The sequence below is a fragment of the Coenobita brevimanus genome, chromosome 69 (assembly GCF_032717465.1).
Source record: "Coenobita brevimanus isolate Jiangsu-jjx chromosome 69, ASM3271746v2, whole genome shotgun sequence".
NCBI lineage: Eukaryota > Metazoa > Arthropoda > Malacostraca > Decapoda > Coenobitidae > Coenobita > Coenobita brevimanus.
In genome coordinates, this window is record NC_137022.1 from 26,603,131 (window position 1) to 26,891,488 (window position 288,358).

The 288,358-nt window shown below is 41.3% G+C and overlaps 4 protein-coding genes across 8 annotated transcripts; 2 read left to right on the forward strand and 2 right to left on the reverse strand.

Annotated features, from left to right (window-relative positions):
- Positions 1-3,631: 3,631 nt before the first annotated feature.
- Positions 3,632-14,238, reverse strand: LOC145406087 (glycosyltransferase 8 domain-containing protein 1-like). Its single transcript, XM_080277277.1, has 8 exons — positions 14,110-14,238; positions 10,525-10,679; positions 9,204-9,342; positions 8,516-8,654; positions 7,555-7,721; positions 6,036-6,309; positions 4,786-4,901; positions 3,632-3,920 (listed from the first exon to the last, which is right to left on the reverse strand). Exons 1-8 carry the CDS (start codon positions 14,132-14,134, stop codon positions 3,748-3,750), a joined length of 1,188 nt encoding a protein of 395 aa, XP_080133403.1. The 5' UTR covers positions 14,135-14,238; the 3' UTR covers positions 3,632-3,747.
- Positions 14,239-14,848: 610 nt separating this feature from the next.
- LOC145406167 (protein FAM98A) lies at positions 14,849-53,474 on the forward strand. The gene is made up of 10 exons (XM_080277364.1): positions 14,849-14,946; positions 17,443-17,657; positions 24,037-24,191; positions 26,241-26,351; positions 28,538-28,717; positions 31,880-32,065; positions 36,314-36,416; positions 39,001-39,333; positions 52,609-52,715; positions 53,433-53,474. The coding sequence occupies exons 1-10, from the start codon at positions 14,909-14,911 to the stop codon at positions 53,472-53,474; spliced, it is 1,470 nt and encodes a 489-aa protein (XP_080133490.1). The 5' UTR covers positions 14,849-14,908.
- Positions 53,475-67,297: 13,823 nt separating this feature from the next.
- LOC145406086 (uncharacterized) lies at positions 67,298-95,937 on the reverse strand. Of its 5 annotated transcripts, none has more exons than XM_080277275.1 (15): positions 95,886-95,937; positions 89,659-89,842; positions 89,279-89,375; positions 88,669-88,730; positions 88,268-88,337; positions 87,820-87,882; positions 87,111-87,256; positions 85,273-85,498; positions 78,237-78,352; positions 77,923-77,994; positions 72,899-73,132; positions 70,893-70,946; positions 69,107-69,338; positions 68,766-68,837; positions 67,298-68,109 (listed from the first exon to the last, which is right to left on the reverse strand). In XM_080277275.1, the coding sequence occupies exons 2-14, from the start codon at positions 89,821-89,823 to the stop codon at positions 68,809-68,811; spliced, it is 1,566 nt and encodes a 521-aa protein (XP_080133401.1). In that variant the 5' UTR covers positions 89,824-89,842; positions 95,886-95,937; the 3' UTR covers positions 67,298-68,109; positions 68,766-68,808. The 5 variants fall into 5 exon arrangements, with proteins under 5 accessions (XP_080133401.1, XP_080133399.1, XP_080133397.1 ...); XM_080277273.1 differs by having other exon boundaries at positions 68,776-68,837; positions 87,820-88,014; XM_080277271.1 differs by having other exon boundaries at positions 87,820-88,014.
- Positions 95,938-105,177: 9,240 nt separating this feature from the next.
- Positions 105,178-190,323, forward strand: Rich (Guanine nucleotide exchange factor subunit Rich). The gene is made up of 30 exons (XM_080277365.1): positions 105,178-105,318; positions 105,653-105,760; positions 108,532-108,684; positions 109,775-109,952; positions 112,873-113,006; positions 113,685-113,776; positions 119,519-119,625; positions 121,862-122,019; positions 125,079-125,294; positions 126,988-127,251; positions 128,035-128,307; positions 135,457-135,553; positions 141,016-141,114; positions 143,619-143,755; positions 143,870-143,974; positions 149,315-149,546; positions 150,615-150,721; positions 154,942-155,073; positions 155,445-155,684; positions 155,927-156,041; positions 157,602-157,738; positions 171,009-171,257; positions 175,350-175,548; positions 183,449-183,513; positions 183,815-183,827; positions 184,349-184,507; positions 185,943-186,136; positions 188,125-188,300; positions 189,801-190,002; positions 190,051-190,323. The coding sequence occupies exons 1-30, from the start codon at positions 105,178-105,180 to the stop codon at positions 190,321-190,323; spliced, it is 4,755 nt and encodes a 1,584-aa protein (XP_080133491.1).
- Positions 190,324-288,358: the final 98,035 nt, after the last annotated feature.

The window sequence follows — 288,358 nt, forward strand, 5'->3', positions numbered from 1 at the left end:
GAAATTGAAGGCTGTATCTAACCTGTTAACGAGGGGGAAATTGAAGGCTGTATCTAACCTGTTAATGAGGGGGAAATTGAAGGCTGTATCTAACCAGTTAACGAGGGGGAAATTGAAGGCTGTATCTAACCTGTTAGCAAAGAGGAGACTGAAGGCTATATCTAACTTCTTCAGTTGCAGAAATCTTCATCTATCTATCTGTTGCCAGACACCTCAATCCTGTTTGGGGTGACCACAAACAAATCGCCTTCACGTCGTCCAGTCCCCTGCCATTTCACTGCCCTGCTCCCAACTCACACCCCCCTCTCTCATATACCTCTCCACCCCATCCCTCCATCTCATCCTCAGCCTCCCCCTCCCTCTTCCCCCCTCCACCTCACTCACATACACTCTCTTCGTCAGTCTCTCACCCTCCATCCTCTCCACATGGCCAAACCACCTCAGTGTGTTCCCCATAACACTTCCTATTACATCCACACCACAACGCTCCTTTATATCCTCATTCGTCAGCCTGTCTTTCCATGCGACTCCACAGGCTCCTCTTAAATAACTCATTTCCACTGCTCTCACTCTTGACTTGTGTCCTTCCAACAATGTCCAAGCTTCACTTCCATACGTTAGAGTTGGTATCACAATACTGTCATGTAGTAACTTTTTCACTTCCATGCTCACTTCCCTGTTTCTTATCACTGCTTTCAAGGAGCCAGCAACCTTTCTTCCCTGCTGTACCCTTTCAAGCACTTCACCCTCCAAACCTCCATCCTTACTCATCGCACTACCCAAGTACTTAAACGTACTCACATTTTCCATTTCCTCACCATCCAACCTCGCTGTACATTCACTGACTTCACCTCTCTCAAAGACCATCACTTTACTCTTCCCTACATTCACCTTTAGATTCCGTTTCTTGCACACTCTCCCAAACTCATCCACCAAGCCTTGCAGCTAGCCTTCGTCTTCACTCAACAACACAGTATCATCTGCAAACAACAGTACAGGGAGTTTCCAAACACTACCTAGAGCACCAGGGCCACTCCAACATCCACTACCCTACCTTGTACCTCTTTATTACCCCATCCATGAACAGATTGAACAACCATGGAGACATGACACACCCCTGTTTCAACCCAACCTCCAAAGAGAAAAATTCACCTAGTTCACCATCCACACACACTGCAGCCGTAGCACCATCATACATACTCTTCACAGCATTCAACAACTTTCCATCTACTCCATATATTCTTAATACTTTCCACAATCCTTGTCTATCCACCCTGTCATATGCTTTCTCCAAATTCATGAAAGCTGCATACAACTTCTTTCCCTTCTCTAGAAACTTTTCCACTAAAGATCTAAGAAAGAATATCTGATCTACACAACCTCTTCCCTTCCTAAAGCCTCCGTTCTTCTCCAACTAATTCCTCTGTTCTTTCTCTAACTCTGTCAATAAGTATCGTACCATACACTTTTCCTGTTATACTAAGAAGACAAATGTCCCAATGATTACCACACACTTCTTTTTCCCCTTTTCCTTTGTACAAGGGAATAATTATACCTGACTTCCAATCCTCCGGGACTCTACCTTCCTCCCAGGCCAATCTGCACATCTTCCACATCCATTCTACTACTATCTCTCCTTTTTATGCTTCAGCATTTCACCACATACTCCATCAATTCCTGGGGCTTTCCCCAAAAGAATTAAATAAGTACTGTATCACTGGATGGAAGGAGTTAAAACTCTAGCTACATAGCTCAGTGAAATGATAACATGTATACATGTATAAGTGCTCTGGGAATGAGATGGAAGTGTTCTCAGTTTATGCTCAATTATTCACTGATTCATTGAATATTTATCTTTATATTTACTCTGATACAAAGTACAATATTTGTGGATATGGTCTTTCATGGATCACCTCCACATATACAGTTCCTGTAATTCTGCTTTAAAACTGGGCCCACAACAGTGAATCACCATGTATACTATTCCCCTAAGTCAGCAAAAAAACTGAGCATTATGGATACGAGGGTGTTGCTTTCATTCAGCATGCCAGGTAGAAAGTATGGTATTCATTCATGCATTACAAATTATGACTTAGAATTTCATGGCACACAGAGAAAGCACACTGATTACATCAGTTCATTGTCACAAGTTCTCTCTCTCTCTCTCTTTTATTATATGCAGTAAAAGCTTAGTTAACCAGCATCCGATACATCAGCACATCCACATAACCAGAATGCAAATTCAGTCCGGCATGGGGTTGAAAATATTCTGGATATCAGTCATCGCTGATGATCCCCTTATAATTCTTGATTAGTTCTGTACAGTACAGGATAAAATAGTGTATCCAGCCAAATTTTCAAAATTATTTTGGCCTATAATATATACTAAATTTTTCTTTAAATAATTTTTGGTAATGTTTGTTGGTTTATATTCAGTCCTGTACAATTACTCTTGCTGTATTTTTTTTGTATTGTACCTGTACTGTATCTTGCCTGTACTGTATCTAATACTGAATAATGTCTATCTATCTGTCTATTGCCAGACGCCTCAGTCCCGTTTGGGGTGGCCACAAACAAATTGCCTCCACATCGCCCTGTCCCCTGCCATTTCACTGCCCTGCTCCCAACTCACACCCCCCTCTCTCATATACCTTTCCACCCCATCCCTCCATCTCATCCTCGGCCTCCCCCTCCCTCTTCCCCCCTCCACCTCACTCACATACACTCTGTTCGTCAGTCTCTCACCCTCCATCCTCTCCACATGGCCAAACCACCTCAGTATGTTCATCATAACGCTTCCTGTCACATCCACACCACAACGCTTCTTTATATCCTTATTCGTCAGTCTGTCTCTCCATGTGACTCCACAGGCTCCTCTTAACTCATTTCCACTGCTCTCACTCTTGACTTGTGTCCTTCCAACAACGTCCAAGCTTCACTTCCATACGTTAGAGTTGGTATCACAATACTGTCATGTAGTAACTTTTTCACTTCCATGCTCACTTCCCTGTTTCATATCACTGCTTTCAAAGAACCAGCAACCTTTCTTCCCTGCTGTACCCTTTCAAACACTTCACCCTCCAAACCTCCATCCTTACTCATCACACTACCCAAGTACTTAAACGTACTCACATTTTCCATTTCCTCACCATCCAACCTCGCTGTACATTCACTAACTTCACCTCTCTCAAAGACCATCACTTTACTCTTCCCTACATTCACCTTTAGATTCCGTTTCTTACACACTCTCCCAAACTCATCCACCAAGCCTTGCAGCTCTCCTTCGTCTTCACTCAACAACACAGTATCATCTGCAAACAACAGTACAGGGAGTTTCCAAACACTATCCTCTCTCACCAGGGCCACTCCAACATCCACTACCTTACCTTGTACCTCTTTTATTACCCCATCCATGTACAGATTGAACAACCATGGAGACATGACACATCCCTGTTTCAACCCAACCTTCAAAGTAAAGTCCCAAGTTTGGCCCTATTTCATTTTTTCACCTCCCAGATAATTTCTAAGAGTAACATTCGGTTATCCAGAAAATTCCGTATCCGGAATGGAAGAATCCCCGTGCATTCCGGTTAATCGATCTTTTACTGTAGTCTCTTTCAAATTTCTCATCACACACCAAGCTCTTCACCAGGCTTTGTACAAATTAAGTCATCATCAGTGAGCTTATTCTTCTAGCCATCAACTTTTACTCTTCATTCAGTCCACTTTGCCAAGACTTCAGTCACCTCAAGCAAACACTTTCTTTGGCCGATACTTGTTCTGTGGGTCAGGGATGGCATATTTGAACCAAACATCACTGAAGGCTGCTCGGCGCCCCCACGGCTTGAAGGGTCCGTCCCAGCGTAGGAGTTTGGCTGCTTTCACATATGCCTGTGAGTAGCCGGCACCTGGAGACAAGCCTGTGGGAGGAGAATGAACTTTTAGGCATTAGTAAAAGAATAAGTCATCATCAACCTGACTTATTTTTCCTGCCTGCTGTAAGGAACTGTAAGGATATGGTACTTACAGGTAATAAAAAGACAAAAATACATAATCATCATCATCATCAGTCATCATCATCAACAACAACAGCCACCTAACCTCTTCTTCCCATCTACACTAAGGATGTGGCATTCACAGGTTATAAAAGGACAAACACCATCAGCATCATGACTTTTTCCCCACTTTAATATAGGGTCAGGTAGGGTCCAGGAAAGAAAAAGCTCACAGGAGGGAGACCTATTAACAGTATGCCCAGTGGAAGCTATAAATAATGTACAGTACAAGAGCATGGCAAGATTTTGCATGTAGAATACCAGCATGTCACTAAGGATGAGGTGTTACAGAGCCTCCAAGGTAACTATACTCTTTTACTTTAGTTTGGCCTAAAACTCCGATCTCTATATCTTGAATGCAGAGCTGTACCAGCAGATTAACACTATACTTTGTTCACTTAACTGGGCATAATTTTGCCATCTCTCCAGCTTCAATGCTGAGCTGTAACATGAGATCAACACTAGAATAGTGAGCTAGTTATGAAGAGGTGCTGTAGAAAAAGGGTCCAGGACTGTTGTAGCTGCAGATGAAAAAAAATCTCCCCTGTTATAATGAATTAATTACAGCACAGTATATGCTGCTAGTCCCAGTGAAGTGCTATGGAAAAGATGTACAACTATTGCACCATCCTTTCCTGCCTATGAACTATGAATTAGCCCACAAAAGGATAAAAATCTGGGCCAAGTTAAGGTAAAGAGTTAAACTTGGATCACGAGACAATGGACCCACCGAGGCCAGCATGGTGCCAAAGTCGGGGGAGGGGTGAGGTATGCTGGTACATGGTCACCAACATGGCTGCCTCACTCGCATCAGCCTTGGGGTCAGTGCCATATAGGTGATCATTACTGTGGGGGGAGAGGGGGTTACTGAGTGACTGAATGTGGGGTTACTGAGTGACTGAATGTAAGTGCTGAATGAATAAATGCATAAGTGAATGAATGAATGAATGAACAAATATCACTGAAAGGCTGAATTTGAATATGCATTACTGAAAGTGAATGAATGAATGAACAAATATCACTGAAAGGCTGAATTTGAATATGCATAACTGAAAGTGAATGAATATAGGAAATGAATACTGTATATGATTGAAAGGCTGAGTTGTTGTTGAGTAACTCCAGTCTGTCTGCTGAGCAGACCTATCAGCTGCAAGCAAGCCACTGCACCTGCAGGGCCATTCTATGCAGTGAACCAATGTTCCCTTGCAACAGACAGCGCTTTGCCACAGCGAGGTGCAGAAAAGTGTGGAGGTTTGGTTCCTGGATAGACAGCACAGTTGCTTCTCTCCACCCAGTTAACACAGACACCACAGTAGGTTCCACATCAACCCACTGATCTGGTTATATGGTTACCATCCAGTGTTGTAAATGGTTCCTGGGTTACAGGAAGCCATCAAGATTGTCAGATTGTCACTCAATGTAGAACCAACTGAAGTGAAAAACGTGCCCACACACGTGCGCGCACGCACACACACACACACACACACACACACACACACACACACACACTCTCATTCATTCATAATCCAATCCCACACCACTCCATGAGGAGCATAGGAGCCCGGGGCTAGGCAGGTTGGTCCTGGCATTTTAAGATGAGAGTGACCAGCCTCACTCATCCCTAAGTGGCATTACATGAGCAATAAACCCCAACCACCCCTTGGATATGAACCAACACAGGCTATATCCAGTTGGAGCACCTTAATTACCCACTAAATCACCAGGTGCCATAATTTGGTTATGTGGTTACCACCCAGCACAGCAAATGGTTTCCTGGTGCACAGGAAACCACTTGGCATGTCTCTTAGTGTAGAGTCACCTGTAGACAGAAGGAAGAGGAAAGAATGAAAGACATAAGAGGAAGGAAGAAGAGAGGAAAGGGCAGCCACCCAGGAGCAGAACTACATCGAGTGAGTAGATGGTGAGCGCCCCCACCTACCACCATGTGGCAATAAAAGTAATAATCCCATTGTCACTCACTTGGTGCTGACATTAACCCATGTCATAAGCTGGCCAGTGACGTTTGCAGAGCGCCACATTGCCACATCAGCAACAAAAACATCAGTGTCAAAGGTGCAGGCAGCAGGTTTGATGCCCCGACTGCGCAGCCTGGGATGGCGAAGGTTGAGATGCCGGGCGTAGAGAGGGTGGGAGGAGCTGCCTTGACGGTGGCGCCCCGAAGACTGGCAGTCCTCCCCAAATGCACCATAGCTTCCTGTCTTTATGTTCACTTCTGCCAACTCACTGATGTCACCTGCAGAGCCATGAATGAAAGGCTGTTAACTTGAATCCAGCTGATGGATGTTTTAGATGATTCTTGCTGCTACCAAACTATTTTTTTCACCATAGGAAGGATCAGTAGTAGTCAAGGGGTTATTAAGGCTATTTTTATCCCTTTCTGTTCAAAGTCTCAAAACTGAACAAAATACTGTAGCATGAATTAATTGCAAGGGTAAACTGAAAAAGACATTCCTAGACTCACTGGGTAAAGATAGGTAGTCAAGTGGTTAAAGATACTGTCTGCTGTCTAAAAGGACACAAGTTTAATCTCAGGCTGGGGCAGGGATTAATCTGATTGCTTGAATTTTGTTAAAACAGCTATCATTATCTTCCAAAAGGCCAACCAATATGTCACTATGGTAGTAGTTGTTCCCTAGGCAGTCTGGCTGAACAGCCCTGTGTCATTATGGTAAATACTCCTGCTAATACCATCACACCAGTCCTAAATAAGACAGCCATAGCATGTACTCAGTATGTATGGTGGGTATTAGCAATGAAATGGTGACATGTACAGGACTTGTATGAACACACTTGCAAGAGGACTACTGGACTTCAGGGAGTGGATTGTCAAGTCAGTGCTCAGAGTTGGACACAAAATGTAAACCTAGCCAATAAGAGCTCTAGAGCCTCTGTTGACAGATCTACTATATTTGTTTGGGGTATGCAGCTAGAATATATACAATATCTGGCCCAGGGAAGATGGACACCCATGTCCCGCATAGTTCCAGGTCACCCTTGAGCAAGGTGTAGCACTCATTAGCCCACCAAAAGGCAGAAGATGGATGGTTACCACCGTTCTGGAAGATACCATACTACGAAGGGAATGACAAGGGACCGGAGTCTGGTAGCTTGCCATGCACAACACTCGCAGGTAGGAAACGCAACACATTTACCAAGTTCAGTAGTCAGACTCTTGAATGAGATTGCTACTTGTATATATAACCTATATACAGCCCATCCTTGTGGGGCTATGCCTCCTCCATTTTACCTGCATCTTGCCCTGTGGAAGGACCATGTCAAGGCCCTGTCTGCCACAGGAAGGCAGCTGCTTGCTTGTGGATGTTGGGTCTAATCAGCAAGACAGACTGGGGTAGAGCAACAACAGCAACTATATCTACAATAAGCTTTCACTTCCCCAGGTCTAGATCATTCCACTCCATTAGGGTGGGAAAGGAGGTCCAGATGATTTAAAAAAAAAAAAAAAAAAAAAAAAAAGTACCTTGGACAATGACATCAGGTGGCAGGTAAATAAAGCGTCCTTCCAAATGGGGAAAAATGGCAAGGATGTAAACCTTGGCAAAGTGAGGTTTTCCTACAGGCAGCTGTGATGGCTGTGGCATCAATGTACACTCTGTCTTATGCAGCTTTGTCTTCTGTACCCACAGCCTGAGAAATAGTAACATCACATTACATAAACATAAAATTTTATTCATTAATTATAGTTTATTACCTACTGTGTGGCTTTGATATGGAGCTTACTTGTGATGATGCTGTGTACCCTGAGTGGAGTTTACTGTATATACCTAAGGCATCCACCCGAATGCCAAATTCACATTTCCCTGCACCTCACCCTTGAGATGGACCCTAGTTCGACCCTGGTGAGGCACTGTCCCACAAAGGAGGTACTGATTTCCTACACATTGTATGTACTGTACTGTCCCTGTAGGACAGCCCCATAGAAGCAGCTGCTTACATGTGGTTGGCAGGTCTGCTTAGACAGACTGGTGTTAACAACAACAAAAACAACCTACTGAGTACATCTGTACAGACCCTCCTAATGTAATGTTATTTCACTTTAGGCTTGCTAATAAATAAAGCTCCTTTCTCATTAACAGTTCATCATAACTCATAAATTAGCTGTGAAGGCAGAAATTAATATTCTTCAAGTGAATCCTAATGCCTGAGCCCACAGCCAATGCTTCACTTGAAGTAGGATATTGCAACCACACTTCATAGATATTAAGCTGGGAGTGTTTGTGCTGTATAGTGCCATATTCTGTTTTGCAGCTAATGACCTAGCCTAACTTTCAATAATTTATCAGTGTTCATTTATACAGTACTTTTACAGAATAACTAGTCACTGAACACTAACAGAGCAATTATATTAAAACTGCTGTGTAAAAGTTCATATCTGTTCAGTACTGCATACGCATAACCAAACATTTGACACCTTTGTTCACCTGAAGTCTGGGATGATTGCCCCGGGTAGTGTGATGTGAAAGTGAACTGGGGCTCGGGTGTTGCTGACAATACTGTTAATGGCTGCCACAACACCCATCAGTGAGGTAGCATCTCCAGACATCACCACATTCACCTTACCTTGAGGGAGAGATGGGGATCAATTAATAACAGAGTACTGTTGCCAACAAACAATTTGCACCATCAGACCTGAATATGTCACCTTTTTAATGCTCTTTGTATCTACTGAATCAGCAGCAAAACAACAGAAAATATGCTGTCCTGTGAAGTTCCACTGATAAAGCTGGTGAGCAGGTCCTCTGTCCATTTATATGAACATCACTTGGAACATTTGTAAAAACATTCCTTGACTCTCCCCTTTACCCCTAAAGGAGGATGGTTGTCTGCCAGACAAGGACAATTTCAACCTACAGTCCACTGTGTTCATAATTCAGATGAACCTTTGAGTACAACCACTACTACTGGCAGACTTTACTTAGCTTAGGGCACTCTTGTAATGAGGAAGTAAAAACAAAATTCGTTTAACCCACTTAGAATGATCATACTTTTAAAATTTAATCCTATAGCTCTCAGATAATAATGTTCATCAAAAGAGAAGACCTTTTGTTCTAAAGCAGTGAACAAGGGATATCTACCTTCAGAAAAGAAAAAAAATCATCTAAGTCTCACCTGCAGTACTTGTGGTGTTGGGTCTGTTGGGTAGCTGATGTAATGGTGGTGGTAGTGGTGGAAGGTGTGGTGTATCTGCTGCTCTGCCTTGGGTCTTGTTGCCACGTTTTGAGGTCTCAATCAACTCACCCAGCAACACCTGAGGAACAACATCAACTACACGACACTGATGTATATGAGGTAACTATACAGTAGTTTTTACCATATATAACTAGTATGGTGCATAGTAACGTGGGACTGTAGCACCAAGCATGCTATACAAAAAGAGAAGCATTAACAGAGTACCATACTACACAGATATCTGTACCAGACATTTATACTACAGGTAGCAACTATAGTATAGTATTTTTTTTTTCCTCACATAACAAAGTTCCCAAACACTTTTCAGTTCAACTGATGGCCAGGTATAATCAAATTTGAGAGTTGATTTGACTAGTAACCAAAGAGACTCATTCCTACTTCATAACTAAGGCTTGCTGATGTTCGTGCAATCATGAAATGGCATTCACCTTATGGAAGATGCACAGTTCCATCAGATGAAAACAAACTGGTTATAGATCCATATTACCCGGTATCTCAAGATTTATGAATCCAAAACTAGGCAAAAGTAGTCCCCAGTATTTTAGGGTAGGCTCTGTGCAATTGGTATACATCCCTGGTAGCATTACATGACTGAAATGCTTCCAACCAGCTTTCATAGACTAACATCAGTGCATGCAAGGTACAAAGCTGTCACACTGCCTGGTGCCTCAGATCATTAAACCAAAAGGTATCCTGTGACCAAATTTATAAATTTACAGAATGATAATTGAATAGAGAAAGTCCCCATTGTAAGTCACCTTACTGACATTCTCTTTTTCCTCTTACCCTCACAGTAAATTGAGGAAAAATTGCATACAAAAATTGTACTGCTATCTAAAAAGTTAATATAATAGGTTTCTCAGCGTACACAAATAGTTGTATGGAAAAACGTGATAATTTTTAAGCCATCCCTGAAATATTATGAGGACTATCTGTATGTGTTTTACTGCAGTAGTAAATTCTGTATTGCTATTATGTACAGTATGTAGGGGTCTGAGGTTAAGTTACCATAGTCCAGGACATTTACGGGTAGTTGATCAATCTATGCCTCTGGTAGCATTTAAATGATATACAGTACCACTTGTCACCACTAGAACTCGAACCATAGCCCATAAGCCACAATGCGTTCCAACTTGAGAGCTCTACCAACTGCACCACCAAGCATCTTGCATATACCACAATGACACACTTTTAGGGTAACCTTTAAAAAAAAAAAAAAAAAAAAAAAAAAAAAACATACATGACTCTTTGCAGCACGAGCTAGAGGGATGTTCTCCGCCTGCTGGATGTTTGCTGAACGCCTGTGAGCATCTGTTGTGTCGCCGGGACCCCAGTTTAGTGAGGACATGACATAGACCAGCAGCAGTGACCACCCGATACCTGCCGCCACCACACCTGTAAAAATGAGAACTGATAATTATGCTGATGCTGGAAGGGAAGACTTATACTAACACAGAAATGGTGTTTATAGAGACCAAGGATGGGATGGAGGGATGAGACAGATGGCAGAGGACAGAATGACATGGAGGCATTTAATTTTTGGCTAGCCTTAATGGGATTAAGACATCTGGCAAAAGTAGATACAGCAATTTTGGCCCAACCTGGACCTGCTTCAGGTATCAACAGTGATGGGACGTGTGTACAGTATGAAGTATACTATATACTGGTATATATATAGCAAAGTGTGGTGGAAAAAAGGCTGGGAGGGGAAGGAGGAAGGACAGAAGGGAGGGAAGCCATGTGTTGAGGGAGGGGGGGGGAGCACAAGCTACTGAAGAGTACATAACTGGTAGCATACATGGTTAAGAACTAAGAAAGAAAACAGGGACCTAAAAATAACATGGTTGCATGTCATACTGAATGGGGATATTTGGGTGTTTTCCTTCTCGGTTATACTTCATGGTTAGCCTTTACTGACAAAGTACATAATCTTCAAGGAAACATGGAACCACCATGTTTTGCAGATATGTCCAGCTTTTCTTTACCTAAGCCATTCATGTGAATTAATATCTCCTTTCACACTTTCCCATAAAATGTCCACTCCAGTTTTTCTATACCGCATGGTGTTCTTTATGACTTTCCTCCTGGCTTCAGCTGGAGGGTTTGGAGGGCGGGGAAGAACCTTCTTCTTTGCTATGCTTATCTCATTCTAGTAGTTCAGTAACTCTTCTGGGAGCTGCCTAGCGTGGGCCAGCCGGCTTACTGCAGTTAATCTCTCTTAATGCCCCAGTCACACTGCAGGTATGACATCGCAAACCTGAAAATCGCGAAACCAGTCTCCGAGCAGTCGTGCCACCGATCGGCTACCAGTGGTCGTCCAGTGTCTGTCCAGCGTCTGCCCAGTGGGCAGCCGAATGACGACCATGGCCAGGTACACACAGGTCAAGACACTGATGGGTGGCCGGCCGCCAACAAAAGGCGGCCGGTCCGCATCCTGTCGCAGTTTAGACTGCGACCTCTAGGTCGCCACTAGACTGACACCGGCTGCAGATTGGCCAGCGGCTGGTCTCGGTCCAGCCCACCACCTGTCATTTGATCAGTCGCCGGCCGGATGGCAGCCAGACTTCAACCACCACCCCAGACAGGAGGCTTGTGGACGGTGGCGGCCGCAGTCCAGTTGTTGCCTTGACAGAGTGCGGATGGCCACCGCACAGAGCGGGCGGCGACCGGCCTCTGTCCGGGTGGCTACCACCGCTTAAAAATCAGGTGTCGCCGACCAGTCACAGTCTGTAAGCCGGCCAGACGCAGTCCAGCCGCCCACTGGGCAGCTTCTGTGCCACGACGTCAGTGGTCGCGTGGAGGTTTTGCGTGCAGCACGAAAAACCTCACAACGATTTTTTAGTCGCCACGGTGCCCTGCGGCTAGACTGAGACATATGAAGACCGGTTGTAAACCTCACCAAAACCACCCACGACTTGCAGGTCGTGGGTGGTTTGCGATAAGTCGTACCTGCAGTGTGACTGGGGCCTATGTTCGAGTATTTTCTGAGTACATTTTCAAGTTTTGATGTTAAAATTTCATTTATATGCAATGAATAGCATTTAAAAAGCAGTCTTTGTTTATAATCCCCAAGGTGCCAAAGTCAGTCAGATGGACACTATCTTAGAATGCTATTTTTTGGCATGAAATTAACCTTATCATTGCTGATTTATCCAAACCTTACATAAATTTTCATAAGTCAACCCAGTCTTGGTGGCAACCATCATCCACTCACTTGATGTTGTGCTGCCTACTTCTTCCTTCACATTTAACACCCTTTTTCTGTATCTGCCCTCCTTTCTTATATTTCTCCCATCTATCCCATCACTTTATTAGCTACTCTTCTTTACTTTTCAGATGGCTTCACACTGAGTGACAAACCTATTGGTTTCCTGTAAGCCAGGAAACCATTTACAATGCAGGGTGGCAACCATATAGGCTAGCCAACACATACGTGTTACCTACATGTCAGTATAGAGGGTTGACGGAGGGTTAGTGCCTCATCCCGTAAAACAACTACTGGTAACTCGGAGACAAACGGCCACCCCTTACGGGATTGTGGTATCTGGCTATTGATAGACAGAACCTGGTCTCATTTATTAAAACCTAACCTAACCTATTTTTGTGTAATTTAACCAAACTTATCCTAACTTGATCTTTGTGTATGTGTGTGTGTGTGTGTGCACTCGACTCTGGGCACAGGTTTCACAGCCTGCTTCCAAGGCCCAGCAGTCCCCCTACATATCATACACCTCTACATGTCACCACTTAGGTGCTAACACCCGCCATCCATACTGAATACATGCTAGGGCTGTCTCATACAGGACTAGCGTCTTGGTATTAGCAGGGGTATTTTTACGACGTCGGCGGGTCTTCTGGTAGATCGGAAAAGTCTGCTTTAAATGAGATTCAAATCCTTAAACAGTTCCCTGCCCCAGTGGGGATTTGAACTTGGGTCTGATAGAACCACAGACCACCTTTCTACCGACTGAGCCACCGCCTCCCCGTCTATCCCTTTTTAAATCTTATTTTCATTGTTTACTGATGGATCTTCATCTTGCTTCAAAATGCGATTCTGGATACCTTTACAAAATCTCATATAATCACTTCAAAGGTAGATAAACATTTTTGTTAGAGAGGTGGTCCCTTATCTAAAAGTATATATACCTAAAGTGACCAGATTTATTGGAGCTAAAAGCAGGACATCGTCATGAGTGTATATATACTGTACGAGTATATACTGTATATATAGAGTGACTTATGCGAGTGACAGCGACTGCTGCTGCACTGCATCTCACCCTGAGGCTGCTAATCAAATAACGTCTCAAACGAACCCCAAAAGAGCAAACATACTGTATGGCACGGTGAATAGGCAGACCAAATTTACCAGCCAGTGAGTGTTACAGATTTTATATTAACAATCCAGTATTTCATTTGGTTTGGATTATGCATAATTTTACCAATTCATCATCATTTCATATATGAAGGTCATGTTATATCTAAAGTAATGGTACTTTTATAAAAGTGGAACATTTAAGATAATTTTCTCGGGACATTTTAGTAATAATTTAAAAGGTGGATCATGTGGAAAAAAAAAAAAAAAAAAAATGGGACTCTGGTCATCTTAAGTATACCCAAAATATATACTGGCTGCAGAAAAAATAATGGTAGGTCGAACTTCTTAAATTCACCTAATCTGATTCTTGTCTCTTTCTTTTCAGCTTGGTGACAACCCTACGATTTTTATTCTTTTTTCGTTCTTTTCTCAGTCAAGCTAAACCACACACCCAAGTCCATGCAGCATCACCAGAAATACGTGAAGTGAAAACCAAGCTCCTGTACTCACATAACTTCAGTTTGGTGTGTGCCATGGAGATAAGTGCTGTCTTATTGAACACTCACAGTATATTTCACCCACTGGCTATGTGTTACAGTGTGTTTTGCCGAGTCAGTTAAGAACAAGGCAGATATTGCATTGTTTTGACAGCATGACGTGGAGGGCAAGCGTCGAAGTTGTCCGAACGAATTTTCTTGTCTTCGGTTGAATGAAATGATTGTTAAATAGTTAGGTAGTAGCCTCTGTGGGATTTATAAGTCACTCTCCATCTTCTTGTTTTACTTTAATGTAGTATGTGCATGCATTTCTTCTTTAACTGGGTGCTCTACTATGTATTGATTAGAATATATATTGATGCATCCACTTGACCAAATTGTTGATGTAAACAACATATGAGCCAATAAATAGGCTAGCATTCGAACATTTCTGCATTTCACCGTCGTTGTTATTCTTTGAGAAGTAGTTACTGAACTGTTAATTTTATACTGATAGATTACAATTAATGGATGTGCAATTAATTATATTGATAATATACTTGTGAATGCTGCAGTTTGCAAATCAAGGGCTCGTCTTACTCTCATTACTTAATTATTTGATAACGGTTTTCATCCTGCACACCTACTTTTTTCCTTTCAGGACACTTGAGAAAGTTGCCGTGATATTTTTTATTAGAAACGCATAAAACAGTAATGGTATTATATGTTTTAAATGTTTTCCATCCGATCAAGACTGCCCGTGGCGGCAGCGTGGAGTTGGTGGGGCCGGGAGGAGCCCATCTGTCATCTGCCCTTATTTTGTCTTAGTTATCATGGAAAACGATATATTGGACTCATTGGAGGACTTGGGGTGAGTTCCGATGAGCACGAGATAGATAAGGTATTTAAATATGTGACAGTGAGACGATAGTGAAGCCAGAACAAGAGACCATTTATATGGCAAGGGATGGAGGAAGCATACTTTGATTACGTTGAACAATTTTGCCAGTTAGTGGCACAGCTGAGATGGGCCTCCGCTAAGTCCGGGATGCCCTTCATCTCATGACCTTCGAATGACGTATGAGAGTGTTGTGGTGGTAGCTGAGGTATCCTGGTGTTGGTGGTTCATCCGGTAGAGTGCAGAACCATTTATCTAGTTTCCGCTTAAAGTTTTCCAATTGCACATCGGTGAAGTCACGTGTATTTCAGGGTGGACAGTTGAAGAAGCGTGCCCCATTGTGTGTGAAAGTATTATGCATCAGGGAGCGTAGGTGTTGTGATGAACCGTCTGTTGTTTTTATACAGCACAAACTTCGTCTCCTAAGGTGGATGTTGTCTTGAATCCCAACGTTGGGTGCCTTTCCCTCAAGAATATATCTTCTAAACTTAATTTATTATACAGTATATCGCGCACCCATCTACATTGTAGGGAATATAGCTTCAGATGTTTGAGCCTTTACCAGTAGTTGAGATGTTGCACACCTTGGATTTGACTGGTGAAGGTGTGCTGTAGGGCTTCTTTGGTAGTGATATCTTGAATCTTGTGTGGTGACCATAGCTGGCAGCAGTACTCTGTTCTTGGTAGGACCAGGGTTTTACACGGCGTCTTCATACATACCTCATCCCTTGTCTTAAAGGTTCAGAGTATCGAGCCGCATAGCCTCCTGGCTGTTTCGGTCAATTTTTACACGCATACCTCATGCGATTTTTGACTTGTTACCATTTTCTGGTAGATTTGGTCATTTTAAGAATCTTTTCTTCTGTGACATTTCTCTCGGAAATTGATACTAAACAAGAAAAAGAAAACGCTCTGTTGGATGCCTGTTACCACATGAAACGTCCTATTTTTATAGCTAAAGGACGTTTGCCTAACCGAACCTACCTACCAAAATTACCTAACATAACCTAACCTATCAAAATTGCCTAACATAACCTACCAAAATTACGTAACCAAACCTAACCTAACCTAATATATCAAAATTACCTTACCTATCTTTGAAGCTTACCTTAATCAGTATCCTCGTCTTTGTCAAGAATTAATTTCATTGGCTGACGCAACGCACACTGGTCTGTGTTTGGTGGAAATAAGTCACGTGTGACTCTTTTATTATCAATTTCCGAGAGAATTGTCTTAGAAGAAAAGATTCTTAGAATGACCGAATCTACCAGAAAATGTTAATGAAAAGTGGAAAATCGCATGAGGTATACATGTAAAGTTTGACCGATGTTTCACTCATTTTGTTGTAGTGGTGGGTGAAGGATGCAGCTTTGCTCATGTATATCTCCAGGTCCTTTGGGCTACATGGTCCTTGTCCTGGATTCTTTGTCCACTGCAAATATAGCTTGTTGACTTTAGTTTTCTTTCCTGCTGTATCTAAGAAGTTCAAAATTATCCTCATTTAGTGTCATGTTATTGTCCTGAGATCAGTTCAGTACTTTATCCAGGTCTTGCTGTAGCTGGGTGCTATCATCTATGCCTGCGATTTTCTCGATGATTGTGGTGTCCTCAGCACAGGAGGTGGCTTCAGAGTATTCAAGGTTGAAATATCTCTTATATGTATGAAGAAAAGCAGTGGTCCCAGATCTGATCCTTGAGGTATGATACTCTGCTCTGGACCACACGTGGCTCTGACAGTAAACTTTGAACTGACACTCTCTGTATTCTCCCAATGAGGAAATTATGTAGCCACCTACCCAGTGGATCCCTAAGGCCATGTTCCTAGAGTTTATGCATCAGGGTGCCGTGGTCCACTTTGTCAAAGGCCTTTGCAAAATCTAAGTAGATGATGTCAGCCAACACTCTCAAATAGTCGGCATTCTCTCAGTTTTTGGTTCAGGGGGGAGGGAGGTGCACACAATTTTTTGACGAATTACACGAAAACTATTGGTCTTATCAGAATTCCAACAAGACCACGTGAAAGCTCGTGAAATTCTACATCTAGAAATATGCTTAGCTCTGGCATTATGGAGACAAAATTTTGTGCTAGAGTGTAAGGCAGTAATTTTGACTGTTGAACAACAGTATTCTCACCTTATTTCAGTACTCACAGTACTTTTACTCATCAGTTTTGTATGTTTTTATTAGGTTATCATATAGTATAAACATCAGGGAAGATGATGGTATACAGTCTGTACCATTATAACCAATTTCTTGGGCAAATAGAATACATGGGAATGTTTTCCTTTGTGCACAAGTCCAGCCTGCCCTCATGGCATTTTCTCTGATCATGTCACACACACTTACTGTACAGAAAACTTACAGTGCACATGAGGGTTAAATTATCTTAATGTCAGGGCGTCTCTACAGTATATGGTAGAGTGATCTGAAGAAGGCCAATAAGGACTTAATATAGTTGTTTTGCTGCAGCTTCACTGATGGTCCAAATGATGAGGCAGCTCTGCGTAGCCTGGTGGACGGCCCTGAGGGAGGTGCCCGCTGCCCCGCCTACACCCAGCTAGTGGCGTGGGCGGCAGGGGAACTGAGGGAGCTGGCTGGACTGGAGGAGATGGTCAATCCAGCCACTTCATCTGAAGACCATTCCTCCTTCCTCATGGAGCTGTCTTCATTCCTCAAGGAGCTGGGTATGTTATACATGTCTGTTGGGGACATTTTTTTGGCAGGGTACTGTACAGTAGGTCATTGTTATAAGATGCCCTTTTAACACCATAGCCATCATCTTTGATGATCATGTCTTCATGGAGCTGTCTTCATTCCTCAAGGAGCAAGGTATGGTTTCTCTCTTGGGGATGTTTTCCTTATGGGTTGTGACACATCCATGTTATATGAGAAGTTGCAGTTTCAGAATTCGGGGTTGCAGTTTAAAGTTTTGTTTCATTTTGTTTGTTTTTATAGACTCCAACATTCTTGCATGCTTCGGCCTTGGACACATAATGGCGGCTCCCCATGCTGCTCGATCTCCGGCTGCTTCCCTATTCAGTCCCTGATCCCTGAGGTCACACTCACTGACCTCGTTGCAGGTCTTTTTCGGCCAACCTCTTGCAACCCTACCTCTAACTTTAACACTTCTCACTTTCTGCCCCAATGAACTGGTTGATGGTCGATTTTTTTGTTTATTTTTTTTATTTTTTTTTAAGTGAACATTTTATTTGGGCAATAAATATGCTGAATTATCCCATGATGTAGTTAATATAACAAACCAAGGTTAAAATTTGGAGATAATGTATTAGCCTTCAAAGTTGCACAGAAAGAAGTTGATGGCATTGCGAGCATCGATTGGCCATGACGTCATAAACTGCCAAGTCCAGAGACAAAACAAGACTGTGATCCCCAGCTAAGTTGTGTGATTGTGATTCTTCTGATTAGCCAAGCTTTGCTTTGTCATGGCCAAGTCAGCAAATAACCACCATTGGTGCCTTGTTCCACTGTGCAAGAACACAAGTAGAATCACACCAGAAAACAGATTCATCACTGTTCCAAGAGACATGAAAACCAGGAAGCTGTGGTGGTGAGCAGCATCTCGGGAGTACCCCATCACAGCGGGCAACTCCTATTGTTATGAAGCAGCGTGAGGAAATACTGAATTGACAGTTATTTACCAAATCGGCACTTTTAAATGGAAAATATTATAATTTTCATCACCACATAGGTTCATGCACACTCAGTTATCTGAAATCCAGTCCGAAATTTGTGCTTAATATGACCATTAATAAAAAAAATCAGGTTTCAGAGCTAAATTTTGCTTAAGTTAGTGGATAATTACTCTTCAGATCGTCAGCATGCATTGATAGGCTTCCATCTTGCATAAATATTGATGTAAAGCATGAATAAATGTATTTGCATTGTAAATCAATATGTACACAAAACAAAAGTCTGTCAGAGCAAGTTGTCAAGCTAGAGGTGAAACACTACTGCTAACTTTAGCAATTTTTAGCCCTGTATTCTGAATTTTATTAATAATCAAATTAAACTAAAATTTTTGACTGGATTTCAGATAATTAGGTGTGGATGAACCTATTTAGTGATAAAAATTATAATAGCCTAACATACACAGCTTAACCTAACAGTCACCTATCAAGCAAAACCAACCCTAACTTTGACGTAAGCCGTTGGTAGGGATGTGAAAATCTTATTTTCCAGATCAAACTGGCTGTTAATAAGATGTTCAAACATCACCTGTAAATAAGACCAAGAAATCAGATAACCAAATACTCCACAGAAGTCTAGCTGTCCATGGTGAAGCCTGTCCAGGAGGAAAAAACATTGAAACATTTCAGTCTTTGTGACATCTTCCATATGTACAGTATTACTGCCCAGTTTCAGGGCTGTATGCCCCTGGAGTCAAACCTAGCAATACTTATACTGATTCAATTCACAAATCACTTCACTTTATCAAATGTAATCTTTGTGCCACCAAGTTATCTTGCAGGTACCTGGTTGTCACAAGGTTTGCCATCACTACTAATCTCTCTAAAACCAACAAAACTCATCACTAAAGCGCAAGCATAGCATACTTGATCCTTAAGAGAGCTATCACACTAAGTCTTACATACCTAGCATGATAAAAACAGCTGAATATCACAGAAATCTTACATGTACTGAAGTATGATTCTCAGACATTGTTGTGAGTGGCTGTCAGCTTTGGCCCTGGTATGGGTTGTGATGTCACAGTGAGGGTGCATCAGTTTCACGCGAGGTATGATAATCAACCTTGATTGACTTTTTTTTTTACCTCTGGGGGTAGGGGGGTTTCAAGAACACTCACCTAGTATCCCTGCTTGTTGTACAAGGCGACTAAAAGGATTGGTGGTGGGTTAGTGCCCCACCCCGTAAAAAGAGCTAACTAAACAAGTGAATAAAGCGCCTCGGACCAGGACGGACCATACGTTGACGACTAAGGAATGGACAAAGGACATTCTTAGGGTGGGGACGTGGAGTGTGAGAGGAGTGACTGAAGAAGTGAAAGAGGGAGATTGTGCAGGTGCTTAAGGATGCAAGAGTGGATATATGTGGATTGACTGAAACTAAATGGAAAGGTGAAAGGGTGAGAGAATGGGAATATGGTTTAGGAATATATGTAGGAGTTACTGAGAATGAGAGGGCATGAGAGGGAGTATGTCTGATGATAAGCAAGAAGTGGAAGGAGAATATAAGAGAGTATGGAACAGTGGGTGCCAGGATTGTATGGGTTAGGATGAAAGTAGGTATACGAGTGTGGGCGATTGTGTGTGCGTATGCACCGACAGAGGACCGAGTGGCAGGAGTGAAAGATGAGTTTTGGGTGAGTGTAGAAGCATGTATGGACAAGTTTGAGAGGAGTGAGAGAATGTTTTTGATTGGAGACATGAATGGCAATGTTGGGAATGAACGAGTGGATGGAGTGGTTGGTCAGTGGGGTGTGCCAGCTGAAGTAGATGGGAATGGTAGTGCTTTGTTGGACATCTGTGCTGGTAAGGGGTTAGCAATAGCCAACACCTACTTTCGGCATAAGATGATCCACAGGTATACATGGAGGGTTATGGGGAGGATGGATGGTGAACTTGTTGAACAAAAGGCAATGATAGACTACGTGAGTGTGGATGAGCGAATGAGAAGACAAGTGGTGGATGCAAGAGTGTGGAGAGGGTGGGGAAATGGAGTCTTGGACCATCACTTAGTGATGGCCAAGGTAAAGCTGCAATGAAAATGGTCGAAGACACGAAGGGGAAGACAGGAGGAAACAGCTTGTTTGAGAAGAGTGGAGAAATTGCAAGACAGTGAGAGAATGGCAGAGTATAAGAGCATAGTGGAAGAAAGATTAGGAAGGTATGAGTCAGAGCAGATGAAAGGGGCGGAAGACATATGTAAGATATTCACGGAAGAGATAGGTGCATCTTGTGAGTTGGTTTGTGGAGTGAGGAGGAGATGTGTGCAATGGACAGCATGGTGGAATGATGAGGTGAAACGAGCTGTGGAACAAAAGAAGAATGCATATAGTGAATGGTTGGTGAGTAGAGGTAGAGGAGAAGATGAGAGAGAGAAGAGAGAGGTATATGTGATCAAGAGAAGGGAGATGGAGAGATTGGTGAAGGAGAGTAAGAAGAACGTGGATGAAGAATTTGGGAGGAATCTGAATGTGAAATGGAGAGAGAGTAAGAAATTGTTTTGGAAGGAGGTAAAGAAAGTAAGGCAGTGTGAAAGGGGAAATAGAAGTGGAGTGAAAGATAGGAATAATAGATTGTTGGTGGAGAAGAGAGAGAGAAATTGAGGAGATGGAAGGAGCACTTTGAGGATTTGTTGAATGTAGAGAGTGAGAGTAGTGCGAGTATAAGTGGTTAGGGAATGCCTGGGAGAAGGAGAGATGAGAGGAGGGAGGAAGAGATCAGTAGGGTGGAAATAGTGGAAGCAATGAAGAAGATCACGATGGGAAAGGCCCCAGGAATTGATGGAGTGTGGTGAAATGCTGAGGTATGGGGGTGAGATTGTTGTGGAGTGGATATGGAAGTTGTATAAATTGGCTTGGGAAGAGGGAAGGGTTCCAGAGGACTGGAAATCAGGTATAATTGTTCCTTTATACAAAGGAAAAAGGGAGAGAGAAGTATGTGGTAACCATAGGGGTATTTGCCTTCTTAGTGTGACTGGAAAAATATATGGTAGAATACTCATTGATAGGGTTAGGCTTATAACAGAGGAGCTAGTTGGAGAAGAACAAGGGGGATTTAGGAAGGAAAAAGGGTGTGTAGATCAGATATTTGTTCTAAGATGTTTAGTGGAGAAGTATGTAGAGAAGGGAAAGAAAGTGTATGCTGCCTTCATGGACTTGGAGAAAGCTTGTGACAATAGACAGACAAGGTATGTGGAAGGTACTGAGAATGTATGGAGTGGAGAGGAAATTATTGAGAGCTGTGAAGAGTATGTACAAAGGAGCTAGGGCTACGGTGCGAGTGGATGGTGAGCTGAGTGAGTTCTTTGATCTCAGTGTAGGACTGAAACAGGGTTGTGTGGTTCTCCATGGCTGTTTAATATATACATGGATGGGGTTGTAAAGGAGGTGCAAGGTAGGGTAGTGGATGTGGGGCAGGCTCTAATGAATGAGGATGAGATTTGGAAGATTCCAGTGTTGTTGTTTGCTGATGATACAGTATTGTTGAGTGAAGATGAATGGGAGTTGCAAGGTTTGGTGAATGAATTTGGGACAGTGTGTAGGAAGAGGAATCTGAAAGTTAATGTAAACAAGAGTAAAGTTATGGTGTTTGAGAGAAATGAAGTCACAGAATGCACGGTGAGGTTGGATGGCGAGGATATGGAGAATGTGAGTACATTCAAGTACTTGGGTAGTGTGATGAGTAAGGATTGAACTTTGGGGGATGAAGTGCATGAAAGGGTACAGCAGGGAAGGAAGGTTGTTGGTTCACTGAAAGCAGTGATGGGAGAGAGGGAGGTGAGTATGGAAGTTAAGAAGTCACTGCATGATAGTATTGTGATTTCTACCCTGATGTATGGAAGTGAGGCATGGACCATGCAAGAGGGGAACAAGTCAAGAGTGAGATTAGTGGAAATGAGCTACTTGAGAGGAGCATGTGGAGTGACATGGAGGGACAGGTTGACAAATGAAGAAGTGAAAGAACGTTGTGGGGTGGACGTGGATATGGTTGAGAAGATTAGGAGAAATACACTGAGGTGGTTCAGACATGTGGAGAGAATGGAGAATGAACGACTAACTAAGAAGGTGTATGTAGGTGAGGTGGAGGGAAGGAGAGGGAGGGGAAGACCGAGGATGAGGTGGAGGGATGGAGTTGAGATGTATATGAGGGAGGGTGGGAGTGAGTTGGGGGAGGGTAGTCAAATGGTGGGTGACAGAACGACTTGGAGGCGTTTTGTCTGCAGCCACCCTTTGCGGGATTAGGGCGTCAGGCGATAGGTAGATAGATAGCAAATATTAAATAGAAGAGAAAAAATAATGATGTTCTGATGATCACGAGTGCCCATTTTATTACTTATGTAACTTGTACATGGCCGTCAACCAGTCCCCCATCCTTTCCACATGCTGAAAAGTGTCAATTTTTTATTTTTTCTCACTCTCCAATCAGTTTTAGTCAACATGGAGTACACTATTTGAATTGAAGAGTTTAGCCTATAGCCATCATTAGCTTCATTATTGTATAACATCTCCCCAAAAGAGAAGAAAATAATACAAAGTAAGAATACAGCAGAGTACAGTACAGTATTAGTATTAATATTCTGTCTTAGTATTCTTTATTGAAGCTTGCTCACGGAATCTACTGATGGATGATGATGATGATGATATTTTGGCATTGTTGTTTATTGTCAACTTGTTTGTATGGCTTGCTGATGGATGATGATGATGATGGTGTGCCCATGCATTATTATCAAATGTATGTTTTGTCATGTCTTAGTTTTTTTTATGTATTTATCATGTATGTTAGTTATTATCAGGTTCAAGAAGTTAGGTTTTGTGTCATGTCTGCTATTGATTACCAAGTTTAAGATACTGTGTCATGCCTTTAGGTGATGAAAATGTGTATTGTATTTTGTCAGAATATTTATTGGCAGGTTTTTTAACATGACCTGCTGACAGATGAATATGTTTAGCCACTAGTTTTCCCTCCATTTTTTATTGCCATATTGCAGACATGACAATCTTGTTTTATGACTATTATCTCTTGCCGGATTAAAAGTACATCGTCAAGTCTGATACTTCTCAGGTTCAAGATAGTGTGTCATGTTCCTTATTTCCAGGTTGAAGATGTGTCATGTGTTTATATAATGTTGGGTTGAAGGTAGTATGTCATACTCCTCATATTGAAAGCATTATGTAATTTTTTGTCACCAGATTGACCACCTAGCCTGCTAAGCTAAGATAATGTTTCCTACTCCTTATTTACGTTGAAAGTATTATGTCATATCTGTTATCACCAGGTTGCCCACATTTCCTGCCAAGATAATGTTTCATAACCCTTACTGGTATTGAAAAATGCTACTATGTCTGTTATTCATCATCAGGGTGCCCACATAGCCTGCTGACGGAGGGGGCAGTGAGTCAGCGTCTAGGCACTCCTGAGTCCCGCCTCCTACTGCTGGACTTCCTACTGGCAGAACTGATGGCTGCTCGTATGGTGGCTGCAGCTTCGCCGGACCAGGGCATTACTGTGCAGATGGTGGGTGGGGCAGTGAAAAGTGGGCAGCAGAGGTAATAGATGAAGGAAAAAGTAGGAAGTAGATCAGTGATTAGTGAAGGGATGCACAGTACTATATATTCTGTTGTACACAGACTGCTGGAATGAAGATGTGAGACAAACTGTGGCACAAAAGAAGAAAACATTTAGTTGATGGGAAGCAGAGGCAGGGAGGAAGTTGAGAGATGGAAGAGAGAGTTATATGTAGAGAGGTGAAAAGATTAAGTACGAGAGAGTAAGAAGAGAATGGATTAAGAATTGGGAAAGAATTTGAGTGTAACGTGAAGGGAATGTAAGAAAATGTTCTGGCAGGAGGTAAAGAGGGTTAGACAGGGTGATAAGGAAATCAGTAAGGGAGTGAAAGATAAAAATGGTAAATTGATACTGGAGAAGGAAAAAGTGTGCAGATGGAGAGAACACTTAAAGGAACTGTTAAATATAGAGAATGAAAGTAATGCGAGTGTAAGTGGCTGGGAGGAAGGAGGTGAGAAGGGAGGAAGAGATCAGTAGGATGGAAGTTGTGGAAGCAGTGAAGAAAATCAAAATGGGGAAGGCCCCAGGAATTGATGGAGTGTGTGGTGAAATGATGAATCATTGGGTAGAGATAGTAGTAGCATGCCTATGGAAGATGTGAAGATTGGCCTGAGAGGAAGGTAGAGTCCCGGAGGATTGGAAGTCCATCCCTCATCCAATCCTACATTGCCCCATGAGGAGCGTAGGAGCCCGGGGCTAGGCAGTTGGTCCCGACATTTAAGATGAGAGTGACCAGCCCCACTCATCCCTGAGTGGCATTACATGAGCAGTCAACCTCAACTACCACTTGGATGTAAACCTTCACTGTCTCAATCTAATTAGAGTGCAATAATTACCCACCAAACCACCAGGCACCAAAATTAGGTTATATGGTTACCACCCAGCATAGTAACTGGTTTCCTGGTGTACGGAGAACCATTTGGCCTGTCACTCAGTGTAGAGTCACCCACAGGCAGAAGGAAGGAAAGAAGAGGGAGTGTAAAGTCACCCATAGGCAGAAGAACAAGGAGAGAAAGATAGAAGGGGATGGAAGGAAAGAAGGATGGAGGAGAGGAAAGGGCAGACACCCGAGAGCAGCACTACATCGCGTGAGTGGATGATTAGCCCCCCCACCTGCCACAAAAGGATTGGAAGTCAGATTAATTATTCCCTAGTGCAAATAAAAAGGAGAAAAGAAATGTGTGGTAATCATAAGGGCATTTATCTGTTTAGTGTAATAGGAAAAGTATATGGTAGGATACTTACTGACAGCATTAGGGAAATAACAGACGAATAAGTTGGAGAAGAACAGGGAGGTTTTAGGAGGGGAAGAGGTGTAGATCAGATATTCATCTGTAGATCTTTAGTGGGAAACTCAAGAGAAGGGAAAGAAGTTGTATGCAGCCTTCATGGAGTTGGAGATAGCATATGACAGAGTGGATAGACAGGGAATGTGGATAATACTAAAGAATATATGGATAAAATGGAAAGTTGTTGAATGCCATGAAGAGTATGTATGAGGTGCTAAGGCTCTAGTGCGTGTGGATAGTGAACTAAGTGAATTTTTCTGTCTGAATGTTAGATTGAAACAGGGATGTCATGTCTCCATGGTTGTTCAGTCTGTATATGGATGGAGTTATAAAAGAGGTAGAAGATAGGGCACTGGATGTTGGGGCTGCCCTAATGAGAGAGGGCAGTGTTTGGAAATTCCCTGTGCTGTTAAGTGAAGATGAAGTGGAGCTGTAAGGCTTGGTGGATGAGTGTGGGAGAGTGTGTAAGAAATGGAATCTAAAGGTGAATGTAGGGAAGAGTGAAGTTATGGTATTCGAGAGCAGCGACGTCAGTGAATGTACAGTGAGGTTGGATGAGGAGGAAATAGAAAATGTGAGAGCATTTAAGTACTTAGGTAGTGTGATTAGTAAGAATGGAAGTTAAGAGGGTGAAGTGCATTCATACATATACTTTCAAATGTATCACGTTCAAAATACTTAGGAAAAAACTGTGCTCTCTTACCCCCAGCGTGAGAGTGAGCAGGCAGGGGATCTGAAGAGCATGCTAATTGCCCTGGGGTTTCCTAAACCCCCAGCCAACATCACACCACAGCAGCTGTTTAACAAGGTTGAGCAGAAAGTAAGTCAGTTCACTCCTTATCTCCTTCCTTGGGCTGTGTATAGGAGTATCTCAGCATCTTAACTCTGTGATAATGCAGGAGATAATAGATATATACATTTTGTTGTGACAAGGATAATTAAACAAAATATTGTAGCCTACCAGGAAACAAGTGGGACTAACATACACCCACTGCAAACTGACTTAGGACCTACACACAGAATTGCTATGGGAGAGTTGTCTGTCTTTGCTTTGTGTTTCCACCTCTGCCAAGTTAATTTTTTGGGCAAGAACTAACTGGCAACTCCTCTGGTGTTGGTGGGAGGTGGTGAAACACTCAGCACATCAGTGCTTGCCCAGAAGTGAGAGTGGGAGTACAGTATGTGTTCCTGTCACTCCTAGCTTGCACCTCCCTCTTTTTTCGTATGCATTACTGTTTGCCCTGTTATTTTCCTATAGTTGTCATACCTGGAAAGTACTGCTCAAGGGATGAGAGGGTCTGTATCATTGCATGGAGGCAGGATAATGTCCCTATCATCATGATTTGTGAACGTACTGGACGCGCAAAGTCGACCGTCACGAAGATTCTTGCTGCAACGCACGGCTTGCCATCTGATGTCGTACCAGAGCACAAGCATGGTGATGGAAAGAAGAGGATGGCTTCCAGAGATACAGATATGCTTCTGAAGAGGGAAGTAATCAAGAATCGTCGACTGACAGCAGCAGAATTGAAGAGAATGCATCCCCAGCTGTTATAAGACGTCTCAATTCAAACTATCCGACATAGCTTATAGAAGGAGCTGGGTTTGCCAAGACGCATTGCAGCCAAGAAACCGATTCTCACTGACTGCATGAAGAAGCGGCGCATTCACTTTGCCAAGAAGTACGCACACTGGACATAGGATAAGTGGAGAAAAGTTATGTTTTCCGATGAAGGCACATTTCAAGTGTTCTAGGTGCGTTCTGCCAAGGTTTATCGCCCTGCCTCCCATAGTCGACATGACCCTGCTTACACGGTGCTGACTGTTAAGCACCCACAATCAGTAATGGTATGGGGGTGTTTCTCAGGTGAAATGGGAAGGGGAGGCCTCTACTTTCTTCCAAAAAACTTGATGATGAATGGTGGCTGGTACATTCAAGTTCTGAAAGACAGTTTGTTAAACTTTTTCGCTATTCATGGGTGCGACTTTTTCATGCACGATTCAGCTCCATGTCACAAGTCAAGAAAGGTGATAAAATGGCTTCAGGATAATCGGATTGAGGTCCTCAACTGGCCTGGCAACAGTCCGGATCTAAATCCGATAGAAAACTGCTGGGCAAAGATGAAGAAAATCATGGCAGAGAAGAAGACACCCAATCTGGACAACCTTGAGACTGAATTGACAAATGTTTGGTGCAAAGAAATGTCCTTAGATTACTTTAGAGATTTAAGTGATTCCATGCCAAAATGCAGCCAACCGGTCCTGAAAAACAAGGGAAACATGATTTCATATTAATGAATGGCATTTCATGAACAAATATTGTGATATACTGTACTATGATTTCTGTGTTTTTAACACCTTCTGGGGGGAGGGCCTGTTTTTAACACCTTCTGGGGGGAGGGCCTAAGTCAATTTGTGGTAGCAGTAATTTGTTATTATTTTGATGTATTGACTAATTTTATCATCATCTAATTCTGTGTTGCTCCATGAGGAGCATAGGATCCCGGGGCTAGGCAAGTTGGTCCTGGCATATAAGATGAGAGTGACCAGCCTTACTCATCCCTGAGTGGCATTACATGAGCAGTAAACTCCAACCATCCCTTGGATATAAACCTGCACAGGCTTAATCCAATTGGAGCACCTTAATTACCCACCAGGCACCATAGTTTGTTTTATGGTTACCTTCCAGTGTAGTTAATGGTTTCCTGGTGTACAGGAAACCATTTGGCTCGTCACTTAGTGCAGAGTCACCCATAGACAGAAGGAAGAAGAAAGAATGAAGGAAAGAAAGACAGAAGAGGAAGGAAGGGAGGAAAGGACAGCCATCAGAGAGCAGCACTGCGTTAAGTGAGTGGATGGTGAGTGCCCCCATCTACCACCTTAACAGAAGTATGTTTGCCATAACTATGCCATTGCTACCAATGTTGCTGTAATCCTTTTAGTTATGTTGTATCTTACCCCATCCAGAGGTGAAAAGAGAGTCATGATGATGATGATTTTGCGCAGGTGAATGATGTGAGGAGCAAGGCACACCCATCATTGATAGGTAAGCCTCTGTTCAATGGGCAACTGTCTGAAAAGCAGTGGGCAATGCTGGACCAGATGCAGCGTGAGATGCAGGCTGAGTATCGCATGAGGCGGCAGATGATGATCAAGCGTCTTGATGTCACAGTACAGTCCTTCCAGGTGAGCACATTCAGTTTGCACAACTTTTCACTTTCCTGCATTTTTTTTTTTTTTTTTTTTTTTTTTTTTTTTTTTTTTTTAATGTGAGGAAGATGGAACCAAAGGCCATGAGCCCGCAATAACTGTTCCCTTCAAGAGAAAAACAAAATACAAGAGAGAGCCAAATTCAAGATCCAATCATTTCAAAATGCCTAGACACACTTCGTTCGAAAGACTGGAGATCATAGGAAGCAGGAAATACAGACAGAGTTGACCTGTTGCATAAATGAAGAACTGGGAGTAATGGTTAACTCTTGCATTAGAGAGTTGGACAGAAAAGGGATGAGAGTTTGCTGCTAGACGGGTGCTACGCGTCTGTTGTAGAGGTGGAAGAATGCATGCAGACAGTTCAGAGGAGCAGTGACCATTGAAGTTGCGATAGAAAAGAGAAAGATGCAACAGTGTGGCCAAGAGACAGAGGTTGAAGGGAGGCAGTAAGAGGAGGAGAGTTAGAGCACACGGGCGGATATAACCCGTGTATAGAGTCAACAATTGCGCAGGGGTAAAGAAGGAACGGAGTCAGCTTAGCATGGCCAATCTCTTAGAAGCAGATTTTACAAGAGATGTAATATGATCTTTCCAAGACAAGTCCCGAGTAAATGAAACCCCAGGCATGTTTAAGGGTGATGCAGGATTAAGCTGAATATTATTAAACATTAGTGGGTACACCTGTGGAAGATTCTGTTGGATTAATTGGTGTAAGAACTGAGTCTTTGATGCATTAAAAACAACAAGATTATTTTTACCCCAGTCAGAGATGCGAGCCAAGTCAGACATTAGGTGTGCCATAGCCTCATCCCTTGTTTGTTGAAGTAACTGCTGAGATGAACGTTACGGAAACCGAATGGAAAGGTGAAGGGTGGAGTCATCAGCGTATGAGTGGATAGGGTTAGATGTACAGCTTAGAAGGTCATTGATGAATAAAAAGAAGAGAGTTGATGATAGGACAGAGCCCTGAGGAACACCACTGTTGATAGATCTAGGAGAAGAACGATGGCTTTCTACAACAGCGGCTATAGAACGACCAGAAAGGAAGCTAGAGATGAAGGCACAGATAGAATGATAGAAACTGTAAGAGGGCTGTTTGGAAATTAAAGATTTAATCCAGACTCGATCGAAAACCTTTGAGATGCCAAGTGCAATGGCATAGCTTTCGCCAAAGTCCCTAAAAGAACATGATCAGGAGTCTGAAAGGTAGGTGAGAAGATCGCCAGTGGTGTGTCCCTGACGGAACCCATACTGACAATCAGAAAGAAGGTTGTGATAGGAAAGATGCTTTAAAATTTTTCTGTTGAGAATTGACTCGAAAACTTTTGAGATACAGGATGTTAAACCAATTGGACGATAGTTAGAGGGTTGGGAATGGTCACCCTTCTTTGGGACTGGCTGAATGAAAGCGAACTTCCAGCAAGAAGGAAAGTTACAAGTTTGAAAGACAGAGGCGAAAGAGTTTGCCTAGGCAGGGTGTAAGCATAGAAGCACAGTTCTTGAGAACAACAGGAGGGACTCCATCAGGCCCATATGACTTGTTAGTATTGAGGCCTGTGATGGCAGAAAATACATCAGCTGAAGAAATTTTAATGTCAACGATAAGGAAGTCAGAGGGGGGAAGTGATGGAGGAACAGCACCGGAATTGTCTAAGGTGGAATTGGAGGAGAAAGTCTGAGTGAAGAGATCTGCTTTATCAGTAGAAGAAATAGCTACAGAGCCATCAGAGTAGAAAAGAGGAGGGAAGGATGATGAGGTAAAGTTGTTAGAAAGATTGTTATGTCGCTCGGATTGGCATTCGTTTTGTTTCATTTCATTTTTAAAGGCTCCAACATGCTTGCTTGCTTCGGCCTTGGTCACCTAATGACAGCTCTCCATGCTGCACGATCCATTGCAGCCTCCTTGTTCAGTCCCATAACCCTGAGGTCACACTTAATGACCTCGTCCCATGTCTTTTTCTCGGCCTACCGCTCATAACCCCAACCCCAATATTAACACTTCTCACCATCCTCACCCAGTTATCATCCCCCATCCTCTCCACATGTCCAAACCATCTCAATCTACCTCTCCTCATCACAACACCAATACACTCCAGTCCCATCCTACCTCTCAACTCTTTCATCGTATACCCAGCCCCCCCAGACCTTGCACACAGGGACGCACTACACATTCACCTAATCATTGTCATTTCTGTACGTCTGAGCCGGCGAATATCCTCCTCCTTTACTGCCCAGGTCACACTACCACACAGCATTATGCTCCTAACACATGCTGCATACAGAGATCCCTTAGCACGTAGGGAGAGTCATCTCAATGTCAGGAGAGGCAAGAGCTCCCTGACCTTCTTCCAACCACTTCTCACCCTTGCCACAGAGCTAGCTCCAGCCCCACCTCCAGCACACAACATGTCTCCCAAATAACAAAACTCTTCCACACACTCAAGAGATTCACCGCAAGTTCAACTCTTTCACGCCTGACAATCTCCACCTGCTCTCCCTGACACTTCGTACACATCAAATCGTCATTGCGTAAAATATAATGTACCCCAAAGTATGCACAGCTTTACTCTTTTCTGTGCTCACAATTTTTTCCCTCATTTGTAGTGCACGTAACTTAAACCCAACCTCACCTTCCCATTCTTAGTTCTGTATGCTCAGATCTAAAATTCTTTCCTCTTAACTACCCTACTTTCACTTCCAAAGACAATTACATTTCTTGGGGAATGATGATCAAGCATCTTGATGTTATTGTACAGTCTCTGCAGGGGAGACCTTCAAGCTTTGCAGAACTGAGATCCACAAACAAAATTATGATCATTATCCTGATGCACAATACTGTATTTGTTTTTACAAGGACAAAGAAAGATGAATGACAGGGTACCAGTATTCTGTCCTTCAGAGCGGCATAGCACATCCAACTTGCTATTCATATTTTTCAGTGCTTAGATCCACGTACATCTCTCTCATTAACTTCCCAAATTTCTTGGAAGAATATTACACTTAGCATATTTCCTTAAATTCTTCAATCCACTTCTGACCATAAATAAGCTAATCCCCTAAGAATCTTACATTTAGCAATATATCCTTAAATTTTTCAAACCACTTCTTAAGCAAGTCCCTTATCACCCTCCTCAGTGGTCAGACAAGGCCAAACAGCGAGAGGATGAGCTGACTAAGGCATTCCGGACTCGACGCGACCAGATGAAGGAGGAGCCAGGGGTGAGTGTGGGGGATATACTAGCTGCTCGGGAGGACTTGGCTGTTCTTGAGAAGACCAGTAGCGCCTCCGTACGAAAGCAGACCAAAACACCGCTCAATAAGGTCAGTCTTGGAAAAGGGTAATGTCATGTTGTGCTGTCCTGTTTATGAACCCCTGCCAGACATTTATTCCATAGAAAGTGCACATCTCAGAGACATGCTTGCACTTAACCAGACGACAAAGTGGTCACCATCCTTCTCTGCTTTGGTACCAACATAAACCACAGCTCTCAAACAATCCAGTATACACACGTAGTGCATCCCCTTGTACCACAATACATTTATTTCATGCATCCCAATTTTACAACAGAGAGTCCTTCAGCATAGCCTCAACAAAAGATCTCTGGAAGTGCCCCCTTTTTTTTTTTTTTTTTTTTTTTTTTTTTTTTTTTGCGAGGAAGAAGGAACCAAAGGCCATGAGCCCGCAGTAACAGTTCCCTCCAAGAGAAAAACAAAATACAATATAGAGCCAAATTCAAGATCCGATCATTTTGAGATGCCTGGACACACTGCGTTTGAAAGACTGGAGATCATAGGCAGCAGGAAATACAGACAGAGGGAGACAGTTCCAGAGTTGACCTGTTGCATAAATGAAAGACTGGGAGTAACGGTTAATTCTTGCATTAGAGAGTTGGACAGAAAAAGGATGAGAGTCTGCTGCCAGACGGGTGCTACGCGCCCGTCGTAGAGGTGGAGGAATGCAAGCAGACAGTTCAGAGGAGCAGTGACCATTAAAGTAGCGATAGAAAAGAGATAAAGATGCAACAGTGCGGCGAAGAGACAGAGGTTGAAGGGAGTCAGTAAGAGGAGGAGAGTTAATGAGACGAAAAGCCTTTGACTCCACCCTATTGAGAAGAGCTGTATGTGGGGAGCCTCCCCACACATGAGAGTTGTACTCCACACAGGGGCGGATAAAACCCCTGTATAGAGTCAACAATTGCGCAGGGGTAAAGAAAGAGCGGAGTCGGCTTAGCACACCCAATCTCTTGGAAGCAGATTTTACAAGAGATGTAATATGATCTTTCCAAGATAAGTCCCGAGTAAATGAAACCCCAAGCATGTTCAAGGATGATGTAGGATTAAGCTGAATATTATTAAACATTAGTGGGTATACCTGTGGAAGATTTTGTCGGGTTGAAAGGTGTAAGAACTGAGTCTTAGATGCATTAAAGACAACCATATTATTTTTACCCCAGTCAGAGATACGAGCCAAGTCAGACATTAGGTGTGCCATAGCCTCATCCCTTGTTTGTTGAAGTAACTGTTGAGATGGGCGTTGCGGGAACCGAATGGAAAGGTGAAGGGTGGAGTCATCAGCATATGAGTGGATAGGGTTAGATGTACAGCTTAGAAGATCATTGATGAATAAAAGGAAGAGAGTTGGTGATAGGACAGAGCCCTGAGGAACACCACTGTTGATAGATCTAGGAGAAGAACGATGGCCGTCTATAACAGTGGCTATAGAACGACCAGAAAGGAAGCTAGCGATGAAGGCACAGATAGAAGGATAGAAACCGTAGGAGGGCAGTTTGGAAATTAAAGATTTATGCCAGACTCGATCGAAAGCCTTTGAGATGTCAAGTGCAATGGCAAAGCTTTCGCCAAAGTCCCGAAAGGAGGATGACCAGGAGTCTGAAAGGTAGGTGAGAAGATCGCCAGTGGTGTGTCCCTGACGGAACCCATACTGACAATCGGAAAGAAGGTTGTGATAGGAAAGATGCCTTAAAATTTTTCTATTAAGAATTGACTCGAAAACTTTTGAAATACAGGATGTTAAAGCAATTGGACGATAGTTGGAGGGTTGGGAGTGGTCACCCTTCTTTGGGACTGGCTGAATGAGAGCAAACTTCCAGCAAGAAAGAAAGGTACAAGTTGACAGACAAAGACGAAAGAGTTTGCCTAGGCAGGGTGTAAGCACAGAAGCACAGTTCTTGAGAACAACAGGAGGGACCCCATCAGGCCCATATGCCTTGTTAGTACTGAGGCCAGTGATGGCAGAAAATACATCAACTGAAGAAATTTTAATGTCAGCCATGAGGAAGTCAGAGGGGGGAAGTGATGGAGGAACAGCACCGGAATCGTCTAAGGTAGAATTGGAGGAGATAGTCTGTGTGAAGATATCTGCTTTATCAGTAGAAGAAATAGCTACAGAACCATCAGAGTAGGAAAGAGGAGGGAAGGATGATGAGGTAAAGTTGTTAGAAAGATTTTTGGCAAGATGCCAGAAGGAGCGGGAAGAATTCGAGTTGGAGAGTTGAGAGCATTTAGTATGGATGAAATTATTTTTAGTAGAGCGAAGAACAGACTTAGCACGATTCCGGGCAGAAACGTAAAGATGATGTGATTCAGGGGTGGGTTGGCTCTGGTACCTTTTGTAGGCCCTCTCCTTGTTGCGGACAGCATTAGAACAAGGGTGATTAAACCAAGGCTTTCTTGCATTAGTCAAAGGATATGAGAAAGGAATGTATGCTTCCATGCCTGAGAGAATAACCTCCGTAATGCGCAAGGCACACTCAGATGGCTCACGGCCATGGAAGCAATAATCATTCCAGGGAAAATCAAAGAAGTACTGCCTGAGGGCCTCCCAGTCTGCGGCTCCAAAATGCCACAGACGACGTTTCTCTGGAGGGTCCACAGGCCATACCGGAGTGATAGGACAGGTTAAGGTAATAAGGTTGTGATCGGAGGAGCCCAACGGAGAGAAAAGATTAACAGAGTAAGCAGAAGGATTAGTTGTGAGGAAGAGGTCAAGTATGTTGGAGCTCTCTCCAAGGCGGTCAGGGATACGGGTAGGGTGCTGTACAAGCTGCTCTAGGTCATTAAGGATAGAAAAGATGTAGGCTTGTTCACCAGGTGGATCCGTGAAAGGAGAGGAGAGCCAAAGGTGGTGGTGAACATTGAAATCTCCAAGAATGGAGATTTCAGAGAAAGGAGAAATGGATAGAATGTGTTCCATCGTAGAAGTAAGATAGTCGAAGAATTTTTGATAGTCAGTAGAATTAGGGGATAAGTAAACAGCACAGATATATTTAGTCAGAGAATGACAGGAAAGCCGAAGCCAGAGTGTGGAGAATTCAGAAGAATCAAGTTCAGGAACACGAGAGCAAGATAAGTCGTTGCGTATATATACACAACAGCCACCTTTGGCTTTGAAATGAGTATAGAGAAAGTAGGAGGATACAGAAAAGGGTTTGCTGTTAGTTGCCTCAGACAGCTGAGTCTCCGTTAGAAAAAGAAGGTGAGGTTTAGAGGAGGAGAGGTGGTGCTCAACAGAGCGAAAGTTAGAGGAAAGGCCGCGAATGTTGCAGAAATGAAGAAGAAGAGAGTCAGACAGTGGTTCCAGGCATCTTGAGTCGTCACCGGGAGAGGGGCAGATGGTGGGGGCATTTATGGTCCCCCCCCCTGGGGACTCCGAGGCTTGGTAAAACGACGCCATTTTGGGTAAATTTTGAATAGGAAGTGTAGTGTGTACTGTGCATGTAGTTTGGTGAAGATAGTTAGAGAAATTTGTACTGGAGAGCATGCTGGCCTACTCTCTGTGTAACTGAGACACTGAAAAAGTTCAGCAAAGGTGGATGGTCAGGAACTAGTCCTGAGGGCTGATGAAACGGGAGCTCCAGCACTCCCTGTCATCAGCTTTCCATCCACCTCGGGAGTACTGCCCTGCTCGACTGGTGCTACAGTCTACTCCTCTGGCTAAAGTGGTCAGTTTTCTGGAGTCCATCATGTTCTCATCCAGGGGAACATGGGGCACATTGATAACAACAGTAGAGAGTCTAATACAGTATAATGTGTGTTGTAGTAATGACTAACCGTGTCATAACATGTTAGCCATAACATGTTTTTCAGTATATATCAGCAGTTCTCAAACCTTTTAGTGTGTGACCCTATTTGGAATATTTCAAGACTTCGCCACCCACAGGGTAAAAAAATCAAACAGAGAGAGAGAGTAAACGGTATATAGCCTATCGTAGTTATTATGAATATGCTGATAGTGTAAGAAGGATAATTACAATTTCAATTAAGTAAAATACATTGAAAGCATTAGGACTATTCTGTGTCCCTGCAACCCATCAAAATTCTTCCTGTGACCCACCTTTGGGATGTGACCCATAGTTTGAGAATCACTGGTATAGATTGTATGATACAGGATTACCAACCAAATTTAAATATGATGGGTGTGGAGTAATAGAGACGTGCATCCACACATTCCTAATGGGACAGTAACTTGTTAGATGATGGATGAATGGTGAAGTAGGCTTATGATGATGTTAGTGATATCACCATTAATTTGTGTGATGGTACCAACAGATCATCATCGGTAAAGTGCCTGACCGAGGTGGGCGAGCTAACGAACTGGAGCCGCCACCCCCAGAGATGCCATCCTGGCAACAACGATCAGGTGGTGGTGGAGGTAATGTGAACTGTAGTCTTCTATTAACCCTATGAATCTTGTGATGTCTTTCATTGATTTACTCTTCCTACCTCCAGACAATTTAATTAATCTTAGGGGAGTTCTTGGGTAGCAATAGCGGTGGTGGTGGTAGTCCCAGGGTCATCTGAAATGAGAACCCAGTTGATTTTAGGCTTAAGTTGCCCTTTTGTAGTCCACCATCCTTCTTTTGGAAAATGAGGAGTGACATGTACTCTGTGACTGGGTAGCATAGCAGTTTATGTATACTGGTGTCACAGATGAAGGCATCCCTCCAGGAATTAATGAAAGCAATATAGAATGTGTGGTTCAAAAACGCTCTTCCACGCTGAATTGGGTAGTCATTTGGTTGCAAGAATTAAGCCTAAAAGACATCTCATGCTTGAATCAGGTTTGTAGGTGTAATGTGAACGTAGAGATAAAAATAAAGGCAACTGTGTGCAGATGGATATGCTTATGATGTGGAACCAGGATTCTGGAAACTTGAATGCTGTGTACATGACTGTAAGGCTCATTTCATTGGGCATGCTTTAGATTGTTCTCATGCATTCACTCCTCTTTCCTTGTTCTGGACCCTACCACACCACATCTCAGATGGAAATTGGGACTGGGATGATGATGGTCTTATAGCGACTTCATCAGTTAATGTATATGTGTATACAGTATATATATATATATATATATATATATATATACAGTGTCTGCAAATAGTATAGAGCACCTGGCATAGAAAGCAGTGGGAAAAAGCACTCTTAAGTTTTTTCAGTTTGCAGCCTAGTCTCACAGCCAACCAAAAGTATCATATGTCTGGCAATCCTGAGACACCAGGAAAGCATGACAACCTTCAGTTCCAGCCTTATTGCTCTTTGAGCTGCCTTTGAGAGGCTGTGCTACTTGTTCCTGCATTGTCACCCTCTATTTTCGTGTGTTAGCTGGTTGACGCCGCAGTTTTTGCGCCACTACACCCGGATGGCTCCTACCAACTCCATGCCCAGGGACCTGAAGAGGGTCATAAAAGCAAAGGTGACCCTTTTTTGGTGCCTGGGCATGGAGTCAGCGAGGTTCCTGAAGTATTCTATGTCCATGTCCATGCACCACTTATTTGTGATCTCATGGATGAGGCACAGAACATATGATGTGTTACAAGTTGCTATTTAGTTGACACATTGTTGGCCCTCCAGGCCAAAATCCGAGCCTTTTCTTCAACACTAAGATTGGTAGGAGCCATCTGGATGTATTGGTGTGAAAACCACAGTGCCAACAAGCTAACAAGCAAAAATAGAGGGTTGCGGTATGGGAGCAAGCAGCACTAACCCACTGTCAAAGGCAGCTCAAAGAGCACTGAAGCAGAAACTGAAGGTCATCTTGTTTTCCTGGTGTGTTTCAGCATTGCCAGACATACGATAGTTTTGGCTGGCCACGAAACTAGGCTGCAAACCGCAATAACTTAGAGTGCTTTTACCCATTGATTTCTATGCTAGGCACTCTTTACTTTTTGCGGACACTATGTATATACTGTATACAGTATATAGATAGATAGATAGATATACATGTGCACATACATACAGTACACACACACGGTATGTTGTATTTATGTGCTTGCCTCTTACGTCTTACTGTATTTTTTAATCTTACCCACTACATGTGTGTATGGGAAATGGGATTGGGAGAATGATAAGTAGGATTGCCATTTTAGCATTGTTGTTGGTAAATGGAGACATATTTATTTACATGTTCATTGGTTGTTTACCAGTTTTTACCATGTTTCAGCAGTTTTAGGTTTTAGCAATTTTTTATAAGTTTTAATGCCTTGTTACTTTCACACACCCTGTGAGGGCAGGCGTAGTGATGTTAATGAATATTTTTTGTTACTGAAAGTTGCCGAAATAATGGTGATTATTATGTGTTGTTTGAGTTTGGTGCACAGCTTATTAGTGTTTATTTATGGTGATAATGGTGACATAGTGTTGTTGCATACATGTTGTTTATAGAATATTGATGTACAGTTATGCAGTAGATAGTTCTCCTATTTCCCCCCCCCCCCCCCCTGCAAATCTTGCCTAACCCATCCTATGGTAAAAAGAAAAAAAAAAGTTGAGGTGATTATTTCAGATTACTATTTTGGGGTCTTCCCCATTTTATTTATTAGTACAAAATATGGTTAGTATGATGATGATATTGTGTTGTATTGCTGGTTTAGAGTACTGTATGGTAGTGTTTTTAAATGGTAATAAGAAAATGGTGATGATGACCATGTGTTTTTGCATCATTTTGTTTACACAATATATTACAATGTTTATGCTACGATGATGAAATAAGATTACCATTAATTCATTCATTCATTGCCAGACGCCATAAATCCCAAACGGGGTGGCCAAGGGCTTAGAGTTAATTGTTTTACAGGGAGGGGCACTAATCCTCCACCAACCGCACTTGACACGTATGGAGCTAAAGATGGTAAATGTGATGATAGTGAATTTTGTCATCTTTGTGGTATATAATATATTACTGTGTTTATTTTTGTAGTAGGTGATTGTGATGATGATGAATGTTTATTTTTTTGCAGGTGGTGGTGGTGGAGGCAGAGGAGGTGGTGGTGGTGGTGGTGGTGGCAGGGGTGGGGGAGGTGGCTTTGGAGGTGACAGGGTGCAGGGGGGGTGGAATCAGGGAGGGGGAGGAGGTAGAGGAGGTTACAGTGGAGGGGGAGGAGGTGGATATAGTGGAGGTGGGGGTGGGGGTGGTTATGGTGGGGGTGGAGGAGGTTATGGTGGTGGTGGGGGTTATGGTGGTGGTGGGGGTGGTGGTGGTGGCTATGGTGGGGGTGGAGGAGGGTATGGTGGGGGTGGGGGAGGATATGGTGGGGGTGGGGGTGGGGGTAGAGGAGGGTACAGCGGCAGAGGTGGGTACGATAATAGAGGAGGGGGTGGAGGAGGTAGGGGGAGAGGGGGTGGAAGAGGGGGAAGGGGGAGATATTAACCACTTCACCCCATTAACCTGTCTTTCATTTTATTCTTGCTACCAATTGATGGTTTTACTCAGCTGAGGGGTGACTTTTCAAACTGGAGATTACCTTCACCCTTCATTAACCCATTCAGTGCCAAAGATCTTTCCTAAGTTGAATAAAGTTGCCTGGAGATAGCAAGAATAAACTGTAAGAAGGTGTCACCATATTGAAGACACTGCTGACCATATTGTTGAAACTGAGTGTGTGAATTGAGTGGACAAGGCCCCAGATTTCTGTACTCATCTGCAGGGAGTCATTATAACTAATGGATAAGTTTCTAAATATATTTGAAGGTAAGAGGTGGATGGCTACCATCATCCCATGGAAACATTACTATGTGAATAAAAGTGGCAGTAAACTTGGTAACTAAACACATAATTAGTACCAGATACTCGTAGACAAGGAACATTCATCTGCACGTACAATCATTTAGTGTTTCTTCAGAGTGATTGTACATAGAATCAGAGTCCAAGGATGAAGTTCTTTTCAAATTAGTATTGATGCTACCAGGTGACTTGATTCAGTTTGTCAAAGGCATTTATACTGGAGGAGTTCATCAAGGTTGTATCATACCTCTCCATTTTTGTTTCTGTAATTTATAAAGGCTCAAACATGTTTGCATGCATCAGGTCACATTATGGCAGCTGTCCATGCTGCATGATCTCTGGCAGCCTCCCTATTAAGTCCCTTAACCATTAGGTCACACTCTGTGACCTTGTTCCAGGCCTGTTCTGGTCCTCTTTAAGTTCTGCCCTTAACATCCTTCTACTTTCTGCACCCAGTTGTCATCTTTCATCCTCCCAACATGACCAAACCATTCTTTTGCAGCCTACCTCTAATACCACTACACCTCTTATGCACCCACTTATCATAGTACTGCACAAGATTGAATAACTTCCCCATCCTGTATGGCAAACTGCACATGGACACAGTCCCTCTACTTTGACAGTACCACCACCAGCCGTAGATATTAATTTTGTTTTATTCTTGCTTACTCCTAAACCCTTGTACCTCATTCCATCTTTCCACTTCCTAAATCTTGCGTTTGCCCCCTTCTCATTTTCCACAGTCGCATGAAGTCATCATCATACATCACCCATGCGAGTCCATTTCTGAGAGAGCATCAAACACCACGATACACAATAAGGGACTCCTGATGCATGTCAGCATTCATGGGAAACTCATCACCCAGATCTCCGTTCACTCTAACTTGGGTGCAAGTATTCTTGTAAATTGCCATAACCACTTTAACCAGCCACTCCTCAATATCAAACATTCTAATTGCCCACTTCACCTTCCCAGGAAATCTGTCAAAGACCTTCTCCAAATCAACATAAACTAGTGCAGCTCGATTTTTTTTTTCCTGGACTTTTCCTGAGCTGTTGGACAATAAATTTTGCATCACTGGTCCCATTGCCTGGCAAAAACCCAAACTTCATTTCATCAGTATTTACACATTGCCTTATAACTTCCAGAACTGTCTCCATTACTTTCATTATTTGTTCCAAAAGTTTTATACCCCCATAACTTCCTCCTTCCAGGGCATCACCAGACACCCTGCCCCATATATGCATTTACAGTCACTCTTCAGCCAGTCATCTGGAACAACACACTCTTATATAATTGAATTTATCAAATCTGCAGTTAATCCCATTCCTGTATCTCATAAGGCCTTCAGCATTTCAGCAGACAACCCAGACACACCCATTGCCTTCTCTAACTGCATCCTGCAGATTACCTTGCTCACAGCAGCAGCAGGAATCAAAGGCCAAGGGCCAGACACTGGATCTGCTGACTTTAATCCTTCCCTGTTCCAGTCGGACTCTTCATTAGCAACCGGTTATAATGCACTCTTCAAGCATTTTTAATATCCTCTTTGTGCATTACCTTTCCATTATTCTTCACATGTAGCTTGTCTGTGATATCCCTGTTCTCTCTTTTCATCTGTTTTGCTACACAAAGTACCACATTATACTATTTAGGGTATCCAGTAAAGTCTTTGAGACTGGGATTTTGCCCTGTGTACCTCCTTTCTGGCTTTACACTTGGCAGCCGAGTACTTCTCTCTGTTACCACTCTTTTTCCATTCCTGGAAGGCATCTATTGTAAACTGAATAATATTGTCATGAGATTGCAAGAATAAAACTACAGAGGATGCCACCCAGATTCATGTAGTGTAAAAAAGTTAAAGAGGACTGCTTGTATGGGACACTTTTGAGCCTAAGGTGTGGCTCAGTGCATCCTATATTACAGAGCATAATAAAAGTGAGTCAAAGAAGATAATACATACCCCATTTCATCCCCATCTTGTGCAGCTAAAATGACCATCTGATATTGTGGCCATGCATTCCCTTTGCATCTAAAATCTGGGCCTTCTGTCTCTTCACAATCTCAGTTTTACCAACCCTTTTTCATTCTGTACCTGCACTTCAGTATTTTATTCAGGCTAAAACCAGATGATGTTATTCAGCTGAGAGAATGTCAAGCAGTCCAAAGGTTATTTTGAGATAATTTCAACCCTTTGACTATAGTTACATAGTCATTGTTTAAAGTTTATTCTTAAGTTCCCGATGAATTAACACTGTAGTGCATCACTTACAGAGGGTTTGGAAGACCTCTTGGATTGAAGGGGTAAATGATGTCTGTAACTTGTCAAGTTTGAATATTTCTCCAAAGCTGGGTAGAATTGTTTGGGGATGGCAAGATTTAAAGGTACTGTACCAGATTAAACGGGAAACAAAAAAATTGTCTTTTGGTAGCCTGCATGAAATAAGGAGCTTTCAAACACATGTTCATAAGCAAGAAACTGGTTAGCAAGGGTACAGCTCCTTAATTGGCAGGAATAGGGCCCAAAGGGTTGATGTGGTCATAAATGTTCTCCATACCATCCCTTGTGTATACTTATCCATTCACCTGCCTCATTAACATATGAACAGTTAGCATTATGAGAAAACAGTATAAGCAGCTTTCTGTTGGTATGCTGTGCTATGGTAGCCCAGCCTTAGACCCATACATCTCTAAGAGGTAGTAGAGGCTTGGTTTTTATCATTTTTCCATTAACTTCATGGGAAGGTTCACTTGCCTTGTTATGCAAAACCTAAACGTGGTGGCAAGGCATTATGTAATCTTTCCACTTAAATTTGTCGTCTGTCTTGAATATCGAGCTGTAACGAGATTACCATATAAACTTCAGTGCTAATCACAAGGAAGTTGTGTGGAAAAGAAGTAGAACCACAGGTTTGTCCTATCCTGCCATCAGGCAATGGAAATATGCTGTAAATGGACAGGTATCTCCACCCAGTTAAGGTGAAAACTATAGTATCTGACATCCCTTATCATGAAGTCCTTTCAATCAGATGATGCAATTTTCATTTTGCTCTTGGTACTTTCCAACAATTTTATTAGCTTAGGAAAGGTTTGTAGTGGTGATGGAGTTGGTGAAGGCTGTAGCTAACCTTTCCAGTGCAGAAAGTCTGTCCTGTAGCAGATGAAAATTGTCTGGAGATAGCAAGAATGAACTATAAAATGCATCACCAGACTGAAGGGGTTAATGAAAGGACCTGTTCACTTTATTATCCCAAACCAAAGCACATAGATGTTAGAGCAGAAAGACATTATGGCAGCTCCTCAACTCATATATTTGTAGGAAATAGAGCTACGATGATGATATTTTTTAACGATGACCGTGATGGTGAGGATTTTGACAAAAATGACGATGATGACAGTGACTACGACTGGCACCACCTTGGATAATCCAGTGTCCTTCTCCCATGCCCTCGCACCACCACACTCGCATTGTGAACAATAAAGCAATATATGCTTAGCCGTAGGTTTCATTTTACCACTGGTTTTCACAACAGGTACTGTGCAGTGTAGTGTAGAGTATAAAAAGAGTGCTCAGGATAATAAGTAATGTTTGAACTTTCCAGTTTGTGGTTGCATAGGGACCTAGAAGAGCTGCAAGTAGGGGAAAATGTGAGTAATGAAAGTTTACTACAGTGCTATGAAGGTTTTTTTTTTTTTTTTTGACTAATCTGATATTTTTTTGTGTGTGTTTGTGTGAAAATTTATGTACACTGCAGTTGTATTTCATAGCAGTTAAGTCATTAATGTTGCCTTTTTGTGAATCAGGATAATACAAGCATTTTTCTATGATATGGTTACTGCTTTGACTTCCAAGTACAGTAAGAGTGACTGAGACTCATCACCACCTGCCTTGCCCCTCTTCATTCCCCCTAAAGCTTTCTCTACTAATATCTATCTATCTATCTATTGCCAGACGCCTCAATCCCGTTTGGGGTGGCCACAAACAAATCGCCTCCAAGTCGCCCTGTCCCCCGCCATTTCACTCCCCTGCTCCCAGCTCACACCCCCCTCTCTCATATACCTCTCCATCTCATCCTCGGCCTCCCCCTCCCTCTTTCCCCCTCCACCTCACTCACATACACTCTCTTCGTCAGTCTTTCACCCTCCATCCTCTCCACATGGCCAAACCACCTCAGTGTGTTCCTCATAACGCTTCCTATCACATCCACATCAACACCACAACGCTCCTTTATATCCTCATTCGTCAGCCTGTCTCTCCATGTGACTCCACAGGCTCCTCTTAAATAACTCATTTCCACTGCTCTCACTCTTGACTTGTGTCCTTCCAACAACGTCCAAGCTTCACTTCCGTACGTTAGAGTTGGTATCACAATACTGTCATGTAGTAACTTTTTCACTTCAATGCTCACTTCCCTGTTTCTTATCACTGCTTTCAAGGAACCAGCAACCTTTCTTCCCTGCTGTACCCTTTCAAGCACTTCACCCTCCAAACCTCCATCCTTACTCATCACACTACCCAAGTACTTAAACGTACTCACACTTTCCAATTCCTCACCATCCAACCTCGCTGTACATTCACTGACTTCACCTCTCTCAAAGACCATCACTTTACTCTTCCCTACATTCACCTTTAGATTCCGTTTCTTACACACTCTCCCAAACTCATCCACCAAGCCTTGCAGCTCTCCTTCGTCTTCACTCAACAACACAGTATCATCTGCAAACAACAGTACAGGGAGTTTCCAAACACTATCCTCTCTCACCATGGATACTCCAACATCCACTACCCTACCTTGTACCTCTTTTATCACCCCATCCATGTACAGATTGAACAACCATGGAGACATGACACATCCCTGTTTCAACCCAACCTTCAAAGAGAAAAATTCACTTAGATCACCATCCACACGCACTGCAGCCTTCGCACCATCGTACATACTCTTCACAGCATTCAACAACTTTCCATCTACTCCATATATTCTTAACACTTTCCACAATCCTTGTCAATCCACCCTGTCATATGCTTTCTCCAAATCCATGAATGCCGCATACAACTTCTTTCCCTTCTCTAGAAACTTTTCCACTAAAGATCTGAGAATGAATATCTGATCTACACAACCTCTTCCCTTCCTAAAGCCTCCCTGTTCTTCTCCAACTAATTTCTCTGTTCTTTCTCTAACTCTGTCAATAAGTATCCTACCATACACTTTTCCTATTATACTAAGAAGACAAATGCCCCTATGGTTACCACACACTACTTTTTCCCCTTTTCCTTTGTACAAGGGAATAATTATACCTGACTTCCAATCCTCCGGGACTCTACCTTCCTCTCAGGCCAATCTGCACATCTTCCACATCCATTCTACTACTATCTCTCCCCCATGCTTCAGCATTTCACCACACACTCCATCTATTCCTGGGGCTTTCCCCGATTTAACTTTCTTCATTGCTTCCACAACTTCTATCTTACTGATTTCTTCCTGTCTTCTCACCTCCCTCCTTCTCCCAGCCATTCCCCAGCCACTTATACTCGCATTACTTCCATCCTCTACGTTCAACAATTCCTTAAAGTGTTCTCTCCATCTGCTAACTTTTTCTCCCTTCTCCACTAGTAATGTACCATTTTTATCTTTCACTCCCCTGCTAACTTCACTTCCACCCTGTCTTACTCTTTTCACCTCTCTCCAGAACATTTTCTTACAGTCCCTCCACTTTACACTCAAATTTCTTCCAAATTCCTCATCCACTCTCTTCTTACTCTCTCTTACTAATCTTTTCACCTCTCTCTTCCTTTCTACATATAACTCTCTCTTCCGCCTCTCAACCTCTTCCACGCCCCTATTTCTCATCCATTTATTGTATGCTTTCTTCTTTTGTGCCACAGCCTGTTTCACCTCTTCAGTCCACCACGCTGTTCCTTGCACCCCCCTCCGTCTTCTCTTCCTTCCACACACCACATCACATGCTGCACATATTTCTTCTGTAAATACACACCTTCCACGTCTCCCATCTGCTCCAATTCATATTTGCCCAATCGTTCCTCCACTTCTCTCTTATACTCTGCCTTTTTCTCATCCTCTTGTAACCTTTCCACTCTCCTTGCAACTACTCCTTCCTCTCGTCTTTCCCTTCTTCTATTCCTCCAACTTTCTTGTACTTTAATTCTGGCCATCACCAGGTGGTGGTCAGAAAGTCCACTCCCCCAGCCTCTATACACTCTTGCATCCATTACACATCTTCGCATCCTTTCATCCACACACACATAATCAATCATTGCCTTCCTTTCATTCAGTTCACCACCCACCCTTCTCATCACTCGCCATGTATACCTGTGAATCATTTTATGCCTGAAGAGGGTATTGGTTATCACCAACCCCCTCCCAGCACAAATGTCCACTAACGCACTCCCATTCTCATCTATCTCAGCAGGCACACCCCACTCACCAACTATTCCATCCACCTTCACATTCCCAACTTTACCATTCATATCACCAATCAAAATCACTCTCTCATTCCTTCCAAACTTTTCCATGCACACTTCTACATTTGTCCAGAACTCTTCTCTCACTCTTCTAGCACGATCTTGCGTTGGCGCATACACACACACAATCGCCCACATTTGTATTCCAACTTTCAACTTTACCCACACAATCCTTGACCCAACTGATCCATACTGTCTTATGCTCCTCTTCCATCTTTTACTCACAACTATACATACTCCTTCCTTTGCCCTCATTCTCACCTACTCCTGCACATATACCCCATCCATACTCCCATTCTCTCACACTTTCTCCTCTCCATTTTGTTTCAGTTATTCCACATACATCCACTTTCGCATCCTCAAGCACCTAATAATATAATTTTTGGAATTGTTCTATCCACCACCCCCCTATCCTGAATTCGCTGTTCTGTCATATCAACATACAGTATAGTTTTGCATACAGTTTTGTGGTTAATATTTGTTACTTGTTACTTCTCCCCAAGTTCCTGAAAGCAGACATCTAGTTTCTTCCCATATAAGGCCCATACTTGATCCTTCTAACTTTTTTCATTCATTAAACTTCTCCAGTTCTGTTCATGTTAAATTATTTGATACCTCTATCTTGATAGTTTTCTAATTTCAGCCGCATCATTGTGATTTCTCCATGTTTGTAGTCATGTTCCTACTTTTCTTCAGAAGTTCCTTCATGCACTGAAAAGTTTGCTGTTACTGTTTCAAGGTTTTGGATGTCCTACTAAAAGAGTTGCTTCATGTACTATTTGTGCGGTTTTCAGTAATTTGTTCTGTATTGATATTAGCTTCATCCTTCAAGTGTTTAAACTGAGTTCTGCTGCCTTCTCTTTCACAGCTACAAAACTTTGTTTCCTTCAGATTCACTTCTCCTTTTATCCTAATTCTGCTGCCTTTTCTTTCACAGATAAAGTACAGACTTTGGTTTCAGATTCACCTCTCCCTATATCCTCTGACAAACATTGTTACCTGCATTTCATCATTTTGTGGTCACTCTTACTTTGTTCAGTACGGTTTTATCACTGCTCCAGCATGCGCTTTGTCAGTGAAGGTAAAGCAGTTTCACTATTTTGCTATTTTGGTCCCTTTCTGGACCACTTCCTACTTTATTTCTTTTGGAAGAAGGTATTGGGCACCCCTTGACTGTTCCTTTATGCAGTTTTCATTAGCATCCCAATGACCTAGAAAGTGATTCTGCATAATCTCTCTCTCTCTCTCTCTCTCTCTACATGTATAGGTAGACGTACAGTAATATATATATAAGTAAATCCGGTGCTTTTTTGCTCGGCTCTTAAAACTATACTGTGAAATTATGCAATATCCGTCTTAGAAACGGGAAGCAATCGGCCCTCTGGCTCATACACGGGACGTGTCAGCCAATCACATTGCATTGCAGGAGCAGCCCATCTGGCACTCCAAGTCAACCGCGTTGCTTTCTCAGTCTCTCCCGTGGACGCCGTACTGCGAGGGTGTATCTGTGTGCAGCGTGTTCCGCTGATGTGACCCACGCAGTGACTAAACCTTAGTGCTGTGACAGTTTGTGGCCTCCCATGCCTCACTCATTGCTGTAGTGCTGTGACAAACCTTGTGGATAGTGAAGACGTATCTGCATAGCTCTCCGTCTGTCAACACTAGGTGATTATATTATGTACTGTATGACTACTAAATGTACTATATTAATATTGTATTGTATTTATGCTTAATTTTAAAATTACTCAAGGGTAATATTGTAGAAAGTTCTCAGGGTAGAGGGTAACACCACAGCGTATACAGTATACTAACATTATCCTGCTCGACGCCGAATGGATAGTCGATTTGGTCTGTTTGGACTGTGGATTGGGGCGTGGGGGTCGGCTGAGTTTATATATATATATATATATATATATATATATATATATATATATATATATATATATATATATATATATTTCCTGTGGCGCCCCAAGGGATGCATAGGGCCTTCAGGCACCACCAACACTCCTCTCCTGCTTCTCTTTTCATTGTCCTCAACCAGGTTTCCCATGTCCTACCTTTGCCTCTTCTTCCTCTAGCAGTCCACTCTGGCACATCCTGTATTACACTGCCTTCTTTTCTATATATGTGCCCCCGCCATTTTCAGCGAGACAGCCTCACATATTCATCAACTGGTTCCACCCTCGTAATATCCCTTACTATTTCATTTGTAACTCTGTCTTGCCACTTTACCCAAAGAATCCTTCTCAGTATTTTATTCTCAAATCCCGATACTTTCTGATCTTTTGCAATTTTTCTGTACCATGACTCATGCCCATAAATTAAAATTGGTCTAACCATGGTCTTGTAAATTTTTACTTTAGTATGTATCGAAAGCATATTATTATTCCAAACAGATTTTACAACATTCCAATAGCTCGCCAAGCCTGTCCAATCCTCTCCTCAGTTTCATTGTTTAATGATCCATTAGATGATACAATCGTTCCCAGCTATTTAAAATTTTCTACATTCTTTGCCACATTATTCCCAATTACACATTCGATTTGGTTCTCCACTTTCAATATTACTGTAATAATTTCATTCTTTTCACAATTGATTACCAATCCCACTTTTTCTCCTTTCTCCACCAGACAATCAAGCACCCTCTGCATTTCGTATATACTTCCGCAAATCAGCACAATGCCATCTGCATAGTCCAAATCCATCAGCCTCTCATTTTCTTTCCAGTTAATTCCTGCACCTGTTCTCCTTACAACCTTCCTTAAAACATAATCCATAACCAAAACAAACAGCAAAGGCGAAAAAACTCGTCCTCGAATCACTCCTGACCTAACTTCAAATGGATCACTCAAAGAACCACCCACTATTACCTTACAAAAAGCACCTTCATGCAGGCTTCTAATAATATGTACATACTTTTCTGGTATACCATAGAATCTCATAATTTTCATCATATCTCCCCGTGAAACACTATCAAACGCCTTTTCAAAATCCACAAAACACATACTAAGTGGCATTTTCATCTCATTAGCTTGTTGTATCAGATGCCTTACAATAAAAATTTTATTACAACCTCGACCCTTTCTAAATCCCGCTAGTTCTTTTAAAATTTTGTCACTGGCATTGTTCTATTCAACAAGATTTTGGAAAAGACCTTTGCAGCTATAGGTGTGAGTTATCCCTCTCCAAAATCCACACACATTTAAATCTCTCTTTTTTTTGGTATTTTTATAATCACTCCACTTTTGCTCTCCTGGAATTCCACCATTATCTTAAGCCACATTAAAAAGTTTCAAAAGCGCGTTCATCAGCTCATTATTTTCCACCTTATGCATTTCAGGAAATATTCCATCCTCTCCCGGGGCCTCTAAATTCTGTAATTCCTTTATAGATTCTGCTACCTCTTCCAAGGTTATATCCCCTGTTTCTATCTGCAAATCTCTGTCGGCTGGCAAAATGTCCTCTTCAGCAGGGATTGGTCTATTTAGAACAGATTCAAAATGCTTTTTCCACCTTCCTTTTATATCCAGATCTTTAGTCAACAAGTTACCATTTCAATCTCTTACAGGTATTTCTTTCTTTCTCTTTTCAGTTCACTCCTTTATGGCCTGATCCAGTGCTCTTGTTATCTGACCGTCATTTTTACTTAATTTCTGTCTCTGTTGCCTTTTCATCATATAGCTTTATCACGTCCAACGAGTCTCTTTACTTCAGAATGTAAAATCCGGTACTTTGCCCTAAGTACGTCAACTACCTGGCCATCAACATGTTGTTCTTCACTTCTTATACTTCGCCTCTTTCCTTTTCCGAATTGCATTCCGTGTTTCATCTGACATCCACTTTTTCCCTCTCGCTTTTCTCATTTTTTTTAATAGTAACCTTAGCACTCATGCAAAACCTCATTTACCTCTCTCCATCCATCCATCATCTAATCCTACGTCGCACCATGAGGAGCGTAGGAGCCCGGGGCTAGGAAAGTTGGTCCTGGCATTTAAGATGAATGACCAGCCTCACTCATCCCTGAGTGGCATTACGTGAGCAATAAACCCCAACCATCCCTTGGATATAAACCTTCACCGGCTCAATCCGACTGGAGCACCTTTATTACCCACTAAACCACCAGGAGCCAAAATTTGGTTTTATGGTTACCACCCAGCGTAGTAAATGGTTTCCTGGTGTACAGGAAGCCATTTGGCTTGTCACTCAGTGTATTGATTAATATCATTGTCTTCAGAGTCCATCAAAGTCTGCAGGACTAGAAACCTGTTCCTGCATTCCCACCGAAACTTTTCCTTCGTGTTCTCATCATTTCTCAGTGCATCAAAATCATATTTATTACCTCTTGTACAATTACAGTTAACGTTTCTCTTAAATTTTATTTTAATCTTTGACACAAGTTGATGAGTGACTTGGGCAGTAAAGGAAGAGGATATTCACAGGCTCAAACGTACAGAAATGACAGTGATTAGGTAGGCCTAGGTGGATGTGTAGTGCGTCCCTGAGAGTGAGGCCGATGGGGAGGGTGCTAAGTTTACGAAGGCAGAGTTGAGGGGTAGGTTGTGACTGGAGTGTATTGGTATTGTGATGAGAGGTAGATATGAGATGGTTTGGGCATGTGGGGAGGATGGGGGATGATAATTGGGTGCAGAAAGTGAGAAGTGTTAATGCTGAGGGTAGGGTTGCGACAGGTAGACCGAAAAAGACCTGAGACGAGGGCATTGAGTGTAACCTCAAGGATAAGGGACTGAATAGGAAAGCTGCCAGCGATCGAGCAGCATGGTGAGTCGCCATTAGGACCAAGCCCGACACATGAAAACATGTTGGAGTCTTGAAAAACGAAACGAAACGTCTCACCTGGTCTTCTGACCTCACTGATACCTATGATATCCCAAATTACATCTCTCAGTTCTTCAAGAACAGCCGTGTTAGCTTTACCATGCAGAACGAGTTGGAATGTATGTCCCAGGGTTTACTTTATAAAGATGACTAGATTGCAACACGTAAAGATTCCTCGCACCTCTTGCTCTGGAGCAGGTATAACTGCTATGATCAAATCTGCCATCACTGCTGAGCATTATGGGCCATGGATTGATAAAACCACAAATATTTGTTTCAGAGGAGCAGCAGGGTGATTACTGAGAGTGGGATAAGTTTTGCTAGATTTCTCAGAGTAGTTTTTGTTGTTGCTCAGCTCCACTCGGTCTTATCATACAGTTGACTGGAGATAAACTGCTCCAGTGGGGTTGTCCCGCAGGTTCCCTGTGCCACTGATGTTACGTCAGTATCCTAGCGTGGCATGTACGTTGTAGTGCTCCATTAGCCTGTGTTGTGTCATGTGGGTCTAACCCTCAAATGCGGCACATGTACAGTATGTGACTCCACCCAACGCAAATCTAAACTGGTATCTTAGGAGGGCTGGGTGATGTCCTGATCCAAGCTTAGCAAGGTGAACTTGATAACCCTGTTTAGGCTAATCTTCAGTGATGGATGTGGTTGTGAGGGGGACTTGTGGTGTGATGTTTTGGTCAGGATGTTGTATTACCTTGCGCGTGAAGTTGGTGTGTAGGTGTTTATTCATTGATAGTGCGGGAGTATCTGGAGGTTGGATGGTATAAGAAGGTTTGGTAATGATTGTGAGGATTATTTTTGTACTTAGTTTTGTTGTCATTGTCATAATGACAGGTGTTTTAAATTATGATGGCACAAGCTGCTGCCAGTGACGCCCTGACTGGATCCTTTATTATTTTATATTGATTAGTGTATATACTGTTTTTTTTTTTTTTATGTTGGTTTATAAAAATATTAGTAAATAGGGGGTTCCATGTATCCATCTGAGTTTGTTCTGGTGTGGTGACGTCATGTCCAGTCGGCGGGATAGACAGTAAACACGGTGTTGGAGACGCTCAGGCAGCTGTCTGTAATATCAGTAAGTAGGTATATTTCGTTTGTTCTCCAGTATTTTTTGATCGAAATTGAAATGTTAATTACCTGAGGTACCTAGTACAAAAATAATTTTGCTTGAGAAAGTAAGTCTAAAAGAAAACAGCTCGAATCCGTGCGTCACCCATTTTTAACATGCCTCTATGTCGAGATATTCCCCAACACGAGGACTTTAACATTAGAATGTAAGTGAGCTACAGGAGCAGTATTAGTGCAGCCAGTGATGGTACATAGGATGTTGTGCTGCACGGTTTTGTCATGGGTTTTGGAATAGGAGCCCATGCCAAAGAAATGTAGGACATCACTATAATCTCACATTGTAGAGTATGAAGGGTGTTTCTTTTTGTTGTCCGAAGTCTGACCCTGCATGAGCTCTGAGTACATATAGTCGTGGGTTGATTCGCCCCTCTTTTATGTAGCCCTTGAAGATGTTTCCAGGGACATTAATGGAAGGGGTATGAGGCACAGGTACACAACGCATAAGTGTGATGTTAGGGTATATTTGCGTTCATGGGTGTCACTGATGGTAAGTGTGGTGATGGTGGACTTGGATGGAGCAATCGTCAGTCTGTTTTCTGCGACCCATACCTGAAGGTATGTCTTGTTGCAGTGTGCATGCTGTGTCTATATGTGATGTGTAGTTGTTAGTGTAATATCATCTGCATACGGAGCAATTTTTGTTGTGTGGAAATGCCCTGAACTATGGGGTAGAGGGAGGAGGTAAAGAAACGGCGCTCTGTGGAACCTCTTTGGAGAAGTTTCATGTTCATAGTGACTTGCCTTGGAATGTCACATGCACTATGTCCGATAGTTGGTAAACCAGCATTCATACTTGTTTTCCGTGTACGTGTCGTAGATGTTGGTGGTAAGTTTGTGTCGAGGAGTGGCATCAAAGGCTGTAGTCAGTTGTAAGAAGTGTATGGTAGGCTACATTGTATGGGTCCCACGGAGTTGATGACGTTAGATGCATGTTGTTCGAGGTTGAAGAGCAAGGTGTTTGTGGAGTGTAGTCGGTACGGTAGTTCTCTAAAGCTATTTTGTGAGGGAGGATGGAGAATGAGGTGTGACTTTGTTAAGAATCAGGTGTTTGGTTATTTTGGATGATGTAGCCTACCTAGTAAGGTTACAGATCTGTATGAAGAAAGATGTGCTGGGCTTTTGTTTGGTATGAGTATAGGTGGTGGCGACCATCATCCACTCACTGATATGGAGCGTAGTCTGGACTCCGACTTCTCGGTTCCAGATACGGTGCGGCCTTGAGTTCTTTGTTCACGACCTGGTCTGAGTACGCAGACAAGGAGGAGAAGTCCAAACACCAACTGGTCAAAGGCACGTATAAATTAACAATAATAAATTACACACTACAGTCCGTTACGAAACCTAAATGATACAGAATATTAATATGACACGGAAAAATATACCTTACACTGAAAATCTCCACGTACCGGTAGTTCATATAGAGCACTGACCAACACACACAAAGATATGTCTCCACTTATACAGAATATTTCCACACGACAATACACGTATATCTCATACATTGTCAGGTGTGTCTTATTCCCGTACGCACACCTCCAGTATAGTCTACTTCAGTATACACAGCGCGTGACAGGGATGGAAGTATATTCTCTCATCATAACACATTCGCGTGACATAGACGGGACCTTATAATAGCTATAACACATCCGCGTGGCGTAGACGAGATCTAGGCTATCTTATGTTACGCCCGCATGGCATGGGACGGAGGAATCTACCACTTATTACCTACTCGCGTGACAGGGACGGAAGGTACCATACTATTGTTACATAGTATCTTTACATAGGCCAATCAGAGAGAGTAAACCCTGAGTGTATACACCCGTACGAAATAAGACTAGGGGGAGGGGGGAGAGGATATACGACAATCACAGGGGCAGGGGCACGACAATGATATTGCACTGGGGGGTATTCACACTGAGGAAGCGGCCAGGGCCTCTCGCCTTGTACCAACATTAGTAGTCAGCGTGAATTTCCCCTGGGGTTACTATTTCACTTGTCCAAAACAAAGGGGGGAGGAGCGCTGGGAGACACTAGGGAGGGTCTGTTTCACATGGGATCGTACAATAACACCACCAGGGGACGAAACAACAACCTTAGAGTCTTTCTACTCATGGGTGCAGACAGAGAGGGGCACTAAGGCACACAGGGGAGGAGGCCCCTATGCTGGCAACCGCAGGTGGCGGCCGGGTGTAGGGGGCAGGCCGTCAGGAGTGTGTTCTCGGGGTAGGTCGCTGTCGGGATCACCGTGGGTCCTATGGGAGCAGATGGGCGGAGTGGTGGGTGGCCCTCTCTCTGTAGGGGCCCTGGGTGAAGTGGGGCCCTTGGGGCTGGGGCCGAATAGAGCCTGGAGGTGCGCAGCAAGGTGCCTGCTCTTTGTAATGGAAGGAGTCCTGGGGGCAGACCTGGCTAGGCCCGGGCCAAGGGTTGGCTGTGGGTCAGGCGGCGCCCTTGAGGGGCCGCGGTCCCAAGGGGCGGCTGTCAGGGGCTGGCTGCAGCCTACTATGCCAGGAGGGGTCTGGCGGCTACGGTGGGCGGTAGAGGTGGTTCGCCTGCTCCAGGGACTGCGGCCTCGCCTGGGAGAGGAGGCCGTTGGGGGTGGTTTGTGGCCGCTTGCTCTGGGGGAGTCCGGCAGCACCTGTCGGTGGCGAGGGTGAAGCCACAGCAACAAGACACCTGGCCTCAGGGTCATCTTGCCCTGGATGGTCTCTGACGGGGTACCTGTGGGGGAGCAGTGCCCACTGTCCAGGGGAGAGGGGCGCCTCGCTCCGCCACAGGAGAGGTGGGCTGAGCAAGGGGCGTCACCCTCAGTAGGAACCTCAAGGGTTGTGGAGGGAAAGCGACTGGAGGTCGGCTCACCGGCTTGGCAGGCCTGATGGTCCCTGCCAGAAATCCGGACCGGGGCGCGAGAGGGAGACCCAGTGGACAATCCTTTGGCCAGACAGACCCGATGGGCACTGCCTAGGTTCCTACACGGGACAAAGGTAGAGGGAGCCCGAAGGACATTCCCTCGGGTGCAGCTTGTCCCGGGGACGACAGGAGGGGGAGGCTTGGTGGGTACCCCTGGTTAACGCTGCAGGTCCAGTGGACTCTGTCCTCCTGCCATCGGGGCTGGGGCATCTGTCCCAGGGACGACAGGAGGTGGGGGCCCGGTGGGCTGTCCTGGCTAACGCTGCAGGTCTGGTGGACTTTGCCCTCCTGCCGTCGGGGCTGGGGCAGCTTGGGGGACAACCAGTGGTCTGTCCTACATAGTAGTCTACCCCTGGGCCCACCTCCCTCCTGGAGAGGTCCAGCGAAGGTCGTCTGTGAGACGTGCCAACGTGCTGGCTCCCGAAGGTGAGTGGCAGAGGGTGGAAAACCGGTGGTCACTCCACCCACAGTAGCCCTGGTGGATGCTACTGTGTCACTGCTCCCCTGGGGTATAGCAGGACTTGAGGCTCCGGTGGAGTCCTATCCTCTTGTGAAGGCTGATCCGGTAGACATGGCATCCGAGGGCCTGCTTGGGACTTGGTTGTTGCAAGTCCCACCCTGATTCTGGTGAGTGCTTCCTCCATCGGAGTGTAGTGCACTCAGACTGCGTACTGCCTGGTGGTCTGGCTGCGAGGAAGAGGGGCATTGGGTCATGGGGGAGATATGTTGTTCAGGCTCGGAAGGCAGAAAAACCTCCCTGTCATCTCCTTGTGGGGTGGGGGATAATCTTCCTGTACCCTCCTCCTGGGGTGGTGGTGTCTGGCTTGCTCCACCAAGCAAGTATTTCAACCATCATCCACTCACTTGAAGTACCGCTAGTGCTACCTCCTTCTTCCTTCACCATTATCACAGTTTTCCTGTGCTTGCCCTCTCCTTATTTCTCCCATCTTTCCTGTCACTTTTTTGGCCAGCTTCATCCTGCCCTTATTGTTAGTCGTGTTTCTTGTTTAATTGCGGCAGGCACTTTACCTTTCAGAAGCAACCAATTCCAGCCAAACTTGGACACAATGACCAGCCTGTGACCTAGTTGTGTCTGCAAGGTTTTGGTTGCCAGACAACTACTCATTGCTTAGCAACGGCTGAAAAACCATTTTTTTTGTACTTTGAAAGTTCTGAGCTGTAGAAGCATTACTAATAGGTGTAGAAAGCTCATTCTTCTTTAGGCATAATCATGAGGTAATACCCTGTCAGAAGTGTGCCATTCATTTTTCCACTCTCTCCCTTAGTTTTCGAGTAGCAATCCTGCCAAGATTGGCTTCAGTGTCCCTAGCAACCAGTACCTGTTGTCCAAAATGCCCCCCTAGTTCCCCAGTGGCTTGATGGAATTGGATGAAAGTTTGCACATTTATAGACATTGACTAGTACTACAATTTTCTTCAGTACACCAATGTGCTATATTGGCCAGGTCAGGGGTCAAAGGTCATCAAGTGCAAAAACGGTGAAAATGGCTAAAATCACTACTGTGTTCGCCCAAAATGCTAAAGCTCCAAAGGTTATTAAGCCAGGGCCATGATTCTTGGGTGGAATATTGCACTGGAGTACTTCTATACAAAAGTGACAGTGTCGAAACTCACTTCCAGTTGCTGGCCAGCGCCACCTAGAAGTTGTGCCTCTGGTGGGCCATTCCGTGAATTTCAAGTTTCCAAGCTCCACAGAGGGAGGATGGAATCAGATGAAACTTTACATGCTTATAGACGTTAATGAGTACTAAAGTGTGTTTCGTACATGCTTGACCAATTCCACCAGGTTAGGGGTCAAAGGTCATCAAGTTCAGAAAATCTGGAAAGCGCTAAAATTACGACCTTGCTCGTACAAAATGCCAGGACTCCAAAAATTATTATGTCAGGGCCATGATATTTGGGTGGAATGCTGCACAGGAGTACATCTATATAGAAATTACTTTTAGTGTCAAAACTCACTTCCAGTTGCTGACAGCGTCACCTATAATTTGAACCTCAGGTGGACCAAGGCATGGTCCACTTAGAGCTGGCCATTGTAGCCTACTGGCTTGTATTACTGTATTCTTCTTTCCTTTTCACATGGCATTACATTGATTGACAAGCCAGATGGTTTCCTGTAAGCCAGGAAACCATTTACAGTGCTGGGTGGTAGCTATATAACTAACCCACACATGTTCATTATGTGTCAAAACATTGATTGGAGGAGGAGTACCCCTCGCTGTAAAACAACTACTGTAACTCAAAGACAAACAGCCACCCCATACTGGATGATATCTGGGAATAAATTGATAATATTCAGTGATGTACTGTACATTACCTGAAGCTATTGGAGTGGTAGCTAATATTAGTTCTTAGGTCTCAGAGCAAGGGTTCTGTTCTAAAACCTGTCTTCCTGCTACCTCCAGATGAGTTAATTCAGTTTAAGAGTGACTTTTCGAACTTGAGGGGTTAGATATGGCCTTCAACAACTTCACAAATAAGGGCCTTTCCTAAGTTGAATAAATCATCTGGATGTTGCAAGAATGAACCCCCAAAAATGTAATTTGACTGAAACGGTTAGTGTAACTTTCTCAGTATCAGATTAAAACAGCAAGTCAGTGATATCTTGAAAAATCTTTTAATTGTTATATTCCAGACATACAGTGGAACAGTTCAAATCCATTTAAATTCACCTGATAGCTCCTTCACCTGTGGTTGAGAGAAGCCATAAATTCCTGTCTATTTGTCTTCTTGATAACCATCTGTAATCCACCTTATGTTCACAAAACATCAGCAGTACATGTATATAAATTATTTGCATTAGGCATGAGGTACACTAGTTTTTTCCTGTTCTTGTCAGTTAGTCTTGTGACAACACATCCAAAGAGTAATGGGTTAGCAATAACAAATGTTCATAAGAGGCTGTCTGTGGAGTAACACCAAATTTGCTATAGTCGATAATCTGAGAACGTGGAGGCTAGAGAACTTATTATTATGATTATACTCACAACACCTTTGTATTCATCCGTGGAGGAACTCTGAAGGTGTCTTGTGTCCACAATTCATTATTATACTGTATCTTCCATTTTCTTGGTTTCGATTTCGACGTTTGGCATTACCCCATGGAGCTCCTCTTCCAGATATGGAAGTTGGTTCCTTTCTTTAATATTACCAAGACCTATGATGAAACCACCACTTCCTATACTGTACAGTAACTGCAAACTGATGAGCCCATGCTAACTCCTTATGCTGCATGTGCTTCTGTTCTCTGGCAATCACTAGACTCATTTAACTCTTATGGTAATTCCCTCTGGTTAGGGGGTTCCAAAGCTACCACCATTAACCCTGTCAGCCTTAGATCATCATCATTAATTCATTTTGGCAACTTCTGCCAGTTGTAGTCAACTTAGAAAACTTTTCAGGGTCTAGGGGTTAATGGAAATTTTGTATTTTTAGGATACCGGTACTTGTTGACCGGATTTTCATCAAGAAGACCAAAAATAAATTATGTACATAACTCCTCATTCATTGTTGGGGATGTGTTCCAAAATTTCACAGCTGTTCCCATGCAACTGGTAGTAGTAGTTATAGCCCCATGTTCATCTGAAATGTGAACCCAGTGGACTGCAGTTTGAAGTTGCTCTCCTTCTGCAGTCCACCAACCTCCTATTTTTGAGGGATACGGAGGAGAGTTGAGGGACATAACTATAACCTGGCATCTCCACCACATAGTTATATCAGTGCATCCTTGAGGTGTTCCTCTGAAACACCTCATGCAAGTGGCAAAATGAGGAAAGTGGCAAATCAACTGTATAGGTATCAGTGCAAATTTTAAGTGGCAACATTTCTATGACTGATTTTAGAATTAACAGCAAAGAAGAATATTACACAAACTAATATGTAACGAGGACTTGCTGTATTCAGGGTGAAATGCATTCTTGGAAAAATACGCTTACCTGGCATTGCTCTTTGGACTTGGACATGACAATATATGCATGGACAGCTGGGATCATACTCTTATTTGCTAAGGAAGCTCCCTAACACCTCACTTATCGTTGTAACTCTTGTGTATGAAAGATTAGCACTGCTTTCTCATGTGCAGTATGCTAAATATGCAGACTTGATGTTGGAATGGTATAGGTAAAAGAAAAATGATAAAAAAAAAAAATACAGGTACTCGGTATGAATAATGCAGAGCACAATACTGTACATGGAAAATAAGTAACTATGGAAAAGGTGCTCGAAAGCTTCCTAACCTCTCGAGTATGCAATCCCTGGTGTCAGGTGTGCATGTGGCAAGGTGGGGGAACAGAGTAAGAGAAGAAAGTTTATAACAGCTTATACAGCACTATAGGGCATTTTTGTTTTAACCTGTCAAAAGATTCCCAGCCTGTTTCAGCTTAGTTGATGGCCATGTGTAGTTGGAACTTATTTGACTACTGTATACAGTAGTTTTTTCACTTGGCCCAGTTTTTCATCCTTTGACCTGTTTCCCATAGCCCAGTGTCAAAATAAGACAATACCATGGCTCTACATCCTTTTTTACAGCATTCCTCATGACTAGCATTGTATTCTAGTGTTATCTCTTGTTGCAGCTCAGAAATCAAAATGGAAGGATCATAATTTGGGGCCAAGTTAGAGTAAAATGAGTTTAGTAACCAAAGAGACCCATCCCTACTTCATAACCAGAGCTTATAAAATTTCTTGCAACCATTACTTAATATTCAAAGGTTGGAGTGACCCAGTTCAGTCTGGTGAAAACAAACTGACTAAATCACTTATTCATATTTTAACCCTCTGACTGCTAGGATTTCTTGATTGAGCATATATGTCTATTGTTAGTGCATATAAAATTCGAAGGTGTATCAGTAGCAAAAAAAGGGTTACTTTGTTGCTTTTTGTGCCATAGACTGCTGTTGAGTTCTTTTGGTTAAACAGAATCTTTGGGTACTGCTTGATCTCCATGGTGCAGCAACCACAGTGAAAGGGTTAAAAAGATTTGGCCAGTCCATTGTAAACGGCAAAAATAATGGTATTGTTGATGAAGTACAGTAACTGGTTTCACCTGTCACACTTGTCACTATAAAAATCAGCTATTATGCCTATTTCAAGCATTCACACACAGGTTGATGAGCTACTGATCACTAGCAAAACGTAGCTTATTTGTTAATTTCCTTATGAGCCAGACTACAGTAATACATATTATACTGTAGTGTCTGATAAAAATACGTTGCAAACAAGACATATTTTAGCTTCAGCATACTGGACTTGTCATACGGTATAAGAAAGTTTATTTGAACTTACACCCATAGAAGATATGTTATAATTCTAGTCCAACATCCCATGTTCATATGGGGTGGGGAGACCTAAAGCACAGTTGTTGTACAGTATCTTAAATGTGGAGAAAATGTTGTTATAGTATTTTGCAGGTTACCAAAAAATTTTCAAAAATGTTAATAAGTTCCATCTGCAGTAAGCAAGTTAATAAATGCTGGATTGATTACAAATAATGATTTGATGAAAACCAAAATTTATCGAAACAGTGGTATATTAAATGAAGACTAAAGTGATGAGATTATAATGAATACGGTAAAGTATATGAGTAGGTAACCAGAACATAGGTATTATACAAGCATGCTATTGATACAGTGAATTAATGCACTTTTCTTTAAATCCTTTGCAGCAATGGGAAATCCCTAAAAAAAGAAAAAAAAAGTAAATAAATAAAATCATAAAGGTTCCAGCATGCTTGCGAGTGTCAGCCTTAGTCACCTAATGGTGGCACTCCATGCTGTTTATCTCTTTCAGTCTCTAGTCCCAAAGGTCACACTGTATAACCTCAGTGCCAATCAGATTTACTGTCAAATTCTGATCATGAGACAATTTCACAATTTTAAGTCAATGGAGTAAATTTTATAAGGATTAAATTATTAAAATAAACATGTTCTTGCATGTTTTGTATTTGAAGTTTTTATAAAAATGAATTCCATGTATATGGAATTACAGAAACCTAACTCCAGGAATCTGCAGTGATCTACTGCAATAGTAACTACAATGCTCCTAACCATAAACTAAATTAAATTTTCTGGAGCAACACCAGCAGTCATACAAGCTGAATGCAGTACTACACATTTCTTAATTCACTGAGCCTGATGTCTTCTTTACTTTATTCTTGCCATCTGAAAATTTTATTCAGATTAGGTCAGGCTTTTCAAACTCAAGGGGTTAGATATAGCCTTAATAAGCCCTTTCAGTATAAAAGACCTTTCCTAAGTTGAATAAGACTATATGGCTGGAGCAAGAAAAACTAAACATGACATGTCAGATTCATAGGGTAAAGTTATCTGAAAATAAAACCAACAGGTTAAGACTGGTGAAGTGACGGATCTGTTTATACATCACTGTACTTTATTCGATAGTCTGATATTTCACAGACAATGTGGCTGGGAACAGGAACAGGGTGGCAGCACAGCACAGGTCAGCTTGTATATTCAGCCAAAGAAATATAGGTGATCCTCGTTAAAAGTAAGGGATGTGTTCCAAAATATCACTAACTCTCCATGTAACCAGTACTGTAAAATGGATAAATCTGTTATAGGTAGCAATGATACTTTAATAAACATTATTCTGTAATATAGTGGAGAAAGTGGTCAAATGTGACCGAAAAAGACAACATACAACAGGGATCCACTGCACCTGTATAATCTAATGTTTCATCAGAAGCAAAACCTAGAGCTAGGCTAGTCAGTACTGATATTTGAGAGTGACCAGTTGCTCACATAGGTGGCGTTATGCGAGCAAGAAACTTCATCCACTTTCTGGATTTATACCATTTACAGGCCATATTCAGTTGAAGCACCTGAACTTAATTAACTACTTGACATTGGGGAACATAAAACTACAAAATTTTTTACTGGAATCTGGAACTATGAGAAACATATTTCAACTGAGAATAAAGCCTTCAAAAGCTTATGCCTGTCAAAAAATAAATAAATAAATAAAATGAAAAGCTTATTTCTTTGGCTAAATGTGCATCACTGTCTCCCCTGCCTTACAAAAGTCGATGCTCTTAACCCCTTAAATACTATGACATCATTTGTGTTTTATTTTACCTGTTGTTGATTTTACTTAACTTGGGGGAGCCCTTGCAGAGTGAAGTAGTCAAGGAAAGCCATTCTAATCCCCTTGAGTGTCAGAGTTCATTCCTAGTCAAAGTATGACTTGTAGTGGCCATAACGAAAGATATAAATGAACATCGTACTGAAGGGGTTAATGCTATCGAGGCTCACAGTAAGCTAATACACAAAAGAAAATCTGTACCGTTATATAAGGTGCTCATGTACATAAGGGAAAAAAATATATATGATATCCAATCATCAACATTCATCTTGCCATACATCCCTTTCTCTGACACCACACTAATGTACGGTAATATGGTCATGGGCAACTCTGCTCAAAACTGTCTTTCTTCTTAGGTAAGGATTTCACTGCTTTTGGATTTGTATGAAGTGTTTATACCTAAACAGACTTTGATGTACTGTACTCTCATGTAAGCTCTTCCAGCACATAAAAGCAACTGTCTTTTTAGGTAAGGTTTTCACTGCTCTTGGAATTATAAGAAAGAAAACTATTCATACTGAGACAAATGATAATATACTCTTATGTATGTTTTTTCAACACATAAAAGCATTAGCCTAGCAGAAGTCTAATATTGTGTGTATGGACATTTACTGTACATGGGCATCATCCAGTTCACTCTCGACTTGACACAAATGCCCATGAAGAGAGACTCGCAAAAAATGGAAGGACTATCTTAAGCCATAATGTGATACTAAAATTACCATATCTATTTGGTAGATGCTTTTAAGTAACTGTACAGGATGGTCCATATATTGCAAGTCCAAATTCTTGTGCATTCCAGGGATGGCTTAATCTCAGCATTTAACAGTATCTGCCCTGCATCATTTTCAGCTTTCTATAACCTTTTTATTTTTATTTTTTTAATACACCCAATGACTGCATGGTTGATTAACAGTTTCAGGAAGCAGCCAGTGTGTCCATGCTCCTCAGACCAGAGCTGTCCCCACAACATACAAGTAAAGCAGGTACAATAAATGGATCATCCTGTATATCTGTAATGCTGGGAATATGAACGGCTCTTAAAAGTACGTGACATCTGCACACACAAACTTACTACATAACAAATATATATATACAATTCTGCACACCCTTACTGTGGAGTGATAAAGAATTCCTCAGTTACAAAAGATTTCACTCAGCTACATGGTAATAACAAACATTCGTAAAGGAATAACAGATATACTTGTATGGGCCACAAAAAGGAAATAAAGAACACACAGACCTTGCAATACAGTATCAGCCTCTACAAAATACAGTAAAACCCCATTAAAGTGAATTAACTGCAGGAAGGGTAGCCATCATTTAGCAAATTTATCATTGATACCAGAATTTAGCAGTTTACATGTGTATCATTATTCATTATTTAAAAAGTTTACAGCTTTATTTAATCAATAACAATGAAAGGGCAACTAAACAGTGTTGCGGTGTTGGATGCATGCTCAGGGCTTTGTTTACTCACTTCATAAAAGCGTGTCTACTTGTCCACCTTAAAGAGATTTTACCGTATAAGCCAGTGTTACTCCACCAGTTGGGTGTAAAATGCACGTAGTGTTTACAGTGTAACTGGTAATGATCTAACCCAGCTAGCTAACTTTGTAGATCAACCCTTTTGACCTAAGGACATTGTTTACATATCCTTGCTGCCTCTAAACAATTATATTCTGTTTAGCCCCCCCCCCCCAAACAGGAGGAGTTAGCCTTCCCTAACCTATTCAGATGCTTATATCAAGGCTTAGGAGAGACTTTTTTGAACATGAAGGGTTGGGTGTAGCCCCCATTAAATCCTTGTCTACTATGGGGCTCTCATAAACAGCAGAAACCGCCTGAAAGTACCAAGAATCTACTAAATGGCCACCATACTCATGGCGGTAAATATTACAAATCCAGTAGCCTAAACGAGCCCCTACACCATTCAAAGGGCTACATGGGTCTGGTTGTTACTGTTATTGTTTTACAATGGACAGCACTTGCAGTTCTAGCTGACAAGTACTACAGAATTAAATACAGAAAGTCCTTGCTGTGTGTCGTCTCTTTGGGATACATTTATGTTTGGAGACCACTGATCTGCTAGTGTGATAGGACCGACATAGTCCTGTCACCTAATGGCAGCTCTTGATCACAACACTGAGCCATTTCTCAGCCCACTCCTTGCAGCATGGAGGTCTCCACACAGGACCTCACCTTACACCTTCCTCAATCTTCCCCAGAGCACTCTTCCCTCCAAACAGACACCTATGATTTTTACTAGTCTGTCATCCTCCCCTTTCATCTCAAATGTCCATACCTCCACAACTTTCTAGTTTCCATAATTTCTTATGACACTGTTCATAATTTCTTACGTCATTGTTTGACAGCTTCAGGAAAAATATATTGGAAAGAAAAGGGATCTGTATTTTGTTTTTGTTGATTTGGAAAAGGCCTTTGACAGTCCCTAGAGAGGTGGTGAAGTGGGCAATGAGAAAGCTTGAGTTGGAGTGGCTGGTTAGAGTGGTTATGGCCATGTATGTCAGTGCTCGCACCCAGGTAAGAGTGAATGGAGATTTGAGTGATGAGTTTTCCCTGAATGTTGGTGTGCATCAGGGGTCAGTTTTGAGTCCCATGTTGGTACTTGAAGCCCTCTCACGTGACTTCAGAAATGGACTCCCGTGGGAGATGTTGTATGCTGATGATTCGGTGTTGATTGCAGAGAATGAAAAGGAGGCGAAGGAAAGATTTAGGAAGTGGAGAGATGGTATGGGGCACAAGGGCTTCAAGGTAAATGCAGATAAAACAAAAGTGATGATATCTAGGGTTGGTGGTGGTACAAAGATGCAGAGTGGCCATGTGCAATTTGCCATAAGGGCGTGGGAAGTAATTCCATCTTGTGCAGTGTTTGTGATAAATGGGTGCACAAGAGATGTAGTGGTATTAGAGGTAGACTGCAAGATAATGCTGATTTTATGTGTGCGGCGTGTCAGTGAGAGCAGATAGAGATTGTCAGGCATGAAAGGATTGAACTTGGTGGTGAGTCTCTTGAGTGTGTGGAAGAGTTTTGTTATTTGGGAGACATGTTATGTGCTGGAGGTGGGTTGGAGCTAGCTCTGTGGCTAGAGTGAGAAGTGGTTGGAAGAAGTTCAGGGAGCTGTTGTCTCTCCTGACATTGAGAGGATTCTCCCTATATGCTATAGGGTCTTTGTATGCAGCATGTTAGGAGTGTGATGCTGTATGGTAGTGAGACCTGGGCGGTAAAGGAAGAGGATATTCACAGGCTCAAACATACAGAAATGACAATGATTAAGTGGATGTGCAGTGCGTCCCTGCGTGCAAGGGCTGGGGGGGCTGGGTTTACGATGGAAGAGTTGAGGGTAGGATGGGACTGGAGGGTATTGGTGATGCGATGAGGAGAGGTAGATTGAGATGGTTTGGGCATGTGGAGAGGATGGAGGATGGTAACTGAGTGCAGAAAGTGAGAAGTGTTAATATTGGGGGTGGGGTTGCGAAGGGTAGACCGAGAAAGATGTGGGATGAGGTCATTGAGTGTGACCTCAGGGTTAAAGGCTTGAACAGGGAGGCTGCCACAGATCAAGCAGCATGGTGAGCCGCCATTAGATGACCAAGGCCAATGCATGCAAGCATGTTGGAGCCTTCAAAAATGAAACAACAATTTCAGTGTAATCAGTAGAAAAAATGGCCACTAACCTTTTCATACCCCCATCTTTCTTTAGCAGTTTGTTTTAATGGCTACTAACCTTTTCATACCCCCAACTTTCTTTAGCACTTTGTTTTACATAACCCCATATTTTGTTATACTGAGAATGTAGTCACACGAACAAGAGAGTGTTTATACTGTCATCATTAACCCTTTCATGGTAGGAACAACTCGAGCATTGCAGTATTTAAGTTCATGTCAAGTGATTTGAATCTAATGCAAGTCATAGATGCCTGTGAGTGTTAAAATTCCACTGCTACCTATAAAGCACTTTTGCCAGTCTTCTCCCAGTCTGACGTTGCAACTGTATGGGAAATGTAATTTTACTTTAGAGTACATCGCTGGTTTGTAAGGTCTGCTTATACAGTATAACTTTTTGAAGTGAACCATGAAATGCAAGGTAGACAGTTTTCATTGTGTCTGGGATGAATGCCACAATATTACTGCTTTCACGAAATTGCCCCTTTAATCTCTATTATAACTCCTTCCCACCTTCAGATGAATCATTCAGCTCAGAAGATCTTTGTACTGTGAAAGGGCTCATGAAGGCTGTACCTAACCCCTCCAGTTCAATAAATCTTACTTAAATTGAATTAAACATTCAATGTAACAAGAATAAAAAGAGCTGTTATCAGACAGTATTAACCACAAATGGACCGTTATACAGCAACTCAAAGCAAGGACTTACTGTATAACACTGATGCAGCTGCACTTACCACACTTGAATAGTTTAGATTCTGACTACTCCCATTCAATCAGTTGTTTACTAAGACATGGTTTGCATGAAGAAAAAAAAAAAAAAAAAAAAAAAAAAAAAAAACTGCCACTTCCATGATTCTTGGAAGTATGACCCTAAAAACTTGCCAAAGCTCAGATGTTTCAATGTTCGACCCAAAACTCCAAGTTAATGCAACTACCTCCTCCTGCATGACCCCTTTGCTGCATCGGCTCTTACGTTAAGAAATTTTTTGTATCCTGTGGTATTGCTAAATTTGGTAATTTTCAGAATTTTCAGTTTCCTCATGGTCTATGCTTTCCATGCTTTAGAATTTTCAGTTTCCTTATGATAAAAAGAGCATGTCTATACTTGGGACATGGCTAAACATTGAGTAACGTAATCTTTCTCTCGCAGTAGTAGTGGTGACTTCTCTTCCATTTGAGCATTAGTTGGTTAAAATATGATCTGACAGCAAAGAATGTCTTCAATTCATTTCTACACTTGAACCAGACTAGTCTGTCAGAGTGCTTCATGTGTCAGCAGAAAGACTTACTTGTGTATGGATTTTTCTTGACATATGGTATTTCTATAGAATTCTGGGGAGTGAATAAGAACAATTTTCCCCATTCTCATGCACCACATACATTCCATCTGGCAGGTATGCTGCAGCCTAGGGGTCCAGTTACCAATTTCTCAACTGTGATGTGGTATAATAAAAAACGAGATGGTTATCTGATTATTACTTTTTTAAGTTAAATACTCAATAATCCTTCTATTTACTGACTACAGTATTGAACTTTTAACTGAGTAATGATGACACCAGTGTCCTCTAAAGAAAAATTGTATTCTAATCTGTCAGCATCAAAAATAACTTAATCAACTAAACATCCTCTGTCTGTTTATCCTCTTCAGCCCAGAGACACTTTCAGATTCTTGTTACATCTATACTTTTATCCTACTTGTACTGAATGGGCTAATGGAGGTTATATCTAACTCCTCCAGTTCAAACAGTCTCTCCAAAGCTTGGTAGTCATCTGGAAGTACCAAGAATACTTAAAAGTCTCTGAACTGAAAGGATTATTCCTAAAATACCATATGAATTAAGAACATTCAGACTTCCGTAATTCCACTTAAATTCAGTCCACCCACATCTCACTGTAACAAATATTGAGGGAAAAAAAAAAAAAAAAAAAAAATACACAAAAATATTTGGTATCTCTTGTAGATTTTGTAGATGAAAAATCAATCCACACATACCTAATGATTTTTTTCAACCAGTATATCAAGCTAAACAAATATATACATGTGACTTGTAGGAAATTAAAGAAGGCATATTACAGTGCAGCTTGGGAAAAAAAATTTAGACGATGAGAGAACTGAGATCCACAGGCTATGCTCAATGACTGCCTTCTGTAAGGATTCCTCCAGTCTGGAAACAATTAACACCAATATGTAAGCAGAAATATATAGGTCAGAAAGTATGGGTGGCAATGGTTGTGAAACCTAGTGAATGTTAAATACAGTACACAGTTCATACTTAAGATGATTTGATACAATATAAGTAAAGAAGGGAGTAGATAAAAAAGTATGGGTGGTAAAGGCAAAGGAACCTAATGAATGGCAAAAACAGAACTGGTACAGTTTACTTCAAGATTATTTATGACAACATGAGTTTGTTCGCCTTAACTTGGTCCAAAGTTTTGTCCATTTGCAGCTTATTTCACAAAGCTCAGTGGCAAAAAAAGACATTGCTACAGCCCTACATCCTAGTCAAAGCACTTCTTCATGACTAGCACCATATTCTAGTGTTAATCTATTGTTATGACAGCATTCAAGATGAAGAGATGTTACTTTTAGGCCAAGTTAAAGTGAAAGAGGTACAGTAAACTAATAACAACAAAGTAGACATACATACCATAGATAAGAGTACACCAGCCATGAAACTTTGACAACCAAAATGAGGAAATAAGAAAGATCAGTTATACTGGTTTGCATAACCATTATTAAATCTAGGCAAACTTAATTACTTCTAACTTTATCTTTAAAGAATCAAAAGCAATACATTAAACAAAAAAAGCTACTGACCTGAACTTACTATAAAGAAACATCTAGTCGAGAAGAAGTGCGTTCAGTTTTTCAGTTTTTTCCCTCTCCCACCTGAAAAAGTTCAAATTATCATGAAAACTTTTTACAAGCACAAATTATGGAAAATATTTTGCAGTAGTACAATATGTAATGAATCAAATTTCAATCATAATGTAACCCCAGTCAAAGCTGATCATAAATTCTTACACTTAATCTAGACTCTGTATTGTGAACTCAAAAATAAAATACAAGTAGTATGCCTCAGCACAAGGCATCAAGTCTATGCCAGATGGACACATAAAAAATAAATAAATGAAACCCCCCAAATTCCAGACTCTCACCCTGTGCAGGAGAATCTGGAACTTTCCTCTTCATCATACCCATGGCCTCGATCATCTTCTGGGAGGGTTGTCTCTTCCGCTTCCCTGTGTCTTCACCTCCTGACCCTTCCACTTGCTCCTCCATCTCCTCATCTCCCCCACCTGCCCCACCCTCTGTCTCCACTCCATCAGGCGGGTTGTCGGCCTCCTCCTCCTCAGTCACGTCTCCAAGGCATGGCATGGAGGCACCAACCTTTTAATTATAAAATACTGCATAACCATGGAATAATTATATCCACATACAGATCCTCCTTAGGTGTGTGTGTCTGTGTGTGTGTACATCATTCCCACTAATGAATGGGTCAGGTAGGACTCGGAAATACAAGGAACACATAAAAGTAACTGACAATTAACCATGTTATAAACTACAGTAATAGGATACATTACGCTACAGGCTCGGTTTCCAACTAATGAATAGGTTAAGTAGGATTCAGAAATAGCAGGAAAGCATGGATGTAAGGGAGCAATTAATTGCATGTCATGAACTAAAAATAGCTTATAAAATAAACACACCCAAAACATAAAACATCCAGCAACATACACTCAACTACTGTACTGAACTGAGACCTCAGAATAAATCAGTCATTAGTTAGTATAAAATGTTTGAGAACAGGTTTCAGTAACAATATTGGCATAAATACATACAGTAGCAGCCTAATCATGGCCTTACCACTTCATCACCACCACCACCCTAATACTATTTAACACTAATAAATAAGGTTGATTGTATTCAGAAGTGGGAAAAAGAAAGCACAAATTAGAACGATCAACAGTGTCAAAAGATATGGATTATACATCTTTATCATTTAGAAAATCTTTCCTCCAGTCCTACAGGCAAATGCCGCCACAAAACAGGTTATGTTGCCTTTATGTTTGTTAGCAAGAGACTACAGTTCTGTTTACTGTCAAGCTAAAGAAGGGTAGTAACATCATATGCATTTTGATACGCACTAGATACATACATACATCCATTGCTATGTCTGCCAAGTCTTTTGCTGCCCCAATTACTATGCTTCATTATTTAACATCCATTTACCATACATAATCCAACCACCTTCTTGGCCTTCCATATCTTCACAAGCAAACCTCCATGCAATCTTCTGTTCCTTATCAAGGCTTACATTGTATCATTTTCTCCTTTCTATTCCCCCTCCCCCCCCAACTTTTAACTCTCTTACTATCACTACATCAAGGTAACATCTACAAACAATGTAAGTTTCTCAATTCCCCAACAGATCAAATTATGAATCATTTCCTCCGTCAACATCAAAACTCTTATCTGTGTAAAATTTCAGACACCACCCCTCACAAACATAAAACTGAAGTAGTCTCAAGTCATGCATTGTAACCTAAGCTTATGCATGTTAACATTCAGAGAAAGGTAAACTCTGAACCATGTCAGTGCTTAAGCTCTGCAGTCAATTCAGTTGTTCTTCCTTTTTAAACACTGTTCCAATAATCTGGTGTTCTAAGACAACACTGACATACCAGTTCAGCCAGGAACATTATATACTGGTAGTAGTTCTTCCAAAATCACGTGTTTTCTTATAATTCGAGATTCACTTACTGCCTCTTTGAAATCTTTATATGAATTATCATTTAACATCATGGGATCATCCACATCCCAGTTTAATGGTTACAGCTGATGCAAAGTAATCTTAATGCTAATGACCACTAAAGCTTGAAGGAAACTTGAGTCATTGACTTAGGCTATTCATTAAGCTAACCCTAGGCTCAAAACTCCTACCTCAGTCCGGTCATCTGTCCCTTCTCCATCAAGGCTTGGCATGTCTGGTCCCACCTAGAGTGAGAAGAGGAAAGCTAAATGACTATTATGTGTCGGAAACAGTGGTTTGATAGCCATTCTATTCCAAAGATTCTGCTGACTTTCTTTGTAAGGACAAGTGCTGGCCTGTGTAGGAAATGCTGCTGAGGAATGCTAAGTTGCTTCAGTTTCTTTTACAAGATACAGCCTGATTTTTTTTTACAACGGAACAGCCCACTTGCGTGTTAATAAGCCAATATTAATACAAATCTGTCCAAATTAAAACAGTTGCCTATCATGGTTTTATGCCAGTATCATTACATGTCTAGCAAAAGGTTAAGGGACTAGATGCTGTGAACTCGGGAATGGTGCTAATGAAGCAAAGAAAGTTACCTACGCTTAGTATACTATACCAAAATGGAGTTGAAACAAATACAAGCAACTGGCAGTAGGAAGGGTGCAATATGTACCATACACACTTTTAAGCGGTTATTGATGCAACTCATATTTACCAAGCTAAGATCAAAGCAAAATAAGAGCACATACAGCTGAATACTGTATCATGAAAGTAAGTGCATTACTGAATGAAAGGGTCATGAGATCATGTCAGTATATATGCCCACCATTATATAAGAATGCATGGGATATGTGACAGCTGACTGTCTTATGTGCACATAAATATTTTTGGGGAAACTACTGGATACAGTAGCATTGGCATGCTTCTTCCTCAAATATATGGTGTCAATATCAACTAAGAACACTCCCAAGTTTCCTCGTTTGTTGCAGAGGAAACAATCACAGAATGATCACTTTGACATCATTTGTGTTCAGCATACGAAAGTTGTGTTTATACTTTTACCAGGCTCTCATCAATACAAGTGTAGATCTCTTAGGCCATATCCACACCCAATGCTTGCATGAGCAGGTGGAAGTTATCACTGTAACCTGTGGAAGTTTTTGCCTGCAATTACCATATCTAGTAGGGCCACTTGTATGAATAAGTGGTCAAACTACCGCCTGCTTCAGCAAGCATTTGGTGTGGATGTGGCCTTCAGCAGAGTTATCAGTACTTCGGGAAGTGAGCGGGGTAGGGGTTCAACTGAGAACGTTTCTGACCTCTGCATCACAAGAACGAACTTTATTAACCAAATAAAACAGAGATATTAGCGAAAACAAAATACAAAAGATAATCTTGGGCTTAAAGTGTTGAGCACTTGCACAGTCTGTCCTTCTCTTAATCACTGCAAGCAAATATACTAATCTTCATTTCTGCGTATTTCCAGCACAGCTCACCTGTAAACAGAAAATGAGATGAGAGCATTGTTATGTATGAGTGATGAGTTACAGGAAAAAATAAGACAAGATAAATTAGTAGGCAAGTAACTCCCCTACAACAGCCAAGCGTAAAGTGTGAGTAACTCCCCATGAACAGCTGTGTTAAAAAAAAAAAAAAAGGGGGGGGAGGGATGCTTAGCCAAACTGCAAAAGAAGGGCATGGACTGCAAGTTGAGAAAGTGCATAACTGAGCAGCATGGCAAATTAGATGGAGGTCACATGTACTGAAATGACTGAAAGCAGCTGGGAACACATTAATGTACAACTTGTTTCAGGAAAGAGTGAGAAAATATGAGCAAATGAAATTGGAATAGCATGGGAAACCAAAGAAATGCAAGCAAATAAAATGAAAACAATAAGGGAGAGTACAGAATTATACACAATGACCATCAAAACACTTGGGGTAACTGAGAAAACCATTTAATAAAAAATAAGAACTTCAGAAAACTACGAGAGTAAAACTGAACCTGGAGAAATGAGGAAATGAAAAATTGGTGGAGCAGACAACAGACACCAAAGAAAAGTTCAATGAAAAGAGAAAGAGAAGACTTAAATACAAACAATTAAGAAATCTGCAAAGGTGAAATCATGATAGCTGTAGCAGGAAAGCTTGAAGACAATGTGAGCAAGTGAAACTGACTGGCACCTCCCACCTCTGGGGTTTCCTGGGAGGCTCCATTCTCAGTGTCTGTGGGCTGCTTCTCCCCAAGTTTGACCAGAGATTCAACAACACTCATAGTTTCCAGAGCACCACTGTCTCTTGCCACGGCCGCCCCCCCTCCGCCACCACCACCACCGCTGGAACTCACTGCCACACCACCACTGCCACCATCCTGCTGCTGTTGCTGCTGCTGTTGCTGCTGGGCCTGCTCAGAACTCTCGGTTACCTGGTGAGGAGACTCTTAATTACTGGAAGTCTTCATTCTTAAGCAAAGCGTGAGTTCCAGATTTTTTCAATAGTATCTGAGGGTTACAGAAATAAAAAGTATATATATAAAAAAAACACTATAGTCGTTTTTTTTTTTACAGCTGATGTAAATGTCGGCAATCAACATCCAACCTGCCAGAGTTAGCAATCATAGACATTACCATTCGCCTTCGGACAGTGCTGCTGTCAACTGCTCTCTACACCGTACTCAATTCTGTATGATCCTTGCTAATTTCGGTATTATTTTGCATATACACATAATTTTCACATACGTGTTTTCACTGTCACTTACCTAGCCAAAATAGTACGGTAAATATGCGCAGATTCTTCTATCTATTTATTGCCAGACGCCTAAATCCCATTCAGGGTGGCCACGCACAAATCGCCTCCACGTTGCCCTGTCCCCCGCCATTTCACTGTCCCGCTTCCAACTCACACCCCCCTCAGTCATATACCTCTCCACCCCATCCCTCCATCTCATCCTCGGCCTCCCCTTCCCTCTTCCCCCCTCCACCTCACTCACATACATTCTCTTCATCAGTCTTTCACCCTCCATCCTCTCCACATGGCCAAACCACCTCAGTGTATTCCTCCTAACACTTCCTATCACATCCACATCCACACCACAACGCTCCTTTATATCCTCATTTATCAGCCTGTCTCTCCATGTGACTCCACAGGCTCCTCTTAAATAATCCATTTCCACTGCTCTCACTCTTGACTTGTGTCCTTCCAACAACGTCCAAGCTTCACTTCTATACGTTAGAGTTGGTATCACAATACTGTCATGTACTAACTTTTTCACTTCCATGCTCACTTCCCTGCTTCTTATCACTGCTTTTAGGAACCAGCAACCTTTCTTCCCTGCTGTACCCTTTCAAGCACTTCACCCTCCAAACTTCCATCCTTACTCATCACACTCCCCAAGTACTTAAACATACTCACATTTTCCAATTCCTCACCATCCAACCTCGCTGTACATTCACTGACTTCACCTCTCTCGAAGACCATAACTTTACTCTTCCCTACATTCACCTTTAGATTCCGTTTCTTACACACTCTCCCGAACTCATCCACCAAGCCTTGCAGCTAGCCTTCGTCTTCACTAAACAACACAGTTATCATCTGCAAACAACAGTACAGGGAGTTTCCAAACACTACCTAGAGCACCAGGGCCACTCCAACATCCACTGCCCTACCTTGTACCTCTTTTATTACCCCATCCATGTACAGATTGAACAACCATGGAGACACGACACATCCCTGTTTCAACCCAACCTTCAAAGAGAAAAATTCACTCAGTTCACCATCCACATACACTGCAGCCTTAGCACCATCATACATACGCTTCATAGCATTCAACAACTTCCCATCTACTCCATATATTCTTAATACTTTCCTCAATCCTTGTCTATCCACCCTGTCATATGCTTTCTCCAAATCTATTAAAGCCGCACACAACTTCTTTCCCTTGTCTAGAAACTTTTCCACTAAAGATCTAAGAATGAATATCTGATCTACACAACCTCTTCCCTTCCTAAAGCCTCCCTGTTCTTCTCCAACTAATTCCTCTGTTCTTTCTCTAACTCTGTCAATAAGTATCCTACCATAAACTTTTCCTATTATACTAAGAAGACAGATGCCCCTATGATTACCACACACTTTTTCCCTATATATATATATATATTACCACACACTTTTTCCCCTTTTCCTTTGTACAAGGGAATAATTATACCTGACTTCCAATCCTCCAGGACTCTACCTTCCTCCCAGGCCAATCAGCACATCTTCCACATCCATTCTACTACTATCTCTCCCCCATACTTCAGCATTTCACCACACACTCCATCAATTACTGGGGCTTTCCCCGATTTAACTTTCTTCATTGCTTCCACTTCTGTCCTACTGATTTCTTCCTGTCTTCTCACCTCCCTCCTTCTCCCAGCCATTCCCCAGCCACTTATACTCGCATTACTTCCATCCTCTATGTGCAACAATTCCTTAAAGTGTTCTCTCCATCTGCTCACTTTTTCTCCCTTCTCCACTAGTAATATACCATTTTTATCTTTCACTCCCCTGCTAACTTCACTTCCACCCTGTCTTACTCTTTTTACCTCTTTCCAGAACATTTTCTTACAGTCCCTCCACTTTACACTCAAGTTCCTTCCAAATTCCTCATCTGCTCTCTTCTTACTCTCTCTTACTAACCTCTTCACCTCTCTTTCTTTCTACATATAACTCTCTCTTCCGCCTCTCAACTTCTTCCATGCCCCTATTTCTCATCCATTCATTGTATGCTTTCTTCTTTTGTGTCACAGCCTGTCTCACCTCTTCATTCCACTTCGCTGTTCCTTGCACACCCCTCCATCTTCTCTTCATCCCACACACCACATCACATGCTGCACATATTTCTTCCGTAAATATCCTGCAGACACCTTCCACGTCCCCCATCTGCTCCAATTCATATTTGCCCAATTGTTCCTCCACTTCTCTCTTATACTCTGCCTTTTTCTCATCCTCTTGTAACCTTTCCACTCTCCTTACAAATAGTCCTTCTTCCCGTCCTTCCCTTCTTCTATTTCTCCATCCTAATTGGACCTTGACTCTGGCCACCACAAAGTAGTGGTCAGAAAGTCCACTCCCCCAACCTAATTGGACCTTGACTCTGGCCACCACCAAGTAGTGGTCAGAAAGTCCATCCCCCCAACCTCTATAAGCTCTTGCATCCATTACACATTTTCGCATCCTTTCATCCACATACACATAATCAATCATTGCCTTTCTTTCATTCAGTTCACCACCCACCCTTCTCATCACTCGCCATGTATACCTGTGGATCATTTTGTGCCTGAAGAGGGCATTGGCTATCATCAACCCCCTCCCAGCACAAATGTCCACTAACACACTGCCATTCTCATCTATCTCAGCAGGCACACCCCACTCACCAACTATTCCATCCACCTTCACATTCCCTACTTTACTATTCATATCACCGATCAAAAACACTCTCTCATTCCTTCCAAACTTTTCCATGCACACTTCCACATTTGTCCAGAACTCTTCTCTCACTCTGCTTGCACGATCTTGTGTTGGCGCTTACACACACACAATTGCCCTCATTTGTATTCCAACTTTCAATCTTACCCACACAATCCTTGACCCAACGGATCCATACTCTCTTATGCTCTTCTTCCATCTTTTATTCACAACTATACATACTCCTTCTTTTGCCCTCTCATTCTCACCTACTCCTGCACATATACCCGATCCATACTCCCATTCTCTCACACTCTCACCTCTCCATTTCGTTTCAGTTATTCCGCACACATCAGCTTTCACACCCTCAAGCACCTGGAAAATCTCTCTCTCTTTCACCTCATCATTCGCTCCCCTTACATTCCACGTTCCAATACCATGTCCTTTGTCCGGTCCTCGGTGGTCAAATTTTTTCATTCATTCATTGCCAGATGCCATGTATCCCAAACGGGGTGGCCAACGGCTTAGAGTTAATTGTTTTACAGGGAGGGGCACTAATCCTCCACCAACCCCACTTGACACGTAGGGATCTCATTTAATATTTCAAAAGGATAACATGTCCTGTCATTCTACTCCAGCCCGCAGCGTTGTTTCCTCGGTGAAAGCAGCTAAAGCTACAAACAATCATGCCTTAAGAATCACTGAGCAACATGGGGTAAAAAAAAAAAAAAAAAAAAAAAAAAGTTGAAGTTTGACTAATAAATGCACCCCCTGTCACATCGTGGTGGATACTGACTGAACTAGCGTGCAACGGTTAAAATTTTCACGATCTACTAGGCATGAAGTTGCCACATATAATCCTGGCACATTAAAAATTTGCTGGGGGCCTTTAAAGCAATAATAAAACAACAGTTACTAACGAAAAATATAATTATATTGTACACTCTTACGGTTGTGAGGGGAGGGAGGGGTTTTGGGAATGGTAGGAGTGGAGGCTGGACGAGGAAGTGGAAGAAGGGTTGGAGGCAGGGAGTTGGGTGTCGTTCGTTTCCCGCCAATAGTGGAATACGGTATATTTCAAAATATTGCACAGGCGCTTTGGCGGCCAGTTTTCCTTTTGTTTGTATTTTTTCCCTGATTAACAAATTTTGAAGTACAGTATTTTTTACATTCTTATTTTCAACGTATAATGCAGATAGGAATTAACTTCCCGTCAGCTGATGTATTTACCACTTATTCAAATTCCATCGACACCTCAGTCATAAAATCAGACACTAGAAATGCTGATACTTATTCACGTTAGTTCACTGTACAGTATGTACCACTATTAATATGAAACAAAATCCATAGTCATCTCAGTCATGAAAGATGGTACAGTAAGCGCCTCGGGATGACCGAAAAAGCGAGTCTCGTCACGGAGATGTTTATGCACCTACTACTTTTAAATCGTTTGTTTTCTCTGCATCAAAGCTTTGATAAACATTTTTTTTTGTCTAGATTGCTCCTACTCTTATTCATAACCATCATGAAAGAGTGAAAATGCTTGGAATGTGTATGTGCTTGGAAGGATTTGTAGGGAAATAAAGAGATTCTGTATTTCCTTCCCAGCTAAGGTGGTTGGGTGACGACTGCCGACATTTACATCAGCTGGAAAAAAAAAAGACTATAGTGCACAGATTAATAATGACTTCCTAAATCCTTTTATGGGATATGTCTATCATAAGCTAGCAAACTCATCTGACAGAAACTATAAACAAAATTGTTCTTTCTTACCTGGTTGTGGGTGAGTACCTGTCCCTCCATCTGTGCCAGCTGCTGCTCCACTGGGTCCAATCCTTCCACAACCTACACCATGCACAAAAATATACTACCAATGTTACAATGCATCTACATGTGTTCTTATTCGAAAAGTAAAATCAATATCATTTACATGGTTACAAAAATTCATCAGGTCACAGACTTTACTTTTGCATAGTCATTCAACTGGGATATAAGTGTAGCTGTAACTCTGGTCATTGTTGTCATCACAATCATCCCTTTTCCATCAAGGCTGAAGTCAACCATACTTTCTCTTATCAAAAACTTACCTGTCCTCCATTGACAGCTGCCCCAAGGTCCCCCTGCACCATTTCCGCTGGGACAAAACTGATATTGTCGCCCTCCTGCACCACAACAAATGTCTGGCCAGACCCTGTCACCACACCTGCACCAAACACGAAGTTTATCACTATCTTGCCTTACTGGCATAATAAGCGAACAGTATGGTCAATAACTGACTTTGCATGTAAAGATACAGTATATAAAACACAACTTACACTGTAAAGTGACATTACAAAATTATCATGGTAAAAGAGCTTTTGTACAGCTTAACCCATCGCATCCCGATGACATATGGGTATGTCACAACTTTTTTTCACACTGAGACCCAATGACATACCGGTATGTTCTGCCATTGCGAGGTTCGTCATTTGCACATTTTTCAAGTTTCACGGGTGATTTTTTGGTAGGCATATGTGGGAGACCTTCCTCTACCAGCCACCAGGTGGCAACATTGCCTGACCCCACATGACCCCTGCACGCCATTGTCTCAGCAACTCACCTGTTAGCAGTGACCTGGCCAGTAAAGACATGTTGCACCGAAGTCTCTCTGATGACGAAATTCAAGCTCCCCTTGATGCCTTCACAGGCGAGAGTGATTCCCTAATCGATGACAATGTGGAGGACAAAGATTACATGGCACCAGAGGGAGAAACAAGCAGCAGTGATGAGGAGGTAGCGTCACCAAGGAAGGTGTGGTATGTTGATGTGTTTGTTGAGTGAAACAACACTAATATCGCCTATACAGTATTATTGTGTGAAAAACCAATATATTCTTGTACTACATATAAATTTGTACCAAATGAACAAATATCTACCGACTCTGAGTGGTTTGCAATAGTTACCCCTACTATAAAAAATTTGACTGAAGCATCGAGTGCCCAGAGAAGACGGTACCAGGTGTTCGGAGGGACACCTGCACAGCGCACTTATAAGCTCAGGTATGAACTTTTTTTTTTTTTTCCTTCCAATGTTTCTCATAAAAAGCAGAGGTTTGAGCCCCCCCCCCCCAAAAAAAAAAAAAAAAAATCTGCCGGGATTGGAGGAGGGGAGGTCATTGGTGAGAAATCGGCCAGGACTGGATGGGTTAGCACAACACCTGACACTTGAGTATTACCTTATGCATGTAACAGGAAAACTACAGAACTTAAAATCATCCATCACAATCCTATGGATGGTGCACCTATGGATGGTGTTAGGTAGTACGAGTAAACTGTATCACCAGTTGAGCAGGGGGTTACTCACAAGGTGAATGGAAAGCTGATGACAGGGAGAGCTGGTGCTCACCTTTTCATCAGCCCTTGGGAATAGTTCCTGACCATCCCCCTTTGCTGAACTTTTTCACTGTTTCAGGAATGCTGAGAGTAAGCCAGCATACTCTCCAACACAAGTTTCTTTAACTGTCAACACCAGACTACATGCACATTATGCACTACACTTCCATTTAAAAATTCAACCAAAATGGCCTCTTACAATCAAGCCTCAAAGTCCCCAGGGGGGAAGGACCATACATGCCCCCACCATCCATCCCTCTTCCGACGACAACCCTGTGAGATGCTTCAAACCACTGTCTGACTCACTTCATTTCTGCAACATCTGTGGCCTTTACTTTAAGTTTCTTTCTGTTGAGCACCACCACTTCCTCCTCTAAACCTCACCTTCTCTTCCGAAATGAGACTCAGCTGTCTGAGGCAACTGACAAAAAACTCTTCTCTGTCCTCCTACTTTTTCTGTACTTATTTCAAAGCCACAGGTGGCTGTTGTGTATCTATGCAATGACTTATCTTGTTCTCGTGTTCCTGAACTTGATTCTTCTGAATTCTCAACTCTCTGGCTTTGGCTTTCCTGTCAGTCTCTTGACTACATATACAGGTATCTTAGGGCTGGGCCGATTAATCGGCAAATAATCTATAATCGGCTATCAGCCACTTTGCTGATTAATCGGTAATCGGCCTTTTGACCAATTAATCCGGGCCAGTTAGTTGATGAAGCTAATTTCTGTCTTTTATACTAGCCTGCATAACGTATTAATGTCAGTATGTGAGTACGGTGATGTTATCAATGCTCTGATACCCTTTCCAAAGCATTTATTTAATGCAAGTTCCTGTAAGAATGTATGTGTGTGTGAAGAATGATGAAAAAGAAAGGTAGTGTTGATATTAGGAGATATTAAAAACACCAAGAGAGAGCATTTACAATTGGTTCTTGAATGAGGGGTTTGACTAGAACAGGAAAGGTTTGGAGCCAGCAGATCCAGTCTTTGAGCCTTGGCCGTTAATTGATGCTGCTACTGTGAGCAGGGCAATAGGCAGGATGCAGGGGAGGGAATGCAGCAGGTGTGTCTGAGTTGACTGCTGAAATATTAAAAGCCTCAGGAGATACAGGAGTGAGGTTAGTCACTGATTTGATAAATATGATTATATATGTGTTTTGTCCCAAATGATTGGCTGAAGAGTGTAATTGTAAATGTTTACATGGGAAAGGGTGATGCCTTGGAAAGAGGAAATTATAGAGGTATAAAACTTTTGGACCAGATAATGAAGGTAATGGAGAAAGTTCTAGAAGGTATGGCTAGAGAAAGAATGAATAATGATGAGATGCAGTTTGGGTTTGCCAGGCAAAGGGACCAGTGATGCCGTATTCATTATTTGACAGTTTCAGTTAAAATATATAGGAAAGAAAAGGGAGGTGTACTTTGTTTTTGTTGATTTGGAGAACACCTCTGACAGAATCCCTAGAGAGGTGATGAAGTGCAGAAAGTGAGAAGTGTTAATACTGGAGGTACAGCAGCAAGAGGCAGCCCGAAAAAGCCCTGGGATGAGGTCATTGAGTGTGACCTCAGGGACAAGGGATTAGCAGGGAAGCTGCCAGAGATCAAGCAGCATGGAATACTTTCATTAGGTGACCAAGGCTGGCACATGCAAGCTGTTGGTGCCTACAAAAATGAAAATGAGAGGATGTGTGGATATTTGCAGTGAGACAGATGGTGGAGATGGCTTGTGAGAAAGACTACGAGGCATTTATGGCAAAGGTGTAGATCAGCGTTTCTTAACCTTTTCCGACCTAAGCACCCTCAGTTTCTTAGCCCAGCATCCCTTTACATCTGATTACTGGAACTACAGTTGCTATACTACTACAGGGTTAAAGTGAAGTACTGCCCAACAGTTTATTTTACACACACACACACACACACACACACACACACACACACACACAAAAGGATGCCAATACTAAGCAAATCCAATAAGGAAAAAACTAATGCAGAATTTTTCAGCACCCTGTAAAATTGACTTCAGCTGCACCCCACGTTAACCCTTCGTAGGCAAATGGGGTCCCTGCGGACCCCAGCATGTTTTTAAAATGTTGCCATTAAGCCATTTTTTACTTTCACAGCCTGGCCTCTCATGACTTTTATTGTAGATGGTTATTTTATATCCTCATAAAATTTGAACAAAAAATCTCGCACAATTAAGGAGTGACATTGCAATAGATGTCAGTGGGGTCTGCCAGGACTCCACCTGGCCTTTCGTATAACTAATTTTTTTTATATATTTTTTTCAGATATTTCAGATTATAAACATTAGGACAATGTTAATACCAGTAGCAAAGTTTTATGCCTCAATGGCGGTGGCAGAAGGTCACCAAGAAGAAGAAAATTATTCAGATGGTGATTTATCTGTATCCGATGCTGATGATTATGAAGTGATTGAATGATTGGACAGTGAAAGTAGTGTGAGTAGTATTGAGTCTCCTGTGAGTGCTGATGATAATTCTGAAAATGCAAGTGGTGGTAGTAATAAAGAAGATGCTCATCAAGAGGATAAAACAAGAAATTGTTGTACCAAATTTGAACATTCTAGGGATAGTTTTATGATCATGCTAATTTACTTTACCCATGAACTTGTTATTATTTTGGGAACCTATTCCAAGAATACTGACAGTCAGACATTCAAATAAGTGTCGAATCAGTACTTCCACACTCAAAAAAAAAAAAAAAAAAAAAAAAAAAAAAAAAAAAGTGACACTTGGTGGGTTGGTTCCATGTGCCATGTCCTGGGCAACATATGTACAGTGTTTAGCAGATATAAGTTTATGAATATGGCAGAAATACACCATTAAGGTTTGGGGTCCACCGGGACCCCGTCGGCCTTCCGTGTAACTTGGTAACCCCTTGCCCACGAAGGGTTAAGAAACGCTGGTGTAGATATTACACTGCTATAGTCGGCCTTGCGGCCGTAAGCGCCTGTGGTGTGGCTCGCACCTGTTTACAATGGTGCCACGTTTCCTCAACTTGCGATGTGAAACGGAAGCTATTTATGTACAAGGCATCACAAATTCGATAAATTCAGATGAATAAAACTTACACTTGTGTATTTTGATGGATGAATCAACAGTAATCTTATTATGCATAAAATATTTATACAGTAACACAGAAACATGGCATACATATTGTACAGTGTTGCTAAAAGATATTGTAGTCACTTTTAATGGTTTTTAGCGTAGTTTTAGGGTGGGTAATAATATCACAGTTATGGATATAAGATAATGAGCCTGAAAAAAGAAGAAATATGCCAATATCCAAAGTAAAAGAAATAATTCATGTAATTCTTGTGAGTGGCAATACTTACACACCCAGGAGAGAGAGAGAGAGAGAGAGGTCTGTCACTGCCTTCTTTGTATTCATTTGTTCCTTTGTACATACTGCACACACTGATATACATTGTTCCTATTGATGCACATATATCTATACACGTAATTTCTCTCTCTCTCTCTCTCTTCTAATACTGACCACGTGGTAGGTGAATCCAGCCCCCCCTTCCCCTTCCCTCCCTTCTTAATCCCTCCTGGGTGTCTCAGGTCAAATCCCCCTTCACACTTCCCCTCCCCCCTGGACCACCACCCCAACAAACCCACATCCACACTCCCACCCACACCTACACCCACACCCCACTACGTCGGGGTGTATGAATCAGTAATGTAACAAACCTCTCAGCAGACAGTAACTTTGACACTCCATCTACTACTAAATATAACAAAACCAAATTAACAAATGAAAGCACAATTATAAATAACTTATAAAAGAATCAAAAGTACTCAGGGTGGCTCATTTCCCGCCAGGAGAGAGAGAGAGAGAGAGAGAGATAACGGTATAGAAAACGTGGCAACACTGTACACAGGTGCGGGCCACACCTCACCCGCAAACGGCCGGGATTCCGACTATAGGTTCTATCGTGAGTTTTTATGATGATAGTGAGGTATGAGTAAGCGTAAGTGGGCATTTAAGTGAACGGTTCGCAATCAAAATAGGCGTGCAACAAAGTTGTATTATATCCCCATGGTTGTTCAATATATATATATATATATATATATATATATATATACTGTATATGGATGGGGTGATGAGAGAAGTAAAAACACGAGTAATGGAGAAAGGGGTGGCACTGGTAATAAATGGAATATCTCAGTATCTCAAATTTGTTGTATGCTGATGATACACTGCTACCTGCAAATACCAGACAAGAGCTTGGTAGACAAGTGCAGAGTTAGCGTCATGCCTTGAGAGTAAATGTAGAAATGAGTAGTGATGGTTACTGAGGGAGAAAGATACAGTGAATGGAGAGAGGCTGGAATTGGAAAGAGTTCAAACGCCTGGGTACCCGCAATAAAAAATGTATCGGCACTCTTTCAGTGTGAGACATTATGATACACAGACTATGATTTATGGGAAATGACATGGTTATGTTGCTTTGCATCCTTCATTTGTGTTGTTATCTTACATTTTACAGTTATTTAAGCTGGATTCGTCATAGCAACATTGTACTAAATACCAACTCAACCATTTTCGTGAATTAAACACGCATGCCAACACTACCGAACGAACCTGAGATGAAGCATGTCACATCTTATCCAATCCCAGGGTGCTGATACCTTTTTTTTGGAGGGTACATTGATGGCAAAGAGAGGAAAATGTGCAAAAGAAATGGAAAGTAGAGTGATGCAAGGAAAGAAAGTAGCTGGTGCTATAAAGGCCTTGATAAGAAACAGAGGCTTGAGTGTTGCAGCTGCGTGCAGCTTACATGGATTGTTAAGTGCCAACTCTAACATATGGATGCGAGACTAGGGTGTGGCATGAAAAAAGTCAAGAGTAAGAGCAGTAGAAATGGGACTGCTGAGGAATGTATGTGGAGTACAGAGAGTGGACAGGATACGGAATAATGTGATTCGTGAAAGATGCGGAGTGAGGAAGTCTGTGGACACCAGAATCAAATAGACTGTACTGGGATGGTATGGTCATGTGGAGATAATGGATGACAACAGAGTGGTGAAAAAGGTATATCTGAGTGAATCTGAAGGAGGGAGGAGGCGAGGTAGGCCAAGAACATGGAGGGATATGGTGGATGAGTGTGTGAGGAAGAGAGGTATGGAAGTTGGTGAAGCTAAGGGACTGATAAGATATTGAGCTGGCTGGATAAATTTTGTGCGAAGTGCATGAACAGGGATTTGGCTCTCCTTTTAACGTGACAGCAATCGGATTGGCTCTATCAGAGAGGTATATGTGAAGCAACAGAACATGGTGAAATTTTCTGTGGCCTATCTGATGGAGCCAGGATATCAAGGGCTTGAATGATGAGTGAATGGAAGCATGGCCCACTGAATTGGGCGAACTTTGGCTGTGTGGACGTTGCTACTCCTCGCCCTGTCCTAGGGTGGGAAGGAAGATCTGGATGATGATGATGATGATGATTATGGGTGGGAAGATGAGTATTTTTCCTTAACATACAGGCAGTCCTTGTTACTGGTAAATGATATATTCTTAAATATCACAACTCTTTATACAAGAATGCTATTCATGTAAACTGGGGGACACTGAGAAACCAGTGTCACAAGCAACAATGAAGATTAGGCATTTTTCATGTACTTAGCTAAAGTCTAAACAGCAAAAAGCAATGTCAAACTGGTGATTTACAACAAGGTCTTCCTGTACTTTATATGTTACATCAGACACAAGGTAAAATTCTGGCTTACACTGTCCCTCAACCATCTGGAGAGTCTGCTCCGTGCCATTATCGGTGGTCTGAAGGATGGCCTGGCCTGAGGTGAGGGCCTGCTGCAGCTCCTCCAGGGTGGTGGGGGCTGCCTCCTGCTGCTGCTGTTGCTGTTGTTGCTGCTGTTGTTGGCTATTACCTCCTACGCCGTCCTCATTACCTTGTGGTGCTTCTTCCTGTACTGCCTGGGGTTGTTCTTGCACCACCTCAAACATCAATCAAAAATCAGTGTTAATACAGTGTGCAATCAGAATTCAGAAAACTAATGGTAGCTGATGATGCAACACTGTGGTAATGGCACAATGGAGTTGGGGGGAGGGGGGGTTTAGCCTCTCAAAATATAATTGCAGACTACAAAGTAATAACGTATCTGTACAGAGACAGCTCTAAGCAAAAGTTACTGGTATCTTTTTCACTATATATAATTATGTAACCGTGAACTATTTCAAATAGCATATTGCAACTATCATAACATCATTATCGTCTAAACCTCCACCCCAAGGAAGAATGAGGTATAATCCAGGAGGGAGGGGAGGGGAGTAAATCATCATCATCATCCTGACCTTTCCCACCCTATGGCAGTGTGAGGAGCATCAATGTCCAAACAGCCCAAGTTTGCCAACAAGTGGGCCCAAGCTTCCATTCACCCATCATTCAAGCCCCTGGAATCCTGGCTCTATCTGAGACACCAAACCTTTCACCACATTCTATAGCTTCACGTACACCTATCAGACAGAGTCAATCTGAACACTGTCACATTAAAATGGGGTGCCAAATCCCTGATCATGCACTTCTTCACACAGCATTCATCAAGCCAGCTTGATCTCTTGTCAGTACTCTCACCTCACTGACTTCCAAACCTCTCTTCCTCACACACTCATTCTCCACATCCCTCCACCTTCTCCTTGGTCAACTTCGTCTCCTCCCTCCTCCAAATTCGCTCAGATATACCATACCTTTTTCACCACTCTACTGTCATCTGTTCTCTCCACATGACCACACCATCTCAGCACACTCTCTTCAATTCTGGTGTTCACAGACTTCCTCACTCCACATCTTTCACGAATCACATTATTTCTTATCCTATCCACTCTCTGTACTCCACATAGCCTACACTCCTCAGCAATCCCATCTCCACTGCTGTCACTCCTGACTTTTCATTTTCATGTCACACCATGGTCTCACATCCATACGTTAAAGTTGGCACTAACACTCTTTCATGTAAGCCTTGTGCAGCTGCAGCACTCAAGCCTCTGTTTCTTATGAAGGCCTTCATAACACCAGCTACTTTCCTCCCTTGTGTCACTCTGCTTGCCACTTCTTTTGCACATTTTCCTCTTTTCTGTCACTCTACCCAGGTATTTGAACTCTCTCACCAATTCCAGTCTCTCTCCATTCACTGGGAGTCACCATCTCTCTCAATTACCATAACTTTACTCTTTTCTACATTTACTCTCAAGGCATGACACTCACAGATATCAGCAAAACTCCACACTAGTCTACCAAGTTCTTGTCCGGTATTTGCAAGCAATATTAACTACATCATCAGCACACACAAAATTTGAGATATTCCATCCATCACCATTCATTACCAATGCCATCCCTCTCTCCATTCAATAAATAAATAAAGTTTGCCCAACTAATCACACTCCCTCCGCTATAAACATAAGTGAGGAGTACTTGAGGTTGGGCAGGCAACATCACTGTATCAGAACTGTCTAGCACACTTTCACTCATAGGTGTTTTTTTATCTGGCCATCAAATTAATAAGATACCATTTTTCTCTCTCCCACAGAAACTAAAACAGGTGCCACTCACCTGTTGGACTGTCTGCTGTGGTTGTGTTTGCTGTACTGGTTGTTGCTGGTGCTGCTGCTGTGTCTGTTGCTGTGGCTGCTGCTGTGCTACCTGGGCTGCACCGATGCTGGTCACTTTGTTGATGTTCCCTGCCTGGTCAACTGCACCTACAGTACAACCATTATGCCATAAATACAGGTACATCTGTACTGGTACTAAAGCTTGTTCAATGTAGAATGCTAGGATTCTCTGCAAGATTGATAATTTACAGACTCTTAAATACTTCTAAGATATTTACTACAAGATATTCCAAAAGTGTATCATAATAAGTAGTTAACAGTACACTCACTGTTTTTCATTCTGTATCAAAACATGTAGTATATCCAAATACAGTAGGTAGTATATTATTAGCATGTGTTCATCAGAACTCATGTAGTATTTTAATTAAAAGCTGATTATCATATGTAGTTCAGTACATGTACACAAAAGTAACAACTCCTTAAACCCAGGTGATGTCCTGCTTAGTTTAATCTTCCTCCTACCAATTATATTTCACATAGGAAAGACCTCTTCTATTGAAGGAGTTTATTAAGAGTGCATCTAACCCCTCAAGATAAAAGTCCATGCTAAGCTAAGTAAAATTATCAGGAAATGGTAAACAATAAAATAAGATACATCCCCAGGCTCAATGGGTTATGATGTATAATCAGACCACCCATTTAGTACCTACCTATGATGTTGGGCATCACTTTTCGGAACTGTGGCCCGGGTTTTTTGGTCCCTGTGCCTTTATCTAAAAGAAAGGCATATTTTTTAGTTTCAGCTTTTGTCTCGGCAACACCAGTGTTCTGTTGAACCATTTTGCCAGTAGGCTGTGCCACTGATTTTGGTGGTTGCTGGACTGTCGTGCTGTACTGTGCATTAGCTAGAAGAAAACAACATTCTTAGCAATAAAAAATATATACATCTGCAAAAGTATTCACAAACAGCTTTGGGAATAACTCAACATTCAAGCTAGTAAAATGATATCTACCAGAACACTGCATAATATATATACTGTATTTACAAGAGCTGACGACACTCTACTGTACTGGTAAGATGCGGTTTTACAGTTTTATCATGAACCTGAGCCATGAGACAAATAAGATGTTCTATGCAGTACATAAGACTATGCTTACATTTCGTCTCCTCAGCTGTGGTGAGTCCTGCCTCTTCACACTGGGCAGCAATGTCCAAAATTCCTCGCACCTGTCATTGTGAAGCAAGACATTAACATCCTGTTCTACATAACCTACATGCAATTTAGTTTTTTCAAAACATACTACCTACTGTCTCAGAAATGTGTTGGTAGCAGCTGTATTAGTAGTGGTTGTGGTTTACATCAATATTACCATAACTGACTTTTATCACAGCAATAGCTCATAATGCTTGAAAAACAATTTACAGATTGGTATCTCTGCTGAACATCAAAATCCAATGATAAAGCACAATACCTAAGTAAACCTAGATTCAGTTAAAATGAGCATATGAAAAATGTACTTCAGCAACAATAAAACATGACATGAAACAAGAGACTGACCTGTAGAGCTCTGCCCAGTTTCAGGAAGGCAGCAAGGTGTTCCTGCTCCACCATCACTTTTCCTAGTAAAACAAGTCATAAGTATAACTAACCAACCATAGTCTTATCATCATGAACCATGCGCACTCTTCGAGTATGTCCACATTATACTTTTCATAAACCAACTGGCAAATCAGCAAACACCTCAAACAGATATTTCTGTCATTATTTAAATCCTTATACAGGCCTGTAACTTAGCTACAATGTAAACTCACTGCTGGCAACTGTTCTGGAAACAAAAGAGCTTTGTCTTTAATATTTACCAGTAAGTTCCACTCCCATTATAACTGCTAGGAGTTGCAAAGTTTCATTATAATCTACTTACTACACATAGCCTCTTTAGACTGTAATTGCCAAGCTTTCCAGTACCTCCTTTTCTCCCTTAAAGTGATCTTTCAAGTCTTACAACTGTCTTTCCCACACAAATATTAAACACAACACAGGTCACACATACCGGGTATTTAGAGCTTTCTTCCTTATGTGTCTCACTGTCCATCAATATTCATTTAATCATTTAAAGAATACAGTGCTGGTACCCAAGCGTTCACCAAGAAATACTGTAAACACTTACCATTGTACATGAAATCGATGACTGCTCGAAGGCTATTGTATGAATACCCATTGAACTTGATGAGATGACTTCTTGCTGGATTTCCTTTCAACAAACCCTAGAAACAGAAGGAAAGTATTAAAATAATCTACATGATTTCCCGTTCTTGCAGCCCTAGTTGACCCTTATTTCAACTGGATGGAAAGCTGATACAGTACACAGTGCACCATGCATTAACAGTTCATAGAATAATACAAATCTGTAGATAAACAATGGTTATTGAACTGACATGACTTGTGATGTTTCAATCATGCCAAACATGTTAGTAATATCATAACCATTACCTCCTTTCCATCTTGTGCAGTAAAGACACCTTTTTGAAAAAAAAAATGACTACCCACCTCTAGGTATGGGCTACAGGCTGATATGACAGCCTTGTGCGCCTTGACCTGTCGCCCCTCGCACTCCAGACCAACATCCACAAAGCGTCCCTCCTCGTACAACTGACGTAAATATTCCAAGAGAACCGAAGAATGGTCACACCACTGTATCTCTACAGGCGGCATTTTGCTGATTTATCTGGAACTGTCAAGGATAATGGTTTGTTTATGACTTAATCACATTTGCTGCTATAAGCCAACAGCGCTACATGACTGACCGTTATACAGCCATTTGCATATGAGATCTTAACATTTTAGCTTTTTTTTTTTTTTTTTTCATATACAACTGCTACAACCTCCTACAAACTGTTAGTTGTTCAATACAGAACTGCCAAATTTACTTACACAATTGCTACACTCCCTACATTCCACATGCGGTCTGTTGTTATCTGATTGGTTTTCCATGAAAGGAACTTATTTATGTTATGTGCCAACATGGTGCACCTCGTGTACAAACTTAGCTCACCCTGTATGCTAATAAACATAACCTTCAAGGAGATTCTGTGACTTTGTAAACGTGTACATGTGTGTTTTCGGGTGTGATGAGCATCCATAATAAACAAGGAAAATCGGTTTGGTTGGAGTAAGTTTGGTTAGGTTAGTGTAAAAGAGATTAGGTTAGATTTCGATAAATCAGCAATGATAAAGGCATATTTTATGCCAAGAATGGCATTCTAAGAGAGCATCCATCTGTCTCTGACACTGTAAACAAAGACTGCCTTTCAAATGCCATTCACAACATAATGATGAAATAAAAAATAAAACTTGAAAGTGCACTCATAAAACATCAAAGAATCTCATGATGACTAGTGCAGTAACCAATACGCTTTGCCAAACCAATATGGGTACAGTATATCGCCAGTATTTGCATATTTTCTAATACCAAACCGATACCGATATTACTGCCAATTTTGGGATATTGGACATGGACAAAAGAAACATTAAAGTGACTTTTTAAAAGATTTCATTCACCGTTTTGCCCAATTCTGCGTAAAAGAATGTTGTTACCCTGACACTGGTTTGCATCTTAATAAAGTCTTACTGAAAACTATTAAAAGTTCATTATAATAAGTGGGAAAGGAGAGAAGAAAAGAGAAAAGAACTAACAGCCGAAAGCAACCAGTTGAGAGTAAGGTATTGCGTGTACTGGTGGTGTGTACATGTGGTGGCTGTGTGGGTTTATGTACGTAACTAGTGTATACATGCTGTCAAAATTAGTGCAAATGCCTACCCCCATTAGCTTTTTTATATTCTCTATTTAGTTGTAATATTTACATTCACTCTTCTATCTGTGGTCTAGGTAAAGTGATTTTCTGCACATAAGTAAGAAGGCAGTAGATGGGGCCAATAAGTGTAAAGTAACTCTTGAGATGAGAAGATGAATGACATTAGCCAACTTCATTTAAGTTGAGTTCTGCATCGAAACAATCCTTTAATTGGCAGAAAAACATTACATATAGATCTTGCCCATGCTTCTTCATATCTGCACTATTCGTACAGTACAAAGTTTGCTGTTTGGCAGTCGTGTGTGTGTGTGTGTGTGTGTGTGTGTAAACCCTCAATATAATGAACTCTTTCATACCAAACTTCGGATATAACGAGCCACCATTTTCAGAGCGAACTTCCACTGGATATAGCGACCAAAAAAATACCGGTATTTTAACATGACAAAAATGCAATGCAAACATACAATGGAACCAAACTGTTGGTTATTAAAACCCACAGGCTGTACCTTACGAGTAGTAGGTCAAGCTTGGGCACTTCACTGTCGCAGTGGTGACACACAGTCTTTTTTTTTTTTTCCTAGAGTAATTAACAGTAGGCGAGATCCTAAAATTTACGTGTAAACCACTTTTATACATTACCCATGTGATTCAACTGAATATCGGATGTTCAGTTAATGCTACAGGTAATATATGTTAATATCTCATAGATAACGAGAAAGGTACTGTTCTTCGCTCATAGCCTAGGCCAAACTAGGAAGCGTCGTGACAGCAGCATCCTATTCATAATTCATTTTAATCCTTAAGGAGACATAGGACCACCTTATTTTGCACTTTTCTTCCCCCCCCCCCTCCCCATTGCTTTAGCCATTCATGGAATTCTTCAGGCACTTTCGAACTGCATTTTCAAGTTTCAGTGTTTTTTTTATATTTTAAATGTGGTAAAAAGCAATTTAAAAAGCAGTGTTTGTTTACAGAGCCACTGTCTTCTGGTGCACAAAGGCAGATGGAAGCCATCTTAGAACTTCATTCATGAGCGAAATTACACTTATCAGTGCCTACTTCTCCAACCCGAACCTAAATTTTCATAACAACCCAACCTTACTTATCCTAACCTTACCTAACCTATTTTAGACCAACCCAACTAATGTTATGTTAACCTAACCAAACTTATCCTAACCTGTGCACGAAGACTGACGAACCTCATCTCAGAAAGTCATTTTTTAGGAAAATTACCCTTTATCAGTGCTCCTTTATCCAAACATAAGTACCGATTGAATGAAAAGTTTATTACTATAAAAGTATACAAAGTATACATACAAACAAGTCTATCTATCTATCTGTCTATTGCCAGATGCCATAATCCCGTAAAGGGTGGCCATTTGACTCTGAGTCATTTGTTTTACGAGGAGAGGCACTAAAGTGCTAATATATAAAAAAATAAAAATGACAGGAAATTATTTTTTATTGTTGACTGACATTGTCCGGACAAAGAATAGCCACGGCAACTCCCATGGGAGAGTTCCCAACATACCAATTGGTCATGCAGGGCTACCAAACACCCTTCTTCCTCAATGCTCTCTTACCATACCATGTAAAAATTGAGAGCTAGCTTGTGCTTTCCTTAGGGTGTAAAAGAGGGACCAATGTAGGGCCTCTCCATTTGTGTTTAAGCATACGGTACGTTTAGGGTCACTGAGTAAAATACAGTAAACATCTATACCGGTATACTTTTTCATCATTATACAGCTGATTCCAATTATCAGATAACTTTTCCCCTATGATACCATTACTGATATTAATTGGCTTTTGCGTGCCGATTTACAGCACTAATGGCGACCTTTGATAATGGGGGGAAAAAGAAAAAATAAATAAATAAATAAAAAATAAGGTGGTCATGCCTCCTTGAAGATTACCCTAATTTGGCATCTTTGAACATCCCTGTGCCCTTTCCAGTATCACTCAGTACAGCACATTCATAAAACTATGAAAATCCCTGCTCAAAGCTTTCAGTAGCGACAAACCAACTCACATTTCCAATGTCCTTATTAAACACTATAATCACCAGTGGTGGGCAGCGCAAATGAAGAAGGTCCTTGCGCAAGCGCAATCCATGGTTCACTACCTTGCGCAAGCGCAAATGTGCAATCTGACAAATATTTAGCTTGCGCAATGTCGCAAAGCGCAAGCACAAACCATTTGCATATATTTTTGGGAATTACAAGTACTGAAAAATATTGAGATATTTAAATAAAACAGCATAACTACTTACTTTTATTTATTATTATTATTATTTTCTATTATTTGTAATTTGCGCAATCTAATATTCAGCTTGTGCAATGTCACAAAGGGCTAGCGCAAATCATTTGCATATATTTGTGGGAATTACTGTAAAATATATATTGGTATAATTAAATAAATTACTAAATTAGCAACCTACCCACCACCCGCGGTGACTGAGGTACAGCAGGTCATTGTCTGGGAAAAACAGCCTATATTTACCAAGGCATTGGCAAAGATCACGTGATTACTGTATCATCAACTCTCTCTCTCCGACAGAGGAGGGAGGGAATGGAGAATAAGAGAGAGAGGAGGGAAGGAATGGAGAATAAGAGAGAGAAGAGGGACAAAGTTTATGCCTTATCTCCTCACTGAAAGGGACGCTCCTTTGCCATTCCCGTATTTACTCTCTCCGACAGAGGAGGGATGGAATGGAGAATAAGAGAGAAAGGAGGGAAGGAATGGAGAATAAGAGAGAGAAGAGGGACGAAGTTTATGCCTTATCTCCTCACTGAAAGGGACGCTCCTTTGCCATTCCCGTATTTACTCTCTCTCTCTCTCTCTCTCTCTCTCTCTCTCTCTCTCTCTCTCTCTCTCAGAATAATGCTCTTTATCTCTCTCTTTCTCTCTTGTCTTGTCAAGACAATTTATTTAATAATTCAATATAGATATACAATAGCATATGTAATTCGTTACAAAAAATAAAAAATCATGAAAACATATTATTTAAATCAAATATCCACAGCCTAATAAATTATTAGGCTGTGGATAATTGATTTAAATAATATGTTTTAATGGTTTTTGTAAGGAATTGCATATGCTAATCTTGATAAATAATATATATTTATTATTTACTAATAATAATAATTTAAAAAATAATAAAAATGCATTATCTCTGTTGAAGCATATTAAGAAATGCTACTACCCCCTTCCCTCCCGCCTTCCCCCACCAACCCACCTTCGCGACCCGCCCCAGCCTCCCCCATCCCTTGTCCAGCCATGCGGGTAGCTCCCAAGACCACATGTCCCTTGGACTGCGCAGTGCGCAATCCACAGGGCAGGTGCGCAAGCACAAAATTGCGCATGGTCTCATGCAGTGCGCAATGCGCAAACGATATCACCGGAGTGCAAGGGTGCGCAATTGCGCTTTGTGCAAGTGTTTGCTCACCTGCCCAGCACTGATAATCACCCAAATAGTATGCTCAAAATTCATAGTCGTAATACAGAAAGTTGGCTTATTTATTTTGCATTTAAATAATTATGGAAAGAACCTGGCTCATGTTTCTGGTATTGTGGGTTTCGCTTATTTAGTGACAAGCAATTCAACAAGGCAAAAATTCAAGGTATTGTAAATTCAAGTCCATCAAGGCAAAAATTCAAGGTATTGTAAATTCAAGTCCATTTAGCCACTTTTTAAGCCTTTATCTTCCCTTGGCTTTAAAGTTCTCCCCTTATTCAGATTTAATAACTTTAAGTGGGCAAGGTATGTGTTTTTCCTTCACTTTGTATTGAAATATCCTAAGTACCTACTAGGCCTAGTTAGGTCCATTTTGAAACAAAAACAAAAAAAAAGCATGATAATGAATTAATAATTAGCTAATTTGGTGAATTTTCAGAATTACACCCAACTAACTGACACTGAAATTAAGACACTCATTGCTGTATTTAAGCAAATCTAAGCACTTTCTCTTATACTGTATAAGCATTCATCGCAAATGCTTTTCTTCGTACATAAGAAAAGAAGATGGGGAGGGGGTCTCTAGCTCTTATCTTCATATTTCAATGCATGTAACTTAACTTTATCTAATTTAATATAGGCTGGACACATTCAATAATGGATGGAAAACCTAATTTAATTTGGTTTGGATGTAGATTCGGTAACGGACAGAGCTACAAGCTGAACAAGCCCCACTCCTTATCTACTGTACTTAGTGCTAAAAAGTGCATGTGCAACAAATGTATAAAGAAAACTTCATTAAAATTTCACAATGGCAATCACATTAATTTCATTCTTCGTTAGTTGGAGGTAATTCCAAAATACCATCAGTTTTTATGATGCATGTTTTTCACGATTAACACTGCCACAATTAGAAATGACACAGCTCACCTCCACCTCTACCATTAATTCATGGCAGTTGTACAAGATCATGACTACTGTACCTTACACCTCACCATTACCCCAGGAGTGTACAACTGAACACCACCACCATTAGTGATACATGCAATAAGAAATGTTTTCTCAACAACCCTTCCAAGTTCAGCAGCAGTAATAATGCTCCTTGTAAGATCAGAACAATGAAATATGAAGTATTGGGGCAATGCTCTGCCATCAGGTATAAGGTTTCTTCATGCAAAAATCATTGCAACAACCACATGACTTTTACGAAAAATGAATGAATAAACAAACACACACGATTAGATTCTTGCGACAGGGCGGCTAGTGAATAAAGGATGAAGCAGGCGAGTTCTGGTTGCTAGTGTAGCATGAGGAGCGTCGTGAGAACGATAGTAATGAGGATGATGGCGCGCCTCTGCTACCACTCTGACCGACGCCACCGACCTCACCAGCACCACTACCACATTTCCTTCTCACCTCCCCTGCCTCACAAACACACCACGGCATTCACACACATCCACAGCACTGCCACTTAATTATATTAACATAAAGTCATAATATTTACTCACAATGAACGCGTTTTGATGCCAGTGTTTGTTCAATAACAAAACAATCGTCCTTCTCCAAATACCAGTGAGTTTTCAGATGTTGGAAATGGATGCTGAGATACCTTCTGGTTATTACGAATGTTTTCAGTTTATTATGTCATTTCGAAAAGTGGATAAATTTAGATAAAATAAATTTGATCTTTTATTGTATTTGAATTAACAATTATTACTATAATAATTTCTTCAGCCATAATTTATAGCTAAACCTTTACGCTTCAAAGCGTGGGCCAATCACAGCCGAGTCTAGATCGGAGCTCCTCATTGGCTGTCGTGAATCTCAGCGGGAAACTCGAAATATATATATATATATATATATATATATATATATATATATATATATATATATATATATATATATATATATATATATTCCGTTTTCTTCAAGTTTTCTCATAATCTTGTACTGATGACCTTCAGCTGACGTTATCGTTCCTCATACACCTATTCCCATTTTATGATAGCAGTGAGCAGAAATAGTGCAAATAGGCCTATGTGATTATTTTCCATTTCAGGTAATGAAAAAGCGAAGTTTGAAAGAGACAGAAATGGATAATACCATGGAGTTAAAATCCTGCAAAGGTGTAAAACAACATATTTAAGGAGGCTGTTTAGGCTCTGTGAACAAATGGTTGTGTGGAGGGGGAACTCATTAAAAGGAAAACGGCGGCGGGAGGAGAGGGGGACCCATAATAAGAAATAGGAGTGTATAATAAGTGGGGACACGCTATGAGGTGCTTAACCGCGGTGTTCGTTTCCGTACCATAGGCCATTGAGCCTATGGCGGTTTATTCATCCAATATAAGGCCACTGCATCATGCGGGTTACTATGTTGATGAACCATGTTATATTTTATATAACAGTTAACGGTAAAATGGTAACAGTCTGTTGTACATTACTGCGTAAGAGTAGTTATCTATATATAGCCAGACGCCATACTGCCGTATGGGGTGATCGTTTTTCTTCGAGTTAGTGGTTTTATGGGGAGGGGCACTAACCATCCGCCAGCCCATTTGTTGACACGTCGGGAACACGTGTGGGTTGGTTATATGGTTACCACCTAGCGTTGTAAATGGTTTCCTGGCTTAACAGAAATACATTAGCCGTGTCATTGTAAAGCCACGTGAATAGGAAAGAACTAGTAAAAAGTGACAGGAAAGATGGGAGAAAATAAATGGGAACAGAGGGAGGCAAACAAAGAAACAGAATGATAAGGGTGAAGGGAGAAGTAGGCAACACTACATCACGTGAGTGGATGATGGGAGATATAGGATGAGAGGACAGACAAAAAAAAAAAAAATGATAAAGGTAAAGGGAGAAGCAGGCAGCACTACATCAAGTGAGTGGATGATGGTCGCCACCACCTACCACAAATGTTAAGGTACCATATTGTTCAGGTGTAGATGAATCCCTAGTATGGATCTCCCTGGTGTCTGGTCAAATCAATAGTCTGATTGCATTTGGTAGTCACTGAGCTTAGGAGGTAGAGACAGGGTCGAGTTGATGTTGTTGCTCAACCCCGGTCTGTCTGATCAAGCAGACCCGTCGACCACAGATAAGCAACTGCCCGCATGAGGTTGTCCCATAGGTTCCCCACACAGCTGATGTTCTTACCTAATTGTTCTTACCTAATTGTATCTTTACAGGAATGAGTCAAGCTCGTATTGTCCCGTGTCTTAGACCATATTTATCGTACATATCCTTAAATTTGTGAATTGTTTTGGCACACACTATTTCATTCGGTAGTGCATTCCATTGATCAATTGCTCTGTTTGGGAAACTGAATTTCCTTACGTCTTTATCACCTCTCTTCTTATGCAGTTTTTTGCAGTGTCCTCTTGCTGATGCTTCTCCATATGTTAAGTAATCATTTATGTCTATTTTCTCCTTTCCTGATATGCACTTATATAGCATTATCATGTCACCTCTTTTCCTTCTCTCCTGTAGTGTTGGTAGATTCAGTTTATTTAGTCTTTCTTCGTAGCTTAGGTCCCTTAAGCTTGGTATCCATCTTGTAGCGGCCCTTTGAACTTTTTCAATCTTGTCTGTATGCTTTTTGAGATGAGGACTCCAGACTATTGATGCATATTCCAGGGTTGGTCTAATGAATGATGTTATTATCCTTCTTAGCATGTCTTCATTTATGTATGTGAATGCTATTCTCATATTTGCAAGCAGTGTATACATGTTCCGTACCTTCTCGCTGATGTGGTCAGCCGGAGATAGTCTGTTATTGATAATCACACCTAGGTCTTTCTCTCTTTCTGATGTGTATAGGGTTTTATTTCCTATACACATTTCGTCTTGGTGTGTGTGGGCCTATTCTACAGGCTGGGCACGTGTCATCTGTGATTCCAGCCAGCCCAAATCTAGCTGAGGAAGGCTGGATGATGCCCTGCCTCAGCCTAGACAAGTGAACTCGATCGTCTCTATTTTAGGACACCTCGAATGACAGGTTCGAGTAAACGCACTATATGGGTATTTTATAGGGTCAACGTATACTCTCTCTCTCTCAATCAACTGGCCATACTACTTTGCAAGTCAACCCCGCTATGAAATCATTAACCTCCATGGCCCCATTGATCCCTCCTTACCTAACAGCCATTTTACCAAGAACCGTATTCCAAGTAGAACTGGAGGCTTCGGAGCATCTCTTCGAAGACGATTTTTTTTTTTTTTTTCACAGTACATCTTAACATTCTCTGGTAATTATTTACATCGTTTTAACATGGATTTAGTTTTTAAATCAGTAACGTATAAGACAATAGTAAGGTATATGTGTGGTGGGAAGGTCCCTTGGGAGTCTTCTCGTTGGGTAGGAGGCTCCCATGCACTTTTTCCTTGGCTATATAAATTTGGGTGTGGTTGATTAACCAACCACTCACTCGATGTCTGCCCTTTCCTCTCTTCCATCCTTCTTTCCTTCCATCCTCTTCTCTTTCCTTCTTTCTTTCCTCCTCCTTCTGCCTACGGGTGACTTTACACTCCCTCTTCTGTCTTTCTTTCCTTTATTCTTTCCTCTTCCTTCTGCCTGTGCGTGACTCTACACTGAGTGACAAAACCAAATGGTTTCCTGTACACCAGAAAACCATTTACTACACTGGGTGGTAACCATATAACCAAATTTTGGCGCCTGATGGTTTAGTGGGTAATTACGGAGCTCCAATCGGATTGAGCCGGTGAAGATTTATATCCAAGGGATGGTTGAGGTTTATTGATCATGTAATGCCACTCAGGGATGAGTGAGGATGGTCACTTTCATCGTAAATGTCAGGACCAACTTGCCTAGCCCCGGGCTCCTACGCTTCTCATGGGGCAACGTAGGATTGGATGATGAATGAATGAATGATGGTTTATTAACATGGTTGTGTACGTTATTTATGCAAAGTATGGGATCAGACAGGTTTATGTAACAGGTGTGGACGGTAATGTGTAATAAGCTAAAAAAAAAAAAAATCACTTAGGAAAATGTGTTAGGGAGCTTCCCGACGAGAATGTGGGCTATGTGTGATCAGCATGCATCACCTGTAAGGGTTAGGAGTAATCAACTTGCATCGCACATTGCAGAGTTGGCAGGAAGGTCAGATATGTTTCATCATGACATGCTTCCGACAGCATCGTCAAAATAATAATAATAATAATCATCATCATCATTATTATTATTATTATTATTATTATGTTATGTGCTAAGTGGAGGCGCCCACCATCTGCACACTCGATGTATTGCTGCTCTCGGGTGTCTGCCCTTTCCTCTCCTCCATCCTTCTTTCCTTCGATCCTCTTCTGTCTTTCCCTCATTCTTTCCTCGTTCTTCTGCCTACGGGTGACTTTACACTCCCTCTTCTGTCTTTCTTTCCATCATTCTTTCCTCTTCCTTCTGCCTACACTGAGTGACAAGCCAAATGGTTTCCTGTACACCAGGAAACCATTTACTACGCTGGGTGGTAGCCATATAACCAAATTTTGGCGCCTGGTGGTTTAGTGGGTAATTACGGCGCTCCAGTCGGATTAAGCCGGTGAAGGTTTATATCCAACGGGTGGTTGGGGTTTATTGCTCACGTAATACCACTCAGGGATAAGTGAGGCTGGTCACTCTCATCTTAATTGTCAGAGGATACAAAAACCCACAGTGGCAGTGTGGGTTTTTGTATCCTATTTCATGGTCACGATAGTGTGACTCTTCAGCCGTTAATTGTCAGAACCAACTTGCCTGGCCCCGGGCTCCTACGCTCCTCATGGGGCAACGTAGGAGTGGTTGATGAATATGAATTATTATTATTATTATTATTATTACCCCTGGGGGTAGAGGGGTTTTCAAGAATACTCCCCCAGTATACCTGCTTGTCGTATGAGGCGACTAAAAGGGTTGGCGGAGGGTTAGTGCCCCTCCCCGGAAAACAGCTAACTAAAACGACAAACAAGAAGCCTCGGACAAGGACTGACCAAAAGATGACGACCATGGACAGGACAAAGGATATGGTACGGAACGCGACGTGGAATGTAAGGGGTGCGAATGATGAGGTGAGAGATTTTCCAGGTGCTCGAGGGTGCGAAAATGGATGTATGTGAAGTACCTGAAACTAAATGGAGAGGAGAGAGTGTGAGAGAATGGGAGTATGGATGGGTTATATGTGCAGGAGTAGGTGAGAATGAGAGGGCAAAAGAATGAATGTGTATTGTTGTGAGTAAAAGATGGAAGAAGAACATAAGAGAATATGGATCAGTTGGCTCAAGGATTGTGTGGGTAAGATTGAAAGTTGGAATACAAATGTGGGCGATTGTGTGCGTGTATGCGCCAACGCAAGATCGTGCAAGCAGAATAAGAGAAGAGTTCTGGACAAATGTGGAAGCGTGCATGGAAAAGTTTGGAAGGAATGAGAGAGTGTTTTTGATTGGTGATATGAATGGCAATGTAGGGAATGTGAAGGTAGATGGAATAGTTGGTGAGTGGGGTGTGTCTGCTAAGATAGATGAGAATGGCAGTGCGTTAGTGGACATTTGTGCTGGGACGGGGTTGATGATAGCCAATGCCCTCTTCAGGCACAAAATGATCCACAGGTATACATGGCGAGTGATGAGAAGGGTGGGTGGCGAACTGGATGAAAGGAAGGCAATGATTGATTATGTGTGTGTGGATGAAAGGATGCGAAGATGTGTAATGGATGCAAGAGCTTACAGAGGCTGGGGAAGTGGACTTTCTGACCACTACTTGGTGGTGGCCAGAATCAACATCCAAGTAAAATAGAGAAATAGAAGAAGGGAAGGACAGGAGGAAGGAGTAGTTGCAAGGAGAGTGGAAAGGTTACAAGAGGATGAGAAAAAGGTAGAATATAAGTGAGAAGTGGAGGAACGATTGGATAATGGAACAGATGGGGGACGTGGAAGGTGTGTGCAAGATATTCACAGAAGAAATATGTGTAGCATGTGATGTGGTGTGTGGGGTGAAGAGAAGACGGAAAGGGGTGCAAGGAACAGCATGGTGGAATGAAGACGTGAGACAGGCTGTGGCACAAAACAAGAAAGCATACAATGAATGGATGAGAAATAGGGACGTGGAAGGAATTGGGAGGCGGAAGAGAGAGTTATATGTAGACAGGAAGAGAGAGGTGAAAAGATTAGTAAGAGAGGGTAAGAAGAGAGTGAATGAGGAATTTGGAGGGAATTTGAGTGTAAAGTGGAGGGACTGTAAGAATATGTTCTGGAAAGAGGTGAAGAGAGTAAGACAGGGTGGCAATGAAGTAAGCAGGGGAGTGAAAGATAAAAATGGTAGATTACTAGTGGAAAAGGGAGAAAAAGTGAGCAGATCGAGAGAACACTTTAAGGAATTGTTGAACATAGAGAATGGAAGTAATCCGAGTATAAGTGGCTGGGAATGGTTGGGAGAAGGAGGGAGGTAAGAAGACAGGAAGAAATCAGTAGGAAAGAAGTTGTGGAAGCAATGAAGAAAGTCAGATTGGGGAAAGCCCCAGGAATTGATGGAGTGTCTGGTGAAATGCTGAAGCATGGGGGAGAGATAGTAGTAGAATGGATGTGGAAGACGTGCAGATTGGCCTATAGGAGGAAGGTAGAGTCCCGGAGGATTGGAAGTCAGGTATAATTATTCCCTTGTACAAAGGAAAAGGGGAAAAAAGAACTGTGTGGCAATCACAGGGACATTTGTCTTCTTAGTATAATAGGAAAAGTATATGGTAGGATACTTATTGACAGAGTTAGGGAAATAAAAGTGGAATTAGTTGGAGAAGAACAGGGAGGCTTTAGGAAGGAAAGAGGTTGTGTATACAGATCAGATATTCATGCTTAGATCTTTAGTGGAAAAGTTTCTAGAGAAGGGAAGGAAGTTGTATGCGGCCTTCATGGATTTGGAGAAAGCATATGACAGGGTGGATAGACAAAGATTGTGGAAAGTATTAAGAATATATGGAGTAGATGGAAAGTTGTTGAATGCTGTGAAGAGTATGTATGATGGTGCTAAGGCTGCAGTGCGTGTGGATGGTGAACTAAGTGAATTTTTCTCTTTGGAGGTTGGGTTGAAACAGGGATGTGTCATGTCTCCATGGTTGTTCAATCTGTACATGGATGGGGTAATAAAAGAGGTACAAGGTAGGGCAGTGGATATTGGAGTGGCCCTAGTGAGAGAGGGTAATGTTTGGAAACTCCCTGTACTGTTGTTTGCGGATGATACTGTGTTGTTAAGTGAAGACGAAGGGGAGCTGCAAGGCTTGGTGGATGAGTTTGGGAGAGTGTGTAAGAACCAGAATCTAAAGGTGAATGTAGAGAAGAGTAAAGTGATGGTCTTTGAGAGAGGTGAAGTCAGTGAATGTACAGTGAGGTTGGATGATGAGGAAATGGAAAATGTGAGTACGTTTAAGTACTTGGGGAGTGTGATGAGTAAGGATGGATGTTTGGAGGGTGAAGTGATTGAAAGGGTACAACGAGGAATAAACGATGCTGATCCCTTGAAAGCAGTGATAAGAAACAGGGAAGTGAGCATGGAAGTGAAAAAGTTACAACAGGACAGTATTGTGATTCCAACTCTAACGTATGGAAGTGAAGCTTGGACGTTGTTGGAAGGACACAAGTCAAGAGTGAGAGCAGTGGAAATGAGTTATTTAAGAGGAACCTGTGGAGTCACATGGAGTGAGAGTTTGACAAATGAGGATATACAGGAGCGTTGTGGTGTGGATGTGGATGTGATAGGAAGCGTTATGAGGAACACACTGAGGTGGTTTGGCCATGTGGAGAGGATGGAGGGTGAGAAACTGACGAGGAGAGTGTATGTGAGTGAGGTGGAAGGGGGGAGAGGGAGGGAGAGGCCGAGGATGAAATGGAGGGATGGAGTGGAGAGGTATATGAGAGAGGGGTGTGTGAGTTGGGAGCAGGGTAGTGAAATGGCGGGGGACAGGGCGACGTGGAGGCGATTTGTTTGTGGCCATCCCATACGGGATTAAGGCGTCTGGCAAGAGATAGATAGACAGATTATCATTATTATCATTATTATTATTATTGGGAAGATATACGACTGGATGGAGAACAACCCCGGGGATAACACTGGGCTTCTCCACCAGTGCTCAGGCTGGAAGTCCTCCTCCTGGAGGCTGCCTTGATCCTTGTGGGCAGAGATGCGACCTGTGCCCCTGCCAGTAGGCAGGGCTGAGTGCAGGTCTCCCTCACGTTGTAAAGTCACAGGGGGGCGAGGGACTTTGGTGGCGTCCCTCCCTGACACGGCTACAGGCCATCACCGAGGTCACTTGGGCAACAGACGGAGGGCCTCTACAGGCCGTCCCTTCCCTGTCGGTGCGGCTACCAGCCGTCACCAAGGCCCGACTTCCTGATGGGACCACAGACGAAGTGCGGCTACAGGTCATCGCTTGCCTATGGGCCTGGCTACAGGCAGTCGCCAAAGTCCCGTATAGAGGACAACGTGTAGGCGAGGAGCAGCTACAGGCCATCTCCTGCCTACTGGCGTGGCTACAAGCCGTCGTTGGTGTTGTGCCCTCCAAGGCTATTGCAGAAGGAGAAGGGGCGTACCGTTCTCTCCCCACGTGCGGCTTCAGGCCGTCATGGGTTCTGCAGGGGGGTTCAGCAGCACCTTGAGTGGCTACAGGCCGTCTCCTTTTGGGCGCAGCTACAGGCCGTCGCCTTAGTAATGTGTGGCTACCGGCCGTCACAAGGGCGCGGCTACAGGCCGTCGCCTTATTAAAGCGGCTACAGGCTGTCTCTGGTTTTGCGCAGGTAACAGGCCGTCGCTGGGGTGTTGCTTGGAGCTGTATTTTCAGCTCCACCCCGATCCTGACGAGGGCTAACCGGCCGAAAGGTATTGCAATCGGACTGGGGTGGTCGCGCTGGGCGCATTCGGAGGAATAGGGGCACGCGGCCCAATGGGACTTATGTCTGTATTGTATGGACGTTGCGCGCGGGCCATATACCCCTCCGTAGACTCCTCCTGAGGATGTAGTGATGTCCTCAGTTGCCATGGCCGGTATTCAGTATGTATGTTACTACATCTGCATCTGCTGACAGTGTGGCAAACTGGCTAGATTCACCACCTCCATTTGTTGAACGCTTAACCACTATCTGTATATTTGCTGAAGGAAGTGTGTGGCAAGACCCACCACCTGCTTCAGTTGAACTGTATATCTTCGTTCTATATATCATCTCTTTCCTCCTTATATATATATTAACTCCTTATAGCATTATTTCACTCATTACTCCTTCCTCACAATCTGGGCATAGGACCCAGATCCGAGGTTAATGCATTCTGTACAAAGGGTAGAGATTCCTGGCCCCACAATCCCATCATTCCCATGCGACACGCAGGGAATATGTGGGTAGGTCTCTTCTACCCCAAGTCCCCACCTCCAGTGGGCAGAAAAGGAGAAATGTGAAATCTTACAATAGTCCGTACACGTGTAGCCTACTCAGGAAATCGTAGCTAACCCTTTCCCTTGTTTTATGTGTTATTATTTTCATTATTGTGTTTCCATAACAAGTACCACATTTCAGGTGAACGAAGAAGAGTATTGTAAATACAGATAGGAGATTATGTTGACGCTGTGTCCGAACTCAAAGAGAGTAGAGTTATGTGAATGATCGTCTTTTGTTTTTTAAGACCCTTTCCCTTATTCAAGTTTGTTGAAGTCTGGCACTTATGATACGTCAAAAACAGTGGATGTGTGTTATGGTCGCCAGTCGACGAACAAATGGACGAATTATTTAGTTTTGGGTAAAGAATGGATTGAGGAGCTACTGGTTGATCATGTACTATCCTGTGGGGCTCCCCAAGCGACTGAGGATCCCTGGGCGCGACCATGGCCATATTAAAGCCATCGTGTGTAACAGAGACAGGATCCTCTTCGCAGTGCTCACGGAGAAGTCCATTTGGATATGGTTTAGTCGGGTGTGTAGAATTCCAGATAACTGTAAGGTGTATTAAATCTTGTATGTTTACGTGTGTGATGCAATAATATGGTTGGAAATTTAATGTGGCCGGTTTTGCGATATGTCGGACGACTTGGGTCTGCTGTCAGACTCAAATGTTGAGGATTTGTAGGGCTTCTGGCTGTCAGGAACAAAAATTACTATACTGTAATTATGGAACTTTTTGAAGTCGAATAAAGTAACTGGGTGTAGCAAGAACAAAGTGGTAAGTACTGGCATATCATTGAACTGAAAGGGTTAATAACAGAAAAACTAAATGTGTCAGTAATGGTTTACTATATGTCATTCCTCAGCCTTGTGTTCCGGTGGTGCTACACCGTCGATCGAAAGAATCACTGGCCACAGCAGGAACAAATGAACTCCTTGAGTGGCGACCAGACTCATCCATGATTGTTGTTTCTGTAAGTCATAGTAATTGGTTGTTATAATGTGACATAACTATATACTGTACCTGTATTATGTGCAGGGTGTCCAAATAGTTTGGTAGATACTGGCTGCAGCAGGAATAAATGAACTTGAGTGGCAACCACTCTCATCCATGATTTTTGTTTCTGTAAGTCATGGTAACTGGTTGTTATAATATGGCATAACTGTATACTGTACGTGTATTGTGTGCAGGGTGTCCAAATAGCTTCTTAGATATTAGTAGGAAAAATAATGAATACTCAGAGTGATATGTTGGAGGGTCTATGATAAACAGTATCTGGTCAGGTTAGTTAGGTTTTGTAATGATTATTTGAATGCCAGAAATAATAATATGCAAGAATACTGATAGGGAAGAAAAAAATCTGAGATGCTGCGTGAGAGCCTCAAACAGTGAAGAGTAGGTCCTGTGACCAGTACTACTAGGAATATCCATACTTTCATCAGTAGTACAAAAGTGCGTTCTGTCTGGGTACCCTGTTTATTTAGTTGCATTTTATAACTGGGTGTTATAGTGTTTGGTACCGTCCTCATTCAGTTTCATGGTTACATCCCTCATGGGACCTCTGTTAGAGGGTAGTAATAACAGAAAAGTTTTCAGGCTACTTTGTCCTTCTGTTTTGTCCGTATATATTTGCCTTTGTTGTCAGTAATGACTAATCTCTCATTTTACGCATACCGGTATGTTGTTCCACTGTCTTCATTCTTACCATTTATAGTTTTTTTTTTTTCCCCCATTTGCCATCATGTACAGTATTTAGAACTTTTTCCTCATGGTTGCTACTGTCTTGAGTATGACTATTGCTTAGCAACCTCTTTGGTTTGAAAAGTCTAAGGTAAATAGAATTGTCGTGCTGTACCATTTTAAATGTTTAGAATGTTTAAAATCAGTTTACAGCGTATAAATATTGATGTCTAATGGTTATAGGAGAATGTTTTGAAATCCCTCACTCTGAGAGTTTTTTGTCTCATTAACCCTTTCGCCACGAGGGTGACTAATCTTGTGCTGTACCCTGTACAAGGCTTCCCCCGCTCATTCCCCCACGCTGCGTTTCCAGGGAAAGCTGCTATCTTCCAAAAATTGCTAAGATTTCTCGTTTGTGTATGTGTGTGTATGTGAGTATAGGTGTATGTGTGTTTGACTGAATCTGCCACTGCTTGTGTTTGAAGTAAATATAAATTGAAAGATATTTTTGTGTAGGTTTATCATAAATACAGTGCAGTGAGAGATTGTATAAATACAAATTAATTCATTGTAATTACTGGTACTTATTAGAAACATTGCTGCTGAACTCACATCTAGCCCTACACTTTCTTGGCCTTCTGGACCCTGCTTGGCCCAGGCTGTGGCGCATCTTTACTGTGCTACTGATGGTGGTAGAAATGTAGGAATTTCATTATGCAGGGCTTTTGCTAACTGCCAATGGTTGCGAGCCATTTGGCTCCTAAAGTTTCAGATTTACGAGCCAAATAAATTTTTAGTAGCCAAACTGACTACGAGGTGAAATATTTTACGAGCAGTAAATCTATTTATTTACACATTGTGATGATTAGAATCTTATAATGAAGTTTTAAACATTCACAATGGCATCAAGGAAAGACTTAGTAATTGATCACAAAGTGCTTTTTTGTTCATTTAAGTGAGATTTGCACATGTTGTAGTTTACTGGATTTTAAAGTGGATGTATTTTCTCCTCGCTAAAAGACGAATTGCATGTAAAATTTGTTCCCCAAAGGGAAAAAATACTCGCATTTGCGAGCTGTGGCTCGCCATACAAGAGCCCTGTTATGCTGACAAACCGGTCTCTATTCATCACTTCAGGACAGAACACTGATGGGCCACCATACAACATACAGTACTATTGCTCCAGTACATGTAAATGAGGGACAGTTTCGTTATTCCCATGGCTGATAAAAGCCTACATATCACTTTCTGAAACTGGATGCCAAATAATGCTACATTTACTTTACAGTTTTTCTGTGAATGTTCACTGAAAAGTTTATCTGCCTTCTGATTTGGCCACTTTAATGTTTTCTTCACCACATCAGCATCAAAAATTAGTTTGAAAGTGTCCAAAGGTGACACAATTTCAAATTCACTAATTGCTGAGTTTAGCCCCCCCCAAATCACTCTTAAATTCAGGGATGTGAATCACCAAATATGTCGCTTATCAGATGCCAGCCATCGACTTCTTTCTCTTTAGTATCATCAGATTCACTCTATAGTTCTGCATTAGACGAGTCATCAGTATCTGAGTCTTGCACCGACAGCACAAGGAATCGTGAGATTCCTCAAAAACAGTCTGTAATTCAGCTGTAATCCACTGTGGAGGGGGCAGGAAAACACTCTTTTACGATTCACAGCCAATACTGATCATGGCAGGATGCATTGTCACTATCCAGCATGCCAACGATCACGTGACCTCCCATACACATTATACGTTATTGGGATTGGCTAAAAAAAAAAAAAGAAAGTGGGTGGAGCTTATTTTATCATCATTAACATTTACTAGCCAATATGCAAGGCCCTTGCACAAAGAACAAACTCCTCTGCTGTCTTCTTAGATTGCATTGATATATGAAGACATGGAGGCATCAGAGTACTGTATGTGCACCTGACATAAAAGCGTCATTGTGGTGAAGGGATTAAAGTAATCTGATTGTGGGAAGAATCAAGACATCATACTGAAGGGGTTATCTAACAAAAGTAAGTGTTCAGTTGATATAATTATGAGTGTGGACGTTTCAGACCAACAAGAATCGTCTCATCTTCTACTCTGTCCTGGTTGATGAGTCGAGGCGTGAAGTGTATGAGCAACGAGACCCGCCCAACCCAACCCTCAAGCGGGAATCGGCTGAGCTCTACTCATGTGAATCCATACCCCCTCTTAGGTGCTCTTTGGTGAGTAGGTTTTTATACTTTGTCCACTTCAAAATTCGATCTTTCAATCTTAAATTCTGAGCCATAGCAAAGGACTAACACCAGCTTTTGATGCTGTACTCTGCCCACATTTTGTTGGCCTAAAACTGCCATCTCTGCATCTTGAATGCTGCTTATTGCCTTATTTTGCCATTGAGCTATGAGAAATAAGTTGCCAAAAGATGAAAATCTCTGCCAAGTTAAGTTGACAAATTATGGTTGGAAGATTTAGTTCTCTCATTCTGTCCATCAATCTTTATTATGTAATTGTATTGTTTGGTAGGTTATATTTTTGACATAACAGAGTTCACATTTTTGTTTGTGTGTTCAGAATATTGCAAACACTTTCATACAGCTGGTACTTTAACCCCCTGATGCCTGTCTCTGTACACCCTACCCCCCTTGCAACAACAGGGCTTATTTTTGTAATTTGGATTTCCCCCCAAATATATTTTTTTCTTGAAAATTAATCACAAATGATACAAACGCACACAAAAAAAGGCATATAGTTAACCTGTGCCGGTGTATATCTCTACTAGTGCGTGGGTGGGTGGCTGCAGTCAGTATACTCTGCCCTTCCAGGTGCCTCTCCCCTCCCCTCCCCCCCTCACCCACCTCTGTCCCTGTTAGCCTCTCCCCGCACCGTCAGACACATGAGAGAGCCCACCACACCACTTTCAGTGAGTTTGGTGCACTTTTAAGTTGAAACATGCCTGCGAAAGATGAAAACGTCCTCCGATGTGACTGGCATCAGGGGGTGAAACGGGGAACTGGCTTGTCAGTGTAGTGGTTGGAGTGGAACTTTGACAGTTCTACTATTTTTTTATGGATTAATTTTTAAAAATGTGAGAAAAAAGTGACATAACAAGGACATATCATAGTAGTTTGTCTGTTTAACCAGTTTAACCAGTGTAGAGCATATTACAGTATATTCTTTGTCTGTCTGTATACCTGTCTTTTTTGTCTGTGTTTCCATATCTTTTTACCAATGTTGTATCTGTATCTATTTCTAGCTATGAGTCTGTCTACGCACATGCACAACTTAACAGACGTTAATAAATATCCCCTATAGGCATTTGAGAGGGAAGTTGAAGGTGGTGTGACGGGTCTGGTATGCCTGCGAGATGAGTTGATGGTGGCTACAGGGTCAGGGCACATCCAGAGGCTGCGGTGGGATGGCGGCATCAACTATGACTACTGTGTGGACCTCAGGCGGGTGCCATTCTGTGACGATCAACTGGTCATGAAGGGTAAGTTGCTGGAGATGGTTGGGGCCATGAAAGGATGTGTTTTATTTTGTTTAGAAAGTATTGAGAAGATTGGTAGTTTTCAGTGTTATACATGGTATTTGCAGAAATTACTGACTCTTCTGCAAACGCTGTCATAAAAAGCTGTGTCCACTGTTATAATCCTAATCTCTTCAGTATGTAATAATTAGTTACTGTAATTGATGTTTCCTGTCCAGTTTACTAACAAGCAACAACTCTTGCAAGCAACATCTGTACAGTACAGTATTATTGATTAACTCAGTATGTCTTTGGGATGTGTGAATGGGCCTGATGCTATATTTTTTATTAATCCACTGTACAGTAATACAAATGAAATTTTTCTTCAGCATAACTGCCTACTATTATGGTGAAATGTGAGAGTGATCAAGAGAAAAGTTTAGAAAGATACAAGGATAGAATGATGAAGTACGAGCATTGAGAGAGGAAAATAGTTTTCAAATTTGTAACAACTGAAGGGAGATAGTGAGATGTGCATTTTCCTGCTACCACCAGCTGATTTTATTCAGCCTGAAAGAGGCCTATTTGGTGAAAAAAGGTTGATATATATATATATATATATATATATATATATTTTTTTTTCAGATCTTTCAGCAAATGAGATTTCTCCTAAGAAGTATAAAATCAGTTGGCCAGTAGCAAGAATATACTGTAATTAAAAAGTTATCATTATAGTAAAAGGAATGATATTACCGTACATTACTGTACAGTAATTGTAATGACCCGCCGGACTTATTTCGTCAGAACAGATGTACAGAGGGCTTATCATTCATTGATTACTGTTAGACCCATTGTTGTAGTGATAAGAGTAGGCTGAATGGTTTGTTTAGTGAGAACTTTGATTGGAGGATGAGTTTGATATAGTGATGTGTAATGTCTCCTTGCTGTTTTGTTGTGTATATGAAGGGAGTAAAGGGAGTGATAAGGAATGTCAAGATGTGGACTGTAAACAAAGGGACTAACTTGAAACTGGAGGGAGGGCGAGGAGGGGGGGTAGGCTGGATGGGCAGTTTAGTGAGGATGTTGATTTGAGGTTGGATTTGAAATAGAGATGTTTAATGTCTTCTTGCATGTTCATTTTGTATATGGAAGGAGTGATAAGTGTTGTCAAGACATGGGCAATGAACAGAGAGACTAACTTGAACCTGAGAAAGAAGAGTTGGAATTAACTGCTGTACAAGCACTTGGTACAGTAAATTGGAGGAACTGGCAGATCAGTTTCATAGGTAGCTATAGAACTTTAATAAGCAGTTTTCTGTAATTTCGAGAAAAGTTGGTTGCAAAAATACAGTATTGCGAAAAACAGATACTTATAAGGATTTACTTGTACAATAATCCATCAGTTATCCAATGTAACAGAGCCAAAGGCATGCCTGGATAGTGGATCTCTCTGGATAATGGACTTCCCCTGGACCTCCCATCGTACATACCCAAACTTTGGAAGCCACTGTGAAAGGCCACTACAGAACATCGTACAACACTGATTCCTGGTGCTTTACACTACTCTATCAGGTCAAGCAGACCTATAAACCACAGCCAAACAATTACCATAGTCAAACATACCCATCAACCACAAACAAATAATTACCATGGTCAAGCAGACCCATGAACCACAGACAAACAATCACCACTGTGGGGTCATACCTTGTAGTGACATGAAAAAACATGGGAAAAAAAGAAAAGGTTCTGCTGGGTGAAAATATTCATTCGGTCCTAATTTCCACCCAGATGCAAAAATTTTTCTTGATAAAATTGAAAAATGTATGAATAATGGTTTTGAACTGCCAGGTTACAGCGTCTAGATAATGGATTGTTCGGATAATGGATGTCCAGATAATTGAGTGATACTACGTGCTGTGTGTGGTAGATGGGGGTGCCAGTCATCCACTCACTCGATGCTGTTACCCTATGCCAAGTGACAAGCCTAGTGGTTTCTTGTAACCCAGAAAACCATTTACAAAGGCGAGAGGTAACCTTATATAACCACATAAAGGGATAATATGGAGCCTACTATGGTGCCAGTTAACTGGGAGTAGAGACACAAGTGTGGCTTCCATCCAGGAACCAGACTTTCACACTCTTCCTTGTTGTGGCAAGGCGCTGTCTGCCACGCACAAGCATCAGTTCACTGCATGGTACAGCCCTTCAGGGGTCATAACTCACCAGTGGTTGATGGATCTGTTTTATTAGGCAGACTGAGGTTGATATACTATGGGATGGACTTACATACTGTATTGAAATGATGCTGAGCTGATGAGGAAAGTTCATTAGTAAATTTTGGGAGTGAATAAGAAAGAACAAAGTCTTGGTATTTGAGGGAAACATTGATTCTAAGTGTTCTTTGACCCTGAATTTTGTGTGGAGGTGTATGTGAGAGTAAGATTTTTATATTGATCTAGCTTCAGGTTTTGATGACTTACAGTTAGAAATCTCTCAGTATTGTAAAAATAGTATAGGCTACCAATAAATTTTAGTAACAGATATAGATACTAAAGATAATGAACGTGTGAGAAAGTGAAACATGGAAGCTGATGAGGCTAAGGAGCTGACAAGGGATTGATTTGGTTGGGTGAATATTGTATGGAAGAGTGTATGACAAGGGTTTGGCACAATGTGTTAACTTAACTGTCGTCGTATTGACTTTGGTAATTGTGAAGCAATGTGAGGACAGGTGTACCTATTGATATAGCCGGATTCTGGGGGCTTGAATGGTGAATGAGTGTATGTTGATTCGTTCTTCCACTATTGTATTCTTACCTTTTCCTCTCTCTGTAACCTACCTCACCCCACCTGCATAAGGAGAAGAAGAGGGAGAATGATGATTAATTACAAGATATTATCTCTGCTAAAGTATGAATTGTTACCCAGCACTGTATTTCCACAGCGGTACCACTGGATGAGCCTGGTGTGCACGTTATTGACCTTGAGTACTCTCCACTTGTGGGAGGATTTGCTGCCGTCCTTAGTGATGGCCGAGCTGCCTTCCTTACCGCATCAACCCTAAAATTTGACCCTAATGTGAGTGTTTTTTTTGTTTTGTATTGCTGTTTGTATGTGTAGAGAAATTTTGTCATATTCTTGCAGTCTATCGATCTATCTATAGCTAGATGCCATAATCCCATAAGGGATGGCTGTTTGACTTTGAGTTAGTTGTTTTATTTATTTTCTGAATGGTGTACAAAAATGGGGTCCCATATGTTTATTGTTTTGATTTGTTGTATTGACAGTTTGGTACTTTCATGCTTTCTGTCGTGTGTGGTATATATAGCGTATAAGTGCTCCAGCAAGTTTTGTGCTTTTGAGTTTCATATGATGTTTTATTTTTATATACTGTTTGTGAAACTTGAATTTTACTGATGTTCCAACCTTGCCTTAAAATTGTTTTGTACTGTGGTTAGTGCTGAGTATTGTAATGCTTAACTTATGTTTTGTGTATCCATTTCAGCCTCCTTCAGTAATCAGTAATGTTTTGTTTATTGACTAATGTACTATTAAAAAAAAAAGAAAGAGAGGAAGGACAAGAATGAGACTGAATTCTAGAGTGGAGAATTACTTAAGAAAAGAGTGGTTAATGGTAATATATTTGGAAAAAGCAGTGATGGACAGTGATAAGCAGGGAGACATTTTTGTGTTCATCTTAGATGAACTGCTAAGGGAATAGGTGGCCAGATAATTTGATGATTTTCTATTCAACAGGCGGTCCAGGGTATCTGGGCGCGTGAGTTGGAGGATGCTACATGTGCAGCCATCAACCACAAGTACCGACTTCTGGCATATGGGAGGGCAAAGTTAGTAGTATAGCAGATGTGTTTTTGACATTTTAGTTCATTTGTGATGATGGAGGGGGATGCATTTACATGGTGGCACTGACCTGTCTGTATATATAAATGTCCTTCAGCTCCCTTCCCATCGCCTGGATATAGGAATGTGTAATTCAAAAGGGCAGCTTCAGCTGAAGCCTATCAGGTTCACATTCAGATGATCCAAGGGGCAAATCAACAGTATCAACAGTGCATCTGTTGGCATTTGAGTCATTTTACACTTACTTTGTTTCTACCTAAGCTGAATGTATTTTTTATATTTCCATTTTACAACTCACAAGCTGGTATCGGAAGTTACTTGGTTTCTTTTCAGGTTTCATTGTGTGATTTGTTTGATGGTGATGATCTCCAGTTAGCAAGGGAAGTTAGGATAGGATATTGATGATTACTTTCTTCATGTGATTGATTACTGGTTACTGCATTAATTTATACAGTGGATGTTTCTCATACATCTTATGAAAATATATGTTGGACCTCATTTGGTGTTGATGTGGACTTACAGTTTACTTCTGTCAGCATCTTTGTATTGCTTTCATCTGCCTCATACTTTGTTCTCTTAATTGATTAGATGTTTTTGTTTTGTTCTATGATTCTTTGCAGGGTCACCATATTTAACTACTTCTGCTTCCCCCCCCCCCCTCAGAAGATGTAGTTCTCCTTCAGTAGAAATAAATATTGTAAGTTTACTTGTTGATGCGTCTCTGAGCATCTCTCAAAAAAATGGAATGAAGTTGCACATCCAGCACATTTTGCCTCTTGAAGGTTTAATTATAAGTAACTAGCTCTTAAAATATTGTAATGAGTATGGATACATTCAGCTACATTAATGCTGGTAACTTTGATGTTCTTTGTTTCTTTTATCGGTATATTGCCTGTATTGTTGAAATTGGGTGAAATGTTTACATTTCACCTGTTATTTGTGACTGGTTGATTCAGAGGGGACTTAAGGAACTCGTGTGCCTCTCATTACCTGTTATTCAGGATGAGAAAATACAGTATTAAAAAGTTATGTGCTGTATGTTATTAAACAGATCTTGAATTTGGCTCTCCATTATTTGTTTTTTTCTTGGAGGGAACAGTCTTACAGACTATGGCCTTGGATTCCTTTTTCCATGCATTAGAAAAAGAAGAAGAAAAAAATTAGAATGCATTATATGTTTTGTTTTATATCATCATCACCATCATCATCATCCGGACCTCCTTTCCCACCCTAGGGCAGGATGAGGAGTTGCAATGTCCAGACAGCCCAAATTTCCCACTCAAATGGGCCACGCTTCCATTCACTTATCATTCAAGCCTCCAGAATCCTGGCTGTATCTGATATGCCAAAAACATTCACCACGTTCTGTAGCTTCACGTAAACATATCCGATAGAGTCATTCCGGACTCTCTCATGTTATTAAGAGGTGCCAAATCCCTGATCATGCACTTCTCCTCACAATATTCATCCAGCTAGCTTGATCTCTTGTCATTCTCCTAGCCTCACTGACTTCCAAACCTTTCTTCCTCACACACTCATCCACCGTATCCCTCCAACTTCTTCTTGGCCTACCTCGCTTCCTCTCTCTTTCAAATTCACTCAGATATACCTTTTTCGCCACTCTGTTGTCATCCATTCTCTCCACATGACCATACTATCTCAGTACACTCTCATCGATTCTGGTGTCCACAGACTTCCTCACAGCACATCTTTCACGAATCACATTATTTTGTATCCTATCCGCTTTCTACTCCACATACATTCCTCAGCAGTCCCATCTCCACTGCTATCACTCTTGGTTTTTCATTTTCATGCCACACCATAGTTTCACATCCATATGTTAGAATTGGCACTAACACTCTTTCGTGCAAGCCTCATGCAGCTGCAACACTCAAGCCTCTCTTTCTTATCAAGGCCTTCATTGCACCAGCTACTTTTCGTCCTTGTGACACTCTACTTTCCACTTCTTTTGCACATTTTCCATTCTTTTCTGTCACTGTAGCCAGGTATTTCTTATATATATATATATATATATATATATATTTACCAGTATATCTATCTATCTGTCTATTGCCAGACACCATAATCCCATAAAGGGTGGCCATTTAACACTGAGTTAGTTGTTTTACAGGGAGGGGCACCAACCCTCCACCAACCCACTTGTTGACACGTAGGGAGTACGTAGGGTTTGGTTATATGGTTACCACCCAATGTTGTAAATGGTTTCTTGGCTTGCAGGAAACCATTTGGCTTGTCACTCAATGTAAAGCCACCTGTAAAGGAAAGAAAAGGAATAAGAAGTGACAGGAAAGATAGGAGAAATAGGAAGAGAGGAGGACAGGCAAAGAAAAAGAATGATAAAAGCTAAGGAAGTAGGCAGCACTACATCAAGTGAGTGGATGATGGTCGCCACCACCTACCACAATACAGTATAGAAATAAATAAATAAACAAATATATATATATATATATATATATATATATAGATAGATAGATATAGATAGATTGATATACAGTAGATATATACTGTATATAATATACCAGTTTATATATATATATATATATATATATACAGTAATCACTCCAATATCCGGATCAATAGAGCCATCAGTAGGTTCGGATATTGGTTTTGTCCGGATATTGGGCCCCAGCTTATGGACTTGTACTTACGGACCCTAACACAGAGAAACACCTATACAACTCCCTCCGGACATGCATAGCACCTATTTAACACCCAAATCACACCAATAAGGCACATAAATGACTGAAATAAATGCAATAGACACATAAAATGTGGGTTTAGAAGTATGTTCATACATTAATAAACATTCTGGTACTTATGGACTCTAACCGAACCTAACCTAACCGAACCTAACCGAACTCTGAAAAACACATTCCTACTGCACATGCATGAGGTAAGTTTAGTATGGAAAGAAGTACAGTATGACACTTTCTGGTAAGTATAGTATGGGAAAAAATACAATATGAAACATTCTGGTAAATATAGTATGGAAAATAGTACAACATGAAACATTTTGGCTACTTACAGCAAGTCCCTGGCCACCTCGATGAATAACCGCCTCCTCTCGGACTCTGACAGTAAGAACGATTTCCTGAAGCACTTGCACTACACTCTTCCTGAAGTCTTGCACTGAACTTAGTCACTAACACACAGAAGTCCGTTCTTTTCACAGTGTTCACTTTAGTCCAAATAATGTTCCATTAAATTTAAGTGTTGCACATTAACTTTTCCCAAGCCATGGCGAAGAGCGTAGGTCTTGTCGCGGTGAGAGACAGGCGGGAAGTGGGGAGGATGCAGCGGCGCTCTATCGGACGTCGGAGGAATGACGAACCAAAACAATGCTCTCACGCGGCGCGCGCGGCAAGTTCAAATTACGGACGGCAAAAAATCGATTTTTTTTCCAATTTTTTTGGATTTTCGGACCATTTTGGGAATGTTTGATCCCAGGACGATAAGGTTCGGTTAGTGGGGATGTTCGGTTATTGGGCGTCCGGATATTAGAGGGATTACTGTATATATATTTGTGGCAGGTGCGGATGCTCACCATCCACTCACCCGAGGTAGTGCCCCCTTGGGTGTCTACCTTTTCCTTTCCTCTTTCCTTCCCTCCTTCCTTCCTCTTCTGTCTGTCTTTCCTTCATTGTTTCCTCTTCTTTCTGTCTGTAGGTAACTTTACACTCCCTCTTCTGTTATTCTTTCTTTCATTCTTTCCTCTTTCTTCTGCAGATGGATGACTCTACAATGAGAAACAAGCCAAATTGTTTCCTGTACACCAGGAAACCATTTACTATGTTGGGTGCTTACCATATAACCAAATTATGGTGCCTTGTGGTTTAGTAGGTAATTAAGGCCTTCCAGTCTGATTGAACCAGTGAAGGTTTATATCCAAGGGGTGATTGGGGTTTATTGCTCTTGTAATGCCACTCAGGGATGAGTGAGGCTGGTCACTCTCATCTTAAATGTCAGGACCAACTGCCTAGCCCCGGGCTTTTACGCTCCTCATGGGGCAACGTAGGATTGGATGATGAATGGAATTATATATACACACCCACCGCAAATTGACGTAGGACCTACACACAGTATTGCTTTGGGAGAGTTGTCTGTCTTTGCATTGTGTTTCCACCTCTACGAAGTGAATTTTTTGGGCAAGAAGTAACTGGCAACTCCTGTGGTGTTGGCAGGTGGTGGTGAAACACTCAGCACGCCAATGCTTGCCCAGAAGCGAGAGTGGGAGTATGTGTTCCCGTCGCTCTGAGCTTGCACGTCCCTCTTTTTTCGTATGCATTACTGTTTGCCTTGTTATTTTCCTGGAGTCCAGCTGTCATGCCTGGAAAGTACTGCTCAAGGGATGAGAGGGTCCGTATCATTGCATGGAGGCAGGATAATGTCCCTGTCAACACGATTTGTGAACGAACTGGACGTGCAAAGTCGACCGTCATGAAGATTCTTGCTGCAGCGCGCGGTCTGCCACCAGATCTCGTACCAGAGCACAAGCATGGCGGTGGAAAGAAGAGGACGACTTCCAGAGGTACAGATATGCTTCTGAAGAGGGAAGTAATCAAGAATCATTGACTGAGAGCAGTAGAATAGAAGAGAATGCATCCCCAACAGTTACAAGAAGTCTCAATTCAAACTATCCAACACCGCTTGCAGAAGGAGCTGGGTTAGCCAAGCCGTACCGCAACCAAGAAACCGCTTCTCACTGACCGCATGAAGAAGCAGCGCATTCAGTTTGCCAAGAAGTATGCACACTGGACATTGGATGAGTGGAGAAAAGTTATGTTTTCCAATGAAAGCACATTTCAAGTGTTCCAGGTGCGTTCTGCCAAGGTTCGTCGCCCTGCCTCCTGTAGTCGACATGACCCTGATTACACGGTGCTGACTGTTAAGCACCCACAATCAATAATGGTATGGGGGAGTTTCTCAGGTGAAATGGGAATGGGAGGCCTCTAATATCCTCCAAAGAACTTGATGATGAGTGGTGGCCAGTACAGTACATTCAGGTTCTGAAAGACCGTTTGTGAAACTTTTTTGCTATTCATGGGTGTGACTTTTTCATGCTCGATTCAGCTCCATGTCACAAGTCAAGAAAGGTGACAAAATGGCTTCAGGATAATCAGATTGAGGTCCTCGACTGGCCTGACAACAGTCCGGATCTAAATCCAATAGAAAACTGCTGGGCAAAGATGAAGAAAATCATGGCAGAGAAGAAGACTGAACTGACAAATGTTTGGTGCAAAGAAATGTCCTTAGATTACTTTAGAGATTTAAGTGATTCCATGCCAAAATGCATCCAACTGGTCCTGAAAAACAAGGGAAACATGATTTCATATTAATGAATGGCATTTCATGAACAAACATTGTGATATATTGTACTATGATTTCTGTGTTTTTTAATACCTTGTGGTGGGAGGTCCTAAGTCAGTTTGTGGTAGCTGTGTATATATATATATATATATATATATATATATATATATATATATGTATGTATGTATAGATATTCAGTATGGAAGGAGACAGTCATGTGCATTCTACCCCATTCGATTGTGCCATTTCATTTGACCTCCTTCCCTGTCGGTGTAGATTTCCTGTCTGCCACTAGTGGATATACTGTATTGCGTCGTGCGTACTGTAATGATGTAAAATGAAAATATATGTTAAGAAGGAACATCAGAATTGTAATTTGAAGTTGGTATGTTGTGTTGCAGCTCACAGGGTGTTGTTTATATGGTGGATGAGGCAACGGGAGGACTGGAGGTCTCACACCGGCTGACCCTCTCTGATAGGGATTATGGTGGCTCACCAGGACCTGTAGGTCAGTGCACACAACTTCTCCATACTGTGTCACAAATTTACCCCTCTACTGAAAGATTTGTTACTTATGTCAGTTTTAAACCATCAGGAAGTACAGTAGCAGCTTCAAGAATGAAATACTCAGACATAATCTTAATGACTTGATGAATGGAGATAAACTCCATCTCATTGACATTATTAGTTCCACTGTTGCCTACTGATATATGCTGCTTTTAGTGTTTCTACTGTTACCTGTTGAATGTTACTGCATTAAGCCAGTATTGGTTTCATTTTCCATCCTTGTTGTTAAATGTGAATGTTTATGCCTGAGGTGGAGTCAGAATTCTGGGGCCTTGAGTGGTGAGTGATGAGCGTGTAGCTCAATCAGCTGAGCAGATGTTTGGTTAGATTCTCCCCTCAAATTTTTTTTTTTTTTTTTTTTTTTTTTTTTTTTTTTTTTAAATACCGCAATTTGATCTGGCTTGTCTGGCACTGGTGCCGCAATTAGGGGGTGTTTTTTTTTTTTTTTTACTTTCACCAAGGGGAAAATCAATATATTCTGGCTAAAGAGTAAGAATTTACACACCTGACAGTGCAATTGGCACCCCCCTAGGCCTCATGGTTACCTCACAATCGAGGGTCAAAGTTGAAAAAATAAAAAAAAATAGTTACCCCCAAAATTTTCAACAGCCTCCATAGTTTTGATAACTAACTATTTCTATTACTGAAATAGGTCATTGCAATATCATATGTCACACCAAGCCCGAGAACAGGAGGAGATTACTTGCTTTGGGGAAGATAAAGTACCCTGAGGGGAGAAGGTTTGTAGGTGTGGAGGTTGGATAAAACCATCTTTTCTCATCAAAGTAGAGCACTTTAGTTTGTTCTTGCCAACTACTATGAAAACAGATGTGTATGTACGTGTGGGGAGATAAAATTCGATCGGGGAGAAGGCCCACAATGAGTACATTGAACCTTGGGAGATCATTTACAGTAACAACCAATTTGGCTAGTTGAAACAAACAAAATCTATGTGATTTAGCATATCAACCATGCAAGGAGGTGTGTTTGCAAGTGTGGGGAGATAATTCACATATGGTGAGTAATCCTGCAGTGCCTCATAGTACTTCAGAAACTTTCAGAAACACCAAATGTTTATATTGCCATGAAGGAAAATAGAATATTGTTCAATATTGTTGCAGATGCATGTAAGGGAAAATGTAACTGTCTTTACTATATCGAGGTGGAGGGGTGGTGGTGGGGGGCTGGGGCTGGGTGGTGTTGGGGGGGCTGGGGCTGTGTGGTGTTGGGGGGGGCTGGGGCTCAGATGCCTGTGATTGCATGTGTTTGCATGTATAGAATAGTATACAGAGAAGCATTTATTACTTTCAGGTACGAAAAGGCACAGGGAAAAAACAAATTAAACTGCAATACATATAAAGCACATGTACATGTGTTGGGGGTAGGGGGAGTGGGGGAGGACAGGCATGGGGGGGGGAGAGCAAGCCAAGCTGCGTGCTCGCTATCACACGATGGTTTATTGGGCTGGAGGGTAATATGGGGCCAAAAGGGAGGGAGGGAGTAGGGTAGGTAGGAGTATAGTATACAAGGTAGGGGGAGAAGGGGGGAGGGCGGGCTGGAGGGGGATGGAATGGGCCTCGTGGTTGGGGGAGGGGTAAACTTCAACTAAAAACGTCCTACTGGGGTGTACAGAGGGGTGGGAGGGTCTTCAGAGAGGGTTATTATGTGACAGATGATGAAACATTCAGGCAGTGGGTGGGCCAAGAGGGAGGGGTGACCCCCCTGCCCCCAGAGTGGCCGGATCACCCAACGCGAGGCTGGAGGGGTTAGTCCTTATTGGCTTGAAGAGATATACGTCACAATCGGGGCGGAGCAATGTGCAGGCAGTTTTTTACAAGGTGCGCTATATTGACGTGATTCGGCTGAGAGGGCTAAAGTGGTCAACATGTACATTGATGTTCTTCAGTATTTAGGGGTTAATGCTCTCTGGACCCTACTTCACCCCATCCTTAGGTGGAAAAAGAGATCTAGATGATGTTAATGGTGATGATGATGATGGTGATGATTGCTAGCCTTGTCTTATACGAGTAGTGTAGTTATAGTCTTGTAGGAGGTGCCTACCATTGGTCAACTGTCCTAGTGCAGTTATCCTCTCTTCTTATGGTCTTATTCCATCCATCTCACCTGTCTATCCGTTACCCTCATTCTAACATTGCAGTATATTTCCATTGTGACAGGCTTCATGAAGTGGACTCCTGATGGTACTGTGTTGGGTATGAGCTGGCGTGGTGGAGGGTTGTCGCTGTGGAGTGTGTTTGGCTCACTGCTCACTGTCTCACTACACTGGGACTACACTGACCACCCTTTCTCTCGACCGATCACCATTACAAACATGGTAAATGGACCCTGGGATGGATGTTTTTGTACAGATAGTCCTTGTAAGTGAGGGAGGAGCCCTAAAATACTGTGTCACAGCTTATAAGTTGGGGAAAACTAGCAAATAGTTTCATGGGGTATAATCCTTTCACATTACCTCAGCCCAATTTCTTGTCCTTTTGTAGCTTATTTCATATACCTTACTGGCAGAATAAGATATTGCTGTGGCTTTACACCCATTTTCATGACTAGCATCATGTTCTAGTGTTAATCTGTTGTTACAGTGCAGCATTCATTGTGGAGAGATGACAGTTTTAGGCCAAGCTAAACTAAAAAGAGTATTTACTATGGAAATATAGTATGCAGTTCTTCTTTGATTTACTGAGATCATTAGGAAAAGGTTATTTTTAAAAAGTTACTTGAAAGGAGGACCTATAACTCTTTATGTTGTATAGCATTGTTGTAGTTGCATTGTTTAATGTGTTTAATGATAAGATTCTTTGGGATACCATGTTTATTTTGTATTGTACTGGGTAAGTCACTAGTCTGAGGCCCCAGAATAATCCCAAAATATCTTATTTCTGTGAACAGATTTAAATGTAACTGTGTACTTCTAAGCTTTAGTTTATGTTAATTGTGTACTACATTTGAGTACATGTGAATTTAAAGAGATGCTGGAAATGAAATGCTATCCTGTGCTGAGTGGCAGTTGGTTAGTCAACTGCATTATTCCAGTAGTCTTGCTGTACTTGAGTAATGACCGCATATTTTCAGTTCTTTTGATCTAACTCAAGACTTTTGTCATGGCTGTGGGGTTGTCATAAGGGAAAAAAAGTTTAAAAACAGCCTTTCTGTCAGTAGCTTAAATTATACAGTATTGGGAAAATGTAGACATCCCAGTCTGCCAGTTCATTTATGTTTAATCGTTGAGGGACAGCTTTCAAAACATGATCCAACTGTGGTTAGATTATAATGAAATGAAGATTCTAAGTACCATAGTTCAGTTGAATGGATTCATTAACCCCAAACCTCCGGGTGTCAGTTTGAACCGACGGCAAGGAGATGCCAGATTCCTGCTGAGTGTTGGTAGGAACTGACGCTGTTTGCACCACAGTTTGAAGTGGCCGCCACTTTATCTAGTTACGAAAGCAAGGGAGAGAGTCCAGCCAGCTGAGCCAACCTCACCTCAGTTGCCTCCCTGACTCTGCCAGGTGTAAGACAATTATTTTCTAAAACTTCTCGTCTGATTCCGTTCCTGCCTCATGTGGACTTCTGCCATCCCTGCCAAGACTCTTTCCAAGGATACTAGGAAGTGGCTCAATGCTAGTGCCAAAGGGCATGCCTTGGATGCTACTGTATCTAGTTTATTTAGTAATGGAGAAGTTATCACGTTGAGAGCAAAGCCATAGTAGGGGCCGCAAGCACACACACGAACACATCCTACCTCTCGCACTGCAAGTCAGTCTTCTTCCTCACTCCCTACTAATTGACGCGACTACCTACAGATCTGGGGATACTTTCATTCACAAGAAGAAGAGTTGTTGAGTAATGTGGTTTTGTAATTTGTTTCCCTAACTGCTATAGTTTCCAAGATATTTATGTTTGACAGGCTATTTTCAGAACAGTTCCCATGCAGGGAGAAAGAGTGGCTTTGGTGCATGGTATAAATAGCCCGGCATTTGAGGGTTAATAACGAAAATACTGTATTAGAATAATTCTGGGGCCTAAGAGTAGTGAATCATCCTGTAATAGCCATGTTCTTACCTATTTGTTTCTACCATAGTATGTTTCTACAGTAGTATGTAATAGAAAGCGTTAGGAGAAATACATTGAGGTGGTTTGGCCTTATGGAGAGCGAGAGACTGACGAGGAGGGTGTATGGGAGTGAGGTGGAAAGGGGGGGAGAGGGATGGGGAGGCCAAGGATGAGATGGAGGGGTGGAGTGGAGAAGTTTATGAGAGAGGGAGGTGTGAGCTGGGAGCAGGACAGTGAAATGGCAGGGGACAGGGCAACATGGAGGCAATATGTTTGTGGCCACCTCTTATGGGATTAAGGCATCAGGCAATAGATAGATGGATAGATATTTTTACAGAATTGAATCAGGCTCATAATGTCCAATCTTTTGTTCCTATTTTATCATACACATCTTTGAATTTATGAATGGTTTTGACACACACACAGCATCATCTGATAGCAAATTCCAAGAGTTATATATGTCTATCTATCTATCTATCTATTGCCAGACGCCTCAATCCCGTACAGGGTGGCCACAAACAAATATGTCGCCCTGTCCCCCGCCATTTCACTGCCCTGCTCCCAACTCACACCCTCCTCTCTCATGTACTGTACCTCTCCACCCCATCCCTCCATCTCATCCTCGGCCTCCCCTTCCCTCTCCCCCCCTCCACCTCACTCACATACACTCTCCTCATCAGTCTCTCACCCTCCATCCTCTCTACATGGCCAAACCACCTCAGTGTGTTCCTCCTAATGCTTCCTATCACATCCACATCCACACCACAATGCTCCTTTATATATGTAATGTGATTAAATGATGTTAGGTTTGGAGTTGTATTTTGCATTGTTATAGCAATAATGTTTTCTTTGTTTAGTGGTAAGTTACTTTGAAATTTGACTCTGAATTGGATTAAGATTTTATGTAATCATGTTTGTTTTTTAGAGTGACTTGTAATATTTTATTTTAATGATGAGTGAATGAATATGTGGCTCATTTAATTGGGCAGATTTTGATTAGTTCTCCTTTCTTATGATTTTTTCTTATTATTATTTGTTATATTTTTCACCCTACCCCATTCGTCCTAGGGTATGAATGACAGTGTTGATAAGTCATTTAAAATCTTGTTTCCTTTGGTTGATTTTGTGGTCTGTTTTGGATGCTTGAATTTTATTTTGATTAATAGTATGGTGTGTGAGTGGCTGCCCAGAACAGTAAGTGTAGCCTATTTCTTAATGTTAGTGATTTCGTTGTTGTTCTTGTTGAAAATGTATTAGTTGTCATTGTCAACTTGTCTTTCCTACAGTGTAAGTGAAATTAACTGTTTATTTATCCATTACAAGGAGTGGGGCGCAGAGGGGTACGAGTTGTGGTGTGTCCAACTCTTAGAAGAAACCACAAAAGACAAGGCAAGGGAAGGAAAAGAGGACAACATTGGAGAAAAAAATAATAATTCCACAGAGGAGAGAGGCAGAGGGACTGGGAGTGAAGATTGCCACACCACTTTAGTCCAACAGTTTTCTTTCATCAAGAGTGCCCTCACCGTTAACCCCTGCATGGTATCGTATATATACAGTACGACTCTCACTTTCCCTTCTAGTGTTGAGAGGAATACTTTCATGTGCTAGCACTGATATAACTGAGTTGCTGAGCTGACTGGTTACACAAGCTTTCCTCAGCTCCCTTTCTGTTCCCCCCAAAAGGATGGTGGGCTGCAGGAAAAAGGCAACTTCAGTCTGCAGTCCACCAAGTTTCATGTTTCAAATGAACCTGGAACTACAACTGCTACTACCACTGCTAATACAATTTTCTCCTTCAACTTTTTCTAAACTTCCCTGATTTTGATTATGTATTTTATACTGTTATTGCTACCATCATATGGTTTTATTCAGCTTTGGAGATACGTTTAGAACTGGAGGAGTTTGATATAGTCTTCTTTAATCCCTTCACTACTAGATTTCAGTTCTTAAGTTGAGTGAAATTATATGTTAGCATGAAAAATAAAATAAGACCTACGTAACTGGGTTGAAGAGTTAATGCACTGTATATTTCCCAACAGTGAAAAGTATCAGGAAGAAGGAATCTGTTGACACTGAATTCCATTGTTTGAAAATTACTAACATGAGGGCTAGGCAGGCTTCCGTAGCAGCATATTATAATAACCTTGTTTGATAAAGCTTCTTGGAGCAAAACATTGTCCTGAGAAAGGGTTTATTAGTATTAGTATTTTATGCACCTAGACTCCATTTAGTTTTGTTTCTTCACATTTTTAGCTTACTACTTAGAGGTTTAAGGAAGAACACTAATGTAAAGTATGAAGAGGAAAGTCTTGCAAGCTACTGAATCCTGGTATATATTTACTGAATTAAAGCCACTATCACTAAGGCTTTAGCAGTACTCTAATCAGGCTCTGATTGCTGTAATGTACAGCCAAAAGCTCTCCATCATTTACCTCCCTGTACTCTGTATTCATTCATTCATCATCTAATCCAGTGTTGCCCCATGAGAAGTGTTGGAGCCAGGGGCTAGGCAAGTTGGTCCTGACATTTAAACTGAGAGTGACCAGCCTCATTCATCCCTGAGTGGCATTACGTGAGCAATAAACCCCAACCACCCCTTGGATATAAACCTGCACCGGCTCAATCCGATTGGAGCACCATAATTACCCAATAAACCACCAGGTGCCATAATTTGGTTATATGGTTACCATCCAGCATAGTAAGTGATTTCCTGGCGTACAGGAAATGATTTGGCTTGTCACTGAATGTAAAGTCACCCGTAGACAGAAGGAAGAGGAGAGAATAAAGGAAAGAAAGACAGGAGAGGAAGGAAGGAAAGAGGGAAGGAAGAAAGGAAAGGGCATGCACCCAAGAGCAGCTCTACATCGAGTGAGTGGATGGTGAAAGCCCATGTACCACCATAATGATATGTTTGTTATGTATTACCTGATTCCATATCTCAGTATCTCATCCTCCATCAAAATTACATCATCATCAAGCAAGAATAATGATGTATGCATAGCACATAGTAGGACTACAGGGCTTCAAAGGATAGACTATTAGATGTCCCTAGTTAGGCACACACACACACACACACACACACACACACACACACACACACACACACACACACACACACACACACACACACACACACACACACACACACACACACACACACACACAGTCATAATACATGTATTTACAGTTTATAGCTTCTCACATCAGTTGCATTACTGCACTTCCATTGCAGAGTCGAATTGTGCGAGTGCTTCTACAAGGTAGTGATCGATTATATCTCAACACCTCTGAGGGCTTGTCCAGTGGAGGGGGCAGCCCCTGTGGCTCACCCCAGGATGCTCTCTCCCTCTATTTTGATGATGATGAAGAGGGCCCCTTTGAGGACCCGTCCACACAGCTCCATGGTGATTCAGAGCAGTTCAGTGTGGCTGCCAACAAACAGTGGATCGTCATACCCATACCTCATAACTACACTGCCTCCAACTGGCCGATCAGGGTATGTCATTGTGGAGTTCAGTTTTTGCATAGGAAACTAAATGTACTGTACTGTACTGTATAGTATTATGGGAGTTCAAGATTTTTATTAACTGTAACTTAACCTTCTACTTATGTATGGATTCACCCAGCTGAAAAAAATTTCCTGTTTGAGTGACAAAGATTTGTAAGTTCAGATATTGCAGTGGATCATAAAGGTAGCATTTAACTATTTATCAGTTTATGAATTCCCATGGCATAATAGTAACACATTGTTGAAATATAAATTCACATGGTTCCTGAAGTCCATGATGATATGGTGTGTGACTGATGGTTTAGTTTAGAGATTGAAGTTGCTGTCTCAGGAATTTTTAACTAATGTAAAATATATGTTTGTGTGAGCAGGCTGTTTAAAGACATATCAAATATTTATGCATTTTGCTCTGGTGGTAGAACTGCTTCTATACTTTTGTTTAGTTTTTTCCATTTATTTCACCATCCCTGTTTGTAATAGGCAGTAAGGTCAGGTTGAGGATGATTGTGATTTGGAAGCAGTCACTTTGATGTTCTGTATTTCATACAAAATCATGTTGATGTTAATATACAGTATTACTTATTGTACTTTTAGAACATCAAACACCACAGTCAAATGAATTCACTGGTATGCTGAAGCATAACATGAAAGTAATATAATGTGGCCCACAGTTATCCTGAAATTATTTGAACACTGAAATGCTAGTCTAATTTACCATAACTCCCATTATTAAAGTCTAAGGTCCCCCAGCACAGTCTCTCCTTTACTCAGTACACATGTGTGGACGAAGGAGGGCAGGTAGTGGGTGTGGCAGGGAGGAATGGTGTGGCCCATTACTCTCTGAGGCTGCGGCGTTGGCATCTCTTTGGCAACGAGAGCCAGGAACGAGATTTTGTTGTGACAGGTGGCCTGCTTTGGTGGCGAGCATCATGGCTGGTCCTTGGAGCTTACAACATCCCTGGCAACACTGATGAGCTGAGATTGTATCCTCGTGACCAGAAATTGGACAACCTTTATGTCACCACTGTACCTCAGCCAGCTCAGGTACAGCAAGTCTTTGTTATTACCTGTAGTTGCCATTATGAATTATCTTTTGGCGAGTTAGAGATATAAGAAAGGGACCTGGGATCATATTCTGAAGTTATGGAAACATGAACCAGGGATCAGTTTTGTAAAGAAAAGTGACCCGAGGTTAGTTTCCAGTAGGTATGGAATGTCATCCTGAAGTCAGTTTGTTGTATAAAAGATCAGTTCTGGGTCTTTTTCTATAGAAATAAAAGAGCAACTCAGGGACCACTTTTCAGTAGGTATAGAAAAGTGACCCTGGGATCAGTTTTTTGTAGTCATTGAAAAGTGACTCAGGGGTCAGTTGTTGTTGCTCAACCCAGTCACATCCTGATAGGTAGTCAGTTTTCTGTAGGCTAGGCATAGTGTGACCCAGGGATTAGTATTCTGTATATATAAGTTGCCTGGTGGTCAGCTTTCATTAGAGATGATAAACCAGCCTGGGGATCAGCTTTTTAAAATAGAAAAGTGCCCCAGGAGTCGTGGTAGGTGTGGGCACTCACCATCCACTCGCTCGATGTAGTGCTGCTTTCGGGTGCCTGCTCTATCCTCTCTTCCTTCCTTCTTTCCTTCCTTCCTTTCCCTTCTGTCTTTCTTTCTTTCATTCTTTCCTCTTCCTTCTATCTATGGGTGTCTCTATATTGAATTATTTCCTGTACACCAGGAAACCATTTACTATGCTGTGTGGTAACTATATAACCAAATTATGGCAGCTGGTGGTTTAGTGGATAATTAAGGTGCTCCGATCGGATTCAGTCGGTACAGGTTTATATCCAAGGGATGGTTGGGGTTTATTGCTCATGTAATGCCACTTAGGGGTGAATGAGGCTGGTCACTCTTCTTAACCCTTAAACCGCGGGCTTGTTCTGCTTTGACTTGCGGCTCCCGTGGGCATATTCGCGCTCCGACAGACTCTCTAAAAATATTTGCCAAAAATCAGTTAATAGTCCTAGAATATTAAAATCACATATACTTATGGCACATACCTTCAGCTTTCTCCTTGGGTGTTGGGTGTTTGTTGAGCCTTCGTCGAGTACCGTAGGACTTGTGGAGACCTCTGAAGTTGGGTAACGAAGTCTCCACTTTACACTCCCCGACAACTCGTAATATGATTACCACAGCCTGATATTATCACTAGAAACACTAATCTATGATTCTCAAATAGTTTGGAATCCATACTTCCCAAAAAAAAGCACTGTGAAAGCAATGAAAATTACGAGGGCGTATGACCATCCCACTTCCGATCGTTCGCCGCTAGTGTTGTCTATTATTCATAAAAACACTCACAGTTTATATTTCTGTTACTATATAACACTTATATATATCTACAGTCTTTATCCATAAGTTTCCTTCAGTAATAGTAGTTTATTGTCACTGTAGGGATTCAATTTCTTTCAGTAAAATACGTAGCATTCACTTTCTCGTCCTGTATACTAGCATTGAGAGTGAATGTCACTTTCACCTTCACTCTCATAACTCATAGTATTCATACATGCTAGAGTGAAACTTTCACTTTCATTACTCCTAGTATATATATACTCGTATTCTTATAATACCACTCATTTACATTTCTATTTACTTTCTTTACTTTATTTACATTATTTACATTTCTATTTTATTTACACTGTGTTATGCACTGTCACTTGAAGTAACTTATAAAACTATTTTCCACTGTTCACTTATATGTACATTCATTGCTTTCACTTGCTGTTTACACATTATTTACACTTTATTTACAATTCCACTTGCACTGTTTTACTCAGTAAAAAGATCATAGTCACTCTTTATCAATTGTCAGCCCTTTACCTCATTCCACACCAGGTTTAGTAGGGGGTAAAGGTCACAGGGCCCTTTGCATGGGGCTATAAAGCGGCGGAAGTTAGCAGGAGGGAATCAGACATACTCCCACTTTCAAAGATGACAGTGAACTGATAGTAGTGGCCTCCTGCCACCTGGCTAGGGTGAGTGCAATACTACCAACTTCAGCCCTGTGAGACCTGCTAATATATAGCAATGAAATGATTGGTAGGAAACCAAGACAATACATAATAAATTAGGTAGTTCCAGGTGAATGTAAATATCACTTAGGCTTCTCCCTTCCCTCCTTATGTGTATATTTATTACGAAAATAGATTATACAGCATATTTCAAGGGGAAATAAACAGCGAAAATTAGCGAACGAGTGCATGTGAGGTGTTGTCAGGTGATAATTAGCCAATTCCAGGTGTATGGCACTCTCACTTACCTTATTTCTTTCTTGTATATATTAATTGGTATAAGAACAGGGCATAGGGTTTATTTCAATGGATGAAATCAGTGAAAAATTCCAGGGAAGATTTACTTAGCGTAGCATGGCCGGGCAGGTGAGAGGATAGGGTAATGGAGGGGAGGTAGGGAGGGGAGTCAAGAACGGGGAGAAATGGCTAAATTGTCAACAATGGATGGGAGTACAGATGAAATTAGGAGTGCTGACTAGTGTTGGACATTGGCAGTACTGATAGATGATACAAGCCACCACTTCAAAGCCTGGGCGAATTCAAAATAACACAGAATCACAAAAGTGTCGCCCCGTGGTATGATCCCTTGCTCCCAAGTGTCACGAAAGTGATGCCCCGCGGTTAAGGGGTTAAATGTCTGGACCAACTTGCCTAGCCCCGGGCTTCTACGCTTCTCTGGGGTAACACTGGATTAAATGATGGATTGATAGAGAAGTGACCTGGGGGTCAATTTTCTGTATATGAGAGTGGCTGGGGGTCAGTTTTCTTTGGGTATGGAAAAGTGACCTGGGGGTCAGTTTTCTTTACATTGAGGCACCATATATTAAATTGATTGGTTATGACTATCCTTATGATCAGAAATTGGACAGCCTTTATGTTAGTTAGCATTGCACCTCAGCCAGCCCAGGTAATGCATTTTTTTTTTCCCTGCAGTTGATTTTAGTTAATGAAGAGAAACATATCCCAATGATCAGAAACTAGACAGTCTTTATGTCACCACTGTTCCTCAGTCAGTCAGGTAGTGCACATGACTGGCTCTTACCTTACACTGTACTTTAACCCTGTCCATCCAGCGATGTAATTTTCCACTTTATTCATATTAATTTTCTAATAATTTAACTCAGTTTAAAGGAAGACTTTTTTAATTGGGGGTGTTAGAAATTGTTTTCACCGATCCCCTCTCCACAGAAAGTCTCCCTTAAGTTTAACCCGAGGCGTCCCAATAATGTATGGAAACATTACAATGTATTGTCACAATGAATCCCGATAATGTATCCATATGTTTTGCAATTGCAAGGTCTGTCATTTCCTTGATTTTCAAATTTCGTGCTTGATTTTTGGTATGTAGATGTGGGATAGCTTCCTCGCGCTGCCGCCAGGTGGGGACACTGCCTTACCCCGCATGACCTCCCTCCCCCCCCGACATGCCATTTTTTTTTTTTTTAATGCGAGGAAGAAGAAACCAAAGGCTAGGAGCCCGTATAACAGTTCCTTCCAAGAAAAAAACAAAATCAGTACAAAAGAGAGCCAAATTCAAGATATGTTCATTTCAAGATGCCTGGACACACTGCGTTTGAAAGACTGGAGGTCATAGGAAGTCAGAAATACAGACAGAGGGAGACAGTTTCAGAGTTGATCTGTTACATAAATGAAGGACTGGGAGTAATGGTTAACTCTTGCATTCGCGAGTTGGACATGAAAAGGGATGAGAGTTTGTTGCTAGACGGGTGCTATGCATCCATCGTAGAGGTGGAGGAATGCAAACAGATAGTTCAGAGGAGCAGTGACCATGGAAGTAACGATAGAAAGAGATAAATATGCAACAGTGTGGCAAAGAGACAGAGATTGAAGGGAGCCAGTAAGAGGAGAGTAAATGAAACGAAAAACCTTTGACTTCACCCTATTGAGAATAGCTGTATGTGTGGAGCCTCCCCACACATGAGAGTTGTATTCTATGTGGGCGAATAAACCTGTGTATCAAGTCAACAAGTGTGCAGGGGTAAAGAAGGTACGGAGTCAGCTTAGCACGCCTAATCTCTTGGAAGCAGATTTTACAAGAGATGTAATACGATCTTTCCAAGGCCGAGTGAATGAAGCCCCAAGTATGTTCAAGGATGATGCAGGATTGAGCTGGATATTAAACATTAGAGGGTACTCTTGTGAAAGATTTTGTTGGGTTGATAGGTGTAAGAACTGAGTCTTTGATGCATTAAAAACAAGATTATATTTACCCCAGTCAGAGATACGAGCCAAGTCAGACATTAGGTGTGCCATAGCCTCATCCCTTGTTTGTTGTAGTAACTGCTGAGATGGATGTTGCAGGAACCAAATGGAAAGGTGAAGGGTAGAATCATCAGCGTACGAGTGGATAGGGTTAGATGTAAAGCTTAGAAGATCATTGATGAATAAAAGGAAGAGAGTTGGTGATAGGACAGAGCCTGAGGAACATCACTGTTGATAGATCTAGGAGAAGAACGATGGCTGCCTGCAGCAGCGGCTATAGAACGACTAGAAAGGAAGTTGTAGGTGAAGACACAGATAGAAGGATAGAAACTGTAAGAGGGCAGTTTGGAATTAAAGATTTATCCCAGACTCAGTCGAAAGCCTTTGAGATATCAAGTGCAATGGCAAAGCTTTCGCCAAAGTCCCGAAAGGAGGATGACCAGGAGTCTGAAAGGTAGGTGAGAAGTTTGCCAGTGGAGCATCCCTGATGGAACACATACTGATGATCAGAAAGAAGGTTGTGATAGGAAAGATGCTTTAAAATTTTTCTGTTAAGAATAGACTCAAAAACTTTTGAGACACAGGATGTTAAAGCAGTTGGACGATTGGGGGTTGGATATTGTCACCCTTTTTTGGGATTGGCTGAATAAGAGCAAACTTCCAGCAAGAAGAAAAGGTACAAGTTGAAAGACAAAAGTGAGAGTTTACCTAGGCAGGGTGTAAGCACAGAAGCACAGTTCTTGAGGACAACAGGAGGGACTCCATCAGGTCCATATGTCTTGTTAGCATTGAGACCAGTTATGGCAGTAAATACATCAGCTGAAGAAATTTTTATGTCAGCCATGAGGAAGTCAGAGGGGGGGAAGTGATGGAGGAACAGCACTGGAATCGTCTAAGGTGGAATTGGAAGAGAAAGTCTGAGCAAAGAGATGTACTTTATCAGTAGAAGAAATAACTACAGAGCCATCAGAGTAGAAAAGAGGAGGGAAAGATGATGAGGTAAAGTTGTCATAAAGGTTTTTGGCAAGATGTCAAAACGAGTGGGAAGAATTCGAGTTGAAAAGTTGAGAGGATTTAGTACAGATGAAATTATTTTTAGCAGAGTGAAGAACAGACTTAGCACAATTCCAGGCAGAAACATAAAAAAGATGTGATTCAGGGGTGGGTTGGCTCTGTTACCTTTTATACGCCCTCTCCTTGTTGCAAACAGCATTAGAACAAGCGTGATTAAACCAGTGCTTTCTTGCATTAGTCAAAGGATATGAAAATGAATGTATGCTTCCATGCCTGAGAGAATAACCTCCGTAATGCGCAAGGCACATTCAGATGTCTTCCGGCCATGGAAGCAATAATCATTCCTGGGAAAATCAAAGAAGTACTGCCTGAGGGCCTCCCTGTTAACATTGACCTGGCCAGTAAAGACATGTTGCTCCATGGTACGAAATTCAAGGCAAGAGTGATTCTCCAATTGATGATGACGTGGAGGACAAAGATTACGCGACGCCAGAGGAAGAAACGAGCAGAAGTGATGAGGTGACAACACCAAGGAAGGTGTGGTATGTTGATGTGTTCAGTGAATGAAACAATGCTTATATCGCCTATATTATTGTGTGAAAACCAATTTATTCCTGTACTACATATAAATTCGTACCAAATGAACAAAAATCTACCTATTCTGAGTGGTTTGAAATAGTTACCGCTACATAGAAAACGCGACACCCGCATTGTGGCTCGAGAGAACACAGTACCAGGTGTTTAAAGGGTCACCTGTTTAGACCACTTCTAAGCTCAGGTGAGCACTTTTGGGGGCATTTTCTGATGTTTCTCATAAAAAGCGGAGGTTTTAGCCTCCCCCCCAAAAAAATATATATATATCTGCGGGGATTGGGGGGAGTCAGTGGTGAAAAATCGGTCAGGATGTGGTGGGTTAATAAAATTGCCTGTTAGTAGCAGAAATAAACCAGGAGGGTACAGCATCGAATTGATTGGTTTTTGTTATGGAGGGAAACGAATACTGTTTACTTATAATTTATATCTTAGGAAGTGAACAGAAGGACCCTAATTTTTGAGAGTTGTGAAATGCATGTAGTTATTAGATGGCTGTTCAGTCTGTATCCAGTATTAAAAATTTCAGGATGGGATGGTATAGAGAGGCTAAATACATTGTATCTGTGTCATGTGCAATGGAGATGATTTTCAAAGTTGAAGGAGCTTGCCTTCCTTTTTGCAAATTAAGTTTCAAACATACCCAAGAAATTGATTTCTACCTTAGTCAGCAAAGGTGGACAAAGATTGTATTTGAACCTAAGTCTGTTTGTGAGCCTCTATTTTGACTAAGTTTCAGGAAATTTGTTGGGATATTCCCTTTTGCAATTTTGGTAAAGCTGTACCTCATGACAAGTGACAAGGGTGCAGTTATAAGTAAATAATTGCCAGTTTTGTTAAAAGTGGCAGAATGTTCCTTCAAAAGTATTCCTTAATTTATAACCATAATTGTAAAGGAAAATCAGATGCCAGTGAAGAGGTAGGGTCCAAATAGTTAGATATGGCTAACTTTAGAAGGTTGAGTCTCATTTCTTCAGAGAATGAAGTTGCAGTTTCTCCTGTTCGTCACAAAAATTATGTGATTTAGTAAGGAGATATGAGCTCATTACTCAAGAACTGATACTGTATATATATCAGCCTGTGCAGATACACGTGTGTGTGTGTGTGTGTGTGTGTGTGTGTGAATGCACCCACAGAAGAATCTGCGTGTTTCATTTTCATTATGGCGCTAGTAGCTTTTGTGCAGTGCGTAACTTTGTGAGAGGTGTTTGAGAGGAGTTATTTAAGTCTTCAGATTCCTGTTTGTTGAGAAAGTGGCCGTTTTATATAAGATGAATACTCAGTATTTTTTATTTCTTTGCAGGTGCTGTTGTTGAACATATATTATGATCAGTTAATTGTCCTCACTGCTGACTGTCACATCACAGTGTACAGCCTGCAGCCTTCAGAAACAAACTCAGGTATTTAGTGATATAACATTAGTACTGATTAGTTTTTATTTCAGAAATACTTTGATCAGCTTTATATACATAGTGTTGGTATACAGTTTATTTTGGTACAGATACTTCAGTATAGTGTGGAACCTGCAGTGGTTGAGTAATGTAGGATGATGTCTGATTTCAGTTGAATTAGAACTCAGTCCCAACCTGGGTTGGATATCTCTTGCATGTGTTACCAAATGTTCACACCTTGTCAGGGTTCCTTCATTAAATTCAGGCTGTGTCACTGGCAGTAAATGCCTTTCTTGTAGAGTACCGGTATATTTACTTGTGCCCTTCTCAACAAACAAACTCTTTTGATTATACAGTAAACTCTCAGTTATCCAGGGTAATTGGAGACCCCACAAGCTGGAAAAAAGTGCCACTGCTTGCCAGATAACTAAACGTAAAATGCAAAAATGTGGTCAACTTGAATTACCCTCTGTTATACAATTTTTGTGTTACTTTACTGAAAATGAGGTATTTATTGATTTATCTACTGTACATATAATACTGGAGAAAATATGGCTTATTTATCAAAATGTACCTGTAATGGAAATGGAAGGTTATCATTTGCATCTGTCTCAGTTTAGGGACAATCCACATGCGATTATTAATATTTTGCCTGAGTATTGATCACTGTCATGTTTTTAGGTTTGGATGCACATCTGTAAGGAAACATGGTAAATGGGTATAACAAAATTGTATCTTACATAACAAATGAAGGAAATATGGTACTTAATCAAGAGTGTATGAACCAACTGATCACATATGGAGGGGCTTCCACTGGGTCGCGCAACATAGTTTGTGTGTCTGCCGCCAGGGGCCTAGGGTGGCGCTGATGACGTTTATACACTACACCTGACGCCCGCGCCTTTTTAAATCAGCTGATTGATCAGGAAAGTATAGTGCCATGGTCCACAGCGCAGCTAAAATATGTGTGGAAAAATGGACTGCAGCAGAACTGAGTCATTTCCTCAAAGCAAGAGGAATACCATGCCTTTAAAAATTTAAGTTGCTGATCTCGGCCTCGTGCAATTTCGCCTGTACAATCCATAATATTATTATGTGTATAATGGATAGAATCTCGTCAGGATTTGCCAAATGAAACATTACGGTACTACCTTTGGAAACTGTATGATAAGTTTTTCCAACAACTGAGACTCAAAAGACCTGGTAAAAAAGTGCTGAATGCAAACACACACAATAATCTTTCATGGCTTTTAGTAAACTCCATGAAGAACTTTTCAGCATAAATCTCATTTAGAACATCAGTAAAATATCCAAGATGAATATAATACTGGTATAATGCCTTATGCATGGGCAACAATCTCAATAGGAATTTATTTAAAGGAAGATACACCAGCTCTGAGCGGGTATTGACCATGCTATTTAGTGATCTGGTGAACACTGGCAGCTTTCAGGAGTTTGTGGGGGCTCTAATGCAGCCAAGCCCCTTGCTGTATAACGTGAAATGCCGGATATTGCATAGTACCCCCCATCGGCTTAGATGGCATTGAGCCAGATATTGTGTCACTATCTATCTCAATCTTGTATCATAAATTCTTTCTTATGAGTAAAAGATGAAAATTAAGTATAAAGTGCAATAAAATAATGATACAATACAGTAATAGCGTACAGTCATTTAGTGCTGGTTGGCCACCGTTTAGTAGCTGGTTGATAAACCTTGACATTGGATTTTGCATAGAACTACCGGTTACATCCTGTTTTGGCGCTGGATATTTCATAATTTTGTTGGATATTGCTTTAACCCATTCAGTGCAGGAGACTTCGTCGGTTTTTGTGCCTAGATTGCCTAGGGTCTGTGCAGCAAAGTTACCTAGAATACTGGCCATTTTCATTTTTTTTTTTTTTTCCCCATGAATAGACCTGAAAAATGGTCAAAATAAGCCTGATGATAGTAGAAGTGCTCACTTTGGCTGTGTTCTGCCTGAAAACGGGTGTTTTGGTCGACAACGCCCAGATTTGCATCTGATGGCCACTTTCAGATACCTCCAGCGACTGATGTGGATAGATAGTCCAATTTGGAGTAGAGTGTGTGGATGCATGTAGTACTTGCAGTATGAAAATGCAACCTGGCTAACATAATGCAGCCACAGTCAAAACCATGGTAATGGGAAGTTGGCGTTCTGTGCCAAGTTTACTTATTTTCACATTCACTTTTTTTTTTTTTAAATATATATTATAGTGGTATAAGGCACTATAAACACTTGCATAAGGCACCATTAACATTCATGTTGTGTGCAGTCACATTGTTATGGTAAATCACACATTTTCTTATGTTATTTTCCTTACATGACAATGCTTGATTTCATGATTTGCTTCAATTTACTTACATTTATTTATATTACTTTCATTATATACACTATTTACACATCACTGTCTGTTAGTTCATCACGTGAAAGTTCTCCAGCTTCAACTGGAAGTTGGATGTAAACACAATATCTTTGGCAGCATTGCATGACCTGGATTTGTGTCAGATGGCTATTTTGAGATACTGTCAGCGGGTGATGTGGATAGATAGTTCATTTCAGTGTAGAGTAGGTGGATGCATGGAGCATTTGTAGTATGGAAATGCACCCGGGTGTACGTAATGCAGCCATAATTGAAACAGTGATGATGGAAAGTTGTGGTTCCATGCTAATTTTACGTATTTTCACATTCACTTTTTTTTTTTTTTTTTTTATTATATTGGTACAGTATATGGCATGGGAAGGGAGGAGGGGTGTCCATCGTCCCATTTTCTGTCACACACCAAGGGCAGACTCACACAATTTTGTGCCAGTGTGCGAAAAACCGTGTCCGTAGATACAGGGACAGCAATTTAGGGTACCGTATAATGAGTTAATCCGTACATATATGAACTCGGCAATTTTGACACTACAGTTTTGGTTTGTCCGTATATATACGGACACGTCACGGAACAAGTTAATAGAGCCGAGCCAGTAGCGCCAGATATTGTGTTGGGCTGGATATTGCGACGACAGATAATTGAGAGTTTACTGTACCTGTGAGTACAGCATGGGCAAGAGAAGACATGAGTTGGTGTACCTTGACCCTACAGGCCTGTTACCCATTAGGACCTGTAGCACATGGGTTGAACAAGTGTAGTGGAACTGGTTGCCTATATAAATGGCATTGGTAAGCTGCCAGCAACATTGAATAATGTATATAATTTTATGTTAATACTATGCAGAATAGCTCATAGACTGATAAGTTCTTTCTTTAATCTTTGTACATCATAGCATTCCTTTTAACTGCATCTGAGAAGTAGTGACCTACTTCATGAAAGTAGAGCTGTTTATAATGTAATGGTATCATGTGAGACAGAATATTAATGTGAGAGGCTGAAGATCAGCTGGAATGTCTTTTGAATGTCACACTGTATCAAGGTGTCTCAGAAAATGTAAGTATGCCTCCAGCATTGCAGTGGTGCTGAAGAAATAAAACGCCACAGTGCAATGAAAGTTACAGTTGTATTCAACATCATTTTCATCTCTATATACATTGTCACTTTTTTTTTTTTTTTTTTTTTTTTTTTTTTAAAGATGTTCAGAGTTTTCTTCATAGAAGTCTAAACACTATTGTTGAATTGTAAAAATTTTTCTGAGACACCCTCTACAGTATATATTCCCTCTTTAGGTAATTGACAAAAAAAAACAAAAAAAAAAACTCATTTTTGTTACTGCTGGTGAAGTGTTTATTTTGATGGTATATTCATATGGTAAGATTTTATGTGAATAGTATGGTGAAAAAAGTAGATATGAGTGAGTTTAACTCTTTCATTCTGGTGACATTATTTAGGTATTTTTCCTATTCTCTAGTAGGTGGGGGCACTCACCGTCCACTCACTCATTGTAGTACTGCTATTGGTTGTCTGCCTTTTCCTCTTCTCCTTCCGTCTTTCCATCCTTCTGTCTTTCTGTACTTCATTCCTTCCTCGTCCTTCTGCCTACAGGTGACTTTACACTTCCTCGTTTGTATATGAGTAGTGTAGAGAAACATGAGTCTGAGACAGAAGTTTATTCCTGACCATTTTCACATAGAGGCACCTTCTGAAGAGGCCTTTGTGCAAAACTAGTCACGAATAAACTTCTGTCTCAGACTCTTGTTTCTCTAAACCACTCATATACATCTCTCATAATGTCTCAGCTCCCTCATTTGTCTTTCTTTCCTTCATTCTTTCCTCTTCTTTCTGCCTTTGGGTGACTCTGTACTGAGTGACAAGCCAAATGATTTCCTGGTCCGGTGAAGGTTTATATCTAATGGGTGGTTGGGGTTTATTGCTCACGTAATGCAACTCGGGGATGAGTGAGGCAGGTCACTCTCATCTTAAATGCCAGGATGAGCTTGCCCAGCTCTGGGTTCCCATGCTCCGGATGGGGCAACATTGGATTGGATAATGGATGAATTTTTCCTATTTCTTATGATTTATTCAGTGTAGAGAAGACTTTTCAGTTTGGTACTAGTAGTAGTAGTGGAGTTACCGTACCTCGGTCTATTTGGCCGAACTAACCCATCAACTACAGGCAGACAATTGACCCTGCAGGGATGTCCTGTGCAGTGAGTCCGTGTTCTCTTGCAGTGGACAGTTCCTCACCACAGTGAGGCATGGGGAAGTGTGTGGAGGTGTGGTTTTTTGCATGGATGCCACATTTTTGTCTCTCCACATAGTTCATTGGCACTATAGTAGGCTCCACATCACCCGGTTATTTAGTCATGTGGTTACCACTCAATGTTAAGTAATTTCCTGGGATACAGGAAACGATTTGGATTCCCACTCAGTGTAGAACCACACAAGGAAGAAGTAGGCGGCACTACATCTAGCGAGTGGATGATGGTCATCACCATCTACCACTCGTGGTAATAAATAGATATAACCTAAACAAACCCCTCCACCACTACAAGTTCTTCCAAATAAAATCATATGGAGATAACAAGAATAATATAAACAATACAGTACATCTTTGGATATGGAGGAGGTTTGTAAGACCAAGATGATGTCAAGATTAAATAAGCAGCTAAATCTAGACCTATCCCCTTTGAAATTGAGAAACAGCTATAATGATATGATAATACTAATACATATTTCTAGAGTACAGTGTTTTATTATTGAGTAGATACTTCTTGAAACTTTAGTTATGCCCTGATGGTTAGGTCAGTGAGTTGGAGCTAGGATTCCAGGAGCTTGATTGATGTGTGAATGAGTGTTGGGCCCAATTAACTGGGCATGGTGTTGATAGTTTTCACGCTTCTGTACATTATTTTTCGTTGTTTTATGGATCCTGCCTCACCCACCCTTTGGTGGGGGAAAAAAAAAAAAGTCACTATGATGATGAATGATGTGTTCCTCAAAGTTTGTAATTCGATAAGCAGTACAGTATATTGTTGTAGTAATGCAAGATTGCCTTCTGTAATGTAAGGTGGGTCAGAGTTAAGTAAGGAAAGGGGCAGGAGAGGCCACATGAGCAAGAAGGATCGTCGGAGAGAAGCGCGCAAGCAGAACCTTCTCTTCCCTCGGGGTCAGTGTGTTTGTGTGTGGTGGTTCTGTGATTACCATACGATGTTTTAACTCGGAGAGTTCATTGATGTGTTTTTGGGTCATGTCCTGAATGGCTTTGAAGGTTTTGTAACACCTCATCCTTATCAGTCTATTTTGCATATTACACCTTATCCTCTTATGGGTGGGCAACTTATCAATTATATGACTGTGTGGGGCGACATAGTTTTGGAAAAATAAAGTATCAAGGAATTAGCCTAAACATGCATAAATCAGTGAAAATGTTTGAAAAATGAAGATAAGAGGTGTTACATGGTAATACCTCTCTGCTGGCTGTAGGAGGAGGAGGGGAGGAGCATGGGCAGGCAGCTTACCACCAGGCGCACCTGGGGCGAGGCTTTCGAACTCTTTTCTCATATTCTACTGTATTTCATCACAACTGAACACCAGATTTATCAGTTATGCATTCTTTACACTGTTCAATGTCATCATAGTCTTATTTATGTGTTTTCTATTTTACTTGAACACTTACAACAATAAAACTTTCCTACGTATATTCTGTTTTACTCGAACACTATTACATTGCAACTTATGTATGTATATTCTGTTTTACATGTTTCAAGGCTTAGGTGGGAAGAGGGTAGGACAGTAGGTGACAAGGATGCCATATCACCCAATTTCACCAACAAATTAGGACAGAAATGACTGGATGTTATGTAATGTCGCCCACCTGTTAGGGGTTAATATCATTTTCTGTGCTAAAGTTGAAGACTATTGAAATAAAAATAATATTGATAATATACAGGAGAATAGTAATGTGTCATTAGTTATTCAGCATACTACACTTCTATATACTCTTGTATGCTGTGGATGAAATTGTATATTGAAATTAACGGTAATTTACAGTAGGTATTATGTAGAAGAATACTAAGGTTTAGTAGTCGAAATAAAGTGCAAAGGAAGAGGTGCTGCAAAGCCTTCCATGGGACGTATAATACGGGCATCTGTTTCATGACAGAGATTGGCTTCCATAATATTTGATGGTGTCTTGTGTGTAAAATTGACAGTAAAACTGAACACCTCGTGCACGTTTTTTTCAGTGTGTAATCCCTTCAGTATGAGGATATACTGTGCTTTTTATTTTACTCTGGGTAACACCAGATGATTTTATTCAGCTTATGAGAGGCCCTGCGTGATGAAGAGGTTAGAGGTAATATCTGAAATTTGGTGGCATCAATACAACTGGTCAGCTCTGCTACGTGGTCATACAAACATCTCTTAACTTCTCCCTCTCCTCTTGAAAGGAGAATGGTAGACTGCAAGAGGAGGGTAGATTAAGCCTGTAATCCACCAGGTTCATGTCCAGATGAGCCTGGATTTGCAGTTGCTACTACGAGTGCTACTGCTGTTTTAAAAGGTCTGTACTGCTGTATAATATCATCTTACAGTAGCCAGAATAAAACTTGTATATCCTTATGCTGAAGGGGTTAAGCATAATGTGTCAGTTTGATTGAGCTTTCACATGGTATACATATATATAGCACATGGGGAAAACACGTCTGCAACATATGGTTCTTGATAATGAGTGATACCATCCGTCACAAAGTTGTTACACTTAGTATTTAAATGCTTGAGCTTTTGTATATCAGTATTTGTATACTGTATATACTTGGATGTGTGGTGATGGGATTTGATATCTGTATTGTATAATGAATTACTATTGTGTCAGGCACCTGCACTCTGATTTGTGATACTGATGTGGTGTGTTGATGGAAGATATTATTACAGCTATCAACAATATTAGAAATGTCTCAGAATTAAACCTGTTAATCCAGTGATATATTTTTGTACTTTATTGTTGCAACTGTCATATGATATTGTTCAAATTAGAAGAAATCTCTTGTACTGAATGGATTCATGAAAGCTGTATCTAACCCTTCCAGTTCAAAAAGAGTCTCCTAAGCCATCATCAGAAAGTAACAAGACCAAAATATAAAGCATGTTACTGAAGTGAGGGGGGATTAATATATGCCAGTCATTTAATTTGATATTCAGTCATCAACCAGCCCTGTAAAAAAATGAAGTAATTTGATCTGCTTCTCACAAAATCTGCTTCAAGAGTAAAGTAACCCGTAGTAACCTCAAGGAGCATGTCATGGCCATTCTGTGTCTGGGTTTATAGGAGGAAGGAGGAGGTTAAAATTGATGATGATACAAATGAATACAAATTTTTCACTTTGTAATCACTATATTCTATCCACTTTAAGTTGGTCTGACAATCACAATATTTTGTTCTCCACTTTAACATGGTCAAAAATTTCCATTTCCTCTTCTTGAATGCTGAGCTGTAACAAGAGCTTAATATCTGAATATGTGCATGTCATGCAGAAGTGTTAAGGCAAGGATGTAGAGATGTAGTACTATATTGTCTGACCTTTGAGCTGCATGAAATAAGCTGCAAAATGACAAAAAAACTGCCATGATAAGATGGATAAATTACATTTAAATCTCTTCCCGGTCTGACAGGCGGTGGTAATGTGCTGGTCTCCAAGGTACAGGAGGTGGACATCTCTGGGCTTACGGTCCACCCAGCCTGTGTGGTGTCCGTCCTCCTCACCAGCCTGCGCACTGAGTCATCCTGGCCTACCCATGCACTTTCCAACGCCAATACACATTCCTCTCTCTGGTCAACCAGTACCAGTCCCTCCCTCTGGTCGTCTCCTGGTTCCAGTACCCATGCCCCCTGGCCTAGTGGCACCAATGCATGCAGCCACAAGCCACCTATGCCAGCCCAGAGTGTCATTATCAACATCTCTGGCAAGGTGCTTATGATACAAAGAGACCAACACCATGCAGCAGGCTCCACTGGTAATGGCAAACTGGTAAGTCATTAACATTTTCAAGCTTTTGACTCACTCTCTGCTGAATAAAATCATCTGGCATTAACCAGAATAAAAGAGTAGACGAAGCCTTAAGAAAGTTAACATTCTCAACTTACAGTACACAGTAGGGCACCAGGTTTCATGGCATCCAGACTGTGAAATGCACTTTCGCAGCAGCCATCAAATATTCCCATGATTGCCCATTTGCGACTAAAAAAACACACTTTCGGGCCCTCCGGCACCAAAAGCCTCAGATTCTCGGCACGGCAATGCCAGCACCAACACTCAATTTCGGCTTGTTTCCTGCACATGTTCAGTGTGTCCGCAAATTGAGTGTTACATTCTCACGTCCATGATTAGTACAGTAATTGACGGAAATATGTCATCTTGTGCTTCAAGTGGAGCCGGAGTGAACTGGGTGATTGTGGGAATGTTGTAAGAAGGCGTGAACTTGGAACAGCAGGCAGCAAAGGGAAGGCCAAGTGTGACTACCGCAAGAGGGTGAAAAAAATACAAGGATGATGACGAGTTAAAAAATAAAGTTGTGGCAGAAAGGAAGAAAGGTGCCTATAAATCTGAAATATGCAAAATCTATAATGTGCCACAGTTGACTGTGGTTAGTATGAGAAAACAGCTGAATGAACTTAAAGTCAGTCAGTATTCGGATGTTCTGTATTTTGATTTGCCAATTTAAATGTATTTTTCATAAAGTTAGATTGGTCCAGTGATCAAGAAAAAAAAATATTATTTCATTGTGCAATTTATATTTTTTTATACTTACATCGAATACTATTTCTTATTGAAATTTGCATGGTAGTCACGGAGTGCGACCTTTACCTTATGGCCACTGAAATATTATTAGGTTGGGTTAGGCTAGGTTAACCTAACCTAATAATTATTTTCAACAGCTGTAGGGTAAAGTGCTCCATGGCTTACCACCCTGCAAATTTCGACAAGAAATAGAATTCGGTACAAAATTAAAATGATATACTGGTAAATTGCACAACAAAATTATATTTTTTTCTTTATCACTGGACCAATATAACTTTAAGAAAAATACATTTAAATTAACAGATTGAATTACTGTACAGTAAAGGACATCCAAATATTAACTCCTAATGTAGCCCTTGTGAAGAAGCATTTTGAGCCAGGCGCCGGAGATAGACGAGTGAAAACATTGACCGAGTACGGCTTAGTTGCACTAGTGGTTGAACATTGTTTGTTACAGTAGTTGAATAGGAGGACCCGGGAAGATGTTAGTGTGTCAGGGCCCGAAATTTAATACCAGACCCGCCTATTTTATGATTCAGTTGCAAAGAAACATAACATTGCGTCACCCTCAGAGTTCACTGCTTCACGGGCTTGGCTACAGAGGTTCAGAGGCAGGTTATTAGCAACATTTCAGATAATTTTAGGACATACTTAAAGTAGGAAATACTCTAGGGGGGTGAGTTTTCTTATGGGCCCGGTTCCTATTAGCTTGTTTCCCATAAGGTCGATGCCCCAACTTTGACGGAATCAACCTTAGCAGCACTTTTCACAGTCCCTGTTAGGCGCGAAACCTGGTGTCCTACTGTATGACTCAGTGTCAACTGAATTAGATCATACAGCATTAGTTGGAATAAAATTGTAAGGCCATCATGACCACGGATGGATTAAGTCCGTGACTGCTGAAATTTCTCTTGAATGAACATTATTTGTGGTAGGTTGGGGTGCTCACCATCCACTCACTCAATGTAGTGCTGCCCTCAGACAACTGCCCTTTCCTTTCTTTCTTCCCTCCTTCCTCTTTTGTCTTTACTTCCTTCATTCATTCCTCTTCCTTCTGCCTATTGGTGACTTTACACTCATCTGTCTTTCTTTCCATCATTCTTTCCTCTTCTGCCTGTGGGTGACTCTGAACTGAGTAACAAGCCAAATGGTTTCCTGTACACCTGGAAACCAGTTACTTTGTTGGGTGGTAACCAAATAGCCAAATTATGGTGCCTGGTGGTTTAACGGGCAGTTAAGGCACTCCAGTCGGATTGAGCCTGTGCAGGTTTCTGTCCAAGGGATTGTTAGGGTTTATTGCTCACGTAATGCCACTCAGGGACGAGTAAGGCTGGTCACTCTCATCTTTAATGTCAGGACCAACTTGCCTGCCCCTGGGCTCCCATGTTCCTCTTGGGGCAACACAGGATTTGATGATGATGTTGAACATTATTTGGCATCTCTTAGATAAAATTCCTTGGTGTACCAGTGGCAGGTGAAAGGCTACTTAACCCGTACCCTCCCGGTTTTGGGGGGCCTCCCCACCACCTGAAAACCCGATTATTTTTTTTTTTTTTTATTTTATTTTTTTTTTTTATTTATTTTTTTTTTTTGCTCAAACATTCCCTTTTGGTGAGAAACTAATTAAAAACACCAAGAAAGTTGCTCCCGTCACCTCTAAGTGCACCTAAGGTGCGTTTCCCTTCACCTCAGCCAGGTGTTGGTGGCCAAGCTGGTGTGTTTTTCTACAGTGGGAAGGAGGAGGATAACTAATTAAAACCAACCTAAATACATATATTTACATTTATTTGCTACAAAAGTACGTGTACAGCAACAGTATTGTGGTATATATATAAAAAATGGGTGAAAAGAATGTAGGTTCATAATGGTACCACCCATAAATTGCCGATTTCTGGCTCGCTTGACTAGCTGATACTGTTGTTTCCACTAACATACACTTTGAAAAATTTTATTAGGGGTATGTACACTCAGCCCAATAATAAGTAGCGCGGGATTGTTGTGTGGTGGAAGGTGAGCATGGGACACACTCCACCTCACCTCTACTCCACCTCACTTCTGCTCCACCTCACCTCCCACCCACTTCGCGCCACACACCTCCCACTCTCCCACCAACACTATATTTGTCTCTTACTGAGTTTTCACACACACATGATCAGTATTGTCTTTTGTGCACATTGCAAAATATACAAAGATTACATTATTATCTATCATACTGATTGAATATTGTCACAAGCACACTGTTCCTTACACATTCCCCTTCCTTCTCTTCCCTCTTCCTCCGATAAACTCTCTCTCTCACTCTCTCTCTTTCATATTTTATATATATACAGTATATGTATATATAGATAGATAGATAGGTAGATAGATAGATAGATATAACATCACTAGCTGCCTGGTGGCAGCTAGAGGAAGGTCTGACGCATCTGCCTGCCTCGAATCACCCGTGAAATTTGAAAAATATACATGCATTGTGCCTTGCAATTGCGAATCGTACGGCGTATGACGACGGGTCTATGGCGGCTCCTATGGACTGTCGTATGATGTACGATGATGGGAGGGTATGGGTTAACCCCTCCGTGGCTGCTGGCATCGAATGATGTTTAGCCGATAAATGGCCGCAGGCGTCGATTGAACGCGGCCCATAAAAAACTGCAAAAATTTTGGGGAAGTGAACGAACATTCTGAACATCTTCACACTGATCTACACTATACTCCCATACATCTCATCAAGTAGTTCAGAGCCTGCTGCTGTGATGAATGGATTTTCGATTTTTTCGCTCGTGGCCATGCCTAAACAAGCACAACTACACCCATCGTCTCGACCCAGGCAGAACATATAATCTTTGTCCTCTCTTGCAAAACACACACAACCACCTGTTTACGATTATGAAGTAATAGAGTCGCATACAAAAAAGACATGATAATAAGTGAAAAATACATTTTTGTCTTGGTATCTTTACCTATTTGCTCAGGTTTGCTGTAATGGTTTGGATAATTTGATGCAGTGCAACTTGTAGAAAACTGTGAAAACCTTCGGGAAGTGAACGAAAATCTGGGACATGAGACTGACCTTGACATCGCCCTCTCACATATCATCTGTCAGTTCACCACCTGCTGTCGTGACGAGTGGATGAACGATTTTTTCGCTTGTGGTCATGCCTAAAAACACATAGTTATACCCATTATCTCAACCCAGGCAGAGAATACAATCTTTTGCCTCCCTTGCAAAACACACACAACCACCCTGTTTACGAGACAGCAATGTATATTGCGAAAATAACAAGGTAAAATGATAAATATGAACATAAAATGATAGAGAAAAATGAACGTGTTATTACGGAAAAAATACGTTTTTCCCTGTCTGTAAACGTATTTATTTTTGCTTTGTATCTGTATTCATAATAATCAGACTTATTCTTAGTTCTGAAGCTGCATTATGATTCTATTTTTAGCCATGCTCGTGGTGTGGGAGCTCGATGTTGCGACTCAACTTCCGTATTGCTAATTGGATCTGACCCTCCACCTTATTCTCTCGTGGCAGAGTCTAACCTTGGAGGACGTGCAGTTTTCTCATTTAGGACCGAAAATTCAACACTTTCGCTCACTTTTCCAAGCATGGGCACGACGATAACATAAAAAATAACTCGAGACTACTATAAACATATTTTATATAAAAAAGGTAAAAAAGTATTCATAACTTTTTTTTCCAGCCATTCCTAACAGGTTATGTACTGAAATCATTTGATGTCATCATATCTCATGTATGCACAACGTTTCAGCACCATTCGCATTGTTTTGGGAGGTAAAATAAAAAATAACATCACCTGCCCAGTTGCGTTGCAGCAGTGCCCCTGGGCGGCGGATATCAGTTGCCGATATATCTGCAACTTCCGCACTCCATTGCAAGCCACAAAATGCGTCTAGGAAGCTGGGATTTGCACTGTTAGGTGCATCTGAACTTTCTCTTCAATATTGCACGAATGAAAAATCAATTTTCGAAACTTCAAAAAATGGCCCCGGCATCGGCCTGGTGTGCATGGAAAATTCCGGGCCTTTGGCCACGGAGGGGTTAAGGTAGCTCTTATGAGGTTTTGATTGCTAGGTTTTCTTTCCATGGATCTAGATATTCTGGCACCAGCCACAGGGAAGGTACTTATCACTGATTATGTCTACTTGGACATATCACCCATCATCTTCAGATTTCAGTAAGCTTGTGTAGCCATGTTCCATATAAATGATTTCCTAGAATTTTTAATAAACTTATGAATACGTAGATGGCATTTTATTAGTTTCTGAGAGATGTATTCATCACTCATTCTTCACGTTAAAGTTTTGGATGTGTGCAGGCAAAATGCTGTTTTTACCTGAAACAACTTTGAGACATGCCTTTGGTTGTAGATTGAGAAGCTAAAAGCACCAGAAATACCTACTCCTGTCTTCTTTGCTGTGAATCTTGCACAACTTTAGTGTAAAGAATGAGTCATTAAGTCAACATCAACTTATAATTAAACAACTTTAAATGGCGACTGTTTCTACTTACCTGAAAACCAACCATGCTTTATATTTCAGTTTCATAGTGCTCAGATGACTCCCATTGTGCTGGCATCAAGTTGTGAAGCATTGTGGTGCAGCAGCAGTGCAGTGAGTCACAAGCCACACCTGAGTCATGCACTGTGGTTGCATTGTGGCGTCCACGGTACGCGGGCCTGGCTACCTCTCTTCCCCAATGCTGCTGACAAATCTCACACATTCATGGCTCGTCGTATCATGCTCCCCTTCACTCCGTCCATATATCCCCTTGGTAAGCAGAGTAATATTTAGTTAATAGTTTTTCCTTGTGCCAGTTTTTTCTTGCCCTCTCAACCCTATTTCACCCCATCTTTAGGTAAGAAAGAGGTCTTGATGATGATGATAGTTTTATGCACAGCACATTACATTTTATTGACACTACCTTGCAAGTGAAATGTGATAACAAGTATGGTAATTAGCCACACAGTCATCTGTCGGTCAGGAAGCTCAGCTGCAAGTAGAGCCAAGATCCCAGTTGACTCCCACAATTAGTATTTTTTTTATTTACTTAACATCTGACATCTCTATTATCCCAATAGTTTCAGCAACTGTTGGGAAGCAGTTAACTGGGTTTAGCATGTGATTAAGCCCACAGTACTGGAAAAACAAAATACTTTGGCTAACCTACCTCTAGTACAGAGTTCTTTAAAAGGAAGCAGGTTATGATATTGGTTTGATTTAAGCTTTTCAGTCTGATGGTGTGTTTTTGTTTCATTCTTATCTGCAGATGCTTTTGTTAAGTTTGAGAGATTTCTTTGAACTGGAGGAGTGAGATATAGACTGTGTAAATCTTTACACTAATTACAGACTATGTTAATTTGAATAAAATTGTCAGCTGGTAGCAAGAATAGATTATTAAAATTTTGAATAAAATTGTCAGCTTGTAGCAAGAATAGATAATTTAAAAACATTCATTTGATTGGAATAGTTGGTAGAGGGGTTCTTCGAATTCATTCTGACTGTCCTGTCTCCTCTAATAGGCTGCACAGGCTGCAAGTGGGTAGAGGATTCCTTTATTTACATGGTACTTTTCTGTCCTCTCTTCTCTGTTCTGCATCGCTTAGGTAGAGGATTCCTTTGTTTATACATAACTGTCCTTTCTTCTTTATTCTGCAGTGAGTTGGTAGAGAGATTCCTTTAGTTATAACTACTTTACTGTCCTCTCTTTTCTATTCAGTAGTGAGTTGGTAAACGGATTACTTTATTTATATTTGACTATCCTCTCCTCCCTATTCTGCAGTGAGTTGGTAGAGAGATTCCTTAATTTATAATTTACCATCCTCCCTTGTCTATTCTGCAGCGGTGATGTTTGAGGAGGGGATACTTCTGGGTGCGGAGACTGACACGTCCCTGCTTGCCTGTGATGCTGCCTCCCACCACCAGCCCCTTACTGTGGTTGAACGCACAGTATGTCTCATGATGCCTCTATTGTCTGTGGCAGATATGTTCACCTGCTATACATAGCAGATTTCTTTATTTTTTTTTTGCAGTTTTTATTGTACAGTAGCTAAGTACTGTCAGAATTCTTGATTATTGATGTTCTGTACTCTGCTGCAAATTTTCACCAGTGGATTAATACAGCACTGTTCTTACTTATGAATAATGCATATTGTGAAGGGTCTGACTCGGTCACAATCAGTTTAGAGCAAGTAAATCATCCTGACCTGTTGCCATACTCATTTGCACTAGAGAGATTCAGAGCACAGCTGTTTGTTTTCATTGGGGACATGAATCAAAGGAAAAAGAGACCCCAGGTATATTATCTCTTTGTGCCAGAGAGTATACAATTCTGTTTTCATAATGAAAAGGTGGTTTCCTCTCCCCCAGCTCCAGGAGGAAGCTATATTACACAGTTAAATATGTAACCCAGGAACTGCCTGCCTTAGTATCTTTCCCATCACCTATGATTTAGTCATTCAAATGCGCTGTATTCTGATAATAAGTGAAGCCTGAATTTGACTTTTTTGTGTGTGTGATATTTTTGGTGGTAGGTGAGGGCACTCACTATCCACTCACGCAGTGTAGTGCTGCTCTCAGGTTCCTGTCCTTTCCTCTCTTCCTTCCTTCTTTCCTTCTTTTCTCTTCTGTCTTTCTTTCCTTCATTCTTTCCTTTTCCTTATGTCTATGGGTGACTCTACACTGAGTGGCAAGCCAAATGGTGTCCTGTACACCAGGAAACCATTTACTATGCTGGGTGGTAACCATATAACTAGAGATAGCACCTCGTGGGTAAGTAAGGCACTCCAGTCGGATTGAGCTGGTGCAGGTTTATATCCAAGGGATGGTTGGGGTTTATTGCTCACGTAATACCACTCAGGGATGATTGAGGCTGGTCACTCTCATATTAAATGTCAGGACCAGCTTGCCTAGTCCCGGGCTCCTATGCTCCTCGTGGGGCAACACAGGATTAGATGATGAATGAATGAATGAATGATATATTGAAAGGAATGGTTGTATAGGCTCTGAAACTTTATTTATTTATTTATTTTTGCCATTTATTTTTATTTCCTTCATTCTTGCCTCCTTTTCTTTGGGGGAAGCAGCCTAGTTATGTAGATAAATAGATTTATTTCCTCTTCCTTCTGCCTATGGGTGACATTACACTCCCACTTCTATCTTTCTTTCCTTCACTTTTTCCTCTTCCTTTTGCCCATGGGAGACTCTACACTGAGTGGCAAGCCAAATGGTTTCCTGTACACCAGGAAACCATTTACAGTACAATGTTAGGTACCATATTATGGCGCCTGGTGGTTTAGTGAGTAATTAAGTAACTGCAATCAGATTGAGGCTGTGTAGGTTTATATCCAAAGGGTGGTTGGGGTTTATTGCTCACATAATGCCACTCAAGAATGAGTGAGGCTGGTCACTCTCATTTTAAATATCAGGCCAAACCCCAGGTTACTATGCCCCTCACGGGGCAACACAGGATTAGATGATGATGATGATGATATTTTTTTTTTTTTTTTTTTTTTTTTTTTTTAGTACATTCAGTCTTACACTTCTGAATCACAGAGTCACAGGTTAATTATATGTTCTTGTACTTGCTGAATTTGGTCACTTAGAATGGCTTTTGTCGTAAATTTTGTATTGAATTTAAAAGTACAGTAAAACCTCGATATAATGGACATCAGTAGACCAGAATTTGCTTTTGTTGGAATTGAGGAGCCGCCCGGACTAAATTCGTATACAGTATATTGGAAAAAGTCAAGTAAAGCCAGAAGCAGTCAGGACTGCCAGACCACTTCAGCTATGTTTAACATAAAGTTTATTTGTTTGTTTTTTTAATGCAAGGAAGAAGGAACCAAAGGCCAGGGGCCTCAAATTGCCCCCCTGAAGAAGAAAAACAAAAACAAGATAACAGAGAGCCATATTCAAGATCCATTCATTTCGAGATGCCTGGACACATTGTGTTTGAAAGACTGGAGATCGTAGGCAGTAGGAAAAACAGACAGAGGGAGATAGTTCCAGAGTTGACCTGTTGCATGCATATAGGACTGGGAGTTGGGGTCAACTCTTGCATTAGAGTTTGACAGAAAAGAGATGAGAATTGGTTGTTAGAGGGGTGGTATGTGCCTGCTGTAGTTGTGGAGGGATGCAAGCAGACAGTTCAGAGGAGCAATGACCATTGAAGTAGCGATAGAAAAGAGATAAAGATGCAACAGTGCTGTGAAGAGACAGAGATTGAAGGGAGCCGGTAAGAGGAGGAGAGTTAATGAGACGAAAAGCCTTTGACTCTGTGCTGTTGAGAAGAGCAGTGTGTGGAGAGCCTTCCCACACACTAGTTGTACTCTACACAGGGGCGAATAAAACCCATGTGTAAAGTCAACAACTGTGCAGGGGTAAAGAAGGTACAGAATTGGCTTGAAAGCAGATTTTACAAGAGAGATAATATGTTCTTTCCAAGATAAATCCCTAGAGAATGAAACCCCAAGTATGTTTAAAGATGATGCAGGATTGAGCTGGAGATTGTTAAATATTAGAGGGTACCCCTGTGGAAAATTCTGTCAGGTTGGTAGATGTAAGAAGTGAGTTTTTGATGCATTAAAAACAACAAAGTTATTTTTACTCCAGTGAGAGATATGAACCAAATCAGACATTAGGTGTGCCATAACCTCATCCCTTGTTTGTTGAAGTAACTGCTGAGATGGACACTGCAGGAAGCGAATGGAAAGGTGAAGGGTGGAGTCATCAGCATATGAGTGGGTAGGATTAGATATACAGCTTAGAAAGCCATTGATAAATAATAGGAAGAGAGTTGGTGATAGGACAGAGTCCTGAGGAACACCACTGTTGATAGATCTAGGAGAAGAAAGGTGGCCGTCTACAACAGCAGCTATAGAATGACCAGAAAAGAAGGTAGAGGTGAAGGCACAGATAATAGGACAGAAACTGTAAGAGGGTAGTTTGATAATTAAAGATTTATGCCAGACTCGATTGAATGTCCTTGACATGTCAAATGCAATAGCAAAGCTTTCACCAAAGTTCCAAAAGGAGGATGACCATGAGTCTGAAAAGTAGGTGAGGAGATCACCGGTGGAATGTCCCTGATGGAACCCATACTGACAATCAGAAAAGAAGGTTGTGATTGGGAAGATACTTCACAATTTTTCTATTAAGAATAGACTCAAAAACTTTCGAGATACAGGATGTTAAAGCGATTGGGCGATAGTTAGAGGAATGGGAATGGCCACCCTTCTTTGAGACTGGCTAAATGAGAGCAAACTTCCAGCAAGAAGGAAAGGTGCAAGTTGACAGACAAAGGCAAAAAAGTTGACCTAGGCAGGGTGTAAGCACAGAAGCACAGTTCTTGAGGATAACAGGAGGGACTCCATCAGGCCCATATGCCTTATTAGTACTGAGGCCTGTGATGGCAGAAGATACATCAGTTAAAGAAATTTAATGTCAGCCATGAGGAAGTCAGAGGAGGGAAGAGATGGAGGGACGGCACCGGAATTGTCTACGGTGGAATTGGAGGAGAACGTGTGAGTGAAGAGTTCTGCTTTATCAGTAGAAGAAATAGCTATAGAGCCATCGGAGTGGAAAAGAGGAGGGAAGGGTGACAAGGTAAAGTTGTTAGAAAGGTTTTTGGCAAGATACCAGTAGGAGTGGGAAGAATTCATGTTGGAGAGTTCAAGAGCATTTAGTATGGATGAAATTATTTTTAGCAGACTGAAGAACAGACTTGGTATGATTCAGGGCAGAAACATATAAAAAGATGAGGTTTAGGGGTGGGTTGGGTCCGGTACCATTTGTAGGCTTTCTCGTTGTGGATGGCATTAGAAAAAGCGTGATTAAACCAATTTTTTTTTTTTTTTTTTTTTTTCATTATTCAAAGGATATTAGAAAGGAATGACTGCTTCCATACATTACACCATTTGATTGTTGTAGTGAATGTATAATGCAGTGCAGTACTGCAGTGGTAGTGAAAACAGCTTAAAAACCGTTGGTTTGATCCTGATTAATGTCTGATATATCAGAAAAATTCCGGGTTAGCAGGGGGAAGTCCAGATATCGCTTTTATCGGAAATTCGCTTTTTTTTTTTGAATGACTTGGGCCCCAATTAGTCCTTTATAGTGAGGTTTTACTGTACTGTAATATATACTGGTACATTGTTTTATTATTGCAGAGCCAAGTGTATCTTCATCAGTTGTTGCGTCAGTTGCTGCGTCGGAACCTTGGCTACCATGCCTGGGAGGTGGCCAACACATGCCGGGAACTGCCATATTTCCCTCATGCCCTTGAGCTGCTCCTTCACCAGGTACACTCATATTCCAGTCATTGTTTTTCACCTTTTGCTGCAGATTGTCCCTGTTGTTATTTGATTCAGGCAAGCATCATAAGATTTTGTTCAATGTGGAGAAGTCCCAGCTTTTAGAGGTTTCAAAAACTACTGCCAGTAACCCTTCCTATGCCATTGGTACAGTTAGAAATCTAGTAACAATAGTCTTACACTGGACAGTTATGTTCAGTCAAGAGAAATTCCAGCAGTCAAAGGGCTCATTTCCCAGACTAAATTCAGATACTTTGACCTTGAAAGTCAAAAGAGAGTACACACATGTGCTGGAGAATTTAAATTCAGTTGATACTAGCATCTTGCTCATTTGGTTGTAGTGTAATTGTAATTTTCAGGTGTTAGAGGAAGAAGCATCCAGCAAGGACCCTCTACCAGACTGCTTGTTGCCACGTGTAGTTGAGTTCATCAGTGAGTTTCCAGTATATCTACAGACAGTGGTGCAGTGTGCAAGGAAGACAGAGTTGGCGCTGTGGCGCTACCTGTTCTCTGCTGCTGGCAGTCCTAAGCAGCTCTTCATCAGGGCCCTGGAAGATGCCCAGCTTGATACGGCTGCATCCTACCTCATTATTCTCCAGGTCTTTATAAGTTACAGGCAATTATGGTAATAAATAGGGGGTGCTCCAAAATATGACATCATTTATTTAAATTAAAGAAAGCTGGTAGATAGGCTTTATAGGAGTAGGAGAACTTTAGTTGAAATTTTTTTGTAAACAGTGTAGACTTAATAACAGAAATTAATGTTAAGAAAGCTGACGTATAATAAGGACTTTTTATATGGTACTGGTTGAAATTAATGGATTTTTAATTTACTTCTCAGAACCTTGAGAATGCCACAGTGAGTCGTAGTCTGGCCACACGGCTGCTGGATGCCACCCTGGAGGCCGGCAAGTGGGATCTCAGTAAAGACCTAATCCGCTTCCTTAGATCAATAGGTCTGTGTTATTTTCGACCTCTAAGAGCCATAGTTGTTTTGTGGGAAGGACAAGGAAAGGAGAGTGCAAAATGTCCCCATGTCTCTTGTTCTTCTTTCTTGTTCTTCCTGTAAAGTAGATCATAGGTACAAGAGGGAAATAATTGTTCAGTACTGTAAGTCTGTCTGTGAATCCAGGTTCTGATCAGAGGTGAGCACCGCAAACAAAAATTAAGTTCTCCAACGCAAATCTGCAGACTCAGAAAATTGCCTTCCGCAACTGCAAATAATGCCAAATTCTTGAAACTTGCAATTGTGCAAATGCAAAAATGTAAACGCAAACCATTTTTATCCCTTTCAGTACCACAGCATCAGCATCATTTTATTCAGGTTACCATTAGAGGAGTATATTAAGTTTAGGATGATATTTTTCATAATCAGGGGGTTAAAAATCATCTGTAGTTACTCATGCACTACAATTACATGTTATCTGACTAACAGTAGGTGAGTTTATGAAATTTGGAAATTGTCAAAAATAATGAATAGACATGTTATGTGCAGAGGGTGGGGCCGGAGCTAGCTCTGTGGCTAGAGTGAGGAGTGGTTGGAAGAAGTTCAGGGAGCTGTTGCCTCTCCTGACATAAAGAGGGCTCTCCCTCCGTGCTAAGGGATCTTTGTATACAGCTTGTGTTAGGAGTGTAATGCTGTATGGTAGTGAGACTTGGGCAGTAAAATAAGAGGATATTCGCAAGCTCAAACATACAGAAATGACAGTGATTAGGTGGATGTGCAGTGTGTCCATGAGTGTGAGGCTTGGGAGGGGGGGGCTTGGGTTATAATGGAAGAGTTGAAGGGTAGGATGGGACTGAAGTGTATTGGTGTTGTGATAAGGAGAAGTGGATTGAGATGATTTGGGCATATGGAGAAGATGGGGGATGATAATTGGGTGCAGAAAGTGTGAATCGTTAATGTTAGGGGTAGTGCGAGGTAGACTGAAAAAGATTTGGAATGAGGTCATTGAGTGTGACCTCAGGGATAAGGGATTTAATTAGGGAAGCAGCCAGAGACCGAGCAGCGTGGAGAGCTGCCATTAGGTGACCAGGGCCGACAAATGCAAGCGTGTTGGTGCTTTCAAAAACGAAACAAAATGAAACGATTGTTGGTGAAAATGTTCAGTATGAATGATACTTGTGATAGAGGGATGCCTTCATGTTGTGGCACCAATATATCTGAGTTGTTGCACTGGCAGGTTATGTAAATTTTCTTCATCTCTCCCTGTCTCCTGAAAGGAGGATGGTGGACTGCAGAAGGCTAGCTTCTGCTTTCAATCTGCTGGGTTCATATTCAGATACCCTAAGCCAGGGGCCAGAATAGCAACAACAATGTTACATGCTGATTCAGTCACTTGCAATTTCAAACTATACTTCCCGCCATGCTTATCTCGTAATTTGAACTTTATATTCACCACTGATTGGATCCAGGCTTTCTGTAGTACTATGATCTAAGTACAATTTTTTATTTTGAATACTGTCTGATGATGACAGTGATGACTAACCCCAGCCTCCTTATTTTTTGTTCCTAGATCCAATGGACCTGGACTCACCCAAGTCATCAGTGCAGTCTTGTGGCAGCACTAAGATTGGGTTCACCCATGCCACACCTCCTGTCTCACCTTCCTGTGCAGATGAGGACCTTTCCATGATCCTTCCTAATACTCAGGTGGGTACTCTGACCTTTGTTGCTTATTGATGTTTAGTAAAGGTGGTATAGTATTGAAGAAGAGTGCCCTCCTGCAGTGGGATCGATATACTCCATTGGCTTCACTGCCTGGTCATATAAAATGTCTCTCTGCATCCTCCTTATCTCCTGAAGGGAAAACAGTAGACTAGAGGAGAAGGGCAGGTTCAGTCTGCAGTCAGTTAGGTTCATGTTCAGATAACCTGAGGCCACAACAACAACAATAATGGTGGCACGTGTTTGATGTGAAGGGGATGAATATTGCTCAACATTTTCAGCCCAGGGACGTTATTTTTAGTTTACATTTGCTCTTTTTAGATTATTTATTTCAGCATAGGGTAGGCGTTTTAGACTGGAGGATCAGATACAGTAGCTTCATTAACCCCTTCAATACTAGGGTGTTCTGATTAATACTGTACATTGTTTGGTAGCAGCACAGATAAATTTAAAATAACATTCTTATGTTAAAAGGGGTTATTGCCAATGTATATTTTAGAGTTATTTTCCTTCTGGTCATTCATTAAGCATATTGTGAATAATGATCAGCCTGCATTCAAGTAGCTACTGTACTGTATACCAGGTTGGGTGAAATCAGGTATGTGAATGGAGTAAATGGAGAGAACAATTTGGGAGTCTGATAAGTGTTCTTGTTTGCATTCACTTACTGAGGATGAATACCATTTAGACTTTCAAGGGAGTGCAGTATTAGATTGCCTTATTTTCCTGTTTGTCTTGAAAAATGACCACAGATGGAAGAACAAAGTACAGTATTGATGTTAATGGTTACTAAGCTATCACAGGAAGATATCCATTTGTTGTCATTTGCAGTTGAGTGTAAGAATGGAATTGATAGCATTGTTCAGAATGGTGGACCTCTGTCAAAGTTCATAGGAGTGAGGGAGGCATCAGAGATAATTGATTTGTATACTGTTTATGTACTGCCTGAAGGTACAGTGATTTGCACCTTTTACCAGACTGTGAAGAAAAGCATAGTTTTGGGTGATTGTTTTGGTTATGGAATGGTATATTTGCACAGTTGTGTGTATGTGAAATAAGAGACACTGCCTTTCCCGCTAGACACAAGTACTGGGTCACTTCTGGTTGGTGAATTGTAGTGATGGAAGTGGGAGAGTGCAAATAGGCTAGGGTAAGTCTGGAAAGTAGGCTAGGGCAAGTCTGGGTGGAGGTGCTACCATCCTCTCCATCCCCTCGTTATAATTCATCAGCCAAAATTGACCACACATTGTTTAGGGCACTTTCTGTTCCATGAGCTTCCAGCAGTACATGTGTTTCCATGGAGACTGGCAGCTTTTTTTTTTTTTTTTTTTTTTTTTTTTTAACATATAGTGATATTGAAATTTCTTGTCTCTCATTAGAGTGCACAAAGATGCAGTATTCAATCCTTTTTCTACTACAGGTACCCGACATCTGAATGGAATTGTATGACATCGGCCAGAATGTGTTATCCTTTTGGAAATTACTTTTTTTTTTTTTTTTTTTCCATATGATATGTGAGAGCATTACGTTTTACAGTTATTTAAGCTTTAGCAGCAGTAGAACACAAAATCATATTTAGATGGGAGTTAGATTTCGGAATGTTGATTTTCTTAACTTATGTCATTGTATTATCGTGCATATGAAGTGTGGCTGCAGAGGAAGGATGAGGTGTCATATGAGAGGTACAGTATAAGGAAAAGAGAAACAGGGCGAGAAGGACTGTGCGTGATGCTAAAGTGGCAGCAGGTGAGAGGTGGGGTAGGCGGTTGACAGAATTTTCAACAGAGTAAGAAAATGTTTTGGAAGGAGGTGAAAAGGGTGCAAAAGGGAGAGTCTGGGAAGGAAGAGTGAGTAAAAGCAGAGGATGGAAGGATGTTAATTGAGATGGATGCAGTGAGGAAGAGATGGGCAGGGTATTTTGAAAGATTGTTAAATGTAGAGCAGGAAAGGGAGGCTGAGATTGTGGCAGATGAAAGGGTTCAGGGAATAAATGTGTGGGGTGAGTTGAATGATTCTTTGATCACGAAGGAGGAAGTGCAGGAGGCAGTAAAGGAAATGAAAACAGGGAAAGCTGCAGGTATAGATGGGTGTGCTGTGGAATGCCTGAAGGGTGGTGGAGCGACTATTGTTAACTGGTTAGTAAGATTGTTGAATGTGTGCTTTGTGAAAGGTATGGTGCCAGTTGACTGAGCAAGTGCTTTTGTGGTCCTGTTGTATAAAGACAAGGGTGATAAATATGAATATACTAGCTTTAGGGGTGTAAGTCTGTTGAGTGTTGTAGGTAAGGTGCATGGTAGAGAGTTAATTAAGAGAGTTAGAGAGCGTACAGAGGGAGTGATTGGTGATGAGCAGTGTGGCTCTAGGAGAGGGAGGGGATGTGTGGACCAGGTGTTTGCTGTGAGACAAGTGTGTGAAAAGTATTTAGCGAAAGGCAAGGATGTGTTTTGGGCATTCATGGATTTAGAGAAAGCATATGATAGAATTGATAGGGAGGCTTTGTGGACTGTTTTAAGATTGTATGGACTTGATGGTAGGTTACTGAAAGGGGTGAAAAGTTTTAATGTAAGTAGTAGAGCATGTGTAAGAGTGGGAAATACTGTGAGTGATTGGTTTCCCGTGAGAGTGGGGCTGCGGCAGGGATGTGTGATGTCACCTTGGTTGTTTAATATTTATGTGGATGGTTTTGTAAGGGAGTTGAATGCAAGAGTTTTAGATGGAGGTCTGAGTCTGGTGAATGTTGATGGTAGAGAGTGGAATCTGAAGCAGCTGCTGTTTGTAGATGATACTGCACTGGTGGCAGATTCAGAGGAGAGATTGAGACAGTTTGTAGAGGAGTTTGGAAGGGTGTGTGAAAGGAGGAAATTGAAAGTAAATGAGAACAAGAGTAAAGTGATGAAGTGTACGAGGTCAGTAGATGGTAGGAGGATGAATATAGTTTTGAATGGTGAGTTGCTTGAGGAGGTAGAGTGTTTTAAGTATTTAGGGTCACATGTTGCAGTGGATGAAAGAATAGATGCAGAAGTGAAGTTTAGAATGAATGAAGTAGGAAAGGTGCTGGGAGAAATGAAAAAAGTGTTTAGATGTTGTTCACTTAGAATGGATGTAAAGAGAAGGCTGTATGAGGGTGTTGTGGTACCGACTGCATTATGTGGGGCTGAAACATGGAAAATGAGTGTAATAGAGAGGGAAAGTTTGAATGTAATGGAGAGGTGTCTGAGGAGTACGTGTATGGATCGAGTGCGGAATGATGAAGTGCGAAGGAGAACTGGAGTTGTTTGGGAGATGGCTAGTAGAGTTGAGCAGAGGGTGTTGCGATGGTTTGGGCATATGGAGAAAATGGATAATGAGCGATTGGTGAAAAAGATAACTAGATCTGATGTGAGAGGTGTCAGGCTGAGAGGAAGACCACGAATAGGATGGATGGATAGTGTGAAGAGAGCGTTGGATGCAAGAGGGATGTCTGTTGTTCAAGGAAGAGTGGCTGTGCGTGACAGAAATAAATGGAGAGAAATTGTGAATGAATAAATGATAACGCAGCCCTGAGGGGATATTCTCCCGTATTTGGTCTGATCAGCTGATCAGGTCAGGTAAACCAGCTGTGCTGTTGGGCCCTGCTGCGAATGTCACTGATTGCACAGTGCAGTTGACCCTCGTGTGGTGTGGTGTGGTGAGGATCTGTCCCTTCTCCCCTTTGGGGCTATGATGCGAATGAATGTGTTTGAGTGGATGAGTAAATTGGGAGTGTGTCGTCCTATCTCGGCTGCCTTCCTTTCCTTGGGGGAAGCAGCCTAGGTATATAGATAGATAGATAGATTATCGGACTAAGAACTCTAACATAAAATACAGTTAAGGCAGTTTGATACTCTGAAGTATTTTGAAATGCATCTCCCCTTGACCTTGAAGAAGATTGTAACATAGGAAACTGTTTTAGCAGTAATCAAATAACAAACTTAATTCACTGTTGTAATGAGGAAATTGGACATGGCTTCACGTCTGCCTGTTAAGGATAAATAGATTTTTGATGGAGGGTAAATCTGTGTATTTTATTGCATTTTGTTTGCATGGGTTATTGGGTTCTTTATGCCTGATATATATTACTGTACTGTTTAGTTTCTTTTTTGTTGCTTTTTTAGTTGATGAGTTAAGATGTAGGCATCAGTGTACCTTATTGTAGGAACTAATTCCTTTAGACCATAATTTATTTCACAGTGTACCGTAGTGACTAATTTCTGCATTGTGTTTGTGGCTCTTGACAAACAGATGTTGTTGCGAAGACATTCCACTGTTCTGGTCATCGCATCCCAGGTACTGACCCCAGTTGTCCCAGAGTGGCTTTGTGCTGACCCAAGTGCCTGCATGTTGGCTGGGCGATGACCTCAAGTGTTTTGTTACCTCTTAGTGCCTACTAGTGAACAGACACCAGCCCTGCCACTTGTGTGTTGTTCTTCCTTAGGTTATTAGGCAACTCTTTGTTCACCTCAAGACTTTGAATTAACATTAGTGCAATTTTGGTTACAACAGCCTGTCGTCAAGTCCTCTAGTCAGACAACTGTGAGGCCATCACATTTCTGTTCTTCATACCAACACAGAATACAGCTCACAGACTTCCAGTCTGTCCTGATTGTAATGCAGCCTCTTAGATCATAGCACACTCATCATGAGTGCCTCTCCCACAGCCCAGACAAATCTTCAGCATAACATAAACAAAAGATATGGAGTGCCCAGCTGAAGTGGCCAGTCTGCTGCAGTCGTTCATATTCAGATGAACCTTGTGGCACAACAACAACAGCTACGAGATGCTCACTAATGCAGATACTGTAATATATATTTTTTCTGTGTCTGCCGTCACCTCTCTTCTTTCCTTCCTTCCTCTTCTGATTTTTTTCCCTTCATTCTTTCTTCTTCCCTCTGTCTGTGGGTGGCTGTACACTGAGCGACAATCCAAATGTTTTCCTGTACATCAGGAAACCATTTACTATGATGGGTGGCAACCATAGAACCAGATTATGGCGCCGGGTGGTTTAGTGAGTAATTATGGCACTCCAATCGGATTGAGCCTTTGTAGGTTTATATCCAAGGGATGGTTGGGGTTTATTGCTTATGTACTGCCACTCAGGGATGAGTGAGGCTGGTCATTCTCATTTTAAATGTCAAGATCAACTTGCCTAGCCCTGGGCTCCTACGCTTCTCATGGGGCAACACTGGATTAGATGATGAATGAATGATTGAATAATCCATCCATCCATCATTCAATCCTATGTAGCCCCTTGAGGAGCATAGGAACCCAGGGTAGGCAAGTTGGTCCTGACATGGGAGTGATCAGCCTCACTCATCCTTGAATGGCATTACGTGAGCAGTAGACCCCAACCATCCCTTGGATATAAACCTACAGTGGCTAAGTCCGATTGGAGAGCCTTAATTGCCCACTAAACCACTAGGTGCCATAATTTGGTTATATGGCTACCACCCAGCATAGTAAATGGTTTCCTGGCGTACCCCCACCCACCTACTGCCTGAAATGTCAGTTAATTTCAATGGTAAACACATTGACCAGCAATGTCTTCAAGCTGTACTTTTTTTTTTTTCCCCCTCTTGTCATCACAGATCACTGTCATTCATATGAGAACCAGATTTTACCTGATTCAAATACTAGATACAGTTCTGCATAAAAACAAATTGAGTTTAGTGCTGAGTTGAACATTGAGGTGGTTCATAACCTGTGGATCAAGCCGTGGCTGAATATAGGTTGGTGCATAACTCACTTTGCCCAAAGGAAGGGGTAAAGGACTGCATTCTGGCTGGCATTGGAGGCTTTGTAGCACCTCTTCTGAGGTGTAATGTGCAAAATAAATGACTAAGGGAGAGGTGTTGCAAAACCTCTGGTGCCACTTGGAATACCATAAAAAATCAGTAGACTTTGGTGCTGTGTTATGTGGAAGCCTGTAAATTGATTCACTAGGTGCTCAGACTTGCAGCTGTACAGTATGTGTGGGATTTTATTGCATGATTTGAGTCTTAATAGTGGTAAGTATGGTGTTCATACTGAAAGAGATGATATTGCACTGATTTGCACTTTTGATTTATGTATTGAAATTTGATGGCGTATGACTGATAGTGGAGTAGTTGTGTTACTACCGGTATGATTGTAGGTTTTAGTACTGTATGGTGTTAGCAGGCACAGATCACTACAGTACATGAAGCTTTTAAGAAGTGTTTCACATGGTTCATTATAATCACAAGCATTTTGAATTTTTGCACCTTCTATCACCTTGTGTACTGATATTTTCCATTTATTGTTAAGTAAATTTTGTAAAGCCCTAATAGCTTGAATGTCTGGTACATTGATTGCGTTGTATTCCTGTCTCTGTACCCAAGTACACTCGGCTCCCAGCATCACTGAGTTTGATACCTTTGACAATCACGTTTACACATTTTGCACTTGAGAAACATGTTTTAAACAGTGCAGTATAATCCTTTGTTGCACAGTGATTTCACTTGTTAAAAGGGATGAAAACTGTGCGTGTCCACTTACCAAAATGAAAAAAAAATCAGGTATTCTCTTCACATCATCCACTTGTGACTAATTGCTCTGTGTATACAATATTGTCACGAAAAAAATATTATGTTTTCATCCTGTTTATGTAAGACAAGAGTATGAGAAATATGGCCACATCAGTGATAATTACTAAACAGAAATTATTCAAAATTAGTACCTACATACATTTGTAGACAGATGATAACTGGTGTTTTCCTTTCTTGTGAGGTTTATAATTAAGGAACCACTTCCTTCTATGTGGTTTCAGCCTTCTAAGTGTTATCTTCTGATATTTACCATTACTGTATTTTCTTATTGATGCTGATAAGGTTACAGGAAGTTAGTCTCTGGAATAGAATTATTGACTGCCCATCATAATTTTTTCGTATTATAGTATATTGCTTCTAAAAAGTCCAACATGCTTGCATGTGTCGATCTTGGTCACCAAATGGTAGCTTTCCATGCTGTTCAGTCTGTGGCAGCCTCCCTATTCAGTCCCTTTGCCCTGAGACCACATCCTGTGACTTTGTCCCAGGTCTTTTTTGGTCTGCTTCTCACAACCCAACCCCTGACGTTCACACTTCTCACCATCTGCACGGAATGGTCATCTCCCATCCACCCAGCATGCCCAAACCATCTCGGTCTACCCCCGCTCATCACATTCAAGTCCCATTCTTCTCGTTAACCCGTGGATTGCGCATTTACCTTTTTTTATCCTATCCCATTGTGTGGGGAAAAAAAAAATGTATATGTTTTTTTTATTATAAACTTGAAGATAAACATCCAGGGCATCATCTGGTGAAAAAAAAAAAAATCTCTCCATCTTTGCATAGTGCCATGCTTAACCGTTCGTGGGCAAATGGGGTCCCTGCGGACCCCAGCGTGTTTTTAAAATGTTGCCATTAAGCCATTTTTTACTTTCACAGCCTGGCCTCTCATGACTTTTATTGTAGATGGTTATTTTATATCCTCATAAAATTTGAACAAAAAATCTCACACGATTAAGGAGTGACATTGCAATAGATGTCAGTGGGTCTGCCAGGACTCCACCTGGCCTTTCTTGTGACTATATTTTTTAATATATTTTTTTCAGATATTTCAGATTACAAACATTAGGACAATGTCAATACCAGTAGCAAAGTTTTATGCCTCAATGGCGGTGGCAGAAGGTCACCAAGAAGAAGAAAATTATTCAGATGGTGATTTATCTGTATCCGATGCTGATGATTATGAAGTGATTGAATGATTGGACAGTGAAATTAGTGTGAGTAGTATTGAGTCTCCTGTGAGTGCTGATGATAATTCTGAAAATGCAAGTGGTGGTAGTAATAAAGAAGATGCTTATCAAGAGGATAAAACAAGAAATTGTTGTTCCAAATTTGAACATTCTAGGGATAGTTTTATATTATGATCATGCCAATTTACTTTACACATGAACTTGTTATTATTTTGGGAACCTATTCCAAGAATACTGACAGTCAGACATTCAAATAAGTGTAGAATCAGTACTTCCACACTCAAACTTTAATAAAATTGATAAAATGAAATTTTTTTTGTTAAAATAATAAAACAAAACAAAACAAAAAGGGACATTTGGTGGGTTGGTTCCACGTGCCGTGTCCTGGACAACATGCGTACAGTGTTTAGCAGATATAAGTTTATGAATATGGCAGAAATACACCATTAAGGTTTGGGGTCTGCTGGGACCCCATCGGCCTTCCATGTAACTTGGTAGCCCCTGGCCCACGAAGGGTTAACTTTGTGTGGGGGAGTAGTGAAAAAAAAAAAAATAATAAATAATAATTTTTGTTTATTGTAAACCTGAAGATGAACATACAGGGCATCATCTGGTAAAAAAAAAAAAAAGAAAAAAAAAAAAAAATCTCCGTCATTGCGTAGTGCCATGCCTAATTTTGCACAGGGGTGGAGTATAGTTAAGGGTGATGCACAGCCAGCACAGCCTGAGCTGTGGCTCGCAGTCCACGGGTTAACTCTGCAGTCGCAGTCCTAGCACCCCCCCCCCCCAGGCCTCACATTCAGGAATGCATTACTCAAACATGTAATCATTGTCATTTCTTTATGCTTGAGCCTGTGAATATCCTCTTCCAATACTGCCCAAGCATCACTATGGTGCAGTATTACACTCCAAACATATGCTGCATATAAAGATCCCTTAGCAGAGAGGGAGAGCCCTGTCAGTTTTAAGAGAGGCAACAGCTCCCTGAACTTCCTCCAACCTCTCCTTACCCTAACCTCGGAGTTGGCTGCAGCCCCAACTTCAGGACATAACATGTCCCCCAAATAGCAAAGCTCCTCCACACAGACAAGAGACTCTCCAGCAAGATCAGTCCTTTCATCTTTGACAGTCTGTACATGCTCTCTCTGACACCCCGCACGTACGAAATCAGCATTATTTTGCAGCCGACCTCCAATACTAATACATCTCTTATGCACTCACTTATCACAAACTCTGCACAAGGTGAAGTTACTTCCCACACCCTTGTATCAAACTTCACGTTATCACATTCCCTCTGCTGTAACAGTACCATCACCAGCTTTAAAGATATTTAAGTTACTTAAATGAAATACTGTACTGTTCAGTAAATCCCAGAAAAAACGGTCATTGAGTAAGTCTATTGTTCATAGTCATAACCCTTATCATTGTTCATTTTATTACTTTTTGTTATTACGTCCTCTTATTTACGAAGGCCAGATTATAAGAAATAATGTTATGAAAGAAAATTATTGTTCATGATTGAATCTTGACATAGCCAAAGAAACTACATGCATCGAGGGTGAATTGATACGTTATGCTTAATAAACCATTTTAATGTTTAATTCATTGCTATTTACAGTTATTAGCCTAATGGTTACTTTGTATTGAATATTATTGGATGGGTTCTTAAAATATGTATCAGAAAGATGGAAAGGAGCCTAGGGAGAAAACTCCAGGACCCAGCTCACTGAACCCCATTTTTATTGGGCATTGTTCTTCTTGGCTTGGGAGGCTTTGTGGCACCTCTTATCAGTATTTTACATTTTCACATGTACAGCTCATCAGTTATTTCTTGCATATTATTTAATTAATCATCATCATCACCATTATCCAATCCTACGTTGCCCCATGAGGAGCGTAGGAGTCCGGGGCTAGGCAAATTGGTCCTGACATTTAAGATGAGAGTGACCAGCCTCACTCATCTGTGAGTGGCATTACGTGAGCAGTAAATCCCAACCACCCCTTGGATATAAACCTGCACCGGCCCAATCTGATTAGAGCGCCTTACTTACCCACTAAACCACCAGGCGCCATAATTTGGTTATGTGGTTACCACCCAACGTAGTAAATGGTTACCTGGTGTACAGGAAACCATTTGGCTTGTCACTCAGTGTAGAGTCTCCCATAGGCAGAAGGATGAGGAAAGAATGAAGGCAAGAAAGACAGAAGAGGGAGTGTAACAACACTTGTAGGCAGAAGGACAAGGAAAGAATGAAGTACAGAAAGACAGATGAGGAAGGAAGGAAAGAAGGAAGGAGGACAGGAGAGGGCATACACCTGAGAGCAGCACTACATCGAGTTAGTGGATGATGAACACCCTTACCTACCACATTATTTATGTAATCCATGTCAATACTGAAAAGACATGAAGTACATACAAGAGACTAATTAGATGTACTATGCAAAAGGGTGCTCACCATCTACTCAATGTAGTGCTGTTTTAGGTGTCTGCTCTTTCTTCCTTCCTTCTGCTTCTGTCTTTCTTTCCTTCACTCTTTCCACTTCCTTCTGCCTATGGGTGACTTTACACTACCTCTTCTATCATTCATTCCTCTTCCTTCTGCTTATGGGTGACTCTACACTGAGTGACAAGCCAAATGGTTTCCTATATACCTGGAAACCATTTACTATGCTAGGTGGTAACCATATAACCAAATTATGGTACCTGGTGGTTTAGTTGGTAATTAAGGCGCTCCAATCAGATTGAGTCTGTGTAGGTTTATGTCTAAGGGGTGGTTAGGGATTATTGCTCATGTTATGCTATTCAGGGATGAGTGAGGGTGGTCACTCATCTAAAATGTCAAGACCAACTTGCCTGGCCCTGGGCCTCTACACTCCTCATGGGGCGACATAAGATTGAATGATGGATGGATAGATGGACTATGCAAAAAATAAATTGCTAAGGAAGAGGTGCTGAAAGACCTACTATGCTTACAAGAAAGGTGATGTGGTTTTATGTCATATGCTTCCTGTTTTTGAGGGTCTAAGGTTTGAATGCAAGAGTTTTAGGTGGAGGTCTGAGTCTGGTGAATGTTGATGGTGGAGAGTGGAATCTGAAGCAACTGCTGTTTGCAGATGATACTGCACTGGTGGCTGATTCAGAGGAGAGATTGAGACAGTTGGTAGAGGAGTTTGGAAGGGTGTGTGAAAGGAGGAAATTGAAAGTAAATGAGAATAAGAGTAAAGTGATGAAGTGTACGAGGTTGATAGATGGTAGGGGGATGAATATAGTTTTGAATGGCGAGTTGTTTGAGGAGGTAGAGTGTTTTAAATATCTAGGGTCACATGTTGCTGTGGATGGAAGAATAGATGCAGAAGTGAAGTTTAGAATAAATGAAGTAGGAAAGGTGCTGGGAAGAATGAAAAAAGTGTTTAGATGTCGTTCACTTAGAATGGATGTAAAGAGAAGGCTGTATGAGGGTGTTGTGGTACCGACTGCATTATATGGGGCTGAAACATGGAATATGGGTGCAGAGAGGAAAAGTTTGAATGTAATGGAGATGAGGTGTCTGAGGAGTATGTGTGGAGTGACGTGTATGGATCGAGTGCGGAATGATGAAGTGCAAAGGAGAACTGGAGTTGTTCGGGAGATGGCTGGTAGAGTTGAGCAGAGGGTGTTGTGATGGTTTGGGGATATGGAGAGAATGGATAATGAGCGATTGGTGAAAAAGATAACTAGATCTGATGTGAGAGGTGTCAGGCTGAGAGGAAGACCACGAATAGGATGGATGGACAGTGTTAAGAGAGCGTTGGATGCGAGAGGGATGTCTGTTGATCAAGGAAGAGTGGCTGTGCGTGACAGAAATAAATGGAGAGAAATTGTGAATGAATAAGTGATGACGCAGCCCTGAGGGGATATTCTCCCGCATTTGGTCTGATCAGCTATTTCAGGTCAGGTGTGGGTAAGGGGATGAGTCTGTTATGATGTGGCAGGGGTAAACCAGCTCTGCTGTCGGGCCCTGCTGCGGATGTCACTGATTGCATTGGGCATTTGACCCTTGTGCGGTGTGGTGCGGTGAGGATCTGTCTGTTCTCCCCTTTGGGGCTAAGATGCAAATGAATGTGTTTGAATGGATGAGTAAATGGGGAGTGTGTCGTCCTGTCTCAGCTACCTCCCTTTCCTTGGGGGAAGCAGCCTAGGTATATAGATAGATAGATAGAAGGTTTGCCCCTATATAGAAGACTATTGTTGGAGTGTGCACCATACCAGTTTGTGACCAAATGCCCTTTGTCATTCACCACGTGACCCTTTAGTATTTTAATAGCATGTACTTGAACCCATTTGGCCACTGCAACTACTCCTTTGCTCATGAGAATCTATCTTTTATCCTGGTACAGTATTTGTGATTTCAGACTTGACAATATCTCTTGCTCACTATACCCTTGCCTGTGTTGGGGGCCGAATGTATTAAAGTTTGCTTTGTACAGTATTGGTATACCCTAGTACTGTGGTGTGTGGCTGTACAATATGGATAGTCTTTTAGTATGAACATGCTGGCTTGTTGTGTTCTGTGTGTGTGAATGTGTAGTGACAAATGCCTCATCGCTGATTGCGTTGTATGAGTTTTTATAGTTTATGTATATAAATGGGATATTTGTTGGGAATATATGGCAGATTCATGACATACTATCAGTTACAGTATTCAGTTATCAGACCTTCTGTTTCAATGGATCTCCTTTATTAGTTATCTATTATATAGTAAGAATGTGTATCAAGGATAGCATCTGTTATAATTGCTATGTACAATGCAGGTTGCCAAGATATTATGTCACTTTGATTTGGGGCCCCTTTTCTATTTTGTTGAAGTGATAATTTTGGTCAGGCTTCTCTGTTTCAGGCCCAGTTTTACTACATAAAGAAAAAAAAAATTTAGGCTTGATGATTATGTATATACAGTAATGTATAATATTATATTTTTTGTGTATTGCTGTCATGCACATTTTAATGCAAGACAGTTAAGTAGATATCACAATATACTCGATAGAACAAAAAGCAAAAGTTGATGCTTGATAGAAAACCTTTGGATCTAATTTCATTTTATATTGTATACAGCTGTGTTAACATTTCTCTTGCAGAAAAATTAGTGTGAACCTAATCATATTGCCTTAGATAATTGTTCCAGATTGTTGCCTGCTGTATAAAGGACTTTATATAAGACAGATGGTCATAATATATTGTTTCCTTTAATTGGTACTAACCGTACTGTCCAGTGATGTAGTTTATTCCTACTATCTCCAGTTGATTTTATTCTCCTCAGGAAATATTTTCAGAATTAGGGGATAGATATAGCCTTCATTAACTCCTTCATTATGAGGGCTCCCTCATAGCTTAAGATAAGTATCTGGACGTGGTAGGAATAAACCACAAAAATACATCACCAGACTGGAAGGGCTAGTAACATAATTCATTCTTGCATTATGTTAAACTGTCTTTGGTGACCTAGGTTCTACGAGGCCGATCGTTCTCATCGGCCTCTGCCCCCAAAGTGGCACCACCCATGGGTAGTGAGAGTGGTGGCAGCTTGACCGGCCACCAAAATGTTCTCCGCACCACCTCAGACTCTGCTAAAGTGGTACCTGAGATGCCAAGGACCGGCCAGACGGCACGAAAACGGTCAAGCAGTTCCTTGAGCAGGGAGGTGTCCACAGCTGAAGAGTTTTTCCTTGATGTCATCCTCCAGAGGCATGCCAAGGTGAGGCAGTGAGGAGCTATTAGCATAACCTTTCACAACGAATCCTGTGTTTGTGTAATGGGATGAAGTAGGAGCCAGAAAGAAAGAAAGAACAAGAAAGTGCAAAATGTGAACTATCAAACAGCTTTATCACCAAGTGCAGTGGACCACCTAGTCAAATTAGATAAATAACAGACAGGATCTCTTTATGGCTGCTACATTATCATCATTGTGATTAGTAACTTCACTGTAGTTGTTGTAATGGGCAGGGATGTAATGTATTGAATATTATCAGTAAGTATGGAATTGAGAAAAATCAATAAATTTAGTTTGAATTTATATGTGAAGTGAAATAAAGGAGGATTATGCATATCTCCATTGCTGCATGTTATAGTACACCGTGTCCTTGGATGAGATGTTAATCATTTCAGCCACAAAAAGTCTTTTATATTTTATATATGCAGTCAGGGAGAAAGACTGAAAGTTGAGAAGTTGAGGATCAAAGAAATGGCAGATAAATACAGGACCAAAGTAGAGGACAAGTTAGAATTACTGAATTAGAATGAAATGGATCTGGTCAGACTGTGGCATGCATATAGGGATTGCTTAGTTAGGAATGCTAAAGCGGTGTGTGGTGTGGCAAGAGTAACAACAAAGAAAAAAGGTATGGCATGGTGGGATGAGGAGGTAAAGAGAGCAGCGGAGGAAAAGAGGAAGAAGTGGCTAAAGTGGTTACAGGATAGGGGTTCAGTTGAAACAAGAACTGAATATGTTGAGAGCAAGAAGCATGTAAAGAGACTAGTGAAGAGGAAAAAGAAGGAGGTAAATGAGGATCTAGGAAGAAAAATGAATGTGAACTACTCTGAAAATAGAAATTTATTTTGGAAAGAGGTGCGGAAATGTGGAAGTGAAAGCGGAAAGAAATGGGATGATGTGAAGGATGCAGGTGGTAGATTATTAACCCATGGAGATGAAGTAAGGACCAGATGGAAAGAATCTTTTGAAAGCCTGATGACTGGGGATAGAGAGAACAGAGCAGCTGTAAACATGATTGGTTTTGGGGGTGTGCAGAGAAGGAATGCAGTGCCAGGAGACGTGACACTCTCACAGATGAAGAGTGCTGTGAAGCGGCTGAAAAATGGGAAGGCAGCTTGGGTTGATGAGATGTATGCAGAGATGCTTAAATGTAGTGGAGAGAATGGAATGAAGTGCTTGTTGGAGATATGTAAGAAGGCATGGATGAGTGAAACTGTGCCTGCAGAGTGGAGAATGGCTGTGATTGTACCCTTGTACAAAAATAAAGGTGAACGAAGTGAGTGCAAGAATTATCGTGGCATAAGCTTACTGAGTGTGGTAGGGAAGGTATATGGAAGAATTATTATAGAAAAATTAAGAGAGATATCAGAAGTCCTAGTGAGTGATGAACAGGGTGGCTTTAGGAGTGGCAGAGGATGTGTGGACCAAATATTTGCAGTGAGACAGATAGTAGAGAAGGCTTATGAGAAGGACCATAAGGTGTTTATGGCATTCATGGATCTGGAAAAAGCATATGACAAAGTGGACAGAGAAGGATTTTGGAAAGAGTTGCGCATGTACGGTGTAGATGGTAAGCTGCTAGGTGCCGTCAAGAGTTTTTATGATGGTAGTGAAGCATGTGTCAGTGTTAATGGGCATCTAAGTGAATGGTTCACGATCAGTGTGGGCTTGCGACAAGGTTGTGTGATGTCCCCGTGGTTGTTCAATGTATATATGGATGGGGTGATAAGAGAAGTGAAAACACGAGTATTGGAGAGAGGGATGGCATTGGTAATGAATGGTGATGGATGGAATATCTCAAATTTGTTGTATGCTGATGGTGCAGTACTGCTTGCAAGTACCGGACAAGAACTTGGTTGGCTATTGCAGAGTTTTGCTGATGTCTGTAAGCGTCGTTCCTTGAGAGTAAATGTAGAAAAGAGTAAAGTGATGGTTATTGAGAGAGAAGGTGACTCCCAGTGCAATGTAACAGTGAATGGAGAGAGACTGTAAGTGGTGAGAGGGTTCAAATACCTGGGCACGGTGGTAGAAAAGAGAGGAAAATGTGCAAAAGAAGTTGAAAGTAGAGTGACACAAGGAAGAAAAGTAGCTGGTGCAATGATACAGAGGCTTCAGTGTTGCAGCTGCACGAGGCTTACATGAAGGAGTGTTAGTGCCAACTTTAACATATGGATGTGAGACTATGGTGTGGCATGAAAATGAAAAGTCAAGAGTAAGAGCAGTGGAGATGGGACTGCTGAGGAATGTATGTGGAGTATAGAGGGTGGATAGGATACGAAATAATGTGATTCGTGAAAGATGTGGAGTGAGGAAGTCGATGGACACCAGAATTGAAGAGAGTGTACTGAGATGGTATGGTCATGTGGAGAGAATGGATAGCAATAGAAGGGTGAAGAAGGTATATCTGAACGAATTCGAAGGAGGGAGGAGGCGCGGTAGGCCAAGGAGAAGGTGGAGAGATATGGTTGATGAATGTGTGAGCAAGAGAGGTTTGGAAGTCGGTGAGGCTAGGGAACTGACAGGAGATCGAGCTGGCTGGATGAATTTTGTGAGGAGAAGTGCATGATCAGGGATTTTTGGCACCCCTTTTTAACGTAGCAGGATCTGGATTGACTCTGTCGGATACGATTATGTGAAGTTACAGAACGTGGTGAATGTTTTTGGCGTATCTGATAGAGCCAGGATTCCGGGGGCTTGAATGATGAGAGAATGGAAGCCCATTGGATTGGGCAATTTTGGGCTGTCTGGACATTGCTACTCCTCACCCTGCCCTTGGGTGGGAAAGGAGGTCCGGATGATGATGATGATGATGATATATGCCCTCTCCAAACACTTTTGTTCTCTTTAGGAGTGGTGTTTCAATTTGTAGGTCTTAAAAATTGATTCGTTTTGTTTCAGTCATAAAGGTTCTGTATGCTCTCCCCAACACACAACACACATGTATTCAGCATTATTTTGTAGCCTGCTTCTACCACCTCTACATCTCATATTCACCCATTTATCACAGACACTGCACAAGATGTTGTTACTTCCCACACCCGTGCATTAAACTACAAATGACCACACTCCCTCTGCATTGACAGTACTACCACCAGCCCAAAATATCATCACTTTTGTTTTATCCAAGTTTACTTTCAGATTGTTGTACCCCATTCCATCTCTTCACTTCCTAAATCTTTCCTCATCCACCCTCTCATTCTCCACTGTCAGTAGCAAGATATCAGCATACAACACCTCCCTTACATAAATAAACATGATGCAGTGTTTCCTTTTAAGGAATTCCCATATTGGGGTTGATCATGGTACAGTCATGATGTTTTCTGTGGAATAGAAGCTGAGCCAAGTGCCAAAACCAGCTGCTTACTTCCCAGCAGTTTCTGTAAACTGTTAGGAAAAAAAGAAATCTGAGATTCATAATAAGATTTGTAACAGTGTTAGAATCTCATCCTGAACTCACACCCTGTATACAATCACTCAGAATAAAGATCACCAAGTGACTGTACTTTTGGTTGAATGTTTCCTGCCAAAGAGTGATGATTGTGTGGATAATTACCAAACTTGTTGCCACATTTCATTTTCCTGGTAGTACCTCTCAGGGTCAGTGGTACTATCCATAGACTGTACTATACTACCTAGAAGGAGGTGGGAGAGGAAGAGTTAGGTATAGCCTTAATTAGCACTTGCTGATCTTCAGACCTCATTTGAGGTACATTGAAGGCTTGCACTCACCAAGCTGCAAGCCTCATATGGGGTACAAATGACATGGGGTATAATACAGTGACTAAGGGGAGATAAATTACTGGTACCTTACAAAGAATCAGCCCAGCTTGGGTTAACCCATTCAGTTTGAGAAATCTCTCCCTGAAATTGAATAACGGCTTCTGAGAATAACAAAAAGAACTGTGAACACATGCCATTGGATATGAGTGAATTAGGGTTGAGTTGTATGCAAGTGACATCATTTCATTGACTTGAAATGGTAAAGAAATGCTTTTTTCAGGATTGAGTAAGGAAAATTTTAGAGACCTTTATTTTTAAACATGTAGTAATGGTTAATTGTTTGCCTCTTTGGAATAGAAGCTGCTAGTCGGGTGCCGGTTACGTGACCTGGGCACAATGGCGGCACACTTGGACTTCCCACTGGTGTCGTGGCTGCGACGGGAGCGGTGCCGGGCTGCGCGGGTTGATGACTTTGTAGCTTCTCTCAAGCAGATACACCGTGACTTCTCATGGCCATATCCCTCCGTCCCAACATCACATATTCGAAGATACTCAGGTATGCTATATTAATCATTCTTGTTATAATCTCTGTGAAATCAAAGTGATGCCAGTGGAGTGTGGCTCATTAAAACACAGTACTGTACAAGTAAGTTTTTACCAAGAGAATCCTACTGTGGAGCCCTTTGTTGGAGTATATACAGTATTCCCTCATTTATCCGGACATAATAGAGCCAAAGGCATGTCCTGGTAGTGGCAACATCCAAATAATAAACACTATTTCCCTATCATACCCAGACCCTACAAATACCCAACCTCCAACCTATACGTAACCTATTTGTACAGTACCTGTGCTTGATATGGCGGTGTTTTCTGGTCATTCAGGCATATTTAGACATCAAAACACACAAAGGAATATCCAGAGTAATGCTAAACACCAAGAAAACCATGCAGAAAAAACACTGAAAACCCAAAACACCCCACCTATACACTACTGTATGTACAGTACCTTTCCTTATTTTAGCAGTGTTTTCTGGTCATTCTACCATATTTTGAGATCAAAAGATACATAGGGTTATCCAAAATAATTTTCAACACAAAGAAAATCATGAAAAAAAAATGAAGACCAAAAAACACCCTACCTATACACCTATACAGTACCCCTCCTAATTTTGGCACTGTTTTCAGGTCAGTCTTCCATATTTAGACATCAAAACACACATAGGATATCGAAAGTAATACTAAACACCTAGAAAACCATGAAAAAATATACATTGCAAGCCAAAAAAATACTCAACCTATAAACTACTGTATATACAGTACCCCTCCTAATTTTGGCACTGTTTTCCGGTCATTCTGCCATATTGAGACATCAGAACACACGTAGGATTGTCCATATTAATGCTAAACATCAAGAAAACAATGCATAACCAACAAAATTCCACAAAAAACCTGAAGACGGTTTGAAAATCAGTTATTTGTGACGAGTGATTGCTCCCTGGGTCTCCCCCAAAAATCCACAGCCAAATATGCCACAGGAAATTAGTTTTAATGGTATACATGGTATACCATCATCGTTGCTTGTGTTTATACTATAAGAAAAGCTAATAAAACCCTATAAAACTGATAAATAAAAGTACAGAAACGTAGTGAGAATAAGATGTTCAGGAGTAAAACTTACCTTCATATACATTCCCACCATCCTAGTGCAAAATTTTGCTGGCACCTTCCAAGAGTTAAGCATATGTCTAGTTGCAGAATTTCATGAGCTTTCCCATGGATTTTTTGGAATTTTGATATGACCTATAGTAATCAAGTAAATCACAAAAAACTTTGAAAACTCACGAGTCAGTGTTATCACCATGGAGGAGGGTTGGGAGGGAAGGGGGAGGCGGGAGAGTATGGAGGAGGGACAGGGGAGCCGGGAGGGTATGGAGGAGGGACCGGGGGGGGGGGGTGGAGAAGCGAGGCTGTGGACAAGATTCTCCCATTTCTGTCAACAGGCGGATGGGCTCTTTTGCCTTACATTTACTCGTGGCTTGTGGTCTGTTAGACACCGAGTGGCCATGCGGAAACACAACTCACAGTGGCTGGGGAACTTTTGACGTTCAGTAGAGAGGTGGACGGCTGCTGTCACCTAAACAAGCACTTGTGGCTTGTGGTATGTGTTCGATGGTGATGGTGGTTCGGAAAGACTTAGCCCGGTGGCTGTGCAGCATTGGACATTTGGTGGGGATGCATACGGATGTTTTGACACCGCTTGTGGGTTACAGTCGTATTACTCAGTTGCTGGAGGTTTGTTGGGAGTGATCGGACGACTGCGTGGCTTTGACCATTCAGTACAGGGGCGGATAGACATTTTAGCTTAGGTAGTGGGTTACGGACTACTTTCCACTCACGGCTCAAGCCCAACAGCCACGATACTGAATGTTTGAATATGTCGGCTGGCCGGCTGTGGTTCTCGGGGACTTTTACATTCGGATGATAGCAAGTAAATTTGGATGATGGTTTGATAGAGCCAAGGTCCAGCATCCAGATAACGAACACGTCTGGATACTGAGCGTCCGGATAAATGAGGGACTATTGTATATATATACAGTATATATATATGTAGGTATGTATACAGTATACACACACACACACACACACACACAAACATACTATCCTCTCCAGAACTTGCTTCTGTTCTAGGTAAATTCTTCAGACTATGCATGCATACTTCTTCATTCCCAGATTCTTGGAAAGAAGCCAATATCCACCTAGTTCTGAAAAAAGGAAGTTCCTCTGACCCCTCTGAATACAGACCAATAACTATCACATCTTACCTTGGTAAAGTATTTGAAATTGTAATGAATAAGCACATAGTTAAACATCTTGAATCCAACAACATAATTAGTGATTGACAGTATGGATTATGCCACGAAAGAGCCACCATTGATATACTCAGTCTCCTGACTCACACCAACCCTCAATCAATTGACCAACATTGAGAAACTCTTGCAGTAGCCCTTGATATTTCTAAAGCTTTTGACAGAGTGTGGCACCATTCCCTGCTATCCAAACTCCCTTGCTATGGACTAACATCTTTGGTCCTCTGATTTCCTCATATCTCAGCGACAGAAAGATAAGAGTATCTATCTATCTATCGCCAGACACCCCAATCCTGCTTGGGGTGGCCACAAACAAATCGCCTCCATGTCACCCTGTCCCCCGCCATTTCCCTGCCCCACTCCCAACTCACACCCCCCTCTCTCATATACCTCTCCACCCCATCCCTCCATCTCATCCTCGGCCTCCCCCTCCCTCTTCCCCCCTCCACCTCACTCACATACACTCTCTTCGTCAGTCTTTCACCCTCCATCCTCTCCACATGGCCAAACCACCTCAGAGTATTCCTTCTAATGCTTCCTATCACATCCACATCCACACACAACGCCCCTCTATATCCTCATTTGTCAGCCTGTCTCTCCATGTGACTCCACAGGCTCCTCTTAAATAACTCATTTCCACTACTCTCACTCTTGACTTGTGTCCTTCCAGCAGTGTCCAAACTTCACTTCCATACATTAGAGTTGGTATCACAATACTGTCATGTAGTAACTTTTTCACTTCCATGCTCACTTCCTTGCTTCTTATCACTGCTTTCAAGGAACCAGCAACCTTTCTTCCCTGCTGTACTCTTTCAAGCACTTCACCCTCCAAACCTCCATCCTTACTCATCACACTACCCAAGTACTTAAACGTCCTCACATTTTCCAGTTCCTCACCATCCAACCTCGCTGTACGTTCACTGACTTCGCTTCTCTCAAAGACCATCACTTTACTCTTCCCCACATTCACCTTTAGATTTCGTTTCTTACACACACTCCCAAACTCATCCACCAAGCCTTGCAGCTTTCCTTCGTCTTCACTCAACAACACAGTATCATCCGCAAACAACAGTACAGGGAGTTTCCAAACACTACCCTTTCTCACCAGGGCCACTCCAACATCCAATACCCTACCTTGTACCTCTATTATTACCCTATCCATGTACAGATTGAACAACCATGGAGACTTGACACATCCCTGTTTCAACCCAACCTTCAAAGAGAAAAATTCACTCAGTTCACCATCCACACACACTGCAGCCGTAGCACCATCATACATACTCTTCACAGCATTCAACAACTTCCCATCTACTCCATATATTCTTAATACTTTCCACAATTCTTGTCTATCCACCCTGTCATATGCTTTCTCCAAATCCACGAAAGCCGCATACAACTTCTTTCCCGTCTCTAGAAACTTTTCCACTAAAGATCTAAGAATGAATATCTGATCTACACAACCTCTTCCCTTCCTAAAGCCTCCCTGTTCTTCTCCAACTAATTCCTTTGTTCTTTCTCTAACTCTGTCAATAAGTATCCTACCATACACTTTTCCTATTATACTAAGAAGACAGATGCCCCTATGATTACCACACACTTCTTTTTCCCCATTTTCTTTGTACAAGGGAATAATTATACCTGACTTCCAATCCTCCGGGACTCTACCTTCCTCCCAGGCCAATCTGCACATTTTCCACATCCATTCTACTACAATCTCTCCCCCATACTTCAGCATTTCACCACACACTCCATCAATTACTGGGGCTTTCCCCAATTTAGCTTTCTTCATTGCTTCCACAACTTCTTTCCTACTGATTTCTTCCTGTCTTCTCACCTCCCTCCTTCTCCCAGCCATTCCCAAGCCACTTATACTCGCATTACTTCCATCCTCTATGTTCAACAATTCCTTAAAGTGTTCTCTCCATCTGCTAACTTTTTCTCCCTTCTCTACTAGTAATCTACCATTTTTATCTTTCACTTCCCTGCTAACTTCACTTCCACCCTGTCTTACTCTTTTCACCTCTTTCCAGAACATTTTCTTACAGTCCCTCCACTTTACACTCAAGTTCCTTCCAAATTCCTCATTTGCTCTCTTCTTACTCTCTCTTACTAATCTTTTCACCTCTCTCTTTCTTTCTACATATAACTTTCTCTTCCGCCTCTCAACTTCTTTCACGCCCCTATTTCTCATCCATTCATTGTATGCTTTCTTGTTTTGTGCCACAGCCTGTCTCACCTCTTCATTCCACCATGCTGTTCCTTGCACACCCCTCCGTCTCCTCTTCATCTCACACACCACATCACATGCTGCACATATTTCTTCTGTAGATGTCCTGCACACACCTTCCACGTCCCCCATCTGCTCCAATTCTTATTTGCTCAATCGTTCCTCCACTTCTCTCTTATACTCTGCCTTTTTCTCATCCTCTTGTTGCATATTCCATTTTCCACTCAGTTAACGCCGGTGTGCCACAAGGATTGGTTCTGGCTCGAACTCTGTTCCTAGTTTATATTATTGATCTCTTATCTGTCACCCACAATCCCATCCATTCATATGCAGATGACTTAACACTTCACAATTCATTCACACTTAAACACCCATTCACAAAGTTTAATATCTGTAACTCACAACTCAGTACAGTCATCTTCATAAATCAAGACTTATCTAGGACAAACCCTGTTCCTAGTTTATATTAATGATCTCTTATCTGTCATCCACAATCCCATCCATTCATATGCAGATGACTTAACACTTCACAGTTCATTCACACTTAAACACCCATTCACAGAGTTTAATATCTGTAACTCACAACTCAGTACAGCCATCTCCATTAATCAAGACTTATCTAGTATCATTGAATGTGGACAAAATAACCTTGTCTCATTTAATGTTAGTGAAACCAAATATATACAGTTGACTAATAGACAGATATTGCCGTATTACGTTCAATGCTACTGACATTCTTATCTCCAAAAGTATTGAAATTCTTGGTGTTTCACTTACTAATACCCTGGACCTCTCATGTCAGATCCCTTGCTAAAACCACCTCAAAGAAATTTAGATTATTGTACAGAGTTCATAGCTTCTTCACGGACGAGGAGTTAGCTGTAGTTTATGAGAGTCATGTGCACTTCCAGCTGGAATATTGCTCACCCTTGTGGAATGGATGTGGAGAGGTTGCACTAAAACATCATCATCATCATCATCTAATCCTGTGTTTCCCCATGAGGAGCGTAGGAGCCCAGGGCTAGGCAAGCTGGCCCTGATATTTAAGGTGAGAGTGACCAGCCTCACTCATTCCTGGGTGGCATTACATGAGCAATAAACCCCAACCACCCCATAGATAGAAACCTGCACAGGCTCAATCCAACTGAAGTGCCATAATTGCCCACTAAACCACCAGGCGCCATAATTTGGTTTTATGGTTACCATCCAACATAGTAAATGGTTTCTTGGTGTACAGGAAACCATTTGGCCTGTCATTCAGTGTAGAATCACCCATAGGCAGAAGGTGAGGAAAGAATGAAGGAAAGAATGATGGAAGAGAGAGTAAAGTCACCATAGGCAGAAGGAAGAGGAAAGAATGAAGGAAAGAAAGACTGAAGAGGAGGGAAGGAAGGAAGAGAGGAAAGTGTAGGCACCCAAAGCAACACTACCACAGAGGTAGTAGATACATTCAATAAATTTTGTTTTTAGCCAAATATTTACTCATGAGACCAAAGAAACCCCTTGGAATCCCAGATTTCCAAGGGAATGTACCATGGGCATCAGTTGACATGCTCTACTATGAAATCGAATTAAAAAGATTTCCTGTTGTAATACTATGTTTTCTTGCATGAATGTTAACAGTTAAATATTGGATTCGGATATTATGATGATAATTTTACATGATTTTTTTTTTTTTTTTTTTTTTTTTTTTTTTTAGGGGGTGAAATCAGCAAGGGTAATCGCCCCGTTTCTGGGTTATTTCATTCGATCAGTAGCCAAGTGTTTACCAATGCACTTTGTTGAGACTGCAAGTCGTGAGCAGAGAGTTGAACATTGCACATATGATAAATGCTACGGCGCCTCACCATATGCACATCCAGAGAAAAAACATGAAAGAGAGAAGACGTGAAAAAGTAAATATTTTAGCTCAATTATTCTTCTGCTTTTGCTGAACTATCTCACCAGAAATGTTGAAAGTTTACACCAAGATAAAATTATAATGATAAGCTCATGTACAAACACTCGCATGCTTGTCAAGCGCTCACAAAGCGCACGTTACTGGTTATTACCCAAACTGTGATATCATTATAAACAAATGAAACGAGGTTTACATTGTGATGTTTATGTGGGTTATATGGTAACACAGTTGAATGTCAACAGTATTAGATGAGATGATGCTGAAGTACCTGATTGCCCTCTACAACATGCATACATTCCTGTTTCAGGGAAAAAGCATTAGTGCTTTCCTAGCCCATCATATGAGGCGCTCTGAGCCAGAGGGGCGACCATGCATTTTGCTTATTTGCTTTGACATCTAATTACTAAACTGTAATATACTTTAAACATGTCATGTTTACCACCATTTTAATCGTCTTGGCTAGCACTTTCAAGCTAAACAGTAAATTGCATATAAGTATAATTTTACCACTATAATTAGCCATGTCAGAGTTTAACAACTAATTACCGAAAATAAGCAAAATGCATGGTCGCCCCTCTGGCTCGGAGCACCTCATATTATACAGTACTCATATATGCACTCAGGGTTAGTGTTGACAATACGTCAGTTATTTTATGTTCTAATTGATGAGATGACTCAGTTAACTGTCTCAGTTTCATTCACTCATACTTTACAGTGTATACTCCTTTTGGTGCTTTATCTCAAGTACTCGCTACGTATTTATGAAATGAAAAGACATCTTTTGTACAGCAGCCACTAGTTGTGACCTGTGTATGGCTAATGTTGATATAGATATATATATATATATATATATATATATATATATATATATATACAGTACTGTTTATATATATAAATTCGTGGTAGGTGGGGGCGCTCACCATCCACTCACTCGATGTAATGCTGTTGTCAGGTGTCTGCCCTTTCCTCTCCTCCATCCTTCTTTCCTTCCATCCTCTTCTGTCTTCCTTTCCTTCATTCTTTCCTTGTCCTTCTGCCTACGGGTAACTTTACACTCCCTCTTCTATCTTTCTTTCCTTCATTCTTTCCTCTCCCTTCTGCCTGTGGGTGACTCTACATTGAGTGACAAGCCAAATGATTTCCTGTACACCAGGAAACTATGTACTATGCTGGGTGGTAACCATATAACCAAATTTTGGCACCTGGTGGTTTAATGGGTAATTATTGTGCTCCCGTCGGATTGAGCCGGCGAAGGTTTACATCCAAGGGGTGGTTGGGGTTCATTGCTCATGTAATGCCACTCAGGGATGAGTGAGGCTGGTCACTCTCATCTTAAATGTTGGGACCAATTGCCTAGCCCCGGGCTCCTACGCTCTTCATGGGGCAATGTAGGATTGGATGATGATGATGATGATGATATATATATATATATATATATTCATTTAAATATAATTTCTTGCAGTGTCGTCAGTACGGTCAGTCCTGGTGGAGGAAAGGATGCACGGACTCTCTATAAGTGTGCCCAAGGTTAGCATTCCTTACTAGCTCTGCCATATTATTACACATCACCAGGCTGATCCCCTCTAATTCTCTAGTGACTGCTAAGATTACCCTCAAATGAACAGTCTTGTGTTAATCCTTACTTACAAGTGTTAGTTGTACCAACTTGAAGGAGAGGGTTATACAAGATATATTTTAAAATCTTTGACTGCTGATTGAAAGAGAAAGAAGAGGAGGAATCGTGGTTGAGAGTATGAGAGAATATATGTGAGAATAAAGTAGCCTGGAGGCAGTTCAATTAAGGCCTCCCCTTTTCAGGGTTTCTCAGGAAGTAGCAAGGTGTCAGAGATGATCATTATGATGACTGTTAGGATAGCTTTCAGTAGAAAAGAATCTGGAACTAGCCAGAATAAAATAACTTCAGTGCATGAAACCAACTGCAACAGAAAGTTTAAATTCAGATGATACAAGAAATGTAATTAGTGTGATCTTTTTTGTCAGGCTGTTGCATGGCTAATCTTAGCATGAATAGGTAGTAGTTCCTAGTCTGTTCTTCCAACTGTCTTTAGGCAGTATACAGGGTGATCCATATATATATTACCCCTCTTCTAATGTGCCTGGCATATTTTTGTGTGTTGTGGGGATGACCCAGTCATTGTTTTCAGTATTGATTCTGCATCATGTACCAATTTCCTAATTCATGTGCCACACTGTTGCCCACATCAGCAAACTGAGCCATAGCCACAACACCTAAGATACTGCCAGGTGAGTTTCTGGTAGAGCGCTGTTTATGAAAACCTGTATGTATACAGTATATCAAGATCATATGACTGTTTTTGCCATGTGCAGGTGACTCCATTAGGGGGTGGTGGTGAGATAGGTGACAGTGGGTACCTGAGCCATGCCACCACTGGAGACACCACAGTCACTCCTCAACATGCTCCTCACTCCCCAACCACCCCATCACCCTCGGATCTCACTCCTCGACAAGCTCTTCTCCTTCCACATGCTCCACGGGCCGGTTAGTCTCAGTGTATTGGTATTCAGACAGCTGCAGAGATCATTGTGCTGTATTAGTTTTTGCATAGGCTGAAGGACCTAGGCAGAGGGCAGAATGACATGAAAACAGTTTGTTTGTGTTTTATGACAGCCCCTTTTGGTATTATGGCATCTGGCTATAGGTAGACTGTGGCATATAATATAGGGAATAATTGTGAACTGTATTTCAGTGAGATATTGTAGTAGGAAATTTACTTATCCATACCCATATTTAGCTAACATAACCTAGTAAAACATAGCTTTACCTGACCTAAGTTTCTGAAACCTAAGCTGACCTTACCAAACTCAATACAGCCAAAGCTAATCTAACCTAATCTAGCTTAGCACCTGGAATCTAGGTACTGTCTTTTAAGAATTACTTTTGCTGCTGCTGGATGATTTTATTCAATGTAGGAAAGGCCTTTTGTAATAAAGGGTTTTATTGAGTCTGTAGCTAACCGCTTCAGTACAAAAAGCCCATCCTGAGCTAAATAAAATTGTTGGATGATGGTAAGAATAAAATTGAAAAGACATCCCAGGGCTGAAAGAGATAACTCTATCTAATCAAAACCAACATGCCTCTGCCTAACCTAATCTACTTATCTATTATACTATATCACTAGCAGTGTGTGTGTGTGTGTGTGTGTGTGTGTGTGTGTGTGTGTGTGTGTGTGTGTGTGTGTGTGTGTATTTTGGGCAGCCGAAACTACACATTCAAATCGCACCAAAATTGGAAAAAAAAAATCACCAAAAAATCGCTGATGTGAAAAAACTTGGTCCCATCACGATTGAAAAACTTTTACTATATTTAATGAGCGATCACATTTTGACCAAAAAATGCCACTCCCAGTGCCCGGCATAGGATCTCCGTAGAATTTTTTGCCCATAGATACAACTAAAATATACTGTAGCAATAGCCGTGTGTCTGTGTCTGCATTTCGGACTTGCGTTCGGACAACTTGGGTTCCATTCCCAAAGCTGCAAATAATTCGATCAATTGGTTAGCTTCAAAAAATCCATGTGACAAAGTTAGACTAGAACAGCACATAAACGGACCATCATGGGCCCTTCGATGTTGCCTTGACGGCCGATAGTGACAGTATTAGACTAGAACAGCACATAAACGTGACTTGGAATACCTGAAACGATCGGAGCGCACGTGTGAAGCGCAAGGAAACGAGTGAGAAGCACAAGGAAACGAGTGCAAAGCACGAGAGCCCTCTGCAGGAGCAAGTGCAAGGGGCCCAAAGGCCCCACGAGCACTTGTTCCAATCTGCTAATGATGTGAGTGTGCAGGAGATATAATGAGCAAGGAGGAAAAGAGGTCCTTGGGCTCAGTGTTTTAATCTAAGCAAAGCCAACCTGACTTTACTCAAGCTAATCCATCTCAATCTGATCTACTAATTGTATGTGTGCAGGAGATACGATGAGCGTAATGAGTGAGGAAGGCACTGTGTATGGTGATGACACCTCTAGCATCTGTGGTGACTGGAAAGATGACACCACCAATGACCCCACACGTGATCTGCTGTCCCGTCCTCCTGACCCTCCACCCCAACCTACACCACGACCACCACCCCATGCTGAGGTCCAGCTCCGATATTTGCTCCAGGTATGTCATTCAGGGATGGTGCAGACGTGTTTTAGCAGTTTATGTTGTATATATATACCATCATCATCATCATCATCATCATCATCCGGACCTCCTTTCCCACCCTAGGGCAGGACCCAGGTTTGCCCACTCCAATGGGCCACGCTTCCATTCACTCATCATTTTCAAGCCCCCAGAATCTTGGCTTCATCTGATACACCAGACACTTTCACCACATTCTGTAGCTTCACATAAACGTATCCAATAGAGTCAGTGCGAACGCTGTCACGTTAAAAAGGGGTGCCAATTCCCTGATCGTGCACTTCATCTTACAACATTCATCCACCCAGCACGATCTCTTTGTCATTCCCCTAGCCTCACCGATTTTCATACCTCTCTTCCTTACACATTGGTCTACCATATCCCTCCACCTTCTCCATGGCATACGTCACCTCTTCTCCACTTCAGATTTTCTCAGATATACCTTTTTCACCACTTTTGTCATCCATTCCCTCCACATGACCATACCATCTCAGTACACTGTCTTCGATTCTGGTGTCCACAGACTCACTCCGCATCTTTCATGAATCACACTATTTCGTATCCTATCCACTCTCTGTGGTCCACATACATTCCTCAGCAGTCTCATCTCCACTGCTATCACTCTTCCATCCATCCATCCATCATCCAATCCTACGTTGCCACATGAGGAGCATTTGGAGCCTGGGGCTAAGCGGATTGGTCCTGACATTTAAGATGAGTGTGACCAGCCACATTCATCCCTGAGTGGCATTACGTGAGCAATAAACCCCAACCACCCCTTGGATATGAACCTTCACCGGTCCAGTCCGGTTGGAGCACCTCAATTACCCACTAAATCACCAGGTGCCATAATTTGGTTATATGGTTACCACCCAGCATAGTAAATCGTCTCCTGGTGTACAGGAAACCATTTGGCTTGTCACTCAGTGTAGAGTCACCCACAGGCAGAAGGAAGAGGAAAGAATGTAGGAAAGACAGACAGAAGAGGGAGTATAAAGTCACCTGTAGGCAGAAGGATAAGGAAAGAATGAAGGAAAGAAAGACAGAAGAGGATGGAAGGAAAGAAGGATGGAGGAGAGGAAAGAGCAAACACCTGAGAGCAGCACTACATTTGACTTTTCATTTTCATGCCACACCATAGTCTCACATCGATATGTTAAAGTTGACACTAACACTCCTTCATGGAAGCCTCGTGCAGCTGCGACACTCAAGCCTCTGTTTCTTATCAAGGCCTTCATAGCACCAGCTGCCTTCCTAGTGTCACTCTACCTTCCACTTCTTTTGCTTATTTTCCTCTCTTTCCTATCACTATACCCAGGTATTTGAACTCTCTCAGCAATTCCAGTCTCTCTCCATTCACTAAAACATCACATTGGGAGTCACTTTCTCTCTCAGTTACCATCACTTTACTGTTTTCTACATTTACTTTCAAGGTACAATGCTCACAGACATCAGCAAAACACTGCACTACTCTACCAAGCTCTTGTCCAGTATTTGCAAGCAGTACTGCATCATCAGCATACAACAAATTTGAGATATTCCTTCCATCACCATTCACTGCCAGTCCCATCCCTTTCTTAATTCCCTGTGTTTTTACTTCTCTCATCACCCAGTTCATATACTGTATATATTGAACAACCATGGGGACATCACAACCTTGTTGCATGCCCACACCGATCATGAACCATTCACTTAGATGCCCATTTATCCTTACACATGCCACACTACCATCATAAAAACTCTTGATGGAACCTAGCAGCATACCATCTACACCTTACGTGCACAAAACCCTCCACAGTCCTTCTCTGTCTACTTTGTCATATCCTTTTTCCAGATATAACTGTGGTAGAAGTAGTAGTAGTAGTAGTAGTAACAAATTGATTATATTGTGATTAAATTAGATAAGCCTATTATAAGCTTTGAAGGGAACAGTTAGTGACACTAGTATTATTGTGATGGTTGTGAAGGTTGTGCTAGAAGCCGGGTGTTTAGAGTGGAGTGTGGTGGTGGCTGTGGTGCTGCGTGATGCCTTGGCAGTGTTACGGGTGGTCACACTTGCTCGTGCCCCGGATGTCCCCGCCCGAGTTATTCACAGTCTCACACGTGGCCTCCAGGACCTCTCACACTTCACCAACACTGAATGGTATGCTTGAGATAGTTAATTAGGAGCAGATGGCAAAATTTCATATATTGGCAAGTGCTTCAGTCACTATAGTCATTTTACATAAACTTGGCCCAGAGTTTTGTTCTCTCACAGCTTATTTCACATAGGTCTGGCAGGCTAACACTGTACTATGACTCTTTATCCTTTTCATAGATCTTCTTTGTGACTAGTATCATGTTTTAGTGCTAATTTCCTTCTAAAACCACAGTATTCAGGATAGAGAGATAACAGTTTTAGATCTGGCTAGAGTAAGAAGGGGATAGTCATCACTGCAGTATTTTATGTTATGGTTCATCCTTGTCAGATTTATTAGAGATTTTTGTCCTGAACAGTTTATATCATGAAGTTCAGTGGCAAAATAAACAGTATTGTGGTATGACTTCCCAGAAACACCAGACTTCTTTACTAGCACCATATTTGAGTGTTGACATAATATTACTAGTCAGTGTCAGAATAAGATAGTGTTACAGCTGTACATTCTTTCCACACCTCTTCTTTATAACTCATCCCATATTTTATTGTTAATCTCTTGTTACAGGTCAGTGGCAGAATAAGGCAACATTACAGCAATATGTCCATTCCAAACCATTTCATTATGACCACCGTATTTTGTTGATCTCTTTTTACAGCTTGGCATTCAAGATGGAGAGACCTCAGTCTTTGGTTTAGTTAAAGTAGACTGATTATATTACTGTATGGGATGAGGGGGTGACAATGTGTTTTTGTAACTAGAAGTATCTTCTCTGGAAAATCACGGAGTTATAGCCAAGTTCACATATGGCTTGTCCTTTTGGAAGGAAAACTTTGCCATCATCATATAACTGACATCAGTGTATAAAATATATTCCCAAAAGATTTAATGATTTGATAGAAAGCTAGTATTGTAAGTAATGTGCTTATCGTACCATGAACATGATCCATTATTAATGTGTGTATAGATGATATCATCGATTTACTGTGTACAAGTTACAGTAATATTTCTGCTGCTGCACACACAAATTTTGAATGTGCCATTTTGTATGCCTGTATTGTTTTACTCTACTTAATTTTGTAGGTGCTGTATTGATAAAGGGTTGTGGTGAGCATAATACATGCACTCAGGGACACAACTTTACTTAATATACCACCACCTCTGCTTCTCACTGTCCTTTAGTGGTTAACTTTTGCAGCCAAGAGGGATTGTATCTTTCCCCTCACCATAGCTGACTCTGATATAATGTGCCCAGAAGGAAACAATCGATTGGCCTTGAATGTGAAGGACAGTACATGCAGTGCTATATCAGGAGAACATATGACATGGGCTGTTTATTGCAGCTTTGGGTACTTGAGCTTATGACCATGACTGTGCATTGTATCTTAGGGTACCAGGAACTTATGACTATGACTGAATTTTTCAGCTTGGAGTACAGAGATTATGATCATCACTGTACATTGTGTTGTGGGGTACTGGGAACTTATGACCGAGTCTTTGTATTTCAGCTTGGGGTACCAGAGTTTCCTGAATGCCATCATGGGCCAGGTGAAAGTGTTGGAGCGCCTGGCCAGTACACGGGCTGCCTCGCGCACCCCGAGCCCCCCTTCCTCCCGCCCTCCTTCCACAAGTCGCGACTCCGACACCCCGGCCAATTGTGACACTGCTGGCAGGACCATTGTACAGACCACACAGCCACAGCAACAGCAGGTACAAACACAGCAACCTTCCCAAGCTCCTCAGCAGGGACCTCCACAGCAGCAGCAGCAACAGCAGCAGCAGCAGCAGCAACCACAACAACAGCAGCAACAGCAACAGCAACAACACCAGCAGCAGCAGCAGCAGCAACAACAGCAGCAGCAATCCATACCTACAAGCAGGGTGCCTCTTCTTCCCTGCCCTGTCCCTCCCGCTGGTGAGACTCTTGTGGAAGAAACGTCCTCCCAAGGCTCCGATATTGACCTCATGACTGTGGAGGTGGACCAGGCAGCAGGTGGTGAAGGGGGAAGTGCTGCCTGTGTCATATCATAGTGTCATACCATACCTCTGTCTCCTCACAGCCATACCATACCCATCTCCGTACCTTACCTCTGTCTGCTGGTAACCATACCGTACTTTAGTCTCCTCACAATCATACCATGCCTATGCTTCCACACCATTAGCTTTCCAAGTGCCACACCATGTCTCTGTCCCCTCACAAACATACCATACCCATTGCCTCTTAGGCATACCATATACTATAACCCGGTCTCCATACCATTCCTCTGCTGCCTCACAGCCATACCACACCACATTTTCATCATTCATACCATACCCATGCTTCAGTACTATTCTTCCCCACCACTCACCCCCCCACCCTTCCACCTTACCCATATTACTACACCAGTCCATTCCAGCCACCATACTGTATCTGCATTATCACATGCATCCCTTCCCACCACCATACAATTCCCATATTTCCATATCCCTCCATCCTTACCTCCCTACCCACAGTAACAACCTCCACTTCCTCCCACCCACTATAGCTGTTGCTGTCACACCATGGCCGTACCTTACAGGTAGGTGTACTGTATTAGCTGAGCAGATGAATTTTTATTTTTATCTCCTACTTTCAAATAAACTAAAATCTCATGTTTTTCTCTTACACCTCATGCCAGTATTTTCATAAATGTAACAGGCAATAATGTAGATGCAGTACTATGTATTTCATAAATTACACTATGTGAACTGCTCTTGAAGTTTATAAGGTGTAGAATTTTTGAAACTTGCATTAGATATTGTTAGTGCTCAATGTGGTTTTTATAGATTGAAGAAAAGTTACTGGTGATAGGAGTTGTGTATATCTAAGGAAGTTTTGTCTTTGTGAACAGTTTTTTTTTAATCAAAAATGTGAAATGGCAGTGTTTTTATAACATTCTTCGGGACACTATGTGTTGTCTACATATAGCTAAGTTATTGTGTGATGCTCTTTACTTTCCATAAAGAAAAATCATGATATATCATCAACCTTGCTCATAATTCGTAGTGAGTGAGTGGTGGTGTTTATAAAGGGACATTAATGCTTTTACTAAAATGGTGTGGATTTGCAGAAGGGTTGGTGCTCTACAGTTGTATTTTGTGACCATTAGAAAGTAAGTGGTGAAGTGTGCTTGTGGTTCATTTGTCTCACGTCAGAAGCTGCTCAATTTTATGGATTGTTCCGAAAGTGTACTGATATTTATATATGGAAACATTTGTATTGTATTTTAGATCAGTTGTATTGCAAGAAGTACAAGTGCTATGATTTCATGATCGCTGTAACATATTGTCAGTTAAAAGTATAAGTTTGAGATTGTGATGATCAGAGGTGAATTGACAAAGCATCATTAGTGCTGTGGAAGCTTATAAGAAGTTCCTGGAGGGAGGACTGAGGAGTTAAGAAGTTTTGCATTTAGCAGAGCTATTAATGGCAGCTCTGTTGCCAGTGAAATCATTGAAGGTATTTCTTACTATGGTTAGAACCATAGAAACTTGGTTTTGAACAGTGAAATTTTTGTACATGAAACTGTTCCACTGAGTATTTTTTTTTTTTTTTTCTAATACAAATAGGACAGTGTGGGTGCTGTGTGAACAGAAATGGGGTGGTGCCACATTCTTCTGTGTACAAATGTCTCTTTCTTTTTTATACAAAGATGAAAGAACCCAAGATGGGACAGATGCAACAATCTCTTTATGATGCCTAGCTGCAACCTCCTGTAGTTACGTAAAAATCAGATAGATATTGGAGTGTGAGATGCAGTTTGGTTAATGATTTATAACAATGCTGCTCTGGGAGGGTGTTAGAGTTTTGTGTTTATATAATTTTCTTCATTAGGGCACAGGTAGCTTACTCTTTCAGTACAATGATGTACTTTTGATTTTATTCTTGCTGCTGGTGGTCAGTATTAAGCAGCTTAAGGTAGATCTTATGTAACAAAAACATGAATGGAGATTATGATCCCTTTGCAGTGACTGGCCTCTCCTAATGTAATTGTCTGTCAGTAAAAGGAATGAGCTAAGTTAACATGCTATCATAGTGCAGTATAAAGAATATCTGTGTTCTTAAAGAAAGTACATTTTATAGGAGGCATTTGTTAAACTTCTTAGCTAATCTCTCCTCTGGTCTTGCAGTTAACGGTTCACAGTGAAAACCGAATATCGTTTTGTTTTATTTATAAAGGCTCCAACGTGCTTGCATGCGTCAGCCTGTCGTCTAATGGTGGCACTCCATGCATCTCGATCTCTGGCAGCCTCCCTATTCAGTCCCTTATTCCTGAGGTCATGCTCTATGACCTTGTCCCAGGTCTTTTTCAATATGTAAAGGAAAGTAAGTTATATGGGAATGAACCAGTCATGGCAAAATTCTTTCTTGCCCCCCTTTTTCTTCTTTAATCATAGAGGACATTTACTGTTCAGTCTTAAATTTCCTGCTTCCCCCCCTCCCCCCCATGCAATACAGAATTAGGTGATGATGATGATTTTTTTTTTCTTGCCTCTTTGATATCAAATAACATTTGTGGAATCTCAGCCTTTTAGTGATTAACAGTACAATCAGTTCTTTGTGTAAGTCAGGGATGTGTGTAGAAAAACACATCAGGTATAGAAAAGAGACCTGTTTTATTCAACATTCACCAGGCAGGCTTCTTCAGGAATGACACACGGTAGTAGGAGCAAGAGGCTTAAATAGTCTAGGCCCAAGGCACTGGTGATAGGGAGGGAGTTGAGAGAGATTTATATAACTGGGCGTGGTGGCGAGGACACCCATCGTCCACTCAGTGTAATGGTATTCTATTTCAGGGTAGCTCTACTTTGAGTGGCAAGCCAAATGATTTCCTGTAAACCGGGAAAGCATTTAATACGGTGGGTCGTAACCTCATAACCAGCCAACACTTGTTCCCTACGTATCAACAAGTGGGTTGGTGGTGGGTTAGTGCCCTTCTTTGGAAGACATATCATCATCTAATCCAATGTTGCCCCATGAAAAACAACTACCAGTAACTAAAAATACAAATAAGAAGCCTTGGACCAGGACAGACAAATAGGTGATGACCAAAGACTTAACAAAGGACATGGTATGGATTGAAACATGGAATGTAAAGGGTGCAAATGATGAGTTGAAAGAGAGAGAGATTGTCCAAGTGCTTGAGGGTGCAAAAGTGGACATAAATATGGACTATCATTCATTCATTCATTCATTATCTATCCATGAGGAGCGTAGGAGCCTGGGGCTAGGCAAGTTGGTCCTGACATGTAGATGAGAGTGACCAGCCTCACCTCCCTGAGTGGCATTATGTTAGCAATAAACCCAAATGATCCCTTGGATATGAACCTGCATAGGCTCAATCTGATTGGAGCACCTTAATTACCCACTAAACCACCAGGTGCCATATTTTGGTTGTAGGGTAACCACCCAACATAGTACATGGTTCACTGAAGTACAGGAAACCATTTGGTTTGTCACTCAGTGTAGAGGCACCCGTAGGCAGAAGGAAGAGGAAAGAATGAAGGAAAGAAAGACAGAAGAGGAAGGAAGGAAAGAAGGAAGGAAGAGAGGGAAGGGCAGTCCCCAAGAACAGCACTACATTGAGTGAGTGGAGACTAAAGTCCCGTCCAGACGATCGAGCAATGCCCGCGGGCACAAGCGAGCAGTTTGCCTGTTGACGGTCTCACCGCTTGTGCCCGCGGGCAAATGCGTAAATTGCCCGTGGCAATTTACACATTTGCCCGCGGGCACAAGCGGTGAGCCCGTCAACAGGCAAACTGCTCGCTTGTGCCCGCGGGCATTGCTCGATCGTCTGGACGGGCCTTAAATGGAGAGGTGGGAGCGTGGGAGTATGGATGGCGTATATGTGTGGGAGTAGGTGAGAATGAGAGGGCAAAAGAGGGAGTATGTATTGTTGTGTGCAAGAGATGGGAGGGGAATATAAGAGAGTATGGATTAGTTGGTTCAAGGATGTGTGGGTAAGACTGAAAGTAGCATTACAAATGTGGATGATTGTGTGTGTGTGTATGTGAAAATGCAAAATTATGCAAGCGGAGTGAAAAAAGCTCCCTGGGCAAATGTGGAAGTGTGCATGGAAAAATTTGAAATGAATGAGAGTTTTTGATTAGAGAAATAAATGAAAAAGTAGGGAATAAGAAGATGGATGGAGTAATCGGGTAGTGGGGTGTTCCTGCAGAAGTGGATGAGAATGGCAGAGCTCTAGTGGACATTTGTGCAGGAAGGGGATTTGTGATAGCCAATACCCTCTATAGGCACAAAATTATTCACAGATATACGTGGCGAGTAATGAGAAGGTTGGGTGGTGAACTGAATGAAGAACAGAAGGCATTGATTGATTTTGTGTGTTTTGATGAGAAAAATGTGATGGTATGTAATGGGCACAAAAGTATGCAGAGGTTGAGGGAGTGGACTTTCTGACCTCCACTTGGTGGTGGTGAAAGTCAAGGTTCAGGTGCAATGGATGAATAGGAGTGAGGGACACGAGGTAGTAGTCCATACAAGGAGAGTAGAAAGGTTGCAAGAGATGGCAAAAGGCTGAATATAAGAGAGAACTGGAGGAGTGATTGTGTAAATATGATTTGGAGCAAATGGGGGAGGTGGAAGATGTGTGCAAGATATTCACAGAAGTAATCTGTGCAGCATGTGAGGTGGTGTGTGGGGTGAAGAGAAGACGAAAGGGGGTGCAAGGAACAGCATGGTGGAATGAAGAGGTGAGACAAGCTGTGGTGCAAAACAAGAAAGCATATAGTGAGTGGATGGCAAGCAGAGCCATGGAGGAAGTTGAGAGATGGAAGAGAGAGTTATATGTAGAGAGGAAGAGAGAGGTGAAAAGTTTAGTAAGAGAGTGGATGAGGAATTTGGAAGAAGTTTGAGTGTAAAGTGGAAGGAATGTAAGAAAATGATCTGGAAGGAGGTAAGGAGAGCTAGACAGGATGATAAAGAAGTTAGTAGGCGAGTGAAAGATAAAATGGTAGATTGATAGTGAAAGGAGAAATAGTGAGCTGGTGGAGAGAATGCTTTAAGGAGCTGTTAAATATGGAGAATGAAAGTAATGCGAGTATAAGTGGCTGGGGAATGGCTGGGAGATGGAGGGAGGTGAGAAGAGAGGAAGAGATCAGTAGGATGGAAGTAGTGGAAGCAATGAAGAAAGTCAAAATAGGGGAAGCCCCAGGAATTGATGGAGAGTGTGGTGAAATGATGAATCATGGGGGAGAGATAGAGTAGTAGTATAATGAATATGGCCTGGGAGGAAGGTAGAGTCTTGGAGGATTGGAGGTCAGGTATAGTTATTCCCTCTGTACAAAGGAAAAGGGGCATTTGTCTTCTGAGTGTAATAGGAAATGTATATGGTAGGATAGTTATTGACAGAGGTAGGGAATAACAGGGAAGAACAGAGATGTTTTAGGAAGGGAAGAGGTTGTGTAGATCAGATACTCACTCTTACATCAAAAGTGGAAAATTTTCAAGAGAAGGGAAAGAAGTTGTACGCTGCCTTCATGGATTTGGAGAAAGCATATGACAGCAGATAGACAAGGAATGTGGAAAATATTAAGAATATATGGAGTAAATTGGAAGTTGTTGAACTCCTGAAGAGTATGTTTGAGGGTGCTAAGGCTGTAGTGCATGTGGAGAGTGAACTGAGTGAATTTTCCTGTTTGAATGTTGGATTGAAACAGGGATGTGTCATGTCTCCATGGTTGTTCAATCTGTATATGGATGGGGTTATAAAAGAGATACAATTTAGGGCAGTGGATGTTAGAGTAACCATAATGATAGAGGGGAGTATTTGGAAACTCTCTGTACTGTTGTTTGCAGATGATACTGTGTTGTTAAGTGAAGATGAAGGGGAACCACAGGGCTTGGTGAATGAGTTTGGGAGAGTGTGTAAGAAATGGAATCTAAAGGTGTATGTAGGGACGAGTAAAGTTATGGTCTTCAAAAGAAATGAAGTCACTGAATGTACAGTGATGTTGGATGATGAGGAAATGAAAATGCGAGTGCATTTAAGTACTTCGGTTGTCTGGTGAGTAAGGATGAAGTACTTGAAAGAGTACAGCGAGGAAGCATGGTTGCTGGTTCTTCGAAACAGTGATAAGAAATAGGGAAGTGAGATGGAGGTAAAAATGTCGCAGCACAATAATATTGTAATACCATCTCTAACGTATGAAGGCGAAGCTTGGACCTAGCTGGAAGGACACAAGTGAACAGCGAGAGCGGTGGAAATGAGTCCTCTGAGAGGAGCATGTGGAGTTACATGGAAAGACAGACTGGCAATTGAGGAAGTGAAGGAGCATTGTGGTGTGATAGAGAACATTAGGAAAAGTACATTGACGTGATTTGACCATGTGGAGAGGATGGAGAGCGAGAGACTAACGAGGTGAGTGTATGTGAGTGAGGTGGAGGGAGGGGGAGGCTGAGGATGAGGTGAAGGATGGAGTGGAGAGGTATACAGTACGAGAGAGGGAGGCGTGAGCTGGGAGGAGGGCAGTGAAATGGAGGACAGGGCGACGTGGTGGCAATTTGTTTGTGGCCACCCCTTACAGGAGTAAGGCATCTGGCAGTAGATAGATGGATAGATAGATGTCCACCACCCAGTTATATTGATGCCACCACATGAATGCCTCTTTCTCCAGCATTGAAAGAATTAATGACAGGTATATATAATCATTGTATTTTAAAATGCATCTCTTAAGCTGAGTAAAATTGTCTGGTGGTAGTAAGAACAAAATAAAAAGCACATTCTCATGCTGAATGAGTTAGGATTGTAAGCATATCTCATTGTTGCTTCAAGTTGTACAGTATGTTTTTAGTGCTAAAAATGTGAACTAATTTTTTGTTTATTGCTGAGAGTTGCCAGAACTGTATGTTTGTCTCTTCATTTAGATGATGTTTTCTGCATTTCTTTCTTGCTGCCTCCTCTGACAGTTGTATTTGGTTTAGGAGAGACATTCTGAACTAAAGTAGTAGTAGTTGTATTAGTAGTAGTAGTAGTAGCAGCCCCAGGCTCTTCTGAACATAAACCCAATGGACTGCAGGCTAAAGTAATCCTTTTGCAGTCCATCATCCTTTGGTGGATAGGGAGTGAAGCAAGGGACACTTGTATAACCAGGCAGCTAAGCCACCCAGTTTTATTGTTGCCACCACATAAAGGCATTCATCTTGGGGGCCAAGGAAGTTAGATAAAGTATTCACAGACCCATTCACTACAAAAGTTCTCCCCTTTGGTACATAAAATCATCTGGAGGCAGCCAGAATAAGCCAGTTGAAGGTGTCAGCTGGATATATGGGGTTAGAAGTGGAGCTGGGGTATCTTTTTTATATTCTGTCATTCAGTGCTAACTAGGTCAAAATCATAACGGTGACACCTATTTCCACATTCTCCGCCCATTGCTATGTATGGACCCAAGGCTAGGCAGAAATAATGCTGTATTCTGCATTCATCTTCATTTTATTTTGTCATTTGTCTCTTGTACCTCAGCAACATATCCACTCATGTAAGTTTTTTTTTTTTTTTTTTTTTTTTTTTTTTTTTTAAATAAAGAGCTTTGCAGTGTTGAAAAGTACAGTACATAAAATATTTGTGTTGCTTTAGGCAACTGGTAATGTGTGATAGATGGTAATGAGCTCTAATATATTACTCATAATTGTCCAAGAGGGTCCAAAGTGATCAAGTCTAAGTTGTATTGTATGTGAGCTTTAAAAGATGTTGCATTGTGAGGGTTATGGAATGAGATTTATTTAAATTTTAAAATGCTATTTATGTACGTCATTTAGAGTAGATAGGTAGAAATGTAATAATAATATTTAATTGTATATATATAATTACCGTATATTAATATATATATATAATATATAAATGGGCAAGATAGACCCAGGTTTTAATAATGGGTTTTAGTGTTATTGAATAAGGTTTGTATGAGAAACATCAATAGCAGCTGCCACTTTTTCATAACATTTTTTTCCCCAGTAGAGAAATATGAGACTCATCAATAGTATTTGTACTGTCACATATTTCCAAGGCTCATATTCTTGATGGTTAAGGAGGATTCCTGGCACCTTTTTCTTAGCAGTTTATTTCTGCATATGGCCTATCAGTAGTGTTTACCTCATTCCCATTGCTGTCAAAATGCTTCTACAGAAGTCAGTGACATATAAGAAGATGATAAAATGTATGCAAAATAAATAACTGAGGAATAGGTGGTAGAAAGCTTCAGAAGAATATATGGGCCCCAGGCTTACATTCCAATGAGGTTAGGAGAGTTTATTTATAACTCCTACTCGAGTATTCTTTTTTTTCACATTGCACCTTAGTTGCTCTCATGTACAGTTCATATGTATCATTCATTTTGATATGCTTTTCCATAAATGAGTCACAAGCAGTCCACATTATTAGTCTGGGGTGTGTTTCAGCCTGGAAAAAATTTGTACATACATCTGATACGGGCAAATTAATTACTTTATCTCCTAATTCTACTGACTATCAAAAATTCTTCGACTATCTTACTTCTACGATGGAACACATTCTATCCATTTCACGTTTCTCTGAAATATCCATTCTAGAAGATTTCAATGTTCGCCACCACCTTTGGCTCTCCTCTCCTTTCACTGATTCACCTGGCGAACAAGCCTACATCTTTTCTATCCTTAATGACCTAGATCAGCTTGTACAACACCCTACCCATATCCCTGACTGCCTTGGAGAGAGCTCTAACATTCTTGACCTCTCCCTTACAACTAATCTTTCTGCTTACACTGTTAATCATTTCTCTCCATTGGATTCCTCTGTTCATAACCTTATTACATTAACCTCTCCTATCGCTCCGGTTCGGCCTGTGGCCCCTCCAAAGAAACGCTGTCGGTGGCACTTTGGAGCTGCGGATTGGGAGGCCCTCAGGCAGTACTTCTTTGATTTTCCCTGGAATGATTATGGCTTCCATGGCTGGGAGCCATCAGAGTGTGCCTTGCGCATTACGGAGATTGTTCTCTCAGGCATGGAAGCATATATTCCTTTCTCATATCCTTTGACTAATGCAAGAAACCATTGGTTTAATCACGCTTGTTCTAATGCTGTCCTCAACAAGGAGAGGGCCTATAAAAGGTATCGGAGCCAACCCACCCCTGAAACACATCTTTTTTATGTTTCTTCCTGGAATCGTGCTAAGTCTGTTCTTTGCTCTGCCAAAAATAATTTCATCTGTACTAAATGCTCTCAACTCTCCAACTTGAAATCTTCCCTTTCCTTCTGGCACGTTGCCAAAAACGTTTCTAACAACTTTACCTCATCATCCTTCCCTCCTCTTTTCTATTCTGATGGTTCTGTAGCTATTTTTTCTATCGATAAAGCAGATCTCTTCGCTCAGACTTTCTCCTCCAATTCCACCGTAGACGATTCCAGTGCTGTTCTTCCATCACTTCCCCCTCTCTGACTTCCTCATTGCTGACATAAAAATGTCTTCAGCTGATGTATTTTCTGCCAACACTGGTCTCAATACTAACAAGGCGTATGGGCCTCATGGAGTCCCTTCTGTTGTCCTCAAGTACTGTACTGTGCTTCTATGCTTACACCCCTCTTTTGCCTTTGTCTTAAACTTGTACCTTTCCTTCTCACTGGAAGTTTGCTCTCGTTCAGCCAGTCCCAAAGAAGGGTGACCATTCCCAACCATCTAACTATCGTCCAATTGCTTTAACGTCCTGTGTCTCAAAAGTTTTCAAGTCTACTCCTAACAGAAAAATTTTAAAGCATCTTTTCTAGCACAACCTTCTTTCCTATCGTCAATATGGGTTCCGTCAGGGATGCTCCACTGGGGATCATCTCACCTACCTTTCAGACTCCTGGTCATCCTCCTTTCGCGACTTTGGTGAAAACTTTGCCATTGCACTTGACATTTCAAAGGCTTTCGATCCAGTCTGGCATAAATCTTTAATTTCCAAAGTGCCCTCTTATGGTTTCTATCCTTCTATCTGTGCCATCATCTATAGCTTCCTTTCTGGTCGTTCTATAGCTGCTGTTGTAGACGGCCATCATTCTTCTCCTAGATCTATCAACAGTGGTGTTCCTCAGGGCTCTGTCCTATCACCAACTCTCTTCCTTTTAATCATCAATGATCTTCTAAGCTGTACATCTAACCCTAACCACTCATATGCTGATGATTCCACCCTTCACCTTTCCATTCAGTTTCCTTAACGTCCATCTCAGCAATTACTTCAACAAACAAGGGATGAGGCTATGGCACACCTAATGTCTGACTTGGCTCATATCTCTGACTGGGGTGAAAATAATCTTGTTTTTAATGCATCAAAGACTCAGTTTTTACACCTATCAACCCATCAAAATCTTCCACAGGAGTTCCCACTAATGTTTAATAATATCCAGGTCAATCCTGCATCATCCTTGAACATGCTTGGGGTTTCATTCACACGAGACTTATCTTGGAAAGATCATATTACATCTCTTGTAAAATCTGCATCCAAGAGATTGGATGTGCTAAGCCGACTCCATGCTCTCTTTACCCCTGCACAGTTGTTAACTTTATACACAGGTTTTATTCGTCCCAGTTTAGAGTACAACTCTCATGTGTGAGGAGGCTCCCCACATACAGTTTTTCTCAATAGGGTGGAGTCGAAGGCTATTTGTCTCATCAACTCTCCTCCTCTTACTGGCTCGCCTCAACCTCTATCACTTCATCGCACTGTTGGCTCTTTATCTCTTTTCTGTTACTACTTCCTTGGTCACTGCTCCTCTGAACTGTCTGCTTGCATCCCTCCACCTTTATGACGGGTGCATAGCACCCGTCTTGCAACAATTTCTCATCTCTTTTCTGGCCAACTCTCTAATGCAAGAGTTAACTGTTACTCCCAGTCCTTCAGTTATGCAACATGGATCTTGAATTTGGCTCTCTTTTGTTTTTGTTTTTTTCTTGGAGGGAGCGTTTTGTGGGCTTAACCTTTGGTTCCTTCTTCCTCGCTTAGAAAAGAAAATTTAAACATATCAAATTATTTTTAACCATATTTCCTCACTAGTAATTTTGACAATTTCATATAGCCATGAAGAACTACTCCTTGAGGCCAGCCCTATGAGAGCCATGTTATTGTGAAATCAGTGGTTTTAAAAAAAAAAAAAAAAAAAAAAAAAAAAAAAAAGCAATTGTCTGTAATTTGCTGAGGACTTAACTGCCAAAAAAAGGACATCAAGAAAGAAGACTTACAACAAAGACTACTGTACAAGAGAATAGTAACGTACTGTATTCAGAAATAAATTGGTTAGAATGAGGTGCTGTAGAGCCTTGTGGGTTGATGGGAATATGGCCTTGTATTCTCATCAGTTAAGGAGGCTTTGTAGCATTTCATCCTTACCAGTTAATTTCTGCATATGGCACATTGATATTCATGTGTAATACATCATTTATCTATTCTACGTTGGTATTAACCCCATGTACCTGGCAGGCTTTCTTTTAATTGTATTCCTGCCATTTCATAACAGTTTTATTCATCTTAGGGTAGGCCATTCATATTTAGGGGATTAAGGCTACATGAGGTGCTATCCAAAATTTTCCTGATTGGGATCATGACTCCTAAACAGGTTGTAGTAGTGGTATGCATCTCTGGGAGGCAGTACTATGAGTCAGTGTGCCATGCAGCGTGGAGGTAGGTGCATGTGGGGATTAGCAACGTTCATTTGTTTACTGTCATGCATGTGTCGTCTGGCAATTTTCGAGATGGATATAAAAAAAGAACAGTGAATTTGCAACAAATTTTTTGCAAATCTTGGGAAAAATGCAACAGAGTCCCTGGCAATGATTCAGAAGTGTTTTGTGAGCAGTCTTTGGTTGGACACCCTCACCAAGACCCAAAAAGACCAGACAGGCAAAAAGCAATGTCAAGAGCATGCTGATCGTTTCTGTGCACAAAGAAGTCATCCCAGCTGGCCAAACTTTCTATTCCAACTTCTGCTGTGATGTTTTACAGCGACTGGATGAAGATGTAAGAAGGTGAGTCCTCGACCTTTGGCAAGACAACATCTGGCTGCTCCACTATGACAACGCCCCGGCTCCCAGTGTGCTCAACACCCAGCAGTTTTTGGCCAAGAACAATATGGCTATTGTCCCCCACTCACCTTACTTGCCGGATTTGACCCCCCTGTGACTTCTTTCTGTTCCCCCAAATGAAGATCAAGTTGAAAGGGCATCATTTTGATACCATTAAGGACATCCAGAAGGAATAGCTGGTGGTGCTTGGCACTCCTGTCAAATAGAACTTCCGTAGAGCATTCCAGCAGTGTAGGAAGCACTGCGACCGGCGTATCAGTGCATAAGGGAAATACTTTGAGGGTGATGGTGGACAGTAGGAGCTATGGTGAGTTTTCAGTTTTTTATAGCATGAGTTCGGACAGTTTTGGATAGCATCTCATATATAGCATATAATGCTTCCAGGTTAAAAAGTCTCTCCTAAGCTGAATAAAATAATCAGAAGCTGACAGGAATGAAATGAGTGGGGAGTCCCAGTGCTTAATGAGTTAAAGAGATGTAGAATAGTATAGAAGAGAATATTGATGTTTAATTTTCATGATAGATCACCAAGAAAGAGCTGTTAGAAAGCTGCCTAAACCGACGAGAATACGAGTCTTGGCCACAAGTGTGGGTTGGCTTTGTAGCAGGTGTTGTGATACCCTCTGCCAACCAGTGTCAAAGGAACTTTCATTGCCTGTTTTTGTTTAATTTACTTGGGACATTTAAAGAAAAGTATGCAAAAAATAAAGAGAGGGGGGAATCACATCCATATGTAAATGGAACTTTCATAGGCAATTTTGTTTAATTTAATTTGAACTAAAAAAAAAAAAAAATGCCAAAAAAGGCATTATATAGTGAGGACTTACTGTTGTGTATGAGTGTTATTAATGCTTTTTCATATGTTTCCAGGATTAGTGAATTGTGATCCTAATATTCTGGCATAATGAGGACTTACTGTTGTGTACGAGTGTTATAAATGCATTTTCATGTGTTTCCAGGATTAGTGAACTGTGATTCTAATGTTCTGGCATTATATTTCTATAGTTGATTTTGTGTGTATAATGAAGTTAATCCTAATCTTGGTCAGCTTCATTGGAGGTATAGAGCTCACCAAAGATTCCACGAGAGTTGTTCTAATAATGCTCATGTTAATGGTTTGTGGGCACACCAACATGGAATGCTTCATTAGCCAGGTGTGGAGCTTGCTAGGATTCTTTGGTAACCATTGTAATAATGTTTGTGTTTGCAGTTTGTGCACTTGCTTGCATCTAAAAGTTTTGTTGATTAGCATCTTGACACAAAGCAGTGACTGTGGAAGCGGCTTCTAGAAGATAAGAAGTGTGCAGGGCAGCCTTTTGGTGCAATACTTGATATTTACTATTTGTTTGAACTCTTTCACACTGGTGGCTTTTATTTTCTAGCACTAGACAGTACAACTCGGCATATGAAGGACCTTTTGGATTCAGGGGTTTAATGTAAACTTTCACACCTTGTAATCACACTTACCAGGTGCTCAACTCATGCACATAACTCGCACAACAAAGACAATCCTTCAGCCTAACTTCAGCAGAAGATCTGTGGAAGCACCTGGCTGAAGTGTCCAGTTTCCTGTAGTCCACCAGGTTCACACCCAGATGAACCTCAGATCACAAAAATGACAACAATGGGAGGGGTTTGAAGCTATCTCCCCAAAACCCAGAAATCCATGAGTTCTGTCCTAAGCTGAATAAAATTGTTTGGTGGTAGCATGAAAGATGTCATCCTAGTGAAAGAGTTAAATGAATGACTGTTTATAAGCAGAGACCATACTACTATCTTGTGGTATGGACCATTGCCAGAACAAGCTGAGTGGCTGAGAGAAGGACACCCCAAGCAGCAGTGTACAAAGTTTCACATGTACCGTACCTTAGTTAATTGTTTAACTTACATATTTGCCTATTTGGCTATTACTCAGCTTAGAAGAGCTGAGGATCCTGGTGGTATGAATGGTGAGTGAATAGGAGTGTGCCCCATGCACCTGGGCATCCATTGGTTAATATCTCATCATGTCATGTTTTTTTCTGGCTAACTGGATCTCACCTCACTCCACCCAAGGGGTGGGAAAGGAGGTGTGGGTGATGATGATGATGAGAGTTTCATAAAAGTGAAAGGGTTACTGAAAGCTGTATCTGATCCTGCCAGCTCAAAGTCCCATCTGAACTGATAATCTGGAAATAAAAATTAAATGACAAACATTATCATATTGGATGAGGAGGAAATGGAAAATGTGAGTACATTTAAGTACTTGGGTAGTGTGATGAGTAGGGATGGAAGTTTAGATAGTGAAGTACTTGAAAGGATACAACAAGCAAGAGAGGTTGCCGGTTCTTTGAAAGCAGTGATAAGAAACGGAAGTGAGCATGGAAGTGAAAATGTTACTGCATGATGGTATTGTGATACCAACTCTAACATGTGGAAGTGGGTCTTGGACCCTGTTAGAGGGACACAAGTCAAGAGTGAGAGCAGTGGAAATGAGTTATTTGAGAGGAGCATGTGGAGTCACATGGAGAGACAGACTGACAAATGAGGGAGTGAAGGAACTTTGTGGTGTGGATGTGGATGTGATAGGAAGCATTTAGGAGAAACATATCGAGGTGGTTTGGCCATTTGGAGAGAATGGAGAATGAGAGACTGATGAGGAGAGTGTATGTGAGTGAGGTGGAGGGAGAGAGAAGGAGGGGGAGGCCAAGGATGAGGTGGAGGGATGGAGTGGAAAGGTATATGAGAGAGGGGGATGTGAGCAGGGAGCAGGGCAGTGAAATGGCAGGGGACAGTGCGACATGGAAGTAATTTGTTTGTGGCCACTCCTTACGGGATTAAGGCATCTGGCAGTAGATAGATAGATAGATCATATTCAGTTGCTTTATGTACCATTATGTTTGCCTAGTCTGAGACTAAAGTAGTGCTGATAATTCTTCCATTGTACAATGCAGTATTTCGTGTGAATGGCATATTGTATTGAATATTGATAACATCTAAGAGGGTGCTGAAGCAAGTACTCTAGGCAGTGGAATTCATGACACATCTCCTATATCTCTCTCCGTAAAGTTTGGAAAGTAGTCTAGTGAGTGTGCTATAGCTGATATTGGTGACACTGCTTTCTGGCCCTATAAAATCATTAGTGTTGGTTGTTGCAGACTAAATTGATTATCAAAGTTTGTGGTGAGAGAGAGAAGAGGTGACAATGAAATAGTGGAGAGATGAGATGACTTTCGCTACTGATAGTACAGAATAAGCTAACTCTGTCTCTGGAAGGTGTTCCTCAAGCTGTTTAAGTGAAAGCACCTGGCAGTAACGCAAATAAAAAGGTCATCATGTGGTTAAAGTAATTTGGCCAACATTCATTTTTGTTATTGTTTATTAGCTTCTGATTTGTGTAGTTGTGTTATGTCACATCACATTGTATATACTGTACAGTATTATTATTATATCTAAACTGACGATAGTAGGTATTCTTGTGGGTAGGTTGTGTGATGAGATGTGAGTGTAGAGAACGAGAGCATTCAGTCATGAGAAGGGGGGGGGGGAAGGAGGGAGGATCCGTACTTGCTCTTATAGTTTTTTTACATCTTATCCTAAGTACAGAACTCCAGTACTCCATATGTTCACTTGTCAGAATATTAATTTAGTATGATAATTATTTGCCTGTGTTGGTATCACTGTGGAGAGCAGAAGCTAATGTGACAGAAACCGTCCATCCATCATCCGGACCTTGTTTCCCACCCTAGGGCAGGGGGAGGATGTGACAGAAACGACAAAAGGAAATTTAAGTATTCAGTTAAACTGAGTTTTCAAAAGGTAAAATATATTGGTTTGAAACATATAAAATTTGTGTTGTGCTTATTACCAGTGTCCGTGGAAATGCTGCATCTCCTGTTTGTGAACAGCAGGCCCTCGTTTTGTTTTGTGACTCATTTTTATTGTCATTATTAGATTTCATTTTTATTTTTATTTATTTATTTATTTTCTATTTCTTTACTGTTAAATTCTCAGTAAGTTAAAGAAATATTGCCATTGGAATATTCAGTGCCTTCTATAAAATTAATTTGCCCATTCTTTCAATTTACAGCGCTAAAGGTATGAAAAGGTTTGGTTCATTTTGGAACCTACCCACGACTTATGATGAGGATCATCTGTATATGCCAACCCATAATTGATTAACTTGAGAAACATTAGGCATTAAGTTGAAAGTGTATCTAATGGTATACAATGTTATGCAGATTTTTTGTTAGTCACTTGTTTGTTTGAAGGTTATTTTGTTAGCTTGGTGCAACACTTCTTTCAGCCCCTCAGCTACATTTTTTTTTTTTTTTTCTGGAAAAGTTTAAAGTACACTTCTACATATTTTGTGTCTCATTGTATATACATTCTGTCATTTCACGTACCATTTGTACAACTACAATATCTGTGCCAAGAACAGGACCTGAATAACAGTATGTTAATCTGGACAGTTACAGGGCTAGAGATTTTTTTTTTTTTTTTCTGCAAACTAACATGGCAACAGAATGCCATCATTTCCATTTAGAATTTATCATCCTCAGGTTAGCTTTATGGGAATCTGATGACAGTGGCCGCATTTAAGGTTAACCACTTCTTACCGATGTCATCTTTTTCATGTAATTCTTTCCACATTTGGACAGTGCTGGAGAGGGATGCCTTCATGTGGTGGCACCATCATGGCCAGGCAGTGAAGTTGTCTGGGTATGCAAACATCCCTCAACCCTATCCTTATCTTCGAAAGCAGGATGGTGGAATGCGGAAGAAGAGCACCTTTATCCTGCAGTTCACTGAGTTCACATTTAGATGAGTCTGGGATTGCAACTACAAGTACTACTAACCTTTGGGCAATACTGTTTAGCTTTAGGGAGACTGTTTGCAGTGATGGAGTTGGAAACAGGTCTCCACTAACCCCTTCACAGTCTGATGTCTCTCCCAATAAGGTGAATATTACCGTCCAAAGGTAGCAGCAATCAGATAAATAATACGTCGTGGGATGAAAGGGGGTTAAATTGTCTTCCAGGAGTTAAGGAGGTGGTTGTGTCAACGGAAAAAATTTATTGGAATATTCAAGTATACTCTACAGTGAAGATGCCAAAACAATTATGTGATGAAAAGTATTGTAGATTGTTAATTGCTGATACATGTGGTAGAGTACTCTGATAAGGTACAGGATGGGGTAGAAAATTTGATCCCCCTCACTCCGGTGGTGCATTTTTCGTCTCGTCCATGCCATCTTTAGACAATTTCTTATAGCTTGAGAGAGCTTAAGAGAGACTATGGACTGGAGAGGTTAGACATAGCATTTGTCTACCCCATCATTTGATGTCCCTTCCTAACAAAATAAAGTTTTAGCTAGCAAAAGTAGATGAAAAATATGCCATTGGATTGGAAGGGCTAAAGGACACAATGCTATGCTTATAACAAAGAAATGTACAGTTTACTGATATGTATCTGTGTTAATATTTGCATTTAGAATCCTTGTGTAGATAATTACATTTCTCCTTCAAAGGTACCTGGCAATAATGAAGGAAAATTCAAATAACCAAATCAGTGTTTTAACAGAGCTTATGATTCCGTGAAGCTTTTGCCAACCCTGTAGCCCTCTCCCTGATTGAAAGTTTTTTTTATTATACTGTATATATAAATATTAGACCACTGGGCTCCCATAGGACTGGGGAGACACAGTTGAACATCGAACAAAAATGTATTACTGGTCAGTAGGATCTCTGCTAGATTGTACAGGTAACAGTATATCATCTTTAATTCATCCTTCTTTAGTCCAGCAAAGCTTTAAACTGCCACCTCAACCATTTTGCTTCATTGATACATTGTTTCATTGTATTTTTGCTACATTAAAGCAGTTTTATTCAGCTTAGGGAAGACTCCTTGAAAAGGAGAGAGATGATATTTTGTCCATTTACCCCTTCACAAATGGAGGTCTTTCCAAAGGTGAATAAGCTCATCTGGACAGTAGGAATAAATTAGGAAACACTGTCATATTCAAGGGGTTAACACTAGGCAACAGGTTTTCATTCAGTGTTGGTCTTTCATAAAACATTTAGTTTGTTCATTCTTGCCTTTTATAGTTTGTGGGCTGTAACTAGCTTGTCTTCTTAGTCTCTTACCTTTGTTTTATTTGTGTCCCTGCCTTTTCTTGTCATTCTATATTCCTCCTTTACAGTTTTCATTACACTGCTTGTAATATATCTTTGCTAAGAATTAGTGTCATATGGTCTTTGATACTTGGCACTAGGAATCCATTATTCATTTCAGTTCAAGCATGGCTTCAACATCCTTCCAGTCAGGGGTATGTTTGCAGGTTGAGCAGAGGCTGTGGCTTATGAATGTATTATTACCGAGACCTTTCTGTGATAGCTGGAACACTGAATGGAAAAGTCTGTATTGGAGTGAAAATATAATGGAAAAGTCTGTAATGGGGTGAAAATACAGCTCTTGGATTATGTTATAACCGATTTGTTTTTACCTGGCAGAATTGGTGTACTCCCATAGCTTGAATACCAAGTTGTGGCTCCATGAAAATTGGTAAATCATAGTTATGAGGTAGGAGTGAACCTCCTTGCTTACTAGTCAAATCACTCCTGAAGTCCGATTACACATGATAATCGTCTGAGCTGAAAGAGGTTAGGAATTTTCTTTTGGTTAGAACAAACACGCTGTATATCCAGATGTGCATAATTTTGGACCTCAGAATCTGCTTCTACTAGGGATATCTTGATAATGTAACTCTGTATTTGTATAGAGTTATTATGTCGGTTCCTGTTGGCAGTGTAATAGAGTGCGTAGGAGTGACAGTTTCAACCATCATTAGGTAGATCAGTGTATAAATTATGGTATTTTTTGTCAATAGTATAGCTCACTCTTTCATTTGATAAGCTTAGTTTGTACTGTTTTATACTTCCCGTCTTTTGAAAAAAATTTCTCAAAATAGATCATTAATATTAAAATACAATGTTGTAATTTTGTAGAATGTTGGCTGTCTCATGGGTGACTCTTGGTGCTTCTAGAATCACATGACATGAACTACCCCTTTGCTGTCCTATGCTCTCACTTCACCCTGTCACAGCAGAATTAGCTTCAACTTCACAAACATATTTGAAGTAGTTGTGGAGACTAGCACCCCTTCCTGGTGATTTCTAGTATACATTACACCTCACTATCTTGTGTGTTATTGATGCAAAGTATGTTGATTTTAGATTGATGTAAATGATAAACAAGAGAATGTTCAGGTTATGCAGAGTATGTAGATGTTAAAATGATATAAATAATATACAAGTTAATAGGTGTAATACTGAAAATAAAACACAAGGGAATAGGTTCTACAAAGGTTCCTGTGCTTTAAAGATGATATTGTTATGGGAATGTAGAGACTTTCCGGCACCTCTTCCTTAGCCTCGTCAGTTTAATGACATATTTTTTATTTCATTCTTACTTCCTTCAGATTATTTTGATGATGATAAGGTGGAAGAAGAACCAGATGATGCTTGGTGATATTGCGGGTTAAGGCTTTCCAATGAGATGGAGCTTATAAGAGTTTCTATCCCTCACCATCTGAGGGATGGTTGGGTTTTCTTGTTTGCATAATACCAATCAGGGGCAGGTGAGGCTGGTTACCCTTGCCTTAAATACTGGGCCTGAATAATCTAATCCCTGGCCCCTATGCTGCACTCTGTATAGGGCAAACTAGGATTGAAAGATGAATGAAATAATGCTCCTGTTCGAACTGGGGGCTTGATACTGTATAGCTTTCACTGACTCCACCACTACAAAAGCTCTCCCCTAAGATGAATAAAACTGATTGCAGATAGAGGGAATAAATCAATACAGTATGTCACCTGATGCAAAGGGTAAGATATTTATTTTCCATGATACACCTTAAACTTTTCAGTACAATGATATCTTTTCTGTTTTGCTTGAGTTACCACCATACAATTTTAGCAGCTCAGGGGTAACCTCATGTAGTGATAGGGGTGAGTGAAGGCTATATCTCATCTGTCCAGTTGGAAAAGTCTTTCCTAAGCTGAGTGAACTAGTATGGAGACATCAAGAATGAAATACAAAAGATGTCCTCAGAGTTAAAGGGTTGATAAGCAAAGTAAATACCGTGTTGCTAAGGAGGAGGTGTTAGCTGTGTAAGCTGACGAGAAGAAATGCCTGTACTGTATGTATCATGTTCCCTGCTGCTTCTAGGGATATGTCTTGATGTAGCGATGTTTTTATACAGAGCTGTGATGTCGGGTCCTATTTGCAGTTTGATACAGGGTGGTCCATATATTGCTTCCCAAGCATGGAATATCTTGTGTGTTGCAGGGATGATTCAGTCTGTTGGTGTTAGGAGCGCAGATGCTTTGGTTGCCTGATGACAACTAATCAGCCATGCAATCGGTTGATACAAGAAAGCAAATATAAAAAGCATGAAAATGGTTATGGAATATCGAAAGTTATGCTGGGTAGACATCGATAGTGCTGACCTAACCATTCCCACTACAAACAAAAGTTTGTCAGGTAAGAGACAAGTAAAATATATAGGCCACTCTGTACATTGCAGAGGAATGACAGTTTCAGCCATCACAAGGTAGACCAGTGTATACAGTGAAGAATACAGGTGTTGTGTTGATTACTTGAAATATTCTCGAGATTTCATTTTCTCCGTAATTTATACGTAGACTTGTTGAGAAAGGAAGTTTTTGTCCATTTCATTTGCATTCTGTAGCCAGATTTGAGGTCAAAGTAATGGCTTGTTATATTTTAGAACATAACATTACATGAAGGGTAAAAACTTTTTATTTCATAGTTTCAGTATGTTTTCTCAGTGTAGAATTTAGAAGATGGGATTTATTGAAAAGTTTCAAGTACAGTAAGGTAATTTGTGTATTTAGTGTGGGAACAGTCCTGGTAGGATTTGCAGTTGAATTCTAAGTCGCTTTGGATATTTTGTAACACCTGTTCCTTAGTGATATATTTTGCACATGGGACCCTAACCCATTGAGAGAATGTCTTTTTCTTTTTATTCTTACTGTCTCCTGATAATTTTCTTTAACTTGGGATAAACTCTTTTGGAGTATCTAGATGTAGCCTTAATAAACCCCTCTTGCCTCTCCTGACATTGAGAGGACTCTCCCTATGTGCTAAGGGGTCTTTGTATACAGCATGTGTTAGAAGTGTAATGCTATGTGGGAGTGAGACCTGGGCGGTAAAGGAGGAGGATATTCTTAGGCTCAGACGTACAGAAATGACAATGAGTAGGTGGATGTGTAGTGCGTCCCTGAGTGCAAGGTCTGGGGGGGGCCAGGTTTATGATGGAAGAGTTGAGAGGTAGGATGGGACTGGAGTGTATTGGTGTTGTGATGAGGAGAGGTAGATTGAGATGGTTTGGACATGTGGAGAGGATGGGGGATGATAATTGGGTGAGGAAGGTGAGAAGTGTTAATATTGGGGGTGGGGTTATGAGGGGTAGACCGAGAAAGACATGGGACGATGTCATTAAGTGTGACCTCAGGGTTAAGGGACTGAACAGGGAGGCTGCATTGGATCGTGCAGCGTGGAGAGCCGCCATTAGGTGACCAAGGCCAATCCATGCAAGCATGTTGGGGCCTTTACAAACGAAACTAAAAATGAAACGAAATGAAACTTTAGTATGAGAAGCCTTTCCCAAGTTGAATAAAATTGTTTGGTAGCAACCAAAAATAAATAATAATAAAATAAAGAAAAATGTCACTGGGATTAAAAAAGTCAATGACCATCTTGTATGATCATGATGTGAACTGTTTCAGTGTTAAACAGATATTCACAAGATACAAGAGAAAATTATGGAAAATAAATTTCTGGAAAAAGCACTACAAAGTCACCTGTACCCTGTGCCATATAGAATGCATCTCTTGGGTTGGTATTCTTGTTGGTTTAGGAAGCTATGCATTACCCATTCCATACCAGTATATTTCTGTATCTGGTACATTAATTGATTTTTGTTTTTTATTTATACAGTCTGTGTCAGTATTTGCAGTTGTAATTGTGGCCCAACGTTACCCCTCTCCCTCAGTGCACCATCCTCCTTTGGAGGGGAGATAGGCATGGGAGTTGAAGGATGTTTGTATAACTTTGCAGCACTATTGTCTGGTTATATTGGTCCCACCACACTAAGACTCTCTCCATTACTGTGTCAGTTAAAAAAATAAATTAATCAGAATAAATAATTAACACACAAGAGTAATATGCTGTAACATGCACAATAGATTGTTGGGGAAGAGATGCAATAAGGCTTCATCTAATCTCATGAGAATGTGAACCCTGCCCAGCGTCACTGTGCTCAGTACATTCTAACTCCTGCCTGGATGTGTGTTTTGAATGTTCTCTATTCTGCATTGAATGCGGGAGAGGGATGCTTTCCTGTGTTGTCACCAATATAGCCGTGGAGGATTCACTACCCCGTTATACGGATGTCCCTTATCTCCATCCTTGTCCCCCAGGAGGAGGTTGGTGGACTGCTTTAGAAAGGCAGTTTCAGTCTGCAGTTCACTAGCTTCACATTACAGATGGACCTGGGACTACAACTACCCCTGTCTTTGCATTTCATTTGTATATTACACCTAGATAGTGAATTCCCTCTTGTGTTATTTATGTCTTTTTATCCCACTCAGTCAGATGACGCACTTTTTCATATCCCTTCATATTCAGACTATTTTCATCTTAAGGGAGACAGTGGTAAAAAGGATGAATGAAGGCCAGATCTTACCTCTCAATTTCAGAAAGTGTTTGGTTATTGGATATACTGTAGTCAGGTGGAGGTAATAGATAAACCAAAAATTCACCATCAGATTTAAGGGTTTTTATCAACACAGTGCAAAAATAACATACATGGGAATATATTAATATACAATATGCATATATAACCTGGTAAGGAAGAGGTGCTGGGAAGCTTGTACAACCCATATAACAGGTGGCATAGGAGTTGCCCATGCACGTCTTCCTCAGCAATTTCATTTTCATATTACATCTTATCATTCTCTTGTATGTTTTCAATGTAATTTTAATATTGACAGTTTGTATTCATAACATACAAGCAGATTTTGAGGTGCAATAATAAAAATAAATCACTTAGTAAGAGTTGCTGAGAAATCTATAAAGTCACTTAGAATACGATCTCTTCACTGATGAGGTTGTAACCACTTCATTCACATATTCCTTCTCGCTCATCACTAGCTTTATGCATTGTTAACTGCTCCTCTCCTGTGATGTAGTTTTTGTCTTATTTTTGCTTTTCCTGATACTGTAGTTTTTTTTAATTACCCTAGGAGAATTTTAGGGTGCTTTTTTTAAAGTGGAGAGGCTATGTAGACCCTCCATTAACCCATTCACTGCAAGGGGACTCTTCAGAGATTTAATATCATCTGGTAATAGCAAGAATAATAGAAAATAGCACATCTTCATAGTTTAGGGGCTACATAGTATGCGTCATCTTGTGCATCATTTTCCTTTATATCATGATATTAGTTTGATATTGCATTACTGTAAAGAGATTTGAAGAACTTCCAAAAGTGTATGTAGCAGCTTTGTTTCGTAAGGCAAATAATTTTTGTTACTTGAAGTAAATTCCCTTCCTCATTAGTATGGGCTATCTCCCTACTCCACCTCCTTTACCCATCCTCACCCATCAGGAGAATCTTCTCTTGCATCATTAACCATGTAGGTTCAGTGATGTGTTTCTGTGTTATTCTTGCTACTTCCTGACAGTTATATTCATGGTAGACTTCTTGTAGTGCTGGGATTAGCAAAGGCTGTATCGAACCTCTCCTGTTTGAAGAGCCTCTCATAAGTTAAATATAATTAACTGGAGGTAGCAAGAACATAATGAATATACCATTGGGTTTAAAGGGTTTATACCAGATACTTATTTGTGAATTCCACTCTTACTACATAACCACCTCCTGATAACAGTGTAATACTCTTAGTTCACTCTTGTGGTTCACAGTTACTAAAGGATATCTTAGTTTCTGAGATGATATACTGTATTGTTATTGTCAGAACCAGAAAAACAAAAAAATTTTAACAAAAATGAGCAACTATGAATAGTATGCATTGGAGATTGTAAACTTGTAACCAGTAAAGTGTAAGTACTTGGTAGCAAGTACAGGAGTAAGACATCATAAAGGTATAGGGAACTATTTTTAAAATTATGACTTAGGCTGTCAGGTTTGGTCAGTTGACTGCTGGTTGCTATAGCATGCCAACTTAACCCAGGTAAGGAGTGTGTTCCTTGTGATACCAGCAGGTGTACAAACAACATTGTCAGTTTGACCAGGGTAGGATGAAACATGCCAACACCTACCATAACTGATAATATTAAGAATCACACATATAATTTGTGACAAAGTAGATTCCTTTAATAAAACTATGGTGCAGGTACAATATAACTTACTCTTTTGGCAAGAAGGCATTTTAGATGTGGCCACAAGTAATGTGATGAAAGATCAGTGGGATGTGGAGGATATCCATAAATATTTTTTTGGAAAAGCTTTCCATTGTAGTTTATTATAGACGTGTATCTAACCTCCTTTCCTGTAGCCTTTGGTTAGACCTTGCTTTTTCACTAGTTTAGGATCCTACCTTTTAATCTCTTAACTCTCATTCATCCAAGCTTCATGAGATAAGTTTATTTTAAAAGTATACAGCGGGAACAACAGAACCTTTAATATATTGCCAGAAACACTTCATAAATCAGAGTAGGTTAGTGACACAGAGGTGGAAAGCAGTGTAAAGTGCCAGGGAACAGAGAGGAGATCTCCATTTAAATATTTTTACTGTTTAACTGTGCATGTGAACTTCTCTTTTGCCTTGGTCATATGAAGCAATTGTACAGTATACAGTAGTGTGTACAGTTTTTTGAGAATAATGAGTCAGTGTCACTCAGTCACGTATGACATCAGCGGCTTGGTCAGAATATCAATAACATTTTCATTTTCTGTTGTATATGACACATTTCTAGCCATACAAGACAGACTTTTGTGTTCTGCTGTGATAGTTGATGAAAATGAGACAGTTGATGTGCTGGCTGAGTGTTATCTTCACATAACACCATATTGACTTTCTTTGTATAGTTTCACAAAGGATTACAGTAAACCAGTGAATGCAACACTATATACTGTACACATCCTGTAATAATAGTAACACTGTAATATAGTACTGTACAGGCTGTGTACACAAAAGCATTGACATGTTCTTATGTAATTCATTCACCACATTTGAACGTTGTGTAGGCATTCATTCCATGGTTTGCAGACAGAATGATCCCTCCTGCTGTAGCAATACACAGTCACCTCCTAGGTTGTTGTTGTTATTGTTACCATTGTTGTAGCTGCTGCTGCCATGTCTATCAAATAAAATTATTTTTACAGTTTTATATGTTTTATTTAGGTGGGGGCACCCACCATCAGTTCACTTAGTGTAGCACTGTCTTCAGTAGGCTGTACACTGAGTAACAAGCTGACTTGTTTCCTGTAATCTAGAAAACCATTTATTACATTGGCCTGTATCTATATAGCCAGTAAGTTGATGCCTGATGGTCTAGTGAGTTTTGATGCTCCACCCAGACGTGGCCAATACAGGTTTGTATGTAAGGGATGGTTTGAATCTTTGTTCATGTTAGGCCATTCAAGGGCCAACAACAGGTCTCTTAACTTATATGCATGAACCACATAACCAAACCCTAGACCGCGGTGCTCCTAATGGGGTGAGAGAGAAATGAATGATGGATGGTTGGACCTATTTTATGATACAGAACACTTGTACATCTTTAGAGTTGTATCACCATCCACTCAATCTGTGTAGTGCTACTCTCGGGTGACTGCTCTTTCCTCTCTTCCCTTCTTCCTCCTCTGTCTTTCTTTCACTCTTTCCTTATCCTTCTGTCAATGGGTGGCCCTACACTGAGTGGTAAGCCAAATGGTTTCCTGTACATCAGGAAATTTACTATGCTTGGTGGTAACCATATAACCAGATGATGGAGCCTGGTGGTTTAGTGGGTAATTAATCTATCTGCTGAGTGGCACTTTATTTTGACAGGCTTTAATACCATCATGGAGAGAAGACTGGTCATCTCCCCGTAAGCTTGTTGCTAAAAAGGAGTAATATGGAATTAACCACTTGTTCCACATGTAGCTTCACCAGAATACTATACTGTGGGATACAGGGTTTTATAATATGCTTTAAGCTGTAGTTGGTAACAGAATAAGTGTCGAATAACTCTAGTCCATGCATTCATCGATTATCTAATTCTTTTCTGCCCCATCATGAGCGCTAAGGTTGAGGCCAATAACTAGGCAGTATTTTGTCCCAGTATTAATTTTTAGGCGATAGGGTGATAGAATGTTAATTGCTCTTTTTAAGAACTTTTGCAGAATATTTTTCTGTAGAATGTCGACATATGGGAATAACAGTTAAGATAAAACGTCAGATTTTAATCCACCCAAGCAAATACATTTAGGAAATTTTGATGTGAAATGATATCATTTGACTGTGGTTTCCAAGAATTTTCAGGGATTTCGGGCAACGTTTGCGTACCTCAAATCGGGGTTGTGTCGTAGTTTGACAATATTACTACTATAGCAACTTACCTTTTGATTTCATTAGTGTTTGACGCAGATAAATGCGTTTTGTTATGTTACTTATACTGGTTGACGCAATAAAATAGTGTAAGTTGGAGATTAAGCAAATTAAAACTTATTACAGGACCCGTACCTAAGACGCTATCATGTTGCATTCATCACAAAGTGGAGTGATTCGAAGAAGGGGTGGAGAAAATTACAAATATTCACAATGGTAAGAGTGTTTTGGATGTTTTGCTATTATAAGGACAATTACGATGATATGAGAGTTGTGTAGAGGTATAAGGGAAGGATGAGAGGGAAGTAGGAAGAGAGATGGGTCGTGATGGTGCTGGTGTGGAGGTTGGCGACTTGAAATTTCTCGTTTCAGGTTTCAGGTAATGTTCGGGAGTATAGCCCTTTTAACGGCACTCCCTGATGTTATTGTCGCTGTCTGGCTATACTTTTCTTTAATCTTGTTTATGTCCCATTTTCTTTTCCCTTATCTTCCAAAAAGAATAAATAATTTCCTTTGTTTCATCTATATTTTCATTTTCAAATAAGAACTTTCCAATAACATTTTTCACACTTTCTTCGTAAGGCTGCTGTAATCTAATACACTTTCTCCTTTCCTCATTGTATGCTGGGCACCACAAAATAAAATGAGTCAAATCTTCTTTTATACTGTCATATAGGTCACATTTTGTCTCCTTTAAACCTTTTCCTATCATTTAAATTTAAGTTGTTAGTTCTGCATTTAAATAATAAAACAGAGCTCTGTCTATTGTCATATGCACTTTCTTGGTTTCCTAATTCTGTTCTCCATTCTCTATAAATACTTAAGCTTTCTTTCTCATGCATAATCTTTTTCCATTCTATCCTGTCCCATTCCTTCACTTTTCTTCTTATTTCTTCGTCCGTACTATTTTTCATTGCTCCATTTTGCACTCCTATTTTCTTTAACTCTTTGTCCAGCTCCTTCATCCGTCTATTTTTCTTTTCCTCTCGTGACCTCTACTATCCTTCTTAAATCATTTCCTTCTTCTTTCATGCTGTAACTTAAAAATTTCCATTGTTCCTCTAGTATTCTAGCCTTCATGGATGCTGCACCAATCTCTCCCCTCAGAGCTGCTGTTTGAGTGTAGCTGGATGCTCCCAAAATCATTCTATAAACACTATTTTTCACTCATTGTAGTTGGTCTATTTCTTGTTTAGTCATATCCATCACACTGACTCCATATAATATCGATGGTAATGCTATACTTTTCCAGAAAGTTTTCCCTATTAATAATCTTGAGCAGCTTTGTTTTATCACAGGATATGTCATTTTTGCTAATTTTCGTGCCTTGTCCAACAGTACTTTCTTTTGTTCTTTAAAACAATTCTTACTATCATTTATCATTAGGCCCAGATATTTAATTTTGTCTCCAACTTTTATACCTCTAATATTGTCTGTTTTTTTCTTTCAAATTATAAATTAATATTTGACACTTTGTCTTATTCATTTCCAATCCATATTTTCTACTCACTCTAATTGCTTCATCTATCACCTCTTCTGCCTCCTCTTGACTACTGGCCAACAGCATTCCATCGCAAAGAAAAGAGATGATATCTTAAAGTATTCGTCCTGAAACCCTTTGTCCACTTCCTCTAACTTTTTAATTATTTCAAATGCTACTAGTTTGAATAATGTCGTAGACACTGTACAGCCCTGACGTATCCCACTTGACACTTCCATTTCTACTCTTTCTTCCCCAATTTCAATTATTATTTTATCTTCATTATATATTTCAGCCAACAAATCAATGATTTTTGGGTTTATTTTGTTTTTCATAAGTATATTTATCAATTCCTCTCTCTCTATACTATCATAAGCCTTTTTATAGTCAATTGCTACCACAAATAACGGCTTTTTCATTTCAAAAGACTTTTCCACACAGTATCTCAGTATAAATAAATTATTTTCCATTCTTACTTTTTCTGTGAACCCTCCTTTTACGTCCTTTTCTAGCTCGTTCTTTTTTATATGATCTTCTAAATACAGTCTCACTGCACCCATCATTAGTTTATATCCTTGGTTTGTCAATGCAATTGGTCTTAGCTCTTGCACTTTTGGTTTTGCTACTTTTGGTATCATAGTTGTTCATGATTGTTTCCATCCTTTTGGTATAATTCCTGTTGCTGTTGTCTCTCTTAAACTTCTTATCATTTCTTCTACCAACTGCTCGCTTTCCCCTAAGCTTTTGAACATTTCATGCTTTAATCCATCCATCCCTGCTGCCTTCCCACACCTCATCTTTTTCAAACATTTTCTTACCCTGTCCTCACTTACGATTTCATTACTTATGTGAATTATTTCCTTTTCCATTTTTGTTATCATTTCAAAATGCCCTCTTTGCATCACACTGCAGCTCCTGATATATGTACCTCTGGTCTTATCTTTACCATTTTGTTCAGTAATTTAATACTAGGTAATTTACCGAAGATCGCTTCATTTCTAATTGGAATGATTGTTTCTTATGTTGGTAATTAAATACACTGGTATGGTATAATGTTGTTTGCCTAAAATGCTTTTTACTGTAGCTATTATTTGTATTTGGTTATGTTAAAAGGGTTCAGTTGAGATTTCCTTACAGATATTTGAAATTATTGTAGTTATACGTGCAAGTGAAGTAATAATGTTACTGAAATGTTTCTTAGTTTCAGTAGTTAAATACAAATGGTTTGTTCTGTAATTTGCCAGTATTACTTGCAGAAGTATTTACGAGATGCAGAGGGTGCTTGAATGAATGTGGAGAACCAAATCGATTGTGTAATTGGGAATAATGTGGTGAAGAATGTAGAAAACTTTAAATATCTGGGAACGATTGTATCATCTAATGGATCATTAAACAATGAAACTGAGGAGAGGATTAGACAGGCTTGGCAAGCTGTTGGAATGTTGAAATCTGTTTGGAATAATAATATGCTTTCGGTACATACTAAAGTGAAAATTTACAAGTCCATGGTTAGACCAGTTTTAATTTACGGGCATGAGTCATGGTACAGTACAATTGCAACAGATCAGAAAGTATTAGGATTTGAGAATAAAATACTGAGAAGGATTCTTGGGGTAAAGTGGCAAGACAGAGTTACAAATGCAAGAGTAAGGGATATTACGAGAGTGGAACCAGTTAATGAATATGTGAGACTGTCTCGCTGGAAGTGGCTGGGGCACAAATACAGAAAAGAAGGTAGTTTAATACAGGATGTGCCAGAGTGGACTGCTAGAGGAAGAAGAGGTAGAGGTAGGCCGAGGGAAACCTGGTTGAGGACAATGAAAAAAGAAGCAGGAGAGGAGTGTTGGTGGGACCTGAAGGAGATGACAAGAGACAAATATTGGTGGAGAGAGTTCATTGAGGCCCTATGCATCCCGTGGGGTGCCACAGGAAATGATTGATTGATTGATTGACTTTTAAATGTTATTTGCATTTTTTGCATATCTTGAAGGGGTTCAGTTGGGATTTTATTATTAATCTTTGAATTACGGTAAGTGTTCGTAAATTTAGTGGTTAGAAATGCCCGCATATTGATGGTATTGAATTATGCTGAAGTTCTTTATATTTCTCAGCAATAGGAACATAGCCAGTTTAAATGTTATCACTTACAAGGTGGCTGCATGACCTTTAGCTGGGTAATGGTAACAGGCAGCTCAGACCACGACTCATCCAATACTTTTCCTCATTGTAGTGACGTTTATTTTTATTTATTTATTTTTAGTGACAGCTGTCCTCTGTCCTTGTTTTGGATTTTGATTTGTATTAATAGTATATTGATTTTATTGTAAGTTATTCCTGGTTATGGTGGGAATTAGATTTTTTATTTCACTGGTAATCATTGTTATTTTATTCACCATACATTTGTTCCTAGGTTTTATGCTTTTCTGTATTTTAAAGGTAATTATGCAAGCAAGCCTGCCTCGGTAGTGTAGGTTAGGTATCATCCCATATTGTGGTTAAGTTAGGTATCATCCTATATTGTGGTTAAGTTAGGTATCATCCAGTATTGTGGTTAGGTATCATCCAGTACTGTGGTAACGATGTCATCCATTATTGTCTGGAGAAGAAGAGTACATAACCTAAACCAGTCTGAATTAGTGTATCATCCTAACCTGGCCCATAGAGACATGGCTCTCCTGAATAATTACCATAATTCTGTCAATGTCCAGATGCCATAATCATGTAAAGTGTGACCACAAACAAAACACCAACATGTTGCCCTGTCCCCTACCAGTTCACTGCCCTCCCAAATTACATCGCCCACTCTCATATTAGCTACTTCTGATTTTTCTGTTATTGGTCTTAACTTTTCACTTTTATGTTTGGTATTTTTGTTTTTATCTTTAGTGTTATTTCTTTTGTAACTACACCAGTATATTGCATTTACCTATAGTTTAAAATATTTCTATATGGGCATTTCATAACTTTTGCTTGTAAGTTCTTAGTAACTAATATTTACAGTAACAGGGTGATGTAGGGCTTACTAAGGTGTCCCTGCTAACTGGGTGGAGAGACGTAAATGCAGCTTCCACTTAGAAACCAAACTTCCTCACCAATCCCTGTGCTTCATTGTGGTGGCGCTGTCAGCAGCATGGGGACGTTGGTTCACTGCACGGGACAGTGCTGCAGGTGCAGTTGCTTGCCTTCAGTTGGATGGGTCTGCCCGATCAGACAGACAGGGGTAGCACAAAAACAGTAACAACTGCTGCCCATCCTATAATGGTCCTACAGCATAACAAGGTTACCTACCATCCCTGGCCATCTCCTCAAATTTCCACCACTAGACCATTAGATGCAACCAACCAACCTAGATGTAGACCCTGAGTTATAATAATATTGAATTTAACAAATGCAACGAATCCCACTGAGCATTCTCTCGGCTATACGAAACAACGTTCGTTAAATGGGGCGCATCATGTGGCCCTTCCGAACTCCTCTGAGTCCACTGAACAGTTTTTCGACTATACAATACTGGACAGTTTTCATTAAATGGGTTTCATCACGTAGCCTTTGTGAACTGCTCCCTGCCTGCAAAGTGACTCAGAACTTAATTGCCAAGGTTGGCAGTGGTTTTTCTCACCCATTTGGGCTAGGTTGGAGATCTCCAAGTGAGAGTAGGTGATGAATTGGGTTACCAGTATTTTTTGGCTACTTCTGGTAGGCCTAGGTGGAACTGGAGTCTGTGGGTATGTGGTATCTCACATGACTGACCTCATTCTTGCTGCATCTTTCATTGTGTACAGACAACTGTGTGTGTCTCACGTCTGTCGACTTTGCCAAGTGTTTTTCCATTGTCTTTGTGAAAAATGGCTTCTAGTAAGGAGTCTCCCAGCTCCGTAATTCTTGGCGTATAAGGTGGTGCACTGTGCAAGACACACATTAATTTTAAATCAATATATTTTTTCTCTCATCCCAGACCAGCACTCAGTAAAACCTCAGCTTGATATGCAGTAGTCATATTCACGCTAATCCACTCTCAGCTTATGTGTTTCCGATCATTAGCATTCATCAGTCAGTAGTTTCATTATTATTGAATAAAAGAACAAAGATACCGTAGTGGAAATGTACCAGTTATACATATAAACACAGATTACATCTTTCCATCCTTCAGCTTCTTTACTGAGTTTGAATGAGGTGGGTATGTGTATACTGGATATACTTTTTTTTTTTTAACGCTGTGTCCCCTTTTCTCAATAAGGGTTAAGACATTGTCCCTGGGCAGAGAACTTTGGTTTTGAAGTGTGTATCACTTTATGACCAGATGCCCTTCCTGACGTCTACCAATGACCCTTGGGTGGACTCGAACCTCCAACCCTTTGATCAGAGTGCTCTAACCCACTGAGCCACGGCTGCTATATACATATAGTATATGTTTATGTATTTACCTAATTGTGATATACAGGAAATGAGCTACACTCGTGGGGTTCTGTCTCTGTTTCACAATAATTCAAATTTTGCTTTAAACTTGTTTTAAGTTTTTAGATTGGACGATCTCTTTGTCCAGGCTATTCCACAGGTCTGTGCATATATAAGGAAGACTATATTTCTTGATATCCTTCAAGCAGCCTGGCTTCTTCAGTTTCATTCTGTGTCCTCTTGTTACTCTCTTATCCCATACAAACAGATCTTCTCTGTCAGTTTTATCTACTCCCATCATGGTCCTGAACACTGCAATCATGTCGCCCCTCTCTCTCCTTTCCTCTAAGGAAGGCAAATCCTGCTTTTCCAGCCTCTCTCTATATGACAGATCTGCCAGGCTGGGGACCATGTAGGTTCCTGTTCTTTGTATTCTCTCAGTCTTGTTTATATCTTTCTTTTTGTGTGGGGACCACACTTCTGCATATTCTAACCTGGGGTGGATCATGGCCGCGATCAATTTTTTCATCATCTCCTCATCCACGTAATGAAATGCTACTCTTATGTTACTCAAGAGTTTATATGTCTCTCTAACTGTGTTGTTAACCCTAGAAAGGTACAGTAATGTGGGGTCTGACACACCCCAGAGGTTTTCTTTTGCATGTGGTGTTTATTTTTTTTAATAAAAAAATCTTGTCCTTCCCAGTACCCTCCTGATTCTTGATGACCTTCATGGGAACAGTAGGGTCATTTCTGTATCTGGCTCTGATTTGGCCCTATAGGGCCATTGGGGTTTCTCAGACCCCAGATTACCTAACACGTGACTTGTTCGGGTCTGATTGACCCCAGATTACCTTTCATGTAATATTGTTACCACTTCCTCATATGCATATTTTTTACATCCAAGGCTCCATTTTTAGTCTGTATATACTGCAAACATCTGTTCACATGACAATCCATGAAAAAAACTTTTACCTGCATTAGTATCTAACTGCAGTCACTGCAGATGGGAATGGAGTGCTCCTGCTGCCTCCACTGTTAGCGCCCGGTGAGTGCAATTAGATACTAGTGCTGGTAAAAGATTTTTTTTTTTCATGGATTGTCATGTTAACAGATGTTTGCAGTATATACAGACTAAAAGTGGAGCCCTGGACGTAAAAAAACATGCATATGAGGAAGTGGTAATTGAAGGTAGCCGATAATACGTAGAAATTTGTATGTGATTTCGTACTTTCTCTATTTCCGGTGAAGTATTCATTTGCTTTGTTTCTCCATTTCTCAAAAGGAGTTCCCACCATTGGTGATGTGTGGACCACCCATCGTTGGAAGAAGAAACCTTTCAGTTTTCATAGGGGGGGGGGGGAAGGAAGTTTTTATTTAAAAATCAGTTTTAAATAAGCATAGTGAAAAATGGACTTTGTTTTTTTTTTTGTTTTTTTTAATTATAATAAAGAAATATGATCTGGTTTCACGTAGAAATAGGGATTTCCATATAAGTGCAGTGTATTTTTTTTTTTTTTTTAATGTTGGGGTCTGTCAGACCCCACATTACCAAAATATGTTAAGTCAGAAACATTACCCATCTAAGGTTAATATATTTTGCAGGTGACAAACTAGCCTGGACCAGCACTCCCAAATCTTTCTTTTCTCTCGCTTTTGTGATTGGTTCGTTACCCATCAGATAATTTAGTGATGGCCTTTTGGTACTTGTACTCATTTCTAATATTTTACATTTCTTTGCGTTGAATTTCATTTCCCACATCTGGGAATGCTATCCAGATCCTCCTGCAGCATTTTACAGTCCTCCTCAACCTCTACCTTCCTCAAGATCTTTGCATCATCAGCAAACACACTTGCATAACTGTTCACTCCATCTACCATATCATTTACATAAATCAGGAACATTACTTGCGCCAACACTGAGCCATGTGGGACTCCATTTGTTACTTCCCTCCATCCAGACATCCTATCCTTTATTACTGTCCTCATTTGTCTGTCTCTCAAAAAGTCTCTCATCCAATCCAAGATGATTCCCTTCAGTCCTCCTATATACTCTAGTTTCCACATTAGTCTCTTACGGGATACCTTGTCGAAGGCCTTCTCCAGATCTAAATACGCACAATCCACCAAACCGTCACTCTCCTGTAGTACATCAATCGCTTTTGAGTAAAAGCTCAATAAGTTGGAAGCACATGACCTTCCACTTCTGAATCCAAACTGACTTTCAGCCGTAATATTTCTCTTCCAGATATTTTATCCACCTGTCGTTCAGGATTCTCTCGCACAATTTTGCGACCATGCTGGTTAGGGACACTGGTCTATAATTCAGGGGTTCTTTCCTGTTTCCTCCCTTACAAATTGGTACCACATTTGCCCTTTTCCATTCTTGAGGCACTTTCCCCTCTTCCAGAGAACACACAATTACACTGTGAATCTTATCCACCAGCTGTTCTCTGCATTCCTTCAGTACCCAATTAGAGATTCCATCTGGTCCTGGGGCTTTCTTTACATCTTGAGTTTCCAGTAATTTATACACTTCCTTTACTTCCACTTTTATATCTTTTATCACTACATTTCTAATTACTCCCTCCCCTTCCACAAACTCCTTTTCATTAGTGAAAACCGATTGGAAACATTTGTTCATTATTTCAGCTTACATTGCCGCATCTTTATAGACCTCTCCTTCTGCTTTCAGTTTGGTGATTCATTCCATTTGTTTCAGTAGGCCATTGACATCTTTAAAACAGTTTGGGTTCATCCTTACATTTGTCTATTATACCTTTTTCAAAGTTCTTTTCTTCCTCTCTATGTATTCTTGTATATTCAAGTTCTTTTATATTCTTCCTTTGTTCTGTTATTACCTCTCTTTCTCCAATTGTTTTTCACGCTGTCTCTCTCTCTCTTTTTGCTATCATACACCTTCTATTAAACCACTCATTTTTCCTGTTTTCTTTCCCCCTTACTCTTGGCATATATTTTTCCACTCCCATATTGTAGATGTCTAGAAAGATATCCCACTTCCTCTGTATCTCTCTTGTTTCTCTGAATTTTCTCCAATCCTCATTTTCGAAAAATTTTCTCAATCCTGTAAAGTTTGCTTTCCCGGAGTTGTCTCTTCCCTAACTATAAAGCTTGTCTCTTGGCACTACGTTCCCTATTATCATCTGGAACTCAGTGACCACATGATCACTTTTTCCCATAGGACACAGGTATCGGGTTCTTTGGTAAACAGAAAATCTAATCTTGCTGGTGTGTCCTCACCTCGGAATTGTCTCATCTTGGACCCACTGTATCATCACATTATTCATTGTTATATTTAATAAGATAGTGCCCTACGAATTTTTGCTGCCTCGTGAGTCCCATTCCTCCCAGTTCACCTCTTTACAAGTAAAGTCACCCATTAAAATTATATTGTTGCTTTTCTCAATCATATTCTGTAGATAACTAGCCATGTCTGACAACATCTCCTGGTATTTGTCGTCATTCCATGCTCTTGTCTTAGGGGGAACATATACTACCGCCATATCTCTCTTGCCATTGTCTCCAGTTTCTTATTTCATATTTATCACTTCAGCCCTGCCCTCTCCCATTTCCACAGTATCTACATTTATGTTGTTCTTATCTGCCATCATCACTCCTCCCATTTTTTCTTTTCTGTCTCTTCTCCACAGTTTATATTTACCATCTCCTTTATGGACATCAATATCTTCTCTTAACTTGGTCTCTACAAGGCATAGAACATCAGGCTCATATACCCTCAAGAAATCGTTGATTTCTAACCCTGTCTATATTAAACCATCGACATTAGGATATGCCACCTTCAAATTATTTTTGTTGTTTCTTATACACTCTTCTCTCCTTCTCTTCATCGGTACCACTTCCTTAATTTCTGATCCATAACTCTCCAATAAGACACTGTCTTCTCTTCCTCCGTTCTCTGTTCGTTTTTTGCCTTTGCTTCCTTTACTAACTCCTTTATTTTAGCTCTCTTCCTCATTTGCATCTCTCCTTATCCAAATATTTTTGAACCCTTCTTTGTCTGATAATTTCCATGTTCTATTAATGATTTCGTTTACCATTATCTGGGACTTAAACTTTACCTTCAGTGGCCTCGCCCCTCCTTCCTCGTACTTTCCTAACCTAAACACTTCGTCAGTCTCTTCTTGAGCTTTGTTGTTACCCTCTATAACTACTGATATTATTTCTTTAACCTTACTCAGTTCTTCTTTTTCTCTTTCTGACCTGGCATACGTTTTTCTTTTGCTCCTGAAATTATTACACATTTTTTCTTATCTGCTGCATCCCTGACTAAAGGTTCTTTACTTCTCAGTACCACTTCCTTCTCCACCTTTCCTTGCTCTGTTGTTGTATAATCTCGTCCTAATTTACATTTCCTTCATCTTGAATTTCCTCCACCCCTTATGTTGCTCCTTGATTTCCTTAATGTGCTCATCGTGCATCCTTGATTTGGATTCATACTCACCTAGTTTACTTTTCATCCTGTCCCTTTCATCTTCCAACCTCTTATTCTCCCTCTTGAGCTGTTTCATTTCATTTGAGGCAGATTCATTACTCACTTTTAATTCTGTGACTTCTCTTTCTTGTTCATGACTGCATTCATGCAAACTTTTTCAAGTTTATTCTGTAGAATTTTGATCTCTTTCTCCGGCTCTAAGGTCCGTTCATGCAACTATCCAATTAATGTGTGTATCTCCCTCTCTCTTTCATCTCATCAGCCGTTTGAGTGTCCACTGCAGGACCGGCCTATCCCTACTGAAGTGGGGATGATACAGCCAATGTATCTCTACCAAGTGGCTTAGGCTTTCCCGGAGTTGTCTCTTCCCTAGTAGAGATTGCATGTCTCTTCCCTAGTAGAGATTGCATGTAGGGTGAGAAGTGCTTGTAAGTGTAAATGTTGTGTTGGAATGGCTTTGGATGTGTGTGTAGTCTGTGAACCAAGTGTAATCGGCCCATGCAAGCCGACTGGGTGCAAGCATACTTTATAGTATGTGACACTGGTTCAACCACAGCACCCCTTGTGTCCGCCAATGCAGTATGTGGCCAGAAGAATGCTCCCAAAGTTTTTAACCCTGGCGGGGCGCGAACCCTCGTTTTTCAGTGTATGAAAATGCACACTTTACCACTGTACCACAGAGGCTCCATATATATATATATATATATATATATATATATATATATATATATATATTCACCTCTCAGTACCTGTGGCCAATACTGTTCGTTAGTGTACTATTATAAAAATGAAAATCTGTAACAAAGTCAGTAATAAGTGCACCAGAAAATGCTTCTCTCCGTCCTTCTTCTCTGTTGAGCTTGACCCACAAGGATTTGTCCACAAGTCACTTGACTGTTTGTAAAATATCAGCACACTATATGTGAAGAGAACTTAAACACAGAAAAAATAAGGCCAAGAAACAGTTAAAGCAGTTGTTCATCATAAAAATCCATGCTTGCATTGAGGACTTGCCATTATATATTACTAGTAGACACCAGGAGGCACCATGGTCTGTGTGTTAATAGTGTTTTCCTGCTGCCACCATTATACTGTATGTAGCCTAATACATTTCTTATTTAATTAACATCAGTCTGAACCTCCTGATAACATTTTTAGCATATACAGTGCAGTACCTGTATTATTCTTATCACTATACTACTTTATTAAGCTCATGGTACACATTTCGTAGTGAAGAATTTAATTAAACAGCATCTGTAACCCATTCACTGTGATAGCATGTTTATGTTGCTCTGGATATCAGCAGACTGTTCAGTTTAGGAAGGGTTTATTGTATTGAAATTTATTTCCCTCGATCTTATTGTTAGATGCCCTTGTTAGGGTGACAGCCGTGCATAATGTAGATTTGATTTCCAAAAGGTTTTATATCATTGCTATCAAGGAAATTAGGCTGGTCATATACTCTTAAATGTCCTGATAGTCATTATTCCTTAAGTATCCTGGATTGGTAGCCTAGTTTCAGGACCTAATGCTTGAAAGGGATGTTAGGGGTTGGCTTTATATAGTACTGTACCGCTACTGTAATTAGAAACCTTGACGTGTCAGTAATTATTATTCCCTTCACTCTAATGGCATATTTTTAAATTCTGTAATGCTTTTTTTTTTTTTCCCCTGGAGGTGTCAAATGTGGCCATAACCCTATTACAGCTAGATCTCTGGTGGCAGGAAAACACTGGGTACAAGAAACAAATATTAGAGTGTGCCTGTGAATTGACTGAAACTAAATGGAAAGGTGACAGGGTGAGAGAATGGGAGTATGGTTTAGGAATATGTGCAGAAATTAATGAGAATGAGAGAGCAAGAGAGGTAGTACGTCTGATGATAAGCAAGAAGCGGATGGAGAATATAAGGGGGTATGGAACAGTGGGTGCAAGGATTGTATGGGTGAGGATGAAAGCATATAGGTATACAAGCTTAGTCGATTGTATGTGTGTATACACCAACAGAGGACCGAGTGGCAAGAGTGAAAGATTAGTTTTGGGCGAGTGTAGAAACATGCATGGATAAGTTTGAGAGGAGTGCGAGAGTGTTTTTGATTGAAGACATGAATGGTAAAGGTGGGAATGTATGAGTGGATGGAGTGGTTGGTCAGTGGGGTGTGCCAGCTGAAGTAGATGGGATTGGTAGTGCTTTGGTGGACATCTGTGCTTGTGAGGGGTTGGCAGTAGCCAGCACCTTCTCCTGGCATAAGATGATCCACAGGTATACGTGGAGAGTCATGAGAAGGATGGACGGTGAACTTGTTGAACGAAAGGCAATGATAGATTATGTGCGCATGGATGAGCGAATGAAAAGACAAGTGTCGGATGCAAGTGTGGAGAGGGTGGGGGAATGGAATCTCAGACCATCGCTTAGTGATAGCCAATGTAAGGCTGCAAAGGAAAAGGGTGAAGAGACGAAGGGGAAGACTGGAGGAAACAGCTCCTATGAAAAGAGTGGAAAAGTTGCAAGATTTTTTTTTTTTATTTAAACAACAGAGGAAGGAAAAACAAATGAACAGAAAAAAAAAAAATCCATGCACCAGATTACTGGTGTCCTCTGTTCATAAAATATCTGTAACAGTTAGACTTGAACAGCTGTAGGTTGAAGTATGGAGGGAAACAACTCTGGGGAAGCGAGTTCCAGAGAGATGCAGTTCGGGGAATGAAAGAATTCTGATAGGTAGAAATTCTGCAGTATGGCTGAGTGACATTCCAGTCATGAGCTCTGCCAGATGCCCGTGTAGCACGATGGAAGGCATGGAGAGCTGGCACAATGGACGCAACTTCGTTGTGAGTATTTGCTATAAAAATATCTGTAAAATAGCGCAAGGGAGGCAACAGTCCTTCTTACTTGTAGGGGAGGTAGTTTATTAGCAATAGCAGGGTTATTTAATAATTCTAACAGCTTTGTTCTGAACTTTGTTTAGTTGTTTTAACCCGTCACGTCCCGAGCTATTTCGCACCTCCGACACCCCCCAATCCTGAGGTATTTTCTTTCTTTCTTTCTTTTTCTTTTTTTTTTTTTTTTTTGGCTAAAACCTCTGCTTTTGGTGAGAAACATTGAAATTTCGTAGAGAAATCGCTCACCTGAGGTTTAAAATACTCAATCCAGGTAGCAGTACCTCCTTACCTGACTGGGTTTTCTAACAGGCTGGCACCAAAGAAAACGAGTTCTATGGGAGGATAACTATTTCACACCACTCATAAATGGTATTTATTTACTTGGTACGAATTTATACTATGTAGTACGGGAGTATATTGGTTTTCAAACAGTAATATAGTCATTATAAGCATTGTTTCACTCACTAACTCATCACCATACCTGACCTTCTTTTGCCCCATTACCTGATCATCATTTCTGACTGTTTCTTCCTCTAATGCTATGTAAACTTTGTCCTCCACATTGTCATCGATTGGGGAATCACTCTGGCCCTGAATGTCTTTATTGGCCAGGTCACTGGTAACAGGTGAATTGCCGAGACAATGGCGTGCGGGAGGGGAAGGGGAGATTATGCGGTGTAAGGCACTGTCCCTGCTTGGTATCTTGTAGAGGAATAGAGGAAGGTGTCTCATGTATACGTACGAAAAATCATGCGCGAAAATTGAAAATTGTGCAAATTAGGGACCTTGCAATTGCACAACGTACCAGTACGTCTTTGGGACTGGTAAATGCAAAATGTTGCAACGTACCCATACGTCGACGGGACGCAGCGGGTTAATGCAACCTCTCCACATCCATTCCTCAAGGGTGAGCAGTATTCAAGCTGAGAGCGCACATGACTCTTTTAAATTATAGCTAACTGCTCGTCAGTGAAGAAGTTACGGACTGTGTACAATAATCCAAGTTTCTTTGAGGCGGTTTTAGCAAGTGATCTGACATGAGAGGTCCAGCTGAGAGCATTGTTAAGCGAGATGTCAAGATTTTCAATACTTTTGGAAATGGGAATTTTTGTAGCATTGAAGGTAACATACGATTCTGGCAATACCTGTCTATTAGTAAATTGTATATACTGTATTTAGTTTTATTAGCATTAAATGAGACAAGGTTATTTTGTCCCCATTCACTGATCATGGATAAGTCTTGATTTAAAGAGATGGCCGTACTGAGTTGAGAGTTAGAGGTATCAAACTTTGTAAATGGATGTCTGAGTGTGAATGAACTATGAAGTGTTGTCATCTACATATGAATGGATGGGATTGTGGGTGACATATAAGAGATCATTAATATGAACGAGGAACAGGGTTGGTGCCAGAACTGATCCCTGCATCACGCCAGCGTTAATTGAGTGGAAATTGGAATAAACATCATCTACTTTTACTCTTATTTTTCTGTTGCTGAGATATGAGGAAATCAAAGGAGCAAAAGTGTTTAGTCCATAGCAAGGGAGTTTGGACAACAGGGAACGGTGCCACACTCTGTTGAAAGCTTTAGATGTATCCAGGGCTACTGTGTGAGTTTCTCCATGTAGGTCAACTGATTGATGGATGGTATGAGTCAGGAGATTATGTCAATGGTGGATCTTTCTTGGCGAAAACCATATTGTCTGTCACTAATTAAGTTGTTGGATTCAAGATGTTTAACTATGTGCTTATTAATTACAGTTTCAAAAACCTTACCAAGAGAAGATGTGACAGCTATTGGTCTGTAATCAGAAGGGTCAGAGGAACTTCCTTTCTTTGGAATTGGGTGGATATTGGCTTCTTTCCTTGAATTAGGGAATGAAGAAGTACCACGTATGCATAGTCTGAATAATTTAGCCAGAACTGAGGCAAGTTCTGGAGAACATTTTTTCAAAACAATTGGTGGAATTCCATCTGGGCCTGGAGCTTTGTTGGTAGGTAAATTGTCTAGGATGGATTTCATGTACCTTGTCTGTATTTTAAGTGGAACGTCAAGTTCTACTGCTGGGACGTTCTGGCTGGCTTCCTCTAAGATATCTGCTTTCTTATGCAGATCATTTGTAATGTTGCCATCAGATTTTAGTGGGGGAGTGGATGATGACTTGTTAAAGTTATTATTGAAAGAATTGAGAGTTGACCAGAATATTCGATTGTCATTAGGGTTGTTAAGTAATTTTGATGCTTGGTTTTGAAGAAAGTTTGATTTAACAAGATTTATTACAGCTTTTGCATGGTTTCTAGCAATTTTAAATTGAGAGAGTGATTCAGATGTTTTTGATTTTAAGTAATAGTTATATGCTGATGACTTTTGGGCTGTTGCTCTGGCACAGTTGCTATCAAACCGTTTTGGAGAGTTTGATCTTTTAGTGAATTGTTGACTTGGTATGAATAAATCCATACCAGCTAGTATTAAGTCGCAAATGTGGGATTTGGTAGAATTGACATCACTAGAGAAGAAAGACTGCCATGGAATGTCAGCAAGATAATTTCTAAATTCATCCCAGTTTGCCCAATCATAGTGCCGCCGGGTCACCCTGACAGGTTCAGAATGGGAAGGTTTGTGGGGGCTAACTAATTAGGCTTTGATGAGATTGTGATCAGAGGATCCAAGTGGAGACAATACCTCTATCCTGTACTGATCTGGATTATTTGTCTGGAACAGATCCAAAAGATGGACATTATAGTCAGGATTATCTGGTATTCTGGTTGGTTGCTTTACCAGTTGCGTGAGATTAAACGATTCTGCAAACAGCTCGCACTCTAGACCAGCATCGTCAGTCCTGGCAGAATGCTATAATCATTCAACATTATGTATGTTAAAATCACCCAAAATGGTAATATTGGTGCTAAGGGCAAGATTAAAGTTACTCAACTGTGTGGAAATGGAATAAAATACACTGGATTCAGAAGAAACAATGGGGGAGCGGTAGACTACACAGATATATTTGGTAATATTTTGACAGTTTAGTTTATACAGTGAGTAATCAAAACTGCGTGAAGTGAAGTTTATAATGGTGTCAACTGCATATTGGGATTTGATATAACAACAGGTGCCATCCTTGTTATGGAAGTTTGTGAGGAGATGGTAACCGGGAAAACAATATGGGGATATTTCAGTAGAAGGTGAGATTTGTGGTTCTGTGAGGAATAGGGCCAGAGGGGATATGGACTGTAGGAAAAAATGGACTGAATTTAAGTTGGTACTAAGCCCACAGATGTTGGTGAAGAATAAGGTGGCATTTTCACTTCTCCGCTGACGAGCATGGCTGGAAATCGCACTGATCGCTGCCGGCATAGTCGCTTGATGGCGACTGGGAGGACCCATTGCCGCCAGTCCTACCCTGCCTGTGGTGGCAGTCCGAGGTACCACCTCATTTGAAAGTAAGATTGCAACGGCCATTGCTAAGGGAGTGGAATAGAAGGTGTGATGTCTTATGTGCATGTAGTGTGGTGTAGTCAGTTGAAGGTAGAGGTATTAAGAGAGTATGCTGGCCTACTCTTTGTGTAAATGAAAGCACTGAAAATGTTCAGCAAAGGGGGATAGTCAGGATCAAGTCCTGAGAGTTGGTGAAACGGGAGCTCCAGCTCTCCCTATCACCAGCTTGCCATCCACCTTGGGAGTACTGCCCTGTTTGACTAGTGCTACAGTCTACTCCTCTTAAAAATGGCAGAGTATAAGAGCATAGTGGAAGAAAGATTGGGAAGGTGTGAGTTAGAGATCATGGAAGGGGTGGAAGAAGTATGCAAAAAATTCAAGGAAGAGATAGGTGCAGCATGCGAGGTGGTTTGTGGAGAGAGGAGGAGATGCAGGGGTGTGCAAGGGACAGCATGGTGGAATGATGAGGTGAAACGAGCAGTGGAACAAAAGAAGAAGGCATATAGTGACTGGCTAGTGAGTATAGGTAGGGGAGAAGATGATAGAGAGAAGAGAGAGGTATATGTGAGCAGGAGAAGCAAGGTGAAGAGATTGGTGATGGAGAGTAAGAAGAGAGTGGATTAAGAGTTTGGGAGGAATCTGAGTGTGACATGGAGGGAGAGTAAGAAATTGTTTTGGAAGGAGGTAAAGAAAGGAAGACAGTGCGAAAGGGGAAACAGTAGAAGAGTGAAAGATAGGGATAATAGGTTGTTGGTGGAGAAGAGAGAGAAAATGAGATGGAAGGAGCACTTGGAGGATTTGTTGAATGTAGAGAGTAAGAGAAGTGCAAGTATAAGTGGTTGGGGAATGGCTGGGAGAAGAAGAGATGAGAGGAGGGAGGAAGAGATCAGTAGAGCAGAAGTAGTTGAAGCAGTGAAGAAGATCAAGATGGGAAAGGCCTCAGGAATTGATGGAGTGTGTGGTGAAATGCTGAAGTATGAGGTTTGGATTGTTGTGAAATGGATATGGAAGTTGTGTAGATTGGCTTGGGAAGAGGGAAGGGTTCCAGAGGACTGGAAATCAGGTATAATTGTTCCCTTATACAAAGGAGAAGGGGAGAGAGAAGTGTGTGGTAACCATAGGAGCATTTGCTTTCTTAGTGTGATTGGAAAAATATGTGGTAGAATACTTATTGATAGGGTTAGGCATATAACAGAGGAGCTAGTTGGAGAAGAACAAGGGGGATTTAGAAGGGAAAAGGGTGTGTAGATCAGATATTTGTTCTAAGATGTTTAGTGGAGAAGTATGTAGAGAAGGGAAAGAAAGTGTATGCTGCCTTCATGGACTTGGAAAAAGCATGTGACAGTATAGATATAGGCAAGGTATGTGGAAGATTTTAAGAATATATTGAGTGGATGGGAAATTGTTGAGTGCTGTGAAGAGTATGTGCAAGGGAGTTAGGGCTACAGTGTGGGTGGACGGTGAGCTGAGTGAGTTCTTTGATCTAAATGTGGGACTGAAACAGGGATGTGTGATGTCTCCATGGCTGTTTAATATATTCATGGATGGGGTTGTAAAGGAGGTGCAAGGTAGGGCAATGGATGTAGGGGTGGCTCTAATGAATGAGGGTGAGGTGTGGAAGATTCCAGTGTTGCTGTTTGCTGATGATACAGTATTGTTGAGTGAAGATGATGGGAGTTGCAAGGTTTGGTGAATGAATTGGGACAGTGTGTAAGAAGAGGAATCTGAAAGTTAATGTAAACAAGAATAAAGTTATGGTGTTTGAGAGGATTGAAGTCACAGAATGCACTGTGAGGTTGGATGGTGAGGATATGGAGAATGCGAGTGCATTCAGGTACTTGTGATGAGTAAGGATTGAAGTTTTGGGGATGAAGTACTTGAAAGGGTACAGCAGGGAAGGAAGGTTGTTGGTTCACTGACAGTGGTGATGAGAAATAGGGAGGTGAATATGGAAATCAGGAAGTCACTGCATGATAGTACTGTATTGTGATCCCTACCCTGACGTATGGAAGTGAGGCGTGGACCCTGCTAGAGGGGAACAAGTCAAGAGTGAGAGCAGTGGAAATGAGTTACTTGAGAGGAGTATGTGGAGTGACATGGAGGAACAGGTTGATGTATGAAGAAGTGAAAGAATGTTGTGGGATGGATGTGGGTGTGATAGAGAGAATTAGGAGAATTACACTGAGATGGTTTAGACATGTGGAGAGAATGGAGAATGAAAGGCTGACTAAGAGGGTGCATGTAGGTGAAGTGGAGGGAGAGAGAGGGAGGAGATCGAGGATGGGGTGGAGGGATGGAGTTGAGAGGTACGGTATATGAGGGAGGGGGGAGTGAGTTGGGGGGAGGGCAGGCAAATGTGGGGTGACAGAACGACTTGGAGGCGTTTTGTCTGCGGCCACCCTTTGTGGGATCAGGGCGTTGGGCTATAGATAGATAGATAGCTTGTGATGTTTAGATCTTTGTTTTTGGTCTTTGATGGTAATGATGGCTGATAGGCTGCTGGGATTAATTTCTTTTCAGTCTGGTGACATTTTTTAAAATTATCAGGATAGTTTTTATATAAACAAAGACTTTAACTGGAAGGGTAGTATATATATCCTTCATTAATCCCTGCATTAGTTGGGCATTCCAGTTGAAAACTTAAAAAAAATGTAAATAACCATAACAGGAAGAGCAAGTTAAATCATCATTTTCTGGGGGTTAACCAGTCATTGAAACTGCCCTAATTTGGAAAAAATCGTGTAATAGCAGAAGGAATATTAAAAAATTGAATTGAATGGATGAACAAATCACTCTAACCCTTTGACTCATTTGTTTCCCATTCCATATTTACCCACAGCTAATTGGTTGGGTGTGGTGGTTGGTGGTGGTGATGATGATGATGATGATGATGATGATGATGATGATGATGATGAATCTCACTCTTGATATTTGCTTGCAGGTGATTGGCAGGCTGACTTTGCTGGTATAGATCTGATTGGTGGAGTTGCAGCAACAGCAGAGTGATGGAACATGAGTGGCCAGGATGTGAACTCGCTACTATGGCAACCATGTGATGGGTTAGTGCTCATATCTTTGCAGAATTATTGTAGCATATTTATCCTATCTCGAGGAGGATGTGAGCGAATATTTCTAAGTGTACAGGGCATACTTATTAACCTAGCTATTATATGGAGTCATTGCTCTTTATATATATATATATATATATATATATATATATATATATATATATATATATATATAAAGCTCAGCTAAGAACAGCACTGACTACACAGTGTTTTGATTCTCATTTGTATTTTGCCTGTCTTAATTATTTTTTAAAATTACCCTTTTATGTATAATGTATCCACTCACTTGATGTAGTGCTGCTCTCATGTGCTTGCCCTTCCCTCTCCTTCTTTCCATCCATCCTCTTCTGTCTTCCTTTCCTTCATTCTTTCCTCTTCCTTCTGTGTACGGGTGACTACACTGACAAGCCAAAGGGTTTCATGTGCACAGGAAACCATTTACTATGCTGGGTGGTAACCATATAACCAAATTATGGTGCCTGGTGGTTAGTGGGCAGTTAAGGCATTTCATTTGGATTGAACTGGTGCAGGTTTATATCCAAGGGGTGGTTGGGGTTTATTGCTCACGTAATGCCACTCGGGGATGAATGAGTCAGGTCACTGTCATCTTAAATGTCAGGACCATCTTGCCTAGCCCTGGGCTCCTATGCTCCTCATGGGACAACACTGGATTAGATGATGAATGAATGAATGAATGGAAGTTTGTGTACTGTTTTTTTCTGTGATGGAACTAGGATTTGAAGGCTTGAATGGTCAGTGAAAGTGTACATATGGCCTCTTTAATTGGGCAGACTTTGATTAGTTTTCATACTTCTGAGATTTTTTTCTGCTCTCTAGACCCTGTACCGCACTGTATCCTTAAATGGGAAAAGTTCTGGATGATATATATATATATATATATATATTTTGATAAGGAGCAGTGCTGAACATATTCACAATGTGCCAGCTGTGGGTGTGGGATGGTGAGATGTGTGTGTTTAGATTATTCTATTCAGACAGAGAGAGACTTGGACTGGTCATTAATACAGTAGGCTATATAGCTTTCATTAACTCCTCCATTATTAGGGTACACTACTAAGCTGGAAGAAATTTAATCTGGTAGCAGCAATAATAAAATAAAAATAAAATATAAAATCATTTGATGAATAAATGAATGATGAAAATAAATACATCACCAGATTGAAGAGGTCAATAACTGAATCTTACCCTTTGCTACATTTATTTCTCACTGTTGAAATTTATCTACAGGTGATTGGTTGGCTGGGTGTGGTGGTAGTGATGATGATGATGATGATGATGATGGTGGTGATGTATTTACCCACAGATGATTGGTTAGTTGGGCAGGTGTGATGTTGGCAAGTGCATCTTATGGATGGAGGTACAGTAGCAAAATAGTGGTTGCCGTGACTGGTTGTGACCAGGTTGACAGACTCTACCTTGGCAACCACCTTATGGGTTAATGTCCATATCTTTGTTGAATAATTTTTGTTTATATTTTTGTGAAGGAAGATTATAAGTGTCCAGAGGATTTGTAAGCAGTTAGTCTGTCTGTCTGTCTGTCTCTCTGTAGCACTAAACAGGTATTTTTTTGATATATTATTTGTGTTTTTCATAGTTTGATTTTTTAAAAAATAGCTCAAATAGAGAATAGCATGGTTTTAAAACAACAATTAATATATTCACCAACCAGCTGTGAGTGTGATGGTAAATGGCTTGGGTGTGGTGTTAAGTATAAATATTGGTTTGAGTGGTCAGTCACTGTGCTGGTAACTTCGTGCTGTGTTATGTTTCCTTGCATTTTTTTTTTTCCTCTTCCATGCCACAGAACATGCTGAGACTTGTTATTCTTGGAATGTCTTTTTCTTCATTAACCTTCAGGCCACATAACATACAGTACAAAGTCTTGTCAGTTGGCCTGTATTTTTGATTGCATGGGAGGAGACTTCAGAATGTAAATCTATCAGAGTGGCAGACTCATAGTGCCCTTAATTTAAGGTGCAGTTTTGAAAGAGCCAGAGAGGGAAATGATTTAGAAAAAGAAAAAATCCCATATACAGTAATTCTCTTTGGGATGTAGGATCCTGCTAGTGGAGTTCTAGTGTGTTCGTAGTTTGTGGTGAATCTATATTGTTGTCCTGCAGTAGCACTGGAGCTGTAAGAGAATTTGTTGTTTCAGTCATCATTGTGCCTCCTTTTGGAAATCCTCTAGTGAGATGGCAGTGGCAGAATATTTGATAGGCTGCTTTGTAAAGTTAAAAGTGTTGAGGGTGTTAAGGTATATTAGTGTTTATTTATTTATTTATTTTTTTTCAGTAGCTGCAGTCTTTTCACTTTACTACAGTATCAGATATATGAATACATGTAATTGTACATTGAGTGTGAGAGTGAATATACGTGGAGAGTGTTTACTGCATGGTGTGATTTATTTCATTCTGTGATGTTAAGCTGTCATTCTAACAGTAATTGTGATACATTTGGTTGTGCATAGTGGTAGGTGGGGGCACTCACCATCCACTTATTCAATGTAGTGCTGCTCTTGGGTGGCTGCCCTTTTCTTTCTTCCTTGCATCTTTCCTTCTGTCCTCTTCTGTCTTTCCTCTATTCTTTCCTCTTCCTTCTGCCAACGGGTGACAACACTCCCTCCTCTGTCTTTTTTTTTTCTTTCATTCTCTACTCTTCTGCCTGTGGGTGACTTTACACTGAGTGACAAGCCAAATGATTTCGTTTACATCAGGGAACCATTTACTACACTGGGTGGTAACCATATAACCAAATTAAAGCACCTTGTGGTTTAGTGGGTAGGCTAATTAAGGGACTCCAATTGGATTGAGCCTGTACGGGTGTATATCCAAGGGGTGGTTAGGGTTTATTGCTCATGTAATGCCACTCAGGGATGAGTGAGGCTGGTCACTCTTATATGTTAGGACCAACTTACCAAGCCCTGGGCTCCTACACTCCTCATGGGGCAACGCAGGATTAGATGATGATGATGTCATTTCTCACTGCAATGCTTTCAGAGTGAAGGATGTTTGGACAGTGGAGATGCTGGGAATAGACAGAGATGAAGAACCTTGTGGAGCCCTGGAATGTGAAAGTGGAAGATTGATGGCAAGACAGGGAACCAGATATGAAGACAGATTGGTGGTCGGTTGAAGATATTAATGAAAACGATACGGGTTGAGGGGCAGAAGCATCACTGAAACATAGTACAACTCAAACAGCAACACTGGATGAGTTGTCTTCATCACATACATCACCATTAACACTCCGCTATGGGTAAGAATTTCATAGAGTGTGACCCGAGGGATAGGAAACTGAATGGGGAGGCTGCCAGAGATTGAGTAGCATGGAAAACCGACATTAGGTGACCAAGGCCAATGCATGCAAGCATGTTGGAGCCTTTATAAATGATACAAACGAAGTTCACCTCTTCACTATAATATTTTTTAACATTTGCTGCAGAACGTGGTGAATGTTTTTTGGCGTATCCGATAGAGCCAGGATTCCGGGGGCATGAATGACGAGTGGCCCATTGGATTGGGCACGGGGATTGGGACTGGACATTGCTATTCACCTTTCCCTTGGGTGGGAAAGGAGATCCGGATGATGATGACGAATAGTTGCTACCCATTGTGAGATGGGAAAAACGGGTCAGGCTGATTGATTTTACTCAGTAATATTAAAACAAGGATATATGACCCAGTACTTTGTTGCAAACATCCCCATATGTTCAGAGATACAGGTAGGAAAATGTGTGTGCCCAGGGCTTTCTTTGTCCGCAGCTTCATGTTCCTACAGATCCAAGAGCCTTGTAAAAGATATTGCCGCTTCCCTTGTGAATGTGGTAAGTTGAGTTAGGAGTATGTAACCTTGAGATGTACGGTACATGAAGTTTGTTTCTAAAGGCTTAGTAGTTTTCTGTCATAGATCAGATACGTTTATGTGAAACTATTAAATGTGGTGAAAGTTTTTGATGGATCAGATAGAGCCAGGATTCCAGGAGCTTGAATGATGAGTGAATGGAAGTGTGGCTGATTGACTTAGGCAAACTTGGGTTGCCTGGACATTGTGACTCCTCACCCTACCCTAGGATGGGAAAGGAGCACTGGAAGGTGATGATGATTATGATTTTATGCACAGTTGCATTCATGATTTCCTGGACACATCTGGAGGTATCTGGCATCCTCTTATTACACGTAGTGGTATTAATCAATGAATGAAGGCAACAATTTGTGTCGTGCCCGATGATTGGTTACAGAGGCTCAGTTCCATTGGTTACCAGTGTGAGAATAAAAAATTACATTCTAAGCATTTCTAGAGTGTATTGCATGATACTGTCAGTATATTGGTAGTGATATCACATGATTCAGTCGTACTGAGTAGATGTATCAGCATTATTGACATACATCTACAGTTGGTTAAACTGTAGTAATATGAGGAACAGCAGCCAATGGCAACCTATGGTACATCTAGTTGGATTCGCTTCAGAGGATCAAAAAAGAATTCATATTGACCAAATTAAGTTAAAGTATTGTTTCTGCATAGCTAACTGATGTTTAACATGTGCCTCAATCCTCTGTTGCTGTGTCCTAATACTGTTTGACCTAAGCAGCACTGCGTCATTTCATACAAATACTGTATAACGGAACCGTGTGTGTGTGTGTGTGTGTGTGTGTGTGTGTGTGTGTGAACTTCACGGAGAGCAGCGTCGGTTCTTTTCACACTAGCATTTTTATAATTTGATTCATAATTGTAAAAATTATTGCTTATTTTCCATTGGCAGCGATCTAATATGTGTTATAACTCGGGAACTGTCTCCCTCTGTCTGTATTTCCAGCTTTTTATGATCTCCAGTCTTTCAAACGCAGTGTGTCCAGGCATCTCGAAATGAATGGATCTTGAATTTGGCTCTGTCTTGTATTTTGTTTTTCTCTTGGAAGGAACAGTTCTGTGGGCTCGTTGCCTTTGGTTCCTTCTTCCTCACAAGAAAAAAAAAAAAAAAATGTAACATAGGTTGCCATTGGCTGCTGTTCCTCATATTACTACAGTTTAACCAACTGTAGATGATTGTAAAAAATGCTGATACATCTACTGAGTACAACTGAATCATGTGATATCACTACCATTATACTGACAATATCACGCAATACACTCTAGAGATGCTTAGAATGTAATTTTTTATTCTCACACGTAACCAATGGAACTGAGCCTCTAACCAATCAGCGGGTACGACACAAATTGTTCCCTTCATTCATAGATTAATACTACGTTGTGTAGTAACAGGATGCCAGATACCCCCAGATGTGTCCAGGGAATCATGAACGCAACTGTACATCATACTTTACCAGTGACTGTTAATCTAAAGTATGAGTGGTAGGTGGGGGCGCTCACCATCCACTCACACGATGTAGTGCTGCTCTCGGGCAGGGTTGGCATTGATTAAATCAAATTGATTTAATCGTGATTAAATCATTGTTTGTTTGTTTGTTTTTTTGCTAAAAATAATTTTTTATTTTTTTATTTTTAGATCTAAAAGTTAACAGAAATAAAGATCTGAAGGTTTCCTCTTCCTTCTGCCTGTGGGTGACTCTACACTGAGTGACAAGCCAAATGGTTTCCTATACACCAGGAAACCATTTACAACGCTGGTTGTTAACCATATAACCAAATTTTGGCACCTGGTGGTTCAGTGGGTAATTATTGCACTCCAGTCGAATTGAGCTGGTGAAGGTTTATATCCAAGCGGTGGTTGGGGTTGATTGCTCATGTAATGGCACTCAGGGATGAGAGGCAGGTCACTCTCATCTTAAATGTCAGGGGCAACTGCCTAGCCCCGGGCTCCTATCCTCCTCATGGGGCAATGTAGGATTGGATGATGGATGGATGAAGGTTTAAGTTGTGTATAACTTTGTGTTGGCATTCATTTACTCAGATACTTAAGCATTAAGTTAGCAGATTTTGGAGAATGATGCCGTTAGAAATTGCTACATTGAGATTTTGGAGAATGGTGCCATTAGAAATTGCTACATTGTATGACACAAATTATTTTTACATTTGTGTAAATGAATATTAAAATTATTTGTACATCTGAAATAATGAGCCATAAATAAAAAACCGAAGTCATAAGACTAGGTAGGCTATGCTTGGTCACTTAAGCCATGTCATAATAATATCAGCTTAAGATTTTTGTGTGTGGTAATATAATCAGCTTTGGAATATGCTGTCTTGATTACCACTGGCAACTCAACCTTAACCAGTAGTGTACAGACAGGACAAGAATAGGTATGTATCTGGATTCTGGGCAGTGGCTTTCAGCCTGAACCATCAGTGGATAAACAGGACACGAAGTTAACAGTATTCAGTATACAGCTTTTGAAATATTAGCTATATAATAAACGGAAAAATAAAATAAATCGAATAAAGAAAAAATAATAATAGATGATTTTTGTATTTTTAATTTTTTTTTTTTACATAAATTAAAAAATCATCAACCTTGCTCTTGGGTGCTTGCCCTTTTCTCTCTTCCTTCTGTCTGCGTGTGACTACACTGAGTGATAAGCCAAATGGTTTCCTGTACACCAGGAAACCACTTACAATGCTGGGTGTTAACCATATAACCAATTTATGGTGCCTGGTGGTTTAGTGGGTAATTAAGGTGCTCCAGTCAGATTGAATTGGTGCAGGTTTGTAACCAAGGGGTAGTTGGGGTTTATTGTTCACATAATGCCACTCAGGGATGAGTGAGGCAGGGTCACTTGCATCTTAAATGTCAGGACCAACTTGTCTGGACCCAGGCTCCTATGCTTCTCATGGGGAAACACTGGATTAGATGATGAAAAAAAATTAAATATTGTATTGTGGATTACTCAGTAGGAATATAGACTACCGGTACTCTACTAGTGCATGATGTTATCAGATTGATATGGTGCAAAACAGGGGTGTGGAGTCGGATTTAAAAAATTCCGACTCCGACTCTGACTCAAGGAAATTATAAGGTTGCGACTCTGACTCTGTCCCCCCTCCCCCTCCCCCTCTTCTGCAGTACATTAGTAGGCATACTGCATTACTTACATATTTTCAAGTTTACTTCATCCATATTATTAGTGTATATAATATCATAAATGAATAAAACTGTGGCGACCCTTCGCGGTGTCAAAGGCATGTCCGGGCGTCGGGTGCCGATGGGGTTGAACTAATCGCATGTTTTGCATGCGCATCGTTTCCCTCACAGCAGGAGGCAGAGGAGATGCTCCGGCAGCCGACTGGCAGGTCATGCAGGAGTACCAGTTGGACTTTATGTAACATTTCCACAAAAAAATTCACGTTAAATTAATATTACCACAAAAAACATCCTAAAAATTTCTTGCTTGAAATGTCCTTCCACAAGAGCTCCCATAAAAACTAATTTCCCCCACAAATTTTGGGGAATTTCCCACGAAGTGGCACAGCTGGCCTAGCAGTGCACCCAAGTACTTTACACGAGAATTGATCACGTAAAGGAGTCAGAGATATTTTTACCGACTCTGACTCCGATTCCAGCCAAAAGTATCTGACTCCTCAACTCCTGACTCCGACTCCGACTCTACACCCCTGGTGCAAAATAGCATTGTGGTAGTTTACTCAACCCCTTGAGTGTGACTGTGTTTTGTTATTGTTGTGCTTCTCCAGTCACTGATCAAGCAGACCCATCAGCCACTGATAAATAACCATTCCTGCAGGGCCAGCTCTTGTAGTGAACTGATGATCCCATGTTCCTGAAAGTTCCCCACCACAGTGAGGTGATGGGATTAGTGTGGATGGTTGTTTCCTGGGTGCATTTGCATCTCCATTCAGTCAACTCTTTCTTAACCCCTTAACCGCGGGTGTCATTCCAGAATGACGGCGACAAAACTGGACCAAACCGCGGGTGGCATTCTGGAATGATCGTGAATATTTTGAACACCGCGCGTTTTCCCGGCGCGCAAATATTCTCACGCAAGAGTAGCTGTCGAGTTCTTTCACGCCAGCCATCCCACACCTCCCTCCTCCAACCCCGAGGGGCCCCCCCCCCCACCCCTGCCCTGACCCGCGTCAGTCAGTATCTGTCCAGCTCTGTGCGTGATAATGGCGCTCCGTCCCGACTCATCGTCGCTCGCTTCCTCCTCTACAGTGTTTAGTGCTAGTGTTCCCTCTACCTCTACACCGGTAAAGGAACTGCCGACGGCGAGGCAGAAGGGGTTGAGCACTCCTGAAATTAGAACAGAGCTGGACAAAACTGTAAGTACTGCTCTTGATTGTGGCAGTGAAAGTGACACACTCACAGCAAGCAGTGATGATTTGGCAGTGATTGGTGGTGAACCATTTTCCATTGATAGTGACAGTGATGAAAGTGATCGTGTTGATTCCCCCCCACCACCCCCAACTTACTCTGGGAAAGGAAAGGCTCCTATGGGCAAATCTGGTATTGCACGTGGGAAGGGAGTGATGCGCAGGCTCACGTCTCCCACACCAGGCCCTAGTACGCATTTCCCATCAATTTCCCGTTCCCCTAGCCCAATTGCCCTCACATCATCATCATCATCATCTGTTGTGCCCTCTCCTCAGTCTACATCATCTGAGGAGGACGAATTACCAAAGCCTGCAAAGCGAGGGAAGGCAGGCCGTGCAGGCAGGCCTAGAACAAAGGGGATGCGTGGCAGTTGGAGGGCAAAGCTGGGCGATAAGCGAGGTGATAAGCGGGGTAGAAAGGGTCAAGTTTCACCACGCACCAGGTCAGAAACCCCCCCGCCTGCCCCCCGCTCAGTTCCCTCACCCGCGCCACCCCCCCACTCACCGCCCCCGCACTCACCCCCCTCCCCGTTGCCTCCTGCCTCACCCACCTCCCGCTTGCCTCCTGCCTCACCCATTGCCTCTACATCAGCTCCTTCTCACGGGGAAACGAGTGGAATGCAACCTGCCCCTGCCACTGAACCACGCACAGGGCAAGTTGATGCATTTGTTTGGACTGACGGTGGAGATTTCCAGCCACACAATCCACCGTTTGATATGACAAATGCTGGAATACAGCCTGCCTTCCCATGCAACGCAGGTGATGAGTTTGTTGATTACTTCCTGGCCTTCCTTGATGATGAAATTGTGCAGCATGTCAGCGATGAGACCAATAGGTATGCAACTCAGTGTGCAGCAGAAGGGCTGGGACCTATTGGCTCACCAAAGCAAGTGTCGTGGTTGCCTGTCGGGATCAGAGAGCTGTATGTTTTTTTTGCACTCATGTTTTTGATGCCCCATATAAAGAGACATGAGTTGGAGGAGTACTGGCTCGTGGATGACATAACTACTATCCCCATATTCGGGAAGTATATGTCACGGGATCGGTTCCGACAGCTGCTTGGATACCTGCACTTCGCTGACAATGACAACCCGTCCCAAACTGACCCTTTGTGGAAAGTGAGGGATTTCCTCAACAAGATTAGGGATCGATTTATGCGATTTTTCAGGCCTATGCAGAAAGTCGTCATAGACGAGTCCCTGGTATTGTTCAGAGGACGTCTCAAATTCAGGCAGTACATCCCCAGCAAACGCCACCGCTTTGGGATAAAGTTCTTTGTGCTGTGTGACTGAGACGGGGTATATAATGGATTTTGTCATTTACTCGGCTAGCACAATGGATGTGAACAGGAAAGACCCCCTTGGCTTCTCTGGCTCCGTTGTAAAAGTGCTGATGGAGAGGTATTTTGGTGGTAATCATGTGCTGTACACAGACAATTATTACACAGCACCAAAACTCTCCAAATACCTTGCTGAACACGGCATTGGCACTGTTGGCACTGAACGGAGCTATAGGAAAGAGTGGCCTAGTTTCCCCGAAGCATCATCATCATCCAGGGGAGATGTTCACCTGAAGAAGTCAGACAAGCTTCTTGCGATCAGGTGGCATGACAAGAAGGTCGTCAATATGATCAGCACCATCCACAAGGGGGAAATGAAGAGAACTGGGAAGGTCAGCTACAGGACGGGAGAGCCAATCATGAAGCCTGATGCCGTCATTGATTATAATGTAAATATGAGACTCAAGTTGATAAGTCTGATATGATGATTGGCGAAATAGACTGTCTCAGGAGAAACACCCGATGGTACAGGAAGGCTTGCCTGCACATGCTCGATATGTGCATGCTCAATGCCTTCATTCTTTACAAGACACAAGTCGGGGGCATAAGGCAACCATCACTGAGACAGTTTTCCAAGACTGTCGTGCAGCAGCTACTTGAACGATTTGGTCAGGTGACGGCATTGATCCCGAGGCGACACTCTGACACACAACCTGACTGTCTTGAGTGCCGCAATTACATGAGCCGGCACCAGCTTGTGAAATTGCCTCCTAAAGCAGGCGGCAGGTTGTCACAGGGCCGCTGCAGAGTATGTTCAACCACCACACGAAGGCCTACGACGAGAAAAATGAGCACACACCAGTGCCTTGAATGCCAAGTCGCTCTATGTGTAACTCCGTGCTTTGCCGAGTACCACTCTCTGAGTAAATACTGAAAGTGACAGTGATATATAGTGATGCGACAGTGACGTGCATTGCCAATAATTGTATAATGGATAATGTAGTAATAAGGGATATTTTGCCTAGAAAATAAAGGAAATATTGGCCAGTATAATAAGTGATATTGTAATAAGAGAATCTGCGGCACTTGTGGAATTCTGCGGCACTTATGTAATTCTGTGATGCGCCAGTGACGCAATATAGTAATAAGTGCATTGTAAATATAATGTACATTGCCCATATTATATGTAAAATAATATTAGAAGTTAGAAAGAATGAAAAGATCGCAGGAAACGTCAGTGAGCGGGTGCCGCCGCAGTGAAGTGAGGCGCAGCCGCAGTGAAGAGCTGGTGCAGCCGCAGGGAAGTGCCTTTTACCTACCTCAGTGAACACAGAGTGGGTGTTTATCGTATGTACAGTGTTCATATATGTTTATATTACTATTATGAGAGAGTGGTTGGCATTTGGTACTGGTGTGTGGGGCGTAAAATAGTTATTTCACACCCCTCACTTCTAACGGCTCTCCCCGTCCTGTGAAAGTCAACAAAGTCATGAAACCTACATCAATGGAAAGCTGAAGGTTTGTACTTTCTAATGGTACCTTATTTTTTTCTCTAGCTTTATTCTGTGCAGAGTTATTAAGGTTTAAAGGTTTGTTTACATTTGGCTGAAACCCCCGCGGGAGAGGACAGTCAGACCAAAACATTACCCGCGGTTAAGGGGTTAACCTCCCCCCCCAAACACACTTTTTTTTTTTTTTTTTTTTTTTTTTGAAGAAGGAACTGATGTACATAGGTTCATCAAAACACATTTTGGTAAGGAAAGGCCCCGTTTTTGCATTAATCAGTGCCAATAACTATACAGTAAAAGTCCAATATTTCGGCATCCAATTCCCCGGCAAATCTGACATTTCGGCAGTTTTGAGAAATAGTCCCATTTAAGAAAATCTCTGATCGTTCGGCAGATTCTCCGATTTTTTTCGTCAGTCTTGAAATTCTCCATGAGGCTCGCCAGCTAGCTGCCCGCCTTTACCCGCCTTAGTGAGTGAGATAGTGAAAGTGATGGAACGAGTCTACCACTGCCATGAAGCTCAGAGGCTAGCTCTTTCTCCTATAGCATAAAGAGAGGACAAACATGTAGTGAGTCTAGCATGGGAAAGAGAATCTGTTTCGCCATTCTTCCGCCATTCTTCCGAGTTGTTGCCATGCTGCTGCCGACTTCTCTTGATTCTTCTGTGTGCTTTGTGAACTTCGTACCAAAATACCTCTGAAATTACTATTCGAGTGTGCTGGGGACTTCTTCCAGCAGTAGCAGACTCCAATCAACCCCTTCTATTGTACATATGTAAATAAGGAACCTACTATAAGTTTAGGTAAGTGCATGTGAACTTGTAGGCCTACTGTACCATTACATTTATATACAGTATGTTCACTAATTTCTTTATTTTTCATATTCATGTATAGTACTGTATTCATTACAGTATTGTACAGTATCAAACAGTATACAGTACTCTCTCCAAACACATTTGTAATGATATGAGTAATGATGATAGTGTTCACCGAAACATATAAGGTACTGAGTGGGTAGGGTTTTCGATAATTCGGCAATTTTGATATTTCGGCACTTGCCTGGTCCCATAGATGCCGAAAAATCTGACTTCTACTGTATATAATATTTGGGCCATCATGTTCCTCCTTTCCATCTATCCTCTTCTGTCTTTCTTTCCTTCATTCTTTCCTCATCCTTCTGCCTGCGGTGACTTTACACTTCTTCTTCTGTCTTTCTTTCCTTCATTCTTTCCACTTCCTTCTGCCTGTGGGTGACTTTACATTGAGTGACAAGCTAAATAGTTTCCTGTACACAAGGAAACCATTTAGTACGCTGAGTGGTAACCATATAATCAAATTATGACGCCTGGTGGTTTAGTGGGTAATTATGTTGCTCTGGTCGGCTTGAGCCGGTGAAGGTTTGTATCCAGGGGGTGGTTGGGGTTTATTGCTCATGTATTGCCACTAGGATGAGTGACGCTGGTCACTCTCATCTTAAATATCAGGACCAACTTGCCTAGCCCCGGGCTCCTACACTTCTCATGGGGCAACGTAGGAATGCATGATGGATGGATGGATGGATGGGCCATCTTGCTGTCAACTGGTTGGTTATTGTAAGCCCTATAATTAAAATAAAATGCATAGTTATGGTACCGTAATAATGAATGCACTCTGGCAACCAAGAAGTGTCCAGCTTTCAAAAGCTTAAGGCTTATCTCTGAGTAGATCAAATTGGTATAATTGTTTTAGCAGTTGCAACCCCAGGCTTATCAGTACATGAACCCAGTGGGCTGCAGGCCAGTGCTTCTGCTGTTTGTCATTTTCCTGTTGAGGGATAGGGATGGGATTGAGGAAAGTTTATATAATAGACAACTTTGTCTGGCCCTACCAGTGCCGCCACAAGAAGGCAACCCTCTCCAGTACTAATACTGTTGAAGTTTTTAAGGTCTGTATTGAACTTTGCTACAGACAGGGTTAATTTATGAGCAGACCTGAGGATAACTCCTAAAAACTTGTCATTTTTCAGGGACCACCAACACTACTGCTGCTGCTGGGAATGGTGCTACTGCTGCTGCTGCTCTTGGGGTTCCTTGTGCTGCCGGTGTTTTCATACTCCTATTCCTATGTTTTCTGCTGCTGCTGGTGTTAGCCTGCTGCTTCTGTCTTCTTGGCATGGCCAGGGAGGGGGGGGCACTGGCCACTTCAGATCTCGAGAAGAATACCCTGACTGGCCTGAAAAGTATCCTTGAACAGCTCCATAACTCTTGGCCATCCTAATCTGCAGTTCATAGCTGTGCCCCTGCAGCTCCAACTACAACTGCTGCTACTTCTACTGCTTAAACCACACACATCTATGAGCTGCTTTACGTCATATTCACAGCTACCCATTCATTCACCAATTTTTTGTTTGTCCTTTACAAAGAGGCATGAAACTAAGCAACTCACTGATGTAATCCCTTATGGGTCACATCTGGTTGGAGCACCGAAACTCCTTGCACCGTCATGTGTCTGTCTGACTGTATATTACCATCAGGTTTAGTCAGTTATATCCTGGGTAGCAGAAAGCCACTTGCCTTGTCACTCAGTGTACTCAGATGTCCACTTGCATAAAATTCATGGAACCATAGGTATGAGGTAGGAATAAATCTCCATTAGTTGTCACATGTAAGATAAAATGACTAAAAGTTACCAAAAACTGGACAGCCTTAAGCTACCACAGGCAAGAAGATGTGTACCAAGACTTCTGTCCTGAGCATGTGCAAAAGTATGTAGACAAATCTCCGGATGTACCAGTGGAAGGTTTTATTTGAAATATTTTATGTGACCTGGGCAGCAGACCAAAGCTATTGTTCTTTCATAGTCCACCATCCTCCTGTGGGGGAGTTGTAAGGGAATTAAGGGATGTTAGTATACCCTGGCAGCTTCATTCTCTGATCATTACCACAAAAGGTGTCTGTTTCAGTCACTCAAAATTATGGGAATAAATGTTACTCTGCCCTTTGAGTAAGAATGATAAATCTTGAATACAAGGTAGTGCTGACAGAATATTGTTGGCATACTTTTTTTCATGCCTGTACATCACAGATACAATAAGTCCATTATATGAGACAGGTGCTCAGAAATACTGGGTGGTTCATTAATGACATGTCTGATTATCATGTGTTTTGTCTTTGCTTTCTGAACCATACCTTACCCCATCCTGAGGTGGGAAGAAGAGTTAAGGATGTGATGATGATGATGATGCTTACAATGGTTGATGTGGAGAATGGCTTAGTCAGCATTATCTACTTTCCCATCATCCTTTTGTACTTTATAGGGATTACGTGTTTACATCCATTGGTTGCATTTTAACAATTAAATATCCATCCATCTATCCATCATTCAATCCTACGTTGCCCCATGAGGAGCGTAGGAGCCCGGGGCTAGGCAAGTTGGTCCTGATGTTTATGACGAGAGTGACCAGACTCACTTATCCCTGAGTGGCATTACTTGAGCAATAAACCCCAACCACACCATGGATATAATCCTTCACCGGTTCAGTCCGATTGGAACACTGTAAGTACTCACTAAACCACCAGGCACCAAAATTTGGTTATATGGTTACCACTCGGTGTAGTAAATGGTTTCCTGGTGTACAGGAAACCATTAGGCTTGTCTTTCAGTGTAGTCACCCACAGGCAGAAGGAAGAGGAAAGACTCTTGCATTTGCTTCTAGTAATTGAATAGAGTTTACTCATTCAAAGTAAGCAAAAAATTTTTCTTTGTTTATTTATCAGTCCGTTGCCAGATGCCTCAGTCTCATAAGGGGTGGAAATATAATTCACCACCAAGCTGCTTTGTCCTGTGCCATTTGGCGCCCCTCCCTCCAGCTCTCATCCCCCTCCCTCATATCTCCAGATGATCCTTAAATCTCATCTTTGTTCTCTTCCTCTGCTTTACCCACATACTCCATTCTGCATCTTTTGTACGTGGCCAAACTAAAATTATTTTAACTTAAAATCACATCCACTTCAGCATCACAGAGCTTCCTTACTTTCTCATTTTATCCACACACACACACACACACTCGCACCACACCGCTCGCTGGTGCAGTGGTAACGTTCCTGCTTGCCAACTGGTGGACGGGAGTTCGCGCCTCGCTCAGGTTGCGAAAAGTTTCACTGATGAAGTGGGTGGTTACTGTCCCCCTTGAGCAAGGGGACGGGTGTGTGCGTGTGTGAAGGTCACAGCCTTGCCCTTAGATCGGACTATATGAGCTCTCAGCTCCCTTCCGGGAGGGTAAAAGCTGACGATCACGACCATCAAGTGATCCTGACCGACCCAGTGAATTACACACAAACACACACACACACACGCACGCATGCACGTGCACACACACACACACATACACACACACACATTTTTTTTCCAACGGGGGTCCAAGCTTCACTTCCCTGTGTTACAGTGGGAATCACAATACTGTTATGCAGCGACTTTTTCATGTCCTTGCTCACTTTTCTGTTTTTTATTACTGCTTTCAATGTACCAGCAACCTTTCTAACCTGCTGTATGCATTCAGGTACTTTACTTCCTCCTTGAAACATCATCATTACTCATCACACTACCCAAGTACTGTACTTGGATGCACTCACATTCTCCATTTCATTACCATGCAGTCTTATGTGTATGTTGCAACTTCATTTTTCTCACTCCTCGACTGTAACTTTACTCTTACCTACGTTCATTTTTTAATTGCGTTTCTTACCTTCACCCTGGACTCATTCACCAAGCCTTGCAGTTCACATTCATGCTCTTTTGACAGTACAGTACAGTACAGTATCATCAGCAAACAACAACACAAGAAGTTTCCACACCCTACCCTTTCTCCTTAGACACTCAAAGATCCACTGTCTTACCTTTTGTCTCTTTTTATAACCCCATCCTCGTGCAGATTGAAAAACCACAGAGATATGACACACACACACACACACACACATAAATTTTTGACCTTGTGCAGATTTATTTTCCATACCTCACTGGGAGAATTGGATAATGCTGTTGCACAGCATCCTTTACATAGAATTCCTTCATGACTAGCTCCATATTTCAGTATTTTTTCAACTGCATTTACAAAAGAAAGATGGTAATTAAATGCATAGTTAAATAGAACAGAGCTTACTTAAGTATCTGCATGTTAAAGTTGTCAAAATACCTGCATTCCCCACACCAGTAGACTAAGCCATTCCTACAACACACCCAATATATATATATATATATATGTATATAAACACACACACACACAGTATGTATATATATTTATTCGGACATTATTTTGGTTCAGTAAATTGTGAGTTGCTGTTAATGTGGTCCCAGCCATCATAAAGTAGTGCTGTAACTGAACCTCTTCTAGGGACTGATTTAGGGTCGGTTAGTTTCAACTTTTTTGCCAGTACAGGGCTGTACCTGCTCCCTGACTAAGGAAAACAATCTCAGTATGAATTTGGTTTTGACATTGTGTAGCTGATCAGTGTGTGTCTACCATCATTGATTTTATACATGAACAGCACATTTATTTAATCATGTGTGAAATATTGAATTTCATTTTGAATTATTTTTGTCTTTTCATGAATTTGGTGTATTTTTATGCCTATTTTCTTTTAATGTGTTATTTTTGCATTTTTGTTAATGCTTTGCTACAGTAATGTACTTTGCACAGTCAGCCTCAGGAAAACGTTGTGTCATTGTTTGGAAGATTTTAAAATGCAGCTGTTCTGTTCTGGAACTGTCTTCCTGTCTCTGCTGTATTTCCTCCTGCCCATGTTTGTGCAGGAATCTCAGAATGAATGGATCTTGAATTTAGCCCCCATTTGTTTATTTTATTTTATTCATGGATCGAGCAACATTGCAGTCATTCAGAACCACTGATTCATTCTTCTGTGGGGAAAAAAAAAAAACTCTGAATAGTACTTAGAAGTATAAAAGCAACGAGCATCTTAAAGTTAATATCTCTTCATTTATGTCAGTGATCAGTGAGCATTTTGAGTTGCCTCCCTTCATTTATCTCAAGAGATTAACAACCACCTTGTTTCCCTTCATTTATCTCAGAGATTAATGAGCATCCTGAACTGTTTCCCACATTTATGGAAACATTCGTTGTTAATGTCGCTTACGTGTTTTTGTAGTAATAGTTTTTCCTGTGGCTGACTGCACGTTTTCTTATACTGCATAGCAATGTGGTTAAGTTTATTAGTGCTTTTTCTTTCTGTTCGCATGGACTGTCAGTTTTACACTTAATGATCACTAGCTTGAATGTTGGCCAAGGACAGTCATACTGGAGAGTTAATTTGACTAGTAGCCAAGGAAGCTCATTCGTTGCTCATCACCAAGACTTATTGAATATTATGCACCCTTGACTTAATATGTTATAAAATTTTCCTGGTTCTGTCAGATGAAGATAAACTGACTATAGTTATTTATTTGTTTTTACATTTTATTATTGACTTGTAATTAAAAAAAAATACTGTAAACTCCCGATATCCGATGCCACATTAACTGACAAACGTCGTTATTTGAGAAGCAAAAATCTGGCTGGATTAAAGCTTTATCCCTTTTTTGTGGCATCAGCTGACAGTAAGTCACTAACCACAGGAATATTTAACAAAATCTTTTATAATACTACAGTATGGTGAGTGCAGTAAACAGTAACTATATTTTACTGTGTAGTACTGTACTGTCCCAGGAGTACACTATTGTATTTGGGATTGTTTTCTCTGTTTGAATAGTTATATTGCATACAGTATATATATATAATTAGGGATTTTGCCCCCATTGAGAGGCTTTTGGGTAGTACTGAAATCACTGAAAAAAATACATCATCCAATATGGCTCTTTCTTTATTATGACAGATAGTCAAGGGAATTCACTGAAAAAAATACATCATCCAATATGGCTCTTTCTTTATTATGACGGATAGTCAAGGGATTATCACATTTCTGTTGATTTTTTTTTTTTTTTTTTTTTTTTTTTTTTTTTTTTTTTTTAAAGTAGTGGAAAAATGTACCATGAACCATCTCCTGCCATTTAAGTAGCAGTATGGAAATATCTTGAGGTGCCCCAATGTATTGTAATACTTTTTCCTTTTTTACTGTGTTAGTTTCAAATCAAATTATGTAGTAGAAACTTCCGTTTCAAGTTTAGAATAACCCCCCCTTTTTATATAGCTAGATGAAAGCAACGATTTCTCTGTCAAGTCGTTTTTTAATGTCTGTTAACTCAGAATAGCTCAGAAACTTGCGTTTGAATGTCAAGCAGATTATTTTGTTTAGTAGGCAATATTATGATTACCGTATTTCCGGAGATATAATGCTCACCAGCGTATAATGCTCATCCATGAAAGGTAAAGGAAGAAAGTGATATACTATATAATTATTGATATTCAGCATTTACCAATAAGTTGTGAGGGCATATAATAACCTTACGTTCGCTAACAGGTGATCACTATCTTGTTTACAATCGATGAGTGTGTTCGGCTTGGTGCAGTGGCAACATATCAGACTTACAGAATGTTTAGTTTACTGTTTTAGTATAATGTCCTAATGGTAAAGCACATTCATTTAAATCAGAATCATTGAAGTCTTAATACTTAGTATGGCCATCGATTGATTTGCGTTTGACTGTTGGAGGAGCACACAAGAAGGGTTTGGACCCCCCCCCCCTTTTGTGTGTCTGATGATGTAGGGTTTGAGTGATGAGTATCTGGCCCTTTTCAGTGAGCTTGCAGTTCATTAACTGTGATCTTCTCATGTTTTGAGACCCTACTTTATTTCATCCTTAGATAGAAATAATTATTGGTATGATGATGAGGATTGTGTGGTCCACTTCATTGGGCATAATGTTGATACATCTCCTTTATTTATATTTTCTCATTCGTTGTTTCTGGATCGTACCTCACGTGTTTCTCAGTGTAAATAAGGATAGAGGTATTGGGATGGACATAGGAAGAGAATAGGTATAAACTGAGTGTTGGTGGTTGCACCCCCAGGCTTATCTGAACTTGAATTCACTGGACTGCAGGAAACCAGTTACTTTAACTAATCACTCCCAGGGATCGTTTGCTGAGGTTATGTTGAAGGATTTCTGAGCTGTGATAATTTGGTGCATGTGAGTGTGTTGCGGTGTCGGGGGATACATTGCAGCGTGGCCATAGTGGATGGTTTGTGGACTGTACTTAGTGTTGGTACTGAAGCAGGGAAGGATGATGACTGCTGTAGTCTAGCTACTATTTTTACTCGTGCTTGACCTAGATTTCTGTCCTTTAACAGCATTTTCACAAATCTCACTGACAGAAAATGACAATACTATGATTCTACATCCTTTCAATACAGTTTTCTTCGTGACAGGCATCTTATTCTTGTGGTAATGGATTTGTACAACTCAGCAGTCTTGATGGAGAGATGGCAGTTTTAGGCCACGTTAATGAAAGAAAAGTGTAGGTGTAATGGCTCTCTGAGTAAGGTAGTTTCTGAAGGGTGGATGGCAGGGAAGGATGATGGCCACATTGTAGTCTGGCTGTGGGTACTCGTGTCTCCTGGGGTAGGGTAGCTTCAGCAGGTTAGATGTCTGGTGAAGGTTCATGAAGGGTACTGTCTGGCTTGAGATTTTGAGTGGCTTTTGTAGCTATGTATAGTGTGAAGTATATTTTCTCATCCATCCAACATCCAATCCTATGTCGCCCCATGAGGAGCATAGGATCCCGTGGCTAGGCAAGTTGGTCCTGACATGTAAGGTGACAGTGACCAGCCCCACTCATCCCTTAGCGGCATAATGTGAGCAATAAACCCCAACCACCCGTTGGATATAAACCTGCACAAGCGTAATTTGATTGGAGTGCCTTAATTACCCACTAAACCACCAGGTGCTGTAAGTTGATTATATGGTTACCACCCAGCATAGTAAATGGTTTCCTGGTGTACAGGAAACCATTTGGCTTGCCACTCAGTATAGAGTCACCCATTAATATATATATATATATATATATATATATATATATATATATATATATATCCATCCATCATCCAATCCTACATTGCCCCATGAGGAGCGTAGAAGCCTGGGGCTAGGCAGTTGGTACTGACATTTAAGATGAGAGTGAATATATATATATAAGATGAGAGTGAATATATATATATATATATATATATATATATATATATATATATATATATATATATATATATATATATATATATATATATATATATATATATATATATATATACTGTATATATATATATATAAGATGAGAGTGAATATATATATATATATATATATATATATATATATAAGATGAGAGTGAATATATATATATATATATATATATATATATATATAAGATGAGAGTGAATATATATATATATAAAACAAGAAAAAACATGGTCCATGATCACAACCATTGGTGTGGTGAGATGCATATATATTTGTTTATGTATGTGTATAGATAGATACATAAGATTATACCTGTGGGAGTAGTTCCCATTGGGCCTCTCAGTGTGTGAAAGATTTTGAATGTGTGTGATATTTTGGGGCACTGGTCAAGTGATAGGTGTACTACTTTCTTTAGTTCATCCACTTTGACCGGACTGGGATTTCCACCCTTTTGCAGCTTACTTTCCATAGGGCAGTGGAAGAATATTGCAGTCCTTTGACTCTTTGTTCCTTCTAAAAACTTCATTAATAGCAGAATATTTTAGTTTTAATCTCTGGCATCAGCTCAGTATTCAAGAAAGTGAATAATATCACATGAAAGTGAGCTGTGTGGGTGGTCTGAATGGCTACTGAGGAGGTACGTGAAATGAGGGCGGGGAAGAGACAGTCTCATTATCTATGAAGGACATCTTGAGGTGTGGTGGTGGTTTAGGATGTTAACATGTCCAGGTGGTGCTGTAGAGGGGCCCAGTTTGGCCCTGTGTAATTGTCATTTAGATTGTAATTGTCACCCAGGAAAAGGTGAATGGAGATTTGAGTGATGAGTTTTCCATGAATGTTGGTTTACACCAGCGGTCAGTTTTGAGCCCCTTGTTGTTTATCATGGTACTTGAAGCCATCTCACGTGACTCCAGAAATGGACTCCCGTGGGAGTTGTATGCTAATGATTTGGGGTTGATTGCAGAGATTGAAAGGGAGGCAGAGGAAAGCTTTAGGGAGTGGAGAGATGGTATGGGGCACAAGGGCTTAAGAGTAAATGCAGATAAAACAAAAGTGATGGTATCTAGGTCTGGTGGCAGTACTGTCAAAGAAGAGGGAGTGTGGCCATGTGCGATTTGCTACAAGGGCGTGGGAAATAATTCCGTCTTTTGCATCGTCTTTAATAAGTGGATGCATAAGAGATGTAGTGGTATTAGAGGTAGACGGCGAGATGATAATGATTTCATGTGTGCGGTGTGTCAGGGAGAGCAGGTGGAGATTGTCAGGTGTGAAAAGATTGAACCAGCTGGTGAGTCTCTTGATTGTGTGGATGAGTTCTGCTATTTGGGAGACATGTTATGTGCTGTGGCCAGAGTGAGGAATGTGGAAGAAGTTCAGGGAGCTGTAGCCTCTCCTGACATCGAAAGGGCTTTCCCTCCGTGCTAAGGGATCTTTGTATGCTGTGTGTGTTAGGAGTGTAATGTTGTGTGGTAGTGAGTCTTGGGCAGTAAAGGAAGAGAGTATTCATAGGCTCATGCGTACAGAAATGACAACGATTAGGTGGCTGTGCAGTGTGTCCCTGAGTACGAGGCCTGGGGGGGCTAGGTTTGCGATGGAAGAGTTGAAGGGTAGGATGGGACTGTAGTGTATTGGTGTTGTGATGAGATGAGGTAGATCGAGATGGTTTGGGCAAGTGGAGAGGATGGGAGATGATAATTGAGTACAGAAAGTGAGAAGTGTTAATGTTAGGGGTAGGGTTATGAGAGGTAGGCTGAAATTGACCTGGGACAAGGTCATTGAGTGTGACCTCAGGGATAAGGGACTGAAAAGGGAAGCTACCAGAGATCGAGCAGCATGGAGAGCTGCCATTAGGTGACCAAGGCGAACGCATGCAAGCATGTTGGAGCCTTCAGAAATTAAATGAAACGCTAAACGTGTTTCAGATTCCTTCCGCTGTCCATAAGTATGCTCTTTTCATCTTAACCTGGCCCAGATTTATGTCCTTTCCCAGTTTGTTCCTTGCAGACCAGTGTCAGAAAAGCAATTCTTTGAGGCAATCACCAGATTCTTCTGTTATCCACTGTTACAACTCAGCTTTCAAGATTGAGAGATGGTAATTGTAGGCCAAGCTATGGTAAAAGTAGAGTGTTGAAAACATCAAGTTTATGAGATGCCTTTGCACAGCTGTGGCTTTTGGTTGGAGAAAAAGTTATGTATGTGTCCAAAGTTAATCCAAGGACATAGGGTGCCTTTATTGGGAGTGACAGATAAAAGAGGGAGACGAGGGTGTGTTTGAGATTTGTCTCTACCTTGAAAAGAGCGATTGTTGTATGTGATAAGGTTGTCGTTTTGCGTTGTCTGAGTGCTCTTGCACTGGTGGGTACTGTTGGAGGTTGGTTGCTGTTTGTTCAGCTCTGTTGTGAATCCATTGTCAGGTCATTGACATAGGATGGCACTGTTATTAAAGAAGGGGGAAGCAAGTAGCTGTTGGAGGTGAAGTTTAAAAGTGAAAGTAAGAGGACTCGGCAGTAACTGAGCATCTTGAATCATTTGAGTACCACTGGCATGGAAGTGAAACATTTCCACTCTCATCCATCGTCCTCTCAGAAAATCAAGGTTATTGGGGCACCTTAATGAGATGATGATAAACAAAATTGTTTGAGACCTAGAGACACCTTTTGCACACTAATACAAATTTTTTACTCCAGTGTATGATGCCACCAAAATGCATCTTTTTTCATATACAGTAATTTCCCAGTTAACAGTAGATGCGTTCATGGAAAGTACTTGTAGGTAGAAATTGCTATAAAAATGAGGGTTGAGTTCCAGCTAAAGAGATTTTCTTGGTTATTTTACTAATTACCTTTGGGACTACAAATAATTGTCAAAATGTAAAATTCATAAACTTGAAAAACCTTTTTGTAGTCATTATACCCTTATTAAAGGAGTTTTGTATGTTCTGTATATTTTTGTACTTTTATGTGTGTTGCCATGTTAGTTATGTATTGTATTAGGTTTCTTTTTAATGCTTCCTTTTTCCCCTCCTACCCTACCCTACCCTACCTTGCCATCATCTACCACATCTCTCCTATCATCCACAACCCTATCCTGTCATCCCCCACCCAACGCTTCTCCAATGCCCCTCACCCTACCCTACCCTGTTCTTCTCTCCCCTATACTACCTTGATCTGTCATCCTCTACCCTATCCAGCCTTGCCTTGCCATCGCCAACCATACTCTACCCTGTCCAGCTTTATCTTAATGTATTCTGCCATCCTGTACCCTACCCAGTCCAGTCATCCCTTACCTTGCATTCTCCGAACTCTACCCTGCCATTCCATTTCCAAGCCGCCTTCCCTTCCCTGTCCTGTCTCTTCCAGTGCTAATGCTCTTCTCTACACTGTCCTGTCTTTCCCTTCACTACCATACCCTATCTTGCATCACCATACGCTTTCTCTTTCTACACATTATCCTGCCCCTTCCTACCCTACCCTGTCTTTCCATATCCAGCCCTCCACTCTCTTCCTTGCCCGTTCCTACCTTACCCTGCTCTGGCTATTCCTACCCTGACCTTCCTCTCACTACCCTGTCCTCCTTTTACCTCCTCTACCCTGTTGCTCCTTACTGCTTACTACACTTCCCTGTATCTTGATACACTGCTTCTTGCAACCCTACCCTGCCTTGTCTTGCTACCCAACTCTTCCCTGCCCCTTCCTACAATGCTCTGCCACTTTTTAACCGGCCTCTCCTTATCCTGTCCTGTCTTTGCCTACTGTAATCTACCATGCCTCTCCCTACACTGCTGCTTGACCACAAGCTTGGTCTGTGATTAGCTCTTGGTGCCTTTACATCATCTGTTGAAAGCCCCTTTGCTGAGTCGTCAGCCTTCTCATTTCCAATGTTGTGCTCTTCTTTCTCCTTGATACTCAACCAAACTTCATGAATCCCCTTCCCAGAGTATTACCATTCCTCCACCCACACTAGCAAAGTTAACTTCCTGTCCGCACTTACGGTCTACTTTTCCAATTTGTATACAGCCTCTGCTCTCCCATTCTTCCTTTACCAATTGTGATGAACTTTCTCATAACATCCCCTCCTGTCTCTTACTCCCCACTGCAGTTGGTTCCTCTGTTACTCCTACTTCCAAATATTGTACCTCACCCAATGTCCTTTATTCCTATTTTCTCGAACATCTATCTCCTCATTCTTCTACTACTCACTGGTGGGTCAAAAACATCAGATGGCACAGGGTTTGTAGTATTTTTCCCTCGATATTACCAGTTTACGTTACCCTCTGTTCTTACCGTACTCACAGCAGAACTCTGTGCAATGTTCTGCCGTACAATTACTCTTCATCATTATCTTTTGTTCTTTTCACGGACTCCCTTAGTTCACTTTTCCTTTTTTCATTTTTCCCATGTTTGTGAAATTCAAGAATGTCTGTTTCATGTATCTGTTAGAAAGAAAAACTTACATTTCTGCAGTTACCCTAGTCATGTAGGTATATCTGGAAAAAAATAGGCTGATTCTTTAGCTTATTCTGCAGTCTCCTTAGGGAATTCTCGCTTTTGTGCCATTCCGGCCTCTACCTCCCTATTATCACTTCTGACTTCAAGATGGTATTCCTTGTGGTCCGACATTTCAGCTGATAAACTCCACTTAGTGAAATGGTCCATTTCCCCTTGGCATAATCGATGTCATAGAATAAGCGGATGGGAAACTGCGCTAGCCCGGCTGTGTATTAGCCATACCCAGTTCACTCATTTAATGTCCAATGGACCTCCACCCCCTTGTTCTAACTGTGATGTTCACCTTCCTGTTTCACATATCTTTTTAGAATGTCCAAATTATGGTACTGCTTATGCCACTGCTTTTCCTTTTCTTGCACAGCTTCATACACTTCCCTGTCGTGAGGAGTCCCAGTACTATCATGTTTCTAAAAAACAATCCATATTCTTCACTTAACCTATCCCCCCTTTACTTTCTATTTATCCTCTGCCATGTCCTGTGACTATACCTTCAAATCATCACATAGTGCCATATGATCTTTGCTATTTGGCACCTGGATTTTTCATTTACTCACACTGTACACCAGCCTGCTTCAGTTCACCCCACCCTGTCTTTGCATATCCCATCTTACCCTTTTGTACCCCTCCCAGCCTCTCCCTCTTAACCTGCATTTCCTTAAACCTGTTTTCCTTCTCCTTACTCTGGCCAGTTTCTTCCTACCTTACCCAGCCTTTCCCAACCCTATCCTGTCTCGCATCCTAACACTGCCCTGCCTCTCCTTAACCTATCCTATGTCATCCTACACTGCCTTTGCTTAACCCACCTTGCTGTTGTTTACCTTACTTTACCTGTACTTTCCATACTGTACCCTTCCCCTCTCTTTTGGTACTTTACCACCCCAGCCTCCTTATTCTTCAGTGCTGTGCCTGTCCCTATTTTGCCATGGCCTGCACTTCCTACTGTACTCATTCCTTCCTCTTCACCTCTTTCCCCTCCATTCTCTGCATGTCCTTGCACTGTCCTTCTCTGCCTCCATACCTTTCCTTTCATTTTTCAGCCTTCTCATTGTATTCTTTGCCTTTTCTGTCCTTTGCATCTCCATGTGCTTCCATTCCCTTGCTCCCAAATCCCTTTGCTTCCTTCCATACCATACCCATCCTTCACTCCCTTTTTCCCCCTCCCATACCCATCCCCTTCCCTTCCCTTTCCTACTCATCTTCCTCTTACCCCTACCCGAATTATCTGTACCCTACCCTTACTCTCACTCCCCTACCAACCTGTCTCCTTAACCCTCTCCCTTCCTCCTCACCTCACCTGCCATTCTCCTTTCCCCCTCCCCCTCTTCAACCTTTCCTCCTCACCCCCTCAGTCCCCTCTTCCATTCCCGTCCACTTCCAGCTGCATCCCTTTCTCTCTCTCCCTGTTACCCTACTTCTCAAATCGTCGTTTCCCCTGTCCTACCACCCCTCCACAATTACCATACCAACCTCCACAACCACTTTATCTGCCTCACCCTCCTCTACCACCACCCTGCCTGCCTCACCCCTCCTCCATCCTACCTGCCTCACCCCTCTACCACCACCCTACCTGCCTCTCCCCTCTGTACCACCACACCAACCTGACTTCCACTACACTACTTCCATACCTACCTTCACCACCACCACATTACCCAGCCTGCCCTCCCACGCCCCCAACTGCATTTACACCACCCTAACCTGCCCCCTGCCTTATACCAGCACAACCACCACCAGCCTATCTGCCTTAAACTTCCCCCGCCTTCCCCCTCTGCCAGTACTGTGCCTTAACACCCCCCCCCCCACCTTCCCCCTCTGCCAGGACTGTACCTACGCACTATGCTGTGTGGAACATTGTAAATAGATATACCCCCTACCTGTATGCATACTCCCCTCACCTACATGTCCCCCCCCTCCCTCCTCACCTATACATCTCCCTCACATATACACCCCCTTCCCTCCTCCACCTAGGTGCTGCCTTCCCCCTCACCTGTCTCCCCGCCCCCCTTCCACCTATGTCCCTTCCTGCCTCACCTGTACACCTCTTCCTCCCATCTATACACCCTTTCCCCCACCTGTTCCCCTCCTCCCCCCATCTATACGCCCTCTCCTTCGCTTACACCTCACTTACACCCTTTAAAACGCCCTTCAAAGGGTTATCAAGGTGTCTAATAAAAGTTAGGGTATTTTTAAATGTCCCAAATGATATCAATAACCACTCTTCATACACTTGTGATGTGTTTATATTGATACCGATTATATGTGAATGCAATAATTTGTACGACACGTTGCATCTCTAGGTTCGTAAGTATTTATAAAATAATGTAAGTCATAAAGATGCCCAAGTAGAAAAAATGTGAATAGACGAAGTCTGTGAAACAGATACAGCTGTATCATAAAATACTATAACAGATTTATTTACAATGTTTCACATTTTTCATCTTTGGCATCTTTATGAATGTGGCTAGGGGACAAGGTGGCTCAGTGGTAGAGCGCTTGACTTGAGATTGCGCCCTGCCCAAGTAGCTGCCTTGCTGGGAGAGGTAGTACCTTGATAGATCATATAGCCCTGGTAGGTGATGGCAGACATCACTTAGCAGGGCTGTATGATCCATCAAGGTCTACCATGGGGAGTTAGCTCGTGTCTGAATGTGACTAATTGTAAATAAAATGTTAATAAAGTATTTTTTGATAGGTTTGTATTTATGAACCTTCAGTAGGACACCCCTAGACACCAGAGATCAAACTTGCAGGGTGGTCTGCACCAGGGTGTTTGAAAAATTTCGAGTGAAAAATCGGTATTTATAAAGATTTTTAAGGGGATATATATAAAGATTCTTGAGGTTCTTTATAATTTTGACTAAGTCATATTTATAAAGATTCTTAACTTAAGCATATTTATAAATATGATAAGAATCTTTATAAATATGACTTAGTCAAATTTAAAAAGAACCTTAAGAATCTTTATAAATATCCCCTTAAAAATCTTTATAAATACCGATTTTTCACTCGAAATTTTTCAAACACCCTGGTGCAGTCCACCCTGCAAGTTTGATCTCTGGTGTCTAGGGGTGTCCTACTGAAGGTTCATAAATACAAACCTATCAAAAAATACTTTATTAACATTTTATTTACAATTAGTCACATTCAGACACGAGCTAACTCCCCATGGTAGACCTTGATAGATCATACAGCCCTGCTAAGTGATGTCTGCCATCACCTACCAGGGCTATATGATCTATCAAGGTACTACCTCTCTCAGCAAGGCAGCTACTTGGGCAGGGCGCAATCTCAAGTCAAGCGCTCTACCACTGAGCCACCTTGTCCCCTAGCCACATTCATAAAGATGCCAAAGATGAAAAATGTGAAACATTGTAAATAAATCTGTTATAGTATTTTATGATACAGCTGTATCTGTTTCACAGACTTCGTCTATTCACATTTTTTCTACTTGGGCATCTTTATGACTTACATTATTTTATAAATACTTACGAACCTAGAGATGCAACGTGTCGTACAAATTATTGCATTCACATATAATCGGTATCAATATAAACACATCACAAGTGTATGAAGAGTGGTTATTGATATCATTTGGGACATTTAAAAATACCCTAACTTTTATTAGACACCTTGATAACCCTTTGAAGGGCGTTTTAAAGGGTGTAAGTGAGGTGTAAGCGAAGGAGAGGGCGTATAGATGGGGGGAGGAGGGGAACAGGTGGAGGAAAGGGTGTATAGATGGGAGGAAGAGGTGTACAGGTGAGGCAGGAAGGGACATAGGTGGAGGGGGGGGGGGGAGGAGACAGGTGAGGGGGAAGGCAGCACCTAGGTGGAGGGGGGAAGGCAGCACCTAGGTGGAGGGGGGAAGGGATTGTATAGGTGAGGGGAAGGGGTTGTATAGGTGAGGGGGAAGGGGTGTTCAGGTGGGGGGAAGGATGCATACCGGTGGGGGGAAGGGGGCATACAAGTGTATTCACATTTTTTTACTTGGGCATCTTTATGGCTTAAATTTATAAATACTTATGAATCTACAGATGCAACTTGTCATACAAATTATTGCATTCACATAATCTGTATCAATATAAACACATCACAAGTGTATGAAGATTGGTTACTGAAATAATTTGGGGCATTTAAAAATACCCTAACTATATTAAAGATATATTGATAACCATTTTAAAGGGTGTAAGTGAAGGGCAGGGCATATAAGTAGGGGAGGGGGTGAACAGGTGGGGAAAGGGGTATATAGGTGGGGGAAGGGGTGTTTAAGTGAGGAGGAAGGTGTAGGTAAGGGGAAGGAGTGCATAGGTGAGGCAGGAAGGGGTATATATAGATGGGGAGGAGGAGACTGATGAGGAGGGAGGCAGCATACAGGTGAAGGGGGGAAAGGGGTGTATAGGTCAGGGGGGACGGGATGTATAGGTGAGAGGGGAGTGGGTGTACAGGTGGGGGGAGGGGGCATACAGGTGGGGGAGAAGTGGGCATGAGGGTGGAGGGGGGAGGTGACGTGAAGGTGGGGGGAAGTGGCGTGAAGCTGGGGAGGAGGGGGCATGTAGGTGGGGGGAGGGGGGATATGTAGGTGGGGGGAGGGGGATATGTAGGTGGGGGGAGGGGGATATGTAGGTGGAAAGGTAAGGGGCATGTAGGTGGGGGAGCGAGCGTGTAGGTGGGGGGGAGGGGGCGTGTAGGTGGGGGGGAGGGGGCGTGTAGGTGGGGGTGGAGGGAGTGTATAGGTGGATAGGTAGGGGAAGAGCATGTAGATGGGGGGAGGGGATGTGTAGGTGGGATGGAGGGGGGAGTAAGGAGATGGAGCAGGAGGAAAAGAGGAGGAGGAGGGGAAAAGAATTGGAAGAAGAGGAGGGGGGGGGGAAAGAGCTGGAAGAAGAGGAGGAGGGGGAAAGAGTTGGAAGAAGAGCAGGAGGGGGAGAGGAAGAGCTGGGAAGAGAAGAGTTGGAGGGGGTACAAAGATGTTGGACGTGGCGAGAGAGATACAGATGGTAGTGACAAAGGAGGAGGTACAGGGAGGAAGAAAGGTGGAGGGAGGTAGGAATGAGGAAGGGGGAAGGAGACAGAAATGTGGAAGGAAAATAGAGGGTTAAAAGAAGGGAGAAGGGGGAAATAGAAATAGGGAGGGAAGCAAGAGGAATAGTGGAGAAAGAAAGGAAGGTGAGTGGAGATAAGAGGAGGGAGGAGGAAGAATGGGGGAAGGCGAGGAAGGACCAGGGAGGATGTAGGAGGGAACGGAAGTTGGGAAGCTGAGGTGGTAGTAAAGAGGAAGGATGATGGAAGTAGGGAGAGGAAATAAGGGAGGTGAGATGTATGTGGAGGAGAGGTGGGGGGGGGGTACATAAGTAAATAGTCATACATTTACAAAATAATTCAGATATAAGAACAAACTGTGTACAATCTATCCAAAAGGTATCTCTATCTCAAACATTTCCGTCATTACATTTTAAGAAAAAAACATATTATCCTGTGACTACATAAATGATTATAGCTGCTTGTTTAGTGTATCATAAATTGTGAATTTTATACAAATCCATTCAAAAATATTTGCCTTGATGCACTGTAAAAATACTACTTGTGAAACCATCAAGGGGCTGACAATACTTTTTGGAAAGTGGACAGTAATACAAAACGTCAGGTAGTAGCATTGCTCCACGTCTATAATTCAGAAACTCGTTCCTAATCTTATGAGGGTTTTGTTTGCCTGTACACATGGCAATACGGTTTTGAAAGACACTGCTTATTGTGTCATCATTAAACATAATGACCTGCCCTGATGAAAATGTATAATCTGATATTTTTAACTAATATTACTAATATGAGGCACCTTGTTAGATTAAGTAAATATGTTTTGCTATCATGGAAGGTTGATTTAGACCAGTGTGGCACCCATACCACCTCCCACCAATATAATTATATCCTTTCCACCACCATGTTTCCACCCATTCTCCCTGTATGACCTCACCATCTAAGCATGCTCTTTAACCATATTAGAACACTTCCAGCACTTCTTTCATGAATCACAGTACTTCTCATCCTAGGCATTCAATGCACTCTGCATACATTTCTATAAGGGGTAATGAAGATGGTCAGGGTGGAGGTTAGGTAGCAAAGCAGACGGAGGAATGAGTCAGGAAGGCATGAGGGGGTAAGAGAGGTAGCAGAGAGGAGGTGAAGCAAGGAGCAGGTAAGGATGGGAATAGGTTTGTTATGTAGGTAAGGTGGGGGTGAGGCAGGCTGGCCAGTAAGCATGAGACAGGATGGTAGGAAGAGGGTGAAGCAGGAAGGGATGGAGGGGATGAGGCATGAAGGCTGCGAGGGAGCAAGGCAGGATGCAAGGGGGGTGGTCAAGCAGGAAGGACTGAGAGGGTCATGTAGGATAGCAGGGAGGGGAAGGTATAGCAGGGGGGGGGGGAGGTAAGGCAGGATGGCAGGGAGAAGGGTGAGGCAGGATGGTAGGGAAGGAGGTGAGGCAGCATGGAAAGAGGGGAGGGGAGGCAGGATAGAAGGAAAAATGAGGCAGGATAGCACAGGGAGGAGACAGGATGGCACAGGGGGAGGAGGCAGGATGGCACAGGGGGAGTAGGAAGGATGGCACAAGGGGAGGAGGCAGGATGGCACAAGGGAAGGAGGCAGGATGGCACTAGGGGGGCAAGTAGGATGAGACAGGATGACAAGGAGCATGAGACAGGATGACATGGGGAGGGGGAGTGAGGCAGGATGGCAAAGGGGGGTGGGGAAAAATGGCAAGGGAGGTAAGGCAGAATGGCAGGGAGGAATGAAGTAGGATGGCATGAAGGGGTGAGACAGAAAGGTGGTGAGGCGGGATGACAGGACTGCAAGGTGGCTGAGAGAGGGTGAGGTGGGATGGCTGAGTGGGGTTAAGGCAGAATGGCTGAGTGGGGTTGAGGCAGGATGCCTGGGATGGGGTGAGGCAGGAGGGCAGGAAGGGGATGAGGTAGGTGTGCTGGAAGGGGGTGAGGTAGGTGTGCTGGAAGGGGGTGAGGTAGGTGGGCTGGAAGGGGGTGAGGTAGGTGGGCAGGAAGGGTGAGACAGGTATGGAGGGAGGGGTAAGGCACAGAGAAAGAATTGAAAGGAAGAACTGCAGAAGGCATGGAATGAAGGTGTTAGGCAGGAAGGAGGTGAGGCAGGCTTGTAGGAAGGGGGGGAGAAAAGGAGAGGAGGCAGGCATCTGGGACGGGAGGGGTGATGCACGAGAAGAGGGAGAAAGGCAGCCAGAAAAGGTTGGAAGCAGGAAGTGGGGCAGGCAAGGAGGAAGGGGGTGAGGCAGGAAGGCATGCAGAAAGGGGGGTGGGGCAGGCAAGGAGGGAGGGGGTGAGGCAGGAAGACATGAAGGAAGGGGGCAGGGGCAGACATGGAAAGGGAGGAAGATGGTAGGGACAAAAGGTCAGGATGATACTAACAACACAAACAACAACAAAATGAAAATAATCATCATCATCATGACCTCTGTCTCCCTGCTAACAAAGTGATGTCTAGAAAGTACGGAAATGCAAAACATGATAGGGGATGCACTAGTCAACAATATGCCAAGCGAAATGGCCCAACCATTAAATCAACAGTCATGTCCCTGGAATAAATCACCAATCATGCCCCTGGAATAAATCACCATTCAAGCCCCTGGAATCAATCACCATTCAAGCCCCTGGAATCAATCACAATTCATGCCCCTGGAATCAATCACCAATCATGCCCCTGGAATCAATCACCATTCATGCCCCTGGAATCAATCACCATTAATGCCCCTAGAATCAATCACCATTCATGCCCCTGGATTTCTAACTATAACACAGACCTAACCAACTGCACATTTATGAACAGATGTGTTTTATAATATCTAAGAGATTATAAACCCAATGCCTATTATAAAAAAAAAAGGGGGGGGGGGAGGCAAACCCTTGTCACGTGCCCTCCCATACAAAATTCATCTAACGATCTCTAACCCGTCAGTTTTCAAGAATCCCTTTCCCTAACTTGCTTTATTATACAAAGCAGCCACATACATCCACCTTCTTTGCATACCATTCCTCCTCCCATCTTAAATTTAAGTTGCATTTGGTATGGATCACCTTAGTCATACAATTTTATACATAAGCCAAGCATTTATTATTATTATTATTGAGAAATTAAGGCACTCCAATCGAACTGTGCCAGTGCAGGTTTATATCCAAGGGATGGTTAGGGTTTACTACTCACGTAATGCCACTCAGGGAAGAGTGAGGCTGGTCACTCTCATCTTAGTTTAGGACCAACTTGCCTGCGCTCCTCATGGGTAAGCATAGGATTGGATGATGGATGGATGGATGATTATTATTATGAAAGGGTGGTCATTCTTTCCTTGTCCTTCTGCCTACGGGTGACTTTACACTCCCTCTTCTGTCTTTCTTTCCTTCATTCTTTCCACTTCCTTCAGCCTGTGGGTGACTCTACACTGAATGACAGGCCAAATGTTTTCCTGTGCACCAGGAAACCATTTACTACGCTGGGTGGTAACCATATAACCAAATTTTGGCGCCTGGTGGTTTAGTGGGTAATTATTGTGCTCCAATCGAATTGAGCCGGTGAAGGTTTATATCCAAGGGGTGGTTGGGGTTGATTGCTCATGTAATGCCACTCAGGGATGAATGAGGCTGGTCACTCTCATCTTAAATGTCGGGACCAACTGCCTAGCCCCGGGCTCCTACGCTCCTCATGGGGCAATGTAGGATTGGATGATGGATGGATGAAAGGGAGGTGGAGGAAAGATTTAGGAAGTGGAGAGATAGCATGGGGCACAAAGACTTAGGAGTAAATACAGATAAAACAAAAGTGATAGCATCTAGGGCTGGTGGTAATACTGTCAAAAGGGAGAGTGGCCATGTGCAATCTGCCACAATTAAGGCTGTGGGAAGTAATTCCATCTCGTGCAGTGTTTGTGATAAGCAGGTGCATAAGAGATGCAGTGGTACTAAAGGGAGACTGCGTGATAATGCTTATTTCATATGTGCGGTGTGGCGGGGAACGCATGTGGAGATTGTCATGTGTGAAAGCACTGATCTTGCTGGTACGTCTTGAGTGTGTGGAAGAGTTTTGTTATTTGGGAGACATGTTATGTGCTGGTGGGTCTGAAGCTAACTCTGCGGCTAGAGTGAGGAATGGTTGGAAGAAGTTGACAGAGCTGTTGCCTCTTCTGACACTGAGAGGGCTCTCCCTCTGTGTTAAGGGATCTTTGTATGCTGCACGTGTCTGGAGTGTAATGCTGTATGATAGTGAGACCTGGCCAGTAAAGGAAGAGGATACTTGCAGGCTCAAATATACAGAAATGACAATGATTAGGTGGATATGCAGTGCATCCTTGAGCATGAGGCCTGGGGTGGACTAGGTTTATGATAAAAGAGTTGAGAGGTAGCATGGGAATTGAGCGTCTTGATGTTGTGATGAGGAGAGGTACATTGAGATTATCTGGGCATGTGGAGAGGATGGGGGATGATAACTGGGTGCACAAAGTGAGAAGTGTTGACGTTAGGGGTAGTGTTGCAAGATGCAGACCGAAAAAGACCTGAGACGAGGTCACTGACTGTGACCTCAGGGATGATGGACTGAATAGGGAAGATGCCAGAGATTGAACAGCATGGAGAATCACATTAGGTGACCAAGACCGACGCATGCAAGCATGTTTGTTTGGCTGCATAGCCAGACATGTGGCATCAGAAAAACTTTTGTACTTTGTCAAGATGGCTTCCATGAAGGTGTTATTCCTTCAGCAAATCATGAACTACATTCTTCTTAGTTCCAAAGAATAGTTTTAAGAGTATACATACTGAAATCCTGACCCTAACTTGAGCTGTCACACTGCATATTTATGCTGTTAACGGTTGACTTCCTCAGCAAAACAATTACCTTCCTTGCAAGGAACTATCAAAGTACTACTGACAATGCTGGGTAGTGAAGCTGGTACTACAGATTGTTATTATCCTCTAAGTAACTACTGACACCATCTCATGGCATTATGGGATATTTATGAATCTCAACAATACAACCTTCCTTCGACTGGATGCCACCAATAACATACTCATTACCGGTTCATACCTCAGACTTCCTCAAATAGCACACTGGGAGAAAGATATGCTGACTGTAGATAATGTCCACATTATTACCTTTAAACAGAAATTTAAAAAGTAATGGCAATAATGCTCAAAATACTGAAGACCCTCGATAAACCAGATATCGGATTTAAGACACTACAATGCCACCGAACTTCCGTCGGCTATGGTGATCAATGACCATTCAACAGGGCGCAATGGGTCACAATACATGTGTTTCCTACCTTTTCTACCCCCACAAGGATATGAAATAAACTGCAACAGGGTGAAATTATGGGCCAAGTTAATATAAAATAGGTATAGTTTTCATTTTTACTACTAGAAAATGCTATTGTGCTTTTTTTTCCCCCCCCAAACATGTGCGTGAAATCCCACCTCAGGGGGACCATCGGATATAATGGATTTTTGCCTTTATCAAATCAGGCTTCCACCCCAATTAGTCTGTTATAGTGAAAGACTATGTTAAAAAAGCAAGTGAAATGGATAATCTGTTCATAAAATTTGCCTCCTGATGCTGAACTGAAATACTGACACAAGGTAACACTTATCAGTATTTATACATCACCAAATGCACTAATTTATATTCTGTGGTTGCTTTCAGTGTGGTAATATCAACGACATCATTTCAGTAAAGACACACCATTGTACAGTTCCTATCTAATGAATATTAAATATGCCAATGGTGGCAGTCCCCCGACTTAGGGCAGGATGGATTGTCTGACAGCAACAAGGCATCGCTTCTGTTTTGTCTGAAATTGTATGAGTATTCAATGACTTCAGCAACAGCTTTCAAACCACCCTTGAGGAATGTTGGGCTTTGGACAGTATCGTATGAAACTGTTTGAAACTATGATTTTGTATAAAATTGTATGACCATGATATGACAGTAGAGAACTCATCATCAGTAATATATAGCCTTTTTTATCACCCTATTCATATACATTCTCTCCATGTGACCATACCATTTAGGCACACACACCCTTCAATCTTACTGTCAACAGACTTCCTTACGTCACACCTTTCACAAATCACACTAGGCCTATTCCTTATCCTACACATTCTATGAACTCCACACACACATTCCTCTCTAATCCCATTCCCACATCTCTCATTTCTGAGTTTTTATTCTCATGCCAAACTATACAGTAATAATAATAATAATAATAATAATAATAATAATGTGACCAGAAAGGGCAGCCAGAGATGATTTATAAAATGGGCATTTAAACCTCAGAACACTATGTAGTTTACATGTTTCCCTTACTTTTATACTGTACTGTTGTACAGTCAACCAAAAAAAGTATTGCACATCTGGAAATCAATGATTGTCAAATTGAGTTTTGCAGACACACATCAATTGATTAAGGGGATTGGCCTGTTGAAAATGGCAAGTCCGGGCGAAGTTGAAGTTATGCCCATAAAAATAATCCTTCAACATTCCCTCATATGCCTGGGAAATATTACTGCTGAAAACCGAGTAAAAATCAGTCACTTTTTACCTATTTCAAACTTTCACGGGGTTGCCTGGTAGTGGGGCAACACAGGGTGCGTGGATGGGGCCTACAAAATTCCGTATACCATGCACACCCAAGCTCACTGTCAGGCATCGGAATAAGAAGAGCGTAGATGACGAGAAAGACTACAGTGGTGGGGCCTTCTGAGTCAACTTAAAGAGATGATGAGGCCCACTACGGTGCTGGGCCCTTCCAAAAACAGCATGGAGACAAAGCAGAATACAGTGTTATGGCATTTTGAGACACCTTGGAGACGACAAGGCATACAACAGTGCTGGGCCCTTCTCAGTGCTCCTGACAACAATATGTTCTCAAACTCCTCGATAGCCTCGGTAACTATTGGTCGTACAAGGTGCCTTGATATACCAATCGAAAGGGCATAAAAAGTTCTATAACGTATCCTAGGCATTCTATTCTCCTCCCCCCTGTTCACGCACAGCATGTTTGCAAAGTTGGGGAAACGTTGAGGGCCGTTTTCTCGAAATGTAATTTAGTGACCTTTGAGATCGATACGCTCATTTACTACTGGCTGTACAAGGATCATTTATATACCAATCAAATGCAAATAAAGTTCTGTAAATTCAACTCATCGAATTTTTATAGTCCTCCCCATTCGTGCACAACCTAATTTCTTCACCTAATGTCATAATTAGATATATCACAAACTTACGACTTTCAATTCAAGACACACCTGCGAGTTGTGTGAACACCAAAAATATATGATACCAGGCATTTTTTAGGACTACATCGATTTTTAGCAATAGTATTCAGTTTACCCTAATTGGTAACTAATTCAAAAATTAATCTACCAATTCTCAGTTGTGAGGTACTGATCGTTATCACTAATAGCCCTCTATTTATGTGCCAAATCTCACTGAAATTGGACAAAATCTACTGACACGTTCAAGGTAACAACCGGACGATCCCCTTAACATATTGCCTCAAAAATATACCATCCATTATGCTACAATTCATGTGATTTGAAGTAATAATTATCAAGGACACTGTTGCACTTATAATTACAGGGTGCCCCATATATCTACAATGCTTCATCTGTTTGAGAATGATACATGCGATAACATGGCCGATAGTTTTTTTTTTTTTTTTTTTTTTTCCCCTACAAATATACATCAACATAAAACAGAAGAGTGATGATGTCCTTCGTTTGGCTGACTGGGTGTTTCCTCCATAATTTCCTTTGCCTTCTTCTTCTTCATCATTATCTTCTCCTCCTCCTCCTCTACTGACTTTGGATTGCAACTCCAAGCTGCCCTTCTTTTGGTAGATTAGGTGTTTCCTCCATACTTTCCTTTGTGACCTTCTTCTCCTCTGCTGACTTCAGCCTGCAACTCCAAGCTGTCCTTTGTCTGGAAGACGAGGTGTTTCTTCCATAATTTCCTCTGCCTTCTTATTCTCCTCTACTGACTTCAGCTTGCAACTCCAAGCCTGCCACCTACATCTGAAGTTTAGCCTGTTGGGGAGGGCAGGAAGTGGTGAGAACTTACTAGCACAGTTGCATGAACTTACATGATCATAAACTACAAAACAGATCTTAAAACTTCCATTTTCAGCATCTAAACCACATTACCAAGTCCACTGACTCTAAATGTACTCAGGGATTAGATGTCTGGCAATACATACGGCCATATCCAAGGTGGCATAAGAAGCTTTATAGAGCTCTGTGGGCATTGACAACATTCCAAATCAGTTCATAATGCACTAACTATAAACAAAAACCAGATTTATATTTCAATCTTGCTATTACCAGATAATTTTACTCAACTTAGGACAGACCTCTAGTAGTGAGGAGGCTAATGAAGGCTATATCTAACTCATCCAGCTTTGAAAGTCATCAATAAGGTGGATAAAGTTGTCTGGTGGCAGCAAGAAAAAAATACAAAGTACACCACCAGACTGAAATGTTAAGCCTACATAATGGTAGCTAGCCAGTGTGCTTCCCCCAAAGTTGGAAGAGTCATCCTACTACCCTTCAAAGAGCCACCTAAGGTTAGTATTTTCAGTGGCATATTAAACCTTAACAATATTGTTTATGTTACCTATATAATTTTAATTAACATGTTGCATAACGTTGCAGGTGAGAGATGCCTTCATGTGGTGGCACTGATATGACCAGGTGGCTCCAGTGCCTGGTTATATAAACATCCTTAAATTCCCTCCAAATTACCCAAAATGGAGGAAGGTGGACTGCAGGAAAAAGGCAAATTCTACCTGCAGTTAAGATTGCTCACAGTCTGATAGTCCTGGAGATGCAGCTAAGCAGCTGTTGCTACTACTACTATAATAACCCCTACCAATCAGGAGGATTCCATTTACGATTTTCACCATTTACGCAGAGTGATAAACTCTACCCTGATTCCTGTTACACAGGAAAGAATCTGGTGTACAGAGGAAAATCCCAGAAATTGGTGCCCCCAACATACAACAGACGAAAGTCCTACAAGGTGATGCATCAACATGGACGCCAAGCATGGCTGCCACACAGGCACACACTATGTCCTCATCCCTCTCCCTCTCTCCCCCTCTACAGAGGAAGAAACAAGCCTTCAGCCTCAGAGACACCTCTCTCTAGCATTGTTCCATCCCCTGTCATGGTCATGGTAACTGATCACCACTTACTCCTACTCTGTACACTCTGGTTAACGCCTTTTTATGCCCAGTGATGTTCCTAGAGGTTGTATGTTTACTACAATAAATACTGGTATGATCTTGGGGGAATAGGAGTTAAAAAAGCAAAAAATAAAAGCCAAAAGCAGGATTTTTTTTTATTGGGGGGGGGGGGGGGGGGATTATTTCCGCATGCCAGTTAGCCTTATAACACGGGTTTCTATGGTATCATTTGTGAAATTCGGGTTCCTAGGAAAAATTAGAGGATATGTTAGCTGAGTAACAGGGGAGATCACTGTACTACTGTGTCTGACCACCGCCTCTATTTCTACTTCTTCCTTTCCTTCCTGTCACCTTTTATTACTCTACTTTCCACTTCAGGTGGTTCTACACCGAGTGACATGCCAAATGTTTTCCTGCAACCCAGGAAACCATTTACAATGCTGGATGGTGACCATATAACCAGGTAACAGGATGTTCTTGAGCCTGCTATGATAACTCTGCTAACTGGGTGAAGAGATACAAATGCAATGTTCATCCGAAAACTAAATCTCTATACTTTTCCCCGCACCTCATTGTTACTGGGCACTGGCAACCGCAGGGGAACATCAGTTCACTGTATGGGATGACCATGAAGAGGTGGCTGCTTGCCTTTGGTTGATGGGCCTGCTCAGCCTAACTGACCAGTGTTGATCAGCAACTACTACTATCACTACCATCAACTTTTAATCAAAACCATACACAAGAATATTAGGTGTAACATGCAGAATAAATCGCTAAAGAAGAAACATCATGAAATCTCCAAAGCTACTTAGAAGAATATGACCCCAAACCTCAACCCCACCAACCCTACCTCATATCCACTCATAAACCTTTTGTCCTACATAGTCAAGGTGATATAGAAATGCTATGCCATTCTGTGTTCTGGGTGGGACTAAGAAGAGATTTTATGGGGTTTGCAAAGAGGCCATTGCACCCTATTTCCTAGAGTTTTTTGCATTAAGTTGTTGCAGCTGTTTCTGTGGATGCAATGACCAGCCATTCATTAAGGGACATAAGCAATTCTATCCCTTACTGGTTGAGTCTGTTGTGGACAATTATTGCCAGTTTCATAAAGATTCTATTGGTGATGTTGAGGTCAAATAGCATTACAATGAACTGGTATTTATCACTCCCCACTGTGAACTCCATACACCTCTGAAGCCTGGGTTTGGACTAAGACATGTCTACTTTTGTTAGTCAAACCTCAGTGTACAATTTCATAAGGATATCTAGGTAGTCATGTCATATCTGGAATACCAGATAGATTAAAGAGAGGGTTGGGGCAGGATCAGGCACTTCCTGGTAGACACTATTATGGATCTTTAAAACAGAATCAACAGAAAGTGGGGGACATCCAGGGATCACTCACTGAATGACTTGTGCTTCCAGGTCTTGATGCAGTCCTGGAGGAATGGTGCTGGTGGCTGTGAATTAAGCCATGACTGATAGGGTGCTATGCCACAATTTGGCATTTACACCATACAGTAGATTACCCTTCCCTATACATGTACAAAACCAGTTTTCCAGCATCGGATTGTTTGGCAGCTCTTTTAATCTGGACAAAATTATGAGAGGGTACTTGAAATTCCCATGGCCCCCAGACTAGTTTACCAGGCGGCCACAAGTAGTGTTTGGTGTAACACGTGATCACTTGGACTGTCTACACTGCATGTCTTGGTGGTGATCCCCTGTATTCTGTCTCATTCTTATCTCATTTTACTGGTCTTTAATCCTAGCTGTGGCTTCTAAAAAAGATGCAAGTGTCATTGGTGGTGCTGACCATAAACACAAGCCTGTTCCAATAGTCAAACCTCCTTGATCATGGTTAACTGGTTCACAATTAACCACTAAATAAAGCAATAAATGGGATTAAATGTTAACTGGTTCAGGGCCCACAATTTACACTCCAAAAATTTGCGTAAAACCCGAATAATAGTCCCTAAAAAGACTGGGGAAATCATTAACAATGTTTATGTCAATTCAGTTACTCTCAATTGTGAACCAGGAGAGTCGACCAGTCTCTCTCATATTTCTTCTAATTAACTTTGAGAGCTAGCGTTGTTATCAATGCATTTGTCTGTGAACACAAAATTTTCATAATTAACCATTCCTAACCATCAATTTCTGTTTCTCTGAATACAACACTTCTCATCAAATTTCTTGGTCTTTTAATGAAGTTTACCCTTACATATTAGGTGTTTCACCACTTCAGTTTATTCTTAATTACCACCACAGTCAAATCAAATGGTTATTTCTATCACAGGTATCTACCGTACTGAGACAATAAGTGAATGTGGGGTGCATGAAGCATTACTGTATTATATTTCAGAGCTGTGATTATATTTCAGAACTGTGTGTAGAAGCCAGTCACCACAAAGCACAACGTTACTATAGTAATTGATACGTAGTTTCCACTGAGCTCTAAAATAAGGAAGGGCTATCTTTGCAGTGGGCAAGTGACTTTGGCTGCCATAGTGAAACATCGCATTAATTGCCTCTACCATGGTAATGCAACTGAAACACTGTTCTTAGCTTGCTGTCTCTGTTTTGCTGTTGCTTCCATAAGCTGCACAGTGGGCCATGGCACTATATTTTACCTGCGCAGTGGACCATGGCACTATATTTCCTGGATTCATCAGCTTATTTCAAAAGGCAGAGGCATCAGGTGTGATGCATAAACATCATCTGCGCTGCCCTGGACCCCTGGTGGCAGACACACAAACTATGCGGAACTACCCATGAGAAAGTCCCAACATACTCGTATGATAAAGCCCAGTGGTAGCTACGAGAGCCCAATGGTAGTTATCCAGTAACCTACTGCAGTGGTCGTCCATATCTTCACGTATATTTTCACTCACTTGTCTGGTCTCAGTGGTGTATTAATGACTATTTGGGGGATTTAATGCAGTAAGACATTTCTTATGCTACAAACAAAACACAATAGAGCAGGGCAAGGCAGAACTTGAAAAAATTTGACCGTAGGGTTCCTGTGCAGATGCTGTGTGACATATGGTACTGGTTCATCACGTGCTTGATATAAAGAAGCAATAGAATGAGAGAGAGAAAAAAAAAACTAAACTTCTATGCAGATTGACTCGAAGAATCAAATGAACATTAAAATACAGAAGTATGTTTCAACAGCATTCTAACAATGAAGTGAACTTGTAAGGAACATTGATACCAAAACAATCCATAAAGAATTTAAATTAGAACACGAGTGTGATTACAATGAAAAATAGTGGGTTGGAGGTGTACTGTTGTATTATACACGACCTTCATTAGTCCCTGCTGAATTGTTACGTTTGACATATGTGGCAACAAAAAGGTTCATTTGGCAAGGCTCTGGAACCAAGGAAAATTGATGCAGTACCTGTATTAATTTCTTCACAGTAACTTATTACCTGCATGTGTATGGCTTGCAACCATTCTTCTTTTCCCCCCTTTTTCTCTTGTTCTTCTCTTCTCCCTCAGTTATTCACTTTTCCCCCTCCTAACCTCCTTTCTTCTTTTCCCTTTTCTCCCTGCCTCCCATCTTTTGTAACCTTTCTCCTTCAAGTTTCCTCTATTCTGCATCCCTCTAAAATGCAGAGTTAAACAAGTTAGGCAGACATGTGACATTTCAGTACCTGCATTCTGATGGCTGATGGGCTTTCGGATATATGTTATGCGTTCCAAGGAGGCGAGCATTGACTTGTACGTGTGGGAGCTCCTAGTGGTAACAATTTCGGTGACACTGGTGAGGTTTCTGCACACCATAATGGAGCTTGCTTGTTGAAAGTGCATCAGTCCTAACAGTACAATCCTTTGTTTTTAACCTGGAACCAAAAAAGGACTGTCAATCTGTAGGTAGAATTGATTTCTCTTACTTCTACATTTCACCAACCTCACATTTTCCCTAATCTGTGGAGCCCTCTACAATTTTCTTATTTCAAAATGTTATTAACCTCATATTTGCCCTTATCTTCAAAGCTCTCCACACTTTCCTAATTCTGAAATGCTATTAGCTACCCTCACATTTTCCCTTATCTAATTATATTAAAAATATATCATGTCACTTAACCAATACATCTTAAATAGTAACTGCCCAAATAAAAAATCACATGCTAATCAAGTAAAGTTTGACTGCCACAATCTTCATTTCTAACCACATACCTTACAATACTCACTTAGAACATAATACCTACAGGTATAATATTACAGGAAACCTGTGAAAACAGTCATAATGTGAAATCCCTGGTCAATCTATGAAATGGGTTTTATTTTGATTGGGATGATTTTGGTTAGATTTAGGTTAACTCTGGTTAGGTTTCACTAAATGTCAATGATTAGATTAAATTAACTTACATTATGCTTTGTCTAAGTTACAACCTACTCATAAAGGCTAATAAACAACCCTATACTACCTACACCTAACATTATCTAACCTAACCCTGCTTAAATAAAGAATACTGTATAATTTTGTTTTGATACGCTCCGACACGCTTGCATGCGTCGGCCTTGATCACCTAATGGCGGCTCTCCATGCTGCTCGATCTATGGCAGCCTCCCTGTTCAGTCCCTTAACCCTGAGGTCACACTTAATGACATTGTTCCATGTCTTTTTCGGTCTACCCCTTGCAACCCCACCCCCAGTATTAACACTTCTCACCTTCTGCACCCAATATCATCCCCCATCCTCTCCACATGCCCAAACCATCTCAATTTACCTCTCCTCATCACAACACCAATACACTCCAGTCCCATCCTACCTCTCAACTCTTCCATTGTAAACCCAGCCCCCCCAGGCCTTGCACGCAGGGACGCACTGCACATCCACCTAATCATTGTCATTTCTGTATGTTTGAGCCTGCAAATATCCTCTTCCTTTACTGCCCTGGCTTACTACCATACAGCATCACACTCCTAACACATACTGCATACAAAGACCCCTTAGCACAATGTCAGCAGAGGCAACAGCTCCCTGAACTTCATCCAACCACCTCTCACCCTAGCCACAGAGCTAGCTCCAGCCCCACCTCCAGCACATAACATGTCTCCCACATAACAAAACTCTTCCACACACTCAAGAGACTCACCAGCAAGTTCAAGCCTTTACCCTGACAATCTCCACCAGCTCTCTCCAACATGCCACACACATAAAATCAGCATTATCTCGCAATCTACCTCTAATACCACTACATCTCTTGTGCACCCATTAATCACGAACACTGCACAAGATGGAATTCCTTCTCATGCCCTTGTGGCAAACTGCACATGGCCACTCTCCCTCTTCTTTGACTGTACCGTCACCAAACCTAGATATCATCACTCTTGTTTTACCCTTAAGCCTTTGTACCCCATACCATCTCTCCACTTCCTAAATCTTTCCTCCACCTCCCTTTCATTCTCTGCAATCAACATCATGAGCATAAAACATCTCCCACAGGAGTCTGTTTCTGAAGTCGCGTGAGAGGGCTTCAAGTACCACCTACTCTCTCTTTTCCTAAAATGTGTGTTGCACACAGTCATGTTCATTGTCACCCCAAACTCGAGTATCCTTTCCCCTTCCACATTCCTTGTACCATACGCACATCTCCCACGTACTCCTTCATAACCCTGAGTTGCTTCACCTACATGACCATTTAAATCCCCTCCCAAAACACTATCTCATCATCCCCCATACCACCTACTACACATATTAAGTCATCCCAAAATCTATCCTTCTTTACCTCATCGAAGCCTGCCTGTGGAGCATATGCCAATATAATTGCAGTTATCATTCCACCGAACAAAATTTTCACTACCAATATCTTATCACTTACGGTACTCTCATAACATTCATAACATATTCCACCCATTTCTCCGTAACCAACACACCCACACCCCCATATCCGTCTTTCCCCCCGTCAAAACAACTTATAGTAGCAATCCTTCCCAACAATCTTTCTGGCTGATCCAACCTTTACCGAATTTCCTGCAAACATGCCACATCCACCCACCTCCCACTGGATGCCTCAACGACTTCCCCTGCTCTTCCCCTCAAACTTCCCACATTCCATGAACCCACTCTCATCCCCCTGGGCGATTTAATGTCTTCAGGCTTGCTTTGATGCTTATTCTTGTATTTAGTCATAGTCGGTAATAATAACCTCAAGTATTAAGGATATATGGAGTTAATGGGAAGCTGCCCATTAACTCCATGAAGAGTATGTATGAGGGTGCTCAGGCTGCAGTGCATGTAGAGAGTGAACTGAGTGAATTTTTCAATTTGAGGGTTGGGATGAAACACGGATTTGTCATGTCCCCATGGTTGTTCAATCTGTATATAGATGGAATTATAAAACACATACGAGGTAGGGCAGTGGTTGTTAGAGCGACTCTAATGAGAAAGGGCAATGTTTAGAAACTTCCTGTACTGTTGTCTGCTGATGATACTACATTGTTATGTGAAGACAAATGGGAACTGCAAGGCTTGGTGAATGAGTTTGGGAGTGTGTGTAAGAAACAGAATCTAAATGAGAATGTAAGGAAGAGTAAAGTTGTGGTCTTCGTGAGAAATGAAGTCACTGAATGTACAGTGCGGCTGGATGAGGAGAAAATGGAAAATGTGAGTGCGTTTAAGTACTTGCGTAGTGTGATGAATAGGGATGGAAGTCTAGGAGGTGAAAGGCTTGAAAAAGTACAATGGCGAAGAAAGGCTGCTGGTCCTTTGAAGGCAGTGATAAGGACAGGGAAGTGATCATGGAAGCAAAATAAAGTCACTGCATAACAGTATTGTAATACCAACTCTAATGTACGGAAGTGAAGCTTGGGCCTTGCTGGAAGGACACAAGTCAAGAGTGAGAACAGTGGAAACAAGTTATTTGAAAGGAGCTTGTGGAGTTACGCAGAGATACAGACTGACAAATGAGGAAGTGAAGGAGTGCTGTGGTGTGGATGTGCATGTGACAGAAAGCATTAGGAGAAATACACTGAGGTGGTTTGGCCATGTGGAGAGGATGGAGAACGAGAGACTAATGAGGAGAGTATATGCGAGTGAGATGGAAGGGGGGGCGTGCGAGGGGGAGACTGAGGATGATATGAAAGGATGGAGTGGAGAAGTATATGAGAGAGAGAGAGGGGGGGAGGTGAGCTGGGAGCAAGGCAGTGAAATGGCACTGGACAGGGCAACATGGAGGTGACTTATTTGTGGCCATCCCTTACAGGACTGAGGCGTCTGGCAATAGACAGATACAATAACCACACCGAACCTACTGCAACCTTCATTTATACTAATATAATCGAGATCAGCCCAGCCTAAGTTAAATAAAATCCATTTCACAAATGACTTGGGCTTTCATGAAATGAACGACTTCACAGATTCCCTGTAGTAAAAAAATATACTGTATCTAAGAATGGACAACCAAACTTACTTGATATCAGTAACTATAATTGTAAAAACTGAGAATGTTTAGTTACTATTAACTGATGTACTGAACAATACCTCTAGCTGAAGCTGGTGGGTTAGGTGTAGCTACACTAGGAGTGACTGATCCAACATAAATCACAATTATTTGTTCATTTATCGCTGAATATAATACCTATATGTATTGAACAAACTGTAACATTAGACACACATTGGTACAGCATGAATTACCATATAATGGCTACATGTACTCAAGATGTAGCATTCAACAGTGGCTGTCTCTACTGCTGAGCTGACTGTCTTCAGACAGCACACATATTTCATATCCTTTCTCTTACTGTCCTATCAATATCGTATATGTAGTCTACATTACACTCAATCCTCGGCTATCACTCCTAATTGGTCACGCTATGGCTGCGCTATAGCCAAAACCGTGATAGCCGAATTGAAGAACTTATGGTAATAATTCTAATTGGTGCCATGACCTCAATATTCACCCCTAAGATACCTTTTTTGTACCACATATTAATATATAATAGTCTAAAAATGAGCATGTTTTATGATGTGATCACGATTCTTATAAATACCCCTCACAGTTGATTCACTGATGTTATGTTTCTTCCCCACACTTCGCTTGGTCTCACCATTCTCTATAAATTTCACATTTCCAGTTTATCTGCATAACTTAGGTTCTTCCTCTTCTTTATTTCCCTGCCAGGTGCCGCAGCATTATGTTGGGTGATGGTAGGGGGTACATTGGCCATGGTCATATCATAAAAAAGGTTATTGTTTCCACTATCACTGTTCACGGTCTGAGGATGCGCACTTGAATGGTTTGGCAGGCAGGAGACTCGGTCGGGCGGCCAAATCAGCGCTCGGCTGGCGCTGACATCACATGACCAATCACAGAGTGAAGCTTTTGTTGGCTGGGCGGAGCACTAGAGCCTAGCCTTTTTGAAATTTTCGAACATTTGCGGTGCGCAACAGCAGGCATTTAGTGCATGATAAAGGTATCTGGGTAGTTTTTTATATAGGCGTGATAGCAAGATGCGTGATAGCAAGATACGCTATAGCGGAACCCGTGATAGCCGAGGGTTGAGTGTATATTTAAAACAAAAAATCATTTAGGCATACTGGTTATGTTGGGTTAGCTTAAGTTAACTTTCTAAAGTGGCCCTGATATGCCATGCCCACCACGTTTATGACATCGTACAACATATTAGCAGCAATGTTTTCACACTGATACATTATAAATACCAAATAAAAAGTGTGTGTATATTCATCACAGTGGTAGGTGGTGGCAACCATCATCCACTCACTTGATGTAGTGCTGCCTACTTCTTCCTTTGCCTTTATCATTCTTTTTCTGTGCCTGCCCTCCTCTCTTCCTATTTCTCCCATCTTTCCTGTCACTTCTTATTACTTGCCTTTCCTTTACAGGTGGCTTTACATTGAGTGACAAGCCAAATGATTTCCTGTAAGCCAAGAAACCATTTACAACGCTGGGTGGTAACCATATAACCAAACCATACGTGCTCCCTACGTGTCAACAAGTGGGTTGGTGGAGGGTTAGTGCCCCTCCCTGTAAAACAAATAACTCAGAGTCAAATGGCCACCCCTTACAGGATTATGGCATCTGGCAATAGATAGATAGATAGATATTCATCATTATAATACATCAGACTATTTAAATTATATTTATATACCCTTGATATAATAAACTAAATGGTACCAGACCCTTGATGTTAAAGCCAATAGTTCATTATGCCAAACACCATGCTGTTCTGTAATTTCCCAGGCATCATGGCTTTTACCGAACAAAGATCATTAAATACAGAGTGTTATTCACCCATACAGTTGCACACAATAACATACAGCTAGGTCTAAATAGCTCTTTTTCCTCAATAAATGCTCCATTTATGGCTCCTCTCACGATGCTGGTCACCCAGAGACTGATGCGGTGTTCTGCGGGATCGCGCGCACGTGTGCGTAGGGATGTCACACTGGTCGGTGTTTTCTGCCCATCCATTCTTTTACTGAACAAAATTTGTTACATCAACATAAGTTTGGCCAGCTAAAGGTGGTTGTTAAAACCAAAGTTCATTAAAAGAGGGGGTTCGGTATATATATATACATGGTTTACGGTATATCCGTTACATATTTTAAAGCCGGTTTTGCCTCAGATTCCCCCAGTTTCTCAGCAAATTTTTACAAGTTGACAATACACCCCCCAGGTTGTGCAATACATTTTTCTGATAGTTTCTGATGAGATCTGAGTGATTTTGACCTTCATTTTTGTCGGAAATGCTTCATTTTGCCTCTTTCCCAATCATGAACTTTGACTCAATGAGGTGAAATGAAGCACTTTTGACAGATGATGAAGACAAAAATCACTCGTCGCATAAAAAAACACCAAAAAAATATACTGCACAACTAGTTAACCTAACCAAACAGACATAACCTAACCTACTGAAAATGAAAGCAACAATCACTCAAATTACATAAAAAAACACCAGAAAAATATACTGCAAAACTGGTTATCCTAACTAAACAGATCTAACCTAACCAAACCTAACTTAATGTGCTGCAGAGGAATGCCTACCTTAGAGATATGATGGTCCAGGTTGTGCAGTATACTCATATTTTTCTGGTGGTTTTCGATACGATTTATTTTTGTCTCCGTTTTCTGTCAAAAATGCTTCATTTCACCTCCTCATTCAGCCACAGTTCACGATTGGGGGGGGGAGAAAAAAAAAAAAAAAAAAAAGCATTTCCAACAAAAATGAAGGTCAAAATCTCTCAAATATCATCAAAAACTACCAGAAAAAATACACCGTATTTTCTCAGTAACTTAACGGCTTCCACTGGTTCCGAGTGGAAGTGTTTAATAACACGTACGGTAAATAATCAATATTACACCTAGTGGACAGATCTCGTCTTACTTCTTCGGAAGTCACAGCAAGAAAGATTTGAATTTTCCACCCAGAAGGAATCAAAGACCGCACTTCAAACTGATTAGTAGAATACCAACACATGACATAAAACATGCCTATAAGTGGGTGAAACAGACCTAACAGACACATGCGCTGTCAACGGAAAGAGAAACACACGTACGAATGCATGCATTTTTTACACAGACTGGCTGTCAAGATCCAAGGTGTTTTTTTTTTTTGGTAAATTCTATTAAATTCATTATCTCTGTAAATACTGATTTCCGAATGGGGTTATGGGGGTTCATTAGCATTCTTAGGTAATATACTATGCATTTATTGTGGTAATTATCCCAAACTGCATATTGGCAACTTGTAAAATAATAGCTAACAGTTTCTCTATAACATAAGACCTGCCCTTCCACAGCTAGGACAACTATAATCTGCCTTTCCTAAAAGCCACAAATGGGGACTATTTTCAAAGATGGCCACGCCCAGTGGGGCTTTTGGGTATGGGCCTTTCACAAAAAAGCGTCATGCAAAGTGCCTTTGCAACAAAAGGCACTTGCAAATGCCCCTAGTTGTGGAGATATGGTTTTTGTCTTTAAATGCCTTAAAATATTTACAACATTTCCAGGATTTAAATCAATATTCTCCAAACAACTGTTAGCTTTTAAAATTACTTGTGGGAACACATCTCTCTTGTAAACACTGAGATGAAAATCTGCTAAAACCTTGACTTTCTTTTGGTCATTCTCAATTAATTTGATAACCTTATTCTGGCTCTTTTATTAATATATTCCCAACATTTCTGAGGATTTTCAAACATAGCAAAATGGAAATTCCCATATTCCTTGACTGTAATGAGGAAAAAGTAAAGAATCCACCACTGGGCAAACCTTGAAATCCTCTTCATTGTTATCTTCATTGATAGAGCAACGGTGGCTTATTTACGGTAGAAAATTAAAGTCCTTTGTGAAAACCACTGGTTCGAAGACCTTTGAATCATGAAAACATAAAGAAAACTTACAGCTGTACATTTATACTCGAAGACGGTGATTGCCTTACTTTATCCTAAACAGGTGTTAACATACATGGGTAGCGTCTGCTCTGGTTCATCTACAGTAATTAGAGATCATACTTACATCAGGCTAGACATACCGGTACGCTATAATGAGACCAAGCACCACCACAGCTTATTCAGCCTCCCGTCCTCCATGTTGACACTTCTCACAGGACGCTTACACCTCTAATGCAGATCTCTTACTTCTGTTATAATAATAAAGTACATTACATTTAATAAACTGCAGAATTTATAAAACCTGTCATTTTTTATATTATAGCCTACTCTCACCGACGTTCATCCAATACTGATTATTTTTTTATCAAAAATTTTACAAAATTGATTTCTGAATAAACTTTTTTTTTTCTTTTATTTACAAAATATAATCTACATGGGTGTTAGGCCCCAGCGCTGCAGAATGGCGAAGGAATGTTATTTTACATGCTGTCGTCGGCAGCCAAAATAATTTTTAAACGGCCCTGACACTACAAATTTATTTTTTTCAAATGACCCCAGTACGTGCAGAGGAGAAACATATTACTTAAATCTGCGCCATGAGTTATCTATAAAAAAAAAAAAAAAAAAAAAAATGCTGGATAAATGGATAATTGGCAAATCGACTACCCACATGGAGCAACAGTCTGTCATACTTGCGGCAGTGGATGAAAGTCACTGCCACTCCAAAAACGTAGTTTCACATTGGAATCATATGGGTATCCACAGTTTCTCTTGCGATACACTTGCTTTTGCGCTCGTGCAACAGTAAATAACCCAAGGTAGTAGTCAGGATGTCGTATTGAAGGATTGGACTTCTGTGGAATGGTTGCTAAGATGGCGGCACAGTTAACAGGTCATAAGATACGTTACTGAGCAACAATGAATTACAAGAAAACTGTGTTAATATTATTAATAAACATCAGTCAAATGTGTGACAACACAAATACTGAGTTGGTGTTACCATGAATATTACCAAAAATAAGATAAAATCATAGTTACATCGCCTCCGTTGTCTGCTGCGTCCTACCCCTCTCAAGTTTAGCTGGTATCTGAGAGGGACGTTCCGGGATTCAGGGATTCAAATGATTCGAAAAGGGTGAATTCGGCTAGTGAAGATTCTCAAATGAATCCACACGTAGGCCTGTAATATTACTGACCCTTTGGTTGAAGTTCGGTTATGTAAGCTAACGAAACAAATACTAATAATAATTTGTTGTAGTTTA

What these genes read in the sequence shown, in the direction of transcription:
- LOC145406087 (XM_080277277.1), bottom strand. Translation starts at nt 14,134, where the DNA reads ATGGCACACACCAAACTGAAGTTAT. An exon ending in CAACACCACAAGTACTGCAG is followed by an intron (nt 8,655 to 9,203) that starts GTGAGACTTAGA and finishes CTCTCCCTCAAG; the next exon opens with GTAAGGTGAATGTGGTGATG. An exon ending in GCAATCATCCCAGACTTCAG is followed by an intron (nt 7,722 to 8,515) that starts GTGAACAAAGGT and finishes ACTATTTCTCAG; the next exon opens with GCTGTGGGTACAGAAGACAA.
- LOC145406167 (XM_080277364.1), top strand. Translation starts at nt 14,909, where the DNA reads ATGGAAAACGATATATTGGACTCATTGGAGGACTTGGG. An exon ending in AGGGCATTACTGTGCAGATG is followed by an intron (nt 24,192 to 26,240) that starts GTGGGTGGGGCA and finishes TCTTACCCCCAG; the next exon opens with CGTGAGAGTGAGCAGGCAGG. An exon ending in CCAAAACACCGCTCAATAAG is followed by an intron (nt 32,066 to 36,313) that starts GTCAGTCTTGGA and finishes TGGTACCAACAG; the next exon opens with ATCATCATCGGTAAAGTGCC.
- LOC145406086 (XM_080277273.1), bottom strand. Translation starts at nt 89,823, where the DNA reads ATGCCGCCTGTAGAGATACAGTGGTGTGACCATTCTTCGGTTCTCTTG. An exon ending in AGTGATGCCCAACATCATAG is followed by an intron (nt 87,257 to 87,819) that starts GTAGGTACTAAA and finishes GTTGTACTGTAG; the next exon opens with GTGCAGTTGACCAGGCAGGG. An exon ending in CCTCCCAGGAAACCCCAGAG is followed by an intron (nt 70,947 to 72,898) that starts GTGGGAGGTGCC and finishes TTCTCACTCTAG; the next exon opens with GTGGGACCAGACATGCCAAG.
- Rich (XM_080277365.1), top strand. Translation starts at nt 105,178, where the DNA reads ATGTACTATCCTGTGGGGCTCCCCAAGCGACTGAGGATCCCTGGGCGC. An exon ending in CCTCCAACTGGCCGATCAGG is followed by an intron (nt 127,252 to 128,034) that starts GTATGTCATTGT and finishes TCCTTTACTCAG; the next exon opens with TACACATGTGTGGACGAAGG. An exon ending in CACAGCCACAGCAACAGCAG is followed by an intron (nt 190,003 to 190,050) that starts GTACAAACACAG and finishes GGACCTCCACAG; the next exon opens with CAGCAGCAGCAACAGCAGCA.